The following is a 276323-nucleotide window of genomic DNA, read 5'->3' as shown; positions in this document are numbered from 1 at the left end:
GCCCCCACCTCTTTGGTGAGCCTGCACCCCACACTGCTGGCCCCTGCACCAGCACAAGCCCTTGCCACCCACATCTGGCCTGGACTTGGCCCCTCAGGGAGAAAGCTGTACTCACCTCCTCTTTCCCCCAAGTTCTCAGGGGCTAAGACTAGGGAATGAGGGGTCAGCAAGACCTGGGCAGTTTTCTTCCTTCTGCCTGGACACTGCCCTAGCTGGATGGGTGCAGCTCCCCAGCACTGTCTGCCTCCTGAAGGCCTGGGTGGCCACCAGTCAAGAGAAGCTAAGGAGGAAGTGGCTGGGCTTGGTGGCCCCAGTGGTCTTTAGGGTGCAAGGACAACCTCACTTCTGCAGGTCAGGTGGGCAGCAGGACCCCTGCCCAGAAGCTTGCTCTGAGGTCTGAGACTGAAGCCTCCCTGGGACTGGAACTTCTGAGTGGAGAGGTAGCACAGGGGGTCCCAGCGCAGGGGGAGGGGGTTGAGGGCCTCCAGGTGGGCCCTGGAAACCGTTGCCGGCAGAAGGGGTGGAGGAGGTTCCAGCTGCTTCCAGCTGGCCCACTGGAAAGCTAGACCTTGAGGGGCACAGCCCAGCCCTCCCTCTGCCTTTCAAGAACCAGGCCCAGCCCAACACCATATCCTGCTTTGCTGGGCTCAGCTGGAGGGGCCGCTGCTGAAAGGGACCGCCCAGTGGGGCCAGACACAGGCCCTGGTCAACCCAGCCGTGCAGCTGCCCCCTCTCCCTCTGAACCAATACTGCACAGGTAGGCTGAGGTGGGAGGGGCACGGCACTTCTCCAGGCACACATCAGGAGGGATGGGCAAGACCTTCACACCTGCAAGTGCTGAGGTCAGGCGCAGAGCATTCTGGGAGCAAGAGGGCCTTGGGCCCTGGGCTGACCCAATGAGATGGGTTGTCAGCTCCCTGCTGCCACACTCAGGGGGAGACAGGAAGAGCAGGGCAGGAGGAGGAGCAGACTGGGAGGGAGGGGAGGACAGAGTGGGCCAGGAGGAGGACAGGAAGAGGAGGGGGAGAGGAAGAAGAGGAAGAGGAGGACTAGGGGGAGGAGCTGGGGCAGTGCCTTGGGCTTGGGGAGGAGGAGGGTATATGCAGAGGTCTGTGCTGAGCAGGACCCTCCCAGGCAGCTCCCTGGGCATTAGGGGTGGGCACACACACCAATGGATGGTAGGGGTCCCTTGGGAGAGTCCACATGAACCCCCATTGCCCAGCCCAGCCTGGATTTCTCTAAGCTGGACTTCCTAAAGGATTCACCTGAACTTTGATCAGTGGTCAGTGGGGCCTCCAGGATTAGCCAGCTGTTCTAGGAGGGCCTGGGGCCTTATCATCAGGAGACCCAGGAACTGGGCTGAGGCTTTCCCTGCAGCCTCACAGGGCCACCTACAGGCCCAGAGACCAGCCACCTGTCCTGAGCAGTGGTGGCCCATAGAGCCCACAGTGAGGCCCAGGGCTCAGTGGGCACAGGCGTGGCCAGCGCGGGGCACTGTGGGAGCCTGGCTGCCCCCACCTGCCCTACACAGTGCAGAGGCTGGCCTGCTTATGAGTTGCTTAGTGACTGAGGCAGGCCAGGGTGGAGCCAGGCCCTCCCCAGCTGGCACTGGTGTGAGCTGCTGGGCTGTGCCGCCCTCTGGCAGCCTTCCCACACCGTGGAGGAGCCGTGAGGGGCAGGGAGAGGGAGCAGACTCAGGGCCTGCTAAGCGGCAGCCGCCACCCCCTCTGAATCAATACTGCAGTCTCCCCAGATGAGGCATTCACAGGGTTCTTAGGTTCCTGTTCTTATATAACCTCAGACAAGAAGCACATTTCCCATTTCTCTCCAAGGCCAGCCACAGACCACAGCTGAGCCTCCTCCTCGGCAGCCCCAGCACCCCCTGGGGCCCCTCAGCCTGCCCACCCCAGAGGCTGGGGCCTGGCGAGGCGGCTCCCCTGGCAGTAGAGCCAGTAGCTGGAAAAGCCGGTTTGGAGCAGGCTGCCTGCAAGGGGCCTGTAGGAACAGGTGGCCTTGGTCAGGACTCCGAGGAATGCAGCTTGGGGAGACAGCCGCCTGGCAGTGCTCAGGCAGCCTGGGTGCAGTGAGGGGTGGCCCCCAGCCTGGGGAGGCTGGGCAGTGGCCCCTGGAGGGGAGAGAAGGTGTCATCCTCCCATCCACTCAGAGGCCACAGGCCTCCTGGGGAAGGAGATGACTGATGGCTCCCCAGACTCCTCAGATGCTACAAGGCCAGCAGGCAGGGTCCCCGGGGTCCCTGGGAGTGACAGGCCCTGAGCTCCAGGAGAAGGCAAAGGGCCCATTCCAGGTGGAGGCAGGAAACCCAGGTTGTCAAGGCTCTACATGCCAAAGGGATCTAAGTGAAAGCTCCCATTAAGGAGGGGACAAGAACCAGCCCTGCCCCATGCTCTGAGCCATCTCGGGACAGCAAGGAGCTATGACAGCCTCAACTGCACCAAGGTCCAGGGGAGAGAACCCAGGAGACGCAGAGTGAGGCTCCAGGCCAGGATCCCACCCTTAGCCCCAGTGGGGCTCCCCCTCCCCTCCCCTCCCCTCCCCTCCAGGGCCCCAGTGTGACTCCCCGTCCCCTCACCTCCAGGGCCCCAGTGTGACTCCCCCTCACCTCCAGGGCCCCAGTGTGACGCCAGCCCCCTCACCTCCAGGGCCCCAGTGTGACTCCCCCTCCCCTCCCCTCCCCTCCCCTCCAGGACCCCAGTGTGACTCCCTCTCCCCTCCAGGGCCCCAATGTGATTCCTTCTCCCCTCCAGGGACCCAGTGTGTCTCCCCCTCCCCTCCAGGACCCCAGTGTGACTCCTCCTCCCCTCCCCTCCAGGGCCCCAGAGTGACTCCCCCTCCCCTCCAGGGCCCCAGTGTGACTCCCCCTCCCCTCCAGGGCCCCAGTGTGACTCCCCCTCCCCTCCAGGGCCCCAATGTGATTCCTTCTCCCCTCCAGGGCCCCAGTGTGGCTCCCCCTCCCCTCCAGGGCCCCAGTGTGGCTCCCCCTCCCCTCCAGGGCTCCAATGACTCCTTCTCCCCTCCAGGGCCTCAGTGTGACTCCCTCTCCCTTCCAGGGTCCAGCCAGTATGACTCCCAGACCTCTCCAAGCCTCTCCAGATGGGGCTCCCACACTTCCCAGGCCCCCTTCTTATCCTACCCACTGGGAAGACCCACCTGGGCTTGGTCGTTCTTTTCTTTTTTGGGGGCTGATACTTGCATGCAAGGCAAGCACTCTACCAGCTAGGCTATTTCCCCAGCCCTGGGCTTGGTCTTTCTGAAGTTCTTTTTCTAGGTTCTTTGGGCTTTGTCTTGGCTTTATTATTATAATTATTATTATTATTAAAATTTTAAATTAAATAATGTATTAGAAAAGCTGTTGATTATATAAACATGAAAAATCTCCATGTGGAGAGAGAAATGGAGAATGGAGGCCAGGAGATGGAAGAACGTGTGGAAGGTCAAGGAACTTCCCTTCTCCACTGCAAGCGCAGCTTCCATTTGATGCCCTAGAACAGAAACTGCCCCTAGAAGGCAGGTGCAGGGAGCCCTGCAGTCCAATCGAGGCCTCTTCCTTGCATGGCCATGAGGACCTGTCTTCTTGCAAGGAGGGTCCATTGCTGCGAGGCCCAAGTCCACATGGCCAGGAGCCATGGCCAGGAGAGGGGAGGTCAGCCATCAGGGTGGGGGACGGGCAAGAGGTGCTGGGACTACCGCCCCAGAACACTCCCTTGGCTCAGGCCTGTGAAGTCAGGCCTTCCATGTGACATGGACCAGGAAGGCATTGTCCCCACAACGTGGGCCCCAATTTAAATGTGGCTGCACTTCAGTGTATAAAATATTCACACTGTCTTTCTGAATAAGTGAATTATTGATGGTGCTGCCCATGAACTATTCATGTCTGACTTTGACTCTCAGACAGCACATGTGAGTGACAGGCTGGCGTCCCCAGGTAGAAGGTGGGCTAACCCTGGGGACATGCCCTCATCTAGAGCCATGACACTCCTCTCAAGGAAACTCCAGAGTGCATGGGCCTGCCGCAGCTTCAGTGGCCCTTCCTGACCGACCTTCACCCGACCCCGGCCGGGCCGACAAGCAGGAGATGCCCAGGGATGCTGGGGGAGAGGAACTCATGTACTGTGCTGCCCACTGCACCATGCCAGGAGCCCAGTGAGCCACTGTCATTGCAGAAAACCATGAACCACAGAGGGAGAGGGGCAGCAGCAGGGAAGGACACAGCCCTGTACCAAATCTTCCTGGTCCCTGGACGTGGGGAAGAGGGCTCATCCAGGAGCCACAGGGCTGCAACCCAGAGGCACACAGGCTGGCCACCTAGGAGAGCCCTCTGCTGCCCTGAGACCTGGCCCTGTAGTCTCTGCGGAGTCTGCAGAGCATGAGTGGATAGGTGCCCTCTGCTGGCTGCTGTGCAGAAAGATATGGCTCACAGTCTCATCCAAGTGGTGTCCTTACAGCAGCAGGTCCCCACTGCTGCACCAGCACCCACGAAGCACCACATCCCACACTGCACCAGCACCCACTCAGCACCAGAGGCCAAGCAGCACCAGCACCGAACTGCACCAGCACCCATACAGCACCAGCACCCACGCAGCACCAGCACCCACGCAGCACCAGGTCCCATGCTGCACCAGACCCACACTGTACCAGCACCCGTGCTGCACCAGGTCCCATGCTGTACAAGCACCCATGCAGCAACAGCACCCACCCTGCACCAGCACCCACACTGCACCAGGTCCCATGACGCACCAGCACCCATGCAGCACCAGCACCTACCCTGTATCAGGTCCCATGCTGCACCAGGTCCCATGAAGCACCAGCACCCACACTGCACCAGGTCCCACACTGAACCAGCACCCATGCAGCACCAGCTCCTACCCTGCACCAGCACCCACCTTGTACCAGTACCCATGCTGCACCAGCTCCCATGCTGCACCAGCACCCATGCAGCACCAGCTCCTACCCTGCACCAGCACCCACCTTGTACCAGTACCCATGCTGCACCAGCACCCACGCTGCACCAGCTCCCACCCTGCACCACTACCCACACAGCACCAGGAGCCACGCAGTACCTGGCTCCCAAGCTGTCTGTAGCCTCCACTGTGCACCCAGTGCCAGTGCCACCCAAGGACACACACCGTTCATAATCCAAGTAGTCTGCCCAGGAGAGACACACATCCATAGCCTTGTTCATGCACCTCTGGACAGGCTGGCTTCTTGCTGGGGGACCTCTAGGAGACCATGGAGCAGGGAGAGAGGGACTGGAGGCTGATGGTTCCACGTAGCCACACCTCCTGGAGGCCAGGCCTCACCCCCTCCCCAGAGCATCAACCAGGCTTTTCTGCAGTGCTGCTCTGGGGACTGGGCTCCTGCCTAGGAACCTTGGCATTTCCAGCTCCCATCCCTGCTAATCCCAGCTGATCAGACATGCCCAGCACTGTCCAGGAGGCCCATGGGACTGGGCTCCAAGGAACAAGTGCTCAGTGTGCACAGAACTACCTGGGGTCAATCCACCCCGGCACCAGGGTTAGTGGGGCCCTGGGAAAGACAGGGAGGGCTGGACTGCTGGGTCCAGCCACTTTTGAGCACCAGATTTAGGGCAGGTAGCAACACACTTGCTTTCATTTCATTTCTGTACTGCAGGCTCATATTGCCACACACACTACTCAGCATGTAGTACATTCCAGGTGTGCAAAGCTTCCGTAAGCAGAGGGGTCCTGACCAAATCTCAGCTAGGCCCCTCCTGGGAAAATTCCACATGCAAGAACTTTCCAGGGGCTGAGCCACAGGACAGGGTGCTGACCCCCTGCCAGCCCTGGAATCCAATGGATGAGCTGAGGAGGTGCAGGGCACCACCTGCTGCTGCTTCTCATGTGGCTTAGGGTTCCCAGAGCATGGGCAGGGCTGCCTCTTCCCGAAGTTGGGGTCTCAGAGCTACACATTGGCCTGCCTTGCTAAGGCACTTGCTAAGCCCGAGCAGAGGAAGCTCTGGAAGAGTCCCTGGGCACAGGGGCTTGGGCACTGGTGGAAGACGAAGAAGTTGTGGGAAAGCAGGGGACCTCAGGGAGGAGGGCCAGGGACCCAGGGATGGGATAGGGCGGTCCAGGAGGGCCCTGTGGAGGATTTGTCTTCATTATATCTGGTAGAGGATTTAAAACTGTTGGAGACAAAATTACAAGATTAGTGCAAAGATATAACTGGATGATGAGCTGGCCACTGAGCCTGGTTGGACTGATCACAGGTGCACACTGGGCAGTTCACCTCAGGGCTCTGTCCCAGGGGCCTCCAGGACAGTGCTGGGACTTCCTAGAGCTGGGGTGCTATAAACATCAAGTTTCCTAGGTAGAAGAAGTCCTAGGGGAGAGGGCCAATCCATGTGGCCAGTCCCTCTCTTCCTGCTCCATGCTCTCCCAGAGGCCCTGACCCCGGAGCCAGCCTGCTCAGAGCTACGTGGAAGATCTATTTTACAGAATGGGTGCCCCAGGAGTTGAGCAGAGGAGGGGGCCTGGGGAAGAAAAGAGGGGAGGAGGTGAAAAGGAGAGGTGACAAGCAGGCTGTCTTCTCCAGGAGACTTTCCTTGAGGGTCAAAGCAGAGGGCATGTCCCTAAGCCAGTGGCCTGGGCCCCTTCTGATCGGTGGCTGTGGATCTCCTGTTTTCTGGAGACAGGCCCTTTTCCAAGTTCAGCTGGCTTCTGTGGGACCCAGCTCCACGGCAGGACAGGCTTTCTTCTGGTGTGTCAGACCTGTCAGGCCTGGCTCAGCCTCCTCTGGGCAGGTCCTTCCACGAAGCCGGCCTGTCCACGAGTTTGTGGTCTGTCCTATGTGTCTCCTTCTACATGTGATCTGGGAAATGTCAAGGTTTTGGATAATGCTCGTTCCCATGTACAAACATAAATGCCTCCCTACATTTTAAACTCTACTTATTAATTCACTTGATTTTCTCCTTAAGTGACGATATTGCAAAATCAACAGCCACAAGATTGGTTGGTAGTAAACAATTCCTGCAAACCTGATAAATTTGTTAAAAGATAATTTTCAGAAAAAAGTGAGACAGCTGCTCAGACATATATACAGATGGAGGCACCCTGATGACTTCACTCACTCCTGATTCCAAGGGAGAGCGCGAGGCAGACGTCCCAAGCCGTTCAGAGAGACTCTGAAACCAGACATTCGTAGTCCTGGAGAGAAAGCTGGCTTTTCCTGGGTTGGAAATGTGGGGTTCCTTGACCTTCAGGGATAGGACAGAATTTGCACAGCCACAGTGGAGAAGGCTTCTAGACCAGGAAAGCTGAAGGCTCAGCAGAGAACGCAGAGGCACATGGTCTGTGCAAGGCAGGTTTCTACGGATCGAAAGCGTGGGAACTGGGCTGAGTGTCTGCCTGCACAGGTGCTCAATACTTAGTGCTCTCTCTATGTGCTTCAGATAGAAGTAGAAAAGTGGAGGCTGGGGTTGTGGCTCAGTGCTTGAATGCTCGCCTAGCACATGTAAAGCACTGGGTTCGATTCTCAGCACCACATACAAATAAATAAAAAAAAATAAAGGTATTGTGTCCATCTACAACTAAAAATATAAATTAAAAATATTGATGCTTTGGCCAAATTCCCAGCATTGCCCAAAAGACCAAAGACGTACAGATGGATTCACAAGAACCTTGTGGCAGAGTGCGACATTCTTCCCCATTTCCGCAGTAATTCCAGCCAATCCTGAATAGGACGAGCCCCCACCCACCCACCGTGGCCACCATGGCAGGCGATAACCAGCTGGTGCTGGACCCTGGGGGGCAGAAACTCTGCGCCCTCCTCTCTGTGGCTGGGTGTTTGAGGTCTTGGGTGGAGAGGGAGCCTGGATCTCTTGGACAGCACTCAACCTCTAAGGAAATCTCACCCCATGAGCCACGGGACTGCCGGCTTCTTTTCCAACTCTTGTGTGTGTGTGTGTGTGTGTGTGTGTGTGTAATTTGTTGTAGATGGACACAATATCTTTATTTTTATTTATTTATTTTTATATGGTGCTGAGGATGGAACCCAGGGCCTCATGCATGTGAGGTAAGTGCTCTGCGTTGAGCTACAGCCCCAGCCCAGGACCCAAATCCTAAAGGAAGCCTGCTGCCTCCTCCTGGGCACCAGCTCACACACTTTAAAATGAAGTGTCCATGGCTCTCAGGCTGTGGCCACTCTCAGGAGTCCTGTTAAGGGTTCAGTCTGGCTCCTGTGCCTGAGCCCTGGCCTCTCGGCAGCAGGCTGCTGCCAGCATTCAGGGTCACTTACAGGCTGCAGAGCTGGCCTCCCAGCCCCTCCCCCCCCAGCAGGCCTGTTGGTGGAGAGTGGCTGCAGCCGCGCTGCAGGACCACATGAGCCAGCATGAGCTGTGGGCAGGGTGGCAAAGGGGTCAGTTCCCTCCCGTCTCTAACAGCAGTCCCAGGGCTAGCTTAGGCCTGGAGACCCCGGCAAGCCTGGTCAAAAACCATCTGTCCAGAAGTTTAAAGGAACTATCCCAGATCTGACAGCCATTTGACAGGGTGCGAGAGCAGGCTGTGGCTGGGGGCTGGAAGCTGCCTCCCTGGCTGAGTCATCTGGCCGGCTTGGTTTGCTCATGTCTGCCCACCCCAGTAACCCCAAGCGGGAAAGTCCTGAGCAGACACTCCATGGAAAATGAAAGGTGTGTCCTGGCCCTAGCAAGGGACCCAAAGCACAGTCCACTGGAGAACAAGGATGTGCAGCTATTCTGGGTGCTTCAGGCCATTTTGGTGGCAGGGGCCACAGGCAGCTATGAAGGGAACATCTTCAGCCAGGGCTGGACAGCTCAGAAGTCCCAGCTGAGACAGGACAAGTCAGAATGGCTCACTTCGGGGCCACATTGGGCCTCCAGGGCCAGGCAGGGGGACCCAGGAAACTCCAGAACTGTGCCCTCACTCCTGACACTGGCTGTTACATCGGTGGGGGGGTGTTATGTGTGTGGTCCTGGTTGATGGGGTGGGGGTCAATTATCTCTATCCTGCTCCCAGGCTGTCCCTCCACCCCACCCCCTTGGTGGGGATCTGGGGATGGTCCAGTTTGAAGCAGGGGTGGGGCTGGAAGTGGTGGGGCATGGCTGTCCTTTACTATGGAGAACTTGCTCCCTCTAAGAGAGCACTGGGCACAGTCCCTGGTGGGGTGGACACAGCCTTAGGGCTCCCTTTGCCTCACTTCCAGCCCCTCTGGCAACCTCCCCACGCTCTGTTCCAGGAGCAGCCCTGATGGGTACAGGTGCGTAGACCATGGCAGGGCATGGACACATCACTGCCTTTCCTGGAGAGTGCTGGCCCTGAACACTGTACTGTGCTGGCTGAGGCGGCCCAGCAGGACAGACTTCACGGCAATGCCCGTGCTGGCTGTGCCATGGTGGCTGCCATTTGCCTGCCCACTCCCTGGTCCTGAGGGCCCCTGTGGCTGTGCCACAGTTGGTGCATCTCCAGCAGGACAGGAGGGCTGTCCCTGGGGCTTCATGGTGGGGCCTTGTCACAGCTGTCCCAGGTTTAGCACAGTGCAGCCTTGCTTGGAGGGACAAGGACAGCCTGAGAAGAGCTAAGATGAGGGGAAGCCCACACGGTCCTCTGCAGGTGCACAGATCCCTGGAGAGGACTGAGGTGATAGCTCTGCTTCCATGACAACCGCACGGCCTGGCAGGTGACAGCAATGCACGTGGGGAGCAGGCGAGGAGCTGCATCTGCTTGTGACAAGGAACAGCTGTTTTCGGGGTCACAGCCTCCCACGAAAGAAGCTGCGTGGGATCTGGAGCCTGCCAGCCCACCTCCAGGCTCCGGTGCCTCCAGGCCTCTGCCCGGGGGCTGTGTTGCAGGGCCCTGACAGGAACCCAGAGCCATCTGTGCAGCATCCCGGGATCAGAGGCAGCCCCCAGCCCTGTGGGAAGCTAGTTTCACCGTGGCCCTGGCCTGGCTGGCCATCCTGGTCTCTGGACTGTGTCTGGATGGCCACTGATTCCTCCTCACCTCTCCACTCTCAGTACAAGCAGGAGCTGCACCCTGTGCCCACCCAGCATTAGAGGCCACAGTGCAAGGTGGGCTTCTCCCTGTGATGGATGGGGAAACTGAGGCACAGCTTCTCGCCAAGGAGTCACCGGAGCTCCTGATGCACTCCCTGGTGCAGTGCCTGTGACAAGTCCTTCCACCCCCTGCCCCAACCCACACCCAACAACCACACCTAGCCACCCAGAGTGGGGCAGGCAGGGAGCCCAGTGGCCATGAGGTGCCTGCCCCTTGCCAGGCCAGGGCCCCTTTAGGCCTGCTCCATGTCTGCATGCAGTGCTCACGCCAGCTGGGAGCAGGCCAGCATGCTGGACAGTAGAGAGCAAGGTGCCCAGGGAAGGGAGGTGTCCTCCCAGAAACGCCCCCCAGGCTCAGGAGGGGCCTTCATGTTTACAGGTGCCGCCCCCCAGCACTGCAGGACGCCCACCAGGACCGCCCTCTGCTCCCCAGCAGCTCTCCTGTAGATCCCGACCTCAGTGCCTCCTCCTCCTGGACTTGGTCCTCCGCTCTTGCTGACATGTGGTGGCTACTGGGAAGGAGCAGCCTGGGGCATGGCGACTTCTAAGCCCCTCCCCCACCACTTGACCCTCTGTGGTTCTCATCCTCCACGAAGGACAACTCCAGGAGACCGTCATTCACGGGGCCTGAGCAGGCTCAGCACTTGCCTGGACATGGATGGAGATGCCCACCTGGTAGGAGGAGTCGTTTCCAAGTTGGAGCCGATCACAGTGAGGCTGTGAGGGTGAGCGGCCTGGACATCAGTATCAGCTACAACTGTGACTGTGGTTTCCAGCAGCGTCAGAACCCTAGAGGGCTGACCCGGGTTCTCAGAGGCAGAACCCCAGGTGTGTGTTCTGAGGGCTACCTGTTACCAAACATGAGACTCTGAGACCCCTCGTGGCATGGCTGCCCACTCAGTATGTGCCACTGTCATCCATGCCTGATGGAGGACTCTGTCCATTGGGGAAAGGCCAAGGTGGCCAGGGCTGTGATTTCCTGAGCAGCTCTGGGCTCCACTTGGTGGGTCCCCACCCCTCATGTACAAGAGCTCCAAAGAGAGCATGTCCCCAAGATCCAGCAGGTAGGGGTGTCCCCTGGAGCAGCTGGAGAAGTGGGCCTGAAGGCGGCAGCCAGACCACGGGCCCCAGGCTGCTGTGGGGACTCAACAGTGCAGGGCATGGCTGGGGCCCAGTGGTGCCCCTGGTCCCAGCTCAGCTCTGCCCAGCATGGGCCCATGCCACTCCCACATCCGCCAGCAGAGGGCACCCCATGCTCATGTGAGCAGGTGCCCAGGTAAGCGGGCCTTTCCTTGCCCCACAGTGCCTGCACCGGAGCTTCCTCGGGGCACTCCTTGTTCCCACACACTGGGGCCTGCACGTACCCCTCTTTAACTCAGGCTCCGCGTCCTCATGAGATGTGCTGATGATCGCCTCGCACCCTCATCCTGCATGTGCTGCCAGCAGTGCCAGGATCGCCACTGTCATCACGGACACCGAGCATCTGAGAGACTGGACCTGAACTGAGTGGGGGTGGTGTCCCTTTCCATGCAGCCCAGAGGGGCCCACACCCTGACCCTGGAAGCAGCAGGGCTGCGGCTTCTATACCAGGAGGGTTTGACCCCAGGACCGGACAGCCACAGGGCATGTCCCCCGTTGACTTGGTCCCAGCACAGCCCCCAGTGACCCGAGTGACCACAGAAGGGCTGGAGTTCCTGCCTCAGAGGGAGCTCTCCTGCAGGGTGCCCCGGTGGCACCTGTGCCCAGGTCTCTGCAGGGGGTCCTCACACCCTCAGGGTGGGACGCACGCAGCCTGTGGTCTGTGGGTGGTCTCGGACATGCTGCCGGTGGCACGGGTGCTCCTGTGCTCTGCTCTGCTCATGAAGCCTCCAGGATGGAGGGTCACGGGCCTCCTGTGGCTGCTGTGACCGGCTAAACAGACTTAAGAAGACAGTGCAGGGGCTGGGGTGCAGCTCAGTGGCAGAGCACGTGCCCAGCATGTGCGGGTCCCGGGATTGAATCCAAAGCACCACACACAAAAGCAACAAGAGCCAACAGCTGCCTAGGCCAGCGTGGGTGTGGGCAAGCCTGGCTCTTTCTGGAGCCTCCAGGGCTCTGTCTTCTTGCCCCTTACAGCTTCTGGACTATTCCTCAGCCTCCCCCTGCTGCCAAGCCAGCCTGCATCTCTGACCTGGTGCTGTCACAGGTCCCCCTGGCCCTCCACACCCCACCCGCTCTGCCTTTTAGGACCCTGTGATCCAGCTGGAACTCCTGGGTAGCCAGGAAGCTTGGCTGGCTCCATCCACCACCTCAGTTCCCTTCTGCCATTTAAGGTGACAGAAGGCCAGGGTTTAGACAGGCACCGTGGGCTTGCCCACCACACAGGTGTCTTCCATTCAGGCCCTGCTCTAAGGAACCACCAAAAGTGCCCCGGTGCCCACCAGCCCCAGGCCTCCTGCCCAGAGTCCAGCTCCGGGTGACCTGGGGCAGCCAGCACAGGGTGGGGGCTGCAGAGGTGGTGGGGGAGCAGACCCTGGGGTCAGACCCGCGGCTCACCCTGCAGGGCAGGAGAGGACAGCCACAGGCAGTAACCACAGCCCCACTTGGCTGCCCCTCTGCAGCCCACCCTTCCACAGGTGCAGCCCGGAAGGTGTGGGAGTCCCTGGCCCTTCCCCCACAGCCCAGACCCACCCTGGAGGAGACGGCTGCAGGATCAGGGTGGCCAGGGGCTGCCTGCCACGTTGCGATGGCTCTGCTCCTTTGGGGCTTGGCCCCATTCAGACCCTCCCTCAGGGAGTCTTCAGGCTGCCTCTGTAGGACAGCAACTGATTCCTGTGTCTTTGGGGTCTCAGGAAACCATCATCCAGGTTTCCCCACTGCAGGACTAGTCCAGGACGCCATCTGCATCTGGTCATCAGCCCTGGAGGGTGGAGGTCGGGGGAGGTCCTGCAGCAGGACCCATGGCAGGAGAGTCCATCCTGGCCTGGCCTCAGCCTGGCTGGTGCAGATGTGGACAGAGCAGCCTCTGTTCTCAACAGAGGCCCTGGCTCCACTGAGAGGGTAGAGGCAGCCACAGGCGGCAGCTGATCTTGGTGGGCTCTTCTTTCCCCAGAGTTGGTGAAGGACCTTCTGGGCTGTGCTTGACCCGAGTGGCAGCTTCCAGGTCCCCATCCTTTGAACCTGGGGGGATGCACTGGGAGTGGACTCAGGTGGGAGGAATGGTGATTGCTAGAGCCTTGGCACTCTGCATGAGGTCCAGCCAGCTCCCAGCTTCTCCTGGCCCTGGGTCTCCTCCCTCTCTCCTCCGTCCCAACTGCCTACCCCCTCCACCCCTCCCTCTTCCCTCCTTCTTCCCTCCCTCTTCCCTCCCACTTCTTCCCTCCATCCCCTCCTGCTCCCTCCCCACTCTATCCCCCTCCCTCCTCCCTCCCTCCTCCCTCCCCACTCCATCCCCTCCCTCCCTTTCTCCCACTGGAGCACTCTCACCCTCTGGCCGCCCTCCTCTGAGTATTCAGGAATGTGAGGTGGTGGAATGAGGGCCATCCCACACGTGCTCAGGAACTTACTGGCCACTGGGCCCCACCCAGGGCATTGCAGCTGGGCCATTGACCCCAGATAGGAGGCTTCCCTGTAGGGCCATGAGCCTGGCAGTGGGCTGGCTTCCCAAGGCTGCAGACAGTGATGTGGGGCCAGATCTTTCAGCCATAGTGGACCTTTTGGCTTGAGCCTTCTTTGACTATAGAAGGGACCTATGTGTCCATGCCTGTCCAAGAGATGCTGGTGGGCACTACCTGCCCCTTGACACTGGTCCCAGGTGTTACCTAGCAGGCATGGGGGCAGCTGCCTGAGCAGAACCCAGCAGCTGCCCTGCACTGGTCACCTGGTGCTCAAGCCCCACACCTGGTTCTCTGTTCAGGTGTGCATGGACTCAGGCTCTCTGCTCCTCCTTGAGGGCACGGGAGGCAGCCTCCAAAACCAGGACAGATGGCAATGCTTCTCTGGGGAGAGCTGAGAATTAGATCCATTAGGTTGTTTCTAAATTAGACAGAGGGATGATTGGACCCCAGGGGCCCCAGGAACTGTGTGAGTCGCATTCCCAGCATCACCAACAGGAAAAGGAAGTTGCAGCTTCTCAGAAGGCCACGCCACGGGTGTGTGGCCCCAAATAAGGAGACATAGAGGGGACTCTGTAGGACAGAACGGACCCGACCAAGAGCACAAAGGAAGGGAGGTCAGTTGGCGGCAGGGGGGAGAAAGGGGCCACTGGAGCAGGTGGAGAGGGACGTGGAGAGGAGCAGCTGTGGGTCAGAAGTCAGCCCGCTCCACACCCCCTTTCTCCTGGGGGAGGTCTGGGTCCATGACCTCAATGGCACTAAGTCATGCTGGCTCCACCACCAGTGATGAGCACTGGGTATGACCAGAGACACCCAGGACACTCACCAGCCAGGCAGCGGGAGGAATGGTGACTGCCTGGTCACCACAAAGTCCAGACCTCATCTGCTGCCTTTTCCAGGAAGAGGTAACAGGAAGCAGAGCGGATCTCCAGGCCTTCCATGTCTGCTCTATGATCACGGCCCAGGGCTTGTCACAACCATCCTCTCACCTTCAGTGCATTGGGCTGAGCCTGGGCACGGGTCCCTGGGGCCCCTGGGACCCAATCGTCCCTCTGTCTTGTTTGGAAACAACCTAATGGAGCCCCACGCCGTAGGCATCCCCAGAGTCCACCCCGGAGGTGCCTGGTGCTTCCTTCCCCTTGGTCTCCTCCCTCCTCCCCAACTTTGTCCTCTCCAAGACGTCAACAGCTTCCAGAAACCCATGGGAGAGGGGTCTGGGGAAAAGGAAGTGGGCCTGGGGTGGTCACTGTGGCCCAGCTGGGGTCGGCTGCTGTCTCTGCTTCTAGGCAGGGTGTGATGGGAGGGAGAGGGCTACACGTGCAGTCCCTACTGCAGACCAGACCCCAGAGCAGGGCTGGGACCCCACCTTGCTCTGCCAACAGCTAATTGAGGCTGGGGTACCAGGACTCTGACCAGAGCTCCAGGCATCGATGAACATGGAAAGCCAGGCCGCCAGAGCAGCCCAGGGCAGCTTCCTCTCTAAGTGCCACGGCAGAGTCTCCATTAAGCTCTCCAGGGTCAGTCCAGGCTCCAGGTGGGGTCCTAAGACCTGACAGTGCCCTGGGGAGGTGACCTCTGGGGATCTGCCCTGACAAAGTTCAGGCACATTCAAATGGGAACAAATTGCCTGTGCTGCTGGCCACTGATCTTTTCTCCTGGCTGTGGCCATCAAGAGCCCCAGGAGCTTTAGTGGGCCTGATGACCAGCAGCCCTGACCACCAATGGCCTGACAGTCTCAGAACAAGCACGGCTGCTCTTGGCCCCATAGACTGCTCAAGATGGGTCTCTTCCTGCACCCTTTCATGCTTGCAACTCGAGCCAACATATCATAGAGGGCGGGTGGAATACCCCTGGTCACCAGTACCAATGGGCTTGGGTCCCTGCCTGCCAAGTTCACCTTAGCCTCGTCCACCCCTCCTGGCCCTGGACCACTGCCTCTGAGAGGGTCTCCTCAACTCTCCCCCTCCCAAATCCTGCAGCAGGCTGGTGATGTGTTCCCGGTCCCACTGGTTGTGCAGTGTGGCAGGGGCTGAGGGTGGCAGAGCCAGGCCTCCTGAGGGTGTTCTTCCACCATCTCAAAGTCCAGCTCTGGGCCAGAACCCACCCAGGTCCTCCCTCCAAGGAGGCCCAGGGACAGGAAAGGCCCAGGTTCTGAGGGTCCAAGGCAGTGAGGAGTTATTTCATTGGGGGCACAGGAAAGGCACTCCCTTGGGTTAATGGAGTCCTTTGGGATGGTGGGGACATCCTGCCCAGGTGCCTGATGGCCGGTGACACCTCATGGCAAGTCATACATTCAGTGGGCTCAAGGAGGAGGGGAATGACCACTTCCCCACCTGCCATGCAGTTGGCTTCCTCTCCAGTGAGCCTTCTCCCAACCCCCAGGATGTGGTCACCATCGGTCCTATTAGTGGGCATACTCTGCGGGGCCCTGGCCCCACAGGCCCAGTTCCAGCTGCTCCAAAGCAGGGGCTTCAGTGGCCCGGGAGCACGGTGCCCTTGCAAGGCAACCCCACCCCCAGGAGGCCCTGGTGAGAGAGCAGGACTGAGTCCCAGTGGTGATGGGGGCAGCCCTGAATGCAGAGGGGGTGCCTTTGCTCTGGTGTGGGTGACCCGGGGAGCTGATGGAGGAAACTGACAGAGCCCCAACTCCCCAGCCCACCCCAACCCCATCTCCAGGGAGGCGGAGCCCCTCACACACTCTCTGAAACTGTGCTGCCACGGCTGGGGGTGTGAGGCTGGGAGGCTGAGTCCCTGGCCCAGATCACAGCCTCAGGGGTGGCTCTGTGTTCAAACCTAGGCTCTCTGGCACTGCAGCACCTCACCCCACTGCAGCTCCAGGGTCTGCGCCTGAGCAGGAAACTGGAGGCGCAGTGGAATACAACCTGGGGCAGTGGGCCCTCCCTGGTTGCCAGATGCCCTGCGGGCAGCACCCCCAACACCCCTGTGTACCCCTGGCAGCTGATGGGGAGCCGTGCTCAGAGCTGCCTGGTGCTGCCCACATGTTTGGAAGGGCTGCCGCCGGCTCTGCCAGGCCCTCGTGTTCTCTGGCCAAGGTGAGAGCCAGCTTGTTCTCCAAGCCTGGAAGCAACCCAGGCTCCCTGGCCTCCCCTTGGCCGGATGGAGCTGTCTCACGCTTACTGCAGGAATGGCCCTTCTCCTCCAGCAAGTGTCCCCCCATCTGCTTTGCAGGCAGGGGCAGCTGGACCAGGGCAGGTGGGCACTGGGAGGCCCGGGAGTGTCCATTCAGAGGAACTTGGCATTGTCAATGAAGCCAGACTCCTGGGTGGGATATCAGGGCTGGTCAGGATACAAAGGGACACTGATGCCTGTGGGTGTAGCCATTGGCCCTGGTGGCTGAGCTGGACCTGGCTCTCTGCCCCAGGCCGCCATGTCTCAAAAAGCTCATGGCTATGTTGGGCCCTGGGGCTTGGGGGGCTGCCTCTCCCAGAGCAGGACAGACAAGCTGGGTGTCCCCATTTCTGCCGTGGGCACCAGGCCTTCTGGAGGCAGGACAGCTGCTGAGGTCATACTCTCAGGGCAGCACTGGATGCTGGCCCTGGCGGTGGGAAAGGAAGTGGCTGGGCCGGCTCTGAGCAAGCCCATCTGGTTTTCTCCTCTGGCCCGGGAGTCTGAGGAGCCCGGGCCTGCCCCAACCCGGAAGCTTCCAGGATGCTCTGCAGGCTAAGGCAGGCCCCATCCCCCAACCAGGCCGTGGGCGGGCACCCAGCCCAGGACTCAGCCAATTGCAGGGATGAGTGGGCCTGGCCTGTTGGGGGCTGGAGCCCACACTGACTCTCTGGGCCAGGCCTCATTTCTGTTGCTATGAGTTGTGACTCGGGACCAGGAGGATCCCATAAAGTGAGCCCTCGTCCGGGTGGCCCAGAGGGGCTCAGGTGTCTTGGCCATCCCTTTCTCCAGGGGCCACTGGCCTGGAGCTCCAGGGCCCTTCCTTCTGGCCCCAGCCTCTGGGACCCTCTGTTCAGGTCGGGCCTCATGGCTATGTGTAGAGACCCAGGCCCCAAGCCCCCAGACCTTCCCAAGGGCCCAGCACAGAGCCTCCCTGTCTGGCCCTGCAGGCTCCCCAGCCCTAATTTGCTTCCCAAAGGCCACCAGCCTTCTTGGCAGATGTGAAGCTGGGTTTTGCAGAGTCAGGGGCTAGACCCTGTCCTGCCCTGTCCACCCAGGGCACTGCCCCATGGCCACAGTCTCTGTGACCACTGCCACCAGGTGAAGCACCCCTCCCACACTTACACCACCCTATTTTTCTATGCTTGTGCACCTGGGAGGCCCACGTATGTCCCCTACCCCACTCCTCAGGACAGACCCCCTTAGGAAGTTGGTCACCACTAAGCAGCCCTGTGCCCTTCCAGTGCCCAGGGGTGTGTCAGCACAGTCGCCCCTGAAGACTTGGCCCCCACCCGGGCTCAGCTCCCATTACAGCTCCCCGTAGGACTGTTCCAGCTGGGGACATCTGGCCTTCCAGACCCTGTGTGCAGGACAGTAGGAGCCAGGCTGAGCTGTGGTGGAGAGCACGTGCCTGATAACTGAACATTGCCACCCCAGTGAGGGGCAGCAGACGCACACATGGGCTGAGGCCTGCAGGCTCAGGGTCTTCCTGGTGAGGACCCCAGGGGAGCAGGACACTTCCTCCAGGGCTGTGGAGAGTCCAACCTGGCAGAGGCACAAGGACCACGAAAGCTGTGCCCATGAGGCCTCCCAGGTGCTGGCCGGGACACAGCACCCCTTGGGCGTCCTCCCCTGTGGCCCTTCAGAAGCCCACACAAAGTCAGGATCACCATGCCCCTTCTACACATGGGGAAGCCAAGGCTCAGGGGGATGCAGGACGCACCAGGGGCTGGGCTTTCATCCAGAGAGGGGCCACCTGGTCACACAGGGTCTTACAAGGAGTGAGAAAAGACCCAGGGCCCACAGAGTTGTGGAGTAGGGGCCTTGTCCTGGGCTCTGAGTGGGGGCAGGGGGGTGGCAGGGCAGGGATGTGCTGGGGCAGCAAGGGATGGGCTCAGCCTCACCTCTCCTAGAACCAGCACCACCGCCTTCTCTGCCTGCTCCAGTCAGACCGCCCCAAATCTGAACCATGCCAGCAATGGCTGGGGTGGAGGGCCACCTGGCAGGGGTCAGAGGTGGTGGCCACACTGGGCTCCAGCTCAGAGCTGCCAGTCTCTGCTCTGGGTGTATGACTCCACCCGAGACCAGACCTGCCAGGGCCTGCATCTCAAGGCCTTCTTGGATTCCATGCAAGGAGCTAAGCGAGACCTCTGGATGCTCTGTGCTGAAGGAGAACGGTGCCCCCCATGCGTAACTCGGAATAAAAACAGAACTAAGCCATAAAATACGTGAGAGAGGGTCAAAGTTCTGCTCTTTCCCACAGAAACGACTTGGATGCCTTTTCTGAAATAACAAATATCAAATCCTTTCTAAAAGAGGCCCAGTGTCCCCCTCCCCCATGGTGCCCAAGGCCATGCCCTGCCCAGCACTGGGCAGCCCACAAGCTGACCTTCCAGAAGACTCCCATCTGGCCAAGGCCACTGACCTCACTCACCAGGGTGGGAACCTGTGGCCCTGAGCTCTGCCAGTTCCTCTCCCAGAGATGCCTCCAGGCTCAGCCCTGGCCCCCAACCAACCTTGCCTCTGTCACCTCTCTCTACTCTGCCCCTAGGCAGTTGAGGCATCGCAAGAAGGACACACCCTGCAGGAACTGAGACCTGAGAAGGACAGCCCACTTGGGTTCCAACCCAATCTGGGCCAGTGGGGACAGACCATGGCGCATGTATTTAGAACAGGCCCCCACTGGATAGAGGTCCCGTCCCAGCAAGGAGGGAACACAGCAGGCACAAGAAACACGGGGTCCCCGACAGAGCCTTCAGACCTTGGGTGGAGACCACCCGGTCCTGGAGGTGAACGTGGTCCTCTGAACATGTCCAGACAGGTGGGGCAGGGCTTGGGCTGCTCCTGGCCTCGTGAATCGGCCCCTCCAGTGCTCTTGGGAACACTGATGCCAGAGAGATTCACCCCTGTGAGACCCAGCTACTGGGGGCCCAAGTTCCTGAGCATAAAGAGTCCTTCAGGTGGCCTCGTCCACTGCCAGTCCACCAAGGTCATGGGTCGACCACTGAGCTAGGGACTCCCTTCAAGCAGAGGTAGGTAGGCTCACTGCAAGTGGCACCCCAGTGACATCTGATAGGTAGGGGCAGTGTCCCTGTACCTCTGCCCAAGGAACCAACGACTCTCCAGGGGGAAGTGGCTGAGCAGAGGGGAGGGGCTGCAGGCTGGTGACCTCAGGGCTCAGGCACTTGGGGTGAGGAAGGACTGGCATGGCTTGGTGTGAGCCAGCTGGCCACACCCAGAGCCGCGAGCCAGAGGCATGTCGGTCATCCTAAGGATGGGGTCTTGAGAAACTTCTCAGAAGTGTGCAGAGACCCTGGGGGCCAGCCCCTCCCTGCAGGCCATTCACACTACCCTTGCCCCAGATTTGCTTCTGGAAATACATTTACAATTAACTCCGAAGGCCCACAGAGCTGCCCGCAGAGGAGAGATGAGTGGTTATGCAACGTCTCATTACTGCACTCCCAGCGGCCCAGGAAGACGCTGAGAGCCCGTGGTCCAGCCTGCTGCAGCCTCCATGCCAAATGGCCTCCTGGCCAGGATGTGGGCCAGGCCACCTGGGAGGGGACCTGCAGCAGCCTGTACATCCCTCAGGTCTCCAAGGTGGAGGGGATACCTCCCAGGCTGGCTATGGACTAGTGCACAGGGTGAAGATTCCCTCAAGGCCGAGAGAGGAGCTTTTTGTGTGGCAAGGGGCTGCCCTCCCCAGGGTACCCAACAGAACCCCCAGAGTAGAGGGCTCAGGAGTGACTGGGCCTCAACAGGGTGAATGGGCATGCAGGGCGGGTAGCCTGAGGGGCAGAGTGAGGGGCTTGGCAGGAGCCACCCAGGGGTGAGAGCAGAGAGCTAGTCAGCCCAGTGAGGGGTGCGTCCACATTCCGTCCCCCACAGGGGAGGAGTGGGTTCTTTGTGTCATCTTTTACCCCTTGTGTCTGCGGTGTAAGAAGGAGGGCAGGGAGGAGAGGGGGAAGAGAAGGAGGGAGGGAGGAGGAGAGCTTCAGCAGCCTTGTAGACCCGAGGGTCTGCTGCAGAGCAGCTCTGGGTGGGGGACTCTGTGGCCTGCTGACCTTCACCCCACGCCCTGCTCCTGTGCACAGTGGAAGTGTGGCTGGGGCGGGGAATACGAATGACCCCTTGGCCAGGAGACGTCAGGTCAGGCTCTAATCCATGCCCAAGGCCAGGCAGAATCACCAGAGCCCCTCAAAGCCCCTCGGCTTGCCCACCTCAGGCCGGGCTCTGTCCCCTTTCTTTGTTAGGCATTTGCTAAGATGAAAACGCAGTGTGCTTTTTAAATTTTCTTTTAGAATAGTGTTCCTGACTTATTTAACGATAAACTGATTTAACAGTATTGTGGAAAGTTTGTAAAGTAGGCGGAAACTACAGTGGCACTCAAAACTCCAGAGCTGGAGGGCACGGCTGAGTGGGGTGGCCCTGACCTTCCGGCCTGCCCTGGCATACTTATTGTTCAGGGCCCTTTAGCCAGGTTGGGGCAGCCCAGCAGGCAGTGATGGGGTAGACAAGGTCCCTATCATTTCTACCATGCCCAGACCTGGCAGGGAACCCAGAGCAAAGCAGTAGACAGGTGAGGTCAGCCACCAGCACTGCCCCTGGAGGCGGAGGCAGGTGGTAAGGAGAGCAAGGCTGGTGGTAGGGAGAGAAGACCTGATAGTACTGAGGGGCAGTAGGGGTCTCAGGAGACTGCTCAGGCAGAGGAGGAGGCTCGTGTGAAGGCCCTGGAGCAGAAAGGGCTGGACGACGGCAGGAGCCGGGGAGCCTGGAGAGCGGAGCTGCAGCGTGGGTCAGGCAGGAGCTGGAGGGCTCTCTGCAGGGCCCAGAGGCCAAGCCAGGTGGACAGTCTGGGGCAGGCAGAGGACCAGAGAGAGCCAAGCAGGGCTCCCCATCTAAAGGACAGCATGGCCCCAAACCTGGCGTGTGTTCTGTCTCCTCACTCTGAGTGAGTCATCCAGGGACAGCTGCGTATTTGTTTGAGGAAACTTGTTCATGGGCCTTTTGTTTCTGAGGAAAATCCCATACACAGTCTGGGACAGGAATGGGAACAGGCCTCGGAGGAGGGGCGTCCCAGTGGGGCAGGAGCTGCTCACAGCTAAGGAGGGTTTGAGACTAGGACTTGGGCAGGGAGAGAGCCTGGCCCTTGGCAAACTGCACCTAGCTTTACTCCAAGTTCTCTGACAACTACAGAGGTCAAGATGTTTGCTTTAGGCAGTTGATTTATTTTGTTCTATCTTAGTTGTGTTAGTCAGCTTTTCATTGCTGTGACCAAAATACCTGACATAAACAACTTAAGGGAGGAAAGATTTATTTTGGCTCACAGTTTCAGAGGTCTCGGCCTTGGTCAGCCGGCCCCACTGCTTTGCGCCTGAGGTGAAGCAGAATGCCCTGGTGGAAGGACCAGGCCGAGGAAGGCTGTCCGCTCATGGTAGCCAGGAGGTGGAGAGAGACAAAGGGGACGGAGGCACGAGGAACCCCTCGGGGCCCACCTCAGTGACCCTCTTCCTCCAACAGGGCCCTCCCAGCGCTGTTCAGCTGTTGGTGGGTCATTCCCCAGTGAGGTCCTGCTCCAGGCACGTCCCACCTCTGGGCACCGCTGCACTGAGCACGGAGCCCTCAACACAGCATCCTTTGGGGGATGCCCCAGGCCCCACCCGTCTTTCTCCATTTTGCATTGGGATATTTGCGTTTTTATTAGTCTTGGAGCCTTTATCTGTTGCAAATATTTTTCCTGTTTACCAATTTGCTTTTAAGTTTTTTAAGGAGTGTGTATGTGTATGTGTAGAATCATAGGCACTTAAATACATCCATAGTTCCTTTGATGATTCTCTTGTAGGTTTATGCTTTATAAGTTTGTATCAAATTCAAAACTGGTACAATAATTATGGATGAATGCAGCTTGCTTTATAGCATGACTTTTTTATTCTCTAATCTGTCTGAACTTGATTTATATGACTATTTGGGTAAGGATACAGCATATTAAGGAATTACCCTGCATCGCTGGCTGCTTGACTGGGGCTTGGTACTCCAGTGGGCTTCACAGAGGGCTGCTCCAAAGCCTGGGTGGTGCCAGGAGGAGGGATCCCCAGGGCAAGGCAGTCCAGGGTGTGGAGCTGGGCCCCTGTGGCCTGAAGGGTTTCCACAGTGTTCAAATATGATAAACCAGCATTGGGCACCGGAGAGGCAAGAATCCAGACTAATCACAGAGAAAAACAGAAGCTGCCCCCACCTGTAAACCCAGCAACTCAGGAGCATCACGAGGCCAGCCTAGGCTACCCTGTCTCAAAATAAGAAATAAAAAAGACTGGGGATGTAGTTCAGTGGTACAGCATCCCTGGGTTCAATCCCTATCCCCCCGCAAAAGCCACAACAACAAAAACCCAAAACCAAAAAAACCTCTAGAGGCAAACCCAGTGGTGATCCAGATATCAGAGTGGCCAGATTCAGACTTTTTAAAAAATATCTTTTTAAAATTAATTAATTAATTTAATGTGGTGCTGAGGATCAAACCCAGTGCCTCACACGTGCTAAGCAAGCACTCTGCCACTGAGCCACAACACTACCCCCAGATGAGAAGTTTAAATGAGTATGTTCTAAATAGTGGAAGAAAAGTTGGGTTAAGTTAAATGAAAGATGGAAAATTTCTGAAGATAAATTAAATCTTAAAATCATATCATTTAAATTGAAACCAAATGGATGTCCTGTGACTCTATCATTCAATATTTGAAATTAACAATTAGATCAATGGCTTGACAGCAGATGGACACAGCAGGACACAAGACAGGGGAACTGGAAAGTCTGTTACTAGAAAACACCCAAATGGAAGTCCAGGGAGATATGCTAGAGATGAGGAACTCGTGGGTTCAGCCCCAGTAGGGCAAAAACAAACCAACCAGAAGGAAACGCTCTTCATACTCCGTGGAGGCTTCTTATTCATCCCCTGGTTTTCCAAGCCCATCTATTCTCCAGTCTGACGAAAGCCCCAAGCAGACACTTTAAAAATAAACTTTTCTGTTAGAAGATGTTACCTTCATGTTTGTTTTGTTCTCTTCAGTGGTTCTTTGTGAGGTGCAGTGGGTTTCTGTGCACACACCCGTGAATGTGTACTGTGTGGGTGTGAGCAGTGAATGGCTGTTGCTCGGGTTGTGCATGCTAGTGTTTGCAAATGCAGCTGCAGACAGCGTGCGCGCTGGTGTGTGCGTGCAGGACTGGCCCCCAGTTCCTGTGCATCCTGGAAGTGGGAGACCTACACCTGATGAGGTGCACGAGTCCGTGATTCTTGGTCCCTCACGCCATTTGTTTTCAAATCAGAGCTGAAACCTGGTTTTCACCCAGCCCTGGGCCAGCCTGACATGGGCCAGCCTTTCCTCATGCAGATTTCCTGGTCTTTGTGCCTCTTGATAATTCAACACAGGTGTCTTCCTTCCAGGAAAGACTGAGGGCCAGGACCTGGGAGGAACCCGTGGTTGCTGCCATGCAGCACCAGCTATAGACCAAACCCCCAGGCACAAAGCATCCTCTCCAGCTGGGGCCGTGTCCCGAGAACCCGGGTCCCAGCATGGTGGTAGACCATGGAGCCCCTTGGGCCTCCTCCTGGGGTGTCCTGAGCCCAAACTGGACATGGGAGGAGACCCTGAGTGACTGGCCCCAGCCTGTCTCTGCCTCTCGGCACCACAAGGTGAACACCAGCTGTCTGCTGTCATACAGTCTGGCCCTTAGAGGATGTGCTGTGCTCTTTTGATTTCCGTGAGCTCCTACCAGTGATCAATAAGCCATTTGCAGCTGCAGACAGAGGCAGCACGTGTCTGACGGCCCCGTGGCATTTCGCTAGAGAAGAATCAATCAGCAGCAACCTTTGCGTCTGTCAGCGGCCGGCTTATACTGTGCTCCGAAGACCAGGGCTCTGGCCGACGTTAGCTCTCGGCAGCGCTCAGGTCCTTATCAGCAGGAAGAGCTTGGGTGGGAGCTGTCTCCATTCCTTCTGTTTCTCAAGGCTGCCCCCCCCCGGCCCAGGCATGCAACAGAGATTGTGGTCACAAGAGCAGTCTGAGGGACTTGTGGGGCACATGGGCTCTCTCACAGCCTGGGGAGCTGCTAGCTGGGTCAGGAGCCCCTCACCACCCGTGTTTGCTGGACTCCCAAGACTTACCTGCTCTTCCTACCCATGGGGGGCCATGGGGAGAGAGCAAATGCACTGGGTGTAGTACACTGCACCAGCTGGCCATGGGGCTGCAGTGAGCTAAATGCACAAGGGGGTCTGCTTCCTGAGCCATCCGGCCCTGTGTGGCTGACCTGTACCCAAAGAAGCAGCTGGAGAGCCCTCCTTCTTCCTGGGCCCAAAGCACCAAGAGAAAGATCATTAGCCCAGACACCCACTTTCCAGAAGTCTACTGCCAGAGGCCACCCCAGCCCGTGTTTCGGACACCAGTAGGCTGCAGGATGAGCCTGCCCAGCCCCCCAGACTCAGAATGCTGCACAGGAGGCAGCCATCCGCTGGGCCATGGGGAACAGCCCTGTGTCGGGCCACATCAGGGTACGCCCTGCCCTGATGCCCTGAGGTGGCCTGGGTGGAGGTTGCTGAAGACCAGCTTGGCAACGGCTGCCAAAGCCACGAGCGCCCCCGCAGGAGCACGCCCACGCTCCACAGCTGTCCTGGCTATATTTAGGCCTGGAGTGTTCTGGCAGTGCCTCTGCCTTGTGTGGTGGCTGGGGCCCTGGGACACCCCTGCTTCCTGCTTCCTTAGCCAGCAGCAGGCGAATCCCCCTTGAGCCTGCTCAGCCTCCAGGCCCAGAGGGAGGGGATCCCAAACACTGAGGCTGGACAGAGGAGCCTGGACTAGAAAGTGGACCCTGCCCCATGTCCCCCACTCAAGGGCCCCTGACATCCAGCAGAAGAGACTTGAGTCCTCCAGCCAGCTCTGAGGAGCCCAGAGAGGGAGGCGGTGCTGGGTGTGCAGGTTCCCGCCAGCTCCCCCTCTGCAGTAGCCACCCAGCCCAGGCTGTGTGGGGAAAGGGCCCTGGGGGGTTCTTAGTAGCTGCTGACCCTGGACTTTTTCAGAACCATGAGCCCCTGCTGAGGAAGGTCGGAGAGGTAGTGGGTGCCCTAACTTGAAGCCACCAGGTCCCAACGTCTTCTAGCCAGCCTCCTGGGCCTCCTGGTCCCAGCCCCTGCTGTAGGTATGGAGCCCTGGGGGAGCAAGAAGGGGCCTGGAGAGATGTCCTGCATGGCACCCTCCACCTCCAGGACCTTGGGCTGCAAAGCTGGACCCCAGGCATCACAGCTGGAGCAAAGGCTGTTGATGGAAGCCCAGGACTGAGCAAGGCCTATAGACCCCATGGGGTGGGCACAGTCCTCCCTCCCACATACTTCAGCCTCAGCCACCCTTGCGCTGAACCCTCACCAAGTCCTCATAGAACTGGGGGTGGGCCCAGTCTCAGACAGAGCCACACCAGGGAGGGCCTGGAGGCCTGGAGGAGGCCTGCGGGGAGCTGTGGAGGCCTGAGGTCAGGGACAGAGCCCTCCTCATTAGCCCCCAGCACCAACATGCCTGCCCTGGGGAATCACATGCCCTGGGGCTTGGCCCTGAGCACTCAAGGGTGGCTGAACCTTATAGATCCCTGGTCAGGCAGCCCGTCCAAGGCTGGGCAGAGAGGTGTGGTGCCCCCCACCTGCCTGGATTCTAAAGGGCCTTTCAATTTGAACCCTAAACACAGATGAGGACCCAGCCTTACTTATAAAGAAAGACCAGCTCCTCACCATAATGTCACTTTGGGTTGAAGATGAGCTCCCTGTGGAAGAGGCTGCAGCCATTGCCTCCAAACATGCTGTTCTGTGTGGCAAGTGCCAGCATCTGCTCTGGTATCTCCCTCTGCCCACCTGGTCCCACAGACTGGTGCCACTCACGCCCAACTGGGAACCAGCGGCCATGCCTGAGCCCCTTGGTTCTTTCCTGATCTGCCAGAGGAGATGTCATCACACGGGACATGGTCCTCTGGTCACAGGTTGGACAAAAACCCTTTACACACATGGCCTTCCCAGCACTGTGACACATGTGCTGACAATGTGCTGGACAAGCTGACCATGGCCACCAGCCTGGGGACACTGGCCACTAATAGTGGGGCTGGGGCAGTGGGCCCAATGACCAAGGGGCTATACAGACCCACAGCAAATGCACACCTCCTTCCTCCCAGGTGCTGCCAATCTCTTGCCCCCTCCAGACCCGGGCTGCACCCAGATTCTTTCCCTGGCTTCCAACATCCCTGGGAGAATCTAGTGGGCAGCCAGGGAGGCCATCCCCCCAGAAACACAGATTCCTGCCCTGGGGGCTCGGCTGTGCTGCACCTTCTCTGCACAGTGTGAGTAAGAAGAAGCTGAGGTTCGGCCACAGGGGAGTGAGATCCTAGGGGACTGTCCTACAGTGCTGCCTGCCCACAGCCCAGGGACGCGTTCCTCTCTCCCTCGCAGTTCTGCCATGTGCATCTAGGATTCCATGAAGACGTGCGAGACAGCCTGCCAGGGTAGATGTGATCAGCGGCTCTCTGCTAGTGGTAATTAAGGGGTTTGAGTCTTTAGTGGAGGAGGGGACCAAGAGCTCTGCCATCCTGGCAGAGACCCCCTCAGAGCCGTCCCTGAGTGGCGCTCCAGTGGCCTCTGGGGCGTCTCGCCTCTCACCACCCATGCTGGGCCTTCCACCCTGTGCCCACTGTCAGCAGGGAGCACACATCTTCATCTGGCCTGTGAGGCCATCACTGGCCCAGCTTCTGAGGGACCCTCCTGGCCTGGGGCTCTGCAGGGCCTGGCTGCCGCTTGCCTCCTGTCCAAGTCCTGCTTCAGTCCAGGCCCCGAGTTCTCCTCCGCCTCCTCTTCACCTTGCTGGTCCCACTGCCCCAGGGAAGGGCTTCCCCCGCCCCCAGACTCAGCGTCCATCCTGCTTGAGGCTCTGTCCAGGAGGCGTGAGCAGGGGGCATGTGTGCCTCGAAGGTAGGCTTCAGCAGAGGAGCCCAGGGCTCAGGGAACCCTCTGGGTACCTCTCTTGGGGCCCAGGGGTCTTTTGGAGCAGCCCCCACAGAAAAGCTGTGGCCTCTGTCCTCAGCACATGGCCCAGTGGCTGTAGGAGGCCCCTGCCAGGAGCCCTAGTGTCACTGTCACCTTCATTGTTGACTGATCACCCTCAGCTCCTCAGAGCACCAAGAGCCCAGACAGGCCTAGAGTCATGTGCTGAGCCTCATCATGGGTAAATCTGTGGCCAAGCGGCCCTGCGGGGCTGCTTCACCTGCCATTTGTGTCCAGCCCCGGGCAGAGCATTGTCCTGGGGCCCCACAGTGAGGTTTGAGAAAGAGGAAGCATTCTTCATGGCAAATTCGCTTCTGGGGCTCACCCCACTGATGTGAGACACATGGAGCTGGTAGCTTCAAGCCCAGAGGGTGCCTGAGGCCGGGTAACTCAGCACCTTCTTGGAGAGGCACATGTTGGAAGGGCGTTCTCCCTGGTGTCCACCTGTGAACCCACTTGGGTAATCTCCAGCAAACTTCTTTGCCTGTGTAGTGGGGTGGGGCAGAGAGGGGGCTATCATCTGTGGCTGGTCAGCACCTGGACACAGCAGGCAGACCCAGTGTCCAGGCTCAGCCCCACGGAAGAGTCTGGCCTGTCTCTGGCAGACAGGAGCTAGAGGGTCCCACCCACCCAGACTCAACCAGCCAGTTCAGTCTCAGAGGTGACCCAAGGAGCAAAGGGTGACAGCCCAGTCTACATAGGCCCAAGCACCACCTCTAGGCCCCTGAGACAAGGATTAACTTGTGCTGTGGGATCCAGGGCTCAGGGGCATGTGAGACACACAGCCCTGGGTTGGACTCCCCTAGCATCCCTTTCACCAGGAGTCGGGAGTGAGAGTAATGGCTCCTTCCCTGGGGCCTGGGGCTTCTGACCATTGCCTGTCCCCTCATCCCCTGTTTCCTGTGCTGGTCAGGGCTGAAGACAAATTCAGACCATGGCTGCCAAGCTGGATGCTTGGAGCCCAGACCCACTCTCCAACCAGGGAGGAGAGCAGGGTGTGGGAGTGAGACCAGAGCCTGCTCTGCCCCCAAGGAAGTCACTCTTCCAGCTAACTGTGAAGCAACGACACCCTGTCTTATCCTACAGGCAGACAGGGACCAGAACACGCCCCCCAGCCTGAGAGGGGCAAGCCTCGCCAGGGCCAGCTTCCTCTGAGGCTTCCAGGAAAGGGCGTTTGCAGAGGCCTCAGGGCGGCAACTCTGAAGCAAGCCTAAAGAAGAAGTGGCTTGAGGCCACCTTGAGCAAGGGCACATGCAGAGGCCAGAGCTTCCTGGGAAGGGCCAGTCCTTCCACCTGCTCACTCCCACCCACCCCGCCAGACTGGGAAGGCCAGAGGGTGGGGCAGAGCCCTAAGAAGCACGTGCTGCCCCCCCCCCCCAGCTGCTGTCTCTCTTCATCACTGGGAGCCGCAGCGGGTTTAGGTAGGGTTTGTGTGGCTACATGGACAAGGAGAACGGATCCCTTCTGGCTTTTGGCTTTGGGTGGCCTAAGTACCTTGAGGGACCTTCCTGCTCTTAAATGCTCAGGGAACATTTACAAAAATAACTGCACATTCCTATGTGAAATTGGCCAGCAAATCTCAATGAGTTGGTTCCATACAAACTATGTTTTCAGACCGAAATGCAATTAATTTGAAGTCAAACAAGATTTTACAAATAACTTCAATAATTTAAGATAATGGAAACTACAAATTACAGGTTTTTTAAAAATAGAATAAGTACTTTTAAATGACATACGAGTTTAAGAATAATGCATAATGGAAATTAGAAATACTTAGAACTGGGCTATACTGAATATGCTACTCACCACATACATAGTGTGTGGAAATTGATACATATGTTGCACAGTGCTTATTGTGGTTTAAATGTCTCTTAGAACTGTGGCAAGGGGCTGGGTGCAGCTCAGGGGTAGAGTGCTTGCCTAGCCTGTGTGTGGCCCTGAGCTCAATTCCCACCATGGAGGGGAAAAAATGACTGGCGTTGAAGTGTAATTGCCATTGTAGTTGTTAAGTGTTTGAGAGGTGGGACTTTTAACACTTTAACAGTGAGGAGGGAAATCTCCCCCAATTATTCAGAGGCCCTTATCACCTTTAAAACAAGCCAGATGGGAAGAGCACAAGAAAGGCTGTTCCCGTCTCCCTCTCCAACAAGGGTGTAGAGGTGCTGGAGACATCCTTAGCAAACTCAGCCTGGGTATGCTTCCAAACGTGCTGATCCTCAGGACCAAGTTGGGGGCCTGCGGGGGAAGCGGGGGCAGAGGTGGGGCAGGGGCCACAGTCGCCTAGCAGCTCCCACCAGCCCTATCACCACCTCCTTGTGTCCAGCCTCTGGGACTCTTTCAGTCCCGCAGGCCATGTGAGAGCAGCACACCACAGCAGGGGAGGCTGCCAGGGGTCCTACACCCCTTGTCTGAGGGAGGCCCCACTATGGCGGAACTGGCTCAGCTGAGCCTGGCACCCCGACCACCAAGTGGAGCAGCAGTGGCCCACCCCACCCTCCCTTGGTCCTGCCTTCTCCAGCAGGACACAGAAGATGCCAGGCACAGCCCCTTGCAGGGAGAGCTCCTGAAAATGGAGCTGTCAGCTCAGGAAGGCTGAGCTTACCCAAGAAGCAGCAAACTGCTCTGGACAAGGCTGGCGGATAATCCCAGAATCAAATCAAGAAGCCCATTTAGCACAAGCAGAGCTCTGATATTTTAGCAGAGTGAATTGGATCAGAGACCTGGAGCCCTGGCCAACGAGGTTATGCAGAGAATGTCGTGGTGGGGGCAGCCGGCTGCAACCCAGCCTGTCTGGAAGGTCAGTGGACCTGGTGCTGCAGCCCAAGTGCACTTCTTCCTACAGGAAAAGATGCTCTGGCCCAAGCAGCACACTGCCTAGGGACCCACTTTGCTGGCAAGTGTGCCCAGACCCCAGAGAAGCCCCCCAGGGCACTGGAGAAGGGGGCTGCCCATGGTTGATCTCCTCCCATGTGCAAGTGAGGGTTCTCGGTGTCATCCAGAAAACCAGGAATCCCTGGGCAGTAGGAGCTGGCCTCACCTGCCCTTCAGCTGGGACTATCCTGTCCTGTCTGCCTGGGTTCCTGACAGTGTTCCCTTAAGCAGTGTGGGAGTGAGTGTGGTGGCCAGGCACAGAGATGCAGGATAGAAACTAAAGGGGCTGAACTACTCTGGAAGGAAGCAAGCCCTGGAAGCCTCTCTGGACCATGGACCACAGGAGGTACCTGTGGGGCCGGGTGGAGGGGGATGAGGCACCCCGGGCAGCAAGTGGCTGTTGAAATGAGGTCCTGGGTTGCTTGTAGGGCCCTGGGTCATCTCATGCACAGCAGGTTCCTCAGGGGGCCTCCATTTGTGGGTAGGGGTGGTGTACAGGCGGGGAGGGCTTATGGGATCTCCATGTGGAATGGCATTTTCTAGCCCCAGAGAGAGCACAGCAGGCTGAAGGCACGCAGGAGCAGCAGCCCTGGGAGGGTGCACACTGGCACCCAGATCTTCGTTCTTAACACCGTCCTTCCATTAGGCCACATGATGGAAGGGAACAGCCAAGGGACGAGTCTCTAGAGCAGAATGCCAAGCGACTTCTGAGGCTGCTCTCCCTCAGGGAGGTGGAGAGAACTTCCTCTCTCTAAGTGACTTGCCGTTTACCTGGCCTCCTACTTCATCTCCCTCTTGGTCCTTGGCATCTCTGCCCAGAGACCCAGCCAGTAGGCTCTGGCTCCCCCACCAACATGCCACCAGGGCTCCTATGTGTCCTGCAGCTGCTGGCAGAGCCTTTTGGGTCCAGTGTGCGTCTGCTTCTATGTGTGGTCCTTGGGAGTACAGGGAATGGGCGGGCAGGCCATAGGCACCCCTGGGTCCTCATCCTTCCCTAACAAGCAAAACACAAGCCTCACCTTAATGCCACCACATGGAGGTCAATGCTGGGGGTGGCCCAGGCTGTGGGTGGGTCCTGTGTGGGGTGCACTGGTTGCAGGAGTGTGAGGCACAGCCTGAGAGCCAGAAATGTGGGGTCTCGGCCCACTGCTTCCCATGCCCTCAGGCCTGAGGAGTGCAGGACCCCACCCCTGACCAGAGTGAGGATGGCCACTGCTTTGTTCCCTGGGAGCCAGGGTAGGCTGGGCCTGGCCCTGCACTGTCCCTACATGCCCCTCGGACCTGGCTGCAGGTGTGTGTCAGCCACCACTGGCTGAGGGCTCCTGAGTGCCGTCAGTGTTGCTGTGCGCTTCCCCACCCCATGCGCAGCATCAGCCCTTTTGCTCCTGGCTCTGCCGCCAGCTCCCACTGGTGAAAGAGCCCTGGGGCTCTCTCTGCTCTCCCCACCCCACCCCAAGGGACTGGGCATCGCCTCTGAAGAGCACCCTGTTCCCAGCCTGAACCCAATCTGCAGATGGGCCTGGGAACTCCTGGAGGTGGCCTGATGGTCGCTTGGCGGGCAGCTGGGTCCGTGCCCCACTCCCTTAGAGGGGCTTCCTCCCCAGCCTGTATGTTTTTAAGTTTTAATGTAAAGCAGTGCCTTAAGACAAAGGCCATTTCCTCTGGAAAAGCTGGGGAGTGCGTCAACTAGAGGGAAGGAGGTGGCTGCCAGGTGCACTGCCTCTCTGCAGAGCCCCCTGCTGGGCATCAGTGCCAGGCAGCTTCTCCCCGGGCGTCAGGCAGTGCGTAGATCGCATCCACGTTAGTGACGGAAATTTTATTTTCTGATTGCAAAGGCAATGTGTGTTCAGGATAGGAGATCAATGTACCCCAGGGAAGTATGGAGAGACCTCCCCTCTGCAGAGACCTCCCCTCTGGGCGGCTCCCAGGCCTGGCAGGGCTCCCACCCCACCTCTCCAGCATGGTTCACCTTAGAGCCAGGGCAGCAGGAAAACACCTTGCTGCTGGTGAGGGAGAAGCAAGGAGGCCCAGCAGCCACGGCTTAGCATTCTTTATGAAAATAAATGCATGCCTCCACACGCTTCCAGGAAAGCCTTGTCCAAGGTCTGGCCCTGCGCGTCAGCCTGCGGGGGCGTGCACTGCTGTCCTGCACAGACTCCTGCGGGCAGGAGTTGAGCAAAAGGTGCGAGTGGACGAGTGGCTGGTGTGGAGTTACCGAGGGTGAGAGATGGCGCCTGAACTCAGTAGGGTGTGGGAGACCAGTGCATCCGGAATGGGCAGTCAGAGAGGGCTCAGATCTGCCCATAGATCCTAATCTGGGGACTCCTGTGGTTAATTTTTGTTCTTTTTTGGTTTGAACTTTTAAGAGTCCGTTTTAGAGCAGTCTAAGGTTCATGTTAAAATTGAGAGGGATGAGCAGAGACTTCCCATACGACCCTGTCCCTCAGACCCACAGCCTCCCAGCCCCCAGAAGCCCACCCAGCGGCCCTCTGTTGCCGCGGGGAACCTGCCCAGACTCGTCATTGCCATCCAGTCTGCAGCTGGCGGGACACTCACTCTTTTTTTTCCTTCCTTCTTTCCTTGTCTTTCCTTTCCTCCCTCCCTCCCTCCTTCCTCCCCTTCCCCTCTTCCTCCTTGGTTCTTTGTCCTGGGATTGAACTCAGGGGCACTTGTACCTGAGCTACACCCCAGCCTTTTTATTCTTGATCTGAGACAGGGTCTCACTAAGTCACCAGGCCGGCCTAGGGTTTTGGATGCTCCTGCCTTGACCTCTGAAGGAGCTGGGATGACAGGAGTGTGTCGCGCTTCTGGCCTCTGTCCTGATCTTCCACGACACAGCAGAAAGATGTCATTTCAGAGAAACTGAGGCTGCAGTCCAGGGTCACTAGGGTGCTCACTTTGCTTGGATGCTGCACATTCCTCTGGGTCTTTGATCTTGGAAACGCTTGCTTCTATTTCCAGCTGAGTTAGTCTTTTTGGTTTTCATGTAAACCGCCTGCGGCCTTCATGCCAGTGCTCCTCCCCACAGGCCTCCGGCTGTCCCTGGCTCTCCCTTTCTTCTGCCTGAGGACCTCTCTGATGAATCTGCCCTGGCTCTGCAGGATTGAGATCCTTCCAGGTCCTTGGCTCTGACGTCTGCTGTCCTGGCAGGCAGGGGTCTCGCAGGGGTCCTCTCCTGTCCTGCCACACCTGTCTGCCACTTGGGTCTATGTTGCAGGCCTTCCCCTGCCTGGGTCTGCACCTCTGACAGGGATTGGCACATGACAGGGTTCCCTTCTGTGGCTCCTCTGGGCCTGCAGGACAAGGCTCTCCCCATGTCTTACATCTTTGTGCACAATGCCATAAGTCCCTCATTCCACTAGGAGGGCCGCCACGCAGACCCCCACGGCCCTGCAGTGAGGTGTGGGAAGGCCAGTGGAGCTTCTGCCGGCCCCGTCCTGCAGGAGATCCTGTCCTTACCCACAATCTGAACCCCCACGATGGCGAATTGTGGAAAACTCTGCTCACAGCAGGGCTGGCTTTAGGGAAGATGTGCTGCTCCCTTCCGCAGGGGACCTGATGTTCTGAAAGAATGGAGCCCTTATGAGTCTCTAAGAGTCTCCTCTCACCTGAGTGCATCAATCACCTTGCAGGTAGGCACTTGGTGTCTTGTAAGAGCCAAAGGTGGGGGGACTTCCAGGTGCTTTCTCTCCCTGGGGACTAACACAGGTTTGGGTTCAGATCTCCATGCCAGGACCTCCCTGCACCAAGCAGCACAGATGGAGATGCCCCAGGCCACCTAGAGGGTCCCAGCTATGTACCAGACAGATTGGGCACTTCCTTTCAGACTGTTTGTCATGAAATACAGAAACCCAGCCAAGCACAGTGGCACACACAGGTAATCCCCGTGACTGAGGAGGATTGCAATTTAGCAAGATCCTAACCAACTCAGTGAGATCCTGTCTCAAAATCAAAAATAAAAAGTGATGGGGATGTGGCTCAGTGATAAAGCACCCCCATGTTCAATCTCCAGTGCAAGGGAGAAAACCATGCCAGGGAAACAGGGGACTTGGTACATTTGCACGAGGCAAGCACACTTCACCACCACCCAGGCCCGAGAGAGCTGGCACAGCTGCCCTGAGCAGCCTCGGAGAGCCTTTCTCCCGGCCCTGCCCCAGGCCTTCCTGGGCTGACAGCTCCCTCCCCTGCTTCTCTAGCCCTTGGTCATCCTGGTGAGTGTCCTAAGACCCCCAGCACAGTCCCACCCAGCATGAGATCTGACGTGTCCTACTCCCCAGTGCCCCACTGTCTCCTGTGGTTCATCTCCGACATACACACCAGTGGGTCCTGCTGCCCACACACAGGGCAGGGTACTGACCCTCTGTACCGCAAAACAAACGCCAGCACAAGCCGGAGGCCCTGCTGCCTGTGGCCGGTGCCTTTGCAGGACTCCAGACTACAGGGACGGTCATCAGGAGGCTCCTGGGGCTGGCCACCATCCTTTCTCCAACGCAAGTAGAGGGAGGCCCAGGACCATGTCCACTCACCCCTGGGAGGGGGGGCGTGCCAAGTGGTGACATTGGGGTCCCTTCACTTCCTTCCAGTCAGGAGTTGGCGTGTTCTGGAAAGGCAGCACCCTGGGCTCCACGGCTGCCTGGAGGGTCACCGTGAGAACAGGCAGCACATGGGCCAGGCTCTTCCCTTCCCTCCCAAGTGGTTCCTGCTGTCTTCCTGAGAGGCCCGAATGGACCGATTCCATCCCCCACACACCCACGCACATGCACACCCAGCTCCAGGACCAGATGATGTCTGGGTGGGGCCATTCTGAGGAAAAATCTCAGGTGTACAGTGTGCATGTTCCAGTACTGTAATCCAAATGTTGTCCTCTCAGAAAAGTGGATCTTGACCATGAGCATTTTTCTGCCCCTCTGTCTTGGCCTTCCTCTTCAGGGGCTCAGTGTCCCCACGTCAGGTCTTTGTTGTCCTCTGGCTCCATGGACCTCCCCAGCACCTCTACCCCTTTCTATTTCTTCACGGCCTCCTTTGCCCTCCTCTGCCTGCTCTGCTTCTCTCGCGGTGTCCTCTGTGTGGGTTCCCTCTCACGCTGGTTGGCCTTCAGGTGACACCCAGCCACACACACAGGCTGAACACCTGAGTGCGGCTGCTGGAACCTGGCACGTGGTACGCTTCTAACAGATGCCACAGGAGGCCTGGTGGATTCACAGGGCGGCCTGCAGAGGACCCGCAGCGGCTGGACCTCAAAGGTTGTGTATTGTGGGCTTCGTCAGATGAGGAGGCGTCCCCTGTCCAAAGCTGGTGGAAGAGGGAGAGTTCATGCCAGGGTCACCCCTGCAGAAAGACCATGTGACCCAACCTGTCATCCTGAGTGTTCCCTCAGCATACCCTGTGGCTCCGTGGTCACTCTGGTGTACCCCCTGATCCCCTCTCAGGCTCTGAGGGAAGGCCATGTCGTGCAGCTCTCAGCTCTCCTTGTTGCTGAATGTGCCTTGCACAGGCAGGGCTGGGGGCTCTTTGTCACTTCTGAGTTCCAGCAGAGTCTCCAACTGGGAGGACAATGGCCAGCTGTAGAGGCCCGAGGTCCCTTTCAGAGCCTGGTCCTCTGCTGGCAACCTTAGTCTGTGTGGGTGCCGTGTGGCCTTCAGAAGCAAGGGAAGGGGAGCAACCCCAGAAACTGTCCTGGTGCAGACTGAAGATGGTGGGGCAGGGGTGCATTGAGGCCGGCCCAGCAGGTGCGAGAACCATCTCAGGACCAAAGTGCTCCCCAGCCCCTAAAGGGGAGCCGGAGGGCGAGGACACAGGCAGAAGGTCCTTGAATGAGACTCGGAAGCCTTGGAGAGTCCAAAGCTCTGCTGGGAAAACATGCTGAGGAGCAGATGCTGGCCCGAGTGGTGAGGCCAGGGTAAGGGTGAGCATGCCCGCTGGGCACCTGCCCCCGCTTCTGATCAACAACTGGGTCAGAGCTCACTGTGGTGCCTCGATAGCCTATTTTAGATACTTTTTTATAGAAATTCGGAGGAGTTTTTTACAGAATAGAACCAGCAGGCCGAGGTGAGTTTTAGACATGAAGTGAACGCCTCTGGCTGAGGCTGGAGGGTGTGTCATCCTAGGGACGTTCTCTGCTTAGAACCAGAGATGAGAGGCCACTAGGCCTGGCCTTAGCTGCAGCTTCCAGGGACCACATGAGCCCAGGTGCATCCTCACCAAGGCCCCAAGCAGAGACCCTGACAGGCTTGAGCTGGATCCATGAGCATGGGGGTGAGCTCTGGGCCATGACAGGCAGAGATGGGGACACAGACTGGGCAGGGTAGCAGGAGCGGTGCCGCCCACTCTCGTCACTCTGCAGAGGCACTGTGAGCAGGTTCCTGTGGGCACTCCCATGCTGGGGTCAGGCCCTGCCTTGAGGGTCCTATTGGCCTCACCACAGGACCTGCAGAGAGTTTAGTCTACGGCCCTAGATGCTGCGTGTGACCACGACAGACCACCTAAAGGCAGACTCCTCACCAGGCCCATCTGTGACCTGCATCCTCCGGGACCATGGCCCAGGCCAGGGCTCAGGGTAGAACTCTGAGGACCCCGCTTCACTGCAGCAGCCCCAAGGGGTGCCTGGGCAGTATAACTTGTCCAGGATCCGGGCTGGCCTCATTGTCACCTCAGTGCACTGGACAGGCTGTCATGGTCACGAATGGGGAACACCACGGATATCATGGCTCACATAGCAGAGAAAGCCTTTAGCTTGTCCATCTGCTGGTGAAGGAAGCCTTCCCCAAGCCTCCTGACCAGGAGGCTGAGCCCCACCTGACATGCTAGCCAACCCTGAATGCACACACACACACAAGTGCACACACGTGCATGAACACACACACACACTCATGGGCCAGGGCAGGGCAGCTCGATGCTGAGCCTCAGGAGGTCACGAGAACATGGAGAAGAGTGGGGAAGCCACATAGATGTGACATGCAGTGCCTTCTCCCAGCACAGGTAGCAGGGACAGCTCCAGCAGGAGGAGAGACGCCCCATATCTGTCATGGCCTCACCCAGACACATTGTTCCCAGGACCCCAATGTCTTCTAAAACAACCCCAAACTACATGTGGTCACTTGTGCTTTGGCAGTGTGGCTTTAGCTTGGAAACTTCTGGGCACCAAGTGCCACATTCCAGAACAGGCCCTGGGCATCTCCTGATGGATGGGATGCTGGCCAGAGGAGAGTTGTCAATAGGCAGGACCTGACCAGCATCTGCTGCTGGGCCAATTGGGACTCCAGGTGAGGGGTGGCCCATCCTCCTCCATTCTCTCTGCAGCTGGGCAGGAGGCAACCCAAGCAGTGTGATGGGAGAGGTGAGGGCGGGGCCAAGAGGGTCATAGGCCCGCCCTGCAGGCGCTTCCCAGCTCCTGAGGCATACCTGACACCCCACGTGGGCTCTGGTTCTCTCCCTGCAGGATGTGGGCTTTCGGAACCAGCGTTCTTTCAACCTTCAGCCCACTGATCTCCAGTCACTGATCTCCAAACTGGTGAGCAAATGCTTCTTTGAAACAATTTTAAGACAGGCGGATGTGATGCCGTTAATGTTAGCACCTGTGATCATCTCACGGCAGCTCCCAGAGGCTGAGTCCAAAATGGGATGCGCCGACTGTGACCTAGTTTCTGCTGTCAAACCTGCCAGGATGGGTCCTGGAGTCAGCCTGGGCTGCGCCTGGCTGCACCACAGCTGATTTGTGTCCACCGTGTCCTGGGTCTGAGACCTCTTGGATGGGAAATCATTAGAGAAATGCAAACCAAACTCTAGTGAGATACCACCTCACCCTATTAGGATGGCTACTGTGGTTACTGTCAAAAAGCTAGCAAGTGCCAGGGCTGGTGAGGATGAGGACCGGAACCCTTTTGCATTGCTGGTAGGAACATAAAATTGTACAATTGCTGTACAGAGGAGGTTGGCGGTTCCTCAAAAAGCTGAAAATATCATTACCATGTGACTCAGCAGTTCTGACTGTGGGTGTATACCCAGGTGAAGTGGAAAGTCAACAGTCGGCAGGGTAGAGCTCATGTCCTCTGACAGGACAGAAAACCAGGAGCATGGCCTGCAGGCTCCATGAGGTGTGGCGCAGGAAGGAGCTCCGGACTGCTGAGTACAAGTGGACCCAGAAGGCAGCACCCGAGCGAAAGGGTCAGCTAAGCAGGACTGGAGGTGCCAGGCAGTGGGCACGGCCGTCCCAGACACTCGGGAGGCTGAGGGGCAGGGGCAGGTTCCAGGTCAGGGGTGTCACTCAGCTTCAGAGCACTTGCCTGGCTTGTGCAAGGCCCTGGGTTCAATCCTGGGGAAAATGACCAAGATGGTAAATTTCATCTAAATGTGTATTTTACCACAATAAAAAAATCAAAAAATAAAATTCTGAACGTGCAGTTTGTAAAATTATCTTTTAAGCTTTAAGCTCAGTTTAACTTGAGGTTGACCTGCTGGTAATGCATTTCCTGACGGCTTGGGTTTGATTCTTTTACAACACTTTTCTTCTTCTTGAGGAAGTCGACCTTGCCAACGAGGAAGGCAGAGGCCTTCCAGAAGGTTCTGGGATGCTGCAAAATTCCTGTCCTGGGGGTTGGGGCTGGACCTCCCAGCCTCCACAAGGTCACACTGGTGCCACAAGCCTGCTGGCCACCCACCCTCATGACACATGGCCCATCCAGGCTGAGGCCATTTTTTTTTTTTAATCTCTTTGGCATTTAAAATAATTAAATAGCTGCCCTCCAACTCTGAAGACTTCAGCCATTGATCTTTTCCTTCTGTCTGTTGGACCACACCCCTCAGAGCCACTAAAATGTGCTTTCACAGGGAAGGAATGGAGTCTGAGATAACACCCAGCCCCATGTCGTATGATTCTGTTTCCACAAAGCTCCCAGAACGGGGAGCATCAAGAGGGGCAGGAAGTTGCCAGGCGTGGTGGCACATACCCTTAATCCCAGGGACTAGGAGGCTGAGACAGGAGGATCACAAGTTCAAGGCCAGCCTTACAACTTAGTGAGGACCTAAACAACTTAGCAAGACCCTGACTCCAAAAACAAAATGAGTTGGGGATGTAGCTCAGTGGTAAAGTGCCTCTGGGTTAAAACCCTACTACAAAAATAATAATAATAATGAATAAATAAAATAATAAAAAACCACAAAGGCATGCAGCAAAATAGATTAGGACTAGGCAGGGGGCAATGCCAAAGAGGGCATGGGTCCACCTCAGGGTGACATAGGTGTTCTACACATGGCTGCAGGGGAGTTTATACATATGTACGTGTATATGTATATTTCTTACTAGGGATTGAACCAGGAGCACTTAACCACTGAGCCATAACCCAGCCCCCCTTTTTTTTGAGACAGTCTCACTAAGTTGCTTGGGGTCTCACTGAGTTGCTGAGACTGGCTTTGAATTTGTGATCCTCCTGCCTCAGACTCCCAAGTCACTGGGATTACAGGCGTGTGCCACTGCTCCCAACTGGTTACTCATATTTGTGAATTTAGTAAAAGCCACACTTCAGGTGGGTGGGCTGAGTGACCTGTTAGCCATATGCTAGTGAAGCTATTTTCAAAAAGATGACATTTCAGTGGTGCAACTTAGACCCTGTCTCAAAATACAAAATAAAAAGGATAGAGTATAGCTCAGTGGCCTGGGTTCAATCCTCAGTATCAAAAAATAAATAACATCTCAAGAAAGGATTTTTCTCAGAAGACTTTAGAATAGCAGTTTTGAGCAGGGGGCTGGGTCCCACCAGGGCCAGGCCATCTTGACGGCTGGTGGAGGAGCTGCTCTGCACAGGGGCCGTGAGGAGCCTGCTGCTCAGGTACACCTGACCCGCCTGCCCCAAGGCAGTTGAAGGCCGGGTCAGCCTGACTGTGCACTGCCCACTCTCACACCCCCACCCACTCTGTGACCCCCACCTGCTCCTCCTCACTCCCTGGCCCCCTTTTCCAATGGATGTGTGAGAAGTTGTGAAACTCTCCCAGGATATGGGCCGAGCCCTCGAAGGCCAAGGAACTCTTGACAGTTCTGCCCCTCCTTGCGATGCTGTAGGCCGATGGTCGGGGGGCCTGCCTGTAACTCGTTCAGAGCCTCAAAGGGAGCTTACTGCTGAGTGCCACCCAATCTCAGCCCAGAGCAGGTGGTCAATCATTGATTGCTAGAGAAAAATCAGTCCCAGGCATAGCTCTGAGGCTTCCGGGTTTCCCTCCTGGAAGTGGCACCTGCTTTGTCCTCACAGAAGTTTCCAGAAACAGCCCTCACAGCAGCACTTTTGGACAGCAGGGATGCCCATTAGTTGACTTCCTTTGCAGGACTCCAGGGCAAAGGAAGGGGTCCCCATGTACAGGACTGCAAGACCCCAGGGCCCCACAGAGTCCTGCAGTGTTTTCCACCAGCCCCCAAGGTGGTCTTCCATGGCTGCGGGGATAAGCCTTTCTAGCCTCTGCCCGGACCACCAGAGGGGCCCCCAGCTCCTGGGTACCTGCCACACACCTCCCCTCTGGGAAGAGCCTAGCCTGGTGCAGGTCTAGGGCCAGAAGGCACAGCCCCCCCCCCCCCCCGGCCCCACATGCCACATGTAACAAGCAGAGGAGCTGCTCAGGCCACGGGGTGTCCACGGCCCACATGTCCTAAGGGGAGAAGAGCAGCTGGGGCTTACGCCCTGGCTGGTGACTTTGTTTTGCACCACACACAACCTGGAGAACCGCTGTTTCCTGGGGAGACAGCTCTGGGTGATGTGCTACTCAGACAGTTTGGGGACAGCCGTGTCCAAAGCTTGTCGATGCAGAATGGAGATGTGGCCTGGCCAAGACAGGCAGCCTTGACAGCCACAGCCCGCCTCCTTCAGGTAGGCCCGGGCTTGGTGGACTCCATGGCCCCTGTACTCAGCTGCTCCCCTCCCTTGGGGCGTCCTGAGGTCCCCAGGAGCTGTTGGTGCCTAGATGTCAGAGTCTGGCACTTGCTTCCCAGGGCCTCTCAGCTGCAGGGCACTCCAACCCCTCCTGATGGACAGTAGAGAACTCAGGCTCTCGGCCGCTTCCAGGGAATGCTGTCAGCCTTTGGGGACCCCCAAAACTCATTCTTATTGAAATTTTCTGAATCTCAGATAAAAAATAATAATAATAAATTGTCTGTTTGTCCCAAGACTTGGACTCCCAAGTACTCAGGTTAAAATTGTGTCTAGGCTGGTAGATATAGGAGGTGACAGAGGGTCCCAGGGGGCCACAAGTATACTGACAGCTTCCCCTGAGAAGCTGCCTACCTGCTCAGCAGGCCCTGCCGTTTCATCTTGGGACTTGTGGGCATCCTCTGCCCTTCAGTGTTTCCTGGGAAGCATGTACTTGGAATGGCTGGTGGGGACAGGTAGGAGTGGGGGAGCCCTGGTGGGAACAAGAACAGAGGCACAGGCAGGAGGAGGGCCAGGAGAATGGGTGGACCCAGTTGTATTCATGGCTGGATGGTCAGAGGTGGGCCAGCTGGGGCCATGGCTTGTGCCTGCTAGGATCTGCTGGGGGCCCCCACCAGACTGAGGGGGGCTGTGTCTGTGGGGAGGGTGCAGGGAGAGCAGAGCTGCTGGGCCCTGCAGGGTCTTTGGGGTCACTCTGAAGATAGCCTGGCCTGAGGCTGTTCCACCCTCAAGCACTAGGAAGGGTAACAAGACCTGGTCCCCGTGTGCTCTGACTCCGCGGTGCCTGCGCGGACCACAGCTCTGGAGGTGGGCGAGCTGCATTCCCGGCCTCTGTGTCCCCTGAGCCTTGCCTCCTTGGTTCCCTGACAAAGAGCCCACTCGCTGACAGGTGCACCCCCAGTGACCAAGCACCAGCAGCTGCTCCCAGGCAAACTCGACACTCTGCACCTGGCAGGGACGTGGCCTGACCCTCTCCACTCACCGTGGCCCTGCAGCTGCTCATCTCTTTCTGAACAGAGGTGGAGGCTGGCTCTTTTTCAGACTTCAGGGAGGATGAAACACAGAGGGAACAGCCCTCCATAGACAGAGGGAGCCTGCTTCTGCAAGGGCAGGGTGTTCCAGTCGTAATTAGGTGGCTCACATTTCAATTCGGCAAAGATATTAAAAAACATCCCGGAGGAGGCCCTTGGAATTCTGGGCAGAGGAGGGAAAGCTGCATGGAAACCCTCAGAAAGAGGGCATCCAACAAACCTTGGCCTCTGAGGGCCCATAGCGTCCGGGGTTTGGGTCGCATTTCGTTTCATTTTCTTCTTGTTGGACAGACAGGTGGCTCTGGGAGTGCAGAAGCCTTTCTCTGTGCCCCCAGGGAGGCCACTGAAGGTCATCTGGCCACCACAAACCCTGAAATACTACCAAGAGGCCAAGGAGACAAGCAACCTAATCCAAGGCTGAGGCCAGTGTGGGCCCCTTTCTCCACTGAGTCCACCTGGGGTCACACTCTCTCCCCCGTGCACCTTCACGGGCATACCCATCCTTCACAGTACACCTGCCCTGGGCACACCCCTCATGGCCCATGCATCATGGACAATGGCAGCCTGACCCTCTGGCAACACACCTGAACCCCTTGGGACCCTGCAGGCTCAGCCCCATTTCCAAGTCAGTCCTCCAGCCTCCTTGAAGGTGCTACTTTATTTATGGACTCCTGCCACCTGTCACACCTATTGACCACTGAGCCAAACTGAGACTTTAAGGAAGGACGCCCCATACAGAGCTGGCCTTGCAGCACTGAAAGCTGAGCTAGCTCCACAGAGGCCCCCACCTGTCCACGGCCTCTCTGGTTTCCCCCGGCTTCCTTTCTAGGAAGTCTGATGCATTTCTAGAGGAATCATGTGGCCACTGACAGGTGACGCATGGCTCAGGCCCTGTTAGCATTAGGTTCTCTATCAACAGACTCCTGGACCGGGGGACTGGGAACCAATCAGTGTAGTATTATCTGCCAGGAACCATTGCCAGCAGGGCCCAGTCTGCTTCTTATCTATCTAGCCTGGACATGGGCTGAGGGGAGGCAGACCCTGATACCCAGTGGTCAGCCTCAGCCAGAACCTAGGTGTCTGAGAACCAGGTCTTGGGCCAATTTGAGTTTAGAGTTTATTATGCAGACTAAGGAAAATCTTCCCAGATCAGTGCTACCCCAGATCAGCGCATGTGCACACTCAGGCCCGAGGCTTCCCCAAATAGAAGACAGTGGACATCTGACAGATAAGGCCTCCCAGCAGAGAGAAGTGGACACAATCTGGATGGAGTAACGGGGAAGTTGCCCTTCACAGACTTGCCTTACACAAGGCAAAAACATTTTGAGTGCTTTACACGCTGTTCCTCAGAGCCACACCAACAAGTGGCCACACACAGCAGGACACCTGAGCAGAGCCTGCCCTGGCCTTCTAGGATGTTCCTAGGGAGGTGAGCACATTTTCCAGAGAGCAGAGAACCTGTGGCCCTGCTTCTCGCAGGGCCGCCTCCAGCTGCTGTGGGCCTGGACAGCATGAGCTGGGTGGTGCAGGAGGAGTGGCTCCCAGGGAACAAAGCAGTGGCCGTCCTCACTCTGGTCAGGGGTGGGGTCCTGCACTCCCCAGGCCTGAGGGCATGGCCAAGACCCCACATTTCTGCCTCCCAGGCTGTGCCTCACACTCCTGAGAGACCCCCAGGAGCGCCTCGGGCTATACCTGCTTCACCCTCAGGAGCAGCTGAGCAGGAGTGTGCCTGCCCAGAACTCTCCCGGTTCCCACGCCAGCGCCAGCGCAGACCTCCTGCTGCCCGAAACCAGCCCCTCCCAGGCCCCAGGCCCCAGCTCTCCAACAGGGGAGGGCCCAGGCAAACAAGTGAACTGAAGCTCAAACAAGGTCATGCCACAGCAAGATATTCTGGAAGTGACTAAAGAGGGTGGCAAGGTTGAGTGAGGGACCAGGGACCAGGGACCAGTCACGGGGATGGATCGGAGGAGGTCTCACAGAGGCCAGACCAGAAGCCAACCATGCAGTCCCAGGGAAAGGGCTCAGGCAGAGGGAATCACAGGTGCGTAGGCCCAGCGGCTGGGTCAGGTTGCAATTTCCTGGTTCAGGAGGAGGCCGGTTGTCAGGAGAAGGGAGAAGAAGAGAAGGGGCCAAGCGGTGGGCAGGATGGAGCAAGGCAGTGCCACCCACAGAGGCTGAGGCTCACTGTGCCTGGTTAACTCCACAGGATGCTGCTTCACCAGAGCAGCTGGGCAAGGAGAGAGAGGACAGAGCCCAGGGAGAGAGAAGACCACCATGCTACAGAAGGAGACCCAGTGGGGTTCTGACGTCAACTCTGGAAGCAGGGGACGACAGAAATGAGGGATTCTGGCCAAAGGATGGGGTCCAGCCACCAGAGTCCCACAGTGGAGGCTCCTTGGTTTTCTGGAAAGGCATGGACAGTGTTCCTGCTGCTCTGGGTCCTCACCAGGCTGAGCCCAGGCCTGAGACTGGGGTTTCCCACCAAAGAAACCTGTCCCCAGGACTGGCCTCCTCTGGGTGGGCCCTCAGCAGGCTGGGCTGGGCCCTACCCACCCCTCCCTTGGGAGGAGCTCCAACCAGTTCTCAGGTGACCTGATACCTGTGCCTGGACCTTGTGCCCTGGCCTTGTGGCCACACCCTCCCTGTGGCTGTCACATCATCCCTGCCCCCATCCCTGCCTCTGCCAACCGTGTCTTTTTCCTGGAGGCCTGCCTTGGGTCCCTCCCTGTCCTTGAGTGGTGTCCCTCCCTCTGTCCTACACAAAACTGTGCCCGGCTCCTCAGCAATGCGGTCCCTCCTGGCTCCCATTTGTCAGGCCAGGCCAGGGCCAGGAGCCACTTATGGAAGAGACTAGACATCCTTGCTCTGGGACCAGGAACCCAGCCTGGCCAGCCCCATGATATCCAGGGTGAGGACCAAACTCCAGGCCAGGCCAGGTCCTTATGAGGAGCCCCTACTGCCTGAGGGTGGTGCAAAGCCACCTGGTTCTGAGAAAACTGCTAAAGGCCTGGGCCAAAATGGCCAGAGTGCTGCCATCTCACAGGACACAACTGACCCCTCACAAGCAATCGGTCACACTATAACATGGAGAGAAGAGGTGGGGTAGGGCAAGGCTAGTCCTGATGTCCGATTCACTCTCCGTCCTGCAGGACAATCCAGCTGTGAGCCCTGGGGAGGACTCCAGAGCAGGCAGGAGACTGGCCAGTGCAGCCAGCACGTCTGCCTGCTTGGCCTGCAGCCTGCCCCGGAGAGTCAGCAGAGCCCTAGGAGTAGAAGCAGGGTCTCCACTGGACCCCAGTCCCTCAGTGGCCTCCTCACTTCCCAGGTCCTCTGGGAGCCCTGGCCCAGCAGTCATCTCCACTGCACACACCCAGTTGGAAGTGAAACCCCAGGCAGTCCTGACCCTCCTGCCCAGGTGCCCTGGGGTCACTGTGACCTCTCTCTCTCTCTCTCACGCGTGCACACACACACACACACACACACACACACACACCACACACCTGAGCCCCTAGCCCAGGTCTGGAACGGTCTGCCCCTCTGGTCGCGTGCCCTCCCTGCCAGGTGAGCCCACTTACTGTCATCTGGGAGCTGTGTTTACAGCTGTCAGGAGACGCCATTGAGCAAAGCGCTGTGGTGAGGGCCTCCCCGAGGTGGGCTGCTCCCCAGCCTCCTGTACCAGCTGGCTGCTCTCCACTGGCTCACTGCAGACTATGAGGTCTTGTGGGGAGGGACCAGGAGGGGCTCCCTCAGCGTCCCCCCACACCTGGGCCTGCCACTCCATTCAGCTCCGCTCTGTTGGCCCCAAACAGCCCTGGCTGAGCACCGGAGGCTCACCTCCTGCTTCCATGTTCTCTCCTGAGAGCTGGGCAGAGGTCACCAGGGGCCTGACCTGGCTCCACGGCTCCTGTGACCACCACCTCCTTCACCTCCCTGAGCCTGGGGCAGCCTTAGGTCCACCTTCTAGACTAATTGGGACAGACTCAGCCAGCCTTTTTTGTGGCCCATGGCACACAATAAAGATATTAGAAGAAAAAAATAGTGTAAGAATGTCAGGAGTGGATTTCTAATTTTTCTAATTTTCTAATTTTTTTTTAGCTGCAGATGGACACAATGCCTTTATTTAGTGTTTTTTATTTTTTAATAAGGTGCTGGGATCAAACCCAGTGCCTCTCATGTGCTACGCAAAGCGCTCTCCGTGGAACCCCAGCCCCAGCCCGGGATTTGTAATTTTATCAAATCCCTGCTTGGCATTTATCGAGGTAAGGTTTTTCTTCTTCGACCTTTGGCTTGTAAATTACTTGAGATGAAGCACTCTGCATTCCTGAGATAAACCCCCTTGAGCGTCAGAGGTCACTCTGCTCATATCCTCTTGGGCTTGACTTGCTGATGCCTCCTTCATGATCTTGGCCCACAATTTTCTTTTCAAATCAGTTTCAAGGTCCCAGTCAGGTTTACACCAGCCTCACAGAATGAGTCAGATGCTATCTAGCCTTCCTCAGAACGTCGCTGGCGCTCCAGACGGGTTGTTCTGGGAACATCTGGAAGGCTTACCAGTCGCATGTTTATTAGCGAGAGGCCCAGAGAACCCTTTACAAAAGCCCGTTGTAGCTCCTGGCTGTTCAATCCTTATGCTTCTTAAAACCATTTTATTAATTTATGTTTTTTTTTCTTTTTCTGGTACTTGGGATGGAACCCAGGGGTGCTCTACTACTGAGCTGCATCCCCAGTCCTTTTTATTTTTTTATTTTGAGACAGGGCCTTGCTAAGGTGCTAAGGCTGGCCTTGAACATGTGATCCTCCTGCCTCAGTCTTCCAAGTCACTGGGACGACAGGCGTGCACCATTGAGCCTGGTGTATTAATGAACTTTTATTATTTTCCTATTTTTTCAGTTTTTACTTTCAAAATGATCAGTTCTTTCCCAGTGTTTGTTTTTAACTACTGGAGTTGAATGCTTCAAAAATAACCTATTTGCTTCTGGGAAGAGTGTTTTTGACACATTCCAGAATTTTAGCAGGTAGTATTTTAGTTCTTGTTTCCTCAGCAGGCTGTGATCGTGGTTCAAACCCCTGGTGGCTGGGGGCAGCACATGGCAAGCAGGGGACTCCGGCCCCCTTGGGCGTCCTGGGGCCCCAGGCTCGCCCTATGCTGGAACAAGTGTCTGGGCCCCTCTGACCCTTGCTGAGAGTGGCGCTCATCCCTGGTTTGAGAGAAGGAACTGGGGCACCTAGTGCAGCCCTGGCTCCAGCCCGAGCTGTTGAAAGGTTGCCATCCACGGTTATTCACTTCTAGGACATTTCATTAGGGAAAAATAATGAATAAGTGGTCTTGGGCTGGGGGAGGGGCACTTGCCTGGCATGCGTGAGACCCTGGGTCCATCTCCAGCAGCCCCAAAAGGCCAGCAGTGGTGTCTCCCAAGCCAGCTCTGGACGCCAACCTCAGCGTCTGAGTGTCACTGTGGGCACTTTGACTGTCTCTCCAAGCCGAGTCCCAGGTTGTCCCCGTTATCTCCTGTTGCTGTTTCCTCTTCTCTCCCTTGTGTCTCCCCAGAGAACTCTGCTGCTCCCCAGGGTGCAGAGCTCTCGGGTTTCCAGACGTTCATCAGAGGTGGGTTCTGCTGGTCTGACCCCAGAAGGGTGCCTCAGTCCTGCTGCAGGACGCTCCTGTGGGCCCACGAGGTGGTGGGGAGGCTCAGGGAGGACGTGGGTTGGGTGTCGGGGCATTGTATGAGTGTGTGCTACATGTGTGTGCCTGGGGTGGGTATATGTGTGGCACGTGTGTGTGCGTGTGTACCTCTGCATGTGCAGGACGCTTGGCCCTGTTTGCCTCAGGCTGGACGAGTGGGGGGGATTTCTTCTGTGGCAGTCCACTAGGATTTGTTCTTCCCCTCCCAGAGCTGAGGCTGGACAGTAGCCTGGGGAGTTGTTCCTGGGTGCCCAAGTGCATGTCCAGGACACTCCTCTGTCCTCTGAGCACCTATGCTGGAGCCCCTGCACTCAAAGCCGGGACACCGTGTGCACTTGGCTGCTGCCTCCCCTTGCCCAGCTTGTGGTGCCTGAGCAACAAGTCTGAAACCTTGTGACACAATTACAAGAATCCGGATTTGAAGAGGGGGTCTCCGTGGCTGCCTCAGTTTCCTTGTAGTCCTCTGCCCTGTAACACCCTCCTGGGGCTGTGGGGAAGGGTCCCTGTGGCTTTGTTGGCAGTCCCTAACCCTCCACCTGCTGGATTCTAGAGATGGGAGCCCAGCACAGCTGTCCCTAAAGTAGACCCACAGACATTTCCAAGGGGCACTGGCCAGGATTTCCAAATAGAAAGCCACCACTTTCCTGTGCCTCAGCACCCTGTGACCACCAGTAACATTGCCCAGGGTGTCTGCCAGTCTCCTAGTTGGTCAAAATCCCTGCCAGATGCCCATGGAAGATGACAAGTCCTAGTTTTGCTGGTGCTGTGGGGTTGGTGTCTTCATTTCAGGGCATCTCCCTGGGAAGTTCAAGGAGGAAGTACACAGTCAGGTGGCCGGCCAGGTACTTTAAATGGAAACCGTTTTCCAAGGGACTTTGAAGTTAATGAAAAACAGCATAATGCTTTCATTCTAACTTATTATAAATCTTTCTATTTTCCTTTGCTTCATTAAAGTCAGACTAGGAGACAAAAAAAAAAAAGTGCAGGATCAACAAGGTATAATTTGCTGTTATTATCCATGTTTAGGAAGCAATTTTCTTCTCTAAATATAAAGCACCCTAGCTCTTGAAGCAGAGAAACAATAAAGAGGGGGTTCCACGTGCTGTGACCCCCAGTGCGGACATGTCTTCCTTGGAGACTTCCATGGACACAGATATGGGAGCCAGTTGCTCCACGGGGAGATCCAAGGGAAGCCTTGGAGGGCTGGGTGCTAGTCAGCCTGCAGACAGGGACTGGCCCCAAAGAACGCAGAAGGACTGCCTCACCCTGCCCCCACCAGAGCTGGTCATCCAAATAGAAAGCCACCACTTTCCCATGCTTCACTCACTACAAGGCCTCCTTGTTTTCCAGGAGGGTCCCCAGTGTCCCCTCCTCCTGCAGAGACAAGTGGTGTGGTTCTCATGGAGCCACAGCCCCGTCTGTGTTTGTATGCAGTCCCCGTACATGATGCACACGTGTACACACGTGACTATGCGTGTTCACAGGTGTACCTGCACATAACGTGTACAACGCAGAAGCACGCACACATACAGTGCACACCTCAGCTCTCCTGGTCTGCTACTTTCCTCCATCCTGAAGCAAGACTCTTCTAGGAGTGGGGAGTTGGGGCTTCAGCAAAGCCCAGGAGGTCCAGGGCTAAAGGCTGGGGCGGGTGCTGCCCCATGGCTTCACGACCACCCCCCATGACCAGCCCCTGAAGCTGTTCCAGTGTCAAAGCTCTGGGCAGCTGCACCAACAGTCTGGCTGCTGAGGCCAGGCCAGTCCAGGGACATGCCGTGTGGCACATTTGGGTGCTTAGCAGCAGGGCAACACTGTGGGAGCCAGTCAGCCAGGATGGCAATGGGGACCAGGCAGAGGGGGAGGGTGGAGGGTCCCCAGGAGAGGTGGCCTGGTAGGAGGAGGTGGCCCCAGGGTGTCCAGAGATGCTGGGGGGGCCCAAGCCTGCGCCCTCAGGCGCTGGGCATGGCGGCTCTGGGAGGTGAAGGTCAGGCCGCATTCCTTGCTGACGCTGGAATTCTGACATCAGATTTTCCATGCTCCAGTTTGGGGAGGAGCCCGCTGGGAGCCAGGAGGGCGGTGGTGGCTGGGGGCGGGGAGAACACTGCGCTGTTCCAGGCTCCGCAGGCCATGCTCCCAGGCCCCAGGTCCTGTGGCGGGCCTGGCGCCCCGGCTCTCTGCGTGCCCCACCCCCCAACATCCCTCCAGTGGCAGCCACAGCTCTCTCATCCCAGCTGGCCTTGCTGAGTCACACCAGGGCTGGGCAAGGGGACTCTAAAAATAGCTGGGCTGGCGCTGGGAGTCATTATTAGGCGAGGACAGAGCCCTCCTCCAGGTGGCCTCTCCTTCTGGAAGTACAGGAGAGCATGGCGAGGCCTGTGGAGTTGCTGGTGCCCCACGCTGGTCACTGGAGCCTGGGCCCTCTGCTGACCTCCACCCATGTGCCCCATGGTGCTGTGGGGGGTTGGCTTCTGGCTCTTCCTCCGGGAGCCCTCCCAGGAGGAGGCCTCTCTGTCCTGCCCTGCCCTGCCCTGGGGTCATCACAGGCAGGCCTTTTCCTGGCCTTGAGGAAGCTCTCTTGGACTGCTGCTTCCTACGGGAGGCCTGTGAAAGTGAAAATGTGGGCCCCTTGTTCACAAACGACTCGGGGTTTCAAGGCAAGCGTAAGGCCTGAGAAGAGTCTCTGGGTCCATGTCACGCTGCCGGGAAGCAAGCCTGCCCCCTGCTCCAGCAGTCAGGTGGCTCGCTGGGGCTGGGGATGTGGTGGCACATTTGCCAGGCAGGAGCCAGGCTGGGTTTGTCCCCGTGAGAACTGCCTGCAGTTGTGTGATGTATATCATGGTGGCCAGGAACACCCAGGCCTAGAACCGGCTTCTTGGGAACAGCAGCTTCCACGGGGCCAGCACCGCGCCTTGCCAGCTGCTTTCCATTCACATCAAAGTCACATGAACAGGGACAGTCACTTCTGCTGGTACAGGAACAAGCCACCTCCACATAGCCCCAGGGCACCCGTGCCTCACCCAAATCCTCAATTATCTTCTGAGCTCCTTATTAGGGCCCTGACCCCCTCAGAGGTGGCCTGCTGAACCCCACACAGGCCACCGCCCACCCCATCTGACCAGGGGCCACATTTGTAACCAGGGACCAGGGTAACTAAGAAAGCCCAGTGCAAACTGTGCCAACCCAGCGGCCCCACCCCAGAGCCCAGTACCAGCCCTCCCAGGCAGACTGCCTGGGGCAGGCCTGCCCCCATCCAGAGGCACAGTGAAAATAGCTCAGGCTTTGTCTGATTCTAGAAAATGATATGGGCTTTTTGTAAGAATCCATACCCTAGAAAAAGCAGAGGAATGTGTCCACCGGAGCCTTCTCACCACAGGCTGCGGACCCCCTCTCGTGTCATGGGGGGGAAGGCATGGCGAGCTAGCAGGTGCTCTGCCCACTGTGTCTGTATCACCAGCTTCACCAGGACATTTCCTCCTGCCCTTCCGTTCAGACAAACCTGCCCCGTGTGGAAGGCATATTTGAGAGCCGTGTAGTCATTTATTTGAGCCATACTGGTCAATGGACATTTGTGTTGGGCCTGTGCTTTCTTTTTGGGGGGTTGGGTGGTGTTTTAACCCAGGGTCAGTAGCACCCATGCATTTACCAGAGGCCTAACCCACTCGCTCCCCAGCTGCAACCTCCCACACCTCTTCAGCCCCCTCTGGGCCTGGCCTTTCCTTTCCTGTCAGACAGAAGCTTGAGGTTCCTTGGTTCCCAGTGATATTGCCCAGGTCCTGTGAGGCCTCGCTGAGGCTGAAGATGGGGCTTGAAAGGGGCCAGCACCTCCTGATAACAGGGTGTGTGGCTGGCTCCCCATGGGGGAAAGCCCTGGTCCCTCTGGACCTCTGGTCTCTGCTCTGTCTCTGTCAGACTTACCTCCTGGCTTGTCCCCTGGGGAAGGATGTGAGAAGATGCCAATGCCCTGTCCCCTCAAGTGCATAAATAAAGTCCCATTTATTTATGGATGGCCCAGCCCTTGCTGTCCTCGGACACCCCCGACAGCCCCAGACACCCTGGCATCACCCTAGCAGAGCAGGTCCTCTCTGGTGTCAAGCTGTGTCCACAGGTGTGCAAGGAGACCACAGAGCACGGGTCTGGCTCTTGGGTCAGAACTGAGTAGAGCATTCTGGGGAGGATGGGTTTGAGGGCTGCTGGTGAAGCTCTTGCAGCCAGGCTCCCACGGCCCAGTTCCTCAGGAAGCCCTAAGGCAAACAGGAACTCCTGCCCAGCACAAGAGCTGTCCCCGGAACTTCCCTGGGCGGGGCGGCACCGACCAGATACAACAGGGACTTGCCCCAGCGCGGCCACCGGGGATTGTCAGGGCTGGTAAACAACACCTGGAGGGACACTGGGCTCTGTAGGTGAGGGACGGGGCAGTCTGTGGCCACACCTGAGCACAGGCTCGAAGCCCTCATGGCCACGACAGTGAGGGTCCCACGGCTGAAGCTGGGGTACCTATGTTTCTAGGAGGCACCTCCCTCCGCTGGGCCCTGCTTGCCACTGTGTGGCTCTGTCCTTCACTGGATTTGCAGAGGAGAGAGCCAGGCCCAGGGTCACAGGCTCATCAGCTGAGGCTCATGGGCACTTCCACACCCACCTGGCCCTGTGCTCTTTCATATCTGAGGAGAAAACCACCGAGCCTTGTCTGCTGCCCTCTGAGCAGTGGCTTGTGGGCCCCAAGGGGCTGCAAGCCGGCCTCAGTCTCTGCCTTGGGGCACTCCTCTGGGCCTTCGAGTTGCCAGAGCCCAGCACACATGTGGTGAGGCGGCTGTGGAGCCTTCCTGCTAAACAGCCACCCCCGAGGAAGGACCCCTGGTGCGGGGGAAGCTCTGAAGGAGTGCCCCAGCCCTGCACATCGTGTGTGGCAGGGCCAGCCCACGACACCAGGACTCAGGACACAGACACAGGATGACACCAGGACACAGGACACACAAGACACCGAGCAGCCCCATCTGAGCTGCCAGGGAACGGCTTCTTCCAGGGTCCAAGGGCTGTCGTGCACTGACGTGCCACCAAACACCTCCCGTGTGGCAGCAGCCACCGGTAAATGTCCCAATGTCCCTCGACAACAGGGGACACTAAGACTCCTCCTGTCATCATCAATAAAAATGTTGAATTTTTTAAAGGCTGAGGAGAAAGCCAAGGTGGTGAGGGGACATGAAGCCACAGAGCAGCAACCACTGTGTCCCTCACCAGGGTTGGCTGGGTCAACGCGCTGGCTCACTTGGGGAAGGAGGCCAGCCAAGTGACGTCAGGCCCCAGAGGAGCTGCAGCAGGGAGGCTGTCTGTCCACCTCACTTGGGCCATGCTGGATGATCCCTGGCAGGGGAACGAGGAGCCACTGAGGACGCCAACCCACAGGCAGCCCACGGGGCTCAGGGCAGGCCCTGTCAGGCACCTTTGGAGTCCGCCTACACAAGCCCCTCGTAGACCTCAAGTGGGGTGCCTCAGCCCCCGTCTGTCTGGACACGGGACAAAGCTGGTGCCATGATGGGGTACACAGGGGTTCTCATCAGGTCACACCGGGTACATGCCTCACCTGTGCTTTGTGTCTGGTCCAAGTGTCCGGCCCTGACATGGCCAGGCCAGGCGAGGGACAGAGCAGACAGAGGTGGGGATACAGAGAGGGAGGGATGATGAAGACCTCTACCCCACACCAGTCTCCCCTCCACACTGGGGAGGTAGGGAAGGCACCTCTGTGACCACCTGAGTGGATGTGGTATCCAGGCCACTGCAGGCCCCCCCTGGCCTGTGGAGCTGAGGGCTCAGGCCCCAGGTGGCAACAGGCCGGTTTAGTGGGCGGGGCAGATCTTTTGCCCTGCTGCCCCGCGTGGGCGAGGGTGCAGCCCTGTCCCTGCCCTGGCTCCACTGCCTTGGGCTGGACCCCTGGGACCAGGCATCTGAGCAGGGGCTGGCAGTCAGCACTCACTCACGGGGCAGGCACACAGCCCTGCTTGGAATTCCTTGGGGCTCTGACTTGATGGCAGCCCTGTCATCAAGGTGGCACTCTAGGTCCAGCTCAGACTTTGAGCCTGGCCCTGGGGCAGGACATGCTGGCCCAGTGTCTTGACAGGGCGCCCTGGGGGCTTCTGCCCTGAGGCAAGCTCCCTGACTAGCTCACCCCCCAGAGCCTGCTCCTGGGATCTGACCAGAAGCCCCCAGCTAGACCCCTAGCCTGGGAGGCAGAGGAAAGCCAGAGGGGCACCCATGATTCTCCCGGGCTCGCCAGAAGGCTCGGCTGGGCTGCAGGTGGGGAGGGAGAGTCACAGGAGGACAGCCGTGGGGCTGGCCAGCTCTGAGAGGGCAGGGCCAGGCAGGCATCTCCAAGCTGTTCACTCTCCTGAGCCCCAGCATGCGGTGGGCCCCTGGTTGAGCCCCTGCCACACACAGCAGACAGGGCCTCTGCCACCATGGCCACTGGATGCAAGACAGCAACTTGGCACTGACGTTGGCCAGGATCATTGTGGAGAATGTTGGGCCTTGCCCCATGCCAGGTGGAGCTGGTGGAGGCCTGGACACCAGGCTCCGTCCAGGCAGCTGATCTGGCTGCCAGGCCCACTGGCAGGCCTCTCTGTCCCATCATCCAAGGAAGTGGAAATGTTCCTGAAACTTTTCATTTTACAGCTGCTTTTACTTTATAAGTCCGTGCTTAAAATAGCTCCTAGCGGGGCCTCTGGTTTACCTTTTTCGAGGTTAAAAGCAGCTGGCTTTGCACTGTTGGGAGCCGCGGGAAAGGCGGTAAGGAAGAAAAGCTCGCCGGAAAGCACTCTTCTTTTTATATAACATCAGGTTGTGATGCTTTTATTTTGAAAGTTAAGTAAATACTGGGTTTGATCCTGGGACTTAGTCTTTTCTGGTGGATTAGAAGGGTGGTATGTGAGGAAAATGCAGGAGACACCAGAGTCTCCCAGCACAGCTCTGCCACAGAGGCGGGACTTGAGTCAGAGACTGTAATCAGCAAACACCCCTGGGGGACCCCTGAGCCAGGAACTGCTGGGGGTCTTCTGTCCAGGCTTCTGTCCTACAGCAGTCTCAGGGGCAACACAGCTGTGGTGCATCATCTCACAGACAGGGAAACCAAGGCTGAGGGGCAAATGCTTCACCAAGCGCCAGCCACCATAGAGGGCAAGGGCTCAGAGGCGATGTCTGGGGGCCCTGTCCACAGCCTGCATTTCCCTGTGGAAATACAGGAAGCACCCCTCAAGCTCCAGATCTCCCCAAAAAGAGATTGCAGAGAACCCATCTGTCTCAGGGCCCCTGCATCTCCTGAGCTCACTTTCTTGGAACAAGATTGCCGCAGTCTGGCTGGGCACAATCAGAAGCCACTTGTCAAAAGAAACTAACTTTATTTTTAGAACCACACACGCCAAACAAAACCGCCTCTCAGGAAAAACCCTCAGAGCCTCAACTGCCACCACTGGCTTTCCACAAGCCTCTCTCTCCCACACAAGCTTCTCCCCACCTCCCACAATCCTCCTGCTCTTGAGGCCGATTGGCTGGGTCACGTGGGCGGAGCCAAAAAAGTCCCCCAATGAGCAGCTCCGTGGTCTGAAACGGCAGGGAAACAGTCCAATGAGCATCACCGCAGAGGAGCCAATCAGCTAGATGTTGCTGGGGCCGCTGTGAGCCAATCATCAGCCGGCAGCTGGAAGTTTGCTGGCAGCTGGAAGTTTGCTGGGGCCCCTTCGGCTGTGGCTCTCAACAAAGATCCTGAGAGCTCTGGCTTTCCTGGCCCCAGGGCCCAGTGGAAGAGACAGCATCTGCGTCTGGGAAGCGCATCCGTGAGTTCCCTGGTGCCCCACACCCTGGCTCTACCGTCATCTGGTCAGCCCTGGGAAAGGATCTTCCACCACTGGATGCTCCACAGGTGCAGGCGGCCAGGGGACTCAGTGGCGAGCACCAGCCCCTAATTACTATGATGGCCATAAGCAGCCACTGCACACAAGGACCCTGGAAGGACCCCCTGAAAATGGATGACAACCAGGGCCCCATTTAGACCACCTCAAGAGGGCCTGGGCAGGCCTGGCCAGATGCCTGCATGCCACCAACCACACAGGACTGAGAGTGTGAGAAGGGTTGAGAATCTGCAGGGTCATCCAGGTCTGCCCTCTCCCTCGACTGCGGGCTCCGGTGCAAGGTCTCCTTTGACAGTGGAAATTCAGAAGGAAGCCTTTGTGCACACAGCCAGCCAATCACATCATCTATGGCCTATAACGTTGCCACCGGTGTCAGGCCGTGACTGGTAGCTCACAAGATCCCAGGGTCCACCCTCCTCCTCCTCCTCCTCCTCCTCCTTGCTCTGAGAGACCCAACAGTTCCCACAGCTGGAGGTAGGAGACCGTGGTGCACCATCTATTCCAGGTAGCTCCTTTGCTTCCTGCCACTCCTCAGCCCTGAGGCTGATGCACCAAGGACCTTCTAGGTCTCCATCAGAGTCACATCTCCCTGAGCCTGTCTGCGTAGCCAGCTGAGCTAGGTGCTGCAAAACCCCACAGGCTCTGTCCTCTGCTTTTCCCCGAGGGCTGCAGCCCTGCCTCACTTGCCCACTGACGGCTGCAGCCAGGCTTCCTGGACACACTGGATGGCACTTAGCCTGGGTCCAGGGAAGGATGGCTGTGTTGCCTGGTCTGGGGCAGGCACAGGGGCAGCTTGCTTACCTCCAGCATACATGGCTCCCTGGTGGCCATAACAGAGCAGGGCTACAACTTCTGGAGGTGTGATCTGGTCACCTGTGTAGCCAAGGTCCTGATTGGGGTGCTTGGAGGACCAGGACAGAGCATGGACCATGAGCTCCAGTGACAGGGCAGAGCTGTGCAAATCCAAATGACAGTGATGATGGTTTGACACAACTGGCCAGAAGGACCCGGGTCCCTGGAGAAGGACTCTGTCCTTGGACAGCATACTCCTGAGCTGGTACCCAGGCTGGAGGTGGAGCTGCCGGTTGAGTCCTGCGTGAGTCGTGTTCTTCAGCCCCCCAAGCCTCACTGTCTTGGTTCCCTGTGCACACAGGGCTCCGTGACATCCCCGCAGAAACGCTATGCAGAGATGGACATCCACGAGCTCGTTCCTAGAGCTGGCCTTCTGCTGTCTCAGTCAGAGCTATGGTGAGTCTGCTGAGAGAGGGCCTGCAGGCAACAGGAGAACCCCCCATACCCCCTGGCAAGCCTCTCTGTCCCATCTTCTGAGCAGACAACCCCTGGAGGAAGGGAAGACTCTCCTCGGCCACAGCACCCCTCACGGTCACCCCTCCACTTCAGAGTAGCTGGCAGAGCCCAGACCACCAGGGGCAGCCTCATCCTGCAGGTGTGAGGCCATGTATGTGAGATACCTGAGCGTCCCTTCCCAGCCCTCTCCTAGCTCACAGTCCGCAGCCAAAAGGACCTCTGTGGGGGAGGGACGGACCCTGCCACACTGCTGTGCCCTGCTCCCTCTGTGCTGCCCATCTCACGCTGTCCCCTCTGCTGTAGCCCCAGAGCCAAGCCCAGTCTCCTTTCCTGCTGGTGTCCAGCAGGGCCCAACCTTGGGGTGGGGGGACCGTGGCAAAGTAGCAGGTGCTTCTTCCCACTCCTCCCTGGGGGGCTGTCCTGATGGCAGCCCCTCAGGAAGGTGGCCCTCCTCCACCTGCTGTCCTGGGGCTCTTGCCTGTGACCTTCCTCCCCTCCCCATCCCCTGGGGCTAATGACTCCCACACCTGGGTGCAGTCCCTTCAGTAAAGGGTCTTCTCCTGCCAGCCTGCTGACACCTTCCACGCCCTGTGTTGGCACGCCTGTGGCTCATCCACGGGCAGATTTTCTCCTTTGGCTCAAATTCTATTCTAAGGTTTTATTTCCGGTCTTATGAATATTCTATGTCATACTTAATTAATGTCGTCCTTTGCTTCTGGCCCCTCATTTCACAACCACTGCCCTCACAGCCCCACCTTCTGTCCCTGATTGTGATCACAAAGGAAGTTTCGAGGTCATGTCATCACTCAGAGGACTGGTCAATGTTGGTCCCAGCCTCCCAAATGGCTGGGGACAAGCTCAGCCCTGGGGCACCAACAGAGCAGAGGAGAGGGTGCCTGAGTCTGGCTGGGCTTGAAGAACACCAAGGAGAGCAGGGAGCCGGCGTGCTGAGCATGGCACACAGAGGACTCTTCCCTGCCACCGGGGGCAGCCAGAGGTGGGACAGCGACCCCACACCCTTGGGCAGTGAATGGGGGCTTCACCCTTGCTCCATCTCCCCCAGAGAAGACAACTCAGGAGACCAGTCAGGAGAGTGTGGTGGGTGGGACAGACCCTGCTGGGCACCCTCAGCTAAGTCCATGGGAGGCCTACAGTGGACAAGGGCAGACATACAAGAGGCCACGTCACCTCTCTCCCCCCAGGATCAGCAGACCTAAGCAGGCCAGGTGCTGAGGCAGGGAGACACTGTCACAGGGTTGTGCTCTCAGCAGGGACTATACCACCTGTTGGAGGGCTTTTGTTGTTGTTTTTGAATGGAGATTAAACCAAGGGGCATCCTACCACTGGACTACAACCCTAGTCCTTTTAAATTTTTTTTATTTTGAGACAGATTCTCACTATATTGCTGAGTCTGGCTTCAAATTTACCAGCCTCTGCCTGATGAGTTGCTGGGATTACAGCTGTGTTCTACCACACCTAAAGCTTCTTGCTTTTAAAGAATTATTTTGGAATGGCTTATTACTCAAGGTGATTCACTTCAAAAATTATGATATCACATGTTGCAAAGCAAGTATTTTACTTGACTCATACTTTAAAAAATAGTTTAATTAAATTTGTGGTTTGGAAAAAACATGCATCAAGTATTTTCCATTCTCAGGCATATCCTAATTTAGCTTTAAATGGCACCATGGTCTTCATTTCACCTGCTAATATGATGGTCTGCCTGAAAAATCCAAAACATCATAAAAAGAAAACCAGAAGTGAGAGCTTTCAAATGTTAAATGTAAGTTCAGATCCACACTTCTATTTATACACCAGAGCCAGTGGGAATCTGTGGCAGAAGTCGACACATGACCAGTGAAACACAGAAGATTAAAATACCCAGGAATAAATTAAAGTGTATGACAAAAAAGATGTGGTACCCCTTTAGTATGTACATTTTTATGTTTTTGTGTATCAGTTACAAATAGATTAAAAATAAATAAATTGGGCAGTAGCCCCAGCTACTGAGGAGGCTGAAGCAGGAGGATCACAAGTTCAAGTTAGCCTCAGCAACTTAGTGAGACCTTGTCTCAAAATAAAAACAAAAAATAAAATACAAAGACTGGGGGTGTAGCTCAATGCTTTTGCTTTAATTTATTAATCTCTAGGATCAATAAATTAAAAAATAAAAAAAAGAAAAAAAATTTAAAATAGAATAAAATAAAATGGTGGTTACAAAATTGTACTGAAGGATATATAAGAAACTTTGTATTGATAGAAAGTCCTGTTTTATATTAACATGCTTCAATTTTATAACTGAAAGAGATAATAAAAACTTTTTCCACCAAAGAAAGAAAGGCATTATATAACGGAATACTCCTAATATCACCAACTGGATTTTTCTGTTTAGTTGAGAAGTCAGAAAACCATAAGCACAAATAATAAGAAAGTAAAAAAGTCGAATGTTTAAACTTGAATTATTCTTATATTTGAATAAATTGCAAACTGCAGTAGCTGAGTGAGTCAGTGAGGAACTGTCTCAATCTCAATTATTCTAAGACATTCTTGTTTCAGGTGTGAGCCTGTTTCAATAACGCACACTTGCTTAAATGTCTAGAAATTAACAACACAGTAGTTGAAATGAAAAGAGTTTTGAAAACATTAGCCTTTATGAGTCCTGGGGACCAAGCTGAGATTGCAGTCAGCTACAAGTAGACGGGGCAGAACTGTTAGTGACCAACTGCTTTCAACACGTGAGAGCTGTTTCAAAACCCACACGTGTCTTCTTTCCTAACTCAGAAGAGCTAGCCCAATCGCACTGTGTCATCAGTTGTCCAAGCACAGTGGCCGCACCTGACATCCCAGTGACTCAGGTAGGAGAATTGCAAGTTCAAGGTTAGCCTGGGCAACTTATGGAGAAAACAAATAGAGGTCTGGGGATGTAGTTCAGTGGTGGAGCATCTCTAGGTGCGGACTGGACACCTGTGCTGGTGAAGGGACACCTGCGCTGGTGAAGGTCCTGAGTGCAGAGGAGACCAGCCCCCTCACCGCTGACTCATCTGCTCTGCTCTAACTTGGTGCTTTGGGTGTGGTCCCCCTGAATCTGGAGGGGATGGACATCTTGCAAGCTGATGGGCCTGCTTGCCGAGCTCACCCGTTTTCCCCAAAGCCTGGGGGACTTTCAGTCCTCTCATTAGTCATCTGGGCAGGTGCAGCTGCCCCTCTGTGCTAGACCATAGCCGACAGCGCCTACCACTTGTGTCTGATCTAACCACCCTGAGTCTACTTTAGTTTATGGAGAGTTCCCTGATTTTCAGGGTGGACGTGTGCTCAGCCATACCTCCCCTCTCAAACTCTTCGCCTTCCTCCTTTCCAGGCAATGTTCCCGGCTGTCTCCGTCCAGAGCCTCCAGGTGCCATCTCCACTCTGTCGCCTGCTTTCTTGGTCACCCCATTATGTTGTTAACATCGCTCTCCACCAACATAGAAAATGACCCTCCATGTCAAAGCCAAGTCCAAACTCCGCCCATGCTCCTGGACTCCCTCACGTCTGCGGCTGTTGACCACCCTCGCCTCTGATGGCCCTATGTCACCCTTTCCTCATTCTTCTAAAAGACAGGGGAGGAAAGTGGCTGGCCGGGACCACCGGAGCAAGACTACTTGGTTGAAAAATTAATTGTCATATAGAGAAATGTCTAATGTATCTATCTGGTGAGGTTTATTTTTGAACAGAAGGTACCCAGTATAATAATGTAATTGAATAGCATCTTCTCCCCAAAACCACTGGGTTTAGCGTGATTGTTCATTCACAGGCTCACCTGCTCTGGTGTCTTCTAGGGCTGGAGTCTGGCCTGATCCAGGGATGACAGTTAACCTCCACGGTAAAAAGGAACAAACTCGACTCACCCTCTGTGCATCGCTCAGAGGAACAAGAGACAACGCTCACCGGAGGTGTTGACTAAGGGCTTAGATGCTTGTTGATTTTTTTCCATTTAATATAAGTGAGGATATTTTTTAATCTTCTGCAGATTTAAACAATGGACAATGCAGAGGAATCTTTATAAAGATGATTTATTAAATACAAAGTTGCAAAAAAGAGGTCACAGCTGAGCTGAGAATTCTTGACAATCTATTGCCAACGCCAGTCATGCTGATTATTGGAGCAGGAAGTGGTACTTTAAAACTTGGTTGTCAAGGGAAAGTGTTAGTGTTCTTACTTTACCTTCAAGAAAAGCAGCTTTGGCAATTTCAAGTGCATCGTCAACCCAGAAAAGGTCATCTTGGCATGGTTTTCCTGACTTGTTTTGGTCGTTTTGGGGACTGAGTGGTTGGGAGCCCGTTTGTTCTTGTGGCATAGGGTTAACCCCTCCTTGGGAGCGAGGCCGTTTACTGGGGCCTGTTCACAGGTGGCCTGCCGTAGGGCTGGGTTGGTACAGGCCCTTCTGACTCACCCAGTGCCAACATTTTCTGCCTACATAATTTTATGTAAATAATTTGGCCCTGTCCACATCTGTTTCTGCCAAAGGACAGGGATGCTTTCCTGAGGAGAGCGGCCACCTGCGTTCACTCTGTCCACCTGGGAAGGTGTCCCTCAGCTGCCACAAGGAATCAAGGATCATTATTTACTTTCCTTCAAAGCCAAGAGGAGGGACAAGTCCTCCTGCCTCCAGGGCTGTAAGGAAATGTCAGGATCACACATGCTGACTTGAGGGCAGAGGCCCAGGTCTCAAGATGTACCTGGGTGGGGTTGCCCCACCTGCTGAGAACCATTATCAGCACCTTGGTTTGCAGAGCTGATTAAGAACAAGCCAGAAGGAGGGCTTGGCCACAGCCCTCTGAGAGCAGAAGGGCAATCCACGGATGAGGTGGCAACTCTCACTGCCAAGGACTCATGACGTGTCTATAAGTATACAGTGATCTTAGAGTGGCTTAGTGGAGCAGGGAGGCAAGATGTGAGGTCAGGGTGGCGACAGCTCTCAGAGCCAGACTCAGCTTCTTACAGGTGTGTACCATGGGTCCTGGCTCTACTTGTGGTAAGGTCAGGATGTGGTGGCATGTGCCTGGCACTGTCTGGGCCTGCCCACCCAGGTGCCTACCAGAGTCAGACTCTGTGGGTGTGTGCCATGGGTCCTGGCTCTGCCTGAGGCTAGATCAGGACATGGGAGCTGTGGACCCTGGCTCTTCCCGGGATGAGGCCAGGACGTGGTAGCATGTGCCCGGCACTGTCCTGGCCTGCACACTCACAGGCCTCTGCTGCTGCAGGTCCTGGGTGACAGTGAGCAGAGGTGTCATTTCTGCCCAGGGACCAGGGGGAAGCACAGCAGCCTCTGCTACTGTGTTTCCAAAAGTTCCACTTTTGGAGTGTTTTCCTAAAGAATAAAAAGGCGTCTGAATGCACTCTGCTTTCTAAAATATTGCTATTGTTAAGGCTCACAAGTGCTGACTGAAGCCCTGGGAACTGATGTGATTTAGAATTCAGATTCTGTCCCCAGGGACAAAAGCCTGCACATCCCACAAATGACACTTTAAGTGGCAGGAGAGCACCCTTACAACAGTGTCCCACATCTCAAGCAGGAGGGCTCACACAGGCTGCCTTTCCTTATTTTGAATTAGGCCAACAAATGGATTTAAAGACAACTTTCTGTGGATTGTTATCACACATAAAAATCATAGAAGTACATACTCATGATTATGAAATCATTTCCTAGAAGTCCCTAGCTTTTGTGTTTGGGTCTATGAGCCATTTTAAGTTTGGCAAGGTGTGTGTTGAGGTCTGGGTTGACCTTGTCTCCCATGGGCCTCTAGATTCCAGCTCCACTTGCTGCATTTCCTTTCAACTGGCATCTTTGTGTAGACCGATGGGTCTACTTCTGGATCCTCTGCTCTGCTTCCTCTATGTGCCAACCTTAGGCCATCTTGACGTGACCTCAATGACTGACCTCAGCTTTGTGACACACCTTGTACCTAGATGGTGTGAGTATCCCAACTTAGATGTTCAAAACTCTTTTGGTGCCAGGCACGCGGTAGTGCACCCCTATAATAGGCTGAGGCAGAAGGATCGCGAGTTCAAAGCCAGCCTCAGCAAAAAGCTAGGTGCTAAGTAACTCAGTGAGGCCCTGTCTCTAAATAAAATACAAAATAGGGCTGGGGATGTGGCTCATTGGTCGAGTGCCCCTGAGTTCAATCTCCAGTACCCACCCTCCAAAAACAACAACAAACCACCTCTTTTGGCTGTTCTGGGTCCTTTGCAGTCCATATGTATTTTAGAAATAATGTATCGGTTTCTAAAAAGAAGGAGGAGGAGGAGAGAGGGAAAGAGGGAAGAAGGTGGGAGGAGGAGGTAGCAGTGGCTCCAGTTACCTTGGGTCTATAGATTGATACAGGAAAACGGGCATTGAAACACCCCGAATCTTCCAGCCCAGGACCTCGGTGTGCCCTCCATTCACTGTGATTTTTTGATATTTCTCTGCCCTGTTCCATAGTTCTCATTGTGTAAGTTTTGAACATCTTACGCTACCTTCACTCCTAGACATTTTAGGTTTTATGTTATTTTCAGTGGAAGCACCCAGTACTTCACTTTGTTGTTCATTTCTGGTATATGGCAACACCCTTGAGTTTTGAGCACTGACTTATGCATATCATGACCTTGCTAAATTCACTCTCATGGTATTTTTTTTTATAAATTTCTTAGAATTTTCTATCAGAAGATTGTGTTGCCTGAAAACAAAGACAGCTAGCTCTTCCTTTCCCTCTTCAATCTGCATGCTTTATGTTTCTTTTTCTTATTTTATTGTTCAAACTGGGGCCTTCAGTACAGGGTTGAGCCACAGAAGTGAGAGTGCATGTCCTTGCCTGGTTTCCAACCTTAGGAGAGAGCATATTGCCTTTAGCACCAGTCACCATGTTCTCAGAGGCAAATCTTACCAGATTTAGGAAGGTTCCTTTATTTTTTCATTTGTAGTGAGTTTTTAATCATAAGGGGATGTTAAATTTTGTCAAGTTTCTTTTTTGTGTCTATTGACCTGATTATATAATTTCCTCTTAATTTATTAATAGGAACTACATTAATTCATAAGTATATTTATATTAATAGATTAAGTAAATCAATATTAATGGATTAATTAATTGCATTGATTCTATTAATGTGAGTTAAGAGTCTTGGATGTAATCTAATCTTGGGTCAACATTACTTGAGAATGAGGTATAATTCCTTCTACATATTGATCAGAATTACAATTAGTTTGTTAAGAATTTTTGCTACTGTCTTTATGAGTGACATTGGTTCATGAGTTTCTTTCTTTTCTTTTTTTAGATTAGAAAATAACTTTATTTTGCTTTGGGGGGTGGGCAGGCATCCAGTCCCAGAACTTCTGGAACGGCTTCTTGGTGCCAGCAGCCTTGGTGACCTTGAGTGCATTGAAGCACACTTGTCTTGCTCAAGGGGCTGCACTCACCCACTATGATGTTGTCACTGATCTGGACATCCCTGAAGCAGGGGTACAAGTGCACAGACATGTTCTTGTGGCGCTTCTCAAAGCAATTGTATGTGCAGATGTGGTGGAGGTAGTCCTGGGGGATCACGATGACCCTCTGCATCTTCATCTCGGTCACCACAACAGTCAGGATCCTCCTTTGGATAGAAATATCACCATGAAGGGGCATTTCTTTTCAATGTAGGTGCCTCAATGGCCTCTTTTGGTGACCTGATGCACTGGCCAATATTTTTATAGTATCGAGGGAGTTTCTCCTCCCCAGTTGCTCCCAGCAGGACCTTCTTGTTTTGAAAGATGTCAGCTGCTTTTGGTAGGCACGATCCATCTGGATGTCTGCCATCTTCCCAGATGCCTGAAAAAAAAAAAAAAGAGCAAGAATTTCTTTTTTGATATTGTCTTGGTATTAGGGAACTATAGCCTCATAGAATGAGTTGGAAAATAGTCCCTCCTTTTTTTTTTTTTCTGGAAAAGTTTGTATAGAATTGCTTTATTTATGCCTTAAGTGTTTGACAGGATTTACCAGTTGAGTCATCTGGGCCTAGAGCTGTGTATATGTTTAAGGAGATTTTATCTTTTATTTAAAATTTTCTTTTCTTTCTTTTTTTTTTTTTTTTTTGGTCCTGGGGATTTAACCCAGGGGCACTTTACCACTGAGCTCCATCCCCAGCCCTTTTTATTTTTTATTTTGAGACAGGGTCTGGTTAAGTTGCTGAGGCTGGCCTTGAACTTGTGATCCTCCTGTCTTTTCTCAGCCTCTTGAGTCACTGGGGTTACAAGTGTGTGCCACTGGGTCTGGTTGTGTGAGATAATTTTAAATCATGGATTCAAAATTTTAATAGAGTGCTATTCAGATCATTTATTCGCGGATGGCCTTTGGTAATTTGTGCTTTTCAAGGAAATTGCCCATTTCATCTAAATTGTTAGTTTTATTGGTATAAAGTTATCCACAGTGTTCTCTCATTCCTCATGAAGCATGTAGGGTCTATAGTGTTACCTTTCCCTCGTATTTGGGTCATTTGGTCTCTGTCTCTGTCTCTGTCTCTCTGTCTCTCTCTCTCTCTGATCATTCTAGATATTGGTTATTAATTTTATCAATTATTTAAAAGAACCAGTCTTTAAATTTTATGTAGTTTCTGCTTGCTTTATATTTCATTGATTTAATGCTTGTCATTGTTATTTCCTTTTTGACTTTAATTTGCTTTCTTCTTTTAGCTTTTTAATTTGGAACTATATGTCATTTATTTTCTGAAATAAGCTTTTAAAGCTATGCATTTCCCTCTAAGCACTGCTTTATCTGCACCTCACACATTTCCATTTTCATGCTGTGTGTGGGGGACACGCTAGATATTGGCCCAGGGGCTTGCACATGCTAGGTAAATGCTGTACCAATGAGCTGCACCCTGGCCCTTTCATGTCTTTTAACATATTATTTGACTCTAACCTAAGGGGAAAAAATCCTAAAGGGGCCAATATTGTGGCTCAGTGGTAGAGCACTTGCCTGGGAATGTGTGAGGCACTGAGTTCGATACTCAGCACCGCATAAAAATAAATAAAATAAAGATAAGGTTTCCATCTACAATTAAAAAAAATCCTAAAAACCAAAAATGCTTCATGTACAAGGATGTTTATCATAGTATTTTAAAATCATGTACTATTGGAACCAATCTAAACTTTCAAATTCACTGGTCGGTGAATCTCAGTGTTTCTATCAGGTGACACTACACTGGCATGGAAAACCCGTAGGAAGGGTCTGTGGTTGCATCAGGAAACAGTGTCGCTGTAGCCTTGGTGTGAAAGGAGACAAGCTGTGTGTATGGCAGGATCCCAGGGCTCACTGTTGGACAAGCAGAATCAAGAGGCACCTTCAAAGCAGCCACTGTGCTCCATTTGTGGAGTGTCCCTCTTGCCAGACTGTGTGCCATTCCATAGTTCCCTGATGTTCTTGACTTGTGAGGACAAGTTCAGGAAGCTGGGGTACACTCGCATCATTGGAGGCAGGCTGTGTTGACTGCAGACTCAGCTTTTTTGGGACAGGTCTTCTGTCTTGACCTCCTGGGTGTCTGCGTGGTGCAGCACAAAGCACCTGACGATGTGTCGAGGGCATGGTTGAGTAGTACGTGTGTGTGTGTGTGCAGGTTTAGGCTGTGTGGTGCTGCGGGGACCAGCTGGCCTGGAGTCCCCCAGGGCTTGCCCTGGCTCGCTCTCTTAGAGGCTGTGTGAGGGTGGCAGACTTCTTAATCTGACAGCTTCAGTTTTCTTATTCATGAAACAAAAACATCTCATGAGACAGTTGTGAGGATTAGAAATGAGGATGGTGAACCCCTCATACACAACTGGTACCTATGAGAGGATAACTATTACTGACAAACAAGGAAAGTATCCAAATAACTCAGAAGGAAAAGTCCTCTTTTTCCAGATTGGTCCCAGGTCCAGTAGAAAGTGTGCCATTAGCTTACTATTGGCTCAAGTGATGGAGGCCAGTCTCTCCCAAAGAGGACCAGGCCCTGGATTCTCTTCACTGTGTATCTGGCCAGGTTCTCTCTCTACAGGAATTATCTTGAGCGAATAACTTAGCCTAAGCATTTTGGTATACAGTGGTATAAAGCTGGTCTCTTCTGCAGGAATCCTGAAGTTTGCTTATTATATGATTGAAACGTGCTTTGAAGCTAAGAGTGCCATACATATATATGCTGAAGGATGACTTTAAAAAAAATTTTTTAGATGTTGACAAACCTTTATTTTATTCATTTATTTGTACACGGTACTGAGAATTGAATCCAGTGCCTCACACATGCTAGGCAAGCACTCTACCAGTCAGCCCCAGCCCCAGCCCCTGAAAGATGACTTTTAAATAGGATTGTGGATACCCTTGAGGAGTTCAGGTTCAAAACCCCTAAACCTTTTGATAACTCTGAATCCATAAATAAATTGGTACCATCTTTGAATAAGTAAAGATGTGATGTTTAGTGGCCACTCTAATGTAAACTTTCTAAAAACATTACAACATATTGCTATTTAACAAAAGACTTGTGCCAAATTTCCCTCCTGGGAGCCCAAGAGCATTGAGGCTAGTGGCCAGGACTAAAGCAGGATTGACATCACAGCAGCAGGAGGAGAGAGCCACCCATGGCCTCCACTGCCATCTTTAGCCCCGGGCAGACCAGGGGGGCTGGGCTGCTCTTGCTGCACCTGGGAGGTACCACAGGAGACTTGGGATGATGTTCAGACGGGAGCAAAAGCACAGGGCAAAGAGCTCCTTCTTTCCCTGATTTTATCTCTTAGCTTGGGGGATGTAAGTGCTCAGTGTTTTTCTGAAGATTGGACCACACTGGACCCAGCTCTGTGATGGGCCTGACATGTCACCAATACACATGATAACTATTTATTGAGCATTTTCCGTATGACAGTCACATAAGATCAAGGAGGCCACTCTCAAGCTGTTGATCCTAAGGGGTGGGGGATGCAGCCAACAGTAGGCCAGGGAGGTGGCAGGTGACAAGGGCTATGAGATAGACTGTGGTGTGATGGGGTAAGCAGGGCATGGTGAGTGGGTGGGTGCAGGGCCCATGGAGGAAGGGGCATCATGACAAAGGAAGCCTGCCAGGCTGACAGAGAGACACCATGCCAAGGCCCTGAGCTGCTGTGAGGCTGGTGTGTCATCAAGCTGGCGTTCTGAAGTCTGAGGCTCCGGAAGAAATGTGTGAATCAGGAATGTTTCCACTGTGGCTTTGACACGGCCCTTCCAGTGCAGCAGTCAGGCATGGTGACAAGATCTAAGGGGTGTGCCCAATGAAGTCAACCAGGAGGAAGTGTGGCCCCAGGAAAGACATACGCAGGACAAAGACCTAGGACACCAGGACCTCAGAACCCCAGTCAAGGAGACCACAGATGTGGTCATTAATGGCAGGGGCAGAGAGCAGGAATGTCATACATGCCAGGAGGGAGTTAGAGGTCAGTCATGATGGGAGACTGGCTGAGAGCAGGCCTGGGGAGCTCTCTGAGGGGTCCCTGGTGGGGTGTGGGCATGCAGAGCTTGAGTTGAGGGTCTGGAAGAGAATGGTACTTTGGCATGCTAGGCAGAGACTCTGGGAGACTTGGAGCAAGACTCACAGCAAGGCAGCAGTAAGGTGCAAGGGAAGGGAATTGTGTAGGGTGAAGGAAGATTTTTTTTTATAGGAACCGAGTCAAAGAGACTGCCTACAGGCTGATGGCACGGACCAGGAGTGGGTAGCCTTGGGTGGGGTGGGCACCTCATCTGTGCAGCAGGACCCAGGAAGTACAGAGAGGTTGCCAGATGTTGGGGGGCTATTGACTAGGCAGGAAGATTGCAGTCTGTCAATCCTTCCTCATTGAAGGGCCAGGGCATCTATCAGTGGTGGCAAGTGATTTTGAGAGAGGGGCAAGTAGAAACAACCAATATCTTTGAATGACAAGGGCACTTGTGGAAGAAGCCGGGGATGTGGGAGTGGAGTGCTCTCCAATTTAGCTCTCTAGTTTTTCTCTAGTTTGGTTTTGTCTAATTTAGAGCAAGCTCAACAGAAGAGGATAGTTCAGGTATCAGTCTTGGGAACCAGACAGGCAAGGGAAGGGGACAGGAAGAAGCAAGGGATGGGATCCATGGGGGTGATTCTGCCCCCAGGAGGAGCACAGTAAGGCAGGAAGCAGAGGCTTGTGCACGCATGTTTGTGTGTGCAGGTGTGTGTGCTGGGGGTGACTGCTAATGAAGGGGTGGGAACAACAGCAGGTTGGAGGTCAAGAGGTCCCATACAAGTGAACTTGAAGGAGAGGGAGTACAGAGAGGATTAGGATTTTGGACTAGGACAAGGCGTGGTTATTGTTGTTGAGAAGAATGGGCATATGACCTTAGCAGTGGTGTTGAAGTGGGACCAGCAAGAGACTAGGACCACCCACACAGGTGCTGGAGTCTTTAAGAATGGACACATGAAGGGGGGACAGGAGTGAAGCCAGATTTAAAGTTAGGTAGTCAGTGTAGATAGGTAAATTGGGTCTAATATCAAGTGAAATCTAAAATGGAGGCCATGTTGAGAATGAATTTGTGGAAAAGTTGAGCAACTCTCGGAATGTTAATGAAGTCTAGGAAAAAGCCCAAAGAAGTGTTAATGAACAGCCCCCAGCAAACATGAAGATAGCCCATCCCAAAGAAGTGTTAATGAACAGCAACTTGAAGATGCTGACTCAGAAGTGCCCAGATTACTTCTTTGGCCCACCTGTGTCCCACCCCTTGGGCCTTCCCACCTACATGCCATCACTGAAAGAAACTATAAAATGGAGAGACAACCGGACTTCCACGGATTTCATCTCTTGGGTCCCCTTCTTCCACCGGGAGAAGTCTTTTCTGCTGTCCTTTAATAAACTTCTATTTTCCACTCTAAACTTGCCTCGGCGTGCTTCTCTGGTGTTATACTTCAACATTGGGGAAGCAAGGACTCCTCACGGTCACCAGCGGTAACAGGAGGACTGTGAGGGTGCTGAGTCTTGAGTAAGTGTTTGGAAGGAGAGGAGATTGCCGCTTCAAAGAGGGCTAGCTAGAGAAGGAAGGAGGACCAGAAAGGCTGGATATGCTACCCCAACTTGGCCAGGGTGTGCTGGGTTGCTTGGGAGAAGATGGCTGAAGGGGAACAGGAAGGTGATACCACCTCTTGTAAACAAGGCCCAGACCTCAGCAATGCCCTTACATTTGTAAGGTTCCTGACTTGTGAGACAAATCTGCTCCCTGTGTACTTCCAGGACTTAGTGTGCAATGAATGAAGGGGTAGAGAGCACATGAGCTCTCTTATGTCTCCTTTTAAAAGGACTCTGTCCTTTTGGATCAGGTACCACTCTTAGAACCTCATTTAATGGCAATTGTCTCTAGATAGGCTCTATCTCCTAACATATTCACATCCAGGGGCTAGGGCTTAAATGCATGAATTTGGGGAGTATGTAATTCAGTCCGAGGCAGTTACATACCGAACAAAGTGAACACCTATCAGTCAAATGGATCTTGGTGGAATCAGGTTGGTGGTCAGTGTAAGCAGAAATCTTGGATTTAGTATCTCAAAGCGGTGATGCCTACTGCTCTCTGGCCTGCCACCTACCAATTTGTGGCTCACCAACCTGCCCAGCCATCACCCTCACCCCTACAGGTGCTGTTTTTTTTTTTTTTTTTTTTTTTAATAGAACATAATGAGCATGATATACCATTGGACACTACTATGCTCTCAGCAATTGAGGGTGGCCTCCTTGGAGTCAGAGGGGGAAAGCTGTGTGTGTGTGTGTGTGTGTGTGTATGTGTGTGTGCGCGCGCGCGGGCCCCTGCGCCTTGTCTTTTCTCGATGGGCATCCTCCACCCCCCACATCTGTGTCTGAAAAACTCTGGAGTGACCTTGTCCAGCATGGTGGCCCTGAGCATGGCCCTGACACACGGCTGTGCGCCTGGAGCTGGGCTCCCAGTATCAGATATCCATTTTAAAGTCCGGGTGTGAAAAAATATTAACATTGTTAAATATTATACACATTTTCAGGGTGGATCCGCCTCAGGCCTCAGACTGGGCATGGCTCCCCGTCACCCCCAGCAGGAAGGTCTCTGCCCCAGCACCACCTTGTTCTTGCCTAGCCCCCTGAACTTGCGTGGTGATTAATTAAAAGACCCTGGCCCAGCTCTGCCGCCTCATCCTGTCCAGAGAAGCAGACCCAGAGAGCTGTCTCTAGGTGCGGGATGTGGGCAGCAGCTGGCTGCTAAAGCACCTCTAACTCAGGGTCTGCCTCTTAAAAGAACTTTTCCTTTTAGTGTTTTCTTGGCTACAAATGCCTTCTATTTCTTTTAAGTAGTCAGCATCAGGAACTCGGTTGTCATATTAGGAAGTTGCAAAATCCCGTACACTTGCTCTACAGGGAGGGGCTGGGGTGAGCTACTGGTCCCTGCAGACCCGACTCCGGGAGAACTGAGGCGCCTCCCCAACCCTCAGGGACGCGGCCTATTCCCGACCCTGCTGATCTCCCCACGGGCCGGAACCATAGCTGAACAACAGCTCTACACTGCGCTGCAGGGTCAGGAGGAAGGGTCTCTGAGTTCCAGGGATCTTTTTGGAGCCGCAAAGCTGTGCGCTGGCCGCTGGCTCCTAGAGAGAGAAGCCTCTTTAAAAGGAGGGGTCGGATCCGGGCTCTGACGTCGAAGAGTGCGGAGGCGGAGTCTGCGCGCAGCCGCGGTGAGGGGGGCGGGACGCGACTCGCTGAGGCCGAGCGGGCTAAACCGCGGCGCGGTCACGGAGAGGCTCCGCCCCTCCCCGCGCAGGCCCCGCCCCACCAACAGGCGCGGCCCCTGCGTAGACGGCCGGCCCCGCCCACCCCTGGCCCCGCCCCACCCCGGCTCCGCCCGGCCTCCACAGGCCTTGCTCAGGCAGGCAGATCCCTCAGCCTCAGCCCGCGCAGCCCCGCCCCGCGCAGGCCTTGCTCCGCCCCCCGGGGGGCGGGCCTTGCTGAGCCCGAGTCCGCGGCGGCGGCTGCGGGAACTTTCCCGGCGGGTCTAATGGCTGCGCGCGGGCCGCTGTGAGGCGCGGTGGCGAGCGGGCGCGGGGCCGCGGAGCAGTGAGGAGCGACGAGCGCGAGGCCGGAGCTCCGGCCAGGCCCGGCCCGACCCGCCGAGCCCGCGATGCGCCCGGGGACCGCCCCCCGGCGCAGCTGACGCCCCGCGGCCCCGCGGACCCCGGCCCGGCCCCGCAGGAAGCGGCGCCGCCGCCCAGCCCAGCGCCCGCGCCGCCCGGCACGATGGCGGGGAAGGCGGCTGCTCCGGGCACCGCGGTGCTGCTGGTCACGGCCAACGTGGGCTCGCTCTTCGACGACGTAAGTGCCGCGCCGTCCGCCCTGGAGCGCGGCCCTGGCGCCCCGCCGCTGGCCGCGGCCCCGCGCCCGAGACCCTGCGCCCGGACCCCAGCCGCGAAACCCGCGGGCCCGCCCCCAGCTCGGCTCTCACCCGTGTAGGGCCGCTAGCCCCTGGCCCTGATCTTGGAGCCCAGAACTCTAGGACCCAGCCCGTTCCCAGCCCCTGCCCCGATCCAGACTCCAGAAGCCTGGTCTGTGGGCACCGAACCCCCCACCTGGCTTGACCGTGGTCCTGAATTTGACGCCGGTGCTTGAGTTCCCATCCCTGCTTCCCAGCCTGGCCTGCTCCCCAAGACCGTGGTCACTGAAATCATGAGTCTTGAGCCTGGATCCCTGGTTGCTGAACCCTGTCCTCAAACCTGTCTCTAGCACCCCCGCCCCCCGCAACTCTGGCCTCCGAACCCTGAGACCTCACAACAAACCCTGGAAAAAATTCTGGAACTCCTGACTGAATCCTGACCCCCAAGCCACTGAATCCTGGCCCCCAAGCCCCTGAACCCCAGGGTCCCCAAACTCCATCCTATGGCCCCTGTCCATCTGCCCCGTTCTCCCTGGGTGCTTGAGGTGTAAGGTACCCTCATTTCCCCTGGTAACTTGTGATCTCCTTGCTTATCGAATGAGGGGACTGTTGGAAGCTCTGGAGGACTTTATATCCCTTATTTATGTAGGAAAAGGTGCTGAGAAACTCATCAAGGGCAGAGTGGGATGCTGGCTACTAAGGCCTTTGCCGCCCAGCCCCCCAACCAGTCCTCAGTCCCACCCAGGAACCCTAGAGCCTGCCTTGAAGGCAGGAGGCGGGTTAGGCCCAGGGTGCATTGGGAGCTCCCCAGAGCAGGCCCAGGCTGACCTAGTTCATTATTTCAGCCATGGTGCCACCCCAGTGTTGGTACTTAAATTGCCAACCCAAATAAAGCAGAATGCGGCTCCAAGTGGCATGCTTGTTTAAGAAGAAAGGGTAATGTCACAGATGGAGCTGTGGAGCCACGTCCTCCCTCCCTCCCTCCCTAGGTGAAGAGTTGGGGCTGTGCCAGGGTCGGGAGGTGTGTGCTGCAGATACAAGCCTCATGTAGATTTCAGGGGATGTTCGTGTTTCTTTACTGACAGCAAGTATGGTTGAGGAGTTTCATTAAGCTGAGTTCATGCACAGACTAGGTTTTTTTTTGGGGGGGGAGATTACTGGGGCTGAACCCAGGGGTACTCTACCACTAGGCTGTATCTTCAGCCCTTTTTTCTTTTGAGGCAGAGTCTCACTAAGTTGCCGACGCTGGCCTCGAACATGGGATTCTCCTGCCTCAGCCTCCCAAGTAGCTGGTATTACAGGAAGGTGCCACGGTGCCAAGCTAGTAGTTTTTGTTAATAAAAGGTGGGCGCAATTTTTGTGTTTTGTAATTTAACTTCCAGGCATCTGTGTTATCCTTACCTGCTGGAGATGGACTGTTTCCCTTTGGACTTTGTTGTAGACAACTTGTAGTTTCATATGTGATCCTTCTCTACTAGAGCCTGTATGGGTGTGTGCTTGTATATTTAGCATTCTATTCTAAGCTTTCCAGTAACATGTCACTGTAACATGGTTTTGTTCAGATGATTCAGATCCGTTAACTGTGGCTTCAAAGCCTCAGAAATGTCAGGAAAATTAAGCATGGTAGGGCATTTTAGTCTCAAAGGGAAAGAATTTTTCTGTGCAAACATTCTTTCCAGTAATCTTTTGATTCTGAGTTCTAGCATTCTTGTTGTATTTCAACTGTATACACATATTTCTCTGTGTAGGTATTAAAATGGATAACTTAATTCACTTTTGTTTAGTGATATACTCTCTCTGAATTTTTATTTTTTCTTAAAGTCTATATGGAATTTTGCATTATGTTTGCATTTGGAAGGAGCATTTGTTTTAGTAGAGAGTACCTGGGTAACTCCATAAGGTGACTTAAGATTCAAGGCCAAGTAGAACAACATCTGTCCGTTTCCTTCTCTCTTTTTTGGTACTGGCAATTGAACCCAGGAAACTTTATCACTGAGCTACATCCCCAGCCCTTTTATTTTGAGGCAGGGTCTTGTTAAGTTGACACAGCTGGCTTCCAACTTGCGATCCTCCTGCCTTAGCTTCCTGTGTCTCTGGGATTACAGGCATGTGCCACCACGCCCAGCTCCTTTTCTTAATGTGTGGAGCTCTGTCCCTGTGCCCCTTTTCCCCCAGTGACCTGGCAAAGCCTGGCTCACTTGCATTCTAGGGCTTCCCTCCTTGGCAGAGGCTTGGGTGATGGTGCTCATGAGATATAACCCTGTGAAAGCAGTGGGTTCTCTAGTGAAGGAGACTTTACTTTCTTGGCTTATACTCTGTTTCAGATCCTCGGACTCTTGCCTTCACTCAACATGTGCCCCTCCTGACAAACACCCCTCCCACAGTATTCAGCCTTGTTAAAAGCAAGCTCTTCTCTGTGCCTTATGCCTTAGCTGCTTCCAAGGGAGTCTGATTCTGGGGAGAAAGGTGTCCAGTTTGAAACAGACATGCTGACTGTGAGGACATTTTTCTTTTTATGCACAGTATGCACAGTGATAGGAGGTTTGTTTCTGATTTTGGAATTTTGAAAGTCTCCCTTCTCCTCTCCATGTAGTGGCGACCCCTCTTAAACACTGCATATGTAATTAATTAATTAATTTATTAGGTCCTGGGATTGAACCCAGGGCCTTGCTGTGCTGGGCACAAGCTCTACCGCCAAGCTCCCTGCTTGTGTATGTAAATATTAATCATAGATTTGTTCTTAACTCCCTGGAATCTCCAGAACATCTAGTTTCCTCTTCTCTTCTCATTGACACTCCTGGCATCCTCATGTCCAACAGGATGGCCAGGCTGCAGTTGCTGAGGGTCTTCAGGTTGTGTGGAGTCCTTTGACATTACAGACAGTGTGCCATAAATGCATTGCAAGACATCAGTCTTCAAACTTTTATTCCTTCCATTCTTAAAAATTACAGAGGACCCCAAGAGTTCTTGTTTGTGTAGGTTTTACCTATGAATATTCACTATCAGAAGTTGAAACAGAGAAAGAGGTAAACCCAGAAACACAGAGCACTTTAGCATTAGCTGGCACTTTAGCATGGCATGCTACATGCTCCCAGAGGCAACCTGTGCCCTTGGGCGGGATCAAGGAAAAGGAACTCATTCCATAGTGTTAGAAATGGTTTTGGCCCAGTCACCCTTTGAAGAGGTGCCCTCCTCCTGTGTGTTATGCTGTTGTCAAGGCCTGGTTGGTCCCTTGTGGCAAGTTCCTGGTCAGTCCTTCTTACTTGCTTGCTAGAGGCTCTAAGGCTTTGGGTCCTTCTGCAAGGAGTTTTTGCTTGGTAATGGCTTTACAGAGGTAGAATCCACATGCCACATACAATTCAGAGGTTTTAGTGCATTCACGAGTTGCATGACTATTGCTAGTCAATGCTGAAACATTGTCACCTCAGATAGATGCTGTACATTATCAGGTGCCTGCATCTCCCTGAAATCCCAGCCCCTGCCCACCAGTAGCCTCTTCCATCTCCATGGATCTTCCCCTTCTGGATTTTACATACATGGAATCACAATGTGAGGCCTTTGTGCCTGTCTGCTGTCACCCAGCAAGGTGTTCTCAGTCACCCTGTTGTGGCTGTGTCAGGGCTTCATTCCTACTGTGGATGGATACTGTCCCATCACATGGATGTGCTGCATCTTGTCTACCATTTGGACTGGTTCCTTCTTTTGGCTGTTGTGAACACTGCTGCTATGAGCATTGGTGTGCAAGTCCCTGTGGGTATGTGTGTCAGCTCTGTGGGGCGTGTGCCTTGTGGTGGAATTGCTGGGTCGCACAGTAACTGTGTTTAGCCTTCTGGGGGATTCACGAGACTCTCCAAGCGGCTGCACCATCTTTCATTCCCACCAGCAGGGTCTGGTTTTCCACATCCTCCCCAGTACTCGTTACTCTGTCCTTTTTCCCAAGGCTTTTTTCCTTTGCCTGGACACCCTCATTTGGTTCTCCTCACCCAGCTCTCAGCATGAGTGTGCTGGGGCCAGACTGGCTGCCTTTCCCTGGCCACACTTGCTTCCTGGGCCTCACCTAGGTTCCCTTTCTCTGCATTATGCGGAGAGCTGCAGCCGGGGAGAGTGAGGCTATGTGCAGCAGCCAGCCTGTGCAGAAGACCAGCACTTCTGAAGGGATTTGGGCTTGTCTGTCTCTGCTGTCTGTGAGCTGGTGCAGAGCATGGGGCTGCTGGAGGCCTAGCCCCTGCTTCAGGTTCCTGCTGCCCCCAGGCCTGGTCCCCTGCCGGGGCCTGGCTGGAGGTGTCTCAGCGTTTTTGTTTTTGGCGTTGCTGCTTCTGCCCTGAGAGTGCAGTAGACTCTTCTGTGAGAATTATGGTCACTTTCCTGAGTCTACAAGACAGGGCTCTGCCTGTCTCCCAGGGTGGCAGGATCAAGACAGACAGTTTCCAAGCCTTGTTGCAATCACTGGTGCTACTCTCCTGACACAGGGAATAACTTCTGAATCACCTTTGACTGGCATCTTAGGTGCCTTCAATGTTGTTTGGGATTTCTAAGTAAATGTGGCAATCACCTGCTTCTGTACTGCTCATACCCCCTCCAACCTGCCCAATGTCTGGGAACTCAGACCATGCTCTGTGTGGTCACTGACCAGCTTTGAGCGCAGCTGTGTTCCCTGGTCAACTACCACCCTCTCTGTCCTGTTTCCACCCTTCTAGATATGTGGAGGGGTCTGGGCACCTGGGGTGTTTGAAATACCAAGTGTTTCCGGGGTGGAACTGCTGGATGGCCCTGTGAGAATAGGGAGCACGTGTGCCCATGCTGTCCACCTAGAGGCCCCAAGAAGTCTCAGTTTGCAGGGTGTCACTAAGAAGTACCTTCCATGTGGGGGCTTGGGGCCTCCTCTCACAGCAGATGTCGCACAGGAGGAGCTGTGCTGCTCCTAGGGTGGCCTCTACTTGGTTTCAGGACAGGAGGCCTGTGGTGGGGTGTTTCTGTGGATTTGCTTGGTCTGATTCAGAACTTGCAGAAACCTCACACCCAGACCTACCTCCCAATGAAGTTAGGGAGTGAAGTTAGGGAGGGCCCTGTCTCTGCTGGAGGGAAGGCCCTTGGAAGGCCTTAACTGGATGGAAGAGGTGGGGAAAGGAGGGGAGAGGGAGCAGGTTGCCCTGAGCCCAGGGAGAAAGGAAGTTCCCCAGTTGGAAGGTGACTTCTGTCCAGGAATGACCTGAATTGCATGGTGTTCATCCTGCTGTCCACAGTTGTCTGAGGATAGCCCCTGCCTAGCCCCTACCTAGCCCCTACCTAGGCTGGCGAGTCCCTCTGATGTGTACTACTACGTCAAACAGAAGGAGAAGGCAGGCCTGCCCCGTTGGCCAGCACAGGAGGGACTAGTCCTACTCTCTGTTGCTCACTTTAGTTAATTGGAATACCTGGGCATCTCCTGCTCAGACAGACTCTTTAGAGGCCTGTCAAGCAAGGAGTTTAGAGGCTGGAGGCTGATGCCCACTGTGGCCAGGCCTGGCCTTCCAAGTGGTTACCTCTGAGAGTGCGGGGAAAAAACTCTGATGTGTGGGCTCCCCCTCTAGGACTCTTCTTTCCTGAGAATAGATTATGCTTGGGGCGTGCATTGGAATCTAGGAAACGTCCAGAGCTGAGCTCTTCAGGGAGGGCAGTGCTGACCTGGCCCACCCTAGTCTGACCTTGAGCCCCTTGAAGCTCAGGACCCTCATAAAAACTCCCTGGTGTGAGAAAGCTTTCTGGGCTCAATGCTGTGTGTGAACAAGCATCCAGTATGTGAGCCCAACATCAGGTCACTTGGCTCCTCCAGGAGAATAGAACATTAGTCCAGCAGGGGAAGTCGTGCAGTAATTCACATAAACTGGGGTTGGAGGATGGTGGTCACCATGTTCTGCTGCATCCCTGCAGGCTCTTGGAGGGGGCTTCTAACTGTTGGTCCTTGGCTCATAGTTTTCGACATCATGGGTCTGTTTTGTGAGTTTCTCTTGGGACCTATGGCTCTCATCTTTGAGGCTCTTGAGTCTTCTGTTTGTTTGGTCTCTGAGGGTGAGAGCTTCTGTGGTGCCCACATTGCTCCCAGTTTGAGTTATAATTGTAGAGGAGATTTGGAGAGTGGACATGGCACTAGAGAAGTGTCCACTTGGATGTAGGGGTGTGTGATGCTGTCCTGCTGGTGGGCTATCTGTAGGATTCTTGGTGTCTTTGTCACGTGAGGATGTTATCTTGATGACACGACAGTGGGCCTGGGCCCCTGTCAGGGGCTTTGGGTAGACTGGACTTGGTGCTTGACAGAAGGGCTTCCTGGCCAGTGAGGTGCTCTGAGTGTGGGGACAGCACATTGGAACCCTCCAGGCTTAGATTATCTCTGGCTTTCTTTCCCTTCAGTAGATAGCATGTCTGCCCCACTTATGGGCCATCATGACCTCGATTGTCTTCTGGTCCTTCTCTTTGACAAGGGCTTAAGATCCCTTTTTGGAGCTGCCGAGTCTGTAGGCCACTATCACTATCTTAGAGGTGGGTGGGTGTTGAGCAGAACTGCCCTGTGTGTTGGGACTGCTTGTCCACTGCCTTCCTTGACATCCCTCACACCTTACCCAGGCTCTGAACTGCCCCTGTCCCTCCATCATCCAGACTCCAGTCTCCATGCAGAATCTGCCCTCTCTGTCTGCACCCAACTCCAGTTTCTACACTTGAGGTATTCCTCAAGAGCTCCCCGTCCTCTTACTTCCATGTAGGGAGCTCATCTGTAGGCTCCTCTGGGGTAGCAGCCTCATCTTTGCTCTATCCCTGGGGTGCTGAGCAACACACTTGGGCTGCCTGGGTGGCTGGCCACCCGCTCAGTGAGCCTGAGCACACCTGCCTGTGGCTAACGGTTACCAGCTTTGCTGTGTGGCCTGGTGCTGCTCCTAGGGGAGCCTCATCTGCTGGGCTCAGCTGTTTTGTGCCTTCTGCCTGCTCCAGCACCCAGGCTCTCTGGATGCTTGCTACCTGCATTGTAGTCACCCAGCTCACCTTTCAGATCGCTCATTCCCCTCTCAAGCACCTATTGCTTGAGCAAGATTTGATTTTCCATATCTGTGTGCCTCTGTATCAAGATTGTTTCTTGGAACTCTTTTTTTTTTTTTGTACTTTACTTTTTAAAATTTATTTTTATGTGGTGCTGAGGATCAAACCTAATGCCTAACACGTGCTAGACAAATGCTGTGCCAGTGTGCCACGATCCCAGCCCTCCTTGGACTCTTGCCCCTTATTGGTCCAGTAGAGTTGACTCCTCTTTCCAGGACTAACTTGGGCCTGGCTTTGGGTCACAGGTGCGTTGCTCTCCTGTCCTCCACCCTGTGCCATGATCTGCTTTGTCATGTTTGCTTCGTGTTGATAGTGATAATGTTCTTCATGTTTTGTTGTATCCACATGGGCTGGCCACTGAACCTAGCATTTGGGATGGGCCAGAGTGTCCTGCTTTGACATTCTACTCTAGTGAGTTAGGGCGGGAATGGAGAGGATTGGGGGGCTTCCTGCCCCCTCTGTCAGGATAAAGTGGAGACTGGGGAGGGTCATATAAATGGGCCAGACATCAAAGGCAGGCTGCCCTCAAGTGGACCCTTGCTGGGCATGTTGATGTTGGCTCTCCTTGCACTTTGTGGGCAGCTGGGGACTCTTGGTGTCAGTGGAAATTCTTTGGTTCCTAGGGTCTAGTGAATTTTTTCCTTTCCACTTCAAACAGTTCCATTGAGGTACAGCTTAAAGACCAATTAGTTTATCCAGCATAGCCAAACTATTAAATGATTTCTAGAATTTTCCAGAAGTTTGTAGTTGTACAGCCATCAGCCCTTGATGCAGATTTGCAGCATTTCCACCTAACCCTTTATGGCAGGCAGTCTCTCCTGCTTCCACCATGCCAACTCCTGCTTTGCTTTCTCTTGTAGAATTTTGCCTTTACTGAGGATTTGGTGTCATGGGATCGTACAGTATGGGATTCTTGTGTGTCTACCTTTTTTCACTGAGCAGAATACAATGTTGCTGAGGTCCATCTGTGTGTTCTTGTGTATTTGGAGAATTTGTCATGGTTCATGGCTGTGTGGATGCACAGTATATCTGCCCTCTGGTTGACGGGTGTTGGGGCTGCTGTTGGTACTCTGAGCAAGTTGGACATGGGTGCGTGTATGCTGCTCTTGGGCTGGTTAAGTGGTCAACTGATGGCTGTTTTCTTCTGCATCCTGCCCAGTGTATTTGCAGCAGCTACAACCATTTTGCACCCCTGCAGCAGCATGCAGGGCTCAGCTCCTCTGTCATGCCAGTGCTGGGTGGTATCTGAGGATAGGGGTATGGTGCATTTCCTAGTGATGGCCTTTTTTTTTTTTTTTTTTTGGTACTGGGGATTAAACCCAGGGGCATTTTGCTACTGAGCTATGCTCCCAGCCCTTTGTATTTTGGGACAGAAGCTTGCTGAGTTGCTTAGGGCCTTTGCTAAGTTGCTGAGGTTGGCCTCAAACTTGTGATCCTCCTTCGTCAGTCTCTTGAGTCACTGGATGACAGGTGTGTGTCACCATGTTTAGCTCCCTATGGTTTTAACGTGTATTTCTGGCCTCTATTCTTAAACCATGGACTTTCCACAAGTTGGTTCTTTTGCCCTATTGGTAATGGATTTTGAAAAACAGAGGACTATGTTAATGGGGGAGGACCCTTGGCTTTGCCTTCCTGGTCATCCCTCTGAGAAGGGTCACAGGGTTGACCCCCTTCCCCAGACCTGTTTGCCTGGACACATGGGCAGGTATGATAAGTCACAATATTTGGCAAGCTTAGTGAAGGTAAAGCAGGAGCAAGGACATGTATGAGTCCTGAAGCTCCACCATGGGAGAAGCAGGCTAAGCTGTGAACACAGTGGAGCACAGTGCATCAGCCTCAGTGCCACACATCAGGGCATGCAGGGTCAGCTGGGGCTGGTCACATGCACCACGGGTCAGTTTTGTGCCATTGGTATTGGTGGGGGAAGCACAGAGAGTACGCAGGTGCCAGTTTCCCATTCTGTGGCCTGTGGGTATTGGGTACTGCCACTGTTGAGGGTGTACCCATGTTAACTTTAATCTTCTAGCCTCTGAGGGAAGTTTGTTGTGGCCCCTTCCAGGGAACTATCTCTGGCTATTGGCCTGGTGTCTCTGTCCTTTCCTTATTACCTACTCTCCTGGGTGTCTGGGTGGGTGTATTTGTGGATTCAAGTGTGAGTCCTGGAAGCACTTGTGACTGTGGCTCTGTGAATACATTTCCAGCTCCTCTCTGATGACTACCCATGGTGTATATATGGGTACCCAGGTGGGTGCACTGATGCCCAGGCTGGGGATTTACGGACCAGGAGCTGTGTTTCTTTAGGTTGCATGGGAAGAGCTAGGCTTGGTGGGGAGGTTCAGGCATCCTTGATAGCTAGGCAGCTGTTCTGTTCTGGATCCATGGCCTCAGCATCACTGGGGGGGTATTAGTTGCAGCTGGGGGCATCTGGTCACCACGGTGTTGGAGACCTGAATTTGGTACTGTTTCTCCATGGAGGGAAGCATTTGACCATCTCCCTGGCTTGTGTGCTTCCATTGTTTCTGTTGGACAGTATTACAGGCTGTTTCCTCCAGCCTGATTGTTGTCTCTTCACCTGCCTTGCTGGCCCCTGTGGTCATTGGCCATCAGGGAGAGCTTTGGGTTTGTGACTCTCCATGCTTGGGCCTGCACATGGTTGGATGAGGGCTGGCCATGTGCTTGGGAACCCTCAACCCTCTAGGAAAGGGCTGCCCTGGGTCCATTTAGTCCAGTGACTTATCAGCCACCTGCTCTACCTAGAAGGAGCCTGGTGGGTCTGTATTCCCAGCCCTGATTACCTCCCTTACCTACCTTTTGACTTTGGTTGACTGACAGTTGACCCCTGCTGGCTGTCTAGGTATGAGGATGGAGAGTGGGGATAGGGTAAGCTTCCTTGGGTGCTGGCCTTGGACCACCTGGGTGACCTGCACGTGTAGAGCTTTCCATGAAGCCTCTTTCTGCAGCACCCGGGAGCCTGTGCTGTAGGGAAAGGCTCACCTGTCCTTGGTTGCCAATGATTCCTCTGGGATTTCTTGGGGTCCTGTATGCATTTAAGGTTATAAGGCTTGGGTAGGGTGCTTCAGTGGGCACTTGCTTTCTGGTTAAGCAGGTGTCTGGTGCAAGGCACACACATTGCTTTGTGTAATTTGGGGTCATTTGGTCATTTCCACTAAGCTTGTTCTATTAAGGATGACGTCTGCATGAGTAGCGGGCAGATTTGTGGAAATATGCTTTTCTTTTCTTTCCTCCTTTGTCACTGTTAGGGTTTTTCAGATCATCATGATTTCCTGTTTTGCTGTAACGACCTGGTGGCCCTTGCTGCTGCAGTCAGGCGTGCATACTGTGTACACCACTGAGGTGGGAGGCAGAGGGCTGGGCCATTTGTGCAGGAACGGGGGTGCGGGGCACTGTGGTGCGTGCCTGTTATCCCAGCTGTGAGGGAGGCTAAGGCAGGATGGCAAGTTCGAGGCCAGACTTGGCAACTTAGCGAGACCCTGTCAAAATAAAAAGTTCTGGAAAGTAGCTCAGTGGTAAAGGGCTCCTGGTTTCAATCCCTAGTACCACACACACATGCACCAAAAGTGACACCCTTGTGACAAGATGGGGCTTCTGAGATCTTCACCAGGGCCAGTTCTAATCCAAATACATGGCCCCATTAGGGACACTTGGTGCCAGAGTTGTGGGCTCCCCTTGGGCCAGGCCAAGGGGCTCCAGTTTCATGTGGTTCTGCTGAATTGCAGGGCAGGGTAGGGCCTGGGCCCAGGAGGCTTATGAGTGGGGACTGTGTTTGCCACTGGACTCGTCATTTTGTTCACTGTAAGGTTTTTTGTGAGCCTGACCTTGGCCCAGAGATTGGAGCCAGGTGGGGGCTCCCACCTCTGCTGGCTGGGCCATGGCTCCCTGGAGGTTTCTCTGTGTCTGTTAGGCACAGCAGCGGGGAAGCAGCCCAGGAAGGCTTCCCTCTCCTAGGCTCTCCTTGACTTCTTGGGCTGGGGATGACCCACCTCTTGCCTCTGCTGCCAGTTCTTGTCCAGGGCAGGGTATCTGAGTATGGTGCTTAGGGAGTGGTGAGTCCCAGCAGAGCAAGGATAAAGCCAGGAGCAGAGTGGGGCACCAGGGCAGAGGCAGAGGGGAAGGTTGTGGGTTGAGGTGGGGAGAATGGGAGGGGACCTGGGTGAGTGAGCTGGGGTGCGCTGCTGGTGGTGGGCCAGTGCCTTGTTCCACTGGATGTTGTTGGAGTGTTTTACATGTCAACCCTGCCTTCCTCACAACCCTGGGGGTTGCCATCTCCTCCACCAGCTAATCTGCCCTCCAAGCAGCCAGCTCACGGCTCTGGCCCCACTCTCGCTGCCTTGGCCTTGGAGTACAAGCAAGAACGTGGAGATCTGCTGGTGCCTCAAGAATGACTTCAGAGAGAGATGCTCTGGCTGTGGATACTACAAATGGCTGCTGGGGCATATGGTTGGGACTGGAGGATTAGAACTGACTGGAGAGCCAGGGAAGGGTGGCCTCTGAGACATTGCAATGCAGGAACAGAGCAGGCAGCCTTATGGCCAGGGAGCAGCAGGAATGGGTGCTGTGGGCAGAGGGCTGGCATATGCTGCCAGTACTTGTGCTCCATTCCTTAACAGCATGGGGAGCAAGGCTGTTGACCTGTGTCTGTGACCAGAGGAGGATGCGGTGAAGTGTGGGTATGAGAACAGACTCAACGCTGACACTTGATCTTTCCATTTTACTCTTTTGATAAGTTCTGCTCAGGGAGAGAGTTCAAACGTTCCCTAACATTAGGAGAAATTGTTATCTGTGAGCTTTGGCTACCTTGATAGCTGGATGGTCAGCACAGTCTATAGAGGGGTTTCAGGGTCTTGCAGAAGGTTTTGCATTAGGAGTCTACATTACTGATAAAAACAAACTTTCAATATTTTGTAGACTACTCAACAACGTACCTCCTGGAATGTAGCTTGATCTGGAGGCTTAATGCTTTTTCTTGGAGAAAGTCTAGTTTCTATGTTTGGTAGGACCCAGCTAGGTCTGCTGAGCCCTGAAGCTTGTGGGCGGCCAGGATCCTGAACTACCTTTGCCTAGGTGTCTCCATAGCCTGGCGGCTCCTTCTCAGGATGGGGAAGGAAGGACCCTAGACAGCCCATCTCGTGCCCTGTGTGAAGTTTCTATGTAGGCAGGTCACTGTCAGCAGCATGCTTGCGTCCTCCTCTGAGAACTGTGAGACTCGTCCTGCCACATGGACACACTGGAATGGAAGGTGTTTGTGGGCTCCATGGACAGTAGGAGGGCATCTGTCTCTGGATGTGCCCTGTGTTGATGCAGCAAGCTCTTGGGCTCTGTGGTCTGTTGGAGCTGGTGTGGGCTGCTGCCTGGCAGAAGTTTTGCACACAGGCACACATCACACACTTCCTCTGGGCTGGGGGAGAGGGCCTCATATTTCACGTTTGACCCCTCTTGATACTTAAAAAGTGGCTGGTCAGTGTCTAAGATGCACCTGTTGGACTGTATATTCAACCAGAGATATGAAAAATTGTACTCTATATGTGTAACAAGAATTGTAATGCATTCCACTGTCATTTATTTTTAAAAAATCAATAAAAAATAAAAAAAATAAAAAGATAAACCTATTGGAATCTAATGCTCATTTCTTGATTACTTGTAGACAGAGTATCATTGTGAGATTTTCTCCTCATTTTTGGATTTTAATGTTGGAATTACGTGGCCCTTTCTTGCATCTAAGTTACTGGTGTTGCTTTATGGAGTAGGTGATGATAGGTTTGTAGGACAGATGCTCTTCCTGTCAGTCATTTGTGACACCTCTTTTTATACTGTGCAGTTTCTCAGGTGTGTCGAGAGGCCTGTGGGTATGGGACCCTTTTCTGACATTGTTCTTCCTGTGTCTCATGTTGTGCTCACTTTTTTTTGTGGCTCCCTTGTGTTTTTTTCTTTTGTATCCCACATCTGTTAGGAAGTTGCCACATGGACATGTAGTCAGTCTCCTCTAAAGGTAGCCTGATGGCCTGTATCACTAGCAGTGGTTTCTTCTCACACCTCTTGTGTTGGAATCAAAACTGTACCCTTTGATGTCTTCTACCAAACCAACACTCTCACGTGTGGGGTTTGCCTGCCTTGTTGGCCGGAATCACTCTCAGATGGCTTGTGATGGAGTATGTGTCTCTTGCTCATGAGGTGGCACATCCGTGTGCCTGCAGTTGGGCAGACTTGGGAAGGTGGTGCTCCGGAGCACATGGTGCTCCTTGCTAAACGCGGGCAGCCAGCGTGGCCTGTCCTTAGGAGCCCTGGTGCTGTGGAGCGGAGGGTTCCTCTTTACAGAACAACATTGGGTTGTGTTCTGTGAATGCCTGAATTCATTCTTTTTTTCTTTTATGTGCTGGGATTGAACCTAGAACCTTGTACAGGCTAGGCAGGTGCTCTGTTGCTGAGCCACACCCGCAGGGACTCCTTTTTTTTGAGGGAGAGGCCTCTGCACCAAAGTCAGAAGGAAGGCATTTGGCTTTGTAGACCAGCTATTTGTCTTCTGTAGATTTTTTCCTTTGCCTCTTTTCTGAGTTGATGTATAACTGCCAAGAGGAGAGGTTCGTTGAGTATTACCTCATCCTTGGTGCCTGTGGGCCTGGTAGCCACAGGTTGTGAGGTCATTTTGGTGGTCAGACTACACTAAGGTTGGAAGGGAATCTGGAGTAGGTCTTGGTGGTGGGCTAGGTCTGCCTGGCGTACTTGCCAGGCATCCTCCGTGCATGCGTTGTGACGGGCACGGGGTCTCAGCCCCAGGTGTGCTTTTCATTCTGGGTGTGTGTCTGGAGTGTGGGAGCGCTACCCATAGAGGGAAGAAACACCGAGCCCCATAGATTTTGGAAGGCCACCTCCTCCCTAGAGTCACTGCTCCTGGCTGTCTCTTGCTTGGAGAGTTCTAGTCCCTGTCCTCCAGGAGACCTAGGAGCCTGGCTGTGATTATTGTCACTTTTGGAAGTGAGCAAATTTTCTTTCATAATGAATTAAAAATTTAAATGTCGATTGAGCATGAATGCATGACCAAGACTTCTTAGCTTAGAGGAAAAGCAACCTGGTTGCCAGGTGTGAAATTTGGGCAGGGCAGCCAGGAGAATCTGGAGGTGTCAGGTGGGGAAGGGATGCTCTGTGTCCCTGGGTTGCTTTTCTGCATCCTTGAATGTGACTGGGGTGCCAGAGCCCATGGCAGAGCCAGCGCCTTCTTGAGGCTACTGTGAGTGCTCTGGTCCCATGTGCTAAGCACGCTTGGGCGAACTCACTGACACGAGGCTCTCCCTGGAGGCCACAGGCACCAGGACCAATTCGGGCTGATTCTTCCTGTCAGCCCTCCGTCCTTAGGCCCTAAGGACCTGGATGGCAAAGTTGGTATTTCCGCCCCTTGAAGGCTTGGGCTTATCAGGCTCCTTTTTTGCATGGGACTCTCTGGAGGCCGAGGGGTGGTGTGTGTTTGAAGCCACTTGTTCCTTTGCCCTCACATCTCCTGCATGGGTTGGCAGGGTGGGGTTGCAGAAGCTCCAGTGTGGGCAGTACCACAGGAGGAGCCCTACTTTCTTTTCCCCAAGTTGGAGCGAACGCTGCAGTGGGGAGAAGGGAAGTGACATGTGGTCTGTGCTGTTTGTCGAGTCACAGGGCTTTGTGGCTGTTAATGTGCAGTCTAGCCTAGACTCCTTGGAGTCAAGGGGGACCAGGAGATTCAGCGGGGTCTGGAGCTGGATGTTCTGAGGCTCCCCTCCTAGGCAACTTGCAGGCTGCTGTCCTCATGACTTCTGTGCCGTCCCAGGCTCCCCAACTCCCCGGAGGCCCCAGGGCCCATGGAAGCTTGACTTATGGGAGCCACAGTCACCATTGCTCCTCTACTCGCCACGCTCAGCCCTGACCTGAGCCAGACAAACAGCGTCCCACCAGGCCTGCTCAGCACCATCTCCTCTTGGCCCTCCTGGGCTGTACCCCTGTCCTTGACTGGGTGGCCAGCTCCCTGAGGTCCTGAGCATGCTGGACAAATTTGAGATACCATAAAATTTATCCTTCTGTACAGTTCAGTGTTTTAGTATATTCACAAGCTCTGCAACCATTGCCACAGTCTAGTTCCAGAGTATTTTCATTATTCTGAAAAGAAGCACAATCCATTTGTAGTCCCCCATCCCCTTTCCCTGCAGACCCTGGCAGACACTAGCCCACTTTCCAACTGTGGAGTCACCTGTTCTGGGTGTTGCATACAAATGGGATCAAACAGTATGCAGCCTTCTGTGTGACTTCTGCTCAGCAGAATGTCTTCAAGGCTGAGCGGCATTGATTTTTATTATGAATGCTGCTTCATCACATAGACACAGCACAGTTTGCATGTCTGTCAATCAGTTGATGGACGTTTGAGTGTTACATGTAGTGCTACTTTGAACATCCATGTACAAGATTTTGTTTGCATGTACGTTAATCCCTCCGTGTACATACCCAGTTGTGGGGTTGCTGGGTCATGTGACTGCTCTAACTTTTGGAGGAACCGCTGGATGTTTCCTGGTGGCTGTACTATTTTGTTCCCACTAGCACTGTTTGAGGTTTCTGATTTTTCACATCCCAAAGCACAAGTTATTGTCCATCTTTTGCTGGCAATGATCCTGCCAGGTGTGAAGGGGCATTTCATTCTGGTGTTAGTGCTTTTCCTGCTGATGTGTTTTTTCATGTCTTGTTGGGGATTTGTATGTTTACTTTGAAGACTCAAATCCATGGCACTATGAAATTTTTTTTAGAAAATCATTGAGTTTTAAGAAGTCTTTATGTATTTTGGGTACTAGACTGTTACCAAATATATGATTTTCAAATATTTTCTCCTGTTCTTTGTGTTGTTCCTTTATTGATAGTATCTGTTGAAGCATAGTGTTTTTGATTTCAGTGGAGTCTAACTCAATTTTTCTTCAATTGCTTGTGCTGTAGGTTCTAAGAAACCACAGCCAATTTAAGGTCACAAAGGTATGTATACTCATTAGTCGTGAAATGGATGGAATGCTATGGTACAGTCAATAAATTATTATGAAGCTGTTAAAAAAGAAAGGTATGTATACTCTTCTTTTTTATTCTTAGACTTAGTTTTAGCTCTCATGTGCCCATCTTGATGTATTTGGAGTTAGTTCTTGCACATGGTGTAAGAGCTTTTGCTTTATTCTTTTGCTTGTGGATATCTAGCTATCCCAGCACACTTAGTTGAAAAGATGTATTCCCACTACATTGTCTGACCACTCTTGTTGAAAGTTCACTTTTTAAAAATACCTTTTTATACCTTATTTCATTTATGTATTTTTATGTGGTGCTAAGGATCAAACCCAGGGCCTCGCATGTGCCACACGATCACTCTACGGCTGAGCCACAACCCCAGCCCAAAGTTCACTTTTTTTCTGGCTGTCTGTTCTGTTCCATTGATCTGCATTCACCTTCAGCCAGTGCTACACTGTCTTGTAGCTACACTGTGGCTTTGTAGTAAATTTTGAGTTGCGGTAGGCTGAATCCTCCAGCTTAGTGAATTGTTGGAGCTATTCTGGGTCCCTTCTGTTTTGATTTGAGTGTTAGTATCAGCCAGCTAGGTTTTGATAGGGGTTGTGTTGACTCCAGGTCATTCAGGGAGCCTTGCCGTCCTGACAGTGGTCTCCCAGTCTAAACGGCTGCATCTCCATGGGCGTGTTTCAGTGGTGTCTTGTGCGTTTTGGGTAGAAATCTTGGGCTTCTGCTGGACTTGGTCTTTTTCCTTGTTGAGTCTTTTCAGGTACTATACTTCTTCCAGATCAGCTTGAGCTGAGAGCTGTACCAGTGGCAGTTGCCACAGGGGCCCTCTGGACTTGTCCAGAGCAGAGGGCTCTTTTTGGGGCTGTGGCTGAGAGGCTTTGACCCCTCTGGGCTGTCAGGCTGGTCTCACTCTCCTCTGGGAGAATGTCTAGAAGTCTTTCTTGGCCTGGTGGTGGGCACAGTGTCTTCCTCTAGATGCCCTTCCCTCTGAGGGACCTCTTGGTTCCACCACACGACCATGAGCCTGTCCTGTGGGGGATTGGCCCCAACCATCAGCTTTGTCTTTGAGGTGTGTGCATTGCCAGGCCCAGGGGTGTGTGGTTTAACTGGAAGGTGATGGCAAGATGGCTTTATTGCATTTCTTGTGTGTTTATGAGCCTCAGGTTCATTTAAGCAGAAACAAAGTTGAAAAACACAAAATTAGGGGCTCCCATGAAGGGCCCTAGAGCTAGTTAAAAAGTAGCCTTATTCATCTCCACCTGCTTTCCTGAGCTAAAGGTTCACATACCTCTTTTTGCCCTTCTGCCTTTGTCCGTGTTGGTTCCAGGTGCTATCTCCACATGTGGCTGTATCCAGAGCTTGGCTCCATGGATAGGCTGCAGCCCAGGAAACTTGGAGAATGCCCCTGCCACTCTGGGAGGACAGCACATGTCCTGTAGCCGGGAGACTAGAGCTGGGAGCATGGAGCAGGTTACTGAGACTAGTGTCCTGAGGCAGAAGGCAGCACTTTGCCCTTCTGGGCCCACACTTTGTTTCTGTTTTTGGGCTCGTTTCAGGAGTTATGATGTAGCATTGCATGGCCCCTGCTGTCACCCCTGCTCCACTACCACCTCTGCGTCTCTTTTCCAGGTAGCCCTGTGCCTCTTTCTGAACCTTTGACTAGTGGGGGACTGGCCATCCCCCGAGGTAGTCTCTATTGCCTGGTGGGGAGTTGGCTAGCCTTGAGGGTCCTTTTGGTAAAGGGCGGTGGCCCTCATAAGAGGGATGGATGGGGGTCTGAGGGGGGCCTTTGTGTCTGTAGCTGCTTGGCTGCTCCTCTTGTGTGACTATAGGCCTTGATGGACTGCTTCCTGGACACCCCGTGAGGAATCCTTATAGAGGTTTCAGAGTCTTGGTGAGCCCTGCAGAGGCCCAGAGGAGGAGCTTTGGCTATGGAGCCAGATGTGAAATGTGATGTCAGGAAGGTGGGTGTGCATGAAACTCACACTTGTGTGTGGACAGCTTCCACGTTTATGGACAGCCCTCAGGTCCTTGGTCAGCTCTCATGTCTGTGATTAACTTTCATCTGCAGCTAGCTCTCACATTGTGGTCAGCTCTTCACGTCTGTGATTAGCTCTCACGTCCATGGTCAGCTCTCATGTTGTAGACAGTTCTCAGGTCCGTGGTCAGTTCTCATGTTGTGGTCAGATTCTACCTGCGGTTAGCCTTCATGTCTGTGATTAGCCCGCATGTCCATGATCAGCTCTCCTGTTGTGGACCGCTCTCACGTCTGTGATTAGCTCTCATGTCCATGGTCAGTTCTCATGTGTGGACAGCTCTTAGGTCCATGGCTGGCTCTCATATCTGTGACTGATGCTCATCAGTGATCAGCTCTCCTGTTGTGGACAGCTCTCAGGTCTGTGATCAGCTTCATGTCTGAGGTCAGCTCTCATTTCTGCAGTCAGCTTCATGTTCATGGTCAACTCTCACCTGTGGTCAGCTCTGATGTTGCGGTCACCTGTTGTTCATGGTATGTTCTTATGTCCACAGTTAGCTGTCACGTCTGCAGATAACCTCTCATTATAGTCAGCTTGCTCATAACTGTGGTTTGGTGTGGCCACAGGTCTGGTTCTGGCAGCTAAGGGTCTCAGACAATCTTCAAGGGTCACTCGATCACTGGGGACAGAGCCCCCACTTTGTATGTATAAGCAGCTCTCTGCTAAGGGAGAGCTCTGTGTTTAGGCCAAGGAAATTAAATATTAGCACAATCATACTCATGAATTTTTTAAAAAATGTTCATGTTTGATATTGTAGTAAGTGAATGAGGAAGGGTAGGAAGGGTATGTTTGAAAAGATCCTATATTGCTATATTGAATAACTTTAAAATAGGACCCCCTTCCCCCGACTGTGCAGAGGTGTCTCTATGCTGCTGGTCAACTGTGCCTGGTGGGAATAGTAACTAGTGCTTGTCCCTGGTCTTGGGTATGCTCTCATAGTCTCAGCTGCTTATCAAGATGCGTCTTTACTCCCCAGGGTGGCTCTGTGTCCATTCTGTGCTGATGTGCACCTGGCGGCAGATCTCAGGCTTGGTTCATCCTTGGGCCAAGAAGAAGGGCCGTGCTGTGGTCTGTGAACTCATGGAGCTGTTTTTGCCAAATCCGCTTGAGCTGAGGGCTGTACCAGTGGCAGTTGCCACAGGGGCCCTTGGGACTTGTCCAGAGCAGAAGGCTCGTTAGCCATGGGGATGGACTTGGTGACTCTTTGCCAGTTAGGATGCCTTCAGCAGTAGGCTCTTAGGCCCCCAGCCCTCTGTGACTCCTGGTGCTAGCACAGGTCAGATCTCTGGGTACACAGATCTGGCAGGCTGCTCTTGGCACCTCTCCTGCTGCTTCATGATTTTTCTTGCTGTTTGTTGCTGATGTGAGAGCATGTCTGGAGAAATGGGGAGGCTCCTTCCTTGGTGTGGCCTCCGTCTTGAGTGGGAGACTACAGTTCGTCATTGGGGGGCTGATGATTCTGGGAAGGGGCAGTGATTTGACTGGGGATCTCTTACTAATTTTGGGAAGGAGTGGGACTTCTCCTCCTCCTAGTCCAGATGCCACACATCTTGCTCATTTGAATCCTGCTCCGCTGGGTGCTGAGGCCCTAGCCTGCACCAGTGGATACATAGTTTATGTCCTAGGGAGCCAGTGGAGTGCCTCCCCCATCACAGGACCTCACTCTTTCTCCTGTGTGCCAGCCACCTGTCAGCCTTGAGTCCTAGCTGCAAGATGGGGCTCAGGGAGTTGAGGACCATTTCTAAGTGTCTGTGTTATTTGGAACAGAGGTGAGCAGCTCAGGAGTCTGCAGTAAGTGGCCAGGCACGTGGACTAGAAACAGAGCAGAGTGGGAGTGGAGGAGTCTGCTGCTGAGTCTTGGGTTGTGCTGGGCCTGCCAGAGGCCACATGCCTGCCGGCCTGAGCACTGAAAATGGCATGTCACCCATGTGCTGTCTGAGTTCTCCTTGTCAAAATGGCTGCATCAGATTATTTGTTCATGCAGCAAATATACTTTAAAGAATTTAGCAATCAGATTACTAAAATTAAGCTAATTAAATGTCACAAAACCTGGATGTGATGGCACATGCCTGTGATCCCAGCCATTTGGGAGGCTGAGGCAGGAGGATCCAAAGTACAAGACTGCAGCCTGGCAACTTTACTGAGACCATATCAAAAAGAAAAATACAAAGGGCTGGGGATGTAGCTCAGGGGTAGAGCATACTTAGGTTCAATCCCAAGTACCACAAAAACAAAATAAAACAAACAGACCCCTCAGAAGTCCGTGTGCCCTGTGTATCCAAACAGTAACTAGAAGTGATGCCCTGCATAAAGTGAGAGGTATTGGTGTGGACTGGGGCCCTGTGTGAAGCAGGGCGGGACCGGGAGAAGTGGCTGGAAGAGGTGGAGACAGCTGTTCCTGAGCAGAGAGACTTAGCAGCCTGAGAAGCACCAGCCCCTGTGGCTCGCCCTGTTGGGGTGCTGCTGGACCTAACAGAGGGTCCTCATCCTGGGAAGTTTGAAGGAGGGAGGCTGCTGGGTGGGCTGCGGGTCTGTGCACACCTCCCTGCTCTCTGCACAGCCACCTCCCGGTGCAGCTGACATGGCCCATTCAGGTGCCCCATCAGATTCCCAGACCTGCAGAAAGGGGCACACCCCATACTACCAGAACACAAGCCACCAGTTCCTTGGGCAACTTCTTCACGCTTTTTTTTTTTTTTTTTTGGCAGTCCTGGAGATTGAGCTCAGGGCCCTGTGTGTGCTGGGCAAGCGTTCCAACACTGAGGTCCATCTGTAGAACTTTTTATTTTATTTTGAGATACGGTCTCTATAAGTTGTCATTGCTGGCCTTGAACTAGTGACCTTCCTGCCTCAGCTGCCCAAGTAGCTAGAATTCCAGTCACTGCGCTTGGCTTTCCAGGAAAATTCAGGATAACTTTAGATCTGGTTCCCTGTGTTCCCCTGATGTGAACATCTCACATAACCATGCTGCATGCTTGACCAAAACACTGGCATGAGCTGTCACTGTGTCCAGCTTCATTTGGACCTCACCAGTTCTCCACCATGATGTACCCTGCCCAGCTCCCTTCACCCCTCCCTGCCTTTCCTTAAGCCCCTCCAGTCAGTGGCCCTCTGCATGTCCTGGCACTGTAGAGACGGGACAGGGATTTTATTGCCTGCCCTTTAGTTTGGGTTTGCACGGTGTCTTCCATAGTCAGATTGCGGTCCTGGGTTTTGGGAGGAAGACCCCAGAAGTGAGGTGCTGTCTGCTTCCCTCAGGATATGTGCCCTCCATGGGTTGTGATGGCCTGCTGATGTTGCCCTGTCACCTGTGTGTGGGGGGTTGCCTAGTGATTTCCCTGTCTGCTCTGGCCACTAGGAGCCAGTCACCTGTGGGAGGGCAGTCAGGCTCCACCTCTAGGACGTGTGCGTGCAGTTTTTGGGGTCTGCTGTGAGGAGGTGTCTTTCCTTCCTGCTATATCAGCTATTCGTGTCCATATGAAGCTGTGGATATTTTGTTTCTTGGCTTATAACCTGCTGTGGTGGGTACTTTGTTGCCCAGGTGGTCTTTGCCTACTGGGGTCTCCTGGCATCTTGCTTCTGCCATCCTGTTGCTTTCTGGACGTGTGTCCCTGCTGGCATTACAGAGTGCCCCTAGTTCGTCACCATTCCCCACTCCAGCCTGGTCCCAGCCAGTTCCCCAGGGGCCCTGGCTCTTCTCACAGAAGACTTCCTGAGCCCTGTCCTGGGCTGAGTGTCCTGCCCATCTGGGGTGAGACAGAGGGAAGTGGGACTGCCATGGCTGCTCACGTGGCCTGAGGTTTATCCTCTTGGTCCGGCACATGTGCACCTGCAGACTCTGGCCCTTTCCCCAGGACTGCCAGTGCATTTCAGATCTCAGCAGGACTGCTTTGGAGTTTGACAGCTGATTCCAGAGCTCCCAATGCAAGCAGCAGCCATGAAAACTAGCAGGGAAACAGGGAGGCTGCCGTAAGGGGATTGAGTTCAAAGCCAGTCTGGGCAATTCAGTGAGACCCTGTCTTAAACAAAAACAAAACAAACAAAAACAGGAAAAGCGCTGACAGTAGTGAAAGGAAAGCCCCCACCCAGAGGAGCGTGGCTCAGTCTGCACACTGCCCACTGTGTGTGGATGCCATGGGTACCAACATACCCAGCATCCAAACTCGGGCTCAGAGGAGGTTGTTGGATGCACTCTACAGATGCTTGCCTGTCTGTTTTCCTGGGAGTCATTCTAGCCCCTGGGAGATGCTGGGGGATAGGACAGAGAGTCTGTCCACAAACAGCTCATGCTCTAGTGGATCTCTACGAGGTGTCATCTTCAGATGGTCTAAGTACTTTTGTGTGACAAGGCCTGGTGTAAATTCTGAGGCTGCTTTTTTTTTTTTGAAGTAAAAGCAACAGTATTTATTATTGAATCCTCAGTAAAATGTCTGAGGCTGCTTTTGCAGCAGTGACCTGAAACCCACGAATTCCAGCCTCATTATTCCAGTGCCCCATTAATTCTCTCCAAATATTAATTTTATTCAGAAAGATTTCACACACATTTTACGCCTCCCTCTCATGAATGATCATGTGATAACTGCTTAATTACCACATCAGGCAAAATCCATGAAATGTTGGGCTGCACACTAGTGGTTCCTGCCAGTCTTCCTCTGGAGGAAGCTTGGAGAAGCAGGGTGCGTCTTCCTCCCGCCACTGTGTCCAGGAGCGCTGTCGGAGCCTGTGAGGGTATGAGGCTGCTTGAGAAGTTACTCCCTGTGGCTCCCTGAGAGCAGCATCTTCTTAAACTGCCTTTAATTAAGCCTCATGTGCCCCACTGCAAGTAAGTTATTAAGGATTTTTTGTGAAACAATGGAAGCTTAGGAAATAGGGACCAAAATTTCACTGCCAGAAGCATGTAAATTATTGCATGTTTTGCACAGAGCAAGGCAGTAAGCATAGACTGCAGTGATGTGTTCTTGTTGGTATTCTCTTTCTGACATTTTCTTAATACTGGATAATTGAAAGCAAGTAATTCTAGCTGTACGCAGATGGCGTTAGATTCCTGTGCTTCCATATTTCTTTCTCTTAGGTTGTTGATGTCCACTCTTGTCTGTGAAGCCCACGTGATCTTCTTGCGGGTGTTTCCTCACTGATAACTACATGTCTGCTTTGTCTGAGCAGGGAGCTTTCGCAGTACTGCTAGGCCTGGGCTCACCTGGTGACTGCCTCTATTCTGCCACACACCTGCAGGCATGCCCGTGGGCACTTTGAGTGTGGGCCAGAGGGTCTCCTTCCAGATGATGTCAGTGGAGTCCTGCTGTATCCTGCTGTGGAACAGGAGGGGAGGTGCCCTGGCTTTCCCTCTCAGACACCATCCAGTTGCTCCCTGGATGCCTGCTGGACTGATTCTAGTGCTCAGTTACTTGGCATTTTATAGGGATGTTTGGTGGCCTGGGCACTGCCTTCACTTTGGGTGTTTACTGTAAGCACATGTGGGTTTTTTTTTTTTTTGGTGTGGGGGTACCAGGGATTGAACTCAGCACTAGACCACTGAGCCACATCCCAGCCCTATTTTTTTTTAATATTTTTACTTTTTAGTTTTTGGCGGACACAACATCTTTGTTTGTATGTGGTGCTGAGGATCGAACCTGGGCCGCACGCATGCCAGGCGAGCGCGCTACCGCTTGAGCCCCATCCCCAGCCCCATCCCAGCCCTATTTTATATTTTATTTAGAGACAGGGTCTCACTAAGTTGCTTAGCATCTTGCTTTTGCTGAGGCTGGCTTTGAAGTTGTGATCCTCCTGCCTCAGCCTCCTGAGGATTATAGACGGGCACCACTGAGCCCTGCAGCTCGTGGGTTTTTTTTTTTTTTTTTAAATTATTTTTTAGTTTTGATGGACCTTTATTATTTATTTATTTATTTATTAATATGTGGTGCTCAGAATCAAATCCAGTGCTTCAGGCATGCTATTCAAGCACTCTACCATTGGGCTACAACTCCAGCCCAGCTCATGAGTTTTTAAACTAAAAAATACTTGGGATATTTTCCTCACGGATTCCAGGTACCGACCATTAAGGCATTTGGGGACAGGTGAACCTGTAGTTTGAGGACCCTGATATTATGATGACTCCTGGGTGACTAACCCTCACTGGATGTTTTCTCCGTGGTCAGGACAGCAGGAGGGGGTATCCTGTGACAGTGAGCTTGGCTTTGCTAATGTGGAAAGAGGAGTCCCCCTGCCTCACTGCTCTGGTGCTGCTGCACGCTGGGAAGGAATAGGCTGGTGCATTGGCTCCCTGTGTGGAGATCCCGTGGGTCAGGGCCGAGGAGAGAAAACAGGACCTTCCCTCTATGTCGCAGCCCTCCCAAGCAGTGGGATCATTCTTGGAGCTTTTGGCTGCCCAAGCAGGGCCATCTGGGCACAGGCAGGCTCCTGCCTGGCCCTGCCTACTCCAGGCTCAGCACTCTGACCTAGGTACTTTGGGCATCTTGGCTGCCCTGATCACCTTTAAATGCAGCAGAAGGCAGGTACCTTTTGCTGAATGAGGGGAAGGCCAGAGGGATAGTCAGGAGATTGCATGGCAAAGAGAGAGACTGGGGCTTCTGTGGAAGAGAGCCTGAAAACCTGCCGGGGCAGAGGGGAGCTCTTAGCATTCCTGCCCAGACCTACCACCCTCTGCTGCTACCCCGGGCTCTGCCACGGGGCCTGTTATGCCCTGCTCTCTGGGGCCTCTCTGCAGGGCCCTCGCTTACTGATGACCAAAGTGGGGACTGGAGACACAGCAGGGCTGCACCCTGACCACCAGCCCCTGTCTTCACTGTTTCCATGCCCCTTCGTTCCTCATGGCCAGGGCGACTTTGTGATGCCCTTTTCGGAACCTCTGGATTAGAAGAGAGAAAAGCCTGGTGGATGGTGATGCAAGAGTCGGCAGTTGGTAGAGTCCTGAAGCACACTGTGGTTTGGAACTCCTGACTGGCATCTGTTCAGGCAGGAAGAGATAGGGCTCCTCCAGGGAGCCAGGGCAGGGAAACCCACAGGGCCTGGCCCAGCCGCTCCTGAAGCTGGCTGGGAGCTGTGGGAGCCAAGGCTTGTTCTGATGTGAGGCCGCAGGCATAAGCAGAGGAAGGACTGGCAGGAGAACAGCGTGGTGGTAGAAGGTCTTCACACTGTGCTCAGTGTCTTCCCCAGCTGGCAGGTGCCCTTGGAGCGGGCCTCTTTCTGTGCTAAGGCATCTTCCCGAAGGCTCTCTCCATGGAGGGTGGTCACTGGGGTGGCACAGCTTCCTGCTGGAGGAGCATGGCATTGGCAGGGTCTGAACATGCTGATGCCCTCTGGTGTTCCCTTGGTTGTGAGGGTGCTGGGGTGTGAGGGATGGTGGGCTGCCTGTCACTTCAGTCTGGTTTTCAGAGCCTGCAGGGTGGAAGGGCGAAGTGCTGTGGCTTGAGCCAGGTTGTCCCTTCGACTGCCTGGCCTTCACAGAGTTACCATGCTGTAGCCCTGTGGCTGGGTATGCGTGCTGGCCCTGGCTTTGTGACCTAGGGCAAAACTGAGAGGAAGCCTGGTTGTAGGGGAGGCTGTCACCTTCCACCACGTGCTGTGTGCGTCCCCCTTTTGCAGGGAGCTGTGCAGTGTTTCCCTTGCTCTGTTGCTGGCTGAGTGCTAAGGCCGGCTCTCTTCAGAATCCAGATGAAAGCACTGTTTTAGAGGTGCCAGGAGAGGCTGCTTCGTGTTCAGTTCCTTTCTGTAGAAGGCTGTGTCAGATGTGGTGCTGTGTGCCGTGAGCTCCTTGAGGGTAGGTCTCTTGTCTGCTGCCATCTCCCACGTGCAGTGGTGTATGAATGAAGGCTTTGGGGAGGGTTTCCCTCAGAGCCCCAGGTGCAGCTTTGGTGAAGTCCTTCCTGAAGGGTGGCTGGGCAGCTGGAGCAGGCCAGGCTGGAAGCCTCACATCTGCATGGTAAACAAGAATGCAGAGGACCACTCTGAGGAACAGCACCAGTGGCTTGGGTGTTCAGGATGCTCTGAGTGCTCCATCTGCAGTGTGGCAGGTGACGCATCTCTGGAGCAAGTGTCTGTGGTGTTTCTGTTTCCTGAAGTCTTAAGAGTACATGAGGCACTTTTGATGGCAACCTTAGGGCACCAAGATGCAGATGGCTAACGTCCTGACAGTGCTGGGCGTCCAGGCTCGTTGGCTGCTTGGCTTCCTGCGCACTGCATAAATGCTATGCTCTTCCTCAGCAGGCTAGCATTTGCACATCTCTGTGGGGTGGCCCTGACACCAGCCTCATCCAGGGCACTAGTTGCGGCTGGCATTTGCCACCCATGGGAGCCAGAGAGTGGGTGAGGAATGGGAGGGCCGCTGCAGAGCCTGCACATCATCACCATTCTGGTGAAAGTCATAGAATGAGTAACCAAACCCAGAAACCAGCAAAAAGGGAAAAGGCCAGTGGCACCACTTCCCTGGCCAACCACAAGCCCTGGAAAGTGTTTACTTCCAGGCTCTTTTTCCTGTAGAAATCTGTTTATTTGAAGTCCTGTGAGCAGTGTTTACATTGGTGAGGATGAGTCAGGCGTGAACTTGAAAGTTAGCACTCAGACACCCTGCTTCGCTCTCTGAGCAGCCTCGCTGTGCCCTGAGCTGTCTTGCCAGCTGGGGTCTGCATGCCAGGGGGGAGTTCCTGGAGCTGTGGTCCACACTGGCTTTTCTTCCTGGTGTCACTGTTTGCCTCACACTCTCTGCAGAGAACTGCTTGATGCCACTGACATTGGGACTCTTGGTCCCCGCCTGGACCACAAGCACCGTGAGGAAGTGGTTTCACCACAAGTCTCCCTGCCCGCAGATGCCACCCATCCACTGCGGCCCTCTGCACGCTGCCACGGCCCTCCTGGCTTGTTTCTGCCCTTCTCTGCCCTGCTTGTAGAAGACCAGGTCCCTGTGTGCACCTGCCCCATGCAGGCCCATCCCCCTGGTAGCTGTGGGTGGGCTGTACCCTTTATAGTCCTCACCAAGCCCAGGAAAACCGCTGGTACCCCCTTCCCCCAGGACTGGCATTTCCTGTCTGCTTCTCCTAGGATCCTAGCACTGTCCTTGCTGGGTGGGGTTTTGGTTGTGTCTGCAGGGAGAAGGGTCAGGTTCAGGATGAGGTGGGTTTTCAACAGCTGCTGGTTTTCCTTTCAGGCATATGGCTACATGGTTTAGAGTTCTCTGCCCAGTGCTGGGGGGGAGGGCCTGACCTAGTCCTGAATAGAATGAGGGAGACACTCTCTGTGGCCTCCATTTGTGGTGCTCCTGAGACCCTGTGGCTGGAGGTTGTTCTCCCACCTTGGTGGCCTCTAAGGCACATAATGCTCTATTCACCTTTTGGTCATCTAGCAGGCTCACCAGGACACTGCACACAGCTTCTGCACAGCTGTACCTGCGCAGTGTTCCTCTTCAGAGTCAGCCTCCTTCCTGCTTACTTGAATCAGATGCTGCTGGCATGCACCCTGCCTTGCCTGTGCTGCATGAAGCCCGGGCACTTGGAGGCAGGCTATGGCCTGAGACCTGCCCCTGGCTTGACCCCTAGAACCCCAGCTTCAGAACAGCTTGCCTGAGTCCCCCCTTATGTGCCCTGATAATGTCCACTTGGTTCTGCCTGCTTCCCAGAGACACTGGTCACTATGTGCTCACTGGTCACTGCATCCGGCTGCACTGTGGGGATCCCTGTTGAGAGCCCTTGGGCTCTCGGGAAAAGGATGTTATGTTGGGCTCCAGAAATTTTGAGGGGACCTTAGAGGGTGGCCAGGATATGGAAAGGGCTTTGGTCAAGTTTCAGCAGGAGCAAAGGAAAGGGAAGCAGAGGGACACTCCCAGGTAGGGCCTCTGGGCCCAAGGAGAAGCTTGCAGGGCACAGGCAGAGCCACCTCCCATATGGAGGCCTGTGTCGTCCTAGTCCTTTTGTCTTATTGGGTCTTATTGCTCCATTTTATGTGTCGTCCATTTCCTAGCCTTTTTAGAGTAGCACTCTGGTTATCCCACAAGGTGCTTTTGGGGTTTTAGTTTGCACCTAAAGCCATTGCTGGGAGGAGTGTCTGGGAAGAGGGGCCAGGTCCCACCAGCATCTCTCCTTGTTTGCAATTCTTGCTCCTCACACTTTGACCCAGGGCTAGACCTGCTGGCCCCGAGCAGGGAATGGGATGTGGCTGTGACACACACTGTTCCTGGGCCTCCTGAAGGCAGTGGCAGTGGAATGAGAGTGAGGGGCATCTGGAGAAGGGGCAGGTGGAAGTAGCATCCAGGAAGTGCCATTGAACCTGAGGCCAGGGTCGGGCAGGAAGCACCTGGGGGGATGGCCTTTGCTAAGTGGGCAAGACTGGACTGGGATATGAGGCTGGCCATGTTCAGGTGGGCAGGGAGTGTTGGGCTGTGCGGTACCTCTCAGTGTAAAGCATTGGTGGGCAGGGGCAGGGGCCGCTCTTCAGCCTTTCCTGGACCCTGTGCAGTAGTCTCTGTCTACTGAGGCATTCTGTAGTCCCAGCCAATACTGGACTCCTGGTGGAGAGGAAAGCTCGGCTCCTTGTCTTGGAGGATTCCAGTGCTGCCGTATAGGGCAAGCTTTGAAGTGCTGGCGGCCAGACATCTCTTGATGCGGGGACTTCTTGGGTTGTTTTAGTTGTGGGTGTCTTTGCTAAATGTCAGCAATTTGGCCTCACTCAAAAATTTGGTGGAACTGGGCTCAATTTGAACCACATTGAGGAAGGAAAAAAGAGGATTCTAAAGTTGAAATGTTAGGGAAAGAATTACTTAACTCTTGGGAGATTATTATGCCCCTCACAAAAACTTGTTGCCCAACTTTGATTCAGCATCAATACCAAAAAGCCCTCACTTTTTTTTTGGTCCATGTCTAATCCTTCACGGTATACACCTGGGCATCAAAGGTGTCAGAACTACCCTGCCCTGCCCTGCCCTGCCCTGCCTACCCAGCCCTGCCCTGCCTGTCTGCCCGCCCCAGCTGGCTGTAGAGCACTGTCTTGTGGAGGTTTCTGTAGCTCAGATGAAGCCTTATGAAAGACCCACGTTCCCTGTGCTGGGCACATGCCGGGTGCTTCAGTGATCTAGGTTGCACATGTTACGTGCCGTCCCTCTGTTAGTCTTGTGCAATTGAAGGCGAGTGACAGTCTGAGAGACTCTGTGTGGGGCAGGGAGTGGGTGAGTGAGAAGGACACCAGGTAATATGCTCAGGGTCCAGTTCGGAGAAGTGGAGAGAGGATGGAACAGGAGGAGAGGGCCGAGGGGACCCTAGGGAGTAGTCTGGTAGGTGGGAAGTGTCAGGGGCAAGTAGAAGGTGTGGGAGGAGTCTTGCAAGTGCTATAAAGGGACCCACATCAGTGGCAGCAGCTCAGTGAGTAAGCTTGGGGCCCAGAGCCCGTCTGCAGGATGTGTGACCTTGGGCAAGTCACTGGTCTTCAGTCATGCAGCAGGGCTGGTTATGGGCCCTGCTTCACAGCTGGCATGGCAGGGCTCAGTGCTCTGGGGAAGCCCTTTCATTGGTGCTGGCCCAAGTGAGGACTGTGGACCTTTAATCTAGGTGGCATTTCAGTGTGGGCACCGATGTGGATTTCCTCAGTGAGGGCCACAGGCAAGACTGGCCCAAGGACACATGAAGAAGAATTGGAGACGTTGCGGAGATAGAATTGATGTGGCTGGTGACAGTGGAGAGATTGGAGTCCAGGTGTTTGGGGAACCAGCTAGGGTGCCTGTTGGTGCCCTAAAGTGGGAACACTTAGAGAGGGAGGTCATGAGCTTGGTTTCCCCTTGTTTTTCTCTTTTCTCTTTAACCATCTGTCCTGCTGGGATCACAAGTGTTTGGTCTTTTACAAATGTATTAGCTGCAGCGCTGCGGGCAGCGCCTAGACGCCTGTGCCTGCTAGGCCAGCCTCTACTGCCGAGCCCCACCTCAGCCCCTCCCCACATTGAGGCCCTCGGAGTGTTATGGTGTGCCATGAGGGGAGTAGGGCTGAGGAGAGGGTCGAGGAGTGGGTCAGGAAGGGAGCAGTGGCATGTGCCTTCTCCCAGGTGCACACAGGAGAGTGCCACCCAGGCCGTGGGACCCCATGGAGGGGCACCCTCATCTGGCCTCCTGTCCTTTTTGCAGACAGGGCAGTTTAAATGGCTGGGTTGGAATGGGATTCCTGGGTGCCTCTGCCCACTCTCTTTTCTAGGACCACCCGCCCCTGGGCTGTTCTGGTATTCAAACACATTGAAATGTTAGAACCCATTTAAAATATATTTTCTAAAAATTGATACTTCGTATTTTACTTCTGGATCTTTTGATAGATTCTAGACTTTTAAAAAACAAATCATAACCTTGATCATAGCTTGCTGGAGGAGTCACAGGCTCCAGATGCCTGGGTCAGCTTGAGCTATTCTCAGGGGATGTGGGGATTTCAGGATTTCATAGGGACGTGGGGGAAAGTTTGTAGTTTTCCTTCGATTCTCTGTTTAACTATCTGTCCTGGACGTATTCCTTTTCAGCTGAATATTCTAAAGGGCCCTGCCTGCCCAGCCAGTTCGTGGCCCTGGGGCTGGGCTGGGTGTGTCTCCTGCAGGCCTTGGAGAGTATGGGCTGGAAGTATTTCTCTGGAGCTGTTGTGGTCACCTGCAGTTTTCCTTCCCGTTCTTCTATGCTTTGCCCATGACAGTGGGGACCCTTTACAGGTGACCTGCGAAGGCCACACTATATTGTGGGAGAAGCCAGAGCCCTGCTGAGAGAGGATGGTTGTCATCAGGTGGCTCTGGACAACATTAGGGATGGGGTATGGCCCAGGCCTCCAGAAGATTGATCTGGCCATAGCTTGAGTGAGTAGTTTAGTCTGAGTGGTTGTCTCAGGGTGAAAGGAAGGAGCTGGGCAAGATGGGTCGTTGCTCAGCTGGGGCTGGTGATGGAGCAGTGGATTCTGGGAGAGCTGAAGTGGGGGATGTATTAGCTCAGCTGTGGTGACAGGTCCCACAATGGAGGTTTCTCACAGCTCTGGAGCCTGTAGGTCTGAGTCTCCCACTTGCCTTGTGGATGGCCAACTTCTCACTGTGTCCTCCTGTGGCCTCTTCAACATGTGCCTGTGGAGGGAGCGCTCTGCTGTCTTCTCCTTGGGAGGTCAGGCTCCCCAGGATCAGGGCTCACTCTTATGGAATTCAGTTCTCAGCAGGGAGTTCTTGTCAAGTGGGTGTCAAGCCTTGGGCATGAGCATCTGGAAGGAGGACGTTGCCTTGGGGACCTGGGATGGTGGGCGTTTATGGTGTGGGTGGGCTTGGTTTTCTAGGATTTCTAGGCATCCGGGGTGCCATCAGGGCAGAAGTTAGGGGTGTAGGCACATGTGCATGCACACATCAGAGGTCTACTGATGCAGCTTGCCTTGTGTGGGGACTCTTGAAGGAGAAGGGGTGTGTGTTACTCTGGGATGTCAAGGAGATCCATACTGAACAGAAGAAGTGAATTTGGGAACATGATCTGGGAGGAAGTGAGGCCAGAAGTGAACAAAGGAAGGAAAAAGAGGGACCAGATGAAGAATACAGTGCTATCATGACAACCCAACTGAGGGGTCAGTCTCTGAGCTTCTGGGCAGGGGTGAGCTGTGGAACCTCCTGAGAGCTTCCCTCACCTCCATCAGCCCCACTCCTTGGGGCCAGCTGGGCAACCTTCTGAACTTGGAGAAGGACCAAGGAGAAATTCAGCAGAAGCTAGAGTTTGTGCTGAGACACAGTGGGGCTGAGCTATGTTTGTGGGGGCTGGCTAACGGACAGTGCCTCTTCTGGGTTTTGTATGGCCTAAGCAGAGCCCCTGGCTGGGGTGGAGTGAGGTCCCTGGGTGCCTCTGCCCCACTCTTCTTTCCAGGCCTACCCACCCCTAGGGTGTTCTGATATTCAAACACATAGAAATATCAGAACTCATTTAAAATATGTTTTCTAAAAATTAGAACTTTTATTTTATTTTTGGGTCATTTGCTAGATTCTAGACTTTTCAAAACCTGATCTCAACCTGACAATGGCACAGGTCCCTCTGGGCAAGGCCAGGCCTCCCACCCCACCTCTGCCCGGCACCTGCATCTGGGTCAATTAAGAGCCCTGCATGGGCACTCAACCCCTGAGCCATATCCCCAGCCCTATTTTGTATTTTATTTAGATACAGGATCTTACTAAGTTGCTTAGTGCCTTGCTTTTGCTGAGGCTAGCTTTGAACTTGCAATCCTCCTGCCTCAGACTCCTGAGCTGCTGGGATCACAAGTGTGCATTACCGCGCTTGGCCTCATGTTAGTTCTTGAAGAGAAGGGTCACTCGCAGGTGTTGGTCCCAGAGGGCATGTGCCGGTGGTTGGGGGAGGGGTACCTGTGCTGTACTATGCCAGGCTGCAGCCCCAGCCTCTGGGTGCTGGCTATCTGGGAACGAGGGTTTTTGCATGGTTCCTTAGGTTGGGGTAGGGGGTTGTTTGGTCTTTTACAAAGCAGGATAGGTGCACGTATCACAGGTCTGATGGTAAAGGATGCCTGAAGCATCTCTGGGCTTTCAGGTAGATTGAACCTGGAGAAGGAATATCTTTTGAGTTCAAAGGGCTCCTGCTAGCCAGGTGACCCTGTAGCCACCACTGAAGGCCCTCCTGCACGAGGTGCTTTCTGGGTTGTATGCATGTCACCCGAAGGGTGTTTCCATGTGGGAGGCACTAGTGTAGTTCAGAGCCACCATGTGGCTCTGTGTAGGTGGAATGCAGGCACATGTGCATGCACACGCACATGTGTTCTCTCATTTGCAGAGGCCAGAAAGGCAGGTTGGGTGGTGGGAGTCTTGGGGCAGAGCCCTTGCTGGGCCTGGCAGAGAGAGGTATGGGTTCCTCCACCCTGTTTGTGGTGGGGTGTTGCTATAGCTAGGGCTGGTCTTGCTCATGGTTTGGGGCTGTGCGGGCTTCAGTTGTGTCAGGTGTTCATGGTGCAGTCTGCACAGGGGCCCAGCATGTTGAGCAAGTCCATTCTGGGATGCTGAGTGGTGCTGCTGGCCGCCATCAGCAGGCTGGCTGCACCTGTTGGGCACTTGTGCTAAACAAGCCCTTTGCCAGGCTAGCTCTCCAAGGAGGGTCAAACATTGTTTTTGGGTCTGTTAATCCAATTGGCACAGGTGCCTCACCCTCTGCAGTGGAGAAGCCTCTTGGCAGAGCCACATCTGGGCATCTCTCATATGGAGCTCCTCTGAAGGCCTTGTGAGGCATCCATAATACCTCCTCCTGAGTTGCTCCTGGGGCAGGCCTGGCTGGGTGGCCTGCACTCTGCAGGCGCCAGTGGGGGTGCCACACCTTCCCCATCCTGCCAGCTTCCCACCTTGGCTTCACCACTTTACTACCCTCCTCACTCCTCTACTCCCCATGTGAGTTAAGTATCATTTTGTCTGTGACATGCTACCACATTCTAGATCCGTTGGGAGCTTCGAGGGGAGATGGGAGAGGCTCAAGTAGTCCTAATGGATGCTGGCTTGGCAGGACAGCAGGCTGACTTTCCTCTTGACATCAGCCTTAAAAATTGGATGCATCCACACTTCCTTTTGTCAGGAAGCAGGTGGGGGAGCCAGGGACAGGGAGTCCAGGCCCCAGGTTTGAGTGCAGGTGCTAAGTGCCATGCTAGCTAGAGGCTTAGAAGTAGTTTACCTAAGCCAGTCACAGGGCTCAGGGCAGATGGCCTTTCCCACCCAGGTGGGGAGAGAGGAAGGGAAGGTGGCAGTGGGAACTTTTGCCTCATGTGCCCTTCTCCTTTCTCAGGTTGCAGTTTGGGAACATCTCTGTGGGCCTGAAAAGAGGTGTGTTCTGTTTTGGGCCTGGATCTGCATCTTAGGTGCCTGTTTTCTGGGCCTGCTGTGTGCATGGCTTTGATGTGTTTCACAAGGCTGGGGGCTGTCATGGCAGAGGTCGCTTGCATATAGCGCTTGGTCTTGCTTGTTCTACTCTGGTCCCTTGTGGCCAGCTGTCCAGGGTCTTTTCTGCTTTTGTAACCAATTTTGGTTGTCAGACTATGGGCTTTTGAGCCTGGGTTCTGGTGTGGACCCAGAGTCCCAAGCCTTGTGCCCTGCACTCACTGGTTGTGTGATTTGAGGTACCTTGGTGAGCTCTTCTGAGATGTGGGTAGTCATGCTTAGTTTTCCATTAGTAATACTGCACAGATCTGACAGTGTAACTGCGTGTGGAACAGCACTCAGAGTCTCGGTGTCCTTTTTGATCTGAGGGTGCAGTCACCTTACACATTTTCCTGCATGTGTGTCATTGGCCACAAGAACAAGGTTTGGGAAGAGAAATAGTCCTGTGGGTATTTTGAGCTGAGCCAGGGCCAGGCCCCCTTGTCTTTAGAGCCTCCTGCAGAGTGCTCTGTCCCTATTCCTGCCACCTATGTTGGCTCTTCTCAACCTTGCAGGTAGGTATGCACAGTCAGTACACTAGCATGTCCACTGAGCTTTGCCCATGGCACTGGCCACTGGCTTCGGAAGTGTTGGGCTAGGTGGGTGGATGCTAGAGGGCAGGGTCCTTGGGCAGCACTGGGTTTTGGGGAGGAAGAGCCTGGTTCCCTATGTGAAGAAGCAGCTCAGGGACAGGCGAGGAGAGGGGTGTGCAGGCTGCAGCGGGGCAGGAGCTGGGTGGGGGTGGGAAGGCCATGGTGTCCCTCTGTCCTAGAGAGGATGCACTGGGAAGATCTGTACTTCTGGACAGTGCTGCCATGCAGAAAAGGGGCTCTGGGGGTCCTGACCTGCAGCAGTGAGAAGCAAGGGGTGGGGATGAGGGACAAGCTCTGTTCCCCAGAGTGTGCTGCCTGTGTCTGACAGTGCTGGCTTGACCTTTCCCTGCAGCTGTGCCTGAGTCCCCAGCCTGCCTGCTCCATCCCTCCTCCGCCAGGTGGGTTTCAAGGCTTGGGGATGGTGTCCCACACTCCTTTAGTGATTAACTGTATGAAGGAGAAAAGCAGGAAGTTTTAGCAAGTGTTTATTTTACAGGGGTCCTATTTTTAGACTTGTGTTATTTTGAACTTGGATTTTAAGATTTAAAAAGTCCTTTGAGGCTGGCGCATGCATGTCGCATGCATGTCTAATTGCTAGAGAAAATGGGTGTTTTCCTTCCTTCCTTCCATCTTTCTTTCTTTTTTTTTTTTTGCCTCCGGGTCCTGGCTTTCCTGCTGCTGTGGGCGGCAACCTGAGCTGCCCTGCCCTGCCCAGGGAACCCTCAGGCTGCTCACCATCCCCCCAAAGAGGCTATAAAAGAGGCTGTAGGTGGTGCCTAGGCTGTCCCCACACAGGGTGCCACCCTCCTGTTCCGGGGGGCTTTCCTTGCAGCTCCCAGGGGGAGTTTTTATGGAATAATCTTCCCAGAAGATTCCAAGGGCTGTGTCTGACTGTGTGACAGTGGCCTCTGTAGTCACCAGCAGTGGATTCTATTTGAGAAGGAAAACAAATCTTTGAGAACAGTTTCTGCTTAGCTGGGGCTTAGAAGTCTGGGAAAGGGCCTTAGAGATGTTAGAAGTACAGGGGTGCCACAGGAATGGAGCCCGTGCTGGGAAGCAGCCGGCAAGGCACACTTCACTTCTGCAGAAGGGTGTGCTGTGGAGGAGCCCAGCAAGTGCAGTTGGGCAGGCCAGTCTGCCTGTCTCTACCCCTGCCGCAGCACTGCCCCTTGCTCTGATAGGAGGAGCTCGGGGTTACCATCTTCGTGGTTGGCTAATTTTAAAATTGGGGTGGGAAAAGGGATGGGCTTTAGTTAAAACAGCTGCGATTGAATCTTACATCCCAATTAAGTCTAAATACTATATTCTGAAAATGGACACCACTGGTCTTTCTTTTTGTCATGAGACCATTGACTTCAGCCCTTTAATTTTCTATTCTTAAAGTCTTCTCCAGAATTTATATGACAATCTCAACATCTACCGAGGTTGAGAGAACTTAACAGTTGATACTTTTCTGTCTGTGCCTAGATTTGATCATTGGCACCTTGCTACACATTTACACATCTATTTGTCCAATGGTCCTTCTCGTTTTTGATGGATTTAAAAATAAATTGTAGCTGTGGGTACAGTCCCCTGAAATGCTTCACTGTGAATGGCATTAAATGGATCTGGCTTGGTGTGTTCAGTTTTTCCACCTGACAAATTTACATACAGTGAAACACACAGGTCTGCAGTGCATGCTTACTGAGCTCTGGCAAGTACAGGTTCCTGCTCACCCGACCTTTAGCATGTTATCCCTAAAGGCCCCCACCTTTTCCCTTCAGCCTGGGGTGTGGAGCTTCCGTACCTGTTGGGTCCTTGGCCTATGCTGCCTATGGCTCGGGGGCATGCGTTCTCTGTGAGGCTTCTAGCTCTCACCTGATGCCTTCGGGTTGGTGCCTATTTTCCCAGCAGGAGTGGCCTGGTCCCTTGTAGGACTGATTTTGTGGTTATTCTGGGGGCGGCAGGGGGGGGGGCGGGGGGGGCACACCTGGGCTGTTTGTTCTGGCTTTTCTGAGCAAGGAAGACTGGCATCCCTGTACTGTGAACGTCATCCCTGTACCGTGACCCCACCTCTACGTGGAGTTGCTGTGTCCTGGGGGAGATGTGTGGCCTTATCAGAAGCTGCTAGAACTCTCCCAGTATCATTATACCTTTTCTGTTTCACAGCCTGGAGGTTTTGGCCGCTCCTCATCCTACTGATATTCGATCTTGGTTTTTCAATGCCAGCAATCTAGAGGGTATATGGTGGCATCTCCTTGGGATTTTGCTGGCCTTCGGTGACCATTGATGTCAGTGAGCATCTTTTCAGTGCTTACTGGCCACTCCTGTGGCCTTCTGTTCTAGCAGAGTGTCTGCGTGCATCTCCCGTCTATATGTTCTCATCTGTGGCATTGGCCTTACTGTGGAATGGCCGGAGTTCCTCCTGTCACCAGCACACGAGTGACTCACGAGCCTCTCCCATGCTGGCCTTGTCATCTGGCACTGGTGTCTTGGTGCTCAGCACTCTTCAGGTGAGACTTGTCTCTGTGACCTGAGACTCTGCTTACCCGAGGCATGAGGGCTGCTTCCCCGTGGAAACTCTGTGGTTTCGCCTTCTGCGCTTTGCTTTCCACACGGGACCTGAGGTTGTGGTTGAGGCTTATTTTTTCACATGGGCATCCAGCTATCTTGTCACCATTTGTTGATAAGGTGTTTGCTCTTAATCAGTTTGGGGGGCTCCTTTGTGGAAGTCAAGGGGTACAGGCATCTCTTCTGGACTCTGCCTTGCCCTTCTGCTCTGCGGGTCGAGTCTGGATGACCGTGGCTTCACGTAAGGCTGCAGGTCAGTGAAGTGCTGAGTGGTCTCGAAGACTGCTCTGGACAACCTAGTATCCAGCATCTGTAGGAGCCTGCTGAGGTTAGGACCTGTGTTGCCTGAGTCTGGACATAAGTATGGGAGAGTCAGCAGCTGCCCAGTGCTGTCTTCTGATTCATGGTCAGGATTGATGATCACTTCACTTATTGAGGCTGCCTTTAACTTTGCCCATGAATATTTTATGGCTTTCAGTATGGCGGTTGTATAAGTCTTCTGTCTCGTGTCATATGTGAGGGGCCTCTGTGTGCCTGTCCTCTGCTAGACGCCTGTGTCTCCATGGCACTGCCAGGCCTTTGCTGTAACTGCGTGGAGAGCTGTCTTTACCAACAGTGAGTTCTCTGTGGGTCATGCAGGTGGAGCAGCCTTCTGGTGTTGCCCAGGTTGCTGACAGGTTTCCAGGGGAGTGCCCGGTGCCCTGCTGTGCCGGTTGAGAAGAGCCAGTGCCTGTTGCTTTGTGCTGACAAATTACAGGGTTACCCTGACTATTGAGGCCAGCTGAGCCAGCCTTCCTGGATCAGGGTCTCCTCTAGCCCGGGCTATCTGGCCTAGCCAGGGTCTCTGGTAGGCGGCTCTGAGGCTTGCAGCAGGATGGCCGCAGGGGCTCCCTCCATGGCTCCCTGTCAACAGGCTGTTGGTGGGGACATGGCTGGCACATGTTCTGTGGGCTATTTTTACCTTCAGTGTATTCGTGACTGCACGGACATAACCGCCTTCTTTGTGAAAGGAAGCGGTTGTCCATGGGGACAAGTGTGTCCCGGGCAGGATTTCCTGAGGAATCCACAGCACCGCCCTGGTCACTGCATGAGGCTGGAGGCCTGGACCATTTTGGTGTTGGGATCCTGGGCACTTGTTCACTTTGTATGACTCGTGCTTAAGGTTTTAGGGAAGAATGAGTGTAGAGAGCCTGCTGCAGTCTGCTGTGCCCTGGGTCCCGCCCCCAGCGTTGAGGATGTGGTCTCCCGCAGCTGGGGCTTGTGGTTTGGCCCAGGTCTGCCCTGAGCCAGGGCTCCTGCCCGGCCTTGACCTGACCCATCCTCTTCCTGTTAGGAGCTAGTGCTGACCTGCTGAGGGAGAGCTGCTGGACACGCCTAGCTGTGTATGCCCAGTGGGCCTGCAGGCTGCTTGGGTGGCTCCTGGTACCTTCCCTCTGTGAGGGTGCATCAGTCCTTGAGGTGGCAGGAATGGTGGGGCTGCAGAAGGCACTGGAAGGCAGGGGCCAGAACATGGGGCTTCTGGGCCCCACCTAAGAGTCCCAGGTGGCCAGCAAGGAGGGTGTAGTGCCTGGGGCATGGTGTCATCAGGGGCTGTTGGTCCTGCTGGGTGAGTAGTGCAGCAATTACCCTTCTTGCCTGACTAGGTATCAGGCTCTTTTCAGCTAGACCCACATGCTCACCTGCCATCCTGGGCTCTGCCAGCCCAACCTTGTGCCAGGGGCTGCAGAGGGGCAGTCTGGGGTCAAAGTGCCTTCCCCCTCCTCCTGGGGGTTTCCCTCAGGTGGGATGGAATTGCACAGTCCTGACTGTTGGCTTCCACGGGAGGTGCCTGCTGCCAGCAGGATTGGTGGAACTGTACATTTCTAGTTACTGTGTGTCCTAAGGTCATCTGCACTTCCTGCCTCCAGGCCCTGGAGGCAAGGGTGAGTGTGGGAGAGATGGTCTTTCTATGCCTCCTTCATGGACCCTGTTGGCTTCCAGTCTTGGGGAGCAGGCAGAGGTGGCCTGGACTCCAGAGGAGGCTCTCCGCCCTCCAGGTGCAGGGCAAAGAACGGGTGGGGGTGGGGGGTGTGTGAGGCCTTGGCAGTGACATGCTCATCTCCACCTGGGGCAGATCTGGAGCGATCTCGGTGGGGAGTCACAGAGCAGGATGCAACAGAGTGCATTGTTCACATCTCCAAGAAAGGAAAGGATCTCAGAAATTCCAAGTTTGCAGTGTGGCTGCCAGAAATGCAGTGGTTGTGACTGCTGCCCTGTGCTGCAGTGAGGGCTCTGGTGCTGGTCCAGTGCTCTAGGGGCTAGTGCCACCTTATAGGGAGAGTGCACTGCCACCTGCCACCAAGGGGCCAGAGCCTTTCCAGAGCCCCACCTGAGAATCACAATTTGAATCTGGGCTTCCCCTCTGCCCTGTTCTCATGGTTCCTTCTTTGTTCTCTGGCCTTAGTCCTTTTTTTTTTTTTAAATATTTTTTTAAGTTATACATGGGCACAATATCTTTATTTTGTTTATTTATTTTTATGTGGTGCTGAGGATCGAACCCAGGGTCTCACACGTTCGAGGCGAGCGCTCTACCACTGAGCCACAACCCCAGCCCCATGGCCTTAGTCTTTATCTAAAACACAGGCCCTGCTCCGTGGCTTCAGGGTGACAAGTGTGTCTGCATGAGCGGGTGGTGTGTGGCACAGGTGGGTGTGGAGTATGGGGAGGTGGGTGCTGCCTGGCCGTGCAGTCCTTTGTGAGATGGATCTTTGCCCAGCTTCTATGTTTGTTTTTTCTTTTTTGATTTTTGAGTGTTCTTCAAATATTTCCAACCATTTTGGAACTTGCTTTTTGGTTTTGCCATGCAAAAATTCTTATGGCAGTAAAACTTACTCTTCCTAGAAGTTGTGTTTGGACTTTGAGGTGCAGCTCATCCACCTGAACCTCAGCCTCAGCCTGCCTGGTCACTGGCTGGGTCGCCTTTGCCTCTCAGGACAGCAGGGTTTCCCCGCTAGACTCAGTCTCTTCACCTCTTTTAGGAATGCTCGAAGTTTTCCTCTTAGAAAGTTTCACATGAGAAGAAATTCATTCCTAACTCTCTGTGCTGCCATTGCAAGTAGGGCTTTCTTTTCCAGCATGTCTCTGACTGCTGCTGTTGGTTCATCGGTGGCTGTTGATTTTCTAACCTGCTTTTCCCTCTGAATTCTTCACTGTTGGCTTTGGTTTCATTACCTGCTCTGTGGGGTTCAGATGTGCTGTCCTGCCACCTGTGTTCAGGTAGGTTAGTTCTTCCCCTCTTGAGGTTCTGCCCTCCCCCACCCCCCAGTTCTTTTTAGTCATACATGACAGGGTGTATTTTGACATATTATACATACATGGAATATAACTTCCCATTCTTGTGGTTGTGCCTGATGTGGAGTTAACTGGTTGTGAATTCACCTATGAACATAGGAAAGTTGTGCCCAATTCATTCTGTTGTCTTTCGTATTCCCATTCCCCCTCCCTTCCCATCATTCTCTTTTGTCTAGTCCTTGAACTTCTCTTCTCCCCACTCCTTATTGTGTTAGCATCTGCATATCAGAGAGAATATTTGACCCTTTTTTTTTTTTTTTTGGGAATTGGCTTATTTCACTTATTGATAGTTTCTAGTTCCATCCATTTACTGGCAAATGCCATAATTTCTTTCTTCTTTATTTTTTTGTATATATGCACCACATTTTCTTTATCCATTCATCTGTTGAAGGACACCTGGGTTGGATCCATAGTTTGGCTATTGTGAATTTAGCTGCTGTAAGCATTGAGGTAGCTGTGGTACTGTAGTATATACTGATTTTAAGTCCTTTGGGTATATACTGAGGAGTGGGATAACTGGGTCAAATGGTGGTTCCATTCCAAGTTTTCTGAGGAATCTCCATACTGTTTTCCAGAGTGGTTGCACCAATTTGCAGGCCCAACAGCCATGTGTGAGTGCCAACAGCCATATGTGAGTGAACCTTTTTCCCCACATCCTCGCCAACATTATTGTTACTTCTCTTTTTAATGATTGCCATTGACTGGAGTGAGATGGAATCTCAGTGTAGTTTTAATTTGCATTTCTCTAACTCTTAGAGATGTTGAATATTTTTTCATGTGTTTGTTGTCCAATTGTATTTCTTCTTCTGTGAAGTGCCTGTTCAGTTTTTTTGTCCATTTATTAACTGGGATTTTTTTTTTTTTTTTTTTTGTGCGTGTGTGTGTGTGAAGTTTTTTGAGTTCTTTATATACCCTGGAGATTAATGTCTATCTGAGGTGCAGGTGGCTAAGATTTTCTCCCTTTCCGTAGGCTCTCTTGACGTTCTTGATTGCTTCCTTTGCTGTGAACAAGATTTTTATTTTGAAACCACTCCATTTATTGATTCTTGATCTCACTTCTTACGCTTCAGGAGTCTTGTGGAGGAATTTGGTTCCTAAGGTGGCATGATGGAGATTTGAGCTTCCTTTTTCTTCTAGTAGACACAAGGTCTCTGGTCTAATGCTTAGGTCCTTGATCCACTTTGAGCTGGGTTTTGTGCAGGGTGAGAGATATGGGTTTAATTTCATTTTGCTACATATAGATGTTCAGTTTTCTCAGCACCATTTGTTGAAGAGGCTATCTTTTCTCAATGTGTGTTTATGGTGCCTTGTGTAGTATGAAATAACTATATTTATGTGGGTTTGTCTTTGTGTCCTCTATTCTGTACCATTGGTCTTCATGTCTATTTTGGGGCCAGTCCATGCTGTTTTTGTTACTATAGCTCTGTAGTATAATTTAAGGTCATATATTGTAATGCCTGCTGCTTTGCTTTTTCTCACTAAGGATTGCTTTGGGTATTCTGGGCCTTTTATTTTTCCAAATGAATTTCATGACTGCCTTTTCTATTTCAATGAAGAACGTCATTGGAGATTTAGTAGGAATTGCATTAAATCTGTATAGCTCTTTTGGTAGTATGGGCGTTTTGATTTTCTTCTGTTCTCATTCCTGCTCCTGTGGGTGCAAGGTTAAGTAGTTCTGCAAAGAACAGGCATCTGGGTCTTCTTGCGACGTAAGTGTGGTGGCTTTAGGACAAGGGTACATACTTGTGATTTGTAATGCTTCTATCACATGTGCTATACACCAGAGTTGTTGGCTATGAAACACCAAGTGTAAAAGTAAATGAACCCCACATGCTGAAACATGGCTCTGCCGTACTGTAGGAATGTAGGAAGGTAGATATGAATCCAAGTATTAATGAGTGAAAAATAAGAGAGAGAGAAAAAAAAAAGAACAACAGTAGGTTCGGGAATTACCAAAGTTGTTTGTTTGAAAACATGAATGGCAAATATTGGACAAGGCTAACTGAGAGGACAAGGGGAATAGACTGCCCGGGAGCAGTGTTGGGACAACGTGGGGAGATTGTGGGCTAATATTGCGGTAAAGTTTTAAATTAGATCTTTACCATGATAGTTACCCCAAAACAAAATTCAGCAGGGGCGAGCACATTCAGAATGTCTACCCTATTTTATCACATGTACTCGTGTGCTGATGCTGTCAGGCATGCTTCCCAGTTTGTCATGTACCATGTATATTTAAGCTGTGCTATGTTTCTGAGCTCCTTTTTCTGTGGGGGGCTTTGACTCTGCCCAGCTGGTCCCTGTGGGGTGCCTGGGGCTACAGTAACTAGTGGTGGGTGGGCTGTGATCTTCCTGGAGCCCAGGAGAGGGCAGGATCTGTCTTGGGCTGCCTACGTCCAGCCTATGATCTTCATCTCCAAAAGGGTCATCTGGTAGGGTCAGGCCTGCCCAGGACATCTGTGTCTCTAAGGCCTGCTGAGGATGGTGTTGGTCAGATGTGCGGTGTCCTGTTGGAGTACAGGAGTTCGCTTTGCCCTGTCCGGAGCCCAGCACTCGTGGGGAGGGCTGTGCTGTGTGTACGAGTGTGCCCAGTGGACCTGGCCTGTTGCCTTGGCCTGCACACCGACCTGGAACCCTGTCTATCATGGAAGAGCTTGTCACTGGACACTCGTCACCACTTCTATATATTGGGCTCCAGCCCTCCTCCTTTCTTATGTGCATTTTGACTTGTTGATTTTTCTTCTCCCTGAAAAAGTTCTAAACCTTGCTTGCAGTGTGCGGATCTGTTATTTGTCTGAGAAGCGTTCCTTTCTGGTTTACTTCGGAAGGGCACTTTTCCTGTGTGTGTAATTCTGGTTTGGTGCTTTATTTTTTATTTTGCCACTTGAAATGCTTCATTGCCTTCTTGCTTGCATGTTCAGAAGCTGACTATAGTTCTTGTCATTTTCCTCCACAGCTAAGGAATGTTCTTTTCTGGCTTCTCTCTGGACTTTTCTGTCAGTGGCCCTCTGCAGGTGAACATGCTGGGCTAGGTGTGGACTTGCTCCTGTTTATCCTGCACAGTGCTCTCCGAGCTTCCTGGATCTGTGGTTTGGTGGCTCATTAATTTTAGAAAATTCCCAGCCATTGCTGCTTGAAATACTTCTGCTGTGCTTTCTGTCTGGTTCTTCAGTTGTGCTGTTTGTCCTTTGGAAGTCGCCCCCACAGTGGTGGGTGTTCAGCTGCTCCTGGGGGCAGAGACTGTCATGAAAGCACTGGCACGGGCACTTTTCCTTTGGTCTTGGCAGAAGTGCCTCCCCAGCCCGTGCAAAGTGTATGTGTGTGTGCGCGCGCGTGCACACTGGTACATGGGTCCGCTTGCTGCTGTACATCTAGGGTGCAGGTGATGGCTGCTGTGCTTGCCTTGCTGCCCCTGAGCTTCTCATCCCCTCTCCCTGCAGGTCTTGGAGATGACCTAAGCGTGCGTGGGTGGCATGGCTCGGGCTGGCAGCCTGCGGCTCGCGCCACTCCACAGGTGCCGGGAGCAAATGTGCCCATGCTGCCTCAGTGGGACATTGTGGTCACTATTCAGATCCTCACATTTTGGTCTAGGGTGTGAAGCAAATGCAGGATGGTGTAACTTCAGTTGCGGATTTCAAGAAATCGCACATTTCCCCCTCTCATGTAGGGGTGGATGGGGGGCATGATGGGAGGGCTGTGGGGCACTATCTTGACACAGTTTTGAAGAACAGTGTCCTCCTCTGTGTGCTGGATCAAGGTGGGTCTCTTTGCTCCTGTTCATTTCCAGCGTGCTGTCCTTTGGGCGAGCGTTGCAAGGTTGCATGGTGTGTGTGGTTTCGGCTGGGCCCCAGGTGTCTTTTGCCTCAGTTGGTTGGGCTTAAAGGACCTCCCCTTCTTATTGGTGGGCTTGAACACCCCCTTTATAAAACAAGAATAACATGCAGTAGTGACTGTGAAACAGCTCCACAGGAATGGAGTTTGACCAGTAGCCTGGTTGGTGAGGACCCCAGTGACTGCCTTTCCCTCCTGTGCCCAGGGACCTTCTTCTGCCATCTTAACATCTGCGCTTGAAGGCGAGGAGTGCTGGTCCTTGGGAGCGGTGCAGTGTTCGCTGGTTTGTGTGTTCATGGTCAGGGTGTGTGACCTGTGAGCTAAAGACATCAGTCTCACCTTTTACAGGTTTCCTACTGAAGTAGAATTATTTTTTGAAGATCTTTTTTTTTTCTTTCCCTGAAAGAATAGCATTATAGAAAAATACACCCCCTCTCCCCAAATCTCACCACCCAGAAAGAATCACCATCTGTGTGTGATAGCTGTCAGCGCAGAGGGCGGGTTGCCGGATTTCCTGATGGTGTTGAAGGTTGGAGACAGTCCTGTTGGAAGAGGTGCTCAGTTGGAACTGAAGGCACTTCTGAATCTGAGAAAATTGTTCATAGGGGCAAGAGATGTGATATCCTTGCAGGTTTTCTAAGGATGAGAACACATCTAGAGCTGTGAACTAGTTTAGACCAGGAGCATGAACGCCCTGCCTGTTTTGAAAGACAGCTGCTGTCAGGCAGCCTCCCCTTCCTGATGTGATGGCTGTTACTTGCTTCGGTCAGGCTGTGGCAGCTGGCTGTGGCAGCTGGCTCTGCGGGCTCCTCACCCGCCCTGTGGCTGGCCTCAGCTGTGTCCGTGGCACAGTGCTGGAGGCACGGCTGCTGAGTTCTGCAGCACTTGCCCCATCCTCTGCCTGGGTTGCTTTGCCGCCTGTCTTTTCGTTGGTTCTTTTGGATGCCCCTTCTCTGCAGGCCTGTGGGTTCCTTTCCTTCTAGGGAATGTGTGTGCTCTGTCTTGACTTTGTCTCCCATGGTTTATGCTGCCCTGCATCCTGAGCATCATCATGGGCCCTTCTCTGCAGACTCCCTGCCCACTTGGCTGCCCTTCCTGGCAAGGTGTGAGGCTGTACCAGTCTTGCTTGTGCGGTTACTAGGCTTGCCCATGCCCTCACCATCTTTGCCCCAGTCCCAGAACTGGGTGGTGGTTGAAGAAGTTGTTCTTGTTTTATTGACTCTTAGAATTATCCCTACTGTGTACTGTGGGGTATGAGGCTGGGAGGGAAATGTCCAGTTACTTTTGCCAGTTCCCGAGCCCCTGACCCCCCTAGCAAAGGCAGGGGAGGAATAGGAGGTGGCTTACCCACGCCTGCTGGACGGGTGGTTTAGGATTGGCTGGATGGAAGTCTTGGTGACTGGTAGAGGAGATGGCCTCTGCTGGACCCAAGAGCAGCACAGGCCCCCTGCGACTCTGAGGAGAGAACATGCAGAGAGTGGAGAGCTGGCCCCAGAACTAGGAGGGAATGGAGAGGGTCAGGAGCTAAGGCCTGGTGCAGGCTGGGGGAGCTTTGTCTTTTGCCAAGGTGGGGTGGGAGGCAGTGGAGGGTTGGTGGGCTTGTGCCTGCCAAGAATTACCCTGGCTGCAGTGTGGGGCATAGACTGGAAGGGGCAAGGCAAAAGCAGGGAGACCCCTTCTGAGGAAGAAAGCCAGGGCCACAGACCCACCTGGCAGGCGTGGGCAGTCGTGTGTATCCTGATGGTGGAGGAACAGATGTGGCTGGCTGTGGGCTGCATGTTGGGAGAGAGCTTGGACAAGTTGCAGCCTCTAAGTTGGAAGAGGAGGGTCGCCTCCCTGGAGGCCGGCCACTGTGTGGGGAGTAGGGGTGTGGGAATGTGAACACCAGAGTGTGAGTGGGCAGTGTGTGTGAGAAGGGCTCCTGGGTGAGGACAGGACCATGCGAGGAGCAGCTCTGCGTCGTGCTGGGGGCTGCGCAGTCAAGTTCTATAACTTGTGCTTCCCTTGCTCTTGCCTAGCTTGCCCTGCCCTGAGGCGTGGCTCCTTCCTTCCCCTGCAGGGCCTTAGTCCTCTGCTTCGGAGTCTCCAGGCCTCCTGGCATGCACTCCCAGCCCCACGAGGGCTGGTGTGGGCCATTGGCCCCTGGGACAGCAGCTCTGGAGAAGACTTCTATGGAAGTACTACCTCCAGTCGCTCCCGCTGTGGCATCTCAGGTTTCAAAAGACCAGTGCACATATTTTGCCCTTCACCTTGGAGCCCTGTTGCTGGCTGCCCTTGAAGAACTCACCTGGGTGGGCTCTCTGTTGGTGGCAGTCCTTGGGAAGGCACTACTGGGCTTTCCCCATGGCCAGATCAGGACCTGGTATAGGGGTTGATATTTGTTTCAAAAAGTGAGTCCTGCCTTTAATTGCTGAGGGCTTTGGAGTGAGCATTTGGTTGATGTGGAGGCCAGGTGCAGAGGTACAGGCAGGGGCTGAGTCCCTGCAGCATGGCTTCTGGTTGATAGGACTCTGCCTGGGCTCAGAGGAGCATGAGGCCTAAGGGCCAGACCTGCCAAGAAGTCTTCCACCATTGTCCACACTTTGCATGTCCATTAGGTCTGTGAACATTTGGGTTGTGTCCACCTTCTGACCATTGGATTGTGCTGCTGACAACATGCATGTGTAGGTTTCTGTGTGGACTGTTTCCACTTGTCAAGTGCACACCTGGGTGGACTTGCTGGCCAGATGGTACTCTGGGTTTAGCATTTCAAGGGGCCACCAGTCTGTTCCTTGCAGCAGTGGGGACAGGCTCTGCTTTCTGGCACCATTGCCGGCTCTATTCTAGCGTCCCAGCAGGTGTGTAAGCACCTGGTTCTCTGTTTTCTCCATGGCTGGTGATTGAGCCTCTGCTTGGCCATTCTGTTCAGATCCTTGCAGGCTCCAGTTTGTCCTTTAGATGTCTTGCTGTGGCTCCTGGGGTCAAGGGAGGGAGGCTGTGCCTCCTGTATGAGGGCCTGGGATCCCTGCTGGGCACTCTGGGTCAGTGGACATCCAGGTCCCCTCATACTCTGAGGTCTGTGAGGCTCTTGGTCCTTGCTAGTTGTTTTCCCTTCATTTTTTTAATATTTATTTTTTAATTGTAGTTGGACACATAACTTCATTTTATTTATTTAGTTTTATGTGGTGCTGAGGATCGAACCCAGGGCCTCGCACATGCTAGGTGAGCGCTCTACCGCTGAGCCACAACACCAGCCCCTTCCCTTCATTAGTTGATCTTAAATTTCATCATCTTTTTTTTTTCATAGGTGTATTTTTAAATCATATTTTCTTTAGAAAATAGGCAAAATTATGAAATTACATGGAGAAAGTTGGATTTAAGTTTTAAGTTTTTCCTTGAAATACATATGGGTTAAGGCTTGTAATCTTGTATCTATTATCTCAAGATTAATTCAACAGTTATAACAAACAACAAGCAAAACTATATTAACAAAGACAAGGAAATAAATTGTATTAGGTAGATTGTATTAGATAATTTATTTCTATGGTATTCTTTTAGCTGAAATATCTAGATAAGAGTTTCATTTTTACTTTTGTTTTAGTTTTACTTTATAAAATGTTCATATAATAACTTTTCAGACATCTGAAAATATTCAAAAATAGCTGAAGTTAGGAGAAATATATTTATTTTTATATGTGTATTTTTACATGTGTAAATATAGACCAATGAAATAATCTGTGCATTGAGGTAATTAAATTTCATCATCTTGATTCCCAGGACACTTAAAAACACTTGCAGCAGAATGTGGTGGCCCATAATCCTAGCCACTGGGGAGGCTGACGCAGGAGGACTGAGGGTTCAAGGCCAGCCTAGTCAATTTAGCAAGACCCTGTCTTAAACGTATATCCGTATCTGTATCTGTATATCTAACTCACTTGGGTGCAGCTCAGTGATAGAGCACTCGTGTCACCTGCATGGGGCCTGGGCTTGATCCCTAGCACCACACACATAAGAAGCCCCAGCTGGCAAGGGGAGAATGCACCTGGTGGGGAAGCAGTGTGGTGCTGTTGGCTTCACCGGTCGTGGCTTTTGGGGCACCCAGGGGACAGCTCAGCCCAGGCCCCTGCGGTCTGGCTGTGGGTGCTCAGAGGTCTGCCCGTAGGGGCCGAGGTGTCAGACTTTGGGCCCCCAGTGGCAGGGAGCATTGTTTTCATTTTCCTTATTGTTGTTAAGACACGTTACATTCAGCACCTCAGGTGTTTTTAAGTATGCAGGCTCTTTGGGCCAGTGTCTGTGGTCTGACTGACTTTTCTTTTTTTTTTTTTTTTTTACCTTAACTTACAGCCAGAAAACCTGCAGAAGAACTGGCTTCGTGAATTTTACCAGGTAAGAGCTGCAGCGGGTGTTCCTTTGGAGTGAGCGCTCTGCGGCGAGCTTTCTAGAGGGCTACAGCGTGTCTGCATGGAGAGCAGGCCTGGCTGCCCTGGTTTGGCCTAGCGGTGCTGAGCAGGATGGGCTTCCTGTCTGTTTCAAAAGTAGTGCCTGTCACCATCCCTTGGGCAGCCAGGCCCAGGTCCTCCTCAGGGGTCGCTGTTCATATCTTGACTCCCGCCCAGCCTGGGATTCCTTCTTGCAGTTGGGGGTGAGCACTGTCACTTCTCAGAATGGTCCTGCGGCTGTGGTGAGAGGCCTGGACAGCTGTGGGTCTGGGCAGAGGTGTTCAGGGTGGTGCTGTTAGCTGAGGTGCGGATCCCCCAGTTGACCACTGGCTGAAGGTTTATTGAGCACCTGTGCTCTTAAATTCTATCTCATGCCTGAAGATGCTTTGAAGAGACAAGCAGGGGCATCTATCTAGCAGTGTGCATTCTAATAAAGGGGATGGGAGATGGACATGACAAGGAGCCATGGGGTCCTGTGGTTTGCCCTGGGTGGGCAGCAGGAGAACTTCCCCAAGGCAGGACCCAGGGAGAGAAGGGCCGAGTACCAAGTGGGTGCTAGGGTAGGGAGGGTAGCGGTCGGCCCCATGTGGTGAGCACAGTGCTCTTCTGTCTGCTGCCTGTGGCATGGTAAAACCTGGACATGGGTTGACTTCCCAGTTTCTCTTGGCTGCAAATGGATGGAGTGGGACCCAGAAGGCCTGTGGAGGCAGAGGTGTAGGATGAAAATGGGCCCCAGGACACCTGGTGCAAACAGCCAGTGGTTCCAGAAAAAGGGTGCTAGAGATGGGGGACAGGTTGGCAGATCCAGGAAGACTCAGATATGAAGCGGGGAGGCGTGTGTCAGAGGTGGTCTCAGGTGTGGGCATTGGGAATTCTTTTGTTAGGGTAGGGTCTGTTGTCAGTGGGGCAGGTGAGATCTTGACCTTTCCTGCAGGATAATGGGTTCTGTGGCATGTGGTGGAGTGGGATGTGCGGGGGGATTGTCTAATTTCTTGTGTTGAGGGTAGTCACTCTGGAGGGCACTGCCTCATTCTGTCTGTGCCGTCCCTGGAGGCTGATTCATGCCCTCAGGTGAGATAGGAGGCACAAATGCCTAGGGATTCTCAGGGCAGTGGGGAGCCAGCCATGCAGGTGGTGGTGCCACTCTGTTGGCTGTGAGTCAGGTCCAGGGCGAGACAGGATGATCCCCTTTGTCGGAAATCTAGAGAGGCAGGTGGGAGGCAGTGGGCCATAGTGAAGGGGAGGCTGGCTGTGTCAGTGTGGTGATCTGGGATGGAGGGACCTTGTGTGGCTGTTGGCACCTGAGTTGCAGAGAGAGCCTGCATCCTCTGGGTCTTTTCATCTGCCCATTGTGCCATGACTGGGTACTGGTTAGGGGCCAGGACCCCCCTATGCTGTCCCCTAGATGTTCAGCTGGGTGGGAGATATGGCCTCCTTTTGTTGGTGGTAGGGAACAAGTCCCTCTTCAGGCGGGGACTTGGCTCTTCTGCAGCCTCAGGTCAGGGCCCCATGGTTCCCTGTGGAGCCTGGAGCCTGGAGGACCCCTAGCCACCTAGTCTTCACTAGAGGAGGCACTGGGTGGTACCTGGTCTGCTGATGAAAGTGGAGCGTGGAGGAGAAGAAAGCATGGACACCGGCAAGGCAGGGCCAGGGCCAGCCACGTCACAGAGTCTGGGCTGTTGTCTTGGAAGTCTTCCTAGTAGGCCTGGGGGGAGGCAGGAAGCTGTCTTAGACACACACCGACAGCCTCATGGCCCATTCTGTGTGTCACTGACTCGTCTGTTCTGGGTGTAAGCCTCCCCGCCCTCGGTGCTGCTCCAAAGACCCTGATGGTTCACGAGGCTTCTCCTGCTGCTCTGTTGCTGGCTGTGCCCTTGTACACATCTTGGTGTCTAAGTTGTGAGGCCAGGAACCTGTGCCCCACCAGAATGGGAGGGAGATGGGAATGAGTGGAGAGCCCACCTCTGCATTGAGGATGAAGGGCTCATATTTGGGAACAGGGGAGTGTGGGAGCTGGAGTACCCATGGCAGTATGTCTGTGCAAGTGCAGCATTACCCAGCAGCCCACAGTGAAGTTGAGAGTTGTCACCTCAGTCCACTTGTTCACTCAGACCTCACAACTGGGCACATCTCAGAGGTGCCATGGTCATCATTATTCCCTGGCCCTTGGAGTGCCTCTCCCCTTTCCTGGAGAGGCTGAGACCTGGAGGGTTGGAAGAGCCCTTCTGCCTTGCTGGTGCAGGTGAGGTGGGAAGACAGGTTGACTTTCTCACTGACTGTGCTCTCAGGAGCAGGGCCCTGTCTGCCTTGCGCAGGACTGTGTCCAGGCTTCTGATGGTTTGCACATGGTGTGTGCTCAGCAGTTGTCTGTTGAGAGCCTTCTGAATAAGTTAAGCAAAGCAGAAAAGTGTCAACTCAGTTTTCTCTGCTTGCCCCTTCCAACTTGTTCTCTCTACGTCTGGCTGTACCTCCCATAGGTGGGTCAGAGATATGTGTGTTTTCATAGCTCCTTCTCTCTTGTCCATGCAGTGTCCCCGTTTTTAGTAAATTGGAGATGTCTTTCTATGTAAACAGTATCCACTCTATTCACAAATCCTTTTTCTTTATATATATTTTGGTCCCATTTTTAATTTTTGTCTTTGTACCCTTTGGTATATAGCCATCCTAGTCATATCAACTTGTTGAGGTGGTAATGAGTCCTCCCCTTTTAGCAGTTCAGATAGCCATCCTGATGATTAGCAGTGCTTGGTAAGGTCCTTTCCAGCTCAGTTGAAGTTTGTCTTCTTTCCAGGTCTTGATTAAAATCAAGTTGCTAGGCTGGGAGTGATGAATTGCAAACTCTGAGCAGCAGCTTATAATAATTATTCCAGAAAAAAAAAAAACACACAGATAGGTCTCAGATTGACTCAGAACAAACTTGTGATGCTGACAGAGCCTTTTGCGATATTTATCAGGCACTCCTGTGTAAAAACCCTTCCTGTATAACCCCCAGCTTTACTTACTTTTGGGAGAACTAACACAATGTACCTCTCAAGTGAGAGAAGCATCGTCTTATTTTTTAAATGTCCATGTATGACTGTGTTTTGATTATACTCCCTTGCCTGGTGTTTTAAGACCAATGTGGTCAAATTGATCTTCTTCCTATCTGCTGTTAGAGTCAACTGAGGTTTGTCAGGGATCACTTTTGGGAACTTGTGTGGCGCATGCCCCAAGGAGGGACCTCCTTTCGTCCCTTCTCAGTCAGCTCCCCACAAGGCAGATGAGATCTGCCTTGCCTGGATCCAACAGAACATCCCTGGCCTCCCTTGTTCACCTGCCAGCTGTTGGCAGCTCCCAGGTGTTACTCTTGGCAGGTCCTCCTACACCCCTCTGTTGCTGTGGCATGGTATGGCTCCTGCGTTCTGTCCTTGGGTCTGGACATTGTGTTCAACCTTCTGTGGACATGTCATGCTCTTCTTGGACCCACTCCCAGGAGAGGTGTGCTGAAAGCAGGAAGATACTTCAGGGCCAGGGTGCTGTGCCGAGCCAGCTGGTGCATCCCCAGCCCCACTCTGCTCCCTGAGGCAGGGCAGGGCCTGAGACCACCTGGGTAGCTCACTCTCACTGTAGGGTGCAGATGTTGGTAGTCTTTACTGCTCTCGTGGTAGCATGGGGTAGGTCTTGGGAGCCATGTGGCATAGTGGAGGAGATCTGAGAGTGGCCGGGGCTGGGATTAGTGTCCCTGTAAGAGCCTCCTGAGAACACAGCGCAAGGCCTGTCTGCAAGATAGGAATGGCCTCATCCGTACCAAATGGTCTGGCACTTTGCCTGGACTTCCAGTTCCAGAACTGTAGGAGATAAGTCTTCGTGTGAGTGTCTGTGTTACCTGGCAGTGGCAGCCCTTGCTCCCCAAGGGTCAGGGAGGCTAAATCTGAGAGCTGTTGCTGGCCCCAAACCCGTACTAAGAGGATCAATCCTGGCTGGTGACCAGGGGATCTTGGAGCCTGCCTTGCTGTGTGGGTGAACCCAGGGGTCAATGAAGTTGAGGGTTCTGGGCACAGTGCCCTGAAGACTGCAACTGTCCCTGTGAACAATGCGCTGAGCACCATGTCTCCTATGGAAGTGGGGTTCCCCAGCCAGTGCTCCTGTGTCCTGGTTTCTCCGTCCCAAGCTGTCAATGTAAGTCTGGCTGTAATTGTGGGATGGATGAGTGAATGAAGCTGTAAGGGAAGCGTCTCCCAGGAATATCAGTGTGAAGGCAGGAGGTCCAGGCAGATTGAAGCTGGGTCAGGGTGACGGGAGCATATTGAGAGAGGGTGGGACTCAGGCAGGGGTGGCCTGGGACGAGTTCCTATAACCATGCCAGGTACTGGTAGTTCACGGTGAGTAGCACACTCAGGTCTATGAGGCTGTGGGCTGGAGTGGAAAGCAGGTTCAGAGGGGCTGGGGGGCTGTGGAGAGTGGGGAGTGCCGAGATGGTGAGAACTGTCACTTGTAAATTTGGAGACGCAATGCTGATACCTCTGTAACTCAGTTGCCACTGTTGAGTGTGCATATGATGTGTGGTTCTGATTAGGAATCCTAATTGTGTACTTGGTGAAGAGAAAGGCAGTTAGCCTCAAGTGTGGGTGAATACTTTTCTAGAAATTAATGTCCTAAAAGGAAAAAGAAGGAATGAATCTCCAACAGAAAACTCCGAAAGCAGATCTCCTGCCAACGATATCTTAGCATCCTTGAAGACAGCGTGATCCTGCCTGATGGTGCTTTGTTTCTTTTGTAAACAAAATCTGCTGGCACACACAGACTGAGCGCAGGCCCTTCCTTGTCCACCTGTAGGAGGCAGCACAGCCGAGAGCCCATTACAGGCTCTGAACCTGCAGGGACTACTCAAGTCCTCACACCCTTACTCGCTGTGTGACATGGGCAAGCTGCCTGCCCTCTCTGCCTCTGTGTCCCGATGGCAGGCAGTGTGGCCACCCATGAAGGTCATTGAGAGGAGAATGGGCTTGCTGCAAATAAATTTCAGCCTCAGCCATCATGGGACTTGGGCAAGCCAGTCACTGCACCGTGGTGAGGAGGCCTGTCCTGCCTCTCACCTGTTCATTCACATACTTGAGGAGGGGAGCCAAGGAAGGAAATGTGGCTACTCACTCTTTCTGGATAGGAAAGGCTTTTCTGAGCTGCAGTTAGTTGAAGGAATTGTATAGGAAAAGGCCAGTAAATCTGACTCAGCACAGCTGGCCAAGTTCTCTTCACACTCTTGAAGCCTGCATGTTACTAAAAGACAGACTAGGAACACATTGAAGAGACGACAGTCCGGTGTTAACATTCACAAGAGCCCTTCCAGGGAGGGTGTCGGCCTCAGCCAGAACCTCTCTGCTGCAGTGGCAGTGCCATGTGAGGCACCTGTGCAGCTCCACGTCTTCCCAGAGGCACGTTTAAGGGGTAAACGGAGGTGAGATTGGGCTTAACAGTGTATTTAGTTTGACCCCGGATTTCCCCATGTCATTCTGACATGTATTTCGTGTTTTTGTGCTCCCTTTGGAATCGAGTGTGCATATTGCTCTTAGAGCATGTCCATTTCAGATGACAGGTACAGGACACTCAGTGGCTGCTGTCTTAGACACTTGTTCTTCTCTCGTGCAATCTGAGCACTGTGCCTGAGCTCTTGCTCTGCCTCTCGGGTGAGAAGTATATGCATTTGGCTGCTCAGGGCTTGCTGTTGTGGTGTTGCAGCATGCCCAGAGCTACAGATGGGAAACACCCTTCTGGAAAGAGCTTGGCAGAATATATCAGGGGTCTCAGGCCTGTCTTTGCTCTCCCCAGCACACAGTGCAGAAACCCCCATGGATGTGCACAGAAGCCCAGCCCAGCTGTGTCTTGAGGGTCGGGCGTGGAGGACTGTGTACAGCTTCTTGGTCATGTGATCACCAGCTGTTAATGATTTGGGAGAAGGGCTTAAGTTGGAACATTCTCGTAAATATTGTAGGACAGTGGTGTAACATATGCATAGGAAAGCTTGGTGGTAGGGTAACAGGTGACCTTCCCATTAGGTTCCTTCTGCTTCCTGGTGTGTCCGCGTGTTTCTGGAGTCAGTACAGCCTGCGTATGGTTCTCTTGCACTGCCAGGCTCTGCTCAGCCCCTTACGTGGTCATCTCAGAATGGCTGTGCTGCAGCTGCCCTCTATGCTCCATTCTATAGGTTGGAAAACTGAGGGTTACAGAGGTTGAGAGATGTGTCTGAGACCACATGGCGAAGCAGTGGCCAGAATAGGGGCCCCTGTTGCCGTGGTTTTGAGGTGGTGCTTGCTGTGAGCAGTGAGAGGAGGGAGAAGATAGGCTGGGGTTCTGTCGATGGATGAGAGGAGACCAGCAGGAGTGAGGAGCATGGTTCTGGGAGGCTTGGAGGAAGTCCTGGGAGTTAGTTCCAGCCTGGGAAGCAGGGCCCTGCAGAGGGGTCCACGTGACCTTGCAGTGGTACAGTGGGGCATGGGGACTCAGCTGGCTATTGGATTCTCTTCCCCAGAACTGGCAGGTTGCTTGCTGTGGGAAGGGGAATGGGGAGATGGGGACACTGGAGGAAAAAGAAGGGTGTTTGGACCATCAGGTGGCGGTGAAACGTGAAGACCCTAGGAGAGGAGGGGGTCCTCAAGAGTTTCCAGCAGCCCAGCTGAGGACTCCGGGTAGCCCTTGGAGAGAGTTATGGTGAACATTTTCTTGAGTGATTCCTCCGTGCCCAGGAAGGGAGAGAGGAGACAGACATGTTTGCTGGAGCCTGGGTGGGCCCTATGGACCTGGACTCTGGAAGATGCCGTTCGAGTCAGAGTGGGCCTAGTTGTAGAGGTGGGCGGGGCTGGTGCTTCCGCACTGGGGAAGCCTTTGCAGCTCTGGACCCTATGCGGAGGGGCTCCCCTCATGCGCTCATGTCCCCTGTGAGCTAGTAATGGCCACAGTGAGGAGGGCCCTCACCAAATTGTGTGATGGGCAGCTCCCTGAGAGCTGTGAGAAGTGCCCAGGCTTCTCTTGCTGTGCCTGTGGGGCTGTGGCCGCTCGCTGGCTTCCAGGTCAGCTGGAAAGCCAAGGTAAATGGTTGGGAGGTGGGCACAAGGCCCACAGCTCTGCTTTGTGACCTTCAATTTAACTGTCCCCCTGCCTCAGCTGAGAAAGTGCTTCTCAGTTTAAATTGCTGTGTTCACATGGTACTTTGATGTTCTCCAGCAAGATGCTGGTCCAGACGGAAGTGAGCTCTGGGCTGCTTCTTTCTGTTACATCCTGACAAGGAGCTTCAAGTTGCCTTCTGCCTGTGAGGGGGAGGGGCTCAGCAGAGGTCCTGGTCTTGCAGAGAAACTCAGACACTGTCCCCAGGCGTTCAGTACCATGCAGACCCAGGTGGCTGCTGCCTACTTTCACTGGCCACACTGCTTGATACAAGGTCATGAGACTGTGGCATCCTATGCAGGGCAGCAAGAGGAACATGCCTGCTGCCCACACAGCTGGCTCCTTGCACCCTGCACTGCCTCTGTGCTGGGCATGAACTTGTAGAGAGGCCATAGGACAGGGCTCTTGAGGAGTTGAGTCTAGTTGATCCCCAGCTCCAGCTGCCCTTGGGCTTGTTGGGCCTGGAGGAAGAGCCCGACCTGAGACCAGAGGGCAGCGGGAATTTGAAGAGCAGGGCGTTTCCAGCATGACTGATGATTGCTCTGTCTCTTTCTGGCCCTTATCCTGACTGTCAGGCTCCCAGTGGCGTGGCTCACAGGGTGTAATTCCTTTTTAGGTCACTCTGATACTCCTCTCTGAAGGAGAACTAACAAGGCCTGCCTGTTGCTATTTTTAACTTGGCTCTTGGCAGTGTGCAGGGCCAGTGGCTATAGGCCTGTGCCACAGGCTTCCCCGAGCCAAGAGGGGCCTTCAAGGCTCGAGTATCTGCATGATGTCATAAGCAGGGGGCTGCTTATTGTTGGTGGGTCAGTGTGTGTGTGTGTGTGTGTGTGTGTGTGTGTGAGAGAGAGAGAGAGAGAGAGAAATGGGGGGGGGGGGGGGAGAGGCGCCTTGTGTTCCTTGCCAGATTTCTAATTCACTCTTTTCCAAAATACTTTTCCAAAACACAGCCTTCTGTGAAAAGTATAGTTCAGGGAAATAATAGTAGAAGAACCCATGTATTTTTACCAGCGTCCATTTTTTCTTTTTCTTTTTTTAAACATTTATTTTTTTAGTTGTAGTTGGACATAATACCTTTATTTTTATGTGGTGCTGAGAATCGAACCCAGGGCCTTGCCTATGTTAGGCTAGCACTGTGCCCCTGAGCCACAGCCCCCATTTTTTCTTTAAGGTAGAAATCCTTTTCTTTTTTTTCTGTAGAACCTTGGTCTGGGACACATGCAGCTCTGGGCATTGATTTCTCTGGTTGTCCAGGGTGCAGAGCGTGTGGAGCAGGAGGGCCAATACAGGGCAGGGGAGCTCCTGCAGGGGTGTGCAGGGGTGTCCCTGCTTTTTAAGGCATGTTTGCAGCTGGCTGTGACGACTGCCCTGCGCCCCAGTGCGGCCTTTCCCTCCCATGCACAAGGGGCCCCTGCTGCCAGGCTACTTGTTTTGCCTGAATGATTCTTTGCTCACTGTCTTCCAGGATCCAGAGATCCTTCTGGTAGCCAGGAAAAGGCCAATCCTAAGCTGCTGGACTTGGCTCTGGGCTGCTTGGCTGGACAGTCCTCCCATTCTGAGGGAGGCAGTGCTGAGGCCTGGCGACTGTGTCTGCCCTGCCACTTCTCCCTGCCCTGCCACTTCTCCCTGCACCTGCTGTAGCCCTTGGCGTGAGTGCTGATGTCCAACTGGTAACTGCCCACCAGAGCCTGTGCTGTGTGCCTTGGTGCCTGCCTCTCATTGACGCCCCACAGCCACCATCCAAGGAAGGCACCAGAGTGGACCCTTGATACCAGGGCACCAGGCATGGGTCCTCATAGGAGGTGGCAAAGTGAGAATCTCATTTGTTGACAAGCTGCAGCCAGTGCCTTCTGCATGCAGGAGTGGACTGAGAAATGCTCAGGAGCCTGGGGGTCAGGTTTTAATGTAGCCATTATAAAAAGTCAGATTACAGGTTCTTATAATGAAGTAAATCACAGTAACCCAAGGTAATCAATAGTTGCTCTATTGCTCTGTGCATGATCCTGTTTTTTCTTAGTGTCTGAGTGAGGCAGTATGCCATTACCATGCATGGCTGAACATCTCCCTAGCCCTGTTTTTCCTATCATGCTGGTAGCTTAGCATTGTACAGAGAGGGCATTTGCACGAGGCACATGGGTAGATGCTGCACCCCAGGGTTCCTGCCCAGAGCTGGCCATGGAGCCCTTCAGCACACTATCTCAGTGGGTTGTCCAAGTGCTGTCTCAACTGATCCTGAGGAGACATCTGTGCCAGGGCAGCAGTTGCTGGGGGTTTCAGAAAGGAGCAGGATTGTGAACCTGCTTTGCCCAGTGAGGATGTGGCAGCAGGAAGTATTACCTGTTGCCTTCTGTTTCTGAGTGCTGGTGCTTCAGAACCCTGTTGTAGAGCTGTCCTGGCTTCCCTGGGCGCTGGTCCCCTCCACGTTTTCCCATGAAGAGCTGCCGTCTCTTACTCTGGTGCCACCAGGATTTGTTGCTCTTTCAGTGCAGTGTTCACATATTATTCCACAGCTTCACTCAGTTGCAAAGGAAAAAAAAATTTTTTTCTGTTAGCCAAAAATTTCTAACAGCATGTCACAAAAACTGATCTAATGAACTCTTCTGTGTTTCTCATCATGTGCAACAACTGGGTTGGATTTCTGCCTGTGCTCTAGTCTATGCCAATCTAGCCAGGCACTGTGTCTACAGAGGCCTACGTCTATCTGGCATGACTGTGCGGCACCTGAGCAGGGTACTTCACCAGGTAATGGCAGCATGTGTGTGTGTTTCCACGTTGTGCTCCAGGGTGGGATGCTATGATAGTGATGCCTCCTTTCTCCTTCCTCTCATTAGCAGGAAACTTGGAAAGATCAGAGACCGCACAGGAAGTCCTTGCTATCATTCAGACGCATTCACTGTGAAGCATTTGGGGTGGGTTGCCGCTCTGGTCCACAGTCCTGGCAGAAGGGGGATGGGTTTTTTGTTCTTACCAAGGTAAATGCTGAGCATGCTCACTACATTTTCTTGATCAACTTCAAACCTATAAAGGGAGAGGATAGTAGGGTAAACCAGGCCTAGCCCCACACCCTATAGTTGAGCTTGGCCAGCTTATTTCAAATCTGTCTCCACCTGCTCCTGCACCCCTAATTGTCTCTAAGCAAAACCAGATGGTGTATGGTTTGATTCTTGTGTATTTTATTTATTTAGTGATCCTGGGGATTAAACCCAGGGCACTCTACCACTGAGCTATCCCTCAGCCCCAGCACCCCCTTCTAAATTTTGAGATAAGGTTTTACTTAATTGCCGAGGCTGGCTTGAATCTGTGATCCTGTGTCAGCTTCCCACCCTGTTTTGTTTCATTATTGAACATTTCCATAGTTATCTCTAAAGAATTAAAAGAATATCACTGTCATATCCAAAAGGATTAACAATAATCCAGTGTTATTAAACATCCAGGCAATATTCAGGTGTTCTTAATTGTTTCCTAACTTCTTAAAGTTTATATGTTAAAATTGATTGCTGTGTTGGTAGAAATTAGTCTGTGATTTCATTGAGATATGTGTTTACGACAAAGGGCCTGACATGTCATGCCTGCGAGACCATCTCAGTGATCAAGATGTGACAGCTCCATCATCCGCCTGGATCCTGGTGCCCTCCCTCTCTCCCCTGATGTCATTAGGCAACCACTGCTTTGCTTTCTAATGAGTTTTGTGTTTCCTTGAATTTTACATAAACAGATTGAATACTGTGTATACTTCTTCTTGGCTGGCTGCTTTCAGGCAGTGCGCCTGCTCCCTGTGGTCAGAGGACAGTCTCTGTGCTTTAATTCCTTGAACCCGTCAGGACTTGGTTTGTGGCCACATAAGGCTTTTCTTGGCGGGCATACCACGGGAAGGCAGAGGATGCATGGTCTGTGTGCCTTGGGCTGGTGTGCAATCGCTGTTCTGTCCTTGTGCATCCCCGTGAGTGCTGAGGCCTGGATGTGGCCACTGTTGAGGAGGTGGCGCTCTTCTGAACGACTGCAGGGTAGCTGGCTACTGCCGTCTCCTGGTCAGTTTCCATGTTTGTGGCTGTGCTGTCTCCCAAGCCTCGTCTCTGATGTCACTCACCAGTGCCCTTCCTGTCTCCTGGCTCCCGCTGCATGGCATCCTTCTACTTAGTGTGACCCCGGCAGGCAGGGCATGCGAGGTCCTGGTTCTGCGCACCCTGCCCTCTCTGCCTCTTGCTGGAGCATCCAGGCCAGGGCACTGTGGCAGAACTTCCAGGACTGTGCATGCGGCTGGTGACCACCTGAAGTGCCATCAGTGCTGTTGAGCTGACTCTTGGAATTTTATATAAACTTAAATTCAGCTCAAACAGCCACCTGGGCCTTTGGCTACTGCGTGCCCAGGGCAGGTATAGGCAGCTAACACCCAGTTTAAAACTTCTGGTGTGGTTGGATTTGGGCTGCCATTTTATAACTTGTTTGCATGCTCCTTGTTCCTTTCCGTCCATTTCTTTCTTTATTTTAGATTTTGTTTTGTTTTGTTCTGCATTTCATTTTAATTTTATCTTTTGACTGTCTTTTAGAAAATGTTTTTGCGGCTGGGGTTGGTGGCATACACCTATAAATCCAGGACTCTGCAGGCTAAGACAGGAGGATTATAAGTTTAAGGTCAACCTAAACAACTTAGTGAGGTCTTCAGCAACTTAGCAAGACTCTGCCCCAAAATAAAAAATAAAAAGGGCTGGGAGTGGGGTGTGTTGGCATACACCTGTAATCCCAGAAACTCAGGAGGCTGAGACAACTTAACAACTTAGTGAGGCCCCAAGCAATTTATTGAGGCTCTGGCTCTAAATAAAATATAAAAAGTGCTGGAGATGTGGCTCAGTGGTTAAGCATGCCTGAGTTCAGTCCCCTATACAAAATAAATAATAGTGAAAAAAAATCCAAAAAAACCAAAAAATATATTTTGGTGGTTGGCTTATGATATACAGTCATGCATTACCTAAGGAGGGGACATCTCTGGGAAATGTGTTGCTAGGTGGTTTCATGTTTGCATGTTGAACATTGTGTGCATGCCTTGATGGTGTACATCAGCTGGGCAGTGGGGAGACTTGGTGACTACGAGGTGCCCGAGGCTGCTGCTAGTCACAGGGCAGACTGTCCAGTTGCCTTTTCTTTCTAACAAGTAGAAGGAGTGCCCACTCCAACGATGGTGCAAGTGTGGTATGCTAAACATCTGAACCGGTCGTGCCCTCTGTGCGTGTATGTGGCTGTGTGTGCTGTGCCCTTGTAGGACTGGCAGTGGAGTTGGTTTGCTCACACTGCACCAATGGACATGTGGTGCATTGTGCTGAGGCCTTGCAGTGGCCCTGCGTTGAGTTCTCAGGACTGCAGTCATGTGCATGGCTTGTCCTTGCAGGAACGTTGTTTTCAGTGCATGAGTCTGCGGGCCTTGATGCACAGTGTAGAGGTCCTGCCGTCATACAAGTTTCCATACAGCACATGCACATCTGCACACTGAGTGCCCAGCAGGCAGGATTATGAAGGTAAACCCAGGTCAGCTCCTCGCCCTGTGCAGCCAAGCCAGCCTACCACCTCTCTCTGGAAGTTGGGCTTTGCTAGCAGTGGCTGCTTTTGTGTTTTTACAGCACAGTGTTTCCTCGGAGCCTCAAATATGCATCTGGGTCTGATGCAGAAGAGCCCACCCTGTTCTGGAAGGTCCCCAGAGCCCCTAGGGGTAGCGGAGTCTGTTTCCTCTAGGAATGGTGCTCAGCCGGATGTGCACCCCTCGAGGTGTTCCACGACCGCCTGGCGTGGTGCCCTTGCAGTGCTGCTCAGGTGAGGAGGCCTGTGCAGTCCAGAGTCCTGGGAGGCTGTGCCTCAGCCTTCCACCTGCAGGCCTGGGGTGTGGTCAAGGGCGAATGCTTCCAGGGTGCTTTCTCGTACTCCTTAAGTATTGCCATGTGTGTTTCCGGCCCTTTACCCTTTCTGAAGCTTTCTTGGAAGGTAGTCCTGAGAGCCAGCCCTGCCCCGCCCGCCTCCTCCAGGCCTGGCCGTGCTACTGTCCCTCATGCCCTTGCTTCTCTGGCTTCTCACTCTCCGCTCTCCAGCGCTGTGTTGCTGCTGCTTTCTTGGTCCTCCCTCCTGGCTCTGAAGCCCTGGTTGAACCTTCCTTTAAGCTGTTATCCCTGGAGTGCTTGTCATTGCTAAAGGTCAGTCACCACTCCCTTCTCTTGGTCCGTTTCTGTCCTGGTTTTGTTCCTGATTCCAAATGCTTGAGTGGGTTTGATTCTGTGTACAGTGGAGACGTGAGCCTTCCTCCTCTTCGTGCTTCCTGGCCCGCGTGTCCTCTACCTGTGCAGCATGTTTCTTTCCCTGCTCTCCACCGCAGCCCTGCGGGAACCCTGAGAGCCTCTTCCCTTCAGTCAGCAAGCCTGTGCTCTGGGTTCCTGGTGCAGAGGCGCCCTCTTCTGTCGGTCTTCATGGCCCAGGGACAGTAGCTGGGTGGTTTGTTGGGGGTTGGCACTTCCTTGATTTCATTTGTCTGCAGGGCCCTGTGTTTTCATCCTCTTCCTTGCTCCCTCACTGCTTTGTTGCTGGGGGCTGCTGCTGCTTCTTTTTTATCTTTCTTGTGTGCGGGCCTTGATGCTTTTACTTAAGCCTTTACACCCACCCCCTCTAACCCACAGGTCCCTAAATTCACTTCCCTGGAGTCTGTGCTCTGGTGGCCTGGAGACTTCCTGTTTGTGTGTGGAGGGCTCTGCCTTAGGCCCTCCTAGTGCCCTGTCTTTCTGTTCTTTCTGGCTGCCTGGGCTGTGTTCCATACTGCCTTGCCCCAGGTTCCCTTGTAGTTCCCATGTGGTCCCCACCTGCACCGAAGCAGAGGCTCAGTGTTCCCTGCCCTACCTAATTACTTAGTATGTAAATTGTGCGTTATAGATGTAGTACATGTTTAAATGTATACACATATGCGTGCATGATATTTGGGGACAGGTTGTCCTCAGCTACCTTGGAGGCTTACCCAAGAAGCAAGAGGTACTCTCTCAACACTCAACCAGACCCTGCCTTTGCTGCCTTTTCTTCATCTCGAGGCTGGTGCCCTCTGGTGTCATCTGTCCCCAGAGCCCCTGTGTCCAATAGATGGGTCACCTTTCCTCTGGCACAGTGCTCTCTTCTGAGCCCAGGTTTTTCTGATGGATGGAACAGTTCAGGGTGACGGAGCTGCCTTCTGTCAGGGCGTCCCTTCTCCACGGGGGTCAAGGCTTTTCCATCATTGCATTCATCAGTTGATCATAACATGTCTGGACATGGGTTTTCTCTGGATTTTTCTCCTTAGGCATTCACTGAGTTTCTCGAATCTCTGAATTTGTCTTTCTCTAAATTGAGGACAATTTTAGCCATTGCTTTCTCAAGTACTTCTATCCTGCTTCATAATCTTTCTGCTGTCCCGGGACTCCAGATATGGTCCCGTGCCACTTAATGACATTTGGTCACCATGTTTCAGCCAAGGAAGGACCCATGAGCCACAGTGGCCCCATAGGTTATCAGGGAGCTGGAGAGTTCCTGGAGTGTTCAGTCTTGCTGCTGAGTGCTCCTCAAACCCTTCATGTGCTCTCTTCCCCTATCTCTTGTGTTGGGTTGGGTTGAGGTCAAGCAGGGTACACTCTTCTGCATTTGTGCAAGGTCACTTCCAGCAGGCAGCGTGCTCCCTCCATCGTCTGTCCTGTCTCCTATGAGCCTGGGCTTTGGGAAGGGTTTGTAGGGTGCCTGCTCTGCAAGTCTGAGGTGCTTGTCCCCGTAGCTGGATGTTTCCCTAAGGAGGCCTGGCCCTCCACGATTTGTTTCCCGAGTTACAGGTCATCTTAAAAAGGCAAGGTACATTCCTGCTTCGTTCTCTTTTCTTGACGGTTTTCCACAGATTCTCCTATGCTAGATAGCACCCTCATGTCATGGTGACAGTACTTGGGTTTTCTTTGTTTTGTCGTGTCCTTATGGATGTAGATTGTGTTCTGCCTGGCAGCGGCTCGTCCTGGGGGAGTGTGTGGTGTCAGGTGCAGTTATAGTTCCTGGGGTCATCGAACCCCACTGTCCTGTCCAGTGCACATGCCTGAACTTTCTTCACACACACAGACACAAACCTGCAGACTGCGCCTTTGCAGAAGGTGCCTGGTGCCCCGAGACAGAGTACTCTCCCTTTGCCCTTGCAGAGTCACAGTGTTTGGTGTGAATCCACCTCTGGTCGGTTTAACGAAGGCTGCTCATGGAGTCTTGGTAGAGCACGTACTTGCAGACTGGGCTGTAGGTGTGGAGACACCAGAACAGAACTCTGGTCTTTCCAGCACCATTCATTACTTCTCCCCTGAAAGTTTGCATGATAAAGATATTTGTTTATAGTTTTGAACACAGGGGATGGGAGCCAGGGGCACGCTACTGAGCTACATCTTCATACCTTTTACTTTTTTTTTTTGAGACACGGCTTTGCTACATTGTCCTGGCCTGAACTAGCAAACCTCCTGTCCCAGCTACCCGAGTACCAGGGATGACAGGCTTAGTCACCACACCTGACAGAGTTTGCAGTTTGATAACGCAGATTCCATGGAACCAGGATGCTTCTCAGAGTGTCTGTCTGTGTGCAGGAGATGTCATCCTTTCCTTCACCTTGGTCCTCTTCTCAGAGTGTCTGTCTGTGTGCAGGAGATGTCATCCTTTCCTTCACCTTGGTCCTCTTCTCAGAGTGACTGTCTGTGTGCAGGAGATGTCATCCTTTCCTTCACCTTGGTCCTCTTCTCAGAGTGACTGTCTGTGTGCAGGAGACGTCATCCTTTCCTTCACCTGTGGTCCTCTTCTCAGAGTGACTGTCTGTGTGCAGGAGACGTCATCCTTTCCCTTGTGCATTGTTTTGAGTTTTTAAACCTCCTGTTGGTAGACCATGGGTTTGAGGAGGTGCCTGAGGACATTGTCACCTCTGTTGCATATATCCTGTTTTCACCCAGGGCTGGGTGAGTTTTGGTGGGATTCTCCAGTGTGGTCACATGATAGTGTTCAGGCTTCAGGGCTTTTGCTGCAGTAGGAGGGTAATGTGGAGAACTTCCATTGACCACAGAGGACTCTACCTTGGAGCTCAGGGGTGATAGTGGCCGTTCTTTAGGCACATGGTTCCACCTGAAGACAGTGGTTTGGAAACCTGGGTCTGGTGGGGTTGGGCCTGTGGAGGAAGCAGAGCTGCCTGTGGAGTGGTCAGGTGCGGAGAGCTTGGGCCAACTCCAGGGCCTGCTATCGTGCTCTTAGGCTCGCCCCAGCCTGTTTTTATCAGGGCTTCTTGTCCCATGGCCCCTTTCGTCTTCTGGGGAACCCTGGTGTGTGGCACTCAGACCCATATTCCACGCCTCATGTGTTCAGCACTCCAGCCCCAGCGCCTGGTGGGGTTGGTGCTGATGCTCCTTGCTCAGGGGCCATTGGCGGTTCTGGAACTGCCAGTGTTGGGCTGGTCTTGCGTGCATTCTGTGTCACTGCCAAATTCCTAGTTTTCAAGAAATTATGAAATTCCTGAGAAAAACGTAACTGCAAAAGTGGATGTGAGCCTCCCTGCCTCTAAAATATTTAGGGTTTGAGGCCTGAGGGCTGTCGTTCTCAGAAGGCATGGTGCTTGCTGGCCAGGGGCTTTAAGAGCATCCTGGTCCGAGGGTCCTGGAGCGAGTAGTGTGGTGTGGAGGAAGCTCTGATGGGAACCAGGGCACGTGTGTAACAAAAGAGGAGCTGCACCCTGGCCACAGGGTGGCCTCTTCAGGTGGAGCTGGTGGGTGTGGGCAGAGAGATGGCTGACCGGAGGCGGTGCTACCATGGGAGTGACAGAGTAGTGGTTTTGGACAGTAGCCATTTATGGCGCACTCTTGGGGGCCAGGACTTTGGAGCTTGCTGTGTGGTCTAGCCTCAGGCCTCTCATGACATGGAGATCGGCTCATTGCCCAGACTGTGTCCCCTGAAGTTTTGCGTTTTCCTGGAGATGAGGAGCCATTGTCCTGTCAGCTTGCTCACCTGCCTGCCCACGTCACATGGCCTTTGTGTGGGAGACCACAGTCCTCCACAGGACTGCTCTACCCAGGGCAGCCAGGGGAGGGGCTGCAGCGCTGGCCACAGTGGCCTAGCCCTCACATCACTGCATTCTCTTGGTCTCTGGTCCAGTTCACACCTAGGAAGGGACTAGCCTTGCGGTTTGGATGAGAGTGGGGGGAGCTGACAAGAGCAGGTGAGTCTGGTGAGCCGGTGTGGCACTCAGGAGGAAGTATGCTGGGAAGAGAATGAAGTCCCTTCCGTCCTCAGAGGAGAGTCCCTGGCTTGTGCCAAGCACTCTGTTACTCTGAGGTCTTCAAAGAGTGTTGTGCTGAAGACTGCTCCCGTGAGACCACTTTGTCTATTCAGTTTAGATGTGGGAACCGAAGGTGGGGCCACTCAGCACAAGATGCAGGATGGTGTGGCATGGACGAGAATTTTGCCTAACATTCATGGTTTTATGCATCCTTTGGTCCTGGGGGAGCTTTGTCCATGTTGTTGCTTTCCTTGTGAGTCATTCAAGAGCAAGTGCTCTTAAGACCATGCTGGACCTGGTCTGAGCCTGGTCCAAGGCACCATGAAGCCTAATGCAGGCCTCCCTCGGGCCTTGCTCTGCAGAGCTGGGGTGTGGTGTTGCTGGAAAGTTGGCTCCCTGGAAATTGGCCCTGACTCAAGGGGACTGCGGTGAAGCCTGGGAGAAGAGTGACTTCAATGGAGATCAATGTAGGTTGACAGGTTTGGGGGAGGAAATTGAGTACATAATTCCACTTAGTATTATCAAAAGTGGCAGAAAAACCATGGGTCAGAGCAAGTGGCATATTAACCGCCAGTTGTTGCTGAGATGCCAGCAAGGGAGTGTCACGCCTTGTCGTTTTAGGCTGTGCCAGGGCTTCTGCCGGCCTGTCTTCCACTCCTCCCAGGGCTGCTGGCCACATGGTGTGGCTTTCCCTGTTTCATGGGTGGGCAGTGGGGGTGGGGGAAGGGCAGCTTAGGCCCCTCAGGGCTGCATCAGACACAGCCTGTCTTGACAGGAAAACAGTGAGACAGTGAGCCTCACCTGCAGACCTGCAGGCAGGGCTGGGTTCTGTGGGCTGAAGAAATAGATGACCAGACTACCTGGCCAGGAGAGTTAGCCCTGTGTGTTCTGTGGGTGGGCATGGGCTGGGCTCCATCCACCCCTTGACCCGCTCTGCTGTGCTGACTCCAAACTAGGGTTGGCAGCCTGGGCCACCCTGTGGCTGCCTTCTGCAGACCAACAGCTGGGACATCCCCAGGTGTAGTGTAGCGATGGGGAAGTGCTAGGCTGTATCTCCAGTGGCTGCAGGCCTTGTAGGTTTGGAGGCCAGTGCAGGTTGTTCTTGGTGGGCAGGGTTCTGGGCCAGGTGGCCAGCTGGCTTGGCTGTGGATGCAGTGGGCCTCTTATGAGATTCTCGGGCAGTTCCAACCTCCACCTGAGCCCTGGGTGCTGTGCATTGAGAGGACCTGGCCAGTGTCTTGCTGTCAACATGGAGGATTGTGTTTTGAGAACTTTTTTTTTTGTTGTTTTAAACAAGTGGACAGGCTGTCCTTTGGGAAAAACCTCCAGCCATCTCTTAGGGTGTGAGGTACAGAGCAGCTTGAGCCCAGGGGCACTCGGGTGCCTATTGGGGGACCTGCCTGTGTGTCCCCTTGTGCTGCTGTTCATGCAGGTAAGGCCAGCTCACCCTTGTCCCCAAGACATGCACCTTCTTAACTGGGCCCGGGAGGCTGACAGCATCCATTTGCTGGGTCTGGCCACAGCAAGTGTGTCCTCATCATTGTCACGTTGTGAGCTCCTCCTATACCCAGGTACCCAGGTACTCAGGTCTGGCACTGGCAGGACCCAAGCGGAGCAAGCCCAGACACAGACAGAAGAAATGAGTCCTGTGTTCCCCTAGCTCAGGGTCTCCTCCCACTGTCTGTGGCTTGTCTCTGATTGACGATGAAGCTCAGACAAGTCAGGAGTGGCCTGAGGGCTGCAGTGGCAGTGGTGGAGTTTCCTGCAGACTCCTGTGTGGAGGTAGGTCCCTGTAGTGGGCAGTGGATGAAGTAGGAGAGGAGGTGGTTCTCTCAGCAGGAACCCAGGCCGTGATAGGGTGCTGTCCTTGGTTCATACTCCGCCTGCTCCAGGAAGCAAGGGTGGTCAAGTTAATGTTATAGGAGCCTGCACATTCCTGGTTTTCAGAGAGTGGTAAAAAAAAAAAAATGGGTTTCATATACATCAGGAGAGCTGGGTCTGAGGAGTTTTAATGAGGTTTAAGGAGGAGGTGTCCTGGCAAATCCTATCAGCCAGAACCTGCCCCCCGACCCCCATCCCTGTTCTTGCCTAGGGGTTTCTGTGACTCTGACCACCTACTTCCTGTTCCTTTAAGCAACTTGTAGTCATTTTTAAAAAATATTTGGATTTTAGTTATAGGTGGACACAGTATCTGTATTTTACTGTTAAGTGGTGCTGAGGGTCAAACCCAGTGCCTCACGCATGCGAGGCAAGCACTCTACCACTGAGTCATAATCCCAGCCCCGCAACTTGTAATTGTCATACATAAAATCCTTACCTAGAAATAGTACAACTTACCTGAGAAGCCCGAAGCACCTTTGACTGTCCTCCCAGGCCAGTCTGTGTGGTTCTGCGGGAGCCCTGATCCCAGAGGGAGGAGCTCACTGTCCTGCAGGACCCCGGACTGGCAGAATTGTCTGTAGCTGTGGCTCTGACAGGACTGGAATTGTGGATCATCTTCCTGACCGAGGAGTGGCTCAGGTTTTCTCTGGGTGGTTCTGAGCAGCCATATTGCACCTGTACTTGTAGTACGTGGCATGGTATTGCACACACGTCTGTGTGGGGCCTGTGTCTCCAGTGGGTCAGTGTGCTGCTCAGCTGCTAGTGCTGGCCGTGGCTTTGCCCCCTGTGTTCTGCGGGTCGGCCTCGCTCTTGTCCTGGACCTGTGGGCACCTGTTGCAGGCTCTTTCTGTCTTCTGCTTTCCTTGGGTCCAGCTGGCTGTTGTTGGTTGGTGGCTGCCCCTTTCGCAGGGGTCCTGCAGCTAATTGTGACTGGCCAGCCTGGTGTGGTGCGTGCTGCCCCTCATGATGTCTGCGTCCTCTAGGTGTCTTAGGGCAAGGCTGCCTTCTCCTCTGTCCCTGAGCCTGGGCGCTTGTCAGGTCCCTTCCCTCCCACCAGGTGGAAGAAGAGCATTACCTAGGGGCACAGTCGCCTGCCTGCCCTGGGGTCTCACCAAGTGCACTCCTCCAGCTCTTCTTCCCCTGGGCTCCTGAGAGGGCTTTCTGCTCATTTGGGCTGAGTTAGTGCCACTTGTCTGTGCTTTTTTTCCTAAAAATCTACCAACTTCTCCATGTGCCTTGTGTCCCCTTTCATGACCTGGGTTCTCCTGGGTTTTAACTATTTTTTTCCTTTGTGCCCATGTCCAGGCTGGAAGCAGCAGAGAGCAGTGGTACTGTGTTGTCTGAGGATGCTTCTTGTATGTGGATTGACTTGTCACTTCAGCACTGCTTCATCTGCTGGCTGAATTCTGGCCCTGCACCACCCTTGGTGTTCTGGCGAGGCTTGTGGAGGAGGAGCTGGGCTCATTCTGTTTGCCAAGGCTCCCAGCAGAGATGGGCTCTCTCTGAGCAGTGCTGAGCCGTTGCCTGGGCAGGGTCCCCTGCAGGCACCAAGACCTGTCTGTCAGAAAGCTGGTGTCTTCCTTGCTCTCCTGTGGCTTCCTTAGGGAGTGTGGTCCTGCCTGGGACTCACTCCCACCACAGTGTTCTTCCGTTGCATTTCTTTTTTTTTTTTTTAATATTTATTTTTTAGTTCTTGGCGGACACAACATCTTTGTTTGTATATGGTGCTGAGGATCGAAACCGGGCCGCATGCATGCCAGGAGAGCGCGCTACCACTTGAGCCACATCCCCCGCCCATTCCGTTGCATTTCTAACAGTGCATGTGGCATAGGAAACTGTAAAGGAGAAGTGCGTGTGATTCCTGGCACATGCAGGTAGCTGAGGGGCCCACATATTTCCTGTCTTCAGCAGATGCAGCCCTTCAGTATATCCATGCTCTTGCGCTTGGGCCATGGCCAACTCCTGTGGCTGTTGAGTTTGGATCCCTCCACTATTTTGGAGGTACACAGGACCAGAGTCAACCTTGGAAGTTTAATGTCATTTAAATGCTGACTTTTGTGCCATAGAAGGCTACTTCTGTTTAAACAAGTGATTTTGAGGGAAGTGCTCCTTGGAATTTAGATGCAGGCCATCATACCTGAAGAGCTGAAAGAGTGGTGGTGTGTTTCTCTTCATGGAGTGAGGGTTTGACTTCTGCTTCCACATGGTCTAGGCAGCCTGGGGGGGAGCATGGCCCACCAGTGCCTGTGCCTGTGTGCCGACGGGGAGGGGTACCCCAGTCTTCCTTAAATAGGAAGCTTCTAACAATGGCTTCTGGTGCCTCTCTTGGGGATGGTCTAGTTTCGAAGACCATGCGCACCATGGCTTCTCCCTTTCCAGTGGAGAAGTTGCCAGCAAGTTGCCAGCACAGTGCACCGTGGACATACATCGTGGTCTGGGCTCCCCGGCACCTTTCTGCTTCCTTTCCCTCCAGCCCCTTCACCTCAGCAGCTGGGTAAGAACTTCCTGCAGTGTTCCAGGAAGCTGGATGCACTGAAGAACCACATCTGCTGAAGACAGGAAATATGTGGGCCCCTCAGTTACCTGCGTGTGCCAGGAATCACATGCACTTCTCCTTTACAGTTTCCTATGCCACATGCGCTGTTAGCAATGCAGTGGGAGACACTGTGGTGGGAGTGAGCCCCAGGCAGGACCGCACTCCCTAAGGAAGCCAGCGGAGTGCAGGCTCTGCTGCTCGGACTCTGTTACACTGAACCCACAGTGATGAAGTTCTAGGTAGGCTGTGGTGTGCACATGTTGCTTCAAGAAGTGACACAGGGATGAAGGAAGACCCGTGATGGAGCTAGAGGTGATTTGTTTTGAGATGAGCCTTCTGTCGCTGGCACAGCCAGCCACTCAGTGGCCCTGAGCTCCTTGGCCTCTGCCATGGGGTCATGGCCGACATTGCTAGTGTGCATGTACTTCCTTGAGGACCCTAGAGGAAGCCCGTGTAGTAGTGAGGCCCAGAGCACCATGCCATAGGCAAAGGAACAGATCAGGAGTGTTCTGGCAAACGTCACCGCTGCAGAGGTGGCCCTGTGACCCTGTGAGGGCACTGTCCCATCTCAAAGTGGAGCTGTTTGCAGAAATGTCGCATGTGTTCATGTCCTTATTAGAATTTTCCCCTTTGGATAAGTATATCCTGCGTTTTTATGTCACAACCTGAAGTCGAGTTGGTCCTGCCTGGGGCTGAGCCACATGTGGTGGATCTGCACTGTTGGTTCCCTCTGGTTTCTTGTCGCACAGCAGGGCTGTGTGGAGGCCTCCTGGCCATTGGCGGGCACTTCTGCGTCTGAGTGTCTTCTCAACCCTGCGGCCCCACTCTGCCTGTGGGTCCAGCTGCTGCCCCCATCCTTGGCCTTGGCGTGGCAGTGAACCTGACTGTGGCTTCTCTTCTGCTCCTGCCCCCCTAACATCCCAAAGGCCCTTTCTGCTCTCAATGACTACCAGGTATGGTCACCCTGTCAGGGGACGTCCCTGCAAGGCACTGCCTGTCCTGTGCTCCAGAAAGCAGGGCAACAAGGCCATACCACCCTCTGCTCAGATGACATCTGGGCTCCTGGGTTGCCTTATGTGTGTCTGTCTGAGCTTTGCTGCCTGGGAGTGTAGGTCTGCATGGCCGGCCGTGTAACTGTCAGGATTCAGGAAGTCTGTTGTCAAAGGGGAATACTGGGCCGCTCTGAAATGGCACTTTAGGGCAAGTTGAGCATACCGCAGAGACATGGAGTCCTTGTAGTGACTTCAGAAACATGAACTTGGGGATCTTGGGACCTCGGAGACACTGCAGTGTGGGGACAGGGATGGTACTGCAGTTGGGTAGGCCAGTCTAGGCTCAGGCCTGAGTCCAGGCTCTGCTGCTCAGCCTTTGTTACATTGGGCAAGTTATGCTCTGTACCAGTGTCCTCCTCTGCTTCACAGCCATATAGAATTCCCCAAGGATATGAGACAACTTTGGGACCTGGTGCCTGCTCATCAGTTGGCTTCAGTGATTCCCATACGGGTCAAAAGTGCCTATGTGCAAGTGTGCACATGCTTACACATATGTGCCAGCTTGTGCCGACACAGGCTCATGTATACCCTCATGTACGTTCTCACAATCATACTTTGTACAGGTGTGCTTATACAGTCTTATGCACACTCACATTCATACACACCTTGCAAATCATTCACACATATGCCTGTGATGCTCGTGATAGCGCTCACACGTGCTCACACATGAGACTCACATACACAATGCACACATGTTCTTGGGCACACTTGTGCACACATGTAGAGCTAAACACATCCACACACATGCTTACTCCTGCAGTTGCATTCTCTTACCCAGTTTATACACACATGTACAGACATACTCTGATGTGCACACATGCTCACACATGTACATACCTGGGTGGCATTCTCATTTGCTGGTGGCCTACAGGTGGTGTCTTTGAGATGATGACCTGCTTGTTCAATTTTTGAGAGCTATCCAGACTCTGAAGCCCAAAGTGTTTCTTTTTCTGATTGGAGAATGATGCCTCCAGATTATTGAAGAAGTTCTAAGAAACTCTGAATCTTTTCTAAGGAATCTATGGTGATGGAAAGAGGGAGAACACTGGAAATGAAAGTAGCTGGGCATGGCAGGGAGGCTCTTCCAGCCTCTGTGGAGAAGCACCCTGGTGCAGAGGTGCAGCACCCCAACCTGTGATGCCAGGGCTGGGGGTGGCTTGTGCCTGACCTTGTGCTCTTCCTCCTCAGGTCGTGCACACCCACAAGCCTCATTTCATGGCCCTGCACTGCCAGGAGTTCGGAGGAAAGAACTATGAGGCCTCCATGTCCCACGTGGACAAGTTTGTCAAGTAAGTCTCGGGACAGGTTTCTGTGGGCTGCAGGGTGGGGGTAGGGTGTGTCATCTCCGTCTTTACCATTCAGGACTAAAACGTCCATCATGTATATACATATGCCTTCTTTGTCCATTCATTCCTTGATGGGCACTGAGGCTGGTTCCATAGTTTGGCTGCTGTGAATGGTGCTGCTGTAGACATGGGTGTGCATGATCACCGTAGTGTGGTGACTCCAGTTCTTGAGACTAAATGCCGAGGAGTGGTATAACCGGGTCATAGGGTGGTTCCATTCCTAGCCTTGTGAGGGTTTCCATAGCACTTGTGCTGACTCTCAGTGCCACCATCAGTGTAGAAATGTTCCTTTTCTCCATGTCCTCAAGAGGGACTTCTTGAACAGGGTGCTTCTGCTAGAAATTTGTCCTGAGGTCTGCAGAAATCCCAGGCCTTGAGAATTGTAGTGAATTGTAGTCACTAACATTCTGTAAACTACAGTGCGGGTAAAAGGTAAAATCTGTGTAAGCTCGTTTTGGAAAATGTTGAAGGCTGTCATTATGGGTGGTGCTTTCCAAGCGGGTCATGACATTAATGTCCTTCCTTTCTGTCTCTGACAAGTGTGGTCTTGAACCTGCTGGGTCTTGTCCCCAGTCCTGTGCTCTGGCCTCCCGTGCAGGAGAAGTCGTGCCTTGTGACTTCAGGGCTGGCCATAGAAGGCCTCCATGCCATGAGGAAGGCACGCCACGTGCAGGTCCACATGGGGGCATCTGGGTCCACGGAGGGGGTTTGAGCCCTCCAACCTGGTGTCTGATTTGAGGAGAAGAAGGCTTGTGGGGACTCTGTAGTGTCCTGCTGTTCTAGGCCGGGCGTTGGGAGTGACATTGCCACCCATCCTGAATTCCCACCACTTGAGTTCCTCAAACACGACAGGGGTGGCTTTCAGGCTGAAAAACTTGCACATTTCCTCAAAATAATTTGTAATTTGGGCAATTTTAATTTTTTTCCCCTAACACTCACCAAACTGATATAAAATGCTGTGGAGAAGCAGAGTGAACAACAGCTGGGACAGTCCTGAAGGGGAACCAGGTGGGACTTCTGCCCGCCTGACCACAGGCTGATCTGCAGCAGAGGGACCAGGGCTGCAGGCTGCAGACACGCAGGGCAGACAGCAGAGGCAGGCCAGGCTACGCCCCTTATGCCCGGCTTGTGGTGCTGTGGGCTGTGTTTCCTGAACTGGGATCCACAATTCCTGTCAGACAGGGCCACCACAACCTGCACTGGCAGTTGCACTTGTAGAAAAGTAAAACTTTTCTTAAGTAAACTTTTCTTAAGACTAAGATATAGGAGAATGGCTTCTTCATAGGTTGGAGACAGGCAGAGATTTCCTCACAGAGGTCCAAAAAGTGCGGCTGATGAAAGGTAAGACTGGCAAATTAATCATGTTGAAATGAACCTCCTTGTTTATAGAGAGGCACTCTACACACAGGGCATTCGGCCACACTGGGAAAACATCTGCAGAGCACTTCCTTACAAAATTAGGGTTTAAATATATTAACAAGTTGCCAAAAAGAGGAAAGCAGGGCGATTGAAGAGCAGGGAGAAGATGTGACGGAGGCCAGCGCACTGGTGGGGGAGTGGCTCCACCCTGGGCTCCTTCCTCCCTGCCAGCCTCACGGGCCTGTTGCTTTTGCTGTGAATAGCCAGCTGTCCTTTAAGAAGGTCATGCAGTGGGCACTGCTGCCGCTGGCTATTACCGGCTCCTCTGCACCCAATGCTCACTCCTGGGATCCATTCCTGTGGATTTCAGCACAGCTCTCCTCTGTCTGAGAATGTCTGTCTGTCATCCTGGAGGCCATGTCTGTGGCCTGGAGCGCAAGCCTGTCATTTTGCTTGCCCCTTCAAGGCTCTCAAATGGCCGCCTGTGGCACTGCCCCACCCTTGAGAACTGGCCATCATTCTTGACTATAGTGTACTTCACCCCTGACTGCCAGATTTGGTCTTCATAGCTGGTCCTCAGTGACTTGAGTATGTCGCTCTTTGGTTTGATTTTTTTTTTAATTTTAACAGTGGATTTATAATTTTAATCAAATCTGGAAATCGTGTGTTCCTAACTTCTCTCAACAGTGCTCTTCCTCCTCCTCCTCGCTGGTCGTCAGAGTCAGGGTGCTGGTGTTGCCCAGTTCTGGAGGGAGCAGACTCCCTTGGCCTCAGTGGGGGTTTCCGTGTGTGTCTGAGGGTCACTGGTCAGTTCTTGTGCAGGATGAACCTGAAGTCCATCCCATGAACTTGTTTTATTTCTGATACTATATTTTTCAGCTCCAGTTTTCTTTGTGATTTTGGGTTTTGTGGCTTTCTTCATTACCTTCATGTTTTCTTTTAAGAAATACCATGGTTTACAACCAGAGATATGAAAAGTTGTGCTCTATATGTATAATATGAATTGTAATGCATTTTGTTGTCATATATAATGAATTAAAATTTTTTAAAAAGAAATATTATGGTGTGCTTGGTTGTGTCTGAAGTTGCTGTTTTAAGATTCTTTCAGCTAATTCCATCACTTTTGTCCTCTCTGTCTCTGATTACATTGTTGGCGTTTGGTGCTTCTCTTTGGATGTCAGGTAATTTTGATGTGATGCCAGACGTGGTGGAGTCACGCTGTTCGGTGTTGGAGCCTTGCTGTCCTCCTTCAGGCTCTGCACATTGTGGGTGCCAGCAGCTGGCTTAATGAGGCCCCTCCTCCCTCCCTCCCTTCTCCTCCCTCCCTCCCTTCATCCCTTTTATCCCCCTTCCTCCCTCCCCTCCTCCTTCGTCCCCCTCCCTTCGTCCTCCCCTCCTCCTTCGTCCCCCTCCCTTCGTCCTCCCCTCCCTCTTCTCCCTCCTCTCCCTCTTCTCCCTCCTGTCTCTTCCCTCCCTCTCTCCCGCAGTGGTTTGTGCAGCTTTCAGGGTGACGTGAAGATGCTCTCTGAACTACACCCTTGCTCCTCGTGAGGGTCCTGCTGCATGAGGAGGCCTCTGTTGCTTTTCCTTAATGAGCTTGCTTTTCTCCTTCCAGGGAACTACTCTCAAGTGATGCAATGAAAGAATACAACAGGGCTCGAGTTTACCTGGATGAAAACTACAAGTCACAGGAGCACTTCACGGTGAGTCTTCCTCCATGCTGTGGTGGACGCACCAGGCTAGGCGAGCCTGCCCTGAGGCTGGCCCTCCCAAGCCCAGAGTTGCTTCACACTGCGATTGGCCTCAATTCAGTTGTTGCCACCAATTGCAGGCTGCTGGGTGTTCTGAAGCCACTGTGACCTGTGGGGTGGAGGGTGGAGTAGTGATGGTGGCACACAGGTGCTTCAGGACTGCCTCCTTGTCGGCTAGCCTGGTGGGAATGGAGATGCAACTGGCCAAGAGAGGGAGGCCCTCAGCTTCGGGTGTCTGGGAGTAAGAAGGCTGCTGCAGTCTGCAGGTTGTAGAGACAGGAGATTGCCCCCACACCTGCACTACTCTGCTCCCGTGTGCCCATGTCCCTTTTTGAGCCCCTAGGAGACCCCTGGGAGCCGGCTTGCTTCAGGATACTATGGGATGCAGCCTCTGCAGAGCTAGGAAAGACCTGTCCCTCCTCTGTGAGAGTCTTGGGTTTTGTGGGACGGTGGCCCCAGTGAGGTCAGCAGCCTTGGGAGGTAGGAGGGGCCTGGGAGGTAGGAGGGGCCTTGGAGCTCCCCCAAGGAGATGTTTGCAAGGCTTTGAGTAACTATTTGTTGCTTCAGAGATGAAGTCTGCTTTAGTCTGCTTTTTTGCTGCTGTCACAAGCAATTTTATAGGAGGAAAAGTTTATTTTGGAGCTCACAGTTTCAGAGGTCTCAGTCCACAGACAGCCAGCTCCATTCCTTAGGGCCTGAGAAGAAGCAGAACATCATGGTGGAAGCCTGTGGTCAAGGAAAGCAGCTGGGAATAGGACATCCGGAAGCAGAGAGATATTAAGTTCAGCTCACCAAATGTACACCCCGAAGGCAGCCCCGTGGCTACCCCCTCCACCACACCCCACCAGCCAGCAGTCACCACCCAGGTGACCCTGTCAGGAGATCAATGCACTGATCAGGTTCAGGCTCTTATGGCCCAGACACTTCACCTCTGAACATCCTTGCACTATCGCACACATGAGCTTCTGGGGACACCTCATCTACACCCCAACAGCATCTCAGGCTCTTCCTCAGAAGCTTCAGGCTCCTTGGGTTGGGCTAGGTCTGTCCCTTGTCCTTCACAGCACCCTCTGTCACACCATCACATTTACAGCTACTTGCTTCTCTGACTTTCCACAAGGTGGAGTCCTGGTGGAAAAGTGGTCCTTGTTCTTCAGCCTTTCTCTGCCCCTAGAACCTGACATGGGCAGAGCAGAGATGAAACCCTTGGTGAGACAATTTTCTGTCAAGGTTTGTCTCTGGATTTGGGGCATTCGGTGCTGGGTGAGTGGTGCCCTATGGTCACGGAGACAGTCACAGAGCTGCAGATTCCTGACAGAGTCCAGTATCCCTGCAGCACCTCCAGACCCTTCTCCTTGCCCTTCCACCCACATTCAGGGCAGTGTGCCTCCAGCTCTGACCAGTACCTGCGTCCATGGGGGCTCAGGACACAGCCTCACTGCTTCCCAGTGGCCCTCCTCTCTGTGGCTGCCACCTCCCAGCTCTGGACTCATCCACCCCTTCGTAGAAGGTGGCCTCCCTTAGCCCTTTGCTTTCCTCTGCCAGGATCTAACTTCCTTCTTCCTAAATGGGACTTCTGCAAATGAAAAGACAGAATCTCAAAGAAAAACACACTGGTTGAATATACATCAAATTGGACATGACAGAGAGAAGAGAAAATGGCCCTGCAGAAAGCAGTGGTACTGTTGAGTGGAGCACACCTAAAAATGTCTTCCAGTGGCTGGGCAGCATGGCTGAGAGAGGATGTCACCAGCCTGACCCTTGTGTCACTGGGGCCCCGACGGGTACAGAGGGGATGCGTGAAGGAATAAGAGCTCAGGTTTCCCACAGCAGGCCCTCAGATCCAGGTATTGTACCAGCTCCAGGCAGAGTGAGCATGAAGGCGGCACGCGACACACGGTGCTGAGCACAGGTCCTGCAGGGAGCTCCTCGTGGCTGCCTGTCCTCAGAGCCTCTCTGACTGCCTCCTTCCTGCCCTGCACTGTGGCTTACTTCACTGTTGGCATTGCTGCAGGAAAGTCCCTCTGCTCTTCCCAGCCTCCTTTAACTGTAAAGACACAGGTGTTTTCAAGTAACGGGTGAGGAGAGAAGCCACGCTGGCACGGCCAGGAGAGAGCAAGGGTGGCTGTGCTGCTGTGGAAGTGACCTTTAGAACCGGGGCTGTGGCCAGAGCAAAGAGGGCTGCCTCCTGATGGCAGAGAGGTCTTCTGCACAAGCCCAGGGCAGTCCTGAGCACCCAGTCTCCTGGCTTTCACAGACAAGGAAATAGCAGAACCTGGTGGAGAAGTGGGCAGGCCTGCCCGGCAGGGATCTGAATATGCCTGCTCTGTTAGCTTATGTGCAGGTGGACAAAGGCCTGTCCAACAGCCTGCTCTGCGGTGTTGGTGGAGCCACCCGAGATGCCATACGCCAAGAGGCAGAGCAAGGAGGGACGTCTGCCCAGCATCTGTGGCCCAGAGACCACGAGGTAGTGTGAGTGGGCTTAAGGGCCCAGTGTGAGGCTCACTGTCCTCACAGGCCTCTCAGCAGGAAGCTGAGGGGAGTTTTAGTAGCCCTGTGGACCTCTGAGGGCTGCACATGCCTGCCTGTCCTCAAGGCTGGCTCGGGCTTTTTCTGGACAGGTCCCCAGTGGCCTGTGCTTGGGGTGTTCTGGTCCTGACCCTCTGAAGAGGACATTCCCAGGTCTGGATGAGTTCTAGGGCTCTTGGCTGCCTTCTTTCCAGGGTCCTCCCTGGCTTTGGCACTGACCACAGACCCTCCACCAGCACATGTGGGAGTCTGGGCCATAAACAAACACCTCCAGGAGACTGGAATTATGCGACATGTGTTATTGGATGTTGAGGGATAAAATTAGACGTTAACTAAAAAGCTTTCTGAGAAATTGTCAAATATTTAGAAGCCAACCAAGTTGAATCCCATGATTCAGAGAAATGCCACAGAGAAAATATTTTGAATTATACAAAAAACAAACTAAAAAACCTTCAGAATGTGTTGACTTGCCCAACAGTCTGCATTGCGGATGTGCAGTGGTTAAGCTGGGTACCCAGCAGAGGGGGTGCCACCCTGTTGCTCAGACGGGAAGTGCCAGGCAGGAGCCTGTCCACTCCTGGTCAGGAACTTACCTCCAAGGGCACCTCACACCACCTTGGACAGCACTACTCCTAGCCTGCAGAGGACGTATTCTCAAAGTCAAGGTCTCTGAAGTGCCAGCAGCCAGGGCTAGGGCTCAGGGCAGCTGGAAAAGCTGCCTGAGGCCATTTTCTTGATTGCCCAGAGAAGTGGACCTGGGAATTGTGCTGCTATAAACACTGATGTGGCTGTATCCCTGTAGTATGCTGTTTTTAAGTCCTTTGGGTATAGACCGAGGAGAGGGATAGGTGGGTCAAATGGTGGTTCCATTCCTGGTTTTCCAAAGAATCTCCACACTGCTTTCCAGATTGGCTGTACCAATTTTCAGTCCTACCAGCAACGTATGAGTGTCTTTTCCCCCACATCCTCAACAACACTTATTGTTGTCTATATTCTTAATAGCTTCCATTCTAACAGGAGTGAGATGAAATCTTAGTTTTGATTTGCGTTTCTCTAATTGTTAGAGATGATGAACATTTTCACTATCATATATAAAAAAATTAATAAAAATAAAATTTAAAAGAAGAGGACCAGGGAGGCAGGGTGTGATGGTACACACCTATAATCCCATTGGTTCAGGGGGCTGAGGCAGGAGGATCGTGAGTTCAAAGCCAGCTTCAGCAACTTAGCAAGGCCCTAAACAACTCAGTGAGACCCTGTCTCTAAATAAAATAAAGGGATGTGGCTTGGTGTTTGAGTGTCCCTGAGTTCAATCCCCTGTACCAAAAAATAAATAAATAAATACATAAAAAATAATAAAGTGGGCCAGGGAACAGAAGCAAGTCCTAGAGCTGTTTGGTAGGGGGCGGGGCGTGGTGTGCAGTGTGTCTGCTGCTGTGCCTGGCTTAGTGGTGCCTGCAACCTGGTGTCCCTCCTGGGGACACCATCCTCTGGCCTGCAGCATGGTCCTGTGTGGGCTACCTTTGTTGTTGGTGGGTGGCTGTGGGCAACAACCACCCACCAAGGTTTGGTGGTGGTCTGGCTGCTCCAGCTGCCTGCAGCCATCATGGGTTGGCACCAAAGTGATGACACTGTTGTCCCTGGTTGTAACCGAGACTAGGGTCCTGAGCACCCCCATTTTATGCCCTCTCAGCATGTCATGACCTTGAGTGAGCCTCTAGGTGTCTTGATGGAGAGCACCTGACTCCCTCAGCAGAACTGGGTGGCATTGGCCAGCCAGGCAGCCCTCCTACCCAGCCTGGTGCCCTCTGGCTTCAGACCGAGGGACATTTAATCTTTACAAGATTGATGGTATCAGAGCAGTATTTTCAGCTGAGTCTGGTTCAAATAATAGGCCATTAATTGTAGAAGGAAATTGAAATGAATTTATCTTGTACATAAATGCTGTCATGGGCATTAATAGGGATCAGACTATAGTGGCCTGTTCCCAGAAAGCTCCTGAACTGGCTGCACCTGCTGCGCAGGCTGACTGTGGGGGTTGACTGGTGGAGGCAGGGTCTGCTGCTCCTCCAGTGGGGATGCCCTGGGAGCTTTGGGAGACGCAGGGGACTTGCGAATGACCTTTACGGCCAGGAGGTGGCGCCAGCACAGCACCTGCAACCCTAGTGCTCCCTGAAGGAGATGCTTTTAAGGGGATGGGTGTACTTTAATGGTGACACTGAATTTCGAGTGTTTGCAAGAACCCTCCTATGTGGGTGTTGGAATAAGCAGGAGGCTCATTGGGTCTACACAGAGACATAAAGACAAGCACACCTCCCTCTCTGGGCTCCCTTGGTGGCATCCCTCTCCCCAACCTCTGTCACAGCTAGTGCCTTGCCTGCCTGTGCTTTTTATGGAAAGTTAGTGTGAAGTCTGTTTTTTTCCAGAGGTGCTGCTCGTCTGGCACATTCAGGCCTTAGCACTGGAAGACCAGGTCCTCATCCTGCTCCTGGGAACGTGTTTGAAAATCTCCATTATCTGGGCCAGGGATGCCGGCCAGGGTGTTGGTGTCACAGGCAAGCTGTACAGGAGGCAGGAATGCCTGTGCTGTGAACCGGAAGTGTCCCTGACCTTTCCCCCTGGCAGGGCCCACCCTGTGCCTAATGTGGTTCTGCTTGTTGTCTGTCTTCTCCCTGGAATCACTCTCCCGAGAGCAGCAGCTGCGCTCTCCCTGCTTGGCCTTGGTGCCCGGGCTGTGCCAGCACATGCAGGTGTTCAGAGTCAGGGGACAAGAGGGGGTCCCTGGGGCGGAGCAGCCCTTGAGGCAGGAGCAGCTAGGATTGGTGGACTCCACGTGGGTACCTTAGTCCCCAGGTGGAGGGTGGAGGAGGCAGGGCATGTGCGGGGTGAGTGCAGGGGACAAGCCCCAGACGGGAGTGGAGGCTGTTGGTGTTCAGTGCCATGGACTGGTGCAGTCCCCTGGGTCTGGCTGCTCGGGGCCAAGCATGGGGCTCCCAGAAATTTGGAGAGGAAAGACGGGTAAGGCAGGTTCATCTAAGGTGCAGGGGTGTGTGATGTACCAGAAACCACCCGCCAGCCAAGAAGGATCCCAAGGGGAAGGGGACTGCCTGGGCAGGGCCAGAAGTGTCCCTCCAAGGCACCTGCCCCGCCAGCCCACACCTCAGGCCCCAAGAAGAATGGGGGCACAGTTCTCACCGAGGAGGAACCTGAGCCGGACATCCCCTGGTCCCTGGTGGCAGCTGGGTCTGTGGCATCTAAGGGACTGCAGACAGTGCTGACCAGGCTGCTGGGCATACATGATGTCCTGACGGCTTCAGTGGCCTCATGTCCTAGTCATGGTTTTGTGTTAGCCTCAAAGATACAAGATGCTCCCAAGTCAACCCTCGGGAGTGAGCTGGCTCTGCCTGCAGAAGAGGGGCTTGTGCTCAGCTTTGTGGTGCGAGAGAGAGAGTGCTGCTCCCCCCGGGGAGAAGCGTCTGGCACGCAAGCAGGCTACGCCATGCCATCTCCCTGGCCAGGCATCAGCTGCCACCTGCTCAGTTCCTCTCCACATTCATCCCAGCACCACTGGGGACCAGGCCTGTGTTTTTGGACCTGAGAATATCTGATGAGGAGCCACAGTGACCTTCCTGCACAACGCTACCTCATGGTGACCCTATTCCTGTGGGCATCTAGAATCAGAGGTAAAAGAAAGAGGGGTGCTGCCTGTGGCTGACTTGTCTTCTGTGGGCCAAGGATGTGGCTGCCAACCTCCTGGTTCTTCTGCCTTCCCAATACCCATTCCTTCTGCCCCAGGTCCTTTGCACTGGCCCTGTCTGCTCTTTCCCCCTTCCTGGAGGGTTCTGTCCTGCTGCCTTCTCCTTCTGGAAGTTCTGTCCCACTCTCTCCTTTTTGAGGGGTCTCGCTACCCAGTGTGAGCATGATTCTTCAAACAAGTTCTCCTTACTCAGGGCCTGTCTCCTTGCTGAGGTTGAACCAGCTCCATGAAGGCAGGGATCTCTGCTTCTTGGTCCAGTGGCCCATCATGGGTGTCAGATGGAACAGCCCTATGTGAACCGTCCACTCTGGAGATGGAATCTGTACAACGCATGGAATCCATGTGTTTGAGCAGCTTGGCGTGTGGCATGAAGCTACTTTGTCAGAAAGTAGCAGGCAAAGAGTTAAGAGAAATCTTTGTTACAAAGTTGGGTCCTTAGGTGAGGCTGGGCTTTTCCTCAGATGTGCTCCCCTGCAACACAGAGGGGACTTTGGGCAGCCTGTGAACAGGAGCCATTGACTGGGCTTGCTTCCTGACCCTGCCTGGTAAGATGGGCTGGGTCCGGGGAGGAGGGCTCCAGAGAAGGTGTCCAGGCCAGAACCCGAACTCTGCTTGTATGGGCTTGTGCCAAAGAGGGGCCCAGAGGGGAGACCTGCTGTCTGTCCCTGAGCTGCCTTTTTCAGGCCTCACTTTAGCTAGCCTGTCGTCCCTGCCCCGGAACACAGCTGCCACCTGCCACCTGCCCCACTGGAGATGGACTTGGGAGGAAGATCCTGGGGAGGCCTCGGCACCGTGTGATCCTCTGTTCAGCGTCTCGCAGCCCAGCATGCTGTGCAGGCCTGGACACCAGGTGGGCCTCTGAGTGAAGTTTTGCAAGTCCATCCCAGCATCTGCCGATCCCGCGCTCCAGCTGTAAGGAGTCCAGTGTCTGACCTCCTGGGCCCCCCGGAGCAACACGGAGAACGCAGTGGCATCCCGACAAGCCTGCCGGTCCATCGGAGGACGTGCGGCGCTGCCTTCCTGTACCACTCTGAGGAAGAGGCTGCAGACCTGTCTCCCTGCACTTGCTCTGCTGTCTCCTCTTGCTACAGAAGGAAAGCCCCACAGCGCCAGGCTCCCCTCACTGCTTCGCTGGAAGCCAGAGAGAGAGAGAAGGCCGGGTCCCATTGTGGTGGACTTCAGGTGTGGCTCAGGACTGAGGAAGGGCCCTGAGGGCCTCCGAGTCCTCCCTGGTGACTTGGTGTCCAAGGTGCTGGCACCTGAGAGTGGGGTCTGGGCCAGGGCTCCTGGCCTCTGGGCTGCCTGCCTGAATCCGAGCAGCCCGTCTTGAGTGGCTGAGCAGCATTTCCACTGGGAGCAGAAAGACAGTGTGTCTCCTGCACTGCTGCCATTCTCCCCCATGAGGGGTGTCAGCCTGGACCTGAGTGCTGGTGCCGACCTGTCTGAAAGCTCTGGTCTCTGGAGTGAAGATGGCCGTGGGGCCAGGGCAGGGGAGGAGTAGCTCCCCTCTCCACGTGGGCTCTCTTCACCCTCCTAGGGGAAGTTGGGGAGAGCATGGCTTACTGATGGCTCTGGGTTGGAGCAAAAGGATGTGCACTGGCACTTAGAGTAGCTGCAGAGAAGTGCTGAGAGGGCCTGATCTGGGACTCCAGGCTCCAGGAGGTGGCTGCTGCACAGAGCTCCATCTGGAGCCAGGACAGGAAGAGGTATACAGGGTGCTGGCCTCTGTAGCCCTCCTGCTTGGGCCTCTGTGTGGCCACACCAGCCCGGGGCATAAGGAGGAGCTAGTGCCTCGGTAGGTACCATGCTTTTAGACACGCAGATGCTTGGTATGTTGGTGTGCTGTGCTTTCCCTGTGGATAAATCAGAACAGGGAGGCTGATGTGGGGCTGGTTGTCAGGACACTCACTTTGTGGCCCCAAACCCCAGCATGGCAGGGGAGCCTTGGGTGGACCCAGCACTGTGGCTTACTCCTGGACCCCCACAGGTGCAGACCCTTGTTTCTGCCAGAGTTGCAGGTGGCAGGCGGTGTGTGCAGTCTTGCTGTGGCAACATGTCCTTGACCTGGATGCTTGGCCATTTGCTCCCCTAGCTGTCTCCGTCACGTAGCCAGTGTGGGGCTGTGCGGGTGGCTGGGCAGCCTGAGGCTGGTTCTGGGATGGGGCAAGCTGAGGCACAGTGTGGGGTGGGCATGGGTCTGCTCTCCTGTGGAGGAGGCCCAGCGGTGGGGCCTAGTGTGGAGTGGCTCTAAGGCCCACCCTCAGTTATCCACTGCTCGGTGAGCCTGCCTCCTGCTTACTCAGGGCTCCCGGCTAGAGGCCCACATCCCTGTGAGTCCTGTGGTCTGGGCTCCCAGGAGTGGCGGGCTGCTCAGCAGGTGGGCTGGTTCCTTTCCCCTTCACTTTCTGTGTTGCTCATTGCACTGCTGAGAGGAAGGTCCTCACTGGAGGGGTGGATGAGCTCCAGAGACTTGCACACCTGGCTGTGCTCTTTCCTGAGCATCATCTGGGTTTCCCACAAGGGCTCTGGCCTGCGTCTGCAGAGCAGGGCCTGCTTTCTCTGACTGGGAGCTGCCGAAGGCTGACGTGGGGTGTTAGGGGACCTTTTCCATGGTGCATCGTGGTTCACAGCATCTGGGTCCTAGGACCTCCTTAGAAGGCTTTTGTCAGGCTGCCAGCCTCAGCCAGAGGCCCTATTGTTGAGGGTGGGGCCGGGGTTGAGGCTGCTCGTGCCTGGGAGACCCCTTCCCATGGACCCAGTCCCCTGCCCCATGTACAGCCCTCTCCCCTCTTCTCCTGACAAGACTTGAGGGAAATTCGGGGATTAATGAGTTTGCTGCTGGTTTTTGATCTGAGGATGGGGAGCATTTGTGTTGGGGCCTGATCTGCTGTGGGCAGGGGCCCTCCCTGCCCTAGCCCCTCGCCATCTCCTCACCTGAGACAGGCCTGATGAAGTGAGAGGTGCAAGATTGGTTTTCTGAGGGCACCGGGCGCTCGGTGCTCAGCTAAATCACAGCTGTCTGTGCTGCTGGCGGGTGATGACCTGCTCTCCTGCCTCGGCACCTGCAGCCCCGTGGGACGCGATGATGTGCGGCCCGGCAGCGGCCGGGCTGCAGTGAAGGTGAAACTGTCGTATCGATCTTTTTAGCACTAAAATATGAGCCACTTTACGCCTCTCCCCGCTGCTGTGATGTGAAAAATAATAACTCGGATCCAAATTAAAAATATTGATCTCTGGAAGGTGTTGAAAGTAAATAAACACCTTCCTAAGTTTTCGGTCAGCCGAGAAATGGTATTCAGCAGTAAATGTGTCGGCTCGTCAGAGTCAGGGTTCTTGATCTGTTTTTCCTCCGAATTGATTTTTCATTATTTACTTCCTAAAAGTGTTGAAACTTGGTCCTCTGCTGTTGGATCCCAGCATTTGGGCAGATCATTTCTTTGGGGCTTATGAGGCACTCCTGATCCACTCCCTCATTGATTGATTGATTTTCAGCTCAATGAGCCTGCAGTCCCACTTTATTCAGGACTTCCATCATAATTTTTTATACATTTAGGCTTGACTCTTTTATTTCCCACTAACAGATGAGCTGACATTGAGCTATCAAACAGGGAAAACAATTGCCATGAGGTTAATTTTGTCGCAGGCCCTGTGCATCCCAAGGAGATGTGACTGAGGGGTTCCCTGACCACAGGCTGGGCCCAGAGCCAGCCTGCCGGGGCCCTGGGGATCTGCTTAGCAGAGGCTGAGTTCAGCATCCCTGGGAGGGGTGGTGCCTACGGGGGTCCCCTGTGTCTGCCAGCAGCCTGTGGCTGGACAGGCTGTGGGGCATGGAGTGCTAGTTCTGTGAGCTTGGGGACAGAATGAGTAGTGTGTCTTTTGGGAAGTTTTCCTTTTAGGAGGCAGCCAAGGGGCATAGCTGACCATGTGGCTCTGTGTGGCCCGTTGTGGCTGGCCAGGAGAATGCCACACACAGGGGCCAGGGCTGCTCAGGAATTACAGCAGAAATATTGCAATGGCCTGGCTTCTCCATGATTTTTCCTAGGGGGTTAGACAGTCTCCTGGGGAGACATGAAAGTGTGGCTTGTTCTGCTAACACTTAAAGGCAGGGTTCCTGTTCACTGATGTCCAGAAGGGGAAGTGGCCAGGTGGCAGATTCCTCAGCTGAGTGTGGGACAAAGCAGACTGCAGAGGGAGGAGGGTAAGGCTGGTCTTTGGCTCTGCATGCCCAGCACCAGCCACTGTGCAGGATGCACCCCATGCATTGTGCTTTTGATGCTGGCCATCAAAATGTGTACCTACCTGTTGGCATCTGGCCAGCTCCACTTTGTGCCTGTGTGTGTGGAAGTGCTGTTGAGCTGCCATGTCTCTGCATGTAGTCCCCTTGTGGGGACAGTGGGGGAAGAGGCATGGTGGCAGGGCAGACTCCCTTCACACCTTGCAGCACACTCCATGTCCTTCAAGACAGACGTCTCAGGATGGTCGTGTGGCCTCTGGGCATAAAGCACTGAGGCCTGGGGAATAGTAAGCCTCTCCTTGGTCATTCCCATCTGAATCCATGGCAGCGAGCCTTGAGAGGCTGGGATGTTCACTGACTGAGGCGGGACAGGGCAGCCAGACTGGCAGTCATGCTTGTAGGAGGGCACCTGGCTGGGGCTGGGGCTCCTGGACAGAGGTGAGGGCTTTGCACAAGGGTGAGGTGGCCCTACCCAGCTGTGATGCCTGTCTGGGAGGGACATGAGATCTCCAGAGAGAAACCAGTTTTCTCTGACTGGACTTGGGGAGCAGGACTTGAACAGGTAGGAGTGGCAGTGACAACGGTGGCCTACGCAGCAGTGGTGTGCATCCTTTGCTCACACCCTCCATGTTACTCTTGCATTGCCTGTATCCCCCTATCCCCCAGGTATGACACTGGGCCTACAGGATGTCCCCTGTGCCTGGTTTTGGGTAGGAGGCAGCAGGGGCCTAAACCATCCTGGGTGCATGCTGCTGTCCTAGGCTGAGAAGGTCACTGCCAGCACAGCTCCCCTCTGAGTGCAGATGTCCGCGAATGAGCAGCTACTCTGTGCTAGGGCCATGGTGCCCATCTCTGCCACTGGTGCCTTCCTGCCTCCAGCAGCACTTTGGGTGAGCAAGTAAGCTCAGAGAGAGGGCACACCCTCCTGGCCCTGAGATTTGTCCAGTGACTGGGTGTTCCAGATGCCACACTCCTCACAGCGTAGACTGGGGACGCTAGGTGTTGGCTTTCTCCTCAGGAGCCTCAGCTGGCTCAGCAGTGGGCTTGGCCCTGCTCCCAAGTGTGGAGGGGAGTTGCAGTTTGTGTGTTCATCCCCAGAAATGCAGAGACCGATGGCCATGCTTGAGCCCTCCCTTGGGACCCACGTTTCTGGTGGCTGAGCAGGGTGGTGTGTGAGAATCCAGCATCCAGACCTCCTGGCAGGGCAGCTCTGACAGAAGGGGAGAAGCAAGTCCAGGCAAGGGAGTCTGCAGTACCTGATTTGCTGTGTTACCCTGGAAGCTACCTCCTCAGGGCTCGGTTGAGGAATGTGCTGAGGACACTGGAGTCCCATCAGAATGAGGAGGTGCTAGGGATGCATTCTTGCAAGAATCCAGAACTAGAAAGGCTGAGAGCTGCTGTCAGGCTCAGTTCTGGGGGTCACCTGGTGAGGGACCCCAAGCAGAAAGCTCTCTGCTTCCGGGCAGAGGCTGGTGATAGTGCTCTGTGGTGCTGGGCTCTTGGGCCCTGGAAACACACCTGCAGAACTGGGCTGGGCTCCTGTCATGTCACACGCATTCTCCACTGAGTGCTGTAGCCGACATCCTGGGGGTGAGCATTGTGCAGGCAGGAGGGCAGAGCCAGAGCACGGAGCGCCAGCTGGAGGAGCTACTGTGGTGAGGCTGGAGCTGCCCGTCAAGCCCGCGGCTGATTCTCTGGTACCAGGAACCATCCCTGCTATGTGCTGTCACTACCCAACAATGAGTCCAGGACCTTTGTGGGAAAACCTTTCTCCAAACCTGGAATCTGTCACAGAAAGCATGTGGGTCGTGACCAGCTTCAGGCTTCACATCCCCGCCTTTGTCCAGTTGCAGAGGTTCTGCTGTGAGGTGGGGTCTGAGGAGGGCCAGGGGCAGTCCTGTCTGAGCGTAGCAAGGAGCACGGGCTCTGCTGACCCGAGCAGCAGCCCTGTGCCTGCATTTCGTACTTTGAGCAATCATCACACCTGCCCCCCAGCCCCGCCCTCTAGGCTACTCCCCCTTCACACACCCTGCGCTGGTGATCAGGAGTTGGTGCTTGTCCACGGTGCCCAGCCCACCTTGGGGCTTTTCTGATTGTGGTGGTGCTTGGTCTTGGCCTTCCCTTTCCCATGGGCCCCTTGCTGCTGGCACAAGGTAGCCGTGTCCATTAGATGTGAGCCTGGCTGTGGGCTGGAGGGCAGTGTGGGTGTGGACATCCCCACCTAGTACATTCAAGCCACCTCCCCTCCAGGGCTATCCTTCCACCCCTTGTCCCATGCTCCCTGGTGGGAAATTTGTAACAGGCTTGAACCAGTCATGAGGTGGTGGCCGATCCGTCAGGCAGCAGACAGGCATGATGGAGGCCGTGTCACACAAGCCTGGGAAACAGATTTGCTCCAGGAAATGTACTGGTGAACAAACCGAAAGACTGTAGAGCTCTTAAGGGGTCCATGCTTGTTAGCGTTTTTGACAGAAAATCACTGAAGCAGTGAACATAAAAAGTAGTCCTGGGCGGCTCGCCCCGTTGCTGCTCGTCCTGGGCGGCTTGTGTAGCTGCTTGTCCTATTTGTCTGGCTTCAAGTGACATTTCACTTCCAGAGCCCCCTGTGAGCTGCACCCTGCTCACCTAGCTGGCATTTCCCTGGGAGGTGGACGAGCCCTTGGCTCTGCTCCACCCTGAGGGTGGTTTCTGTGCTTCCCTGGCCCAGGCAGGCTTGCCATCCCACCTCCCCAGAACCTGGTTCACAGAGAGAGGGTGACCTTCAGAAATGGGCAGCGCCAAGGGGCCCGCTGGTCACTGTGCCTGGAGAGTGCCTTGAATGGTTCGCTGGAGGAGGTCTCACTGCTGCCCCTCTGTCCCCTGTTCTCACGTCCTCCTTGCAAGTCCTCCTTGCATTTACTGTGATGGTTCAGGTCACAGGATCAGCACATGCACAGGTGTGTGTTGCACCAGAGGTTCGGTTCCTGTGCCATTGCTAGAGCCCCACAGCCTCCCGCGCCATCTGGCAGGACACCATAAGGCACGCTGGCCAACTCCTCTGAAACCGTCCACAGCCCCAGCCCAAGGGGGAGGTGTGTCTGTCCATGCAGAGACGTCTGCCTGCTCAGGGACATGGTCAGGATGTTGTCTGTGCAGCTGGTATGTGGCTGGCTCAGCACAACTGTGGGCACTTGAGCCGGGGTGGTGGGTAGACCTGTCAGATGTGCTCTGCAGCCTCTGATTGGCCTTTCATTTCCATCCAGTGCCCACGTGTGTAGACGTCTGGGGTAGTGGGCATTCTGTCCCTTGTGACTGGTCCTCTGCCCCCAAGGGCATGGGGCAGGGTGAATGGATTCTTACTGGGCAGTATGGTCATTATGAGCATTTTGGGATTTATACCCTTTAGACTTGCTGCCTCCTAATTTGCAATCTCAAAATCATCTTTGTATGAAGGGGATGAAAGCACCCACCCCAGAGGGAATAGCTTGTGGCCATCAGAGTTTCCCTCTTCAGTGGGGTCTCATGTGGAGGCTCCACATGTTTGCTGCAGGAAGGGATGGAGTGGTCAGGTCCAGACATCAGGGTGCCCACTGCCTTACCTCACCAGAGCTTGGGCCAGATGTCAGGGTGCTCATTCTCTCACTGCACCAGAGCTTGGTCCAGATGTCATGGTGCCCAGTGTCTCATCTCACCATAGTCCACTGCTACCAACATGTAGGGCCACCCTTAAGGTTGTAGAAATACCTGCCCGCAGGTGAACATGTTCCATGTTTCCCCTCACTTGTGTGTCTGTCCTTTTAGAAGGAGGCCTGGTTTCTCATTCTTGCAGGGAAGGTGCTGGGTCAGGTTTGGGGATTTTCTCTCACTGTGATTCTTCTTGGCGGTAAGAAAGGGTGACATGACCACCGTCTTCCCGCGTCACATTTATCTGGCAGTCAGATGTGTGCCTGGCCTGTGCTCCTGCTTTCTCCCATATCCCGGTGGGTCCCAGGGCCTCACCTCACTCAGGCTGGGCAACCCCTGCCTCTGAGCTGCACTCCCTGCCCCGGCAGGGTGGCCCTGCCGCCTCAGCCTGCTGTGGCTGCAGCTGCATGACAGGCCACGGCTGCTGCCCTAGGTCTTCACTTGCTCTCTGGCTGCTCGTCTGCAGGCTCATGCCTAGGGGTGTTCACGTTTGGCCTTCCAGAAGGGGACATGCGTTTGGATACATTCCACATTTCCTCTGGTTCTCAGTCTGGTTTCTGCCAGCTGGGGGAGGATTTATGCATAGTGATGGGGGACAAGAGGTCCTGTCCGCTCTGCAGGGGACATAGGGAAAAAAAGCCTATTAGAAACTTCCTTCCCTTTGCTGCAGAAAATCTGGAATTTGCACAACTAATCGGTTAGAGAACAGCCAACCAGCTATCTCATTGCCTGGCAGATGGGTCTGCGAGTGCGATGCAGAGGTGGGGATCCTTCCCCTGGAGTGGTCAGTGCCTGGGATTGTCTAGGAAGCCCTGGGAGATTGGCCACTGGGCTTAAACATCTTTCAAACGGAAATTGTTACACCTTGCTCTTCATCTTGAAATTAATGTTTGGTTGTCAATTTTTATTGCTGGTGTAGTGGATGGAGCAGGCGATTGTGGCTGTCCCTGTGCTGGGCCCCGGTGTGTGCTGCACAGGCCCACCACTCCTCAGATAGAGGAAGTGCTCATGACCCATGCTGTGCACTCAGTGTTCTGGGAGTCACAGAAGGGAGAAGCTGATTTTTTTTCCCCTTAATTTTCTTTGTATTTTTACCCCTCCCCGCCCCAACTGCTGCCCAGAAGAAAGACGTCTTACTGCTGTTTCTAGGCGGGGCCAGGGCTGGGCACGGCAGGCTCTGTCTGTTTTGCGTATCTGAGTGCAGTAATGTAAGGACATGCTGAGCTTGTCTGCCAAATGCTGCTGTATGTGCCCAGGACAGCAGCTCCTCTCTTGTGACAGGCATTGTCCAACCCACAGCCTCTTTTGGGCTAGAGCGAGACTGTTTAATAAATGTTGGCTGTCCTTCCAGCCATCATAATTATTTAAAGGGTTTTCAGAAGAGAGAGAGCAAATTAAATCAAGCCATTAGTGTTGTGTCCCATCGTGGAGGTAAGTGTATTTGTAAAAACTTGGGTCTCGTTAGAGTCTCCTCCCAGTTTTCATCTATTATCACAATAATTGAGTTTGTAGCCAGAATTAAATTCATCAAATTGCGTTATCCTCTTTAGAAATTGGATAGGCACCCTGGCAGGGCAAGGCAGAAGTTAATCCGCTTTGCTAAAGCCTCCAGTGGCACTGCGCAGCAGGGCTGGGGAGTGCAGACGTCTTCCTGTCACCCCGACACGGTGTGATTTCTCCTCAATCCCCTGTGCAAATAATGACATTTGAATCGAGCATTAACAGGCTTAATTACTTTAAAATTGTCATTTTAATTTACACTGATATAGTATTGATCATACAAGCAGAGATTAAGCTGTTCAGTGGAGCGGATGATGGGGAATTAAACATTAAAGGGTCCTCGAGGGGCCACGCGCTCTGCCCGGCGCGCGCCGGAAGAGGGATGATGGTTCTCCGTAATGAACTGGCGGCATGCGGGGACATGAATCTTGGGCTCCTGGAGAAGGGGAAATAATGGGGTTTGGGACGCATTTGCAGGTTATTCATTCGCTGCCATGCGCTGGTTCTCCAGTGATTCATCCGCCTCAGCAGCGTTTATTTATCCAGCAAATTCCGGAGCTTTGACCTTTTCACTAAGTACATTGAACATAAGTTGGTGTGGAGATTTTTTGGGTGTAACTTTTATAAGTGTTTGTTAGTTTTCCTTACTTCTTGTTAACATCAGTTACCCAGGTTTGCAGTTACCTCGTTTTTGTGCACGGGCCCTTGTGGTCCAGTGAGACTACCCAGGTGGGCAGCGGGGGACAGGCACTGGCTGGGTGGGGCCTCCAGGTGCAGCTGCTGTAGTGTGCCTGGAGCCTGGCTTTTAAAATCCCAGGGGAAATCCTGGGCTCAGGCCACTGGCCCTATTCAGACCAGAAGGGTGGAGGCTCACTTCCGTGTGGCCCCCTTTGCCTGTCTTTAGGCCTTTGGTTTGCTGTGATCAGCACACAGAGTTGTGGCCCGGAGCTTTTCGGATACTGCTACATGGAAAACATGGAAAAGACGTGGGGATTTCTGTCTCAGAAGCAAGTGCAGCTGATGGATGCTTTGGCTAAAATTGGAGCCCATCAAATTCTTCAACCTCAAACTGGTCACTTTCCAGAGGTTGCATCATAAAAACTGAAGTGATTGATTCTGCGCTCAATAGGGAGTGATGAAATTCTTGGTCACCATCCATAATGGCTTTATCTTAAACCGTGGATAGATTCCATTCCAGTGTGACCAGGGAGAGCAAGAATGCAGGCGCTGCTCCTACAGCGAGACAGGCATGTGTGTGGGAGTCCGAGCAGGGCTTGTCATCCGGCTCTCTCCCGTGTGACTGAGAGCCCATTGCCATGGCACCGAGACTCTACACAGCTCAGTAGCCACAGTGCTGTTGGTGGCACCTGTGCTCTGTTGACCTCTGTGGCCTCCTGTAAGCACAGCTGTGTCCAGCACATGGCCTCCTGCCAGGCTACATGCTGGGAACTCACCCTTCCCCCCAGGGTCTGGGCCTGGTGGGGTGGGTGGAGGCTGAGGCATAGAAGGCAGCACACGGCTGGCAGGTGGTCCAGTGCTGTGCCCCCTGCTCCCCTGCAGAGTGTCACGGGGCAGGCATGTGTACTTTGCTCTCCTCCTGCCACTTCAGCCGCATCAGAGCGTCTTCTCAGGGAACTGCAGGGAGCCCCCGGCCCTGTGTCATGAGACAGGAACTCCAAGGTTCAAGGAGACCATACTCCTGGGCGCTGTGCTCCGCCTGTCAGGGAAGTGGCAGGGGCGCTACACTGGTGTTGTGCATATGACGTGGAGTGATGTCAGCCTGCCACCAGCGTGACAGCGATTCCTGGAGCCTGGAAGACAGGCAGTGCTTCTCTGCTGGCACAGGTGTGCCTCATAGGCAGGAGGGACTGGGTGTGGCCCATGTGGCTTTTTTGACACATCTTGCAGCGAAATTTCCTTTCCGAGGACCTAGTAGGGTTTCAGTCCTTGAACTTTGACCTTGATTTCTGGAATAGCTTGTCCCACCACATGCTCCCTCTCCACTGATTTTCCTCTTCACTGAGTGCATACGGGCCCTTTGTCCACCCATGGAGACCTGGCTTCTGCATCAGGCATAGCTTCACGTCCTTTAGCTCCTTGCATGCAGACACGCGTCCGTACCAGCCTGGTGACTGATTCCATTCAGGGCTCCATCAGGCACCGGCCCCTGTGCAGGTGGGTCCATTCTCTGTCCCATCTATTTTCCGTCCTGAGCATGACTGTCATTTCATCTTCTGTCCCTGTCTGCACTGCTTGCTGTGGAGTGCCCAGGACTCTGGCCACTGCCATCCCAGCTCCTCCACATGCCATAGCTCTGCACATCCTGTTCTGGCCCTTCTTAGCTCTTTCTCCTGCTGACCCCCTGCTTCCTTCACTGGGTCCCTGGGAGTGCCACAGCAAGCCCAAGGTCACATTCCTCTTCCCAGAAGACCTTTCTGCCTCTGATGCTTTGATGTGCCCCTCCCCCCCAGCCCCAGCACCCCCATCCTCAGGCTCTCCCACTCCATTATCTGCTGTCTCTGTTCCGTTTGTCACTTGCCTGCCAGGCCCTGACCGGTAAGCAAGGATGCTGTCAGCCTCCCACACCAAGGTGACGGTGCAGTCTCAGGGCCCACTGGCCCTCCAGGAGGCCCTGCAGCCGTTCCCCGTGTCAGAGCACGTTAGCAGCAGCAACCCGCCAGCACTGTCCTCTTCTCCTGCCTGCACCTCCCCCTCTGCCTGTCCTGTGGAGACTGATGTCCCAGCATGTCTGTGTCTCTTAAAGGAGATGATAGATGCTCCTGAGGTCAGGACAGCAGTGCTGGAGTGCAGAGCACCAGCAACAGACTGCTTGACGGGCGTCCCTCGCCTTGGTCTTTGTCAGCAAGGTCTAATTTATAACAAGGCCATTAGAAGGAGGTACTGTCATGGACATCTTTCCCATAAGGGTTCTTTGTGATTTGGCCTCAGAAAAGAGGTGAAGAAGAAAGGTCTTCTTGCAGGTGGTGGGAGGCACCAAGTGGTTCCTACCACATTTCTCCCCCGCCTGAACAGGAACTCCCTTGTCTGCTAGGAGGGGCTCATCTTTTCTTTCTGGTTGGGGCAGTAGGCTATGCTGTGGCCAGTTAGTGCTCTTGGTCTGTGGCTTCTCCCACTGACCCTTAGCACCCCAGGGGGAGTCTGCCCACAGGGAATTCTGCAGCCGGCAGAGACACTCCTAGGAGTAAAGGCTAGACAGGCACTGTGCTCAAATGCAACCGGAGAGGCTCTCTGCCGGCACGTCATGAAGGGACAGTGGATGCTGAGGGGTGTCCTTCAAACAGGGACACTTATCCTTGACATGGTCAGAGGTAGAAAGGAGCGAAGAGCACGGAAAACGGGAAAGTGGAGTGAAATAAGGGAGCCTCGGGGTGTAAAATACAGTAGCTCCTGCAGCCAAAGCAGAAGCAGTGGGACGCATGAGTGGGTGTGGCCAGGCGGCAGCCCTGGGAGAGCCAGAGAGGTCGCAGAGCAATGTGGGCTTCAGGGGAGTTCTGCCATCCTGGCCTTTCCTCGGGTGGGGAGCCAATCTAGGTTACGTGAAACACAAGTAGACGGCAATTTCCCAATATAATTGGAATTTAAAAGTCACTTAAAGCTTTGGGTAGTGTTTTATGTTTCCTGAGCTTTTCTAGTGGTGGGAGGTATTTTGTAATCAGCTTTTGTTCTGTGTTGGCCATCTCTGAAAGGGCACTGTACTTTAATTATCTTACATTTATAATGCACATAACCTACTTCTGCAGAACACCCATAAGAATAAAACTGTAATGGAAAAGCTAATGATTTTTAGAAGACAAAAGGTAAGTTGGAGCCACTTTAATGATGATGCAAACTCTCTGCATAATTTAATTGGCATGAAAGTTTATTGATTTACTTTTGTAATCATTTAGATGTGGAAAATATAGCTTCGTAAATTTAATAATTAAAACTAGATATTATTTTAAGATTGATATTTTTTTCCCATTATCGAAATTTTCAATTTGCAAAATATATATTATGAAAAAGTAGCATTCAGATTGTACGTGGATCTCATTTTGAGAGGCAAGCGCCTAGGTGATGTGAATTGAAGACTGACTTGGAGTGCCTGTATGGAATTCCAGGTCCTTGCTCAGCTTCATTTTCATTACCTAGGCAAAGGAATTCTGGTTTGGGGGTGGGAGGTGGGTGGCTCCAGAATTTAGGGAGCTTGTTGCCCGCCCATCTGCAGTGGACGTGAACAGGGAGTTGTCTTGCTGCTCTGCTCCGGAGACAGATGGAAGCAGGTCGACGTGCCAGGATTCCCCTCTCCAAGATCTGCCAGGGTAGCCTCTGAACAGGCCCCTGTTGGCTCCATGCTGATTAAGTCAGCCAGCCTGGGGCCCTGGGCCCTCTGCAGTGCTTATGCAGTGCCTTCTGTGTTGTCAGAGGGCTGGTCCTGGGAGCCACCCACCCTGCCCAGGCCAGGTGCCTGGTGGAGTGGGCCCCACCATCCCTATGAGTGTCCGTTGCCCATCCACTTGGGCAGCAAGGCACCATGTGTGGTTCTCCAGGGCTTGGGCAGGGGCTCTGCCACCACTGTGACATGTGTGAAGTGGTCAGTCTCTTTGGATGGCCTGGGCGGGGCTACACAGTGAGCCCTGGGACCCAGTTTCGTCCCTGTGCCCTTACCCTGACAGTCGCACTGTGCACCTGGAGTCACCCCCTCTACTCTTCTCTAAGATGCTACCTGCTCTTGGTTCCTGATCCTCCCCTGCTATTCCTCATTCCCCCAGACACTCTGTCCCCTTGATGACTTGTCCCTCCTGTCTACCCTTATCACCTGTCTGCTCCTTGTCCCCCTAAGCACTCTGTTCCCTCTACTTCCCCTTGTCCTCTCTAACCTCCTCTGGCCCCCACTGATGGCTCCTTGTCCCTTGGCTGCTCCTTTTCTCTTGAAACATTCTTTGTCTCCTCAACTGTCTTCTGTCTCCCTGACCACTCCTCGTCCCTCTTTTGCCCCTTGTTTCCACTGACTGGTAGCTTCTTCTCTGTCTACTTCAAGTACCTCTCTATTGATGGCCAGGTCTAGTCCCTTGCCCTGTCCTTTTCTCTGGCTCCAGCCCCTCTGTAAACTCATCATTCCATGGTTCTGAGGACTGTCCAGGCCTCTGACCTGACCTCTTGACCTGTGCATCCAGCCACCTTGGACGCTCCCTGTGGTGTCTTGGGTGTTTGGCCCCAGCTCTTCTGGGCTGGATGCCTATTTGAGCTCCCTCCATCCTGAGCATGGTGGTGCCCACTTGGTTTCCCGAGTCCTTCCTCACTCATGTGCCTCTGCCAGCTTGGGCTCTGCCTGTTGCCACCGATGTGTCTGAGATGCCTGAGACTGTGTGAATGCTGGTGGGGCCTGAGGGAATTGTGCTTCCACAGGGAAGGGCATGGCCTTTGCACACTAGTTGTGGCCTTCTCTGTAGGGGGTTCTGCAGCTTTGGGTGAGGCACCTGTGGGACTGCAGTCCTTCCTGACAGCTGGATCTCAGGGCCCGTTAGGAGGACCACCTGGCGGTGCTCCTGCCACGTTCACCGCGGCAGGGAGGATGTCAACAGGCGTGTGTGAGGTATTGAGTGGCTGCTGTGAGCACTGTTTACCCTTGCTGTCAGGATGACTTGTGCTTTGCCCTGGCAGACAGGCCCTGCCCTTCCTGGGCTACTTAATTGGGGACACAACAACCAGGAGCTGTGACAGGGTTCAGCACCCCGTGTACACATGCCAGCTCCCATGGTGCACGCTTTATAAAATGCTCTTTAATTCAGGGACGGAATATCATTAACTTTGTAAGTGGATGAATACAGTGGACAACCAATTTAATTAACTGCTCATGTCGGCCGTTGGACGGGAGGTGGAATGAGATTACGTGTGCATCTGGTAGGCTGGTGGCCAGGCTGGGACTGGCTTGGTGCTGAGGGTCAGGCAGGGGCCTGCCCTGTGCCGTCATCTCCTGTCCATCCTGGGAGCTGGACTGGGAAGGGCAGTGCTATGAGTGTGTCTGCCTTCCCTCAGTAGTGGTGACTGGCTTCTGGAGGGGGCACCCTGTGAGTGGGGCTTGCTGCATTCAGCTCTGGATGGCACTGGGGAACGGGAAGTTTCATGGCCTCTTCCTGGCCATCGACAAGCTTGTGACACAGGGAAAAGCCAACGGAGCTCTGTTGACTTACGTAGAAGCTTTGTTTAATTTATTATTGGTTGTAATCTATTGAATGTTATAGTAACTTTGATTTATTACTAGATGTGTTAAGGGGCTTACATTGGTGATACAGTGAAGAAAGTTGCGTTTTTTTTTATCTCCTCAGCTTCAGAAGTGCTGTGAAGCTGCGTCAGGTTGTGTTTCGGAGCTAAGTGCGCCGGTCTGCTTGCTGGCCGTAGCTGCTTAGCCAGCCACTCTCGGAGTTTAGTGCATTTGCTTTCGTGAGCTGAGCACTGTGCTGGGGGCTCATGGCCTGTTCCTGCCCTGTAGGAACTCCCTCCTCTGTGAGGAGACAGAGGAGAGCACACAGGCAGCTCCAGTGGGCAGCACCTTGAAGGTGGGCCAGGCCTGCCGGAGTCTCTGCAGGGAGCACTCAGGGAAGGCTGCTTGGAAGAGCCAGATTTCATGGGGACCTGGGGCAGCAGGGGGCTCATGTGATAAGCCTATAAGAAGGGAAGGAAAAACACATCACTGCTTCAGTGGCAGAAGAATTTGTTCTACTCCGGGGCATGAGTAACCAGTGTGGCTGGAGCTTTATGAGCTGGGAGGTGTGGGAACCTCTGCGAGCCACTGGGGACTGGAGTGTTAGAGAGGAGCAGATACATATTGTAAAAGCCCGTCCTGGATTCTAGGCAGAGAAGAGATCTGGGGGCAATAGCAGTAGAAGAAGCAGGTTCCATTTGGGAGATGACAGTGGCCTGATCTGGCTTTGGAGAGAATGGAAGTTGGAGATGGGTAGTTGTGTGTAGTTCATAGAATGTGCAGTGGGTGTCTGGGGGAGAGGCATGTTGGTGGGATGATGCTGGAGGAACTGGAGAGATCTGTGGTTCTCTGTGGGAGCAGGAAAGGAGTGAGAGCTGGCAGACCTCCTGAGCTGTGGAGGACCAGACTCAGGAGAGATCAAGGTGGGGACTGTGCAGCCGCCTGGACGGGTGATGCTGGAGTTGGAGGAAAGACTAGCTCCGTGCATGTGAGAGCTCCGGGGGGAGGCAAGGAGGGGGGAGAAGCTTCTTGGGGTGCACTCCCTGGATAGTATGATGGTGTCACTTGGAGAGAAGAAAGAAGAGGTCCTTTGCTGTTGAGAAGCCTCACGACCCTGACCAGCCAATGTCCAGGAGTATTCTCTGGCCCTCTGTGGCTTCACAGCATTAGTTAGCCCTATTCTGTCTTTGCACATGTTCCCCATTGCCTCAACCTTGTGCTGACATGATGCCCAGGGCTTAGGCCCTAGGCCTGGACCTAAACTTGTCCCCCAGCATCCTCACGGTTTCAGGTATCGACCTTTAAAGACAGCTCAGAAATGTCCACTTTTACCCACACATTGTCCCTGAACTCCAGACTCCAGTCCAACTGTCTGGGTTGGATTGGTGCCCATGGGAATCTCAGCCTAACAGTTCTGTCCCAGGCTCCTCATTCCCCACAACCTTGCTTCTCCTGAAGTTTCTTCCAGCTCAGAAAATGGCAGCTCCTCCCCAGCTCCTCTGACCAGAGCACAGGAGCATTCTGGCTCCCTTTCTTGCACACTCTACTCAGTTTATGAGCAAACTGTGTTCAGATATATTCCCACCCCAGCCCCTTCTTGCAGATGCGGCAGGTCCTGGTCCTAGTTCTTGCTGCCCCTCTGGATGCATGTGTGCCCCCCCCGCCCCCTCACAGCTCTCTCAGTGTGGAGGTGGCCCTTCAGCAGAGAGCCAGCGTTCCCCTGCAGTGCCTCGGGGCAAAAGAGCCAAAGGGAGAGGAAGGCTAAGGATGATGAAGAGGGGCGACTGAGGCAGACAGTCCTCACAGGATCAGAGGACCTGTGGTGGCTAGAACTAGAGGGCAGCTTCATGGTCACTGAAGAGGAGGTCAGCACGCAGTCAGTAGCGTTCCTGTCCAGTAGCAGCAACAGCTGAAAATGCTTGTTTTTGAAAGGTACATTCTGTAATAGCCATGGAAACTAAAAGATACCTAAGATTAAATCTAATGAAAGGTTAGAAGACCTTTATGGAGAAAATTGTTAACATTTATTAGAAGCCATTTTAAAAGATTTCAGTGTGGATGAAGATGGAGGATGTTATAACAGCAAGGACCCAGGGACACAGGCACCAGCTCCAGCCAGTCTGTAAGGCTGTTCATGGTGCTCACACCAGCCGCCAAACCTTGGCTTCCACCTGCAGATGAGAGCCGTAGAGAAAAGCCAGTGAGGGACCACCTACCAGTCACCACGACTACCCAGCAAAGCAGCGGAGAGCACGGTTGGAGCAGAGCAGCAGGGCCGAGAGCCAGGGCCAATGGCACAGGCCCGTGGGTGAAGGAGGCAACCTGGACAGCGGGGAACTCTGGCCCAGTGCCGTCCCCTTCACCACAAATGATGGCATGGAAGGACATGGCCCTGCACTTTTCAGAGTGAACACAGGACGTAGCCGGTGGAGTTGGAGGAAGGAAGTCTTCAGATGAGACAGAGGCAAAAACCACAAGAAGTGTATTGAGTGATTGACTTCAGGAGCAAAAGCTTCCATCAGTGAAAGGTACCATAAGAATACTCGTGAGGCAAAGGCTCCGAGGAGTTTTTGTAATTCAGATTACAAAAAATTCAGATTATTGTTTTTGAAAGGTACATTCTGTAATAGCCATTGTCAGATAATAGACAATCCAAGGTTATATTTAAATGTTAAGAAACATGTTAGTTGAGGAAAAGAGGAGTTGAGATGCTGTGCATCTGCACCTAGAACAGAACAGCCAGAGTGTGGGTGGGGGGGTATTTGTAGTGTGTGTGTGTTGGGGGGGGGGTGTCAGATGGGTTGACCAAGGACAGGACAGTCTCTTCCAACATGGTGCTAAAGAAACTGGATGCCCAAGTGCAGAGGAGGGTGTTGGGTTCTTGTACAACACACCATAAAGTTGGGAGGGATGAGAGACCTCAGGGCTGCACCCAACATCACAGAATTGCCAGAAGAGAATAGGACTTTCACAGCATTGGATTTGACAATGAGTTTTTAGGTATAACACTAAAGAACAGTAACAACAACAAAAAAAAAAAACAGGCAAATGGCTTCATCAAAATTCTTAAAAATTGTGCATCAGAAGCATAAGTTGAATAAAAATGTAGTCTAGGACTGGGGACATAGCTCAGTTGGCAGAGTGCTTGCCTTGCATGCGCAAGGCCCTGGGTTCAAACTCCAGCACCCCCCCCCCCACAAAAAAAAAAAAAAAAAGTCCATAGAATGGGACTGAAGTCAGATGTCTGATAAAAAGTCAATATCCAGGCTATATAGAGAACTCCCAGAACTCAACAATAAAAGGAAAGAACCTGATTAAAAACAGACAGGAGACTTGAATAGACATTTCCCCAAAGGAAATAGGCACATAAACACATGAAAAAATGCTCAGCATCACTAATTACTGCAGATATGAAAATCAACTTCAGTGAGCTGTGATTTTTGTCAATTAAAAATAAATTTAAAAACTAATTATACCTGTTGTGATGGCTCCTATTTAAAAAAAAAGCAGAAAATAGGAAATATTGATAATGATTAGGAGAAATTGGAAGGGGCCCTTAACCATTATTGGGAATGTAAAATGAGGCAGCCACTGTGGAGAAGAGTATGGCCACTCCTTAAATTTATGGAAGGAATCACCATTTGATCCAGCAATTCCACCTTTGTGTATGTATCCACAGTAACTGAAATCAGGGGCTCAGAGACATCTATCTGTATCCTTTTACAGCAGCGTGGGTCACCACTGCAGAAACGCAGGAGGAACAAGGGTCCATATGTGCATGCATGCACATGCAGAAGGCACACGCCTACAGTGGGATGTCACTCAGCCTGGAGAAGGAAGGAAATCCTGTCTCCTGCTGTGGCATGGATAAACCTGGAGGATGTGATGCTGAGGGTCAGAGGCAGTCGCAGAAAGACAGATGCTGCGTGCTTGTACCTGGAGCAGGCCTGTGCCTAGAAGCAGGAGGTAGAAAGGTGGCTGACAGCGCCTGGGAAGAGGGGAGGCCCTGAGCACCTGTGTCACATGTAGAGTTTAGAGTTGGGAAGCTGAGAGGAGCTCTGCAGAGGGGCGTGCTGGTGGCTGTGCAGCATTGCAGGTGTGTTTAACACCATTGGATTGTGCACAGAGAAATGGCTAAGCGGGTAATCATTTATGTGTATTTTACCACAATAAAAAAATCCTAGACAAAAGGAGGGTAAAATGGTACCTTCTAAAATGGTAGAGCACATGCCTATCATGTACGAGGCCCTGAGTTCCTCCCCAGAACTACAAAAGAAAAAAATAAATTTTCAATTATGTTAGTATAATGAAAATGCAAAATAAAGAATGAGGCATAATTTTGTTACTTCTCCAGTAGCAAAGATTATGAAGCATTTGGCCCATGGGAGGGTCCCTGGCCCTCTGCTGTAGTTCCTCTACCACCCCTGCCCTGGCTGGCTTCCTGGGAGCTCACTGTGGTCATCTCTGCGGTGCTGTTGGTAGTCAGCTGATAGTTCACAGGGACCTGGCTGTTGGTCCATGGCCCTCTTGCTACCTCGGGGTCACACAGATTTTGGGTGGTTTTAGTATCTGAGAGGAAGAGGTCCTCCTGTTCACTCCTCACTGCTGAGTGTTTCGATTTGAGCGTATGAGTTTGCTGTTTCCTGGAAGAGCAAGCCTCCTGTAGAAGGCCCCAGGTTAGCACAGTGCTTTCTTGCTGACCTCAGGGTGGGATACATTGGTGCAGGTTACTGACTGATGTGCTGCTGGTCAGCAGTGATGGGGGTGCAGCTCATGTGCAGCTTTACATCCACCCTTGCCCCACAGCCTGCAGCCAGAGCTTGGGCCCACATTCCTCACTGCCTCCTGCTGCGCAGCGTTTATTCCTAAGTCCTGTTCTGCCCAGGCGTGAGCAGGGGTCTGCCGCAGCAGTTCTGGCTCTGTTTGCCAAGTGGGTCTCCTGCTATCAAACTCGGCTTCCAGAGCTAAAGAGTGCCATGTATGAGCCTGGCCACATCACTGTGCCCTGACTGAGGTCAGAGACATGTCTGGGTGGCCTTGCAGACGCTGCATCTCAGCCAGGAGCCCACGTTGCTGCCGAGTGCCCTGAGAAGGCTGCTTCGCCCCAAGGAAGTGGCTGCTCAATGTGAGGGGCAGTGCCTGCCATGTGCCAGCTGAGCAGGGAGTCTGGCCCTGCGTGGACAGCCACCAGCCTGCTCCTCAGCACTGTGGGGAGCTCTGGCTCCTGTCACTGCCTCCAGGGGCAACAGGGCCCCTGCCCTGCACCTGCAGTTGTGGCGGAACCAGCAGCAGCTGTGTGGCTTCTCACTAGTGGAAAATTAAGCCCTCCTGACCATCAGGTTTATCAGTGTGTAAGAAGTAATTCAGTTTTTCCTCGCCAAACAGGCCACTACAGGAGTCTGTCTACATGGGCCATGGTCAGGGCCCTGGGCGCTGGCAGCTTCCTTCTGGCAGGCCCAAATCACTGTCACACAGACACCCAGTCCCTGGGCCCCTGGTCATATGGACAGAGTGGGTGGACACAGGGAAGTTGGGTTGAACTTCAGTCACTCACTGACTGTGAATTAGTTTCTGTATCTAAACTGGCAATGTTTTTCCATTTATCTATGGTGAACTTTATGGAGTGACATCAGCTTTAGTCACGTGGTGAGAGGTGTGTGACTGACTGTGTGGCCTTCCTCTCACCTCTTCAGTTCCTCCATCTCAAAAACAGCTCTGGAGAGTGGACACTCTGTTCACCTTGGGCATGGTCTTGGCATTTTCTTCCCTGGGTCCTGGAGGAGCATGGTCACTCTCTCATACCAAGAGGTGGCCTCAACTCGACTTTGCTAAAGAAAGCCACTAAAAGCTGGCTGCTCTCAGGGCCTGCAGTGAAGGTGACTCCTTCCCTGTGAGGATGCTCACCAGGGTGCCTGCTGGCTGGAGAACATGCTGCACCCGGTCCGCCAGCTCAGGACCTGTCGGCAGCATGCCATGAGGCAGGCCCTAGAGCCAGGGATGTGGAAACACGCAGGGTCAAAGTCACTTCACGGGCCAGGCCTGGGGTCTAGTGTAGGGCCCCACGCACAACCTCCTGACCTCTGGCTTGTCTGTGAGGCAGAGATCCTGTGCACTGTGTTGGACCAGCTGCTAGAGGAGGTGCTCTGGAACAGTGTAGGCCCACCCACAGGTCACCAGAGGCACCTCTCAGGGCTTCCTTCACTCTGGCTCCTGGACAGAAGATTTTGAAAATCTGTGCGCCCAAGTGGCTTGCAGTTGGTTGGTGGCTAGGATGTGGGGCTGGGGCACTCCTGCCTTCCTCGGGCAGTGTGTGTACACGTGTGTGTACATAGGAGCTCACATCCTGCCCCAGCCCTCCCCAGCTGGAGCAGGATGTGCACTGCGGCTCAGCTGTGGCTGGTCCCCTTTCCTAGGTCTCAACAAACACTGCATGGCAGTCCAAGCAGCCCCTCGCGTCCAGGGCCTTGGGGGCCGGAGAAGAGCCCTGTTGTGCACCTCAGAGTATGTTCTGTTCCGTAGCAGGAGCTAGCTGCTGTGTCCAAGAGTTTCACGTTGTTCTCTGGTGAGGTGTCCCCTGACCTTGACTCAGTCCATCTTTCTGAGCCCAGAGGCAAGTGCCTTAGTGGATCTGCTGGTCTCTGACCACAGTGCACAGGAGCCTGGCTGCTACTCTATGAATGGAGACAGAGGCAGACACGGGCCAGTGGAAGCTCTGGGTTCTTCCAGAGACAGAGGTGGTGTGATGAGCAGGGGACTGGGCAGGAAGATGGGCTGTGGGGTGTGGGTAGAGATGGAAAGAGTGGGTGGTGTCCACAGGACTCATAAGAGACTGGACGCCAGGCTCCATGGCGTGCGGCTGAGTGGGTGGGAGGGTGGAACCTGGGGAGCATGATCAAGAGGAGATTTGGGGAGAGGCAGAGGACATAGGTGGTGTGCAGAGAGCCAAGGGTCTAACACTGGGTTTGGTCATCTTGGACCCAGGACAGCAGGTGGCAGTCCACACACATACACAGAGCAACAGAAGCAGGGCACAGCCTCCCGGAGGTGTGGCTCGCACCACATCAGAGACCAGGGTGCCCTGCTTGTGAGGACTAGATTGGGGTCTCCTGCATTAGTGATCATGAATTTCAGGTGTCTGACAGCTAGAAAAGAAATTTTAAAACCAAATGGTGTTCCAGAAGAATCTGAGTTTTAGCTTTGCAGATTGGAGTTTCTACTCACGGACTGTCAGTCTCATCCTAAAAAGCAGAGGTCAGCGAGGACCTATCTGTATTTCGATCAAGGGCCTCACCAGGGCCTCACCATGCTCACCTGCCCCCCGGCTCTGCAGGGGCACAGTCTGGCAAGTGCAGTGCAGACCTGGCCCTGGACGGAGAATGACGTGGCATTTTTCGAGGCAAGAGTTGACTGATTCTAATACTTTTTGTTCATAATTGTTAAAACAAGTTTATTTTCCATCTAAATTTTACATGGTGGTACATTTCACCTTTGTCTACATTGTTAAATATTTGTTTATGGGGAACCAGATCAGTGGATTGTGGAAAGGTAACTGTCTGTCTCCTTGAACATGCACCTCCTTTGGAAGTGCTGGGACCACGAATGCAGGCTTTTGAAGGAGGCTTGCTCTGTGTGCTGCTTGTGAGTTGCCTCTGAGGAGCTGCCATGGGTCCAGGGCAGGATTTTGTGGCCGAGGACTATGGGATTTGAAAAGATCTTCTGTATGTTGCTAGATGGCCTTTTTAATAAAAGTTGTCAAGGAGGTAGCACTGAGGCTGACTCTGGTGTTTCAGGGAGGCCAGGTACAGGGAGCGCTGGGCTTTGCATCTCTGTGTGCACAGTCACTGGGGAGCCTGTGTTCCTGGCCTGCTGTGCTGCTCTTAGCTGGGCCTGCCAAGCACAGCCTCCTTGGCTCCTTGTGCAGTGGAGACCATACCAGTGGGCTGCAGAGCCATCCAGGGGCCAAAGGGATGTGAGACACTGGCAGGGACCAGGCCAGTGTCACCACATCCCATCCACGCCCCACAATCCTCCCTTCACAACATGCCCCAACCTGGCCGCTTTACTTCCCACCTGGCTGCCCCCCAGCGCTGGGTGGCTTCAGTAGCCTCCCATGTCACAGTCTTTGTCCACCGTCGCACCCAAGCCAGCTGTGTAAGGCAGCCCATGTCCACAGAGCTGCAGGGCTCAGTGTGTGGAGGGCTGTGGAAGACACTTGGGGCAAGGGGGAAACTGATTGGGCTTTGATGTCAGGTGGCATGTGGATGCCACTGTCGATTTCTGCAGTGAGTGGTACTGTCGTGGTCATGGAGGAGAGAGCTCTTGTAGGAGTCCCACACTGTGAGTGGGAGTGAAGTACCATGGGGCCTTTCATTGTTCAGCCAGAAGCAAAGCCCCAGGTATGTGCACGTGTGTGAGGACATACTGCATCCTTGGCCTGCACATTCCCTAATCTGAGGAGTGGACTCAAACAAAGTTGAGATAGAACCAACTCTTCTCCCACATGCAAGGCCCTGTGTGGTCTGGCCATGGTCAGGTTCCCCTGACCAGCATCCTTGTGCCCCATCTTATTAGCTCAGCCCTCTGTGGACTTCTTATGTCTTTTGTGTAGGGTTGAGGGGTCCACAAAAGTAAGCCTTGTTTGTTGAGTTTATAAAAGCAAAATTTAATTGTAAAGGACAAGCCAGTGAGTTCCGACGAATGTGTGCAGTTTTGTAACCACCACTGCAGCCAGTGGTAGAGGTTCCCCAGGGCTCTTGTAGGATTGATGAATTTAGCAAAAGAAAAATATGTTTATGTACATACATACATGCATGTGCGTAAATATACATGTATGAACATGCATACACTGTATATATACATGTATATGTAAAAACAGCAAGCTAAAGTTGAATTTCAGATCAGTAGCAGGTAACTTAGCACAGTGTGCTGTTTCATGGCCAGCCTTGCCCTGTGGGTCTCCCTGCCCAGAACGCAGAATGCCGTGTGGCATGCAGCAGGCATCTGTGATTGCTTATTCAGTCCACAGATGGGGCATGTCTGATGGTTGTTGGGTATGCAGTTGCAGGCCAGTCCTGAGGAAGGAAGTGGTGAGAGGGAGGCAGGGGCTAGACAGATAGAGGCCAGTGCCCAGTGGGTGGGTGTGCAGAGCCCACGCCACATAGGGACAGCTGAGCCAGCCAGGGTTGGAGCTAAGGGTCAGCCCTTGGAGACGCCCAGCCCAGTCCAGCCCTGGCCCCCATCTCCCAGTTTAGTTGTGCACCCAAGCCTGGAGGTGGGTTGGGTACTGGCAGGCCCTCAGGGCAAGCCTGTGTGGCAGTGGCCACAATTAAGTCAGAGGTAGTTAACCTGCTGTGGCTTAGGTGCCACTGCTCCCCACCCCTGGGGTTCTGGATCAAGCTGAGGACCCTGCACGTGTCAGGCAAGTACTCTGCCCCTGAGGTAAACCCCAGCTCTTAGGAATGCCTTCACTCATTGCTCAGAGCCTCACTGAGGCTGGGAATGCTCCCAGCACAGCCTCTGATCTGGTCTTTCTTTTTCCTCTTATAGGCACTAGGAAGCTTTTATTTTCTTCATGAATCCTTAAAAAACATCTACCAGTTTGACTTTAAAGGTAAGAGTCCATTCTGACTTCTGTTGCCTGCTCTGGGTCCCCTCTGCCTGTGTCCTTGTGAGAGGGCCTCTGTGGTCTGGGTTTGGTGTACCATGTAAGCTCCTGGCTGTCCGGCTTGTCTGGTCCTGGGCTGCTTCCCCAGCCACATCTTCTGCTCTGGCTGAGGCCCTGGCTGGGGACCTGGCTTTCCCACAGGAGTCCCAAGGAGAAGGAAATGGTGTTCCTGTTGAATGTGAGAAAATGAAGCAGAATAAGAGGATCGTGTCCATCAGAAGCAGAAGTGGGCAGGAGAATGTGGTTGTGGCCATGGAGAATGCTGCCCTCGTTTCAAGACCAGCATCTGTACCTGCACTCTGAGATGCTCCTGATGAGATGCCTGCCACCCTTGTCCTTCCTGAGGCAGAAGGGAGATTTCAGTGTGGGCCCACCAGATATGGGATATCCATGTCACCGTCCATGCGATTTCTCTGTTCCTGTTGCACATAAACCGTCCTGAGCTCCATGCAGGTCTGGAGTCAGGCACATCACCCTGAGATGTCATTAAGGTTGTGCTAGCCGTGACAGCAGCTCATTCTGTCCATGGATTTAGGTGGTGATTTCTGCTTCTCCCCACCAGGCAGGGCCCTGCGCTTGTTTGGGGAGCATTCCTCTGCATTGCTTGAGCTGCAGTCCTTCACTGTCAACAACGGGAAGCTTTGTCACTGCTTGCTGTCTGTGGCTTTTCAGATACTTTTAAATACCAGCACCTGGTGCTCCCATGAGGCGTGTGTTGGAAAGGGAGCTCTTGGGCCTTTGCCTGTGGCCCTGTAGGCACCATGTCCTCAATGGCAGATGTTCAGACATAGTGTGTCCTGGGTGAAGCTGAGGGCAGATGGGGGTAGCTCCTGAGAAGGTTGTATGTCAAGCCTAAAGGGATCTCAAACCTGTGCAACTTTCTTTTCTTCTTTGTTTTTTTCCCCCAAAGGAATCTCTGTATACGTATTTTACTACTAAATGAAATCAGTCAGACTAACTTACAGTTTGTTCAGAACTGTAGCATTAGACTGGTGTGTAACTTGAGCAAAGCCTTCCTGAGGGGCTTCCACTTTGTTGGAAGGGCATAAATGAGGTAAGACAGCGGACACGAACTCAGGTGCTTGTGTGATTCCAGGATGGTGCAGATGCTCACAGTGGCAGCCCAGCAGCTGTTGTGACCGACCTGTCAGTGTCACCTGGCATGTGTCTTATGGGGTCACAGGCTGGGGTGAGTATGGCTGCCCCCTGCTCCTCATATCTCTTGTTCTTCTGGCTTTGAGTTACGGTAGAACAATTTAGAATTTGTAAAAAGTTTGAATAAACTTTTAAAAGTAATAGCCTGAATTAAAAAAATAAGGACCTAGTTGAAATTTAAGGAGTACCCAAAGATAAAGAAACGAGGTTGTCTGGACTCCAGTTCTGACCAACATGTGAGCAGTTTGAAAGGCCCGGCTCCTATTCTCAGAGGAAGCTAAACAAACTTCATATAGACAGCCCTTCCCAGATCCACCAGGGGCTGAGAGAACAGGGACATCCCGTGCCCAGGACACACACACACACACAGGCACAGGGTCATGGCTTCTGAGGAGCAGGAGCGGCCCCTGGAGTCTGTGCTGTGGGAACTAAGGCTGAGCGTGGACTAGGGTGGGGAGAAAACTCCCGGGACCACACATTGTGGGTTCTACCACCAGGAGCCCTGCCCTCCACATTCTCATGGTCAAGACCAGGAGTCTCTCTTCTTCTGCACAAGGTCTGCCCTCAAGAGGACTGTGTCACTCGGTCCAATCTGCTGGGAATATCTGTTATAAGAAATGTGTACTGCTTATGAAGGAGATCAGTGGTTTTTGAAAGTGAATTTAAGCTAGACACAGTGGTTTATGGCTGTGATCCCTGCAACTCAAGAGGCTGAGGATTGCAAGTTAAAAGCCAACTTTAGTAAGTTAGGGTTAAGGTCCTACGCAACTTAACAAGACCCTCTCTCAAAATAATTTTTTTAAAAAAGCTGGGGATGTGACTCAGTGGTAAAGTGCCCCTGGTACAAAAAAAAAAAGTGAACTTTTATTTAAAAGAATGGAACCATATAAAATGCTCAATAAAAACCACAGAAGACAGAAGGAGTAGGAGACAAAATGAAACCAAGTATAGAGGCATGAAGAAAAAAGTTACAAATATGGTAGATGTTACTCACTTTAAATGTGAATAGTCTAAAGGAGATTGTCAGAGGATAAAAGCACCCAGTTGTGGGTGGTATATTAGAAACCCACGTAAGATATAAAGACAAAGATTAAAAGCAAAGAAATAGGGAAAGATACACCATGTTGTGTTAGTCAGCTTTTTCATTGCTGTGACCAAAAGACCTGGCAAGAATAATGTGGAGAGGAAAAGTTCATTTTGGCTCACAGTTTCAGAGGTTCAGTCTGTAGATGATGGACTCTATAGCTCTGGGTCCAAGGTGAGGGAGAATATCATGGCCCAAGGGCATGGGGGAGAAAAGCACCTCAAGACATGGAAAACAGGACACAGAGGGAGCTCCACTCACCAGGGACAAAATATAAACCCCAAAGGTGCAACCCAGTGACCCACTTCCTGCAGCCACACCCTGCCTGCAGTTACCACTCAGTTAATCCCTATCAATGAGTTAACCCACTTATTAGGCTACAACTTTCATAATCTAATAATTTTATCTCTGAAAGTTCTTTCATTGTCTCACACATGAACTTGTGGGGGATACCACATATCCAAACCTTAACAATTCAGCCTATGACCCATCTCACAATGCAAAATACACTTAGTCCATTTTCAAGAGTTCCAACAGTCTTAACAGTTTTAGCATTGCCCAAAAGTGCTAAGTCCAGAATATCTGACACTCCAGGAAAACTCTTTCTCCTGTAAAGATTAAAAAACAAGTTTCATATATTCAGCATATAATAGCACAAAATAAATATTTCTATTCCAGTAGGGGAAAATAGAGGCATAAAAAGAAGAGATGGGGCGAAAGCAAGACCAAAATCTAGCTGGGCAAACAAAAACTGTAGTTGCACATCCAGCATCTGGGCTACACAGAATACTGATATTCTCTCCACGATGCTTTTTTACACCTCTTCCCCTCTGGCCTCTCTGGTTACAGCCTGGATAGCCTCTCTCTTGGCTTGTTTCTGCTGGAAGCTGCAGCTTCCTTAGCAGATGTCCTATATTACTGGCATCTCTTAATCTCAGGGTTCTCACTGCCATTTCAGCTTCCTTCCTATATCTTCATGCATCACCCTCTCAGGGGTAGCCTGCAGGGACTCCAGCCCTGCTACATTTTGCCTGGCCTCTCAGGTTTTCCTTTGAAATCTAGTAGAAGCCCTCATGACCCCCTAACTAACTCCAGCATCCTTCAATGCTGCAGAATCAGCATCAAGTAGTTGACACCAAGGTCTGCCACCATCTCCAGCAGTAGCCAAGCTTCCTGGACCGTGGATGGCTGCAGCAGCCTCTGAGTGCCTCATAATAAAACAACTTCCTGCAAACCCCCTTACTCCCCTACCCCATGCCACAAGCAGGGCACCATTATGAGCCTGAGATGCTCTCAAGCCATTGTATCTATTGTTTCTGGGTAAAGTACTTAGCATTTCTTTAGTGGTGTAATCAGTTTAGCAACCACACCATCCTTAGCCCCAGTTTCACTTGCCAAACTGCAAGTTTCTCAAATCTTTCTGCTTTGCTCTGTACTCCTGATATCACAGTAAACCCGGGTAGAAGATGTCAGCAATATCCATTCAGGCTACCTGAATTCTCTGTTGCTTTGAAATTTCCTCTGCCCAGTTAATTAGTCCATCACCTTTAATGACAGCCTCACAGAAAGTCTCAGGACATGGACAAACTGTAGACAGTTTTGTTGCCAGCACATTACTTGAATGATCTCTAGTCCAATTTCCTATAGAATCTTCTTATTCTGAAACCTCATGAGCCCGGTCTTTATTGTCCACAGTCCTGTCAGCATTCTGGTCTTCTGAACTCCCACCAGAATTGTCCATTGAGCTACACTTAGAACATTGGAAAGCTTTTCTAGCTTACATCTCAAAAGTTTTAAAAATTCTTCCTCCAAATTCCAAAAAGCTCCAAAAGTTTCTGAACCATGTGGTCAGGTTAGTCACAGCAGTAACCCACTTCTCAGTACCAATTTCTGTTTTAGTCAGATTTTTTTTGTTTTTCATCTCTGTGTCCAAAAGACCTGACAAGAACAATTTAGAAGAGGAAGATATCTATTTTGATTTACAGTTTCGGAGGTCTCAGTCCGTAGACAGCTGACTCCAAACCTCTCGGCCCAAGGGAGAACATCATGATAGCAGAGCATGGGGGAAGGAAGCAGCTTAGGACATAGCTGACAGGAAGCAGAGAAAGCTCTACCCACCAAGACCAAAGACACATCTCCACCTCCTCCAGCCACTCCCCTCCTGCTTACAGTTACCACTCAGTTAATCCCTATCAGTGAATCGATCCACTAATTAGATTATAACTCTTGTAATCTAATTATCTTACCTGGGAACATTCTTGCATTGTTTCACACATGAGCCTTTGGAGGGACACATATCCAAACCAAAACTTGAATAGCTATATTACTTTCAGACAAATTAAACTTCAGAGCAAGGAAAATTATCAGCAATATAAAGAGACATTACATAGTGACAAAGATGTCAGTTCTCCAAGATGTAGCAATCCTCAATGTGTATGTACATGACAACAGAGCATCAAAATATGTGCGGCAAAGGCTGATCTGCAAGGAGAAATGGAGGGACTCACAATTAGAGTTGGCAACCTCGGCACCCTCTATCACAAATGGACAGATCCAGCAGGCAGAAAATCACTAAGAACATAGTTGAATTCAACAGTACCACCAAGCGACTTGAGCTAATTGTCACTTATGGAGCAATTCATCCAACAACAGCAGAACATACATTCTTCTTTAGCTGACATGGAACATTTACTAAGATAGCCCATGTTCTGGGCCACAGAGAGCACCTTTACAAATTTGAAAGAAGAGAAATCATATGAAGTCTGCTCCCAGATCACAATAGAATTAAATGAGTTATCAGAAACATGGGGATTGCTAGAAAATCCCAAAATATCTGGAGATTGAGTACACATTTCTGATTAACACATGGGTGAAATGAGAAGTATCAAGAGAAATTTTAAAAATATTTTAACTAAATGAAAAATGCAGCCTATTAGAATTCATGGACTATTAGCAATAACTATGCTGCGAGGGAGATTTATAGCATCAAATGCATATCTTAGAAGAAATATCTGAAATCAGTGATCTACCCTTCAACCTTAGGAAAGCTGAGGAAGAAAAATTAAAGCCAAAGTAAGCAGAAGAAAAGAAATAATAGAAATCAGAGCAGAAATCAACAGAATTAAAAATAGAGAAATCAAAAAAACAAAATTAGTTCTTTGAAAAAAAAATCAATTAAATGGATAAACTTCTAGCCATACTAACCAAAAAGAAAAAGAAAGAAAAGACACAAGTTATTAATATCAGAAATCAAAGAGAGACCAACACTACTGATCCCTTAAGAACACAATAAAGGACTGTTATGAAAAAGTCTATGCCTTTAATTTAACAAGGTAATAGACCAATTCTTCATCCTCATACAAGAAGGGCTAGGTAACCTGAATAAACCTGTAGCCATTAATGGAAATTAATCAAAAAGAAGACACCGGGCCCAGATGGGTTTCCTAGTTAACCTGTCAAGCACTGAAGGAAGATTCCACTAGCTCTCCACAGTTGCTCTCAGGAGATAGAGCAGTGGGTGCCTCCTTAGTTTTGTGGGGCCAGCATGCATTACCACCTGTTACCGAAACCAGAGGGCCATCCTGAAGGAGCACTGCAGACTGTGTCTCTCGTGCTCACACAATGCAAGTGTTCTCAACAAGATTTTAGGGAATTGAACCCAGGAATGTATTAGAAGGATTTTACACTGTGACTGGGATTCATTCCAGATATTTCAGACTGGCTTGGCATTTGAAAATCAACTAATGTGACCCATCATATCAGCAGGTTGAGGAAGAAGATTATGTGATTACTCAGTAGCTATGGAAAAGCATATGATAGAATATAGCATCCATTCATGATGAAAACTTTGAGCAAACTAGAAATAGATTAAAAACTTGGTTAAAAAGAGAGAGGAAATGTCTGCAAAAATAAGTAAACTACAGCTAGCATCAAAATTAATGAGACATTAGTAAACAGAAAATTTGAGGAAGAGATCAGGAACAAGGCAAGGATGTTCCCTCTCAACCACTATGGCATCCTACTGGAAATCTTAGCTCTTGAAATAAGACGAAAAAGGCAAAAAAGAAAGAAAAAGAAATGAAGGAATATTTGGGGGTGGGGTAGAGGATAGAGTTGTCTTTGTTCTCATATGGCATGATTTTCTATTTAGAGAATCCTAAAAAGTCAACAGCGCCTGAGAAGGTTGGTACTTAGAAGCAATTATAGCAGTGTTGCAGGATACAGTTAACACAGCCTACTGCTTTCCTACATATGTGCAAATAACAGGCGGAATTTGGAATTAAAAGAACAAACTGTTTACATGAGCACACACTAAAAGTAGTACTTAGTAAAACAAAACAAAATATGGTTTAAACCAAGATCTCTGTGAGGAAAACTATAAACCTCTAATGAAAGAAATCAAAGGTCTGGGAAAATGGAATTATGCCCTATTCACGTGATCTGAGTGCTTGTGTGCGCACCACCCCCCATTCATATATTGAATTCCAAAGTGAAGACATCGGGAGACAGGCCTTTGGGAGGGCCCTGGCCACGAGGGCACAGCCTTTGAAAGAGGCCCAGACCCAGCTTGCCCTTCTAGCATGGGAGGACACTTGCCAGACTCAGAGTCCACCAACGCCTTCATTCTGGACTTCTAGCCTCTAGAACTGTGAGAAACAAATCATTCACACCCTCCAGGCTGTGGTATGTTGTTGCAGCACCTAAATGGACTCAGAACGATAGGAAAATAAAGTTCTCAAGATTTCAGTTCTTCTCCACTTGATCTACAGGTAAAGCATGAGTTACTTCCTGTAAGTGGACTGCTCATAAAAGTTATGTGGAGAGGAACATCCTCAGAATCTCCAACAGCTTTGAGGAAGGGCCATCAGAAGGCCCATGCCACTGGCTTCCAGATGTCCTCTGCAGTCTTCAGGCAGGTGGTGAGCAGCCTGGAGTGCTGCTCAGCCCCTGGAGGACACGGGAAGGTGGAAGAAGAGTCTGAATTGCTGACTGGTGTAGGGTCTCAGTCTGGAAAAGGAAACCCAAGTGGACACTGAAAGACCAGTGGCTGCGTGGGGTAGAGCAGTGAGCCTGTGGCCCAGGGGACGTTTAGGATAGAGACACTGCTTTGCACGACCTATACTGGTGGACACAGGACATTCTTATGCATCTGTCAGAGCCCTTAGAATGTGCAGCAAGAAGAGCGAAGCCCCAAATGGACAGGGGACTTCATTTGTAATACTCTGTCCATCCTGGTTCCTCAGTTGCCACCTGCATACCAGTAGAGGGGTTGGGGGGTACACGTGAGAACTATGTTGCTCCTTTTTGTGTAAACCTAACAGTTTTCCAAAAACCAGTTTTTTGAACAAGGAAGGCCCTCCCTTTACTCCTGCCCCACTCTCTTCCCCATCCTCAGAGGAAAGCAAGACAGTCCTTTGCTTCTCCTCTCAAGCACAGTGGCTTCCTGCAGCCACCTGAAACACCATGGACCCCACAGCCTGCACCGCCTTCTGTAGCTGCATGCTAGCGTGGTACCTATCCTGCATGTCCATCGTGAGCAGGGTGCTGAGATCTCAGAGGCTGTCATGGTTTAGCTGGTGGATCGTTAAGAAGTGCAGCTTTGGTTATGTGGGCAGTCCCTGGTCATGGGTGCAGAATCCCATGTCAGAGAGTGCTTGTGTGTGCTGCTCAGTGCCCTGGCCCAGCCTCTCCCCATCTGAGCTGCTTGGGTCACAGACCCAGGCAGGCCAGGCTCCAGCTTGTCTCCCCAGGCCTGGCTGTCTGTGAGTCGGCCCAGTGTGGGCTCAGCCCTGGCTCTTGGCACCACATCCCTCACTCTGCTCCTGTGCTGCCCCAAACTGCCATGGTGTGGTTAGCGCTCCGGAAGCCGCAGGTCTTAGCTGCCATTCTGCACATAAGCTGCCAGTACAGCTTGCCACATGTGCCAAAGCTGGAATCCAAGAATCTATGTGACACCGCAGGAGTGTCGCCCTGAAAGTGCTTGCTCTTGGCCCAGGGGACTTTGGGGTGCCATCTGGGCTGGGCCCTGTCAGGCCCTGCCTTGACTCACGGCAGCCTCTGGACCACGTCCTGCTCGGGCTCCCAGCTGTCTTTCAGAGACTGGCAACCATCTGCCCCAAGCCCCTGCCTTTGGAGCCATTTGAGAAATGGAGTCAGGTGCTTTAGTCACATACCGCTGAGGACGTGGGGATGTGAGACAGAATCCCGGCCAGCCCCATCCACAGGCCCTGCCAGCCTAGGGAGGCATCGGGGAGCCATGTCCTTGGGACTCGAGGGGCTCTGGGCAGCAGCTGGTCAGGCAGGTGCGTCCCTCCCTCCATCTGATATGGAAACTCTTCCCTGGAATATGAGTGATGGGGCCGTGTGTGTGGAGGAAATCGATGTTATTAAATAAATTCATGTGACGGTCTACGTGAATGGTCATTCCACAGCCCTCTTCAATATATTCATGGCTTTAAAAGAGGGTGCCAATTAGCCCCTGTAAATCTACCCGCTGGGAGCTCCTAGGGGATAATGAAGTGGAGTGTCAGGGTCCAGGTCGTGGAGCAGGAATTTACGAGCCACAGGGTGTCCAGAGCAGCTGCCAAGGGTGGGCCTGTCTCCTCCCCGCTGGGGACCTGCCTGAATGCCAGGGCTACGCAGCAGGGCACAGCCTGAGTGGCACATGCTGCTTGGATGGGGCCCAGCGATGGGGTCATTCACGTCATTCTTCTGGTCTTTTCCAGCTAAGAAGTATAGAAAGGTCACTGGCAAGGAGATCTACTCGGACACCCTGGAGAGCACCCCCATGCTGGAGAAGGAGAAGTTTCCACAGGACTACTTCCCCGAGGTACTGGCTTTCTCAACAGAGCATTTGTTTCTCAGAGTGAGCAAAACAGGAATGAAATTTAGTTACCAACTCATGCTCTGTTGATGGTGACCACGGCCTGCCTTTGCCATTCTCCAGGATTCTGTCCTGGGAGGTTCTGATGCATGTGCGTTGACCTGGCTATCCTAGATGTGTGTGGAGGGAACCTGTGGAGTCCAGTAGCAGATGACTGGTCAATTCTTTGGCACCTCCTTTCCAGGAAAAAAGACCCTCCCCCAAGCATGCAGGAAAGTTACCCAGCCCCCTAGAGAGCATGGAGGCCCAACTGACTGGCAGAAACAGCCCGCACTGTGGCTAGGAGTCACTATGTGCCGGGACACACGGGGACGTGGTTCGCCTCTCACCTTCCCAGGGCCAGGGGCTGGGGCAGGGTCCTCTCACAGACAAGGCCTTGGGCCCGTGTCAATGGGCAGGAGTGTTGAAGCCAGGTGGAGCTGCTGGGCAGCTAGCCTCCAGCACCAGGACATGCCCAGGGTTGTGCTGCTTCACACGGAGGGCTGGGAATTAAAACGCCAGGGAGCGGTTTACTGTCTCACTGCCCAGAAGCGCACGGTCCTGATGCACTGTGTCCCGCGGGCTTTGGAGCCTTTCCTCGTGTGTGTGGCTGTTATTTGTCTGCAGCTGTTGGCTGTATACACCACGTGGATTCTGCCACTTGGCAACCCTTCCTGAGAGCTGGCATCTTCCGAGCCCTCTGAGCCTGTGCAGCTTACCTGCTGATTACTGTCTGTGGCCTTGCCCCTTTATCATCTGTCAGGTCACAGTGGGCTTTCTATCTGGTGGTCAGAGTGTTTCCAGTGCTGAAGTGGCACTGAGCTCCTTCCCCGATGCCTGCTACCCTCGGCCCGTCCACTCTTACCAGGATGCGGGGACGTGTCCAGGCTTGTCTGCTCAGCCCAAGAAGGCCTTTCTGCAGTTACTGCTCTGTGAGGGGCTGCACAGCACAGTGGCCACACTGGCCTGCAGAGCTGATGTTGAGCAAGGCCACAGCTTTATCAACTTGCTTTATGACCATGCCTGAGTGAAGGGATTGTGGCGCCTCATGAAGGATGGGCACTCTGTCACCCCGTGACTCGGCTTCCTCATCCATCCTCCGCAGGCCAAGGACATGGTGTCAGTGGGCCAGCCTCCTGTGCTCAGCTGGCGCAGGCCTGCCCCCAGGCTCCGCTTCTTTGCCCCCTCTGCACCCACTGTCTGGGGTTCAGAGAGGAGGGCAGAAAAACTTGGGACCTTCCATGTATCAATACAACATTGCTGTGGGCAAAGCCAGTGGGGACTGTAGTAACCTCAGAGCCTCTGTGGACAGGAAGCCAGTTATAGCCGAGCTCAAGCCTCCGTCTGCCCCACACTGGCCCTCAGTCTGGTAGATACCTCTTTGAGGCCGACCCTGATCCAGGTCTCATCTTTGATCAGAGCAGACTTGAAGGGTATAAGAGGAAACAGTGGGTTCTGGGGAAGCCAGGGCTGGACCAAGGCCAGGCAGGGTGAACTGAAGGGGGCAGTGTTGGACACCGGGCACAGGCGGTAGTGTAGTGGTGATTCTTGGAGAGGGGTTGGCATTTGAGGTATCCCCAGGCAGTTTGAGTATCTTTCTTTGCAACTTTGTCTTTTAAATGCTACTTTAAACTGGCTCAAATGTTGATAAGAGGGTGGTGAATCTATAGCAGATCATGGGCCCCTGAAGACAGAGCTGGTGTGAGCCTGTGCCCAAAACCTGCTCCCCGTTGTTGCATGTCGTCTCCCAAGAGCCTTGTGCCCATATCTATACCGTGTGCTCAGCTCCCACGTGTCCTGGGAGAGTGGTGTTCTCTCCAGGGCCCATCAAGCAACCTTTTTACCTGGGAGTGTGTGTGGCCTCGCTGGTGCCCGGGATTCCAGTGATTACCTCACTCATGATTCTAGAACCTGGGTTGACAGGTCCTCTTGTCTCACCTTCTGTCCATCCTTGGAGGGTGGGGATGCATCCTGGACTCTGTGAAGCACCACGGTACTCTTATTGAACAGGGAAAGGCCAGGAGCCAAGCACTGGGCAGAGTAGCCGGACAGGAAGGTCTTTCTGTGGCACCTTGTGAGTCCCTGATGCCCTCAGCAGGGCTTCTTCTGAAGGTGTCACCTTGCCACCCCGTAGCCTTGGTAATACAAGGAACCAGACCAATGAGGTCTGGGGGCCTCTGCTGTGCTGTGCTGCGCTGCCCCTCGAAGGGAAGGTGCTCCGACTCGGCCCCCGTGGGCAGTGCTGTGCGCCCTGGGCTAGTGGGGTGAGGCGTGCTTCCCAATGTGAATGGTGCTCTTCCTCCCACAGGAAGGTGCCCGCCTGGGTCCAGGCCCTTCCTGTACCCTGTGGCCTCACTCTGGGGCCATGCTGTCCTGTCCTCCGGCAGGGGACAGAGTGTGTTTCTGGAAGAGCAAGCTCACAGAAAGGAAGGGCCTGGCGTGTCTTTGAGTGGGCCCCAGCCTAGACTCCAAGAGCAGCAAGTTGCCGTCCACAGCCTGGTGGTCAGCTGACAGCAGTCCTTTGTGGCAAATGAGGCTTGGGCCTGTGGGGACATTGGCTCTCTTGGAGTTGTCATCAGGGAAGCTGTCTTAGGACCCTGTGCATTTGCCCTTATGGCCTGTGCTGTGCAAACAGATTTGTGTGCTTCCTTTCATTCTGGCAATTAATAGAAGGGAGATCTCAGTTTTAAAATCATGAACTCCAATATTATATTGGAAATGTGATACTGTTTAACGTGCAGGACTTCACAAAATAAGTTGTGCTCTGAGGGCTTCTGTGCAGAAGTGTTGCTGGGGACAGGCTTTGGCTGGAGCCCCTGCAGCCCTGCTTGGGCTCGTTGCTCCCATGCCTTCTGCCAGGCCCTTCACTATGTTCAGGCACATTTTGGGGGAGGGAATTAGTTTAAGACTGATTTCTCTTTCTTTTATTGCCATCACTTAGGGATAATTTAAATGTAATTACCTTGATAGAAGCATAATGCAATTCTAAATAATTATAGCCCACTGCATCTAAAACTAACAAAACTTTCTCTGTTGATTTATGGGTGCTTTTGGCTCGGCATGAATTTCAGATGACGCCTCTGGGAGCAACACTCCAGATAATGTGAGGCCATTTTTAAAAAGCAGATTTGTGTAGTCGATCGGGCTGAATCATTTTTTTCCTCTTGCCCGTAGTGAGAAATTGGTTGTTACCATAGATCATAGGCCCTGCCGCCAGCTCTGGTGAGAGATGAATTAATTCCACTAATGCTCCAAGCAGGCCTTTCACGGCAGGGCTGCAAGGCGATAACCTCCCCCAGCCCCTCTTTTTCCTCTGCTGCGATTTATGCGGTCTTTTAGTAGATGAAACCGCCTGTACTCGCAATCTGTCTGCAGGCTCAAGGAGCCCTGTTAACAGGGACTTAAGCAGAGACCACACGTGGTGAGTGAGAGGTGTGGGCATGGCTTGGACTTCACCTGAACTTCAGTGGCTCCTCCAAGAGCAAGGGTGCCACCTCCCCAGGATTGTGAAGTTGCTGCCACCCCTATCTAGTCCTGGGAGTCCACAGCTGAAGGGTTTAGAAGGTGGTCAGTGACCAGAAAGTTCTAGAACATGACCAGGAGGGCAGAGACCCATCAGACATTTGAGGGGCCTCCACTCCACCCATAAATGTGGTTTCATTTGCAGCAGCCCAGGCAATAACATCTACGTCTGGGGACTTCCAGGAGCCCCTGAGGTCCTGAGCATGTGGGCCTGTAGCAGGACCCAGGATTCTTATCCCTGTGTTTTCCACCATGTACCCTGAGCACAGCCAAATCTATGCATGAGAATGTCTGTGTGTACATCTGTGCATATGGCTGCATGTGTTCATGTGTGGGCCTGCGTGTGTGTGCATGTGTATTTTGGGGGGAGTACCTGGGGATGTCACTCTGAGGATCTCTGTCAGAAAGGTTCCTGTACCATTGATGACTTGGGGGAATCAGTGCCTTTGGGCCACCCCTCCCCACCTTGACCCTGAGTGCTCAGGCTGGGCCAGAAGCAGGAAGGGGAAAGGAACTTTGGCCCAGGAAGTAGGGAAGTGGATCCCAGCTCTGATCCTTTCTCAACAGGCTGGTGGTCTTGGACAGGTGGGGCCCTACTTTCCTCTCTGTTGACCACCTTCTGGTAGAGAAGGGTACATGGGACACTGAGGGTGAGGCTGTCTTTCTCATGGTCTCTGAAAGGACTGGTGCTATATCCCAGCCCAGACAAAAGAACATGTGGGAAGATCTCAGGGTCACAGGTTGTAAGTGTCAGTGTTATGCATTGTGCCATTTTTCATGCTATAGACTCTTTCAGAAATGCAATTTGAACCAGTTGTGATTATAGTTCCTCAAAAGGAACACGTTTTCTGCAAATATCTCATCAAAACATTTGACTATAACAAAATTACTCTTAAATTTATCTGTAATTTAGTTAAAAATGTCTTCAGAACTCTTAAGACATTACCAATTTATACTATACCAAATTATACTATACGATATTACCAACTTATACTATACAAAAATAACATTGTGTCTTCTATTGTATGTATTCAGTCTACTAATATAATTATTGCAAATAATGCCCCATTGTTTTGGAAAGTGAAATATTTAAACAGGACACACGTGTATATGTACACTCAGGACATACATGCATACGTACCTTCACTTACACGAAGCAGAAAACTGAGGGGAACAATAATCAGTTAATTTTTGGTCCAAACATTTGTAAGCGTGTCCCACGTGTAATGGCAGTAAGCTGTTGGCCGCTGTGGTGAGTAAGTGCATCATAGAGGTGCTGGGTGTGTGACAGGGTGTACGTTCACACAGTGTGGTGTTTGAGCTTGGAGAAGGCAGTCAGATGATGGGCCACTGGAAAAGTCCAGGAAGATGTGATGGTCCACTTTGGAGGCGCCTGTGTGCTGAGGGAAGAGAAAGCAGGGAGCCTAGAAGCCACCAGAGCCCCTCCTCTGATGACTCATTGAGAGGGAACCGTGGTGGTGACAGGATCAAGACCAGCTCTCAAAGCAACTGAGTTGCCTAGGCAGGTCCTGCATGGTGAGCCTGTGGGGCCCCGTCCTTCATTCCCTGATTCTGGAGTTAGAGTCCACCTAGCCACAATCAGGTGACCAAGTGGAGAGGAGGCGATGAGGGTAAAAGAGGAAGGGAAGCCTCAGCTGTGCCCTGGTGAGGTGGGTGACAGCCCTCCCCATCTCACAGCATTCCCGGGGGCGTGGGCTCTGTCCTCTCCTCTTGGTACCCGAGGCCCCCTATCTGGGCCCCATCCTCACAACTGCAGAGAAGCTGGGCCCTGGCCCAAGGGGCATTGGTGCTGACCATGAGACACCTGGGCAGGCTGTAGGTGGAGAGCTGTGGCTGTTGCTGGCAGCAGGCTTCCCAGGAAAGCATGGACTGGATTCAGACATGAACAGGATGGAGGAAGCCGACAGTCTGTCTGGGGTACAGGGTGTATGAGGAGAGGGTCCACCAGACTTGCCCTTCGGGGTTGGTGCCTGACTGTGGAGTGGCCTCTGCAGCACCAGCTCTCCTCCCAGCTCAGATCCATCTGTTTTACCAACGCTCCTGTGGGCACATGGCCTTCCTAGGAAGCCGCCTGCTGATTCTGAAGGCCTGGTCTGTAATGACAGCAAGTGTCTGACCTGGGACAGGTAAGCCCTACATTCCTTTCAGTGCCACTCTGTTCAGGTGACACCTTACCAATGTCCAGGAGCTTTTGTACAGCCTTTGTCATCCTGCAGGAAGTATGACCTGAGCCCAGCAGGCTGCGGGGACAGAGCCAGCACACCTGGACAGGCAGAGCAGGAGGGGTGGGAGCAGCATGGGGGAACCCTGCTGTACCTTCTGCTTGATTCTTCTGTATACCTAGAACTGCTCTGAAAAATAAAATCTGTGATTTTAAAAAAAGTCTCCTTCCTAGGTCTGGAATGTCAGAAGTGAGAGGAGCAAGACTAGTCCTGGAAAGAGACAGGCCAGAGCCATCTGTGGGCCCTGTGGGCACTCTGTAGGCACCTCGGTGTCACCAGGGAGTGGGGCCTCCCAGGATCCATCTGGTGCTCCTGTGCCACAGCCAGGGTATTACAAGGTGGAGTGGGCAGGGCACCGCCTGTTCAGGAGATGGCAGACAAAGCAGGTGTGTGGGCTGCAAACCCCGGGGGGTGAGGTGAATTAGGAATAAATGAAGTAAATGGGGTTGAATGAGCTGACAGAGACCTGAAAATGAGTATGTTTAGAGTGCTCAGAGAGACACGTGATAAAGTTTATTAATTAAGATGTTATTCACTCACACAGAAATAGGAACAAGGGACCTGAAAACCAGTCTATAGAAACACAGTCTTTAGAAGGGACATAATAGATTATAAATCAGAGGTGAACAGAGAGACTTAGTGAATTGGAAAATGTTATTAAGGAGTTTATTTAGAGCATAGTCAAGAGATAGGATTTTTGCTTAGGTTCATGTTTTTACTTCCTTTTCCATACTTTTTGAATCGTATGTGATGGTGGGACTCATTGTGACGTGTTTGTACTTGCACACACTGTAACGACGTGACTTGCCAGTATCATTCCCAGTGTCCCCTTCCTTCTCCCCTCCTGCCCCAGTCCCTTTCCTCTACTTCCCTCATCTCTCTTTAGTTTTCATGAGATTCCCCGTACCTTTTTTTTTTTTTTAACCTCTTTTCCTCTTTGACTTCCATATGAGGGAAGCATACTCCTTTCTGAGGTTAACTTATTTTGCTTAATACGGTGTCCTCTAATTCTATCCATTTTCCTGCAAATAACATGATTTCATTTTTCTTTTTGGCTGAATAAGATTCCATTGTTATGGTTTAGATATAAAGTGTCATAATAGTCCATGTGTGAGGCCACCCAGGACTGTTCAGAGGTGAACTGAGCTGAGGTAAGAGGTGTGACCTGATCAGTGGATGGAGCTTTGGTATGGACTAACTGGGGACACCTGTGGGCGCACAGATGGAGAAGCTGAGTCACTGGGTTTTCATTCTGTCCCTGGTGAGTGGAGCCCCTCTCAGCCTCTGGGTGGCCGTGTTCTGAGCTCTTTCCTCCGCTACACCTTTATACCATGATGTTCTGCCTCATCCCGGGTCCAAAGTTAGGTGTCAGCAAACCATGGACTAGACCTTGGAACCTGTGAGCCAAAATGAACTTTTCATCCTCCACACTGTTCTTGTCAGTTCTTTTGGTCGCAGTGATGAAAGCTGCGACTGAGACGTCCACTGTGCATGTGTGCACCACAGTTTCTTATCCATTCATTTGCTGATGGACACCTAGGCGGTTTCATAGTTCACCCTTGTGAATTGTGTAGCTGTCAACATGGTATGCATCATGTTTTTTATTTTTTATATTTTGGCACCAGGGACTAAACTCAGGGGTACCTAACCACTGAGCCACATCCCATCCCTTTTATTTTGAGACAGGGTCTCCCTAAGTTCCAGAGGCTGGTTTTGAACTTGTGATCCTTCTGCCTCAATCTCTTGAGCCTGTGGGATTTCAGGTGGGCACCACTGTGCCTGGATGTTTTTTATTCTTATAGAAAGGAGCAGTGAAAAGACATGATAGCCCCACCAAGTAGCTCAACAATTCATCCAAAAGAAATTCCAGAGGGAAACAGTGGGGAGCAGTGTTGGGAAATGTAAGGGGAAAATTCCCAAATAGAGAGTTGAGTTTTCCAGCTTAGTGTCTTCAGGGTTCAGAGCAGGGCATGTAAGAATCGGTCCATACCCAGGTACTTGAGAACATTGGTGACCAAAAAAAAATTTAAACTGACGGGAAGAAGACATGCCACAAGGACTGACAGCTAGAGCTGCCCAAGTGTGGTTCTCTAGCAAGAGAGCAAGGGCATCAGAGCCCAGCAGAAGGTGGGCAACAGGCCAGCACCCAGAGTCCCCAGCATAGAAGGAGCTGGAGGCTGGGCAGAAGCATCCCAGGGGCTGGCAGGAGCACGTGAGTCAGGAAGAGGAGCCCCTAGTCCTGATGTCCCAATACCCAGAGCCCCATGTGGTAGGGGAGAGCAGGGAGGAGACTGGCAGAGGGTGGCTGATGAGGTTAAACACAGGAGGAGCAGGCACCTTAGAGTCTGTGTGGAGGTCAGCGTGACCTTGAAGGCACTACAATTAGGATCTGAACTACCCTTGGAGATGGGATGCGAGTGGGAGGACTGACAGCCATGTGTTTGGACTTCTGTGGTCCAAGGGAGTAAGGGAAGCAGAAGAATTGGGGCCATGCCGAGAGATGTGAGGTCAAGGGCAGAGCTTTATTTTAACCACCAAAACTGTTTCTATTAGATAAGGAAGTAAAGTGCCAAACACAATATTCCTTGGAGCTCATTTCTAAGGACACTACTTTGAGGACTGAGGATCTGAGTGATCCGCAGCCCATTGGGGTACCCCAGGCCCAGAACCTTCTGTGGCCTCACAGACTGTGCTGCATAGCCAGGTGCTGCGCACCTTGCCTCCCCACAGGAGTGTGGGCACACGTCAGGCAGTGATGCTGGGGAGGGCTGCCCAGGCGCAGGGAACGTGGAATAGTGGTGGACAGGCACTCTGTCTAGCCCCTGACTTGCCCTGCCCTACCCCTTCCTGCTGCTCTGGACCAACCTGAGGAGGGTGAGGAAAACCTGCAAGTGTCCTCTCAGTTTCTGGGAGAGAACATGTGTCAGAGGGATGCCTTAGGCTAGTGGCTTGGAAACAGCAGGGATTCATCTCAGGCTCTCCACCTGGGGTCCTATTTTAATAGTCAGCTTTTCTTGCTGCGGTGACTAAAGGACCTGACCAGCACAAATGTAGAGGAGAAAAGTTTTATTTGGGGGTTCACGGTTTCAGAGGTCTCCATCCATAGACAGCAGGCTCTATTCCTTGGGGCTCGAGGTAAGGCTGAACGTCACAGCAGAGTGTGTGGCAGAGAGAAGCAGCTCACATGGAGATCAGCAAGCAGAGAGTGAGACTTCATTCTCCAGATACAAAATATATACACCAGAGCCACGTTCCCAATGAACCACTTCGCCTAGCCACACCCCACCTGCCTCCAGTTACCACTCAGTCAGTCCCATCAGGGATTCGCCGATTAGATTAGGGCCATGACCCAATCATTTCTCCTCCAATTCTTGCACTGTCTCACATGTGAGCATTTGGGGACACCTCACATCCAAACCATAACAGGGCCCAAGACCCAGATGCTGGCAGATTTAGTGTCTGGTGAGGGCTCTGTCCTCTTGGAGTCAAATGTTGTCTCCCTGAGTGGCGAAAGGAAAGGAAGGGGCAAAAGGGCCCAGACTCCCTTTGGCAAGCCCTTCTGTAAGTACATTAGCATTGGGAAGGAGGGGCCCTGGTGACTGGCTCCTGAGAGGCCCCTCAGTACCAGTGCACTGGCAGTAGGATTTCAGCATGTCTTTGGGAACACATTCGGACAGCAGTTCTTCCTTGGGGCCAGTCCCATGCTGTGTTGGGGTGGTACTTCTCATGCCTTCCCACGCCAGGCTCCTTGCTGTGGATGTCTCGGGTGGGCTGGCTCGCTGGCCCTCAGGACCCCTCGCTCTGGCGAGCATGCCTTGCAGAGTGCTTTCAGCGCCAAGAGCACAGCGCTCGTCTGTGCTGACTCACTGTCTGACCTTTGTTTTTCAGTGCAAATGGTCACGAAAAGGCTTCATCCGGACGAGGTGGTGCATTGCTGACTGGTATGTTCCTGGGTGCAGGACCACCTGTCTCCTCTTCGTGACACTCAGAGTGCTCTGACCTCCTGCTGTGTTCGTGGTCTTGCCTGACCCCCACAGCCACTCTGTGACCTTTTTAGTTTGTGGGTGATGCACACGGTGCAGAGTTGTTGCTCGTTTTCTGTACATTGGAACTTTGGGTGCTTGACACAAATGAAGACACAGCCAGGTCCTCAGGGAGCCTCCGGTGGGCCCTCCAGCTGCAACCTGTTGTGACCAGGACCTGTGCTAACCAGGACCTGAGCAAAGCTGGGTCGGAGTTGTCTATGACCACCTTCCTTCAGACAGACCTCCCATAGCTCCTGGCCTCCCTGCCCCGTGATGGTGGTGGAATCCCTCATGAGGTTTTACCCTCCCTCCAGGGATTTCTGAACCCTTGCTGCTATAGAACAGACCCACCCTCTGCTCCCAACTTCAGAGTCAGCCATTGCCTGGACTTTGGCTTCTGTTGCTCAACTGGGGTCTGACCAGGGTCCTATGGGCTGTGGGATACTTTTCTGAGCTTGCCCATCATAGTGGTAAAAGCCCATTCCTCCCCATGCACTTGGGCAGGGGGAAAGGGAGACAGAAGAACACAGGTGGGGCTCTAGTCCCTTGTGATCTAATGCAAGAGGAGGGTGGCCACCGTCCTGCTGCCCTTTGCCCTGGGTCTCGGGGACTAGCCCTGGTACAGTGTAGGAGGGACACCATGGGTGTGGACACCTGGGGTGGTCATTGGGCTGGTGAAGGAGAGCACAGACCTGCAGGCTCTCCTGTATGGCTTCTGCTGCCAAGGGGATGAGGCCCAGTGTCAGTGTCCTACAGAGGAATCTGTGTGGCAGTGAGCCCTTGGAGTAGTGGTAAGACCTCCTGATGAAGGGCACAACCACACCAGCTGGGGATCCATGGCATTCTCCAGGGTGTGGGAAAGGCTTCTCCAGATCAGATTCCAGCCTTGCCACGTCCTTGTGTGTGGAGGGGTTCCAGTGAGGCTGCTGAGGGTCTTCCTCAGGCTGTGTGCTCTGCCTGCCTGCCTGCCTGCCTTTGTGCACCTGGCCCCTGTCTCCCACTGTGGGTTCCCTGATGGTGATGCAGTGGGCTGGCCTCAGCAGCGTGGGCTGCTGGGACTGAAGACCGGAGGGGAGCTCCCTTCTCCCTGCTCAGAACACAGTTGTGGTAGGTTCTGAAATCCTGTACAGGTCCTTTCCTTAAAGACAGCCCTTGCTTGACCTGGCCAGGGTGCCTGCATTTGTAAGAGTTATTGGAGACTTAACGAGAGGTCTCACACCCCCTGGCCTCGGGTGCTACTGCTGCAGGTGTGGCTGAGGACAGGTGGGTGGGTGGACCAGTGGCTCCCCCACGGAGGAGGCAGGTGCTGACGCACACTCTCCAGGGCACAGGGAGGGGCAGCCCTGCTTAGGGCAGCCAAGGATGCTGGCTGACGATCTCCTGGTCCTTTTCTCTCTTTACCACAGTGCCTTCGACTTGGTAAACATCCACCTTTTCCATGATGCATCCAACTTAGTGGCCTGGGAGACAAGCCCTTCTGTGTACTCGGGCATCCGGCACAAGGCCCTGGGCTACGTGCTTGACAGGTAGGTGCTGCTGTGCCCTGTCCACTTCAGAACGTGGCGTCGTGGTTCATTTTTTTCTGTTTGGCAGTGGCCCTTGGAATGCCAACCATCGAGGCTCTGAGAGCCCTAACCTCATGCCCTGGCTTGAGCAGGCCCTCACCATAACATCCCTTCCCTGCCACATTTGTGGGAAAGAGAAGAAAACAGCACCGTGAAGATGGTGGCAGGACATAAGTTCTGACAGTGATGTGACTCCACATCACAGCAGCTGAATCTGGCTCTGGGCTCAAAAACAGATGCTTCCTGGGTTGCACTGGCAGGGCAGCGTCTTCCCACAGCTTTGGCCCTGTCTGGTGACTCCCAGGTGCTGCACTCAGGGTCTGGACAGCGTAGAGCTGCACCCAGGTGCGTAGGGTCAGCTTGGGGGGTCTTTCTGCACAGCCCTGCACAGTGCGGCTCCACCTGCTGTGCCCTTCTGCCATCCAGCTGGCCAGGCCTCGCTTCCTGGGAAGGGCTGTGGGCCTCGGTGACCATCAAGATAGGGGCTGCCCTCCTTCTGCCTGGGCTCCCAGCTGCCCTGGCTCCTCCTACCTGGGTGCTCCAGGTCCTCCGTCCTCTGTAACGTCCCAGGTGACCTTCAATGGGGTCGGAGCTGATGTGCAGATGGGCCTTTTGCTAAGGTTTAGCTTAGGCAGCCAAGTCTGGGTGTACTCTCTGCTCACTCTTTGTGGTCCTCACATTGGAACCCTCTTCTCCCAGCTTCTTCCCATGGCCAGTGTCAACTAGAGCTTACAACAAAAACATCCCATAGGCTTAAGACAGGCATTTGCCCTGAGGGGTCTCTGATTTCACCAGAGCCCACAGCTTCCCAAGGGACCTCCCTGACCCCCAGCCCCATCATGAGGAGCACAGCATTGTGCCTGAGTGAGGATGGGGGCCTCCTGTGCTCTGAATCATCCTCTCCCCCATCAGACTTTGGCCTTTCCATTGCCAGGGCCTGGCCTCCCTTCTTCCTGCACCTGCCCACCCCCGTTTTTTTTGAAATGCCATCATAGGGCACTTTTTATCCATACTCCTGGAAAAACGTGAGGTCTGTGAGCACAGCATCATGCTCAGCAGAAAGGACATGCTGTTCCCAGGCCACCACCCATGCCTGGAGTGGTCATACAGCTAGCTGTCCGTGGCCTGTGGACAGAAGCCACGGCCATGGTGTGCCAAAGGCTGGTCTCAGGAAGCAGAGCCAGGACAAGGCGTTGGGTGCTCCGAGTCTCTGGGAGGCTTCTCAGGAGGTCTCCACTGAGGGAAGAAGAGTGCACCTGGAGAGGCCTGCCCCTGTGTCCTTTGTGTGTGCACCCAGCACTGTCTGGTCCCTGAGGGCAGAGCCCGGGTAGCCCACGAGAGGAGACCCTGAGTCTGGGCATATTCCTCCCCAGCAAGCAGGACCTGTGGCCTGAGGGGTGTCCTGAGGAGTCCCTGGGGTCAGGTGGGGTCACAAAGGAAGGCCCCTGCACAGGCATCTGGGTGCAGGCTGGCCGCCTCACTGCCCTTCCTGAGAATCGTGTGTACAAGTGCATCCATGTGTATACACGTGCCGTATGTCAGCCCTGTGTGTCCTGAGGAGAGTGGAGAGACCAGAGCCACCTGCTTGGCCATTAACCTGGCATGTGGCCACCACTTTCCTCTGGGACATGCCTCCCTGCCTGGGAGAAGCAGCCCAGAGCTCTATAGAACAGCCCCTTTCCTTGTCTGATCACTTCCAACCCAGTCCTCAGCATGAGGGCTCCAGGGGCTGCTGGTGTCTTCCAGGCCCTTGCAGAAGAACAATGGGTGTAGGATGTGTGTCTGGATGCTTCTGCTAATACTGCCTAGCACATAGCCATGCCCTAGCCGGGGCTGGGCCCTGATCATGGAGGCAGGCCTCAGCTGAAGGCTGGGCCCTTGCTCTCCTATTGTGAGGTGTGGCACTGGCAGGCCGTGGGGCTCAGGTGCTTTGTCCTGTAGCCACATCCTTATCCAGATCCCTCTCTCTTGTGTGTCTCCTGCACTTCACACACCTGCCCTGGAGTACCTTCTGCTGTGGTCCTGCATGGCCACCACTGGGCAGGGGCTCCTCTGCAGCTGCTGCCCACTTGCTCCTGGAGTGAAAAACTGACCACAGCTGCCCTGAGCAAGGCCAAACCTTGGAGGATGGCACCAGACTGGTGTACTTCAGGGAGACCATCACGGTCAGTTTAGGCCTGAGGCTGCCTCAGTTCCAGGCAGGTGGCCCAGACTGCTTCCCGCTGGCAACTCCTCAGTGGCCAAGGACTGGCTATACCCTGTGCATTGTCTGCGGGGCCTCCCTCTCTGGACAGGGAATGGGCAGCCTTCTGGGCGGGAGCCATGGCCAAAGCAGTCAGGTATGGCGTTCCTGCCTAATCACTTCTTTGCTTCGTGGCACCAAGTTTTTCATGAGCCTCCCAGGCAGCCTAGGAGCCAAGAAAGATCTGCGGGCCATTCAGTCTTGGTGACCATGGTCAGGTTGCCAGTATGGTGAGACATTAAAAAGTGTCATTGCCCCATGCTGCCATGCCTATATGGCCCCCAGAAAAGCGATCTTGGGGGTTTGGGCCACTTTTCTGCATCTTTGCATTCCCACGAATGGCTTCTGTGGCGAACTCAGCCAGCCGCAGATCCGGACCTCCGCGGTGCAGGGTTGGGCCACCGGGCACAAAGGGGTGCTCTGTAGGAGCAGTGAATAATGGGTCGCCCTTTCATCAGGGCTGCTAACCTTTTGGCAGCCACCAGCAGACTGCATTCTGCTGTGCTGATTGGGGAGGACAATGCCGCTCTGGCCCTTTGAATGGACATTGCCACCAACAGCGCCGCATTCACAGCAGCACTGGGAACTGCTGTGAGCATTGTCTACTGTCTCTGCTGAGCTGCAGGAAACAGCAAGAGTGTCGTGGGGAGGTTGCCTGCTCCTGGCCAGGTCTCCTTGCACAGCGCTGGGTCCCTTTCTCCATCTAGCTGCAGGAGGCAGTGAGAGTGCCCCGGGGAGGCTGCCTGCTCTCCGCCAGGTCCTTCTGTGTAGCTCCTGGGATTCCATCTCCAACTGAGCCACAGAAGCAGAAGGCAGTAGACCAGGAGCACAGTCAGCGGTGTGCCTCCATCTCAAGAATTGGGGCAGATGCTATATTAAAGCTGGCTTTTCTCTAAATCCAAGATTATTCCAAAATAAACAGGTTATTAAAGAAACAAAACAGAGACAGGTGCTCTGAATCCAAGTCTCCATCCAGCAGCCCCTGCAGTGAGTGGCACGGCCACACGTAGCAGTTGTGTCATGCACAGGGTGCCACCTGGCAGGAGCGCACAGGTGTCTGATGTGCCCAGGGCCAGGGAGGATCTGCCTCTCATTCCAGCTTGTGATTAGCCACTGCCTTTGGGTGGGATTAGTGTTTGAGGCTTCAGAAAATGCCATTCAAATGTCAATCAAAAATAGTCTATGGGTTTCTCAGGATTTCTTTTCTTTCTTTCTTTCTTTTTTTTTTTTTTGAGGTGCTCTGGATGAACCTAGGACATTGTGCGTGCTATCACTGAGCCACATCCCTAGCCCAGGATATTCTATCAGAGATAATAATCTCTATTTTTTTTGGTACAGTTTGTGATTTTTTTTCCTGCCTCCCTTGTTCTGTAGGTTAGGACAAAAGTGCCTGCTTAGTGAAGAGAGTCCCGGCATGTTCAGCTGGTCTGAGCGATGCTGGGGCAGTTCAGGTGCTGGAGGAGCCCTGGGGGTGGCTCTGAGCAGTGCCCACACTGGTCCTTGTTGCAGACTCATCCCTGTCCTGATGCGAGGTCAGCTCTGGGTGGGGGTTGGGGGGTCCTTGCATTTGCCTTCCTGAAATGCCAACCCCAGATGTGTCCTGAAGTATTCCTGAGTGCTGGGCCACGAAGTGAGAGCCTTCTCCACGAAGTGACAGCACTCTTCTCTGTCCACCTTGAAACGCAGCCTCCCTGGTCCACAGACATCTCCACATTACAACTGTGAAATCCTGGCATAAAGCGCCCCTCTGTCCCCCATTATTTTCTCACAAACATAGTCCATTGTCACAGCACTGAAGTTAATTTGATCAACATTGGGACATTTAACTTTTATGTTCAGTCAAAAGAGTTGTTTCATGCTCATTTTGGGCATTCAAAGGAAATGATTGCCAGAAAAATAATGTTCCTCTGAACAATTCGGAGCAATTAGTTTCCCAGGGAGAGGCGATGTGACGCGGGCGGCCACATAGCTCCCTTTGTCGCGGTGTGGATGGTCATCAGTCAGCTGTCAGCCTGCTCAAAGACCCCGCCAACCAAACGCTTCTCTGTGGGCCGTTCCCAGAGCTCGCCTCGCTCCAGAGAGCAGAAGGGAAGCCCTGCGCCTCCAGGCAGGGCCGCTCCTGGCTGAGGGTTCCGACCATTCAGGTGCTCTGCCTGGTGGCCAATGTGGTTCCGTGCCACCCAGTCAGGCTTTCTTAAGACCCACTGGCTCCAGGACAACTGCTGTCCCTCTGGGACTTGCCCCACCCAGCACGGAGCCCTGTAGCACCCCAAGTGCCCCTCCATATTCTTGGCTACTTCCTATACAAGGCTCAGGATTGTTCTAGTATTTCCATAGCATCCTCCAGGAACAGGCCTGGTGAGGCCATGTCGAGCCCAGCTGCAGTCCTGGGCCTCATGCCTCGGATGGCTGATGAAGTCTGTAATTTGTCCTTGACCCTACTGGTTCAGGCCTCCAGAAAAGCAGTGAGGGCCCTGGTGCCAGGAGCTGCCTCTTCCCTCCACACAGTGGCGTGAGGTTCCGCACTTTGCTTGTTTGTGAAGAATGGGCGTGTGGATGCCTCTGGTGCCCCTGCACCCTTTGCCCTCTGCCTGCCTTGCTCTGTGCACCCCCTGGCTCAGGCCTGTCACTGCATGTTTCTGTGCAAGACATGAGCACACATGTCCGCCTCTGTGTACTGGGTGGAGGCAGGCACGCACCTGTCATCACACGTGTGTGGTTCGTGTTTTTGCACACGGGGTGTCTATAAGTGATGCTTTAGCTCCATCTGAATGACATCCAGCTCATCAACCATGGTGAGCATTTCTGGTTTCACGCCCATTGCTTCTTCACATCTCTCTGCTCTCCTTGAGACCCCTTGGGGGGAGGTTTCTCAGTATTTTGCCAAAAATCACTGACCACCCATCCACTCTGAGCCCGTGTGGAAGGCCAGGCAGTTTCCAGTTCCTGGGTGCCAGTGAGGCTGCTCATCCCTGTCTGAGCTTGTGGGTTTAGGCTGTTCCACTCCCCAGGGTCTTGGCTGTGGATTCTCTGCCAGTCACCTGGAAAATGAAGCACTGAGGAGCCTGAGCCCCTTCTGTGCCTGCCCCTTGCCTGTTCTGTGGCTCACTGTGGTGTCCAAGCAGTTAGATGGGCTGTTGTCCCTGCCTTTGTGATAGACAGGCTCTCCTTGCCTCTGCCTCCACCGTGACAGGCAGACCATCAGAGCTGTGGTCTGCGGTGCCCAGGGAACCCCAAGGCTGCAGGCCCTGCCAGGGCAGAGCCATGTCCAGGACACGCCTCCAGTGAGGGCTGAGTGGAGGCAAGGCGTGGAGTTTCAAATAGGCATTGTGTTCATTCCGTTGGAATGAGTTTATTTAGAATGGCTCGCACACGTCTGTGCCAGGCAGCCAGTCAGATGAGGGAAGATCAGGAGAGCTTCCCAGTGATCACATTACTCTAAAGGTTTGGGGTAGTTTTGGTAATTTATGGTGTGAGTGTTTTTGCAGTTTCAACTTGACTAGCAAACTTGGTTTCTCCCACAGGTGAGAAACTGACTGTAGTCAACTCCTAATCGAATGCAGGCAACACATTTAGAAGCACAGTGCCAAAGACTACCACATCTCCTGATTCAAAATAAGAAAGGAAAGAGCAGTCTCCGGTGTGTTGGGAGCACTGGGCACATGGTGGCCAGGCAGGCGCATCTGCCTTCCAGCCCACTGCAGCTCTGGGGGTGAAAGGGCTGGATATGTGAAAGCTTGCTTCTGGGTCTCAGCAGGACTCTGCAGCCCTCTTTGACCTGGAGACCCACCAGGGGTATCTGAGGCACCGGGCAGCCCCACTCAGGGCTCCCTTTTCCATACTAGGGGAGTTGCCACCGCTGGAGATGTGATTCCTGTCTTCTGGGACTCTCCCAGAAGCCTCGAGTCCGCCATGTCACAGGATGCAGTGTCCTCCAGACACAGGTGGACAAGGCTCTGACCGAGCAGAGAGCTGGCACCTCCCCCAGTGAGGCTGTCACATCCTGAAATCAGCTGTCAAAGCAGGAGACACTATTTCCAGGCCTAAGAAATTGATTTTTATGGCTCTTCTTTGTGATTCTCTTTCTGAATCAGGCTCATGATATTGATGTGGATCTACTTTTTAATCATAATAGCTACTGACAAGGTAATTAATTTTAAAACAACTCTTTCTTCTTCCTGGTCCAAATGGCACTATATTGAAATTAACAGTGAGTGCGCGAGGCCGGGGCCTGGCACTCAGGCGATTGCGCGGCCAGTGACAGCCTCTTCATCTTGCTGCTGCTGCATGACCTGCAGAGATGGGTGTTGCTGTTAATTGGCTCAGGCTATTATATCAGAGAGAGCAGGGCAGGGAAGCATGATCAAGTTTAGGTTTTTAATGATAGTCTTACAGGAATCCAGACGTGCCCATGAGATTGCCTGGCTGAGTCCCTGGGAACCCATGGGAGCATCCTGGCTGGACCTGTCAGCACCATCTCAGTGAGCAGGAAGGACCCAGGAGGCAGCATGTAACTGTCTCCCAGCTCTTGACTTTCTAAAGTTCATTCATTCTGGAGCTAAATCTGGAGTTTATTAATTGTTTGTATGTTTGTTTGTTTTTTAAGAATTTAGCTCCAAATGTATTCTGCTGCTTAGCCCAGCAGACATTTGCTTCTGCAGTGAGCATCTGCTGAGATCATCTCTGCACGTCCCCTTGTAGGCCTCGGCCTCCTGCCTTCAGAGCTCAGCTCATGCCACTGAGCTCAGAGCTTGTATCAGCTAGCTGGGAGGCCCAGCTCCGCAGCTCCAGAGTGTGCACACGAGTGCCCACGCACGTGCAGAAATCGCTTTGGTGTCCTGTGACCTGGCTCTCCCTGCAGCCTTACTGGGCCAGCTCCAACTTGCCTGGCTCCCCTTTGGCCTGTGGGCCTGCAGCCTAGTGCAGAGGCTCACTTGACCTCCTGAGGTAACTGTAGCAGCTTCACTGAACACTCACTGATTGCAGAGCTTTGTACAAGAGAAGGAAATCCCTTAGAGTGAAGATCTGTTCAGTGAGGAAGCTGAACAAGATGGCAGGGTCACCTTCCTCCCTGCTTTGCCTGAAGACCCTTCGAGAGCTCCCGTGAACAGGGAGGGTATGCGTATCTGAGTGTGCACAGGCTACGCAGCACCCCACTGTTGGAGAGCCCTCGTCTCTGCAGTCATGCATGAAGTTGGAGTCATACTTTGCATCCCCACTATCAAGTGAGCAAAGTGTGAAGAGAAAAACAGTAGCAAACTCTTGTGTTTTAGTCCAGGGGTGTTGTCTTCATGCTTCACGCTTGCCACTGGGCGTCTGAAGGATGAGCACTCCTGCTCTGGGTTGGACACCAGCAAGCCACACCAGAAGCAGCACAGGTGTGTGGTTGTGCAGAGCTGCTGCTTTAGGGGCGCCACCTCCTCCAGTCACCCGGTGCCACAGGAGGCTTCCTTCCTCAGCTCTCTCTAAAACAGAGGGGCCTGGAGCAAGAGAAGGGAAGAGGCCCAGCTGGAGGAAGGCAGTCTTCCAGGCCAGCAGGCCTCGGCCCTGAGCCACACTCCCAGTGTGTTTTTCTTCCTGCCTGTGTTCCTTTGCCACATCTCACATACAGCGTGCCCTCTCACAGCATGGCACTGCTCAGCAGAGGTCACTGCCACCTGCCCGAGTGCCTTGCCATGGGTTACCAGCCCTGGGCTTGTCACCTGCAGCCCCTGTGCCAAGCCACACAGGAGCCATGGTGGAAAGAGGTGAGGAGTATTGGAAAGAGAGGACCAGGTGTGTCCCTTTCTGGCACCAGCCTGTGGAAGGCTCTGGGGGCATGTGACCCAAGTGGGTCCTTGCCAGGACAGCTCCCTGGCAGCCTCAGGCTGGAGGGATACTCGGGCAAGTCTAAAAGTGAAAACAAGATGTTAGAAACTGACAGAGGACAAGATCTCTGAGACAGAGGGTACAGGGTGGGTGGGGAGCAGGTCAGTCAAAAGCTGGCAACCCTGTGAGCACGACAGGGCCGAGCCTCCTGGTTCTAACAGACCAGGGTATGTCAGCAGGGTCTCTCTCCTCCCCAGGACTCCTGGTGAGACGCTCTGCCCAGGGAAGTGCCTCATCCTCAGGTAGCTGTTCTTCCCCACAACAGAAGTCAGCCTCGGATGCTGGGAACAGGCGATGTAACCCAGAGTGGCTTCTCTGCTGCCTTGGTGCAGGGGTGGGCTGGCAGCTGCATCTACAGAACCAGGGTCTCTGGAGTCTGTCTCCCCTTAGCCAGAAGGGGTGGGGCCTCCCAGAGCACATTAGCTCTTCCCTCTTCTTGGTAGGCGTCAGTGTGCAGGACTGTAACCTGGTCCCTCAGCTAGGACCCTGGAAGACGTGGCCCAGGTGTCCTGGTAGGCTCTGACCTTGGGAGAGCGACGTGGGTTCTCTGAAGCCTAGGTTTTCCCTTTTAAAGATGTTTATCAGCAGAACAGTGTTTATTCCAAAGGTGCTTCATAAACATTCCTACCTGGAGACCCAGTCACTTTAGGTGGTCCTGTTCCCCTTACCAGCAGTGAGGAGGAGGCTGAGCTTCTGCCAAGCCCTGAGCCGCTGTGACACAGTCTGTTCCTGAGCAGCTTTCTCCATGAAAAGGCTGAATTCTTTTAAAAAGTAAATGAAATTACTGGCCACTTATGTTTTTTATAATAACCTGTTAAAATCTGGCTTCTCTTTAATTAATATTTAAATTGAAAGCAGTTCCAATTAAAAAGGAAAATAAGACTGTGGAATTTAGCGAGAAGATTTAACAATTAATACGCAAGAAAAATATGAAAAGTGCTCAGATTGTCTTTTAAGAGAATCGTCAAGCTGGGCATGGTGGCACATGCCTATGATCCCAGTGACTCTGGAGGCTGAAGCAGGAGAATCACAAGTTCAGAGCGAGCCTCAACAACTTAGCAGGGCCATGTCTCGAAAAAATAAATAAAATAAAATAAAAAGGAGCGGGGATGTGGCTCTGGGTTAAATCCCCAGTACCAGAAAAGAAAAAGAATTGTCAATAAGAAGGGCTTCCCGGGCTGGGGTTGTAGCTCAGTGGTAGAGTGCTTGCCTAGCATGTTGGAGGCACTGGGTCTAATCCACCACATAAAAATAAATAAGTAAATAAAGGTATTGTGTCCACCTTTAAAAAAAGAAGGGCTTCCCTATATAAATTCAGATGAATTATTAGGGATAGATAAGAAAACAGTAGGTGATCTGTGCTGTCCTGGGGCTGTTTTGGGTAGCACCAGCTCCTGAACCCCCTGCTCAGTCCTGTGGCTCCTGATTGATCCATGCTCACCTTAGTGCCCCACCAGTGCAGTGCCCCACTTAGTGCCCCACTTAGTGCAGAAGTGGCGGGGCTTCTGTGCCTGGCTGGGACCAGGGCAGGCGAGGACAGCTGTGGGAAACATGGATGTACTTGCTCCTGTGGAAGGTAAAGCTTCCACCTGGCTGAGGTTGCCCGGGCAGGATGGCAGCAGTCGCAGGCTGTGAGAGGCATCCCACGTCTACCACAGACATCTGGACCACTGCCCAGAGTTGATGGGGCTGCCCTGGGATTCAGAAAGAAAGGGGCAGGGGACTGCAGGGAAACTGGCCCTGACCTCATTAAAACCAGGGGAAATGCAAACCCCAGAAAGAGGGCTGACGGGTGTCTGTGCTCTCTGTCACCAAGGCCATCAGGTTGAGAGAAGGCCATCCCTCTCAGTAAGGAGTCCGTGAGCAAGGGTCCAGGCCTGAGATGGACTGCACAGGGCCCCTCCCTCCCTCATCAAGGCACTGAGCAAAGAGCAGGGCAGAGGCTGGGTGCAGTGGCCACGCCCATTACCTCTTAGCAACCTTGTTCTTCCAACCTGGTGAGTGGACTCCCTTCAGCAGCTTGCCACAGACCCCGACGGGACATCACACCTGCAAAAGCTGGAAGCCAGGAGACAGGCTTTTCACTTCTCTTGATTTCTCACACCAGCACATCTAGTTGGAAACTGCCCAGGCTGTAATTAATCAGCTACTGCCCTCCCTGTGCCATGGACCCACGGTGCCCCTCACACTCCGACCCCAGCTCCAGGTGTGCATAGTGCCAGAGCAGCGTCCCCGGACCTCCCCCCAGCCTGTGTTGGCACTCACCAGCACAGCAGCAACACACATGCCTGCTGAGCCAGGACCTGTGGTGCATGGTGGGCTGCACGCGAAGCCCGGAGTTGATCTGAGTGAGGAGCTCCCACTCCTGCCTGGTTGATAACTGAGTTCCCTCCCATTGAAGCCAGAGGTGGCCTGGTGCCTGGGCCCTGGGAGACCGCTCTGCCATGACACTCTGTTCTGTCCCAGCGTCCTGCTAGCAGACCCCTGCTGCACACGGGCTTATTTTGCTTTCATATCAGATGTAACTTGAGTGTTTACTTTCCTCAAAAGTATGAGTATTGACCGTGTGGCTGTGTTGTCAGGCCACTGGGAGGCTCGGGCGACGTCTGGAAGGGATACCACTTCACATCCTCGTGTTTTTCAGTGGGAAATGTTCATGAAATAGGGTGTGATTGGCTTAGAAAACACAGAGAATCCTCAGCAGGGCGACACCCAGCTGGTAGATCACATCTCTGTGTGCCTTGGAGACCTTCGGTGGGGAGATGTGTGACTGTTTCTACATAGGAGGAGTGTCTCAGTGGGTGGGCGGCGTGGCTCTGCTCGGCCTGCTGCCTGTCTGCTGACAACCCACCGTCACCTTGCTTCTCCCAGATGGTGTTTTCTTGGGCTTGTGTCATTGGTTGCCTTTCCTTTCCCCATGAGGTGGTTCTCTACTAAGCCCTCTGGCCCAGCTGACTTGGGGGAGCTGAGTGCTGGCCTCTCTGCTGGGTTCTGGGACACAGAAGAGTCCCTTGCTGAGGATTCCCTGAGGGAGGGAGATTTGGCCCATGTCTCCACCTGTGGTGACCTCTGTCTTCTTCTCTCCTCCCAGAATCATCGATCAGCGATTCGAGAAAGTCTCCTACTTTGTTTTTGGCGATTTCAACTTCCGCCTGGATTCCAAGTCCGTGGTAGAGGTGAGCACTAGGACTTCCCTCTTAGGCCTGGGTAGCATGCTGTTTTTTAGCAGAGTGGAGCAAATGGCAGAGTGTTGTCTTGCGAGCGACTCCCCTGTCTTTGCTTTGACTGGTTACACTGTCAAAGCAAAGCTTCTAATAAGCACTCTTCTACTGCCAGAAGATGGGTCTTTCCCAACTACATTTCATCTATTTTGTTGTTGTTGTTTTTTGGTTTTGGGTTTTTTTGTACTGGGGATTGAACCCACAGGGGCTTAACCACTAAGCCACATCCCCCACACTTTTTATTTTTTTATTTTGAGGCAGATTCTTGCTAAGTTGCTCAGGGTCTTGCTGAGTTGCTGAGGCTGGCTTTGAACCTGTGATCCTCCTGCCTCAGCCTCCTGTGCTGCTGGGATTATAAGCATGACTACTGTGCCTGGCTGGAAACCCATTTTGAATTTCGTATTTACCTGTCTGCAGACTGGTTGTTCTATTTGACTCAATAAGGCATTGCTGTCTCTCAGTCTTTGGGAACTCAGAGGCCATGCTGGCCCCTGGGGTTCTCAGAAACCAGGCATTAGATCCCCGTTGACCATGAAACTGTCAGAGCATCACCCAGAGATGAGCAGCAAGGCCCTCGAGGTCAGTGAGAACCCGTGTGGCCATCATGTGTCACCAAGGGAAGCAGGTTCTGTGGCATGGGCATAGGGCTGTCCTTCCTCCATGGTGAGGTCTGTGGCAGGTGGGTGCCAGTTTTGCATCCTCAGTTCTGGGATGGCAGGCTGAGGCCTCTATCTGCTCCCAGCTGTTCTCTCTCAGTTCCTATGTAGGAACTGTGCCACCTTCCCAGGCAGCAGCAAGAGAGGGGGCAGAAAGCAAAATGCCCACCGTCTCCACCCACACCACACTGTGGCATAGTCAGCAGGCCCGTTGCTTCCTGCTGAGCCCAGCCGGCCCTTTAGGAGCAGGGTGTGGCCCAGCACAGACTGGGGCCACAGGAACAGCAGAGAATAGATGTGCACCGCCTTGAGCTATTATCATTATCTTCCAATTAGTAGTTTCCATTCCCAAAAGTGTCGCATCAACCTTCCATCCTTGGTGGAGACTCATTTCTTAAGGACAGCTGAGCAGGCTTGGGCCTGTCCTGTGGTCACTTTGGTTGATGGAGCTGAGTGATGTGCTGGTAAAACACTCTTGTTGTTCTTGTGTAATTGAGCCGAGGGCACATTGCCAGGTGGGCTTCTGGGCATACCCGTGTGTGCATGTGTGTGCACACTGAGCTGCACAAGGGTCTTCCTGGATGCTCAGTGGCTCCTGGCAGGGACGCAGCTTCACCTGACTTGGAGGAGGAGGAAAGCTGCAGAGATTCCACAGGGAACTGGGGAACCTTCTGTTCATGCCACCAGGTCTGCTGGAAGCTGATGGCGGGGTCCTCGACTGCAGGGCCAGGGCCTGCCTTGTGGAAATCTCTTGGCTGCATCCAGCCTGTTCAGAACATGCTAGGAGGTGGGAGGCCTCACTGAGAGTCCCTCCGCGAAGGAGACTGAGGTGGGGCCGAAAGCCATGGTTCCTGGCCGAGACTCTCAGTGCAGAGCTCTGAGCCTGGCCACTGGCCTGCTGCTTGAGAGCAGTGCGGCATCTCTTCTGCTGACTGAGAGCATCTGCCCCGTTCAGAAGCCTCTACTCCTAGCACAGTGGCCACTGGAAGGCTAAAGCTGGCCGGTGCGGAGCTGCCCACAGTTAGGAAGAGGTCAGAAGAGCTTCAAGTGGCCTTTTCCTGCTGTGTGAAGCAGACATCAGCCTGTCAAGCCCGGGCAGAAGTGTTACCTGGTGGGTGTTCCAACCTGCCGTAAAGAAGCGTGTCTCTCTGGACAGTAGTGGTGGAGCTCAGAGTGGGTAGGGGCAGCTGGGTCTGCAGAGCCTCTGGGATGCTGGGCAAGAATGTTGTGGCCACTGCAGAGCAGGAGGCCCCAGCTCTCCTCCCTGCCCTCCCTCCCCACAGAGCTGCTGGGTGTGGAACACCTCGGTGAAGTGTGCAGTGCGAGTTCACCTGTATCCCCTTCTGTCCCTTGGCCCTTTGGCTCCGCCATCTGCCCCTGTCTCCAAACGCCAGTGTCCTGCCCACCAGGGCTGCATAAGTACATTGTGGTAGACATGGCACTGGTGAGTGGACACCCATTGCCCTGGATGGGTGGTCAGCAGGACCCACAGCAGCATCCCTGCCTGCTCTGCATCAGGGTGGCCCCTCTGGAGATCAGCTAATGCTCAGTAAGTTATCTGCCCTGTCAGTGTCCAGGTGAGGCCATGTTGGCTGTTCTACTGGAGAACCCCAGGTGAGTTGTGCCGTGGAGTCCAAGTATGGGTGGGATAGCTATGCACATTAGGCCACTATCACAGGGTGGGCCTGGGGCCCTTGGGAAAGCACCAGGCAACCCCACTCTCAGCTGCACAAGGCTCGCAGCTTCTTTTTACCATAGCCAGATCAGTAGGTAATCCAGGTCCTTAGGATCCCTGGACACCGTTTGGGAAGGATTCACCTCCTGGGCTGCCAGGGTTACCTTTGGACTCCCCAGCAGTGGTTAAGTGCTGGGACCATCTGGGAAGCAACTAGTAGATCAGTCCTGTGGAGGGTAAGGTGCAGCTCCCAACCACATGTCACCTGGGACAGGACATCCACCAGCATGCGCCAGGTCTCTGCAGCCCCCTCATGTCACAGTGGTTAGCTTTGTGAGTTTCTAGGTGTGGGGAGGAGTGGCTTCCGAGTGCCACTTCATGCTCCCTGGCAGGATTCATCAAAGGTTAATTAAATCTATCTCCTAAACAATGAGGGCCAATGAGCCAGTGCCCAGCCACAGTGCACTTTAAGATACCTGCAGTGAGGTTTCCACACTTCACTTGAGCATCATGGAAGACTGAACCAAGAGAGGGAAAGAACGGCCATCTCCAGAAACTTCCTCTGTGGCCCAGGTAGGGTTCCCGGCAGGACTGCTCAGGCCCAGCCTGCACAGCATTGTCCTCCTCTGACCTGTGGTGCGTGCCTCCTGCTCTGTCCTTGCCAGCTGCACTGCACATGCAGCAGCCTCAAGACTGGGGTGTCCTGTGGGTGTCTGGGAGCACTTCAGGTGACTCAAGTCCTAGAGCCATGTGTCTCAGGGTTAGCCATGCCAGCAGGTGCCACAGAGCCCCAGTGTGGGTGGGATAGTCTCCACCACTTTTAGCGTAGATGCAGGTACTTTGGTGTTTGAGACAGCGCTCTGTGAACTGCGGTCACGTCTGCCTGGAGTTTGGCTCCCTCACCCTGTCCTTATTTGTCCTCGAACCACAGCTCTGAGTGTGCCCAGTGTGGGGTCCACTTGTCTTTCTCAGCACCCCAGATGTAGTGTTGTCTCACACAGGACAAAGGTGGCCAGTTTTGTGGATCCCAGGGGCAGGACAGACCGTCGTTCTCAGGAGAGGGGATGGTATGCAGCAGGTCAGAGGAGGCCCCTGAGTGGCTCCCATCATTGAGAATGCTCACCAAGCCATCACCCCTGGTGCCCTCTGTAGCTAGTGAACGATGGAATGAGAGGTATGCAGGCTGCGCTCCCAGAGCTGGGGACCTCAGCCGGGTCAGGGACTTTGCAGCCCCAGTGTCATCTGCGGGAAGGCGCTTTCCTCACTCCTGCATTGGCCACGACCACCTGAACATCTCAGGAGTGTAGCATATAGCATTGCAAGTGCACCATGTGATCACGCTGGCACTTTCTAGTATGTCTGTGATGTCCTCAGGTGGGACAGCGTGCCCTGAGTGGCAGTGACACCCCTGGGGAGGCCCCTCCCCAGGAACACCGGTCATCCCCAACATGCTGCCTCCTGGCAGCACCTAGTTGTGTGGCTGGTGGATTTTGGTTATGGCCCAAGAGAAGCCCAAGGCTCCTTGTCCTGGCTTATTAATTCATCACCTGCAGAGGGGTGGGAGGAAAATCAATGGTTTTTAGCTGAATTATTTGCTCAATAAACAAACAGATGTGTCTTAGATCCAATCTTAAGTTGTTGAAGAGGTTTTGTGGCTCTTTAAAACATATGGATAGCTACTGTTCATTTGGCAAATAAAAATGACCTTTGGTTACATTTTGAGCATACCTTACCAGATGAGTGGAGCAGGCCGAGGGAAAGCATGGACTGGGGCTTCAGGGTAGTTTTATTTCAGAACCGCTCAGTCAAGGGAAGCCTGCGGCTCTGCAGATGGAGACCTCTGCCTTGTGGCATCAGCTGGCATCAGCTGCCCATGAAAATTCCATGGTACACAGGAGGTAGCCCACACCACTTCCCTGGAGCCTGCCCGGGCTGCTCCTCCCAAGCCACCTACCCACCTACCCTTTCTTCTCCACACCATGTTCTGTCAAGAGGGAAGGGAGAGCCAGTCTCAGGGACAGCCCCCAGACTAGTGCTGGAGGATCCTGTAGGGTATTATGACTCCATCCACGCTCACCCTCAGGAAGCTTCCAGCCATGGTGGCCCCTTCTGGCGATTGTTTGATGGCCAAATTGCACAGAAGTGGCCATTTTGGGATACCAGATGCCCATACCTGCAGACCCCCTCCTTGGGAGCAAAAGAAGGAAGCCATACCCAGCCTCAGTCCCTGTGATTTTGGGGACATGTGCCCTCAATGTGGGTGGGTCACCCCCAAGTGCTTTTCAGATCACCCAAGGTCAGTGTGAGAACAGGAAGGGTGCAGCGTGCAGTCAGAACTTCCCGAGAGAGTGTACGGTGCTTTCATAGGTGTCAGGAGGTGTTGCCCAAGGGCAGACCTGCCCCTGTATGTTCCGGAAGTGCAGGCGCCCTGGTTGCATGGCATGTGGGCTGGGTGGGTGTGCTCTAGAGTTGGAGCCAGCTTTCCTCCCAGAATAAAGGGGAAGCTGTCTGTGTAATGCCTTAACGGCGAGGTTTTGCTGCTCTGTCCTGGACTGCACAGCCATGCCTGTTCCATCTTCCTTCTGCCCTGCGCTGCTGAAGAGGCCCTGCTCTTTTAGGGGGAGAGGGCCCATTCCATGACCCTGCCCCACAGAGTGCTTGGGACACCTTGAGCAGCCATGACACTTCATGCTCCCTGGCAGGATTCATCAAAGGTTAATTAAATCCATCTCCTAAACAATGAGGGCCAATGAGCCAGTGCCCAGCCACAGTAAATCAAATGCACTCAGTCCAGCAATTGTTCATCTTGCTGCTTGAGCAGGGTCTGGGGAGCCTCCAGAATGGAGACTAGACTTGGCCCCAGAGGCTCTGGGAGCTCGGTGGGGACCTGCTCATCATTTGCAGTGGACAGAGGACTCCAGGGGTTGGATGGATCTGCCAAAGTCCCTCCCACCCTGCCTGTGAAAGAGACTCTGTGTGTGCAAAGCAAAGAGCTCTGTCCCCTGGAACCAGCAGCTTCTAGTGTTTCAAATGCAAATTAATGCAAACATGCTTGCAGAGCAGAACTGAAACGATGATACTGTAATCAAATTTGGCACTGCTTAAGCCATAATTAAAACACACTGAGATTAAACACGATCATCTTGTGCCGTCTAGGAGACCCGTGCATCATTACACTAATTAATAATGCAGTCTCCAGCTCAGGCCCGCGGGGGATTGTTCCCAGGGTATGTTTTATGCCTTGCACAGTGGCAGCTGGCAGCTGGAACGCTCAGCTGGCCATGGTGACGCATGGTGACAGTGGTACCAGGCGCACCCATCTCCATGTGGCCTGGCTGTGCCACACCTGCCGCCCATCACCTCCTGACAGTGGTGGTGACGGATGTGTTTGGGGGGTGCCTATGGCCGTTTTCAGAAACTAGTTGCCAGTTGCCTACAGGTACATGTGGAGCCAGCTGGACCTGTTAAGAGCAGGGTCCTGGGAGGATCACTGCCATCCCAGCCCTTCTGGGCAGAGCCTCCCAGCTGGGCTTTCAAAGCAGCCCCAAAGGAAGGCCCCACTTTCGCTCTGTGCCCCTGGGAGACCAGTGTGGGAGGGGATCGCTCTGTGTGCCCAATGTCACATCCACTGTGTGAGGAAGACCATGGCCAGCTACAACTGCCAGCCTGGTGGCATGAACCCTGGCGCAGACCACATGCACTCTGTGTTTTCAGGGCTGTTATCAGCCACAAAGCCAGCCACGCCCTGGTCAGGGCTCTCGTTGACCTCATGGGAGGACCCCTGGCTGCTTCTGTCCCTGCCCGTGAGCTGCCATGTGGCTGCTGCTGGAGTGCTTGCGCATGCTCACCCAGGCCTTGTGGAGCCACGTTGCTAGGCCCTCTGCACAAAGATCCAGTGGACACAGACAAGGCCCCCAGCCAGAGGCCTGGGCTCTTGTATCCATTGCAACTCCCCTCAGAGACTCAATCGGCAGGGGCAGCTGTGAGGATTGTTGCTGGCCTATGTGCGCATGCCTAGGAATGAAATGCCTTCAGGAGCAACTTCTGGGGCTCTGTGCGTCTGCCTTGGCCTCAGCCTCACCAGCGCATGGGTCTTGCCACATTGCAGCCATGGATGTCAGGAGCCTAGGACTTGGTGTGCCAGTGCAGCTGAGTTGGGGGCTGGTGGAAGGGCCCACAAGAAGCCTGCTGGGAGTGCCCTCCACAGACCTGGATGTGATCTCTGATGTGTGTGGGTCTGAACAAGTGTGGCCTGTGCTCTTGTGCCCCATCACCAGGCCTTGAGCACTTCATTCACTGGACTCCCACAGCACTCCACAGAAGTGTCCCCTTCCTCTGCGGCTGCAGCTCCCTCAGGTCACCACCGACTGGGCAGTGGGGGACAGAGTCAGGGTGCTGGGCCTCAACAGGTGTATGAGCAGACTTCTGCTCACCTTGAATGTTTGCTCAGAGAAATTGCAGTCTTTAAACTCATTAAACTTGTTTTTAAGTGGCTGACTTATTAAAGACCTGTATTTGGACTATTATTATATAGAACCTGTGATATGACATCAGTAGAATGGCCTACTGAATTATTATTATTTTTTGTAATGAGGATTGAACCAGGGACACTCTACTACTGAGCTACATCCCCAGCCCCTTTCATTTTTTATTTCAGAACAGGGTCCTGCTAAGTTGCCAACACTGGCCTAGAACTTGCCATCCTCCCACCTCAGCCATGAATTGCTGGGGTAACAGGTGTGACCACTGTGCCCATCTGTTGTCCTGAATTACAGCAGCTACTCTGAATCTTATATTCAGGAGTTTTCCTCTAGGAAGACCACTTTGCACATTTCAGTTAGCATTTCGGACAGGTAGAGTGACATTTAAAATCACATTTCATAGGAAAAGAAGATTTAAAAAAGTTGGGTGCTCCCTCTTCTCTCCCAGGACTTTGTGCAGGAGCCAGATTTGTTCACTTCCCTGTGTACACACCCTGCCTGGCCCTGGTGTGGCACGTGCATAGTTTTGAGAGTCTGTGGAGACCCTGAGGCCAGGCCTGTGCTCCTTGGTCTACCCTCTGCCTTGCCCACCTGGTCTGAGCCTGAGGACATCCTGAGGGGTCACACTATGGCCTGTTGTGGGTGAGCCCCAGCCCATGCCACTCTCTCCTCGGAAAGTGCACTGTGCCCTCCCTGGTGTGGGTATGGGTGGTACGGGCCAGACTGCTGGAGCACCGTGTCCACCCTGCCCACTGTGGGGAACCAGGGAACAGTCTTGGAAGGGGAGATGGAAGGGTCTTATGGCACGCTGCTCCCGACGAGAAGGAAGGGTACTGACACCAACAGCTCGCAGACAGTGCCCGTCATTGTACCAGTGCACCATAAGCTGGGCACAGCCCGCCCTTGTGCCCAGCACAGTGGTGTCAGGGCAGGGGGAGTTCTCTTAGCTAGCAGTGATAGTTTTCTCTGATCTTCAGGAAAGTGGAATTTTCCCGCAGTCTGGAAGTGAGGTTGCAGGAGGTGAACTAGGGTGGAGCCTGGAGCCAGTCCTAACTGAAGCAGTAGGCGGTTAGCCCCCAGGCCCCTTCCACACCAGAAAGACCACCCTGTCCCTAAAAGCCCGGGAATGGTCATCATGGGTGCCTTCTTTGTCAAGTGCCTTTCCTGGTTGTGCTGCAAGTTGGCATGCCCTGAGGACCCTGCCTATGGGCTGGCCTGTAACTTTCTGCAGTCCCTGCCTTCCTAGCTCTGCATTTCCTGCTCCCAGGGCCTCCTGTCTCTGAGTGCCCCCCAGCCCCAGGCAAAGCATGCTTGAGTTTGTATGAAAATGTGTGGGCCCTGCTGTCTGGGTGTCAAGAGTGAGGTGTCCACCAGGACTACTGGTACTATGGTGATCTTCACCTTGTCCCACTGCGAGGTCGTATGCCTGGCCCTGTGAGCCTAATTAACAGGCCAAGTATTCACCCTGATGCTGGGGGACAGAGATGCATCACCCACAGTCTGGCCACAGACTGCTTACTGCCCCCTTCCCGCTCCCTGGGCTTCAGGGTCCCCATTTGAACTGTGTGGGCATGTGTGGCCCCAGGCACGTGAGAGGCTCAAACCCTGGGGAGAGCCAACTTGGGACCTTTTCCTGCACCCTTCAGTCCTGCTGTTCCTGTGAAACCATTACTCTTGAGTGTGGAATTGCCCTTGCCAGTTTCCTGCTGGCCTCCAAGCTCTGGAAGGCTCTGATGGCCTCTCCACATCTGTGTCCCCCATGGCCTGGGATCTGGTCCCCACATCAAGTGACTTTTGTTGTTGGTGGCTGTTGATATGTGCCCCTGTTGCATGCCTGCTAACTTTTGGGGTGCAGCCTGTGCTCATCCCAAAAACAAATGTTAAGAAGCTGTTTTCTGGCATGTTCATCAAACTTTCAAATCACCAGTGACAATGCAAATTTTAAAGCCATGGGTGTCTGTCTCTGAGCTCGCAGTTAAATGACAGGTAGCCTCATTTTCTACTGCATGAGTGTGTTTAAGACTTGAGAGGATGTCTTCATGCATTAGATCAAGGAACAGGTTGTTACCTGGGACAGACAATGCTGACTTGGTGTCCGACACTCATGGGCACCCAAGGACTCAGTGTCTCTGTCAGGATTTAAGATCTGAATTCTTAAATTCACCTTGCAGTGACCTTCATTCACACCTGGAATCTTTGCTTGCTGACGCTTGGTGGGGTCAGTGGTGTTCTGAGATGCAGCTTTGGCCCTTGATTCCTGTCTGTGGGGTCAATACATCCAGGTCCCTTGGATCCAGCGGAAGCATGGGGCCTCTGTGCTCACTACGGTCTTCGGTAGTGACTCGGTGGTGCCCTTTGAGGGGGAGCAGTGCATGTGAACCTTCAGCATCCCCAGGAGGACTGTCTGAAAGCTGAAGGATGTCTGTGTTTGGTATGCCTTCTGCTTCCTGGAGACATTCGCAGGATCTGAGCCTTGCAGGGCTCTCCTTTACTCGGATTCACTGGAACCCCCTCCTGCCTCTTCTTCCCTTACTCCAGCCGCTGTCACCACCCCCCCGCCCCCCGCCCTTTTCTCCCTTCACAGCCCCTCCCTCCTCTTTACCCCTCCGCCCCTCCTCTCTTGGTGGGCACTGTTGTGCCCCAGCTGGCTCACCCGGGAGCTTCCCCCACTTTTGCTGTCCTGTAGTCTTTCCTGTTTTTCACTGAAGCCTTAGGGATTGTGGCTTTTAGGCCCTAGTATAGTAGAGTCACGAGAAGCCAACAGTGCCTGCAAATGCCTCAGACACAGCGCAGGTGTCTTCCTCCCCTCTGGAATCCAAGACGAGCCTGAGAGACTCATGATCCCCACGTGGCCTCTGCTGAGGTCCATCAGGACAGGCTGTGGCTTCCTGTGGCCCCGTCTTTAACCTGTGGAAGACCTTGTTTACAAGCATCTTGTTTCAGAGATCCTAGAACATCTGCATGTGGCTGAAGTTTGGCCTGGCAAGCCCATCTGCTCCTGTCCCCTTTGTCCCTGGGCCTTTGTCCCAATTTCATGCTATCAGAGGGTCTGGTTGTTTGCCTTGTGAACTTGTCAGAGGGATAAAAGCTCAGGAGCAGGGTCACGTTGAGAGGGATGGGCATGAAAAATTGGTAAAGTGTGTCTTTAGGCCCGCTGCTCCTTGTCTCCAGTGGGAGGGAGCACAGCCTGGGCTCTGCTCCTCCTGGTCCATCCTTTGCCTTCCTCCTTAATTCAACACCCCACGGGTGCCCCTTGAAGGCTGCAGGGTGCCAGCAGGCAGTGTGCTGGGTCAAACTTGCCTTCAAGGGCCTTCTCTGCCCTTGCTACAAGGGGAAGTGAGCAGTGATCCACGGTCACTGCAGCCTGAAGTGCTCCCTGGGAGTGGCTTCTGGATCTCCAACCTGACAGGCCCACAGAGCCTCAGTTGTCAAAGATGCCCTCCAAGTTTGGCCCCAGGGCTGCATCAGATGGGTGCCCCCGTGTGCTGGGGCCCATTGGAGCTGCCTGGTTTGAGTGGCCTTCACACAGTGACACAGGCCATGGCCGAGTGGGTTCCCAGTTCTGCCCTTACCATTGTGGCAGACTTCTCTATAAGGAGCTCAGCAGCGAGTGTTTGCAGCTGTCTTCGTGGCCTGCACAGAGCTGCCTTCTCAAGGAAGGGGGTTGTTTTGTTGTTCTCAAGTTTAAGGTTTACTTTTGACTTGCCGACTCACTTGTGGCTGCTCTGCAGATGTGTCAGAACCCATAGCCCTGGTAACCGCTGCAGCTCCTCCCGGGAAACCTAGGGGAGCTCCACTGTCAGCCAGGGCCCACAAGGGAGAGCCGGAGTCCCTCACACCCTGGGCTGTGGGCAGTGGACTTGGCGTGTGCTTCCCTGTGGATGTCCTCCTGGAGTGCTGGGCAGGCGTGGGCGTCATAGCACAGTTCCTTCGGGAGGCCCCAGTTTGCGTTTGGGTCGTTTGACTGTTAGCCGTGGACCCACAGGGAGGGAAGCAAGAGGAGGCAGCTCCTGGGGAGGTGAAGAAGTGGGCAGCGTCCGGCCCTTTGTGGGGCCAGGGTCTCTTGCGCCTTGAACAGCCTCTCGACAGCTGGCTGCTAGGTTTCATCTGCCCACTGAAGTCAGGATGGAACTTGCCCCCACCTCTTTGTGCTGCCACTGGTGAATGACAGGCCACCCAACAATGGCACTGTCAACCCCTCCCCAAGTGTTGTCCTGAGCCAGACAGTGCTGTGTGCGGTGGCCTCCAGGTCCAGACCATGTGTCCAGGAGCCCTCCCTACCAGCCTGCCTGTGCTCCCCTGGCACAGGTTTTGGAACAGGCTGTGCCAGAGCCAGTAGCTGGAAGAATCCAACGTAAGGAATCGGGTCCTTCTATGCTGCCCTTCCCAGGCTGCTCCAGGCGGCTCCAGGCGGCTCCGGGCGGCCTGTGCATGGGCCACTGCCAGGAGGTCTGCAGCAGCAGCACCTGTGGCCTGTCGGCTTTTGATCTGGGTAGTGGAGCTCCTCAGCTGCCTCCCTCCAAGAAGGTGCTGGCACTGACAGCAGCAGAGAGGCAGCCCTCCTGTCCCGTCGAGCAGTGTCTTAATGCAAAGCACGCCTCTGAGCACACATGGCCTGAGCTCTCCCAAGTGGGTACACCTGAACTCTCTGCCTCTGAGGAGCAAAGGCCACTGGCTGTGCTGGTGTCCGCCCGAGTCCCCCAGGGGTGGGACCCACATCCACTTCTCCATGGCCCACTCCATAGTTCCTGCCTCAGTCCAGAGCAGTCTTCTGCTGCTCCCTGCTTCCTTGTCCCTGCTGCAGTTAGGTGGCCTCCCTTATCTCCTTACTCTTCACTGCTGGCCCTTCCAGTCCCGGCCTCCTCTCCAGGGTCCCCCACAACCTCTCTCCCAGTGCCCAGACCACTGCCTGGTCCTGTGTGCACCTACGTGCTCTGGTCTGACCCCTGCTGTTCTTCCTCCAGCAGGGCTCACTAGCTCCCCACTCAGATACCCCACTAACTCCAGTGCAAGACTGTCCGCCTGGCTGCCCACAGGACCTGGCACTGGGCATGGAGAGGAGGCATGCGCAGCATGCACAGGTGGTGGCTGGATGCTGAGGGCAGCCGTGCCCACCCCAGCTCTAGTACTGGAAACCCAAAAGGCATGCTGATCAGTGGTGTCACCTGGGAGTCCCTGTCTGCCTGGTCCTGGGCACTGGCCTTTTGGTGGATATCAGGGGATGGCTCATCAGTGAGCCCTGTTCCCTCCAGCCCCTGCTGATGGGGCTGCTTGGCAAGCAGTGACAGGGAGAGAGGGAGCCTGCCCGTGAGGTCAGAGTTGAAGGGGAGGCCACATCTCACCAGCTGCTGGAATGTAGGCTGAGATGCTTCCTGAAATGGCCCCTGACCCCGGAGGGGGTCACACAGGTGCCCAGGAAACAGTCATAACTCTGGTCCACAACGAGCAGCTCACAGGTGAAGAATGGCTGTAGAGCGGTGGTCCTGTGACTTCACTCTGAGCTGCCTTACCTGGTTTCCATTTATGGTCGAAATCTTAAAATCTATTTTTATGTAGTTTTGCTTGTTGTGCCTTTTTTGGTTTTGTTTGTTTTTGGCACTGGTGATTTAACCTAGGGGCACTTAACTACTGAGCCACAACCCCTAGTCCCCTTTTTTTCTTTTCTTTCTTTCTTCTTCATCTGTTTTTTTTTTTTCCCCCCTTTTTTCTGTTGAGCGGAGTCTTGCTAAGTTGCTGAGGCTGGCCTTGAACTTGTCATCCTCCTCCCTCAACTTCTCGAGTTGCTGGGATTACAGGCAAGTGCCCCCACAACTGGCTGCTTGGTAGGCCCTAACCACCATAGACCAGAAATTATCCCATGGGCCTTAGGAACATGCTTCCTGAAAGGTGCATCGTGTCCTGAGCTCCCCAAGTCAGACTCTGTAAGGCCAGGAAGGATGTGTTAACTGGGCTCCTGGCAGATCCCTGGGCAGCCCTGCTCCTGAGAAGCCCCTGCTCCTTGGACACCCATGCCTCCCCTGGCAGAGGAGGTGTCCACAGCTCATGAGTGGAGTCTCGGTTCTTGTTCTGGGTTGCAGGCTGTGTCCCTGGCTCACTGCCACCCCAGGTGAACCCGTGTGTTGTGGTACTCACTGTGTCTGCCAGAGGGCACAGTCTGACTCAGGTCTTCTAAAGGGCTCTTTAATATTGGTTCAGAGGTGTGGGCAGTTGGGCTCCACAGCTCCTACCTTTCATAGATTTTTGGACTTCTTGGGGCAGCATTTCTGACAACACTGGTGTGGACATTGAGGGTCAGATTTAGTTCCTGGGATGAGTCAAGCTGGGCCACTGCACACGTGTGCACAGGGCATCTGACCTCTGGGACACTTTGTGCATGTCAGATGGGCTGTAAGAGTGCGATGCCTGCAGAGAAGGCAGCCTTCTCCCACTGTCATTAGTGCCCTGGGCCTGAAGACCTGGGTGCAGGAAGCATCCTTTGATGGTTGTGCAAACAAGAAGAAACCAAGAATCTCACGGCCTACAGATAGGTGGGCACCTTGGTGCGTAGCATTCCAGGAAATTCAGGGGAAACTGTCCTTCAAGTGCCAGCGAAGCTCTGTGCAGGCTCTTCCAGACCCTTTTAGGCAGCTAAGAATAATTCAGTGAATCTTAGATGGCCTTTAAAAAATAGCATTTGGGGGTATTTTTCCTCCTTTCAAAAGAGCAAAATCCCTTCTGTAGTAGTTGAGCCGGAAAGGCCGTCCAGGCGGTGTTCTGCATGAGTGGTCACGACTCTGGGTTGAAAGGCAAAGGGGAAGGCCCAGCCCCTGATCATTTCTTTAAAACCTGTGAATGAGGTGGCTCCATGGGAGAGGGTGCAGGAGAAAGGGGTGGGGGCGCCAGCGCTTTGCATGGCCAGGGGACCATCAGATGTTTGGCCTTTGGGAGCTGCCTGAAGTGGTAGGATAAAGCAGTTTTTTAAAAGGTTTCTAGCAGATGCCTTCAGGAGACAGAGCCATGAATTTCCTGGACCCGGTCCTGCCTGGCCACAATGGCAGTCTGCAGCCCAGAGCCTTCCCCATTCACGCAGGGGCTTAAGCCACTTAAGCGCATTAGCATCTGGATGGGGCTAGGACCTCCATAGGACACAGGGCTAGCAGGGTGGCCAAACTGCCTGGGTTGTTTGGGTGCTAGTCCTAATCCTCCCTCTTCAGGGGCAGCCAGACTGATTTCTGACACAGGAGTCCAAAAGCCACTCTGGCTGGGGCTTGGCCCAGATAGCTGATCTGTGCCCTGAATGCCAATGGCGTGCCCTGGAGTGTGCTTTGGGAGTGGTGACCCAGGTTATGCGCATCCCTCCACACCTGCAGGAGCCTGTCACTGCTGCAGGGCGCCTGCCTGGGTAGGAGGCTGGTCGTCCCGCAGTGGTGGACTTTCACAGTGGTCTTTCCTTAAAGTAAAAATTCTGTATTCTCTCTTTTAAAAGAAGGCTTGTGAGGTGTAATTTACATGCAAACTCCAACCCGGGACAGACTGCTATTCCACACACCCTCGCCAGCCCCAGGCAGTGCTGCCCTGTGCTGCCTGATTTAGTAGCTCTAGCATTTTGTGAGAGTGCCCTCTTGCCCTATCCCCATGACCAGGGGTGTGGGGCCTCACTCCTCTCAGACATCTTGCAATGCTGGCCCCCCCAGGTCCTGCACATCCCTTCAAGTGGTCCTGGTTGGCCCTTGTGGTGTGGGCAGGGGCTCTGCCCGGCTAGTGCTCCTCTGCCTGGGGTCTCCAGCTTTGTCTTGCGTTTGAGGAGTGGGAGAATGACCTCCATGGTCTTCCTGAGTTTAAGATAAGAACTTTCTGGAAAGGCTTGAATTTAATTGTTAGCCAGTTGGATGGCCTGCACTCGCCTGCCCAGACCCTGCCTTATGTACAGAGCTGCAGCCGCAGCCACCGCCACCGCGCACCCTCTGAGTGAGGAGCAACCGGGGAGGTTATCAGAGCAGGCGCGAGGAAAGTGGCCAGGGAACCCTGATTGTGACCTGAGTTCCCTGGTGTCTTTCTGCAGACCCTATGCACCAAGGCCACCATGCAGACTGTCCGGGCCGCTGACACCAATGAGGTTGTGAAGCTGATATTCCGGGAGTCAGACAATGACCGGAAGGTGAGTGTCCCCCAGCCAGGCCTGCCTGGCGAGGAGCCTCTGCAGGCGCCCTGAGTGCTAAGGCCGCTCTGTCCTGGCAGGTGGTGCTGCAGCTGGAGAAGAAGCTTTTCGACTACTTCAACCAGGAGGTCTTCCGGGATGACAATGGCACTGCGGTGAGCTGTTTCCCGACCCTGGACTCCTCTCATGTGACTTCTGCGTCCTTGGTGGGGCCCCACCAGGGCTGCTGCTTACACAGGACCATCTAGGCCTCAGCTTCCCAGGGGTTCAGGCCATCCTGGCTGGGGACGGCCTGTAGGCGCATGCAGCACCTGGGCTAGGCTGGGCTCCCCAGGCCTTGTGCATGTTCACGGGCAGCATGAAGCTCACTCGGCCCATCACTTGAAACCCCTCCAGGGAAGAGGCAAGGTCCTGGGTGTCTTGGTGGACTCAGCACTTCCTGTACGTAGTGATGGGTGTGTATGCATATATGGATGTGCACGTGAATGTGTGAGCATGTGTGTGTGTGAGTAGGTGTGTGCATGTGTGTGCATGACCACGTGTGTAAGTGGATGTCTGTGATACTGGGAACTTTCAGCTTGGTCAGTGAAGAGGGGGTTCCTGGCAGAGACACTGGCTGCAAGAGTCTGCCCTCAGTCCCAAGCCCTGCCCTCCCTCCAAGAGCTCTGCACAGCTGGTGCTGAGAGGTGCCTACATCTTCCTCTTGTCACTTTTCATCATGGAACAGTTTTGTCTTCTTTTTAATGTATTGGCTGTACAGTGCCTGCTGGATGCCTGTTGTGTGCTCGTAGCTGTGTTCTGGTAAATGGGGGACAGTGCTGGGGGAGGGCTGCACTTGTGCATGTGCCAGTTTCTGTGGCGTAGACTTCCTCTGTGGGCGAGTTCAGGCTGCAGAGTAACAGCCACATCTAGCAGCAGCTCCTGAGATTCCTGAAACGTGAAGACTTGGTCCTGGAAGGTGGAGGAGCCACTGTGGCCCCTGTGGGGCTGCAGTGGGAGGGGGTTTCTGCTTTCAGGCAGCTGCCAGTGGTGGCAAATTAGTGAGAGGAGGTGGAAGTGAGTGGGCAGGCCCAGGGCAGACCGTGGCCTTGCAGATTGGGCGCTGTGAGCTGTTCACACTCATGGGCTTGTCCTGGACCAGCTCTCCGTCTCTGTGTACCTCTCATGAAGTGTGGGAGTATTCACAGGTCAGTGTGTACAGAGTGCTTACAGGAGACCAGGGCACATCTGCATACCCTATAAAGGGAGCTCTCCAGAGGTCCAGCAGATTCCACCCACCCCATGTTCCTGGAATGGTTCAAAACCAGTTGTCCTGCTGAGTGTGGTGGCACACACCTATTACCTCAGCAACTCAAGAGGTGCAGGCAGGAGGATCACAAGTTCAAGGCTAGCTTCAACAACCTAGAGAGGCCCTGAGCAATTTAGCAAGACCCTGTGTCAATCCCAGCACTGAAGACGAAACACACAAAAATGAGTGACCCAGGACTGCATCCTTTGCCTTGCCTGCTCAGCCCCCGGCCCCTCTCCTGCCTCATTGCTTGGGAGGTAACATCTGGCACTGGCCACGCACCCAGCCCCGTCCACAACTTTCCCACTGCTCAGTGCCACCGGTCCTCCTCCTGGCTTGCCACCTCTCTCCTGCTGGAGGATCTGCCCGCTCATGCCCCACTGCTGCTGGTTGGTCACATCAGGACTTTGCATCCTTTGTGTAAGCAAGCCTGTTGGCCTCAGAAGCCAGAATGCTGGTGTCACTGGCCTGACTTCTGCTTGTCTGCAGGAGGAGTCCCTGTGCTTTCTCCCCACTGTCCACTTCTGCCAGCAGCCTCTGACAGAGCACTTCCCTGCACCCCTCCTCCCTGGGCCGCTGGGACCTAGTAGGTTGACTCTCCCCGGTGCTGTTGGTGCCCTTCTGCAGACCTAGAGCTCAGTGCAGTTTCCCCCAGAGGGGCAGCTCTGCTAGGGCAGTGGCTGTCATCCAGTCCACCTGAGCAGGGTGGCATCCCAGCTCACTTCAGTAGAGGCAAGGGGTGAGCCTATGTGGAGATTGAATGCCCAAGGAGATGTGGGGACTGCATGTCCATCTCAACTTGGAGAAGGCCAGATGGAGTACTGTGGGCCTCCTGTGGAGCAGGCCCCTCAGAGTCAGGGGAGTAAGATCACCGAGGGCCCTGTGCAGGGCAAGAAATGAGTAGAGGAGCCCTCAGGGGGTGTGGGTGTCTGCAGGGCCAGAACATTGCAGAGGGAGCAATGACCCTGGTGAGGAGGCTGCACCAGCCAAGAGAGAAGTACCGCCTGGCTTTGGGTGTGCTGTGAATGGAGGCGTGCGCTTTCTGGAAGCAGAAGGGAGTGTCGGCACAGTGCCAAGGGCGTTTAGAGCAGTCATGAAGATGGACATTCTACTGTAAATGAAGTTCACGTTTACTGTATGACTTTGTTTTTAAGAAAAGCAAGTATTTTGAAGTTTCAGGAGAACTTTTGAATTGATTCTAATTGAAGAAAATGCCACTGAGTCGAAGTGGAGACTGGGATCCCGGAGGCCTGTGTACCTGTCTGCAGTGAGCGAGGCTGGGCATGCAGGCCCCTGGAACCCCAAGCCCTATGCCTGCCCAGGCAGGGCTGTGTCATTTTCAAAGAGCCAGGCATGAACGGGACCTGGGGTGCGCCTCACCCATCCTCCTGTTCAGACCAACACGCGGCCTTCAGAAGTGTCTTGCAGATCCTGGCTAACACTGGTGCCCAGGCTCTTGCCCAAGTTCTACAGTGCTCAGAGGAATCACCCACCGCCAGTCACGCCCAGCATCTGGAGAGTCGTGCCCGCAGCCCTGGAGGGGACAAGATAAACGGCCTAACAAGCGTTGGAGATCATCTCATCTTCATGGTCTGGCTAAACACGCCGCGCTGCGAGCACTAAAAACAAACTACGTCCGCAGGATGGATGTGCCTGCGCCGGACGCAGCCCCCAAAATCCATCGCATCCTTCATCAACCACCGGTCTTGTACCCATCTGACAGAAATTTAATTCAAGCTGGCTCCTGAAAATAATTATTGTATTTTAAGAGTAGTAATCATTGGCCGGGACATGATTGAATGTGTCCATGCCTATTGACTTTTTCTATGATTTATAGCTTTGTTTAGTCGATATTCCCATCGAAATTGTATAATTAATTATAAGTGTGGCTGTCAGGGCCGCAGGATGGAGTGCCCTGGTGAGGATTTGGAGAGATTAAATTTTCCTTGGCTGTCCCAGGGCAGGGCTTGGGAATTTCCGAAGCACTTGGCCTGTTGGATGGAGATGTTTTCTGTGTGTTTAGCAGCCGCTGCGCTCCGAGGGCATTGATTTTCCGGGCTCTTTTTTCTTTATCAGCACAGTGTCTCTGCGGCAACGGTGGAATCCGTGCAGCTGGGCGGCTCCTGACAGATACGTGGGGCTAGCAGCCGCTTTGTCACTGTCCACACGCGGGTGCTGCTTTCACGTCCTAATCAAGAAGAGTGTTTACGGTACACGTGAAATTGGTTATCATGTTTGTGAAAAATCTCAAAGAGATACAAGTCATCAGTTCAGCAGGAGTGCAGGGTAATTTCCCGTCAGAAACGGCTGGCACCTGATGCTTTATGCCGGTGGCAGCTGTAGCTTTAGTCCACCTCATCCCATGTGGGTGTGTGGGCCCAGAACCTTGGGCTGTCTCCATACTAGTCAAGCAGGGACCCCAGTGGGGACCCAGGTGGGGACACTGGGCCCACCTGCACCCACCCTCCACACAATGCAGTTATGCCCTGGTCTGTATGGCTGTCACCACTAGATATAAAGGTCCAGGAAGCCAGAGGTCATGTCTGGTTTGCTCATGGCCAGCAGGCACTCAGAGGGCACAGTGGTACGAATTCAGGACATGTCTGTGTCAAGAGAAGGCTGCGAGTCCATCTGGGTGACTTAGGGGTGGTATCTCCCCCCAGGTTTTCTTTCAGCATGAGGACAATGTAGGTATGGTGACAGAGTGGGCATGTCAGCCTGCAGGGCAGAGGAAAGGGTCCCAGCCCTCCCCTCCTAGGGTCTCATACCATCTAAGTAGCTAAAGATCCAGATTCATTCCAAACCATGTTTGTCTGCTTTTCTTTTTACATGGAAACATGGTAGAATAGTGGCCTCAGTGTGCTGGGTAATACTTAGGGCCACCACTCCAGGCAGAGCGGCCACTGGTGAATCCCACGAAGTCCAGACAGGACAAGCTGGACTGTTTGCTCCCCCCATGGCTGGTGCCCCAGGCAGTCTGAGCCCCTCCTTCCTGCTCCCCGACTCACCCTGACCGTGAGGCTGTGCATACTGGAGCGTGTGAGGATGTCTGCACTAGTAGCCGCTCTTCATGTGCATGTTCCAGTGCAGCTGTGTAGGGCATGCAGGTGATGCCCACATGGGTGTCCCCAGGCAGAGGCCAGAGAGAGGCTCTGCCACTCCAGGAGCAGGCCCTGGCACACAGGAGCCCACAGGGAGTCTACACAGCTCTGTAGTCTCATGCTGTGGAGTCTTGGGTGGGTGACAGTGAAAGCTACCCCCCATAGGTTCAGGTACACATGTGCCCATGTGAACATTGATGTGAAGTCACTTCACCCTTGCACGTGTCCCCAGAGCTGGTTATGAGGACCTCCAAACCGTGATCATGTCTACATATGGTGGTCTGATGCAGAATGCAGAGCAAAGATGGTGAATGTAGTCAGTCTAGCTTGTACTTCCTTAGCCTAATCAGATATTTAGAAGCAAAACAAATGTGTATATGTATGCATGTGTGTGTGAATATCTGCATGTGTATCTGTGCCACGTGTGCATGAGTATGTGTATGCACATGTCTATATATACATGACACATGTTTTGCTCATGTGTATCCTTGTGTGTGTGCTCGTGTGTGTCCTTGTGTGTTGCACATGTGTATAGATGCATGTCTGTTGATGTTTACAGAACCCTGAGCCAACATGTTGTAAGGCGTGACTTTGGGGAACTGGGCCGGGCTGATCCTGGGGTGCTGGCTGGGTGGCTAGGGCTGGGTGGGCACTCCACTAGCCCTGCCCCAGTGTCTTCCTCCTGTGTTTCGTGGGCAGGTGCGGATGAAAGCTGAGATGTGTCTGCAGTTGGGGCTGGGCCGCCGAATGCCGCCTTGTCATGAGGCCTGCCTACTGTGTTGAGTCAGGGTGTGCTTCTCCTGAGTTGGAGGTTTTGGGTCCTGATCTTCCTGGCCCTGCTCAGACCCTTCCTCACATGTCCCTTAACGTGCCATCCTGTATCAACAACATGCCCACAGGAGACCCAAATGCTGGAGCTGTAGTACCTGCTCAGAGACCCCACCCTATGGACCCTGGCTGCTGGAGGCAGGGACGCCCCACCCCTGAGCAGCAGCATCACCTTGCAGAGAAACATCACTTTTTCTTCAGAGCCGCATGAGCTTGTGCTGGCCCAAGCTCCACCTCTGTGCACTCCTCTATGTGTTCCTGGTCCGTGCGTACCTGCTGCTTCTCGGGGTTGTCTCTAACATAGAGTGAAGGCAGCCCAGGCCCAACGCCCCTGAGGGCTGGACTCCATGCCATCTCCTCTGTGGACCACACAGGTCCCTGGCCGGCACTGCAAACCAGTGTGCCAGGGACTCTAGGGACACAGATAGGCCAGAGGAGCCAGAGCTGGGAGGGGATATGCCACGCTCCCTCCATGGAACAAGGCTCCTTCTTGGGAACAGAGCTCTCCAGATGCTCTACGCAGAACTGTGGGCCCACCATTGAGCAAAGGCTCACTCAAGGCCATCTCTGCTCACACAGGTGTGGCAAAGCCCCAGCTGCAAATCTCTGGAGATGCTGCAGGAGGCTCAACAGGTGGCCCATAGCACCCTGTGACCCTGAAGGTCCCAGCTGGGCTGGCTTTGCTCACAGGGGCAGTGGCAGGTTTCCTTGGAGGTGGCTTTTGGTCTGCATGCTGTCAGCCTCCTCATGAGGCCTGAGCCTTTCTCTCCTACAGCTGCTTCCCAGAGGCCTGCAGTGGAGAATACTGACTGCCCACTAGCCCACCCCACCCCCCTACCGCAACCCTTGCTGACATCTTGAATGGCTCCCCCCAGGGTTTTCTTGCAGAGAACTTGGAGAGAGCTGGGGGGCTGCCTGGCCTGCACTAATCTCTGGAGTATAGCATCTGAGGTTCCAGAGGTTTCCTTCAAAGCCCAAGAAAAAGGAGAATTAAGAGTTCATTACAACTCCTCATAAGAGGTGAAACTCTGAAGTGTGCGTTTGAGAGCACCTTGCTGGCTGTGTCCTCTCAGTGAGCGGAGTTTCTTGGAGGGCAGGCCCTCATTCACAACAGTTGAAAATCTCAAAGGCAGAACCCGCAAAGATGAGCCCACGGTCCCAGAATGCAGAGCCCAGGAAGCACCCCACTGACCACACCCCACTGTGGTCAGGAGGTACAGCTACAGCCAGGTGGACCGGTGAGAAGTTTGAGCAGTCAGATGACAGACGACGGTCATGTGGTAGTGTTCTCTTCTATCATACGTTCTGTAAAATTTTTTAAAACATTAAAGAATCAGAAACCTAAGTACCCATCATGAAAAAAAGAACCAGCAGACCAGAAAACAGTGTCTAGGACATCGACAAGAAGCTACAGCCCCCAAGATGAGCCCAGGGCGGAGGGCACAGCAGAGGGGAGGACTTAGGACCTGGACGCTGCATGGTGAGCAGCAGAGACACGGGAAGAGGGCCCAGTTCTCATCCAGCAGGACATCATGTGGCTGTTTTCCAGAACTCTTCCAAGTCATATGCCTTCAGGAAGCACAGTAAATCCTGAGCAAGAGCCATGAAAACTTCCCACGTAAGAATGAAGTCAGGCACTAAGTGTAAGGGGGGCTCTACAGGAGGTGAAGGAAGCACCAGGCCTCCTGGACGCAGCAGGCAGGGGCTCCAGAGCAGCGTTGTGGCTCAGCGCCAGCCGCCAGCTCTCCCTTCAGTGGTGCCGACCGGCTCCACGCATTTCCCCCAGGACTGAGAGAGGGCAAGAGGAAGAGGACAGGACAGTCCCGTGGCATGGAGGCACACCAGGCAGGGCAAGTGAGCAGGCATGTGCAGTGATGGCATTCTTCAAGTATCCTGTCCAAGGAGTCGTCACTCCCGTCCCAACCGGCTGGGGGTCTCACAAGTTTGGCTGCATTCCTGAAAATCTCTGCAGTAAACGTAGGGGCAGAGAGGAGCCCAGAGCCCCACCTGTACTTTCCTCTCCAACAGCCAGTGTGTTGGCCAGGCATATCCATTGGCCATGACCCTTTCTGAGTCCCAGCCCTTTTCAAGGGCTCCCACCTTGGCCTTTTGGAAAAGGTGGCTCTGCTCTCAGGTTGGCAGGTGGCTGTGGAGCAAGCACATCTGCCCCTCTCATTGATCACAGGGACCAAGACCACCATGTCCGCAGCAGGCCAAAGCCAGCAGCCTCTTGGAATCCCATCCTCACCCAGCCCTGTGGCTGCTGCTGCAGTGCTAAGTGGAATGAGGGGCTTCCCCTGCAGCAGCCGGGCCCGGGCCCGGGCCACAGCCCCTGGTGTGTGATGGGGATCTCGGCTGTTTCTGTTTCTGGCTGCCAGTGAGGCCAGGCCAACCCTGCTGACCTGCGACGGTGATGCTGCAGCAAGCAGGCAGGGGGCTGGCGCCCGGGGGAGGCGGCAGCCTGGCACACGGGTAATCACTGTGTACATGAGGCTGCTAATTGCACGTTCAGAGATGATGGATGAGGTGGCAGGAGGGAGGACACGGTATGGTTTCTGAGAGAGCCCCGTCACGATGCCATGGTCCCACACAGCTGTGGGGTGGGACGTGATTAATGAACAGTGTCCCAGAGGGTGAGCACAGTGACCACCAGAGATGTGACTGGTGGGAACCTGTTCCTTTGGGGGCAGATGCCCCCCCCCAGTGTTTGTTTCTGAAGCACCCTGAGAAAACAGAGCATTTTGTTGCCTCCTTTGTACAAAGAAATGAACACTTCTCTCCAGGCTGCTGCTAGAGTCTCTCTGGTGTGCAAACTTGGGGCCATTCTTCCAATCCACTCCACACAGAGTTGACGTTGCTGGCTCTACAAGTTACTTCAGGCATTGGGTGCGGTGGGAGCCATGTCCTTTTCTGTGAGAAAGTGTGGCACGCTCTGGAGAGGACTGCCCAGGCCCAGCCCAGGGAGGGAGTGCTTGCCAGGGTGGCCTGCAAGGGTCTCTGGCCAATAGAGCTGGGCAGCCTGAGCACTATGGGCAGCAGAGGCAGCTGGACAGCAAGCCAAGAGGACTCCTGTGGGTCTTGCTGGCCGTGTGACCTGGCTGCCCTGGGTAGGGCAGGTGTCACTCTGAATGCTTGAGCCGGGTGAGTTTTTAGAAGTCACAGATATCCCAGCCGCACGCTAACTACCATGCTTCAGTGAAGAAAACCCAAGTGACTTTATTCTCTTCTTTGTCTTTTCTTTAGCTCTTGGAATTTGACAAAGAGTTGTCTGTCTTTAAGGACAGACTGTATGAACTGGACATCTCATTCCCCCCCAGGTAAGGACACTGCACCTACGGAATGGGCCCGGTCACCTTTTCACCTTCCACAGGTTCATCTGTGTGAACTGCACCTTTCCCAGCCTTTCTGTGGCCTGAAGAAAGAAATGAGCTGGGAATGATAAAGAACTGTCCTATCTTCATTTTTAAAAAACATTTCCTAGTATGCAAACTAAAGCCATGTTGTACGTGCATACCCAGGACTCACAGGGTGGTGTGTGCTGTGTCTGTCTGGAACCTCAGGACCGTCACAGTGCAGCAGCTGGGGATCTCTGGGTCTGTGTGTCTTTCAGGCAGGTGCCTTTCTCTGTGTTCTACTCTGACGTTTTTGAATCTACAACACTAACCAGTTTCCCCACACCAGCACAAGGACTCAGGGCTGTGGTGTGAAGAGAGGAATGAGTGACAGAAAGTGGCTTACGAGGTGGCCAGCTCTGCAGCTCTTGCATGGGCCTCAGCACACCAGGTGTTCCCGAGGAGGGCACTCCCTGCCCATGGAGCCTCTCCTGCAGGATGCCCCTGTGGAAGCAGCATGCACAAAGGTGGTGGCTGAGGTCAGGTGCCCATCACAGTGCAGCCTGCTTTCTCCTTTCTCAGGTCCAAGTTGAAGCGCTCAGGACTAAGTGAGAAGTGCCTAGGTGTGAGGAGGCTTCCTAGTGCACTTGGGGACCACACCTGCCTGGCACCTGTTCCATGCCCACTGGTTTACATGAGGCCAGCGGTCAGCTCTGAACCCTTGCCTCAGAATGAGCAGTTGCATGTTTCCATGTGCCTGACAGCAGGCAGCCTTTTACCCTGTCTACCCCCACCTCTGTGCCAGCTGTCAAGGGTTGGGTCTGTACAGGCTTGAAGGGGCCTCTGGCTTGCACAGGGCTCAAGACTCTTGTGGCTCCTGGGTCATGGGCTGTGGTTAGCTGCACCCCTATACTGGGGGGTGGGGGTGTTGCTGGTGAGAGGGCTAGGTACCCAGATCAGTGGGTGGAGACACAGGGACTGTGGGCCCCATTAGGCATCAGGTCATCTGGTCAGTGCCCAGGCCAAGGCCTCAACACGTGTGTATATGTGGCCTGCAGCCACAGGCCCATGGAGGGGCCTCACAGGTGCTGGCTGAGCATGCCTAGTCTCATGCTCTGAACCCACAGCACTGGCTCTGGATCACAGTTAGGCGTGCAGTGAAAAGTCTTAAAGTCTTTCCAGACATGTACTGAATCTAAAATGCACTCAGGATTGCTCCTGGTCTTGTGCTGAGTGTTGCCAGTCAGATACCATGAACATCCCTCGTTCTCTGAACAGCGGAACTCTAGACATCAGGGCTTCTCTGGGCTGGCTGGGAGCAGGGAGGCTTGGGGACCACAGCAGGCTAGGGATACCACCCTGAGGAGCACAGGCCCAAGTTATCACCTGGGCACCAGAATTGCAGAGCAGGACCTGGCTAGACTGGGAGTCTAAAGGGCCTCCTGGTCAGTGCCTGAGTGGGCAAGGGAGATCGATCCCCTGGCCCACACAGCAGCAAAGGACCTACTGTTCACCCCTGGGCAGGAGAGGTTCCAGGGCTCACAGGTTTGGTGACCCCTTGCCATGCTGGTGTGCTCTAGAACTCTGAGCAGCATGCTGTCAGGAAGGGGCTGTGTGGTGGCCTCTGGAGACTACAGGCACTGGCCTCCCAAGATCATGGCTAGAGCCCAGGCCTGCTGAGCACCAAGGCCAGGCTGGCAAGATGCAGGGACCAGCAGCTCTCACCCAGCTTATCTGGGCCCTGCATTCCCTGGACTAGGGCAGGAAGGGCAGCCATAGGTTTTATGTACTTTTATTTAATTTTTTTTTATTTTGTAGATGGACAGTATACCTTTATTTTATTTATTTATTTTTATGTGGTGCTGAAATTGAACCCAGTGCGTCACACAGGCTAGGCAAGTGCTCTTGCTCTGCCACTAAGCTACAACCCCAGCACCAGCAGTAGGTTTTAAGAGGGAGACTTTCGCAACAAGAGGACAAGATTTGGAGCTGGGGACAAGCTCAATTGGTAGAGTGCTTGCCTCACACGCGCAAGGCCCTGGGTCCAATCCCCAGCACAAAAAAAAAAAAAATGGGAAAGAGGACAAGACTTGAGAGCTACCTTGTTCACAGGGATGCTGGGGTGGGCTGTGTGCAGACAGCCGTGCCCCAGCCAGTGCCTGTGGGGTGTGAGCAGGTAGGATGGTAGGAGGTACGTCAGGGTTCTCTCAGTAGCAGAACCAGGAGAATGTAGATGGAGTGGTTAGATTGGCTCAGGGTTGGAGGCTGGAGAGCCCCGTGAGGCTGTCTGCATGCTGCAGAGCTGGGAAACCAGCAGCTGCTCCGCCAGAGAAGCTGGAGCCTCCAAACAGGAGGGACAGTGGTGACGCAGCCGAGGCGGAGGGCCTGGGAGCTCTCTGGAGAGTCTCTGGAGTGAGCCCAGGTCCAGGTGCTGAAGCCGCTGAGTCTGAGGTCCGTGGTGGCAGCAGCCCCGAGACGCACCTGCTGGAGGAGAGTGGAGCTGGCACGCCCTTCCTCCTGCCCTCCACGCAGGCTCCAGCCCACAGGATGGTGCTGCCCACACTCAGGGTGTCTGTCCTGGCTCCGTTCACCACCCACACTCCAGTCATCTCTGGAACACTCACGGGCACACCCAGATGTTTCAAAAAGCAATGACATTGGCAGTCATGTTTGACCATCACAAAGGGTAGCCCCCAAAGGTGTCTGTGTCCTTATTCCTGATCTGGATTGTTTTCCTGAGTTGCCAGAGGGACTTTGTAGAGGTGATTAAGAAGAGTGTCCTTAAAAGAGGGATAGTAGCTCAGATCACCCGGTGGGCCCAGTCTAGTAATGTGAGCCCTCAGAAGCAAGAGTTCTGGCTGGAGGCCGAGATGGCAGGAAGCAAGCCAGGTTCACAGTCAGGAGGTGACTGAGTCTCTGTCGGCTTGGAAGAGGCAGACAGCCTTGAACTGAGGCACCAGCTTCAGGGCCAGCGAGGAGAGGGCACCCATCTGCCAGCACCCTTCAGGGACTGGAGCTGACCCCGGCCCTTGGATAAAGCCAGGCTGATACCTTGGCTGATACCTTTGAGACACTGAGCTGAGCCCACCCAAACTTCCCACCCAGGAAGACTGAGAAGGCCATTTGTCGTGCCTGTGTTCTGCATGTGCAGACTGTTGGAAGGCAGTGCAGGAGCCGAGTGGAGGGTCTGGAGCCCCACGCTAGCTGTGGCTGTGAGCTGTGCCCTTGTCGTCAGACCTGAGGCTCCCCAGCAAGTGCAGCTCACCTGTCTTCCGGGGTCATGGTAGTCCTCTCAGCAACACCAGAGTCTGCAGCCCCCTCACTCCCATCTGGTGGTATGTGCTTTGCCCTGCAGCCAGGATCCTGCTGTGCCTGGCCACCTGCCCATGTTGCCCTCCTGCAGGATTAAGGACCACGGCCTTCAGTGAATAGACCCCTTTCTCCCCTACAGCTTGAATGGATTGCCCCATAGTCTGCTCGTCTTCTTTCCTTCCTAGCCTTCTGGCTTCATGGGGCACCCACTGCCCAGAAGCAGGCATGTGCCCTCACCCAGCTTCCTGCCCTACAGTCCTGCACGCCTCGGGGAGTGCACGTGAGCACATGTTGCCTGCTGAGCACACAGGACGGGCCAGCACGTGTTGGCTCATTGGCTTAGTTACAAATGTTTTCCTTTAACCTGGAAATAGCACTGAGGTGTGCTGAGGCAGTGGGGTTAGGGAGAGAATGCTCCAGACTAAACCATTGACTTTCAAATGCCAGGGTCCAGTTCATAGTCAGAAATACCTTGACCTCTCTGCTCAGTTACAGCACGCACCTGTGTGTGGGTCTCAACCAGAGGCTCCTGAGGGTGTCCCTGCCACCCAGGACACATCCAGTGTTCCCCCATTGCCAAGGGTACATCTGATGGTCCTTCTTCACCCAGGATGCACCTGACATCTCCCCACTTCCCAGGATACACCCACTGGCCCTTCTCCCATTGGTTCTACTGTGTTTTAAAACTCTGTGATCACTGAGTAGCATTCATGGGCCCCTGATGGGTGCCATGTCGGGTCTGGGGAACCGTTTTTAGACTGGGGAAGTGGCTTGAGCAAAAGGGAGAGCTGGGAAGACCAAGGCAGTGGTTAGAGGTGCTGCTTTGTGCTCCATCCTACTCAGACATATCTCACGGCTGGCTTGCAGGTCAGTGGAACCCACACTTGGCACGTACCAGGACCCAACACAAATAAATAAGTGAGGACAGATGTGTTCTCAGATGACAGTAATGCTAGCTAGAGCATGGTCAACTTGTGCAGGGAACCCCAGCACACCCAAATGTGCATGAGCAGCATGCATGTGCTCAGGAATAAGAATTCATGCAGATAAGTGTAGATGTGGTATGAATGTGATGTGTGCAGAGAATTGTGCAGATGGCTGTGCTATGTGCACATGTTAGCATGTGCTCATGTGTGTGCAGCACGTGGGTTTGCATGTGTGTGTCAGTGTTTTCACACATGCAAGATGTGTATGAGTGTGTGTATGTGGTTTTGAGTGTGTATACTTTGAGTGTCCATGTGTACATGTGTGTGTACATGTGCACACAGATCAGTCATATGCATGTGTGTGCTCATAGGCCTTTGTAGGCATGTGCATGTATGCTAGGTGTTGGAAATTGCATGGGTGTGTTCATGAGTATGCATGAATGTGTGTGTATAATTGTGTGCATGTACAAGTGCAGGGCTTAGGCACACAGGATATGCATTCTGTGATTGTACACACGTAAGTAGGCTTGTGTGCCCATGCATGCTTGTGCATGCATGCTTGTTGATGCGTTCATGGGTGCATGTACATGAGTGAGCATGGGTGGCCGTGTGTACATTTGCGTATGGTTGCCATACAAAGCAGTCTTGCTGCTGGAGGTGGTTGAGGACTTCAGCCTGCACATACAGGATTTATTCTACTTGGAGTAGAGGGTAGAAGTCCGCCAAGATGCTGGCCTGGGAGAGCTGAGGGTGTAGACTTTCCCATAGCCTGGTCTGCCTGTTGCTTGCCACAAGGTGAGCATTGTAATATGCAGGGACAGTTTCTGGGTGAGTTGGGAGGAGCCTTTCTGGGAGGCATGGTGGTTGAGGTACCCTGTCCTCTTCATGAGCTCCTTCCTGCCCTGTGCTGCTGCTGGTGTCTCCTCACCAAGTGCACCCACACCAGTCTGCAGAAGGGCAGCAGTAGCTTGATTGCTATGCAAGGTGGGGCACTGTGGAAAGCCCCAGGATCACCTCAGGGCTGTACTGCAGGTGGAGGCCTGGGCCCACAACTTGGGTCTGAGGTCTGCTGCTAGACATGTGGCTACCTGGGATGCCCCAGAGACCCTGTCGAGCAATTCTCCCAGTTCCAGGATACCCAGGGGTAGAGTGAGTCCACAGTACCTGCAAGCAGCTGGCCACACTGCTCCTGGATAAGACACGTGCCATCCCAGAGCTGGTCCTTCCATCTTAATATCAGGACGTGTTTGGGCCCAGTCATGCTGTGCGCCTTCCCAGTACCTTCTGGAAGGCTGTGAGGACTCTTAACTTGGGGCTTGCCCCTGATAAGAGGCAGTGTCTGCCTTGGCCCATGAGCAGCAGCAATGGGATGGCAGTGCCCAGAGGCTGGCCTCTGTCTGGCAGGTATGCCAGGCCAGCAGACCTCAGGGAACCCTGCAGGCTCTTCTTTTGCATGCAATTCTGGATTTTCAGAACCTTTCCAGAATCTATCTGGTTTTGCTCTTTCATTCAAGTGAGCAAGTTGCAAACTCCTTGATCAGCTGGGTGTGTCTCGTGTGGCCTCTTCCCCCTGCTGTCCGGTCCCTCTGTTTTGTGGGAAGGACCTCCTCCCTGGTCAGCAGGAACTCCACGATTGAGCCTAGCACCTGGTGGCCCCTGAAGATGCGTCCCCAGTGCACTCTATAGCAGATGGTCTTTGTGATGGTGGTGACAGGGCTCCTTCAGCAAGGGCCCTTGTGGCTGTTCCACTGTCCCCATGGGCTAGTGGGTCTGCATTCCTAAGGGACTGAGCCTCACCAACCACTTAACTTAGAAGGTGTTCGTGACCAGGTACTGCGAAGCCCTCCACCTTCACTATTTCCCACTGAAGCCTGGTGTCCTGGCACTTTTTCTTAGATGACCACAGGCCTGATGGCTGCAGGCAGCTGGCCCAATCCAGGCTGCTGCTGCCTCTACCAGAAGGAACCTTCTGGAGCCCTCACCTGCCCTTGAGATGCCTGCCCTTGAGATGCCCCGGTGCAGGTCTCTGTGCCCTGTTTTTACATGGCTGTAAGTGCCTGCCTTGGGGACTACTGTGCCCTGGCACACCAGCCCTGCCCTCACCAGTGTGCATGGAAGCAGCTGCACTGGTGAAGGACGCACCCCAGGGCCAGCTGGTTGATGCCGGCAGAGGCAGGACCCTTGCACATGTTCTTTGCTGGGTCCCAGGACAGACCGAGGGGTCCTGTGTCCCCAGCAGGCCTAGATGCTCGCACTTGCAAGCCCAGATCCAGCATGTTTCCACTTGTGAGTTGTGTAAGGGGTCTTTGTGTTGGTTGATGACTCATTTTCAGCTCTGCTGATGTGAACACTGCCTGTGTTAAAGATGAGGTGTCTGCCATAGTTCTTGCTTTGGCAAATAGCAAAGAGTAGCCAAGTATTTGTAGGTGTCCTTAGAAGGTAGAGCAATGGATCTTATCATGTATTAAACAGAAAAACCACGTCCCACTGAAATAAAAGTTTGAGATGAGACTTGATTCTCCACTTCTGTTGGTGGTGGGTCTGTGTAAGCTGAAGGATGTTTCCATCCTAGTCTAGAGTGCTGAGGAACAGGTGTCTCTACCAGGCTGGGCTGAGCTGCCTCGGCAAAATAGGTTGGTGCTGGCTGGCCATGCCTCAGGTCCACGCTGGCATGGCGGGCTGTGTACCACCATGACCCATGATCTCTCACTGCCTGCTTCCAGCTCCTGGGCCACCACTCTGTGACAAGTGCTGGGCTGCACCGTCAGCAGATGGCCCTGATCACTGCTTGGGGAGAGCTGCAATTCTGTGGGCCTGGATCCCTACACTCTTCAAAGTGTCAAGGACCCCAAGGAGTTTTTGTATCTGCTGATAGTTTCCATAAATTTTAAATATTTAATTATTCATTTTAAAATAACAATAATAAACTCTTAGGTTTCTATAAACATATTTTTATAACTTTTAATAAAATGTAATTATTTTCCAAACAAAAGGAGAAGATGAGAAGGGTGGTGGTAGTTCAGATTCAGTCTGTAGTCTGACTGGAAGGCGACCAGCGGGGCAGAGCTGGCTTCCCACAGCACAGAGCTGGAACAGAAAGGAGCGTCCTAACCCTCCCAAGCTGTGGCTGTTCTCTGCTCTCTAACTGAGAAACGGATTGCCTAGAACCTTACTGTGCCCAAGCCACCCAGGTGCCCTGGCTCTGTTGAGGGGAGCCTCTGCCCATGGGAGGGCCCTGTGGAAGTAAGTGCTGGCCCAGCGGGCAAGTGATGGATGTCCACATGGCTCCCTGGCAGAGCCCAGGGCACCTTCTTCAGGAGGGACACCGAGTCTCATCAGAAGAGTCTTCAGGAAGGGATGCTGTCCAACTCATGGGCAGATACATTTTCCAAAGTTCTAGATTTTTCTCAAAAGCTTGAGTTTTGTCATTGGCAGCAAATGCTGTCAGTGCTTCTGAGAGGCAGGCTCACCTCATCTTGTCCTTTCTCAAGAGGATGGCTGCCAGTCGCCCATCTGAGGAGCCCCACTCGTCTGCCAGTCTGCAGGAGCAGCTGCAGAGGTGGGAGCTCAGGGAGAGCAGGCCTTGGTAGAGCTGGCTCTGGGTGCTCGTGGGCCTGCTGGCTGCCCCGCTCAGCCCAGCACTCTGCATTGTGGCCTAGGCCTCTCCGTGCAGTAGCCACACTGGGAAGCAGCCAGTTGTCTTGGCCATGCTGTGAGGCTTGCTAACCTCTTTGCCTTCTGAGCCCTGGAAGGTCCCCGAGATCCCCAGAGACCCACATGCCAAACGCCAATAACAGCCCCAAATGAAGCAAGCGAAAAGCACCCAGTGCACGTGTGCTGGGCGCTGAAGCAGAGGCCTGGCAGCAGGACAGCGCCGTGTCAGCCGCACAGACGGGGCCCAGCAGCCCTGTGTGCCCTTCCCGGCCAGCCGGAGCCCAGGGCTGGCGTGCATTGGACACCCCTTGCACAAGCACAGCTTGTCTCACAATTCCACACTTGAGCAGGCCGTTCACAGAGGAAATGGGAAATGCGCACCAGCGCCTCCCCGTCAGAACTTCCCAGAACACGTCAAGTGGGGAGAGGTCAGCGCCCAACTGTGAGGAAGGAATGTCTTTAATGAACAGACCACAGAATAGGATCAGGCTCTGGTGTTTGAAAAAGACGAGGCCGTGAGTGACACAGGCTGAGGCCCTGGATGGCCAGCAGAGGTGGCCTCTCCTGGAGCACCTACTTTTATTAAGGGCTGCAAGGGCCAGGATGTGGTGCCCCACTGCCTGCAGGTCTCTGCTGGGGTCATGGCAGCAAGGTGAGCCTTCCTGCCACCATCCAGGCCAGGAGCAGGGACGTCCTCCGGCTGGCGGAGCCCTGGCTGGATGCAGGCTGAGAGTGTGAGTGGTGTGTGGAAGGCCCTGTCCACAGCCTGGCCTCCCGGAGGAAGCGAGCCGTGTGTGTGCAGCCTCCGCTGTCCGTGGCTCCTCCCCCGGGTTTAGCGTTGCCTCCAGTCTTGCTGCTCAGTCCCTGCCCTCCGTCTCAGGCTCTGTCCAGGCGTCTCCATGGCAGCTGGCGACTGTGCAGTAGGAGACTGCACCACCCTGCTCACTGTGACCCAGGCCTCGTTCTCCCTGTAATGAGCTCAATTGTCCCCTGCTTGGTACTCCTGAGGTAGCTGTATCTAGGTGTTCACCAGGTGAGAGCTAGAGGAAAGGGTGCCTTCCCAGGGTCAGCAGCCTCACAGCCGCCTGCTGTTCAGGCGCAGGGAGACCCGTGGCCCTGTGCTCAGCACGCGCGCCTGTGCTCGCCCGGGCGTTGTGGCCACAGAGCCATGGCAACACTATCCAGCCCAGCCACCCAGGCCTCAAGCCCAGCCGCCCAGCCACAAGCAAACAACCTGCCGGCATAAGAGCTGCTGCCCACATCCTGCGGGAGCACGAGGGCCAAGGAGGAAGGAGGCTGGGTGGCTGGGAGCACAGGTGGGCGATTGTTAATTTTATCACCACTGCAGTTAATTATGACGATCATTCCCAGAGCTATATGGGGCCAAGATAGGGCAGTGTGTCCTGCCTCCTGCGGTGCAGGTTTGCATCCAGATAAGTCTGGGGGCATAGCACCACCTGCGACAGCCCCTCAGCAGACAGGCCTTGCTCGTCCCGCCCAGGTGTCAGCTTTGCAGTGTGAGTGGAGCAGGACCTGAGACCCTGGTGTCCACACTGGCCTCCCAGGCCCACCTGGGACCAGAACCTCCATGTTCACTCTTTGGGCATCAGGATGCACCCCACAGTGAGGGCCAGGACAGCCCTTCAACCTGGGCCTCTCCCTTGGCAGCCAGGATCTGTCCTGAGATCCAAAGGAACCAGAGCACAAGGGGCACCAGGGTCCTGGTACAGCTGGGTTGGGCTGCACAGGGAATCGGTGCTGCCATTCCTGGCTTTCCTGTGACCAGCACGGAACCCAGTGTGTCCATCAACCACCCTCAGTTCCTTTCCCTGTGGCCCAAAGGGGTGGCCCTTGCCTTCTGCCAGCTCTGGCTTCAGGGGTCAGCACAAGCTCCCATGCACCATGGTGTTCTTGAGGAACAGAGCCTCATTTAAAAGGCACCTGCCATGCTTCAGACCCAGAACTCATGTTTACCCTGGACTCGGGCCCTGGGGCGTGTTGTGGTGCAGACTCCAGGGCACCCAGGCCACAGGTGCTCATGGGCAGGCTTTCTGCTGCTCCTATGCACATAGTGACAGTCTCTGAAAGCACAGGGTCTCAGTTCTGTGTCCTAAGCCAGCTCCTGCCAGGGACATGGTTGAAGCTAGGCTTGGTCAGACCCTGCCAGGCAGTGCAGTAGCTGCACGCTAGATCTTGTCCGGAGAGAGCTGGGAACAGCAACTGGGACAGACACAGCCACTGCCCGCTGAGACCTCACTCTTGACAGGGAGAGCTGACACTCACTCCATGCAGAGAAGCCAGCCAGCTCCCACTGGGCAGCTGAGGGGCAGGCAGTGGGTGAGGCGTGTTTTCATGGAGATTTCCGTCTGCGCTTGAGCCAGGAGGACCTCCTGGTGCGTGGAGGGCCTGCTGCCTGGTCCTCATGGGGCTCCCTCCCCAGCACAGCCAGAGGAAGGCAGAGCTCACATTGCAGCCTCCTGCCCAGCTGGCCCAGCCCCACGCCCTTCCTTCCCCTGGTCTCCTGCCTGCGTGGGGCAGACTTGTACGGCCTGATTCTGCAGCCCAGGGGCTGTGCTGCCCTTGACCCCAGGGCCCACGCGAACCCTGGTGCCATTCCTGGGTGGCTGCAGCAGAGCCGGTGGGGTGAGGTGCGGCCCTGGAGGGCACCCTTCCTTCACAGCCCACGGTGGGGAGACGCACACTGGAGCAAGGTGACCGTCAGCTTTAGACAGGCCATCAGCTGCGTATGCGCCCTGGAAAACATGCAGAGGTCTCTAGTGTCCTGTACTCTTAAAAATACAGTGTTGTTACAAGTGGGCGTTTGTGGATTTTGTTTTTAGCCAAAAACAGGCTCTGGTTAGGCCAAGTGCTGACTTCCTGTGAGAGGCTGGGGTCACAGGCTACAGTTCCCGGGATCGTCTGCAGGATCCCCCCTGGAGAGCCAAAAGAAGGCGTGTTCCACCAGGGTGTGCCACTGGATGGGTGAGGCGCAGGGGTAATGTTAGGTCCCTGGGCCTCCCCAAGGCAGTGGGAGCGGGGCCCGCCTGTGTGTGAGCCGCCCTAGAGGCCCACAGAATCAACACCTGGCAGCGCCCAGGGCAGCCTCCGCCTGCAGAATCGATGGCACTCTTCTCTGCCAGTAAAGTAATAGGAAAAAGCTCATGGGGCACATGCCATTCTCGGCAAATGCTGTGTGGCATTTTGAGATCAACTTGAGCAAGCACAGTGACAGCAGGCTTTTGGAAAGGCGGCCTGTAGAGTCCTGAGGACCCTGACTGGGCAAGCGGGGTGCACAGCGGAACTCAGAGGTGTTCTCCCACCCAGCCACGCGAAGCAGTTATTACCACGGGACAGTCCCTGTCAGAATACCCAGACAGGCAGGGAGGTGGATGACAGGGAACTGGCAGTGCCGGAGGTGGACACAGACGGAGCCGAGGGCTGCTCCTCAAGTGCAGCACATGTGGGGATTCTCTGGGCAAGCTATTCTGGGGACAGATGCCAGGTGCCTGAGGCACAGATACCAGCCCCCTGGATGATGCAGGGTGGTGATGCTCAGCTCATGGTCAGCAAGTCCAAAGGGACTGTCACCTGCAGGTCAGGCACTTGAGGTGGTGATTTGAGCCCCTTCCCAGGTTCTTAGAGGGAACGGACAGGGACAGAGAGGGCACCAAGCCAGGGACAGCCATGCCCACCATAGTGTGGTGGCCCCAGGGTTGCAGCCTCAGCACCTGGACCCTCAGGTGGGCACTGCAGGCACTGGAGCAGGTGGAGGAAGCATGCGTGCAGCTGGGTTGCCCTGAGCTGTCTGCAGACCTCGTGCAGAGGACCGTTTGATACACGAACTTAAGCTGTGAGTTTGCCTTTAAATTCTAGAAACTTCTGTTCGTACATTCTTTCCCTGAGTAGCCAGCTTCCCTTTGGAGTGTGGGGGCTGCCTGGAGCTGGGGTGCTGATGACCCTTTTCCTCCGTGTCTCCCCAGCTACCCGTACAGCGAGGACTCCAGGCAGGGTGAGCAGTACATGAACACCCGGTGCCCAGCATGGTGTGACCGCATCCTCATGTCCCTGTCAGCCAAGGAGCTGGTGCTCAGAGTAAGTGGGAGCTGCCTGGATCGGCCACTGGGAGGCACAGAGCAGGCCTGGGCTTCAGGGCAAGTGCGATGAGCTGCTCAACCTGGGAACAACGTAGGTAGTGTCCTGACCTTTCCCTGGGCAGCTGAGCCGAAGCTCTGGGGTTCTTCCAGCTAGTGCTCAGGCCCCAGTGAGAGCCACTGTCTCGGTGGGACATGCAAGGTAGGGTGGTGGGCAGGGTCTGGAAGTCCCAGCTTCTGCACGCTGGCACTCAGGGCTCGGCCATGGATGAGCAGGTAGGCCGCGAGCCCGGAGGTGTGTCTGTCAGCATAAGGTGTGGTCAGAGCAGGTCCACCCAGGGCGCCAGCAGCCAGAGAAGGGTGGGTGCCATTCTGGGAGGCCGTAGGGTTCCGTGTCAGGGAACGGCTAGGCTACATGCGATTTCCAGGGTTTTCCCACCTCCCGACACCCGAGTGTTTTTAAAAGAGCCAGCATGTGAGTGATGTCACCCATCAGTGAAGACTGGCGAGGGCAGCAGTGGGTGCACAGGGCAGGAGGCTGTGGGTCTGAGGCTTTGTGTGCTCTGCCCCCTGCCTGGGCCCAGAGCAGCGGGGACCCCCTCTTAGCAGCCCACCATTAACCTGAGTTGCCCTGAGCTGCCGCATCCATGCCCCTCTGCCAGCCAGCACACCCAGCTTCTCTGTGTGCCCTTGAGGTGGCCTTCCCAACTTGCTGCCCCACTGGCCCTCCCTCTGAGGCCTGGCTGGCTGGCCTTTTCCCTGTGGCACTGTCTCGGGCCTCCGTCCTGCACCTCGCTTTTCCTGCCCCACCCCCAAGGCACAGCCGCACTCAGTCTCTGCCCTGCGAGGGCCCTGCTCCCACAGCCAGAGTCGGGACAGAGGGTCCTGAGCTCTTGGGTCTGCTGGGAACGTGGGCAGGGCAGAGGTCTGACCGGGGGCAGCTGTGGCAGGCAGCCCTGCCTTCTAGCCTGGGGTCAGAACGTGCACCACTGTGACGCCCCTTATCTGGGCTGAAGAGAGGCCACCCGGGTTCTGGCTAGGAGCCTCCAGACCCAGGGTGAGCTGGGGGAAGGCCTGCTCTGGACACACCCTGGCCCCTCTGGCTGGGGTGGTCATCAGCCCCGTGGAGGTGACTCTGCAAGCACTGGGCAGACAGCAGAGGACACAGTAGCTTAAGCTGGCCAGAACAAAGTGCTGAGAGGACTGAAGTGGGGAGGGTGGCCATTGACCCCCACCAGGAAGACATCCAGAGCCAGGAGAGCTGCCTTCTGTGGCGAGACCTGGGTGTGGCCGAAGATGGCAGGACCCTGCTCAGCCAGGCCAGAGTCTAGACAGCACCAGAAAGCCAGCATCTGTCATGTTTGTCAGCTGCCCACATTTCCTCTGGTCTCCAGACCCGGACTCCACACTTTAAAGTCACTGTGGGCAGCTGGGCTCTGCTTCTGGCCTCCACCAAGGCCCATGGTGCCCAGGAGGCCCTGTCTGGAGGCTGAAGTCCCACTGCCTCCCCCGCCCAGGCTGCCCGTGGGCGGCAGGCATCACAGCTGAGCAGATGGTGCCGTGAGCAGCCTCTGGTGCCATCCATCACGCCATGCTCTGGTTCCCCGTCATCATGTTCTGTTCTGCTTCCCGAGCCCTGAAACACGGCGAGCCGCGCGCAGCCTGGGAGCCGCGGAGCTGAACGCCAGTGAGGTGTGCCCGCGTCTGCCTGCACCCGCTGTAATTTGTTTATCTGTCCAAAGATCACGCAGTTGAAAATCCACAACCTTGTGCTGCCTTTGCAAATCACCACGCTGTGTTTGATGAATGTTTCCCCACTTCCACGGCAGCGGCTCAGGCTCGTGAAAGATGGGCAGTGCTGGTGCGTGCGGTGCCGAGGTTGTGTTTTTATGCTTTCTGGCAGATGACCATGCTGGAAAGTAAATCTGACCTTAAGCTTCCTACTGCATTAAAGATAATTCAGTTTCAACTTTATAGTCTTGGATGCTTCAGTTGTGGATGTAAAACTCCAGCCCCATCAGAGCTGACTGATTACCATCAACAAACCCGCTACCATCCACACTGCAGCATGGGCACCTGCCAACCTCCCAGGTGCTGGGTGAAGGAGGTGTGCACACAGTGTCCACCAGCACACACATGCTGAAGTTGGTGTGTCTGTGCGGTAAACAGGGTTGTGGGCTGACAGCAACATCAGAAACAGGTGTCCTAGGCAAGGCAGGGAAGCAGAGGGCCCAGGAGGACCTTCAGAGCAGCACCGACACTCTGGTAACCAGGCCCCATCCACCTGTGGGCCAGGAGGAGGCCTGGGGGAGCCCTGATGCCCCCACACCTCCATGCCACCTCTGTCTTAGGAGCAGGGTTCTTCTCAGTGGGAGGGGCTGGCCAGAGTGCTGAGGTGCTGTGAGGTCAGCAGACATCCCGCCTGGCTGGCCGCTCACTCCCTCCCAGTTACGCTCCCACCCTCCAGAGCTCCGCAGATGGGCAGAGCAAACAGTGTCCCGCCCCTCTGCCCCCAGGATACCCGAAGCCCCTTTCACCTGCTGGTGGGGTCACCCACACCACCCTCTCTCTGTTTGCTTCCAGTCTGAGAGCGAGGAGAAGGTTGTCACCTATGACCACATCGGGCCCAACGTCTGCATGGGAGACCATAAGGTGACGTGCACCGTGCTGCGGTCCAGGGGCCAGGAGGCTGGGGGACGGGAGGGTGGGCAGCGTTTCTCACCTCCTTATTTCTGGCTTTACAGAGTAGGCTGAGTCGGTGGGTTTTTATTTAATCTTAATAAAATGCTGAGAGAGAGATGGCCAGGTAGGGAGAAAGCAGAGGAGGCTAATTGCAGTCAAACAGGATACCTCATTTTGCACTTGCCAGAAGCAGTAGTTAGTTCTGCAGCTTCCTGTGTGCCCAGGCCACTTCTCCCGCTGCTCCAGGACCTGCAACATTTTCTGGCCTCACACCTGGCTCAGGCCCGCCAGGCAGAGTAGCAGCAAGTGCATGTTCTGTGGGTCCCGAGCACTCAGGGACAGCCACAGTCCGCACAGACCACTCGTTCCCCAACCCAGAACAGCCCAGCAGTCCCCAGGGACACTCGGGAGCACGTTAGGTCCTCTGGTCCTTGGCCACGGAGCGTGGCAGAGGCTGGACACACTTTCCTTCCCCACCGGCCTGAGGCTGACTTAGCAGTTCTGTAAACCAGTGCTCATGCTGATTTCTGTCTGGAACTCGAAGGGGCTGTGTGGGGCCCTGTGACTGGCCCCAGGCTGCAGGCCCAGGCCAGCTGGCTCTCGGCCTGTGCTCAGAGCACACACCTGCTCGGGACACATCCCAGCTGCCCTGAGACTCGAGGTTCTGTGGGAGGTGGCGGCGCGTGCGCACTGACACCCTCCTCTCCCGCTGCAGCCCGTGTTCCTGGCCTTCCGCATGGCGCCCGGGGCAGGTAAACCTCATGCACGTGTGCACAAGTGTTGTGTCGTGCAGTGACGTGTGGTAAATATGCCTCCTTCCCTCAGTTCTCCTTTTCTGCAGCTTTTCCTGGTGTGTTTGTACCTTTAACAAATTACTGACTCCAATTCAGGGAAGAGGTGCCCACGCAGCGAGGGGACCCTCCGTGAGACCTCCCTGTAGCAGTGTATGAAATACTCCTGCAGCAGCATCAGAAACCCGCCCAGGCAGCACCTGCTCGACGGCCGGCCCACACTTCGCTTCAGCTCCGGACCACGCCGGGAAAGCCTCACATACCTCACTGTTGTGTCTGTTTGTGTGACATTAAGTAGAAGCATTGGGTTTTTTAAAAAAATAAGTCACATCCTGTTGCCAAAACTCTAATAGCAAAGAGGTTCTGTATTTTAGATTTCAAAATCTTCCATTTTTAATGATTGTCTGTGGAGGAGCTTCTCCCGCCTAGGAACCCCACGGTGTCGGTGCCCTCTGCCAGGAGGCAGCCTCCAGTGCCTGCCCGGGCCCAGGCCGCTCCGTGGCGACTCTACTGCCATGTTACATGGTGTCCGAATCACACTGCAGCTGCTTCCCATTTTTATATATATAAATACATATAAATATATACTTTTTAAGAATAATTTATAAATCTTATCAAAACTTATGCTACATACACTCTTCAGTATGAATGCGCGTCGTAGCAGCGGGCAGAGCTGCGGCCGAGGTGTGTGGAGTGGGTGTGGACGCAGACAGGTGACCAGCAGTGCCAGGAGCAAGGCCTCTGCACCCGCTGGGCCAGCAATTTGTCACTCCTCTGCCTTTTCTGTAACATTAAGAACTGAATGTGAAGTTTATTGCTACCCTGTGTGTACCTTCTAAGGATTTTGTAAACTGTTTTGTCTGTCCTTTGTTACCGTTTTATGGTGCCAATATTCTACATTAAACCATAGTCTCGTGGGAGAATTAGAAATAGCCTTGTCCGCTTCCCACAGAGATCGCTTCTAACATGGGCTGTACAGACCACGGGAGAGAAGCAGCACTGGGCCGCACTGCGCCTGCGTGCCCACCCTGTGGCCACCTCTGCTCCCCGCCTGAGCACAGCCGGGGCCACTGCAGGGTGGAGACGCAGCGCCGGCATATTATCTACTTCAGAACACTACAGCTCCTGGACTGGGCACGGCGTGAGGTCGACGTGGGTGTCTGCACAAACACCACCACTACAACCGCGAGTGATTTGGTCTCTGCTCGGACCCAGGCTCTCCACGCTAAGGGCCGGTCTGTGAGTGCTGCCGTCGCTGCTCACCAACACGCCATCGCGGCACCACGCAGTTCTGTCTGTGGGCTTCAGCGGCGGTGACTCTCACTCGGAAGGCCTTTGGAAGTGACTGCTCGGTTCCTAAGCAATAAAATTGATCATGGTGAAAACAGTTCTCCCTGGCTTTGTCCTCCTTGCTTCCCCTGTCCGTCACCTCTGAAATGCAAAGTGGCAGGAGGGGCCTCTTTTGTGCCCTGTTGTTAAGCTCAACCCATTGGAACTTCAGTCTCACATATTTTCACAGGGTCATTAGTTAGGAATAGGAAATAATCTTTTGGGCTTTTTATAGTAGTAAAAAAAGACATATCCTTCAACATCGTAACTGGGTTATGTGAATACTTTGCTTTCCTTAAAAATTTAAAACCGGAAACTCAACTCTTCCCTTGTACTCAGATAACTCACAGAAATCATACCACTTCCCTTTTTAAGAGCGTGGCTTCCCTTTAGGACAAGGGACAGGGGCTAAAAAGAATTGATTTAACCTTGGTATGTCAAGTGGCAAAAAGCAAAACCTAGACCTTCATGATTCTCTTAAACATTTCTGAAAACACCTTCCAAGAGAAATGTTGTAATTAACATAAAAATGGGACCATTTACACTTACATGAAGTCAAAACTCAGCGACCCAGGGAGCCCAGTGAGGTGCATCTAGAGTGTGCACCCAGCAGATGGGCTTTTGTAACAACTGCAGCTTGTTTAGAGCACTGGATGGGTTTTGTGGTAAGAAAACTGGCCTAGGAAAGGGTCAGCTGTAGGCTCCAGGGCTCTGTGCCCATGGGTTCGAACCACTGAGATGCAGCCCTTGCTGATGGGGTCCAGCTCTGACCAGGAGCCCTGATCATGGGCTGTTCCTTGTGACCTGTGAAACGGCTCCCCCAGGTCCCTCCAAGTTGTGCCCCTCTGAGAAGCTAGCCCTCCGCCCTGGGAGGCCATCCCAGGGTCGCTCTGCATGGAGATTTATGAGCTGTCCTTCTTCGGGCAGAATTATTTCAGATTTCTCTTTGCAGCCCTAGCTTGAATGAAATAGTGCTTTCTGCAGATGAAAAACCTATTACAATGGGAGCCCAAGGGCCACAGGGAAGAACTGCAAACCTGATTTCAAACGAGGTGAATTTGGTAGACATATTAAAAATATTTATCGTTCTGGCTAAAAGACTTAAAAATAATCATTTCAAAATATCCTTGGATGAGGCAGAGCCAGCCTGGTCTGAAAGTAGGACCGCTGCTGGAAGGACAGGGCCAGCCCACCCCCATCAACTGCAAAAGGAGAGAGTAATCGCTCCAGTGCTGGGTCCGGTTGGGGGGACGGCACGCAGCTTACTCGCTATTTGGGAACACCCAAGTGTGGTCAGTTGGCCCAGACTTCATCCACATGAGCCAACGCAACCCTGGGCCTGCCCGAGGTGCGGGGCTGCCTGTTCCGGGCCGCGGGGGTCCATACCTGCTGAGCACCGCGCTTCCGTCTGGCTCCACTGGGGCCTCCGCGGCGGCTCCTTCCTTCTAGTCAGCTGCCCGAGGGTGCGCGGCCGGGTCGCCCTCCCTGCGCGTCGGCCGAGTCCCCGCCCGTCCTCGCTGTCTCCACGCTCCCGAGAGCTGCCGCCTCCGGCGCGATCGCGCGCCACCGTGCCCGCCTGTGCCAGGCCCCGCGCCTCGCGGGGAGGACCGACGGGACGCGGCCCGGAGGCCCTTGCTGCCCGCCCGCAGGCGCCACGCTCGGTACGGAAGAAACACGCGGTGCAGCCTCGGGAGCCGCGGCTCCGACCCGGACGTGTTAAATAATTTATTGATTATACAAAGTGATCGCCCGAACCCCGCGCCCACACCAAGGGACGCCGCCGGGCCCCGCACGCCGAGCCGGAGCCGGGCCGCTTTATAACTTATTTGTAAAAATATATATACACGCTGCGGCACGGGCGGCGGGCTTCTGGGGCGCCGGGCGCCCGGCTTCCTGGTCCTCCGCCCGGCCGCGTCCTCACAAGGCGTCCCCCGCGCCGCCGCATGGGCTGACCAGCGCCAAGTTCGAGGGTTTGTGCTTCTTGAGCAGCCGCGTGATCTTCTCATCGTCCGAGTTGGGGTCCAGGGGCCGGTTGTACTCGTCATCGTCCTCCGCGTCCGAGCCGCCCACCTTCAGCTTCTCTGCGTCAGAGTCCTGCTTCTTCTTGGCCGACGCCATCTCCGCCGCGTGCCGCTTGCGCCACTTGGTCCTGCGGTTCTGAAACCACACCTGGGGGCGGGAGAGGTCCGTCAGAGGGGCCTCCGAAATTCCGAGTCCTCTACAACGCTGGCCTCCCCGGCGGACCCGGCCCGACCCCGCCGTCCGCCCGTGGCCAGCACCGCGCACCCGTGCAGCGGCGCCTCTCGGGGTTGGCCGAGGCCGGACGGCCGCTCGCCGACCCTTCGCAGGACGCGGGCGCCGGGGTCTGCCTTCGCGCAGCAAGACCCCAGGGAGGCCGCCCCTGGCCTGCGCGCTCACCTTCACCTGGCTCTCGGTCATGCCCAGGGAGTAGGCGAGCCGCGCGCGCTCTGGGCCCGCCAGGTACTTAGTCTGCTCGAAGGTCTTCTCCAGCGCGAAGATCTGCTGGCCAGAGAAGGTCGGCCTCGAGTGTTTCTTCTTGCCGTCCTTGTCCAGCACCCCGCCGGCTTGGGCTGCGAAGGAGGGCGGGTGAGAGCAGTCCGCGCGCCCAGCCCGCCCCACGCAGAGCCCCGCGCGGGCCACTTACCCGAGCCGGCCAGGCGCGGGTCCCTCCAGGGTGAGCCCTGCACCACGCCGGGCCAGAAAATAGGCGGGCGCCCGGGCAACTCAGCCAGAGGCTTGGGGTAGCCGCGCGCCACGGCGGCCGCGGGCCCAAAGTAGACGCCGGCCGACGAGGCCAGCCCATTGAGGCGGGGCAGGCCGCCCAGGAGGCCGCCGCCCGCCGCGCCCACTGGCCGCCCCAGGATGTCGCTGATGCCGTGCGGGGTGCCCAGCGGCAACTGCGTGCCAAGGCTTCCCAGTGCGGGCGCCTTGAAGCCAGCCGGGCCCTGCAGCGCGTACGGGAACAGCGACGTCTTCATTTCGGCCATGTTGTGCAGCGCAGCCAGCGGCGCGCTGCTCAGCACAAACGCGCCCGGGCGGTTAGCGTCCATGGGCGCCGCCGCCACCGGCCCGGGCGCCCATCCGGGCCCCGTCGCCGCCGCCCGCGCCCGCTGGCCCGGAGAAGTTTGTGCGCGGCGCGGGCGGGCGCCGGCTGCAGCGGGGCGCGCGGGGCGCGGGCGGGCGCCGACGGCCCGAGCGGGCGGGAGGCTCCGGCGCGCGCTGGAGAGATGGGGTTTCGGGCGGCGGCGGCGGCTCCGGGGCCGGTCCGAGCGGCGCCGCGCGGGACGGACGCACTGATAACCGCGGGGCCCGGGCGCGGCGCGCGCGCTGATTGGCTGCGGGCACCGGCGGCCCGGTCATTGGCCAGCGCCCCGCCGTCTGCGCGCGCCCCCGCCGGCCGCGCACTCCATGAAGGGCCCATTAGTGCGGCAGGTGCTTCCTGGGCTGTAAATTTGTCCCCTGATTTATCTCCCCAGGGACGAAATAAATCCCGTTGGATGGGAGTTTAGTTAGGCAAAGGTTTTAATGGGAAATCAGGAAAAAAATACGAGAACATATTTTATCGCCGGAAAGAATGCAGATTTGAAGATCAAGCCCTCTCGTTCAGTGCGTCCTTTTCGGGGGAGAGCCCCGGGCGGCCAGACGACGAGGTTCAGCGGGCGCAGGCAGGGACTATGGTCCGAGCCGCGCCCTGCGCTCGTCAGCCTCTGCTGAAGGCTTACAGCGAACGCTGTCCTGGTGGGCCCTGGCCGAGGACGGGAGGAAGAAGCTGAGGCTCGGAGTACACGGATCGAATGGCCAGACTAGACTCGGGCGAATGGGCTGCTGGTCTGGCCAACGAACGGCCCGTTCTGTATCAGGGAGGGCCGAAGGGACAGGGGTCACACTCCGGGCTTTCTATTAATACATACTGGGTGGAGGTTCTGGGTTACCTGCAGCTGGGTGGTGATGTGGCGGCCCCCAGAGATTTCCCGTTGGGGAGATCAGGGTCTCCTATTAGAGGTTACCCGGGAGGTAACTCTAGGCAGGGGCTGCGACCCAGGACCACCAGTGGCCTATGGAGCCGTTCTCTCATAAATCGCAGCCCCAGGGGGGAGAACTGGGACCCCAACTGTCTCAGAGCTCTGAGGCCCAGGGTGCGCAGGGTGTCACTTTCAATTCTGAACGTGGGTGCGCTCTTGAAGAGCAGCAGGCAAAGCACGGTATGTATTGTTCATGTGGCCCTAATGACCTCCTTGGGTCCAGAGAACTCTCACCCCAGAGAATTGCTGCAAGGTAAAATGAGGCCAAAGTCGACTGGGAGCCCACCCTATGCAGGCTCTGAACAGATGCTGAGCGCTGTCACTTTCTTCCTCTTGGGTAATGCTGTGTATTAACAGTAACAGGTGAAGGCTATTATAATTATCTGCTACCGGTTGGGTGGGAGCCGTGACCCAAATGTGTGCAAGAAGACGACCATTTCGGGTCTGGGTTTCTGGGTGGAAGCTGTGTGTTCGAGGTCGGCTCTCTGGGGCCTGGGCCAGTTCGTTACCAACGACTTTTCCATTTTGCCCCAGCCGCCGGGGTTTTGGTGTCGTGGAAGGAGGAGACCTCCGCGGTTCTGTGCAGCGGCCTAATGTCCACTCCCTCTTCTCCCTCCCGGGGTTCATTTTCGTTTTATGTGCCACGGGTTAGGGACCCATCAGGTCGAGGTTTCAAAAGCCACTCTTGGCTGGGGCGTTGTGTGGATCGGGATTCGGAATCGCTCCTGACCGAGCTTGCGCTCACAGTGCTGCGGAGCCTGCGCGACGCGGCGCTGCACGTCTGGTGTTCCACCCCTGTGAGGTGAGGCCCCGCGCATAGGGGTTTTGCTCTTCTGGTTTTCTAGGCGGGGTCAGCCCTCTTGTGCGCCTCAGCCCGCCGGCGATGGAGCCCAGTTGAGGCAAGCCTACGGCCCTGGACACAGGCACTTGGGACCCTTACACTGTCCATGGCACCCAGTCCGCCTGGCCCCAAACACTCTCCGGGCCTCGCTCGCCCCCACATCTTCGGAGGAAATACACAAGGCGCGCGCTACGAGTGTCCGAGCACAAGGGGAACCCTCCCGAGTAGGGTTTGGATCCTCCTGGGCTCCCGAGAGGTATTAAGGCGGGAGGCCAAGGCCTCTGCAGGGACGCGGGAAGCTGTGGGGTTGGGGGCAGGGCCGGAGAGGGCGGGGCGGGAATGAGTAGGAGGGGCCGGACTCCATCGCGGGACCCCAGCTCCACTCCACCCAGCGCAACCCGACTTCAGGCAGCAGCGGCCGCTAAGCTGTCTTGCAGGAGCGCGGGTCTCCAGAATATGAACAGGGAGAGGCGCGCCCAGACGGGAGGGCAGGTGCGCTTTATGTTCCCGTAGGATCCGGGGAACCTCGGCGCTAGGCAGAAGGAATACCACCGCTCCAGGCTGCACTCTGGTTTCTCTCAGCCGGCCGGGAGACCCTTTAGCGCTGTTTAAGACTGAGAAAACAGTTTTCCGGTCGCTGCCCTGCGCACCAGCAAGCCTGGGTCTGTGTAAACCAGAGTCCTTCCTCGGCTGTGGCCTGAACGCGCGGGGTCGCGAGTGGGATGGCAGACTCACTGGGTAACAGAGTGTGCGGCTCTCCAGGGGCTCCCAGCGTGCGGAATGAGGGGGCTGTGGGTGCAGGATGAGGAAGATGGTGCGAGTCTCGGCGCCCGAAGTGCGGTGTGCGTTCTACGGGTGCCTTGTTCTTCCTTGGACACCCCGGACACTTCCCCTCCCAGCTGGAAGACTTAACGCGGAGTCCCCTCCCCCGGTTAGGCGGGCTGCTGCAGGGGTGCTAAACTTCTTTCCTGTGCGCGGTCTCTGGTCGCTGCCCAGAGCTCCCACTCACAACGCTTCTGCTGCGTCCCCAGGCACCACCCCCTTGGTAGGATCCAAGGAAGCTCCCCTCTTGGAGAAAGATCCCAGAAGCCGCCCTCCCCAGAAGGCGAGCGCCGCTGGGCTCCCTCCGCGCAGCTGTGGAGAGGTTCGCCAATGCCACCTCCTGGTTTAGCAGAAAATGTCCTACGACTGCGGGCACTTTCGTCGCAAACAGTTTGCAGCTGGAAGATGGATCACGCGCCATTTGGCAGAACTCTTTCAGAACTTATTTCACCCTTTCAACCTGTGTTTGTTGGGTACCTGCTACGCCAGGTCACCCTGAGTAAGCGAAGTGAACAGCTGGGAACTCCAGCCTCTGATGCTCTCCCCTGGCAGTAGTGGGCCGATAATAAACCGTTGGTGAATAGAACACTCCGAGTGCCGGCTGGGAGGACAGGTGACCGACCGCTCAAGGCAGGGGTCAGGTATCTCCCAGAAGGAACCTTAGGGCAGGGGGAGACAGGCGGGTCACAGGGACATGCACGCGAGAGGAGCTTGGAAGCTATCTGTGGCCGCACAGGGAGCCCGAGGAGTCCCCCCTGGGAACTCATACACGAAACAGTGACCCAGTGCAGCTCTGGGCAGCTCCTGGGCTGCCCCTGCCCTGGCCTGACCCACTCTAGACTGGAGTTTCCGAGGCAGCCCTCTGTGTAGCGTCTTGGCTTTGTTCTGTGCGCAAATGAGAGCGCGTTCACAGCCGTCTGTGCACGACTCGGCTAGCGGGGTGCTTCCCGGCGCCAGTGGTCCAAAGGAACGAAAAGGGACCACTGAGACTACCCAGAATCATCTCTGTGGTTGCCATCCAGCTGGCTCGGGATGAAGAGGAAGACGTGGGTTTACGGAGCCGGAGCTGGAGGGTCCCCAGAGGTGGAGCCCAGGGCGCAGGTGGAGTTACAGGGCCTCTGCGGGGGGGCCCACCAAGACGTGTTGCCCTCAGAACAAAGCAGCGGGGAGGAGACCCAAACCCCCAGCAAAATGCAGGGAGAAGGGCAACCTCTCTAGCGCCCTCCAGTGGCAGATGCCGCGCTGCGACAAGGGCTGGGGCAGAGTGCCCTCCATGGCTGGGTGCCAGAGCATGAGTCAGGGGTGGGTGGCCTGGGGCAGGACGGGTGGCTGAGGCCTCGCCCACGTCTCCAACCTGCGGACTGTTTGTGGCTCAGCCGGCCCAGACTCTTGTACAGCCCATTGCCAACAGCCTGGCTGCCCATCCCTCCCACGGGGATCTGCAGGTAGCCTCCTGTCCTGGGGCTAAATAAGTGCTGTAGAATAAGTGAACCTGCCAGGGGTCGCAGGCTTCAGAGGTTTGGGGAGGGCAGAAAGTTAGAGAGGGGAGCCTGTGAACGCTGGGTTGGGGCTACTAAGGAGAGAGAGGCAGCGCCCGCTGCTCCTGAGCAGAAGGGCATCATCTCAGGGCCAGGGGCTGTCAGTAGCCAGCCCTTGTGAGGTGTCTGGTGGCCCTTGAGGTGTATGGAGACTTCATTGGCAGGGACCAGGCCACTTGCCGGCAGTGGTCAAGGGGAGGACAGCTGAGGTTGGGGAGATCACAGGCTGGTGGTCTCCAGGCCGAGAAAGACTGGGGCAGAGCTCTGGGAATCTGGGATCCTGAGGGTGGCAGGAGGCCCCACTGGTAGGCTAAGGAAGAGGACATTGGGCAGAGTGGGCAGGGGTGCCAGGGCAGCCCACCACTTCCTGCAGGAAGCAGCCTAGGCAACAGGCAGACCTGCAGGCCCAGGTGTCAGGAGGGAGAGGACCCCTGGACTCTCCTGAGGGCCCCTCTGGAGTCCCCCAGGCCCTCTGGCTTTGTGGGACCTGGCCAGGCACCCAGCCAGGTACCTCCTGCCTTATGCACCTCACTCTGGCTCTGGATCCCTGGTTCTCATCAAGCTCCTCTTACTTCTTTAAGAGTGATTTATTCTGGTAAATATAATGGTGCAGGCAGGTGTCTAGAGTAACTCAAATTCTCCTCATCCCTCCTCAGGGCTGAGCTCCCTCCATTACCCACTTGCTGGGCCTTATAAGGGAAGTACCCGGAGGCCCAGGACCCCCCTTGGCCCACAGCCACCCTTCCAGTGTGTGAAGTGTGGGGCACTGGGTACATCACACAACCCATCTCCTGGGCAGCTGTCTGGCATCAAGTTCCAGCAGGCTGCAGGGAGGGGCGGAGTGGGCACGTTCCTGATGCCTTTTCCTCTGGTTTGCCTTGGGTCCTGGAGGTCATGGGGAGGAGCCTCGGGGCCTGGCAGTGCAGGGTGGCCCTCAGGTGGTCTGTATGCACCTTGCTCCCTGGGGACGGCATTCAGGGATCTCCGCTTGACCATGGGGTGGAGTGAGCACAGTGACCGTCGTGGGCTCTGGAGAAGTGGCCCTGCCCCGCCACAGCCACCTCAGGGGACCACAGAGCTAGCAGGTGCCTGTGGGTGTGATCAGAACAGGACAGGGCCTGACCAGAGGCTGCGGAGCAGTGCATGGGAGGTGCAGAGGACGGCAGGAGGGTCCCACGGGACTCCCCACACCAGATGCCAAGGGGATGCCATGGGGAAGAGGAGGCACTGTATCTAGCAGCAGAGGCTGTGATTCCTCAGCTTAGGGCCCTCTGCTGTCCATAGCCAGGCCTGGCTGGTGGCCGGGCAGGCTGAAGGGGTCAGGTGGCCTCTCAGGAGTCTGAGATCTGACAGGAGCATTAAGAGGGCAGCTTTTGCCCAGTCTCAACCCTGCCGAGGGGTGTTTCTGTGTTCTGCAAGGTCCATGTGGGCTGCATCTGCCCACCCGACCTTCGTGACTTTGGGGACCCATGTGGGCAGTGTCTGTGGCTGCTGTGAGGTGCCAAGTCCAAGGCTCTTGTTCCTAAAGCCTTGGTACCCTTCCTTCCTGAGCTCACCACATCTGGCTCTGGCCACTGGGCTGTTCCATCTTTGGGGAAACTTTCTGGCTACCTAATTTGGCTATTGGCACCCACCTGAGGGGCCCCTGCCTGAAGCCCCAAGTGTCTTTGGTCTTCCTCTCAGGACCCTCCTTCCCCTCCTCCGGACAGCCTGGATCTTCTTCTCTTCCCACTGACAAGTGCTTTCCAAGTCCTCCCCACTCTCCTGTGAGGTTAGAGGCCCCCACCCATGCTGTTGACCTGAGCCCACTTCCTGGACCTCACTCTCCGTGCAGAGTCTGTGTCCCCCCCAAGAGATGGAACCTTTTTTCTTTTTTGGTGCCCTGCCTGGTTCTCTGTACAGATGGGGACCCCCCCACACACCCAGGTTTCAAGGAGGCACCCGAGGTGGAGTAAGCTGCTCCGGCCAGCAGCAGGGTCTGGCGGATGGAGGTCCTGTGTGCAGTTGCCTGGGGGTCTGGTCCAGACATGCCTGAGCCCTGCCTGTCCCCAGGCCAGCCAGCCCGACTTCAGCTTTGGGTGACCTTTCTACTGTGCATGGCTGCTGAGCTTCTGAGAGGTTCTGGCTCTTGGCTAGAGATCTGCAGCCACCTGGCCCTCCACAGCTACATCCAAGCCAGTTGGGCCAAGTGGGCTCCAGTGCCCTCTGCAATACCCACCAGGTGGGGCCGGCCGGGGTGTGGATCTACGCACTGGAGGTCACCCCACCCACAAGGAAGTAAGAGCTGGGGCAAGGAGAGCAGGGAGAGTGCTTTCCAAGTGACCAGGAGACGGCTCCCTAGGAGCAGGTGGACCTGCCCTGTGACCATAGAGGTCAGGATGTGGGGTGGTGCCAAGTTCTTCTAGGGGACAGCCATATGCCACCTGAGAAGCACTCTTCTCTGGGTCCCAAGAATCTTGTCTCCTTCAGGAAGGACAAAGAGCAGGCCATGAGTCAGGGCACAGGGCTCATGTGCCAGGACCCTTGGGCCAGACATGCTGGGCGTGTGAAGACCCTCTCTGGGGTCTTCATGTGCCACCCGAGGAACTGAGTGCCTGTTGTGTGACAAGATGGAACCAGCAATGGCCAAGTAGGGACTGACAGAGGGGCTCTCGGTCACACTCAAGACCAGGCCATGGTCCCTTGGGGCTTCCTGGTGGATGAGAGGTCACACTGGTGTCATGGTCAGAAGTCTCAGGAGCCTGGTCACATGTACGCAGGGCTGGGGCCAGGGCACCTGGCAGCAGGAGCTGGCCGTGTACTTGTGGGGAAGGCCGGCTGTGTCTGTGGTGGGGCTGTCCTGCAGTCTGAGCTCTCCCACTCACAGCTTTGCCTCGGGCCTTGTTGGACATCCTGTCTGATCCGCTGGGGGCAGGAAGGAAGCACTGGGCACTTCCACGTAGAGGAAAGTATACCAACTCACCGAGTGCTTCTGACCACCACGGGCCTCCGACTGTTTGCACTGTGATGTGGCCTGCTGCCAAGGATGCGGGGAAGGCTGCTTCTGAGGGCCCCCAGACCTGAAGTCAGAGAGGACTGAGCCGCCAGGAGCTGGGGATGGCCCTGGGCCAGGTCAAGTGCTGGCTGTTGGCCAGGGGAAGGGCTGTCTCCCGCAGCAGAAGCCCCTCCCAGGCTCAGCGGGAGAAAACAAGGAGAACCAGAGCAAAACGTGGGCCCCACCAGAAGGTGTTTCCAGACAGGAACAAGGCCCTTGGCCCCCAGGGTGGCAGGAGGCAGGGCCTCAGTCTCATCCAGGCCTTCACACTGTTGTCTGGTGTACAGGAGAGGGCCCCTGTCCTGTAGGGCGGGGAGCAGGGGGTTATGGAGATCAGCACCTCAGGCATTGGGTTCACCTGCTGTGGGAGGCATGCCTCTTCCTCACTGCTGGCACTGCACAGGGGCTTAGGGCCCTAGGCCACCTACCAGGCAGGGGGTTCAACAGGAGAGCTGTCTGCAACTAGCCCATCACCCCTCAGCGTCGGCTCACAGCTGCCAAACAAGCTTGCCACCCCACCCCGGGGAAAACTCCCCAGTGCACAGGTCTGGTCCACAATAGTACTCCAGGCAGTTCTGGGCCCAGGGCCTGCAGGGCTCAGGTCTGGTCCACAGTGGTACTCCAGGAAGTTCTGGGCCCAGGGCCTGCAGGGCTCAGGTCAGGTCCACAGTGGTACTCCAGGCAGTTCTGGGCCAAGGCCTGCAGGGCTCAGGTCTGGTCCACAGTGGTACTCCAGGCAGTTCTGGGCCAAGGCCTGCAGGGCTCAGGTCAGGTCCACAGTGGTACTCCAGGAAGTTCTGGGCCCAGGGCCTGCAGGGCTCAGGTCTGGTCCACAGTGGTACTCCAGGCAGTTCTGGGCCAAGGCCTGGAGTCTCAGGTCAGGTCCACAGTGGTACTCCAGGCAGTTCTGGGCCAAGGCCTGCAGGGCTCAGGTCAGGCCCACAGTGGTACTCCAGGCAGTTCTGGGCCAAGGCCTGCAGGGCTCAGGTCAGGTCCACAGTGGTATTCTGGGCCAAGGCCTGCAGGGTCAGGTCAGGTCCACAGTGGTACTCCAGGCAGTTCTGGGCCCAAGGCCTGCAGGGTCAGGTCAGGTCCACAGTGGTACTCCAGGCAGTTCTGGGCCCAAGGCCTGCAGGGTCAGGTCAGGTCCACAGTGGTACTCCAGGCAGTTCTGGGCCCAAGGCCTGCAGGGTCAGGTCAGGTCCACAGTGGTACTCCAGGCAGTTCTGGGCCCAAGGCCTGCAGGGTTAGGTCTGGTCCACAGTGGTACTCCAGGCAGTTCTGGGCGAAGGCCTGCAGGGTCAGGTCAGGTCCACAGTGGTACTCCAGGCAGTTCTGGGCCAAGGCCTGCAGGGCTCAGGTCAGGCCCACAGTGGTACTCCAGGCAGTTCTGGGCCCAGGGCCTGCAGGGCTCAGGTCTGGTCCACAGTGGTACTCCAGGCAGTTCTGGGCCAAGGCCTGCAGGCTCAGGTCAGGCCCACAGTGGTACTCCAGGCAGTTCTGGGCCAAGGCCTGGAGTCTCAGGTCTGGTCCACAGTGGTACTCCAGGCAGTTCTGGGCCCAGGGCCTGCAGGGCTCAGGTCTGGTCCACAGTGGTACTCCAGGCAGTTCTGGGCCAAGGCCTGCAGGCTCAGGTCAGGTCCACAGTGGTACTCCAGGCAGTTCTGGGCCAAGGCCTGGAGTCTCAGGTCTGGTCCACAGTGGTACTCCAGGCAGTTCTGGGCCAAGGCCTGCAGGGCTCAGGTCTGGTCCACAGTGGTACTCCAGGCAGTTCTGGGCCAAGGCCTGCAGGGCTCAGGTCAGGCCCACAGTGGTACTCCAGGCAGTTCGGGGCCCAGGGCCTGCAGGGCTCAGGTCTGGTCCACAGTGGTACTTCAGGCAGTTCTGGGCCAAGGCCTGCAGGGCTCAGGTCTGGTCCACAGTGGTACTCCAGGCAGTTCTGGGCCCAAGGCCTGCAGGGCTCAGGTCAGGTCCACAGTGGTACTCCAGGCAGTTCTGGGCCAAGGCCTGCAGGGCTCAGGTCAGGTCCACAGTGGTACTCCAGGCAGTTCTGGGCCAAGGCCTGCAGGGCTCAGGTCTGGTCCACAGTGGTACTCCAGGCAGTTCTGGGCCAAGGCCTGGAGTCTCAGGTCAGGTCCACAGTGGTACTCCAGGCAGTTCTGGGCCAAGGCCTGCAGGGCTCAGGTCTGGTCCACAGTGGTACTCCAGGCAGTTCTGGGCCAAGGCCTGCAGGGCTCAGGTCTGGTCCACAGTGTTATTCCAGGAAGTTCTCGGCCAAGGCCTGCAGGGCTCAGGTCTGGTCCACAGTGATACTCCAGGCAGTTCTGGGCCAAGGCCTGCAGGGTCAGGTCAGGCCCACAGTGGTACTCCAGGCAGTTCTGGGCCAAGGCCTGGAGTCTCAGGTCTGGTCCACAGTGGTACTCCAGGCAGTTCTGGGCCCAGGGCCTGCAGGGCTCAGGTCTGGTCCACAGTGGTACTCCAGGCAGTTCTGGGCCAAGGCCTGCAGGCTCAGGTCAGGTCCACAGTGGTACTCCAGGCAGTTCTGGGCCAAGGCCTGGAGTCTCAGGTCTGGTCCACAGTGGTACTCCAGGCAGTTCTGGGCCAAGGCCTGCAGGGCTCAGGTCTGGTCCACAGTGGTACTCCAGGCAGTTCTGGGCCAAGGCCTGCAGGGCTCAGGTCAGGCCCACAGTGGTACTCCAGGCAGTTCGGGGCCCAGGGCCTGCAGGGCTCAGGTCTGGTCCACAGTGGTACTTCAGGCAGTTCTGGGCCAAGGCCTGCAGGGCTCAGGTCTGGTCCACAGTGGTACTCCAGGCAGTTCTGGGCCCAAGGCCTGCAGGGCTCAGGTCAGGTCCACAGTGGTACTCCAGGCAGTTCTGGGCCAAGGCCTGCAGGGCTCAGGTCAGGTCCACAGTGGTACTCCAGGCAGTTCTGGGCCAAGGCCTGCAGGGCTCAGGTCTGGTCCACAGTGGTACTCCAGGCAGTTCTGGGCCAAGGCCTGGAGTCTCAGGTCAGGTCCACAGTGGTACTCCAGGCAGTTCTGGGCCAAGGCCTGCAGGGCTCAGGTCTGGTCCACAGTGGTACTCCAGGCAGTTCTGGGCCAAGGCCTGCAGGGCTCAGGTCTGGTCCACAGTGTTATTCCAGGAAGTTCTCGGCCAAGGCCTGCAGGGCTCAGGTCTGGTCCACAGTGATACTCCAGGCAGTTCTGGGCCAAGGCCTGCAGGGTCAGGTCAGGCCCACAGTGGTACTCCAGGCAGTTCTGGGCCAAGGCCTGCAGGGCTTCAGGAGAGTCAGGGTCTCTGGGTAGGGATGGGAGGGCAATCCTGATGGTTTAGGGCCTCTAACTTGGAGATGGGAGCCCCGGGGCTTGGCTGGGTGTGGTCAGCCGGCCCCCAGGTCTCAGGGTCTTCTTGGTCTAGGTGGCCTGTGATGACTATGTGAGCTAGCCCCAGCCCTAGGCCCAGTCCCCAGCTCCCAACCTCTAGCCCTTATCCCAGCCACCCATCCTCAGCTCCCACAGCAGCCTCCCCTGCCACCACGGCCAGGAGTGGCTGTCCTTGACCTAGGGAAGCTGACCCACCCTCTCCAGGGAGCTGTCTCCTCCTCCCCAAGCCAGGTGTCTTTCTTTGCTTTTCCTGGGAGACCAGAGGATATCCCATCAGCTTGGCCGACTGAAACAGGCACAGAAGGGGTGTCTGCCAGGCTGGGAAGGACCACAGGAGCCCCTGTGTGCCCCCCAGTGTGTGTTCTCCTCTGAGGAAGATCTGCGGGGTCGCCTGGGCCTCCAGCGTGGGCGAAGACCTGCATGGGGCCTGATGGCACTCCGTGTGCAGTGCTGGGTCAAGCCAGGGAAGACGCAGGCTGTTCACACCCCTGCAGGGGCAAATGGTGGTGTTCCGGAGTCTGGCTGTGTGGACGGGAGGGCTCCTGAGGGGGTGCTGTCCTCACTGTCGCTCCCCTTGGCTCCACACAGTGGCCCAGGCCCAGGCCCCAGTCCGTGCACAGGTATGAGGGGTCTTCATGTGGTTCCTTCCCTCATATAGAAGGCACAGTGGGGTCAGAGCCAGCAACCTGCCAGGGGTCCCAGAAGGCCCCTGAGGAGGTGACCGGGAGCTGAGCCCCCAGGAGGCGAGGTGGTTCTGGAGAGTTCTCTTCCACTTGGGAAGAGGGCCAGAAGAGGGTCCACTCAGTGCTGGCTGGTCCTGCAGTGCCACCCCCCAACAGGACTCCCCATGCCCTGGGCAAGTGGAGTCCAGCTGCCCAGGAGTGGGAGGCCAGGGCAGAGCCAAGCTGCTTGAGATGTGGCTGGAGGAGATTTGGGCCAGCCTTATCCCAGCCCCCTCCTTATTCCCTGGTGCAAAAGCAGAGAGCCAGGGGCCCATGTGGAAATACGTACCCACAGCACCCCAGAGAGGGTGCTCCCTCCCAGCCACAGGTCTCCAACACACTTGAGGCCTCAAAGACAGAAACATGGAGTCCAGTGCTGATGTGCACTCCAGGGGCTCTGCATTCCAGACGCAGGCACACCCAGAAGCCCGCACACTCGGACAGCTGCTCAGGGAGCATGTGTCCTCTCAGGCCATCTGCACACTCAAGTCTCAGCAGCTTTTTTTGGTGGGGAGCAGGTACCACGGATTGAACTCAGGGGCACTTGACCACTGAACTACATCTGCAGCCCTATGTTGTATTTCTTATATAGAGAGAGGGTCTCGCTGAGCTGCTTAGTGCCTTGCTTTTGCTGAGGCTGACTTTGAACTCTCCATCCTCCTGCCTGGGCCTCCTGAGCCACTGGGATTTCCGGCATGTGCTACAGTGCCCGGCCAAGTCTCAGGAGCTTTTGGATCCAAAATGATAAATGGAAAACTTGAGAAATAAGCCTTTCATAAGTTTTAAGTTGCATGCTGATCTGCAATGTGATGGAATCTCTTGCTGCCCTGCTCTGTCTCCTGAGACCTGACTTGTTCCTTTTAATGGATCCATGCTGTATATGCAGCCCTCCTGGTAGTCACTTAGCACTTGTGTCACTGTCCGATTGCGTGTTGAAGTTGGGCAGTGTTATGTTCAGGTAACTCTTATTTTACTTACCAATGGCCCCAAAGCACAAGAGAAGTGTTGCTGGTGATTCAGATACACCAAAGAGAAGCTGTAAAGTCCTTCTGTTAAGTGAGAAGGTGAAGGTTCTCAAAACCACATGTTGAGGTAGCTGAGAGCCATGGTGAGAATGCATTGAGTTATCCCTTGGTATCTGTGGGGGAGCCATTCTGGAGCCGCTCAGGGGCCCCGGAATCTGTGATGCTCAAGTCCTTGTAGATGCACCCACAGAGACTTGGGACAGAACCCCGTGGGTAAGGGGAGCAACTGTATCTGGAAGTGGGGCCTTTGCAGATGTAAGTAAGTTGAGATGAGACCATACTAGGGATACAGTGCAGCACAGGCGGCCTCATAAGGCAAGGGAACGCGGATAGACCTGGAGAGTGCTTGAGAAGACGGAGGCGGGGGACGACCCGAGCCCACGAGTGCCGCAGAAGCTGAGGAGGGGGAAGGTCTTTCCCAGGCCTCCCAAGGAAGCAGGGCTCTGGCAACACCTTGATTTTGGACTTCTGGGCTCCAGGACCATGTGAGTATATATGTCTATTATTCAAAGCCACCCAGTTGGTGGCACCATCTAGTTGGTGGCACTTTGTGACACTGAAGATGGACACCAGTGAGCAGATGGCATTGAGCTGCTGACAGTTTCAGTCCCCCGTGCTGTGGTAGGCAGCCCTACCTGAGGGGTGCTGTCCATCCCCCATGTCATGTGGCCGTACCATAGGTGTCTACACCCCAGGTGGAGGAGGGAGTGGGCTCAGAGGATTATCAAATTTGCCATCCTCCTGCCTCAGCCTCCTGGGTCTCTGGGATTACAGATGTGCACACCACACCTAGAATTTGATGTATCTTGTCTAGCTGTGGAAGAATCAAGCAGACCACAGACAGGCCTATTAATAATATGTTGGTGTAGTTTCTAGAAATAATCTTGATTTGAAAGCACTGATGTGCATGCAGAGGACGAAGGTGTTCTTTAAGAAGCTCTCCTGGTCAATTCTGAGATGTCCTTCTCTCTCAAGCTATCCTTGAGGAAAGGTGTGACTGTGGCTTGGCTGTTCCCATGGTCACGAGGCTACAAGACGAGGAGCAAAAGTCCCTAAATGTCGTCTACTGGCTACCGCCATTTGTCAGAGGTGACAGTGCTGGTGGGGTGCCCTGTGATGGGCACACTGAAGTGCGGGCAAGGGGACCCCACAGCCTCACTGGGGGCAGGGCTCCTGCAGCCCCTCTGGCAAGTTCAGTCTGGTTTGTCACCAGCTCTGGGAGCTGTGTGCACAGAGTTTCCCTCATCCTGGCCTTGGCCACTGTGGGGCAAGGACTTGGGTGAATAGAGGCTGTCCCACACCTGTGGCCACTGACCAGCGGTCTCAGCAAGGCCCCGCCCAGCGGCTTGTTGAGGTGGAGACTGGCCAGCTTCTCAGCTCAGGACTTCGGAGGGTTCTCCTGGAGGTTGGACTTGACTCCTTCCCTGGGACCGGATGCTGCTCCCCTGCAGCTGTCACCCTCTGTGCTGGGACCCGACTGCCACCCCACATTCTCCCCCCAGCAGCCAGCTCTGCTGCCTAGGCCCAGGTTTCCTCAGCCCCCATCCAGAGCCGGAGTCTGTCCAGGTGCAGCAGCCCTGCAGTCAGGCCAGCCCCTGGAGAGCCCACTGCCCCAGGCCCAGCTGATGAGCCTCTGGCAGGGTCCCCGCACTGATGCCAGGCACAGAAGGGAGTGTGCAGAGTTTTGACTCTTCAACATGAACATAAGTGAGACAAGTCCTCAGTGGAGCCTGGACAGCTTCAGGACGGGAAGATCCCTGAGCAGGGCTGCTCTCCATCCTGGGCGTCACGCTGGGGATGCTGGGTGGTGCCCCTGTGCCCTGGGCATGGTGGCCTGGGGCAGGCCCTGTCCTCACCTGCTTCGTCAAGGGTTAAGGGACTTGCAGCCGGCTGCGCAGTTTGGAGAGGCAGCGCCTGTGCAGTCTGAACCTGGAGTCGTCTCTCCGACAGCTCACGTGTGAAGACTTCGCGGTGAGCAGATCTAACGGTGAACGGCAAGCCGCGTCTAAGACAGAAGAGAGTCGGTGCCAGAGTCACCCCAAAGATGGGGACTGATTTTGAAAAAGCAAGTGATCCAAACTGACAGAGGAAAAGGCCCAGCCACAGAGCAGGAGTCCCGCTGGCCTCCAGGGGCGGAGGTTCACTAGCTGACACCCTGAGGTCTTCCAGTGTGCTCCCTGGGAGGCAGGACCAGCGCCCACGGAGGCTGGATTTCTTTGGGAATCCAACAGATGAATTCTAAATGTTACATGAAAAAATTGAAGTCTCTCAGAGCTGAAGTTTGAAAAACAAGTACAAAAGGGATCGGTTAGATAGACTTTAAGGCGTGTTGCCAAGCTGTGATCAAACTCATACAGTGTTGGGTCCAGCCCAGGAGGAAACACATACAAAGGGACCCCAGTGACAGATGTGGAGGAGCCAGGGATGGAGCAGGAAGTGGTGCTGCGAATCTTGGCTGGGGAGTAAGGAAAGCAGGTCACTCTCTGGTTCTCACCAACAGTGTCCCCCAAGGCCTCCTCTCAGATGCCCTGAGCAGGAAGAGGGGCAAATTTGAGGGTTCCCCAGGCCCCCGCCCTTAGCTTCCTGTACAGGGTCAGATTCTGAGGAGTTGGCCAAGCAGGACGATGGCTCCCTCAGGGAGTCCTGAGGAGAGCTGCTCGGGAAGGGCACTGTGAGCCCACGTGCATCAAGGGCTCAGGCTCCTCCCAACTGTGGCTGTCCTCCTGACACGTGGTCCTCCCACATAGTAGGAGGTGGCTGCCACACTGCCTTCAGAAGGGAGGAGGAGCTCCGCCCCTCCTTTCATGATGGCACACCTCTTGCGGGGAGGCTGGGAGGGTGGTCTCTGTACAGAATGGCTGTGCACTTAGCCCAGAATGGAAGGCTCTGCTGCTGAGAGAGTCAGTTCCCTTCAGTGCCCTCAATAGGCCAGGGCATGGCCCAGGGAGGGGACAGGGGTTCTGAGATGTCTGCAGCTCTGTCGGCCCACTGCCGGATCCCCACAGTCCCGCATAAGCCCAGTTGCCTTGGGCCATGGGCTCGTCCTCTCAGGGGACAGGAAGAGAGGCATCTAGGTGAGCAGCCTGGGTCACCTCAGCTCACTGTGGGGCGCCAGGGTTTTGGGGTTGGGTCTCCAAGTTCGTCAAGGGTGGCAGGACATGCAGGGCTGGGCTCCCCAGGAAAATTCCCCCTAAGCCATCTGAAATGTTCCCCCACCCCTGACAGCCTGGTGGTCTGCTGCGGCAGGGCTTGAGTGGCCCCAGCAGTCTATGTTCTTGGGGGACAGTCCTGAGCCCAAAGAGCATAGCCCAAAGGCCTGTGTGCAGACAGGGTCCACCTGGTCTCTGCTGGATGTCTGAGCGCCCGCCCCTCCCCTCCCTACCCCAGTGTTCCTCAGCCTGGGCCTGGCTCAGAGCAGGTGCCCAGGGACAGGGAGGACAAGGAGCACTAGAGAGGACAGTGTGTCCACCTTGTTACCTTAACACCATCTCTTGCCTCCTGTCACAAAGAATTAGAATCCGTAATAAGAACATTTAAGGGGTCCCCTGTAATTTGGCCCATCAGCTCCATCCCGCCCATTAGCCAACTGTGTGGCGGAATTAATCGAGTCATTTCTCTCTGGCCTGGGTGAATTGTGATAAAAATGTCAAACAATTAGATTATATTGGCCGCAGTGCTGGTGTGATTGAGTGGCGAGGTGGGCACGTCCCCTGAATCACCCTGACAGACAGAGGAGCTGGGCTCCGGGGACTCGGGGCAGATCCCAGAAGCAAGTGCGTCATCCTGGGAGGACCTGCGGTGGGTGAGCAGGGCTGCTCCTCGGGACACTCAGGGGCCCTGGGCCCCTCAGAAGGGGCTGGAGCCTCTGGGGCCTGAGGATCACCAGTGGACTCAGGTCAGGCGGCCCCAGGGGACAAGGGGCTGTGGAGACCCTGGGTTCAAGCTGAGCCCCCAGCTCCACACAGGAGGGTGGCCTCGGGTGGGGCCCAGTGCCTGTGTGCTATCTCCCTGGGCCCTGGGACTAGGGTTTGCAGTGGCCGCTGGCTGCAGCTGCCCGGCTTGCCCTTCCCAGGGACCATGGCTGCTTCTTTTTCAGGGGTGAAGACATATTGCAGATTGATCTCACTGTTGGAAACAGGATAATTAAGGCCGTTGTTTCTCTCTTCATCACCGTCATAATAAAATGAGGGCACAGAGGCTTGTGACGGCATGGAGCAGGGTGCGTCTTAATGCAGGGGAATCTTAATTGAATACAGATGGCTGGGCTTGAAGTTGCTGAGCTATATTCCAGAGATATGGGATAACGATGCCATTTAATCATCTTTATAAGATATAAAATTACTGGCTTCTCCAGGAAGATCATTAAGGAAAACAATTGCTCACAGAAATTGAAAATAGGGTTTTAATTATTTAATACAGAAATTAAACTATTACAGACCAGGTTGGACAAGGCAGCTTAATGGGAATTTATGGACAAGTGTCTGTGAGCATTTTAGTTTTATTAACCTCCCTAATTCCTTAATCCAGAGCAATCCGAAGGCTGACCGGCCAGGTGGGTGAGCACTGGGGTGTGGACTCGCTTCCCTGAGGGGCCTGAGAGTGCCAGTGGTCACCCAGGGAAGCCCAGGAGCACCCCCTTCCAGGGAGAGGTTCCGGAGCCCAGAGAGATTCCCAGAGGGAGTACAGACAGGCAGGAGGCCACGTGGGGAGGGCGGCCCTGGAGCACTGGGGCCGGCAGACGAGGCCCGGCCTCCCATGGGTGGGTAGAGAGCTGGGCCTCAGGCACTGGTCTTACGGTGGAGCTGCCAAGGACATGCCCAGTGCTGCCCTTCAGGACCCAAGAGGAGGTGCTCTGAGGTCGGTGGTCAGCTCTCCCCTAATCCCCGTCGGCAGCGACTTCAGGGCACCCGTCAGGTCTCAGGTGTGGCTGGGGCAAGGGCTGGCAGAGCAGGGCCCTGACCTGGGGGCCCGGTGCTGATTTGGTTTGGCAGGGTCGCAGTGCACCCCTCGCCCTCCCTGAGGACCTGGACTGGGGCCTGCAGCCGGACACTGGGCTTTGCCTCGTTCCTGCCTGACTGCAGGCACTTTGGGCCAGCTTGAGGGCTAGGGCTGTTGGGATGGGTGGGACCCGGGCTAGAACCCTGATGTGGGAAGTCCTCCCCATGGTCAGTGAGGATACTGTCGCTGATGGTGCCAGGGAGAGGCCTGTGCTGGCCCGAACGAGGCCTCACACTTGGCCATGAGGGAGGCTTTCCCCTCTGACCTACTCTTTTTTTTCATATTTTCCAAATTTCCTATAATAAAACCTTTTGTTAATAAAAACCTTGATTTTAAAAGTATGGAAAATTTCAAGAGAAAAACTAAGGACATTAATAGTGGAGGTCTAGGTGGGGGGTCAGGCCTCAGGCCCTGCTCCTCCCCGCCCTGCCCAGGGGCATCTCTCACCTCCCAGGAGGCATAGCAGGTGCCTGCTCAGTCTCCAGGAGAGGAGCTGGGCTCTGGAGTGGCCTGCTGGAGGCCGTGAGCCCAGCAGGGTCTAGCTTGGTCCAGGTCCCTAATGTCCATCCAAGGTGCATCCCTCAGCTTTGATTCCAGGAGGTGACTCCTCTCCTCCCTGCTGCCCCAACCCACGAGGGTCACTGGCAGTGGACAGCCCAAGGCTGGGCATGCTGGGGAGGTCGTCTTCTGGAGGCCAGGCCCTTGAGCCCAGCGCCCTTTGCTGACCTGGTCTCTCTGCTGTGTTCAGAACCCTCAGAGCCGGGCGCTCTGTCTCAGGCCATCTACCATTCGAATTGCCTCCTGTCTCCCATTATTACCAATAAATCCCTCGAGATCTTTTTTCTTCTTATAGTTTTAGGGTTACATAAATTTCACCTATACAATTTTTTCATGCGTGAATATATTACAGAAAGCCACTTCCGCTGTAGAAGCTAATTGATAATGTGATTTGTTATGTTGCCGGCACATAATTCAGAAAGTTATTTTAAGGCTCTGATGCGTGGAGAGCACTTGTGTTCCATATTTCTCACTCGGGGTGGACACGGCCTGCGGAAACAGATGTGCTGCTGCAGGTGAAATATTCTCAGAAGCTTTTACCCTTGTTGTTTGGGTGGGTGCCAGCGTTTCCCTGGAGAAAGCTCATATTTCCAGGGCGTCTTTGATTTGAATTTATTCCCTGGTCATTAGTTAGGTATTTCATAAAAGCCAGAACAAGTATGTGTGTATGTTTGAAAAAAAGGGAAATCAACCAAAGAAGAGTCGCACATAGGATGGGGAAAGAGTCCCTGCAGGACGGGGAAGATGTGCGTTTGACACATTTTTATGTCAATCAATGATTGACCCCAGGAAGCTGCAAAAGCAGTGCTCAGCCCCTGCCCTGTTCCACGTTGTGGCTTCAGTGACTTGTGGTCCACCCTGCTGGAAAATAGGTGGAGAAAGCCTAAAAGAACCAAATGGCTCCTAGTCCTCCGGGTCAGGGTGCTGTGGCAGCACAGGGAGCCTGGCACGGCCCCGGTACAACGCAAGTCAGCCCCGGCTGTGGATCCTGTTCCATGGCTGCCTGTACCCCAGGTCAGTGCCACCCCCTGGTGTCCCAGCACTGGTGTGGACCCTTGCTGTACCCACCAGAGGCCCAATACAAAGATGGTGCTACAAAGGAGGCACCAGCCCATACACACAGACGGCAGGCCGACTGCATGGCCCATAAACACGGACGGCGGGCCAATTGCGTGCTGCCGGTCCACACTGAGGGCACTGGGAGGAGGGCACAGGGTCCCCCTGCGGCAGGCAGGGCACCTGGCCCCTCCACCTCTCTGGGGGAGGCTTTTGCACAGCTGCAGGAAGTGGCAAAATCAGGAACTGACCTTGGCTCAAGTTGCTGGAGAGCCTCATGGGACCTTCAGTCCACCTAGTGTGGAGCTGACACTGCCACAATCAAGACACAGAACTGGTGGTCACAGCTTCCTCTGCCACCCACTCCCATCCCTGCCCAGGGCAGCCCTAATCTGTCCGTCACAACGCTTTCATGGTTCTGACACTGGAACCCTCGTGGCCTCCCTGGCTGTGGGCCCAGTGGCTCATTTGGTGATGACTACTCTGGTTTGGGTCTGGAATGTCCCCAGAGGCCCATCTCCCCAGGGTGGTACTTTGGGGGGTGAAACCTTTGGGGGGCCCAGTGGAGGGTCTTCAGGTTAGTGGCCTTGAGGACCATGAAGTCAGCTCGGCTCTGCCATCCGCTGCCCACCACGATGGGCCTGGCCCCCACTGAGGCATACTGGGGCCTCCGAAACCGGAGTCACAGTGAAGGCGGACAGGCAGGCTCTGCTCACCTTTTGCCCGCCGGGTGAGGTTGGGTTTCCGGCTCCTGCTGCTAGGACCGTCCTGCTGGGTGTTGGTGCAGCAGGGCAGCGGCAGGTTTAGTCTTGTAGGACCAGCTCGCTCCCCAGAGGGCCCGAGCCTCCCTGTGCCCGACAGGGGCTGGGCGCCCCTTGCCGGCCTCTTCCCTGGCAACAGCACTGTCCCCTCAGCTACTTCAATGTCGCCGTATCCTGGTGTCTCGTCCCAGTGCTGATTCACTTGGGCTTTGGAGGCTGGTTTTTGATCACATGACCTGACCCAGGAAGTCTCAGCACTTGCGCCTCAGTGTCACTGTGCCATAGGGGACCAGGTGGGGGCTGGCCAGCAGGTCCAGTCTTGAGGGATGCCTCCTGAAGGTGGGAATGTCCCCAGTGCATGGGCCCTGCAGACACTTACTTCCTCCCCTCCATGCGCACGGCGAGGACCCACCGTGAGCTCTGCCCTGCTTGCTTCTGCAATTTCAGCCCCAGAATGGAGAACAGCTCCACTTGTGGGGTTTAGATATGATCTGAGTGTCCCCAAGGGCCCAAGTGCTGGAATGTGTCCCCACAGTGAGGCACTCAGAGGGTGGGAGCTCGGCGGCCTGTGGTGTTTGGCCCTGGGCCAGGATCTGATGCAGGCCAGATGCAGTGATGGGGTACAGCCCACGACCCTGTGGCTTTAAGAGAAGAGGGACAGAGACCAGAGGAGACACAGTACCTCTCTCTCCTCATGCCAGCAAGGAGTCAGCACCAGGCTGGTCCATTGAACCTCCAGAACTGTGAGCCCAGACTCAGCCCGCTCCTTCTGAGCCACCCAGCCTGTGACATCAAGTCATCAGCAATAGAAAGGGCCAATAGGCCCCCTGGACCCTGGCGGACCTCCAGCAAGGAAGCTGGAGGGACAGTGGGGGTGCAAACTTGGCCTGGGGGACTGTCCTGCCTTCTCTTTCCTTGGTGGAGAGGAAGGCAGGCAGCCGGCCTTCTCAGCCCCATGGGA

At 54.2% G+C, this 276323-nt stretch overlaps 2 protein-coding genes and 1 pseudogene across 3 annotated transcripts; 1 reads left to right on the top strand and 2 right to left on the bottom strand.

Moving 5' to 3' along the window:
• Positions 1-64818: 64818 nt before the first annotated feature.
• LOC114088547 (small ribosomal subunit protein uS17-like) lies at positions 64819-65338 on the bottom strand (annotated as a pseudogene).
• Positions 65339-72678: 7340 nt separating this feature from the next.
• Positions 72679-252640, top strand: Inpp5a (inositol polyphosphate-5-phosphatase A). Of its 2 annotated transcripts, none has more exons than XM_027929917.2 (16): positions 72679-72840; positions 121537-121578; positions 145696-145796; positions 148828-148915; positions 180395-180458; positions 189477-189580; positions 199267-199319; positions 200810-200929; positions 212170-212254; positions 227153-227248; positions 227329-227403; positions 235709-235782; positions 247670-247781; positions 250364-250432; positions 251178-251214; positions 251353-252640. In XM_027929917.2, exons 1-16 carry the CDS (start codon positions 72766-72768, stop codon positions 251400-251402), a joined length of 1245 nt encoding a protein of 414 aa, XP_027785718.1. In that variant the 5' UTR covers positions 72679-72765; the 3' UTR covers positions 251403-252640. The 2 variants fall into 2 exon arrangements, with proteins under 2 accessions (XP_027785718.1, XP_027785719.1); XM_027929918.2 differs by having other exon boundaries at positions 72680-72840; positions 251178-251264.
• A 1859-nt stretch (positions 252641-254499) lies between these two features.
• Nkx6-2 (NK6 homeobox 2) lies at positions 254500-255653 on the bottom strand. Its single transcript, XM_034637316.2, has 3 exons — positions 255248-255653; positions 255001-255173; positions 254500-254751 (listed from the first exon to the last, which is right to left on the bottom strand). The coding sequence occupies exons 1-3, from the start codon at positions 255651-255653 to the stop codon at positions 254500-254502; spliced, it is 831 nt and encodes a 276-aa protein (XP_034493207.1).
• Between the last annotated feature and the right edge of the window lie 20670 nt (positions 255654-276323).

The sequence above is a fragment of the Marmota flaviventris genome, chromosome 4 (assembly GCF_047511675.1).
Source record: "Marmota flaviventris isolate mMarFla1 chromosome 4, mMarFla1.hap1, whole genome shotgun sequence".
Lineage (NCBI taxonomy): Eukaryota > Metazoa > Chordata > Mammalia > Rodentia > Sciuridae > Marmota > Marmota flaviventris.
Note: the sequence above shows the minus strand (reverse complement) of the source record. Positions and strands in the feature narration are given on the sequence as shown.

Coding starts and splice junctions, on each gene's coding strand:
- Inpp5a (XM_027929917.2), top strand. CDS start 72,766: ATGGCGGGGAAGGCGGCTGCTCCGGGCACCGCGGTGCTGCTGGTCACG. Junction 189,581..199,266: donor CACAGGACTACTTCCCCGAG/GTACTGGCTTTC, acceptor TTTGTTTTTCAG/TGCAAATGGTCACGAAAAGG. Junction 247,782..250,363: donor CCAAGGAGCTGGTGCTCAGA/GTAAGTGGGAGC, acceptor GTTTGCTTCCAG/TCTGAGAGCGAGGAGAAGGT.
- Nkx6-2 (XM_034637316.2), bottom strand. CDS start 255,653: ATGGACGCTAACCGCCCGGGCGCGTTTGTGCTGAGCAGCGCGCCGCTG. Junction 255,174..255,247: donor CCCGCGCCTGGCCGGCTCGG/GTAAGTGGCCCG, acceptor CCTCCTTCGCAG/CCCAAGCCGGCGGGGTGCTG. Junction 254,752..255,000: donor TGACCGAGAGCCAGGTGAAG/GTGAGCGCGCAG, acceptor TCCCGCCCCCAG/GTGTGGTTTCAGAACCGCAG.